General features: G+C 41.1%; 3 protein-coding genes, 1 long non-coding RNA gene and 1 other non-coding gene across 11 annotated transcripts; 1 reads left to right on the top strand and 4 right to left on the bottom strand.

Annotated features, from left to right (window-relative positions):
* Nucleotides 1-14355: 14355 nt before the first annotated feature.
* trnag-ucc (transfer RNA glycine (anticodon UCC)) lies at nt 14356-14427 on the bottom strand. Its single transcript has one exon. It is a non-coding gene; the product is annotated as a tRNA-Gly (tRNA).
* Nucleotides 14428-40332: 25905 nt separating this feature from the next.
* On the bottom strand, nt 40333-83829 carry nucks1a (nuclear casein kinase and cyclin-dependent kinase substrate 1a). 2 transcript variants are annotated; one of them, XM_072563767.1, is made up of 8 exons: nt 83430-83829; nt 81017-81060; nt 73278-73383; nt 72700-72782; nt 71075-71218; nt 58731-58886; nt 46548-46703; nt 40333-42247 (listed from the first exon to the last, which is right to left on the bottom strand). In XM_072563767.1, exons 1-8 carry the CDS (start codon nt 83444-83446, stop codon nt 42012-42014), a joined length of 942 nt encoding a protein of 313 aa, XP_072419868.1. In that variant the 5' UTR covers nt 83447-83829; the 3' UTR covers nt 40333-42011. The 2 variants fall into 2 exon arrangements, with proteins under 2 accessions (XP_072419868.1, XP_072419869.1); XM_072563768.1 differs by lacking the exon at nt 83430-83829 and having other exon boundaries at nt 80994-81018.
* A 193-nt stretch (nt 83830-84022) lies between these two features.
* On the top strand, nt 84023-125026 carry LOC140467424 (uncharacterized). Of its 2 annotated transcripts, none has more exons than XR_011955452.1 (3): nt 84023-84140; nt 118620-118715; nt 123908-125026. It is a non-coding gene; the product is annotated as an uncharacterized lncRNA (long non-coding RNA). The 2 variants fall into 2 exon arrangements; XR_011955453.1 differs by lacking the exon at nt 84023-84140 and adding an exon at nt 111548-111875.
* On the bottom strand, nt 99671-111265 carry LOC140467423 (ras-related protein Rab-7L1-like). 2 transcript variants are annotated; one of them, XM_072563769.1, is made up of 5 exons: nt 110857-111265; nt 106440-106511; nt 104362-104543; nt 102328-102449; nt 99671-101895 (listed from the first exon to the last, which is right to left on the bottom strand). In XM_072563769.1, exons 1-5 carry the CDS (start codon nt 110975-110977, stop codon nt 101772-101774), a joined length of 621 nt encoding a protein of 206 aa, XP_072419870.1. In that variant the 5' UTR covers nt 110978-111265; the 3' UTR covers nt 99671-101771. The 2 variants fall into 2 exon arrangements, with proteins under 2 accessions (XP_072419870.1, XP_072419871.1); XM_072563770.1 differs by lacking the exon at nt 110857-111265 and adding an exon at nt 107772-107965.
* Nucleotides 124986-191868, bottom strand: LOC140467420 (solute carrier family 41 member 1-like). 4 transcript variants are annotated; one of them, XM_072563765.1, is made up of 11 exons: nt 191820-191868; nt 190225-190980; nt 155877-155984; nt 148999-149070; nt 147098-147242; nt 145287-145433; nt 142692-142839; nt 142020-142099; nt 139486-139620; nt 130146-130294; nt 124986-128886 (listed from the first exon to the last, which is right to left on the bottom strand). In XM_072563765.1, the coding sequence occupies exons 2-11, from the start codon at nt 190630-190632 to the stop codon at nt 128701-128703; spliced, it is 1578 nt and encodes a 525-aa protein (XP_072419866.1). In that variant the 5' UTR covers nt 190633-190980; nt 191820-191868; the 3' UTR covers nt 124986-128700. The 4 variants fall into 4 exon arrangements, with proteins under 4 accessions (XP_072419866.1, XP_072419864.1, XP_072419865.1 ...); XM_072563763.1 differs by lacking the exon at nt 191820-191868 and adding an exon at nt 191642-191723; XM_072563764.1 differs by lacking the exon at nt 191820-191868 and adding an exon at nt 191445-191592.
* Between the last annotated feature and the right edge of the window lie 59931 nt (nt 191869-251799).

Genomic DNA, 251799 nt, shown 5'->3' with positions numbered 1-251799 from the left:
TCTGATTGCACAAGGGCTAGGGGACACGAGCAAGATACTCCTGTGGCTGAGAGGGTGCAGTGTGCTGAGGAACCATCTCAAGCCCAGGCCATTTTAAACCTAGCATCTAGATCTTGAGGTCCTTCTTTTCAATTTCCTTCCTAACTCCCAAATGTCTGTTTTCAGGATCACACCCCTCTTCCAATCTATGTCACTGATACTAAGGTTGATCATAACTCAGGCCATTCACTCACCCCAGCCCTCCACCCCCCAAAGAATATCCTGCAGTCACTCCATGATATCCCAGGGAGAAAACACATCATTCTGGAGTTATGTTTATGTCACAGAAAGGCCTGACCATGGAATACCTTAACATTATTACTCTTGTGAGATATTGTATTCTAGATCCCTTCACTAACCCACTCACAAACACTTTATGTTTATTCATTCATAACTCCTTTCCTAACCCACTCACAATAAACACCACATTCCCATTTCATTCATTCATAACTCCCTACTATAACACAGTTTCATTCATTCATTCATTCATTCATAAAACTACAGTTCAGTGGTATATTTTACTATCATAAGATAGACCATATTTAAAATAATCATTTCTTATCAAAACAACCCTTTCAAACTCATTACTGCATTTTCACACCTTATCAGCCCTTGCTACATCTTTAGATTAGTTTAGATTCCCTACAGTGTGGAAACAGGCCCTTCAGCCCAATAAGTCCACACCAATCCTCCGAAGAGTAACCCACCCAGACCCATTTCCCTCTGACTAATGCACCTAACACTACGGGCAATTTAGCATGGCCAATTCACCTGGCCTGCACATCTTTGGACTGTGGGAGGAAACCAGAACACTCGGCGGAAACCCACGCAGACACAGGGAGGATGTGCAAACTCCACACAGACAGACACCTGAGGCTGGGATCAAACCTAGTTCCCTGGCACTATGAGGCAACTGTGTTAACCACTGAGCCACCCCAAGATACAGCAGATTTCTCAGTATCTGAGTAAGTGTGACATACAGAACAACACCATCCCCATCAAGTCTCCATGAAACATTATAATATTAATCAGCCCTTACCAACTGTTTCCCAGATCTAAATAGATTACAGAACACCAAACAGTTTCCCCAATTAGTATGTACTTGTTAAATACCTTTTAACTGGGCTGTTATCTCTTTAAGAAACTTACTGACAAAACAGCGCTTCCATGAAATTGTGTGAATGAATGAAAATCTCACTGGCAAACAGTAAACAAACCTTACAATTCAGCTGTGCGCATCAGTTTAATATCCTTTACTCCTTGATTAAGTACAGGTACAATTTCTAACTTAGTTAGAGCATAGAGGCCTAGCATTTTTACAAAAGGATTAACACCTCTTAATTATGTAAGCAGACTGGACAGACTCTTAATCCCATCAGGAGTAGCAGCCAGCACTTAGCATGTTTTAACCCACTTCCTGTCTCCCAGGACAGAAGCCCCTCAAACATTTGTGTACTATAGATAAAACAATGTAATACCTTATTAAAAATCACACAACACCAGGTTATAGTCCAACAGGTTTAATTGGAAGCACTAGCTTTCGGAGCGCTGCTCCTTCATCAGGTGGTTGTCCACAAGGAGCAGCACTCTGAAAGCTAGTGCTTCCAATTAAACCTGTTGGACTATAACCTGGTGCTGTGCGATTTTTAACTTTGCACATCCCAGTCCAACACCGGCATCTCCAAGTCAAGTAATACCATAGTAATGGAGTTTTAATATATATAAGAACAATGTATCAAAGGGGTAGTGTAAGAACTGTGTTTCACCTCAAACTTGTGCTGTTTGTGGTTGCTGAAGGAACTTCCTATGTGCTAAGGGACACACTAAAGTTTGGGGCTGCCGCTGCCAAGGCGCAGTGGGGAAAGACCACTGTGTAAAGTCCTCAAACAATAATGGGGGGGTCCATTTAGTAATTGGGCCCTGCTGACCCCCCACCCCCTCAGCTAAATGCAAAGAGGCTGATTGGAAATATCAAGAATGGTGCTGAATAAAGGAGGCTATTTTTGCCACTCACTAAGTTTGGTCATTATTTGAACATGATCCCACACTCTTTGACACTTTTTCCTTCCCTCCCAGCCAGCTCAGGTTGCTATATTGCCACAGACTTGCACCCCACTGAGAAACTATTGCCCTAACCAGTATCCAAACGGGAATACATGTACTGAAAAGATAGACTCAGGATATTCCCACACTGCCTTCCTGCTTCTCTTAGACTCCTTGGTGGTCACCTATTCTCTTCCTGCCTGTGCACGCTGAAGCTGTGTTGTGACCATAAATATGCAATATTTATATTTCCCTGTCTCATATGCTCAAGCCTTTGCAGTCAGTCACGTGTCCTTCAGGTGTGTTCGCCCCAAAACAGAGTGCGAAGAGAAAGTGCGGGCTGCAGACGCTGAAGATCAGAGAAGACAATGTGGTGCTGGAAAAAGCACTAGGTAAAAACAATGACTGCAGATGCTGTAAACCAGATTCTGGATTAGTGATGCTGGAAGAGCACAGCAGTTCAGGCAGCATCGGAGGAGCAGCAAAATGGTTGTTTCGGGCAAAAGCCCTTCATCAGGAATAAAGGCAGAGGTCAGGGAGGAGGGTGGAGTGGATAGGTAGAAAAGAAGATAGGCAGGTAGGACAAGTCATGGGGACAGTGCTGAGCTGGAAATTTGGAACTAGGGTGAGGTGGGGGAAGGGGAAATGAGGAAGCTGTTGAAGTCCACATTGATGCCCTGGGGTTGAAGTGTTCCGACGCAGAAGATGAGGCGTTCTTCCTCCAGGCGTCTGGTGGTGAGGGAGCGGCGGTGAAGGAGGCCCAGGAACCTCCATGTCCTCGGCAGAGCGGGAGGGGGAGTTGAAATATTGGGCCAGGGGGCGGTGTGGTTGATTGGTGCGGGTGTCCCGGAGATGTTCCCTAAAGTGCTCTGCTAGGAGGCGCCCAGTCTCCCCAATGTAGAGGAGACCGCATCGGGAGCAATGGATGCAATAAATGATATTAGTGGATGTGCAGGTAAAACTTGGATGGATGTGGAAGGCTCCTTTAGGGCCTTGGATAGAGGTGAGGGAGGAGGTGTGGGCACAGGTTTTACAGTTCCTGCGGTGGCAGGGGAAAGTGCCAGAATGGGAGGGTGGGTCGTAGGGGGGTGTGGACCTGACCAGGTAGTCATGGAGGGAATGGTCTTTGCAGAAGGCGAAAAGAGGTGGGGAGGGAAATATATCCCTGGTTGTGGTGTCTTTTTGGAGGTGGCGGAAATGTTGATGGACGATTTGGTTTATGCGAAGGTTGGTAGGGTGGAAGGTGAGCACCAGGGGCGTTCTGTCCTTGTTATGGTTGGAGGGGTGGGGTCTGAGAGCGGAGGTGCGGGATGTGGACGAGATGTGTTGGAGGGCATCTTTAACCACATGGGAAGGGAAATTGCGGTCTCTAAAGAAGGAGGCCATCTGGTGTGTACTGTGGTGGAACTGGTCCTCCTGGGAGCAGATACGGTGGAGGCGGAGGAATTGGGAATACGGGATGGCATTTTTGCAAGAAGTAGGGTGGGAAGAGGTGTAATCCAGGTAGCTGTGGGAGTCGGTGGGTTTGTAAAAAATGTCAGTGTCAAGTCGGTCGTCATTAATGGAGATGGAGAGGTCCAGGAAGGGAAAGGAAGTGGCAGAGATGGTCCAGGTAAATTTAAGGTCATGGTGGAATGTGTTGGTGAAGTTGATGAATTGCTCAACCTCCTCTCAGGAGCATGAGCTGGGGCCAATACAGTCATCAATGTAGCGGAGGAAGAGGTGGGGAGTGGTGCCGGTGTAATTACGGAAGATCAACTGTTCTACATAGCCAACAAAGAGACAGGCATAGCTGGGACCCATACGTGTGCCCATGGCTACCCCTTTGTTCTGGAGGAAGTGGGAGGATTCAAAGAAGAAATTGTTAAGGGTGAGGATCAGTTCGGCCAAACGAATGAGAGTGTCAGTGGAAGGGTACTGTTGGGGATGTCGGGAGAGGAAAAAACGGAGGGCTTGGAGGCCCTAGTCATGGCGGATGGAGGTGTAGAGGGATTGGATATCCATGGTGAAGATGAGGCGTTGGGGGCCGGGGAAACGGAAGTCTTGGAGGAGGTGGAGGGCGTGGGTGGTGTCTCGAATGTATGTGGGGAGGTCCTGGACTAGGGGGGATAGGACAGTGTTGAGGTAGGTAGAGATGAGTTCAGTGGGGCAGGAGCATGCTGAGACAATGGGTCGGCCAGGGTGGTCAGGCTTGTGGATCTTGGGAACGAGGTAGAACCAGGCAGTGCGGGCTTCCCAGACAATGAGGTTGGAAGCTGTGGGTGGGAGACATCACCTCAGGAGATCTCCTGGAACATCTCCGGGACACCTGCACCAATCAACCACACCGCCCTGTGGCCCAACATTTAAACTCCCCCTCCCACTCTGCCAAGGACATGAAGGTCCTGGGCCTCCTTCACCGCCGCTCCCTCACCACCAGACGTCTGGAGGAAGAATGCCTCATCTTCCACCTCGGAACACTTCAACCCCAGGGCATCAATGTGGACTTCAACAATTTCCTCATTTCCCCTTCCCCCACTTCACCCTAGTTCCAAACTTCCAGCTCAGCACTGTCCCCATGACTTGTCCTACCTGCCTATCTCCTTTTCCACCTATCCACTCCTCCCTCCTCCCTGACCTATCACCTTCATCCCCTCCCCCACTCACCTATTGTACTCTGTGCTACTTTCTCCCCACCCCCACCCTCCTCTAGCTTATCTCTCCACGCTTCTGGCTCTCTGCCTTTATTCCTGATGAAGGGCTTTTGCCCGAAACATCGATTTTGCTGCTCCTCCGATGCTGCCTGAACTGCTGTGCTCTTCCAGCACCAATAGTCCAAAAGCTGGAAAAAGCACAGCAGGTCAGGCAGCATCCGAGGAGCAGGACAATCAGCGTTTCGGGCATAAGCCCTTCATCAGGAACCAAATGATGAAGGGCTTATGCCCAAAACGTTGATTCTCCTGCTCCTTGATGCTGCCTGACCTGCCGTACTTTTCCAGCACCACACTCTTGACCCCAAAACAGAGTGCCTCCATCACTTCCTACAATCCACAATTTTACATTCCACGTGGTTGAGTTGCCCTGCCATCCTGTAACTTTTCATAAAAAGGTAATCTTTAAAATTAGAATAAGTCGAATAACTTCACATTTACTCACCAATTAACTTCATCCCCTATATCATAGTAAGAACCAATTAGTTGAGGCTGGAAAAGGTAGAGAGTAAAGAAAAGGGAATTAGAGCCCGGGTGTCCTTGGAGAAGGAGCACGCGGTGTCCACCAACACCCTGGAGTCGTTCAGGGAGAGGTGGGCTCCGCAGGGAGTGGTGTGTATTATTTCCCCGTCCAACTCTATTTTGATTTAGTCCCTACCCTCCCCTTCACTGTTTTGATCACACAGCATTGCCCTGTGGTTTGAAGGGCAATGCTTGTCACTGGCCACTTGGGTGTTTTTCCTATCTTCCTGGTGGTGGAAATTGAATAAAGATTCGTGCACTTTGTGTCATTCACTGTGTTTCACACCTGCACACACACACCATGGGTGCTGGGGAAAAATGAGCACTACCGCAGTTAGGCGGTAGTGTGGGGGTTAAATTAAAAAAAAGAAAAAAAAACAGGAGAATAAAAAAAAGAAGAAAAAAAAAAGAAAAGGGAACCATCCACCAAACCCCCTCACTCACCAAACTCTCAAACTCTGTGTACTAAGATCTCAGTGGAAACAAGACAGCTCTGAGGAAGGACTCTGTTTAAATGATTTTTCAGTAACTTGCTCAGACATACTTTGACACACCTTTGGGGCAAGTGAGATTTAAACATTAATTTTCTGGCCTCGAGTTAGAAACACTATCCCTGTATGAGAAGACCCTTAAGACCTACTTTTACGCTGTCTCAAAAAAAAACAAAGTTAAAAATCACACAACACCAGGTTATAGTCCAACAGGTTTAATTGGAAGCACACTAGCTTTCGGAGCGACGCTCCTTCATCAGGTGATTGTGGAGGGCTCGATCGTAACACAGAATTTATAGCAAAAATTTGCAGTGTGATGTAACTGAAATTATACATTGAAAAATTGATTGTCTGTTAAGCCTTTCATCTGTTAGAATATAGTGATAGTTTCACTTCTTTTATGTGTAAATCACAAAACCTTTTTTTAAAAAAAGTTGCATTCTCGGGTTAGCTGTTAACAATGGTGAGAGCTAGACAATAACTCCAAATCAAAAAAAAACAATTGAACTCAAACTTCTGAAAACCAGTTTTAACTAGCCATCCTGGTAATGAGCTGGAACTTCTTTCAGAGAGGTTGTATTCCCTGGTTTAAAGGCTGGAATAAAACTTCACTCCTCTGAACTTAGAGCATTTTAAAAATGATTTATTGCAAAACTAAGGAGAAACTAGACTTCAGATAGAAATTAACTGTTAAAACTCTCCCAGTAACCCGCTCATGCACCGGCTCTCAATGTCGAGAATTTGGAGGGTTTCAATGAAATGAAGTAAATAGCTACTCAGGAAAACTTAGGCCATTGATACCTCCTGAGAAACTGCTCAACTCACCAAACCCCCAAAAGGTGGGCGGCACAGTGGCACAGTGGTTAGCACTGCTGCCTCACAGCGCCAGAGACCCGGGTTCAATTCCCGCCTCAGGTAAGTGTGTGGAGTTTGCACATTCTCCCCGTGTCTGCGTGGGTTTCCTCCGGGTGCTCCGGTTTCCTCCCACAGTCACAAAGTTGTGCAGGTTAGGTTTACCATTGGCCATGGTAAATTGCCCGTAGTGTTAGGCGAAGGGGTAAATGTAGGGGAATGGATGTGGGTGGTTTGTGCTTCGACGGGTCAGTGTGGACTTGTTGGGCCGAAGGGCCTGTTTCCACACTGTAAGTAATCTAATCTAAACGCTGTCCCCAGATCCTATACCCCACTAGACCCTGACCCATCACTTGCATTCCCTCTGGGATCTGACAAATCTATCCCCCCCCACTCCAAATCCCTTCTACCATCAAATTTGACAAACATACCTCTCTCTCAACCCCTCTTCCATGGGACCAAACAAGTCCTTGCCCAAAATCTGGGTCAAACACCCCTCTTGTACCACTGGATCCCATCTCCCGCCTCCCTCCAGACCTGAATACCCTTTACCCATTGCCAGACCTAATCAAGCAACCCCGCCCACTTCAGACTCCACCTCCTTTCCCCCTGATTTGGACCTGAACCAATCCTCTTCCCCACCAGTCCAGCAGCTCCCTGTACCTCTGCCGAACCTGACAGCCCCCTTTCCCCACTGGGACCCAACACCCTAACCCCACCCTCTGAACTCCCTTGACCTTGATTCCTTCCTTACCCATTTAACTTAGATGAATCACCACAATCACTCCATCACCACCCCTAGCCACCTGAGCAATCTACTGACCTAGCACACTACCTCCTACCCACCTGGCACCCTTCCAATCTCAGTATACTGACCTCACACTTACATTTTGACTGCAGCTGTCAAAGTGGCTGTCTGTGAAAGTGGACCTTTAAACTTCAGATGAGGCAACTGGCTGTTGTAAAAAGGGGTGTGGGGGGTGTGGGGGGTGGGGGGGGTGGGGTGGGTGGGTGAGGGGTGTTGTTCGCCTTTCCTCGGACTGTTCTGCACCACAAGGTATGTGTCAGAATGGAAGTACAGCTCTTCATTTCTGAAGGAGGTCTGTCTGACTGGAATCTCTTCTCAGCATTGCAAAGTTGTTTGTTATTAAAGAAAGGAGCACAGTAGCAATCTGCACGAGATTCCCACTCCTCAGAACTTGCTTTTATTTCAAAAATGTACTTTATTTATAAAAACATCATGTATACATACATAAGGTAAAAACAATGACTGCAGATGCTGGAAACCAGATTCTGGATTAGTGGTGCTGGAAGAGCACGGCAGTTCAGGCAGCATCCAAGTAGCTTCGAAATCGACGTTTCGGGTAAAGGGCTTTGCCCGAATGTCCCCCATTTACCTTCAGCAAGAAGATCTCAGACAGTGGTCTTTCCCCACTGCACCTTGGCGGCAGCTGCCCCAAACGTTAGTGCATCCCTCAGCATGTGATCCTGGACCTTGGAAGGTGCCAGTCTGCAACATTCAGTTGAGATCAACTCTTTGTTCAGGAAAACCAGCAAGTTTCAACCGAACAGCGCCTTTCACACAGTTAATGGTCCTCCAGACGGAGTTGATGTTTGTCTCGGTGTGTGTCCCAGGGAAGAGACCACACAGTGCAGAAGCCTGCACCACGGGGCTGTTCCCACTGTTCAGAGCATCCAGCTTAGTGTTCCTAGTGTTCCAGCCAGTCTCAGTCATTGGTTGCCACTGTCCCTTTATTCAAGCACAATGTCCACTCAGGGTGGTTAGTTTTCACTTTTGATCATCGTGGTATGCCACATGTCCACAGATATTTGCAACTACTTGCTTGGTTTGTTTCAGCCAAGCATTTGTTATTGAGTGAAGAACTCTGCTCCCACTCCCAAATCTCACTCTAGGAATGCAAATACCGCCCACAGCCTGAAACATTCCACAGGATTCCAAAAACCTGGAAGCAGTGAACTTGAAGACACCGCTCTGTGACTTTCTAAAATGCAGGATGGGGGCAATTTAAGAAGTTCAACAAAGTTATTTTTTAATGTAACCCAAACTGTTCAATTTTTAAAGCAAAGATTTTGAACTGGGTCCCAGAGATGAATACTTTGCACATTTCAGTGAAGTTGCGGTGGTGTTAGGGAGTGTGTGGTGTCAAAGGGAGAAACAGAAGTGATTCCTATATAATATTTCAATCATGCAACAGTCAACTAGTGTTCCTTTGTGATAACTGGGTGATTTTCAAACATTTATGGTCCAGTCAATACAAGTAAGGAACATATTTCTATTACCACATCAACACTCCCTCAGTATTTTGTGGTTATATGTCAGATAAAAGTGTTTCCCCATTATTTCTGTATGAATTCCTTTGTGCAGCGGGCTATGTTACATTACAATGTGTAAATACATATTGCAATTCCATTGTTAATAATTGTTACAATTGTATGTTCATTAACTCCTGTACATAAATGTAATTTCACAGTTGGGAGTGTCTTTTTTTCATTAAAAAATCATTAAAGTTTAAAGTTGAGCCATTTTCTTGTCATGATCTCTAAAGTTCAATTATCTCAAGGCTAATATCCCTCAATTTTCACTGAGTTCACTTCACCAATAATATTTAAAATCTCCGTTAACATTGAAAAGCACACATGTTTAAAGTCTGTATAATGCAGTAACAGTCATGTTCAAAATTTAAAGGTACTGACACTCAGCATGAGCAGAAAGATCTACCAGAAAATACCAGTCTGAGCCAGTAATGATGGTCTATCAGACAGCTATCAGTGACAATAACTTCCAACTACTAGTGGAAACTAGAATGCTAGCAGTATTAACAGCCCCTTGACCTTGGGGAGATCTACCAGTAATTAACCTGGATTTAATCATTTAGCTCTGTGCTCATTTCCTCTCCCTATCCCATAGATCCCTTCACCTGCCTCCAACACTCTCCCTCCACCTGGTCTCTCACCTGCACTTAACCAATCACTGAGGATTGTTGGAGAGACAGGGCCTGCACTGTGTGGATTGCTCCCAGCACAGCCAGCCCATTTTCAACTATTCAAACCTCCCTTTGGCACCAGCTCAGCATTCTCTCCTCCTGCAGTTTATGATCAGCAATCCCTTTGATTCCCTATTTTCTCTTCCCCTCTCTGGGCACTGTCTCCATCCATTCACCTCATTTGTCCTTGGTTCAACATCCCTCCCCCCACCTCTGTCATCAGCATAATTATCACCAATTCTCAGATCCTTTCAGTTCTGATGAAGAATCAAAACTCTGTTAACTCTTTCTCTTTCCACAGCTGCTATCAGACCTGCTGTATTTCTCCAGCATTTTCTGTTTATAGTTATGATGTGGAGGAGCCAGTGTTGAACTGGTGTGGACAAAGTTAAAAATCACACCTTCACAGCTACTGATGAAGGAGCAGCGCTCCGAAAGCCAGTGCTTCCAAGTAAACCTATTGGACTGTAACCTGGTGTGGTGCAATTTTCAACTTTTTAAAATTTAACCAGTCTCTACTAATCCCAGTAACCAATTTTCTACTTCTAGATATTACCATACACAGCATTGTGAAGGTGCCCTATCTTTTATTATTTACGCAATTGAAGAAACTACAACACCCAAAGTGAGTTTTTATAGGGAATTAGGACTAGAATCCCTACAGTGTGGAAACAGGCCCTTCATCCCAACAAGTCCATACTGACCCTCTGAAGAGTAACCCACCCAGACCCATTCCCCTACCCTATAATTTACCACTGACTAATGCACCTAGCCTACACATCCCTGAACACTATGGCTAATTCACCTAACCTGCACATCTTTTTGGACTGTGGGAGGAAACCAGAGCACCCTGAGGAAACCCACGCAGACATGGGGAAAATGTGCAAAAGCCACACAGACAGTCACCCGAGGCTGGAATGAAACCTGGGTGCCTGGTGCTGTGAGGCAGCAGTGCTAACCACTGAGCCACTGTGCCACCCTGACTCCCTATCAAGAGAAAGCTGTCTCTGCAAACAATCAATATGTGAAAACTCACATGTGCTCTCACTGTGTTTTACATGCTTCCTGTCTGTTTATCCAAAGTAATCATTTCCACTGAAGCAACATATAAGATCAAGCAATGTGCATTTGCATACGACCGTTAATATTTTCAATACTGAAACCAATCCAATTGCATTCAAGCCAAATAAATGAAAGATTTGCTTTTATTTGCCTCCTTTCATGAAAACGGTTGCAGTTGCCACGTAATAAATATTGAAAACAAACCAAAGGTTATGCAGTGGAAAGGATCACTTCCTTTCTGTGCATTTTCTTTCTGACATTTCTAGGTCCCTGTAGGGATGGGCTCTCAGGAAACTCCGAGAATAATCTGGACACCTGTACCTCTGTGCATTCGCCAAACTTCAGGTTTGTGAGAGCTGTTAACTCTTGGGCATCTCCAGGAGCATCACGTCCAATATCTTGTGCACCAGTCATGCCAGTTCCATTCCAGTGTGCCAAACTTATCAATTCAGAAGATGTAGGCTTTGCTGGACCAGCATTTATTGTCCATCCTTGATCGGCCATCTCTAATTATGATTGAGATGATGGTAGCGAGGTGTCTTCTTGAACCTCTGTAGTCTATTTGGTGTAGTTCATACAATCCATAGAACCCCTACAGTATTCGAGCAGACCATTCAGCCCAACCCTTCAAAGAGCATCCCAACACCCTCCCCCACCTTATCCCTGTAACCCTGCATTTCCCATGGCTCATCGACCTAACTTACACAGCCCTGAACACTATGGGGAATTTAGCATGGCCAATCCACCGAACTGGCATATCTTTGGACTGTGGGAGGAAACCAGAGCATCTGGAGGAAACCCACGCAGACACGGGGAGAATGTGCAAACTCCATACAGACTGTTGCTGGAAGTTAGGAATCAAACCCGGGTCTGTAGTGCTGTGAGGCAGCAGTGCTAACCACTGAGGCACAGTTTCACCCTGAAACCCACAGGACAGACAACAACTGCAACCATCTTCCTTTGTGCTAGGTATGACTCACAAAGGAAGATGTTGTGGTCAGTCATTTGTGTCAAACATCTGACAACAGGCAACAAATGCTGGCCTTGCCTGTGATACTCACATCCCACATATGAATAAGAAAAAATATACAGTTTATATTGTAGTAACTTTCCCCAGAGACTCATGGTTAAGGAAAGTTGCTGAATAAATATTTAAAATGCATGACTAAGAGACAGCAATATGGTCTCAGAATGGCCGTAATGTTTGATGTGACTCACACGTTCATGGCCGGTCCCCACCAATGAAAGAGAGCTGAATAAAAACTAGGTCTGGATTGATGTTGTGGCTGTCGCATGATCTTATGTAATGAGGGTATGACTGGGTTTGTTTCTTTACTTACATTTGATTGTATGATCCTTTTTCAACCTACTCAGGCTTGTAAAGACTTATTTTCCAAAATTAGAAGCCAAACATAATTTAAATGTTCAGAGAACTCTGCAGTGGTGTAAATTGTGCTGTCAGAACAGAACAAATCCACATGAATATAACTAAGTTGTCCTTCCAGTAGCTAATTTCAGCATGTAAAAGACCTGTGAGTATTGTTGTGGGATAGCAAAACTGAGCAGTAATGGATACACTGTCTGCGAGTTTTGAGAAGATTTGTAACTCAGGTTGAGGTTCTAGATGTAGGTTTGCTTGCTGAGTTGGAAGGTTTGTTTTCAGACGTTTCGTCACTATACTAGGTAACATCTTCAGTGAGTCTCTGAATGAAGCACTGGTGGTGTAGCCCGCTTTCTATTTATATGTTCGAGGTTCCTCGGGTTCGTGATGTCATTTTCTGTGGTGACATCATTTCCTGTTCTTTTTCTCAGGGGGTGGTAAATGAGATCCAAGTCAATGTGTTTGTTGATAGAATTCCGGTTAGAATGTCATGCTTCTAGGAAATCTCATGCATGTTTCCATTTGGCTTGTCCTAGGACAGATGTGTTGTCCCCGTCGGAGTGGTATTCTTCCTCATCCATATGTAAGGATACTAGTGAGAGTGGGTCATGTCATTTTGTGGCTAGTTGATGTTCATGTAGACTGACATACAGCCCTGCCCAAAAAAACTAAAATCTGCATGTCCACATACATACACAAATGTATATATAAGTTACGCATGCACGTGCAAACACACACAGATGCACACACACATGCATAGCTTTATACGCATGCATAGATACATATGCATGCATCCCAAACCACTTCCTAACCAATGAAGTACTTTTCAAATACAGTCACTGTTCTAACTTGGAAAACATGGCAATTAATTCCCATACAGCGAGATCCAACAATGAGACTATGATGGGGTTGTCTGTTTTGATGACCTTGATTGAGGAACAAGTATTAGGCAGGGAGATTTGCTCAGTTTTTTTTACAACAATGGCATAAGGTCATTTGCATCCACTGTAGGGGGAATCGGTATCTCAGTTTAATGACAGCAGCCATTCCCTCAGATCTGCCTACTCAAGGAGATTTGAGCTAACAAATTTGTGATTTTGAGATAGGACATAGAACATCGTACACTCCACCACAGGAACAGGCCCTTCGGCCCACCAGGTCAACGCTAACCATGGCAAGGTGGCTCAGTGGTTAGCACTGCTGCCTCACTGCACCAGGGACCCCAGTCCGATTCTAGCCTCGGGCAACTGTCTGTGTGGAGATTGCACATTCCCGTGGTGTCTGCGTGGGTTTCCTCCCACAATCCAAAGATATGCAGGTTAGATGAATTGTCTTGCTAAGTTGCCCATAGTGTTCAGGGATGTGTAGGTTAGGCGCATTAGCCAGGGGAAATGGGTGTGTTCCTCTTCGGAGGTCAGCTTGGGCTGAAGGGCCTGTTCCCATGCTGTAGGGATTCCATAATTCTGCCATTCTAAGCTAATCCCATCTGCCTTTACACAGTTCATATTCCTCTATTCCCTGCCTGTTCATGTGTCTGTCTAAATGCCTGTTAAACCTGGGTAATGTATGTGCTTCTACCACCTCCCCGGCAGTGCTTTCCAGGCACCCATCACCTTCTGTGTAAAAAACTTTCCTCACACATCTCCCTTAAACTTTCCCCTTCTCACCTTAAACCTATGGGCCACCATTAGTATTTCACATTTCCATCCTAGGGAAGGACAGGATGCTTAGTAAAGGATGTGCTGACAAAATCGAATCATGATTCTTGATGGGGAAGGATTTGTGTGCAGCACAAACACTAGCATGGATCCATTAAATGGGCAGAATGGCCTGTTTCTGTGACATAGATAATCCTTTGAAATGGAAACTGTTGGAAATGGGCAGGAGATCAAATCAGCACCTGAGAGACGACTCCAGATTAGATTTAAATGATGAGATCCCACACAGCTTCCTTTGTAAAATCATTCAGTACTCTCTTCCTGTTCACCTTGATATCTAATGAAAATCGTTACTTATTTGCAGAGCCCTTGTTTCATCCTTACCTGTTCACAGATTCCACCATGATGTACCACTGGGTTGTAAACAAAACAGGAAACATGATCAATTCTTTCGGTTCCCTAAATTTTGTGACTCAGGCCAATGGACCTTCACACTCTCTTCATTAATATTCGATCGAGCTCCATCTGGACAGGAAGTAAACTTGGAGAATTCCTGTTCCACGTAGTTAGTCCATGACAGAGTTTTCCTTCAGTGCATTCAGTGTATAAACGTGTGACGACCAGGAATCAAACCTGGGTCAACTGCTTGGAAGGCAGCTATGCTCACCACTATACCACCATCACAAGGTTCGATATCCTATAATATATTCACTGAGCCAAAACTAATGCCATCCAGTCTGTTCCCTTATAGTACACAAAACTCATCCTTTCAAACAAGCATGTATTTTCTGTGTATGATTGTCCACTATTTCTAATCCTAATGTTTAATCTCCATAATTGCAAATAAATCACAAACTGAACCAACTGTTGCTCAACAGCGCCACTCTGTGGTATTAATCTGTAGTATAGGCTTCAAGGACAGGACTGGAGAAACATGCCGATCAGCCAACTATGTTTGAATCAAAATATACAATGTTATATTAAACTAAGGAACATTACTGAATATTGCTGAAAAGAGAGACTTTTTAAATTCATTAATAGTCACTGACTAGGCCAGCATTTATTGCACATCTGGTTTAGGAATTGAAAGGCAGAGAATGCTGGAGAATCTCAGCAGATCTGGCAGCCCTCATGGACAGAGAAACTGAGGTCATGTTTCAAGTCTAGTATCACCCTTCTTCAGATGATGAAGAATGTTATTTTTGACACTTTTGACAGAAGTGGAAGTCTGTCAGATGCTACCAGACCTGCTGAATTTCTCCAACATTTTCTGTGCTTGTTTCAGATTTTCAGCATGCGCAGTATTTTGCTTTTATGATGCTTTAGGAATTAACTCTACAGTGAACTCTAGCTGATTTGACTGGGTTCAGGCAATGATTTTCCACTATGTACTAAATTTTTGTTTCCACTTTCTCTAGGGCCCAACTGATAACGATGCTGTTTTAGAGTCAGAGAGATCCACGGCACAGAAAAAGGCCCTTCAGCCCACCATGTCCGTGCTGGTCAAAAAAAAAACACTTGAATGTTCTAATCCCATTTTCCAAAACTTGGCCAATAATCTTGCATGCCTTGGCATCATCAGCACAACTAAACGCTTTTTCAATGTTATGAGGATTTCTACTTCTCCCACCGTTAAAGGGTGACTGATTCCTTCCACCCTCTGTATGAAAAATATCTTCCCCATGTCCTCTCAACCTTCTGCCCCTTTCCTTAAAACTCTGCCTCCTAGTCATTGATCCCTTCATCAAGAGCAAAGGTTTCTTCCTGTCTGCCCAATCTATGCCCCTCATCATTTTATACGTCTCAATTATGTCCCCCCTCAGTCTCCTCTGCTCTTAGGAAAACAAGGTAGACAAGCAGGAGGCTGGAAGAACACAGCAAGCCAGGCAGCATCAGGAGGTGGAGAAGTCAACATTTCAAGGTTAACCTTTCTTCAGGAGACGGAGTGGGTGGAAGGGGAGCTGCAGATAAATGGGATGGGAGTGGGGAAGTGTTTTGGGCAGGGAGAGGGGCGGGGTGGTGAGGTGGGGAATAGGTGAACACAGGTAGCGGCTACAGCCTGGTTGGTCGATGGGAGGCATGAATCCAGTTGGTAGCTGAAAGAAAGGGCCGGTACAAGGAATGGAAGGGAGGGGGAGGCATTGGGAAGGGAGTTGGGTGATGGGAAGGGAGGTTATTTGAAATTGGAGAACTCAATGTTAAGTCCTCCAGGCTGTAGGCTTAAGGAAAACAACACCATAACTGAAACTCTCCTGTCCAGACAAGATCCTGGGAAATCTCCTTTGCACCTTCTCCTGAGTAATCATATCCCTCCTATAATATGAATTCCAGAATTGTACGGAATACCCAAGCGGTGGCCTAAGAAACATGTTATACAGCCCCCTGGTAGGTGGCAAGGTGGCTCAGTGGTAGCACTGCTGCCTCACAGTGCCAGAATCCTGGGTTCAATTCCAGCCTCAGGCAACTCTCTGTGTGGAGTTTGCATGCTCTCCCTATGTCTACATGGGATTCCTCACACAATCCAAAATGTGCAGGTTAGGGTGAATTGGCTATGCTAAGTTGCCCATAGTGTTCAGGGATGTATAGGGCTGGGGAGTGGGTCTAGGTGTGGGTCGAATGGCCTGTTTCCACACTGTAGGGATTCTAAACTCTATGCTACTATGACTAATAAAGGCAAGTATTATTGCATAGACCCTCTTAAGCAATTTATCCACCTGCCCTCACACCTTAAGGGACTGATGTCCATGCGCACCAAAGTTCCCCTGTGCTTCTCAGGGTCCTAATGCTCATCACGTATTCCCTTGCCTTGCTTGTCTGGCCAAAGACATCACCTCATATTTATCTCGACTAAATTCTATTTACCTCTGATCAGCCCATCTATATCCTCTTGCAGCCTAAAGTTATTCTCATCACTATTTACCACATCGTCAATTTTTGTATTATCTATGAATTTACTGGTTAACCATTCTACATTGAAGTGTAAATCATTTGTACAAACCACAAACAGCAAGGTCCCCAAAACTGACCCCTATGGACACAGACATCCAGCCAGAAAACACCCCTCAACTACCACCCTGTCTTCCTGCCACTCAGCCAATTGTGGATCCAATTTGCCAAATTTCCTTTGAATTTTAAATTTTTGGAATTTTATTAATACTGATTGTTTTACATCTATACTATCGCTGAAGAAGGATTCCCGAAGAAGGGCTCATGCCCGAAACATCGATTCTTCTGTTCCTTGGATGCTGCCTGACCTGCTTTGCCTTTCCAGCAACACATTTTCAGCTCTGATCTCCAGCATCTGCAGTCCTCACTTTCTCCTTACATCTTATACTATGCCTAGCTAACGAAGTACACCCAGGTATATCTCTTCAGATTATGGTATACTTCCTCAATAATCTACAAGATCATCCCATTGTCATTTCTTGCAATATGAGAACACAGTGACCAGTTGTCCCAGTATTTTTGTGCTGATTGGAAGCTAGCTTTGAGGAGGATGGCACGGTGGCTCAGTGGTTAGCACTGCTGCCTCACATCACCAGGGACCCAGGTTCAATCCCCACCTTGGGTGAATGTCTGTTGGAGTTTGTACATTCTGCCTGTGTCTGCATGGGTTTCCTTCAGGGGGTCGGTGTGAACTTGTTGGGCCAACAGGCCTGTTTTCATACTGTAGGGAATCCAATCTAAACTGTTTATCTCTTTTTCAACCTCATTCTTACTGTCTCTGTCATTTTCCACAACTCTTACCATCTGATCCTCCAACTCCTACTTCGCTCTGTCCGACCAAAGATACTGTTCGACATGTTTATGTGACATAACTGATCCTTTTTCTTGCAATCAGGAGTATCCATCACTTTACTAACCCTCCTAACTGCCTTGTATGGACACTGAAACTTGTTTTTAGAGGCTCATTTGTAAAAGGAAACTACATCAACACTTCATCTCCAGCTCTAAGCATGTTGTCTGCCCATTCCTTCATTTTATCTTATTAAATGATCTTGTGCCAATTTATATGCTTCTGGGTCTTTCTACAAACATGAACACATAATCTAACATTGAGGACTTGTCTTTTTGTCTTAAGAATGTTTCACTAATCAAATTTAATGGACCTCTAAACTCATGGTCATAATGCAATTCAAATAGACTAACACTGTAGGCTCATTTGGGTAATTTCTGGTAGCAAATAGCAGCAAGTCTAATTTTTTGTTTTAATCCTGTGAGTATTTGTGACAACTTGTCTTAGTGATAGTTTTGAGAGCCTAATGGTATGGCCTCCAAAGCTATTTGTGGATGATATGTTGCTGATATCAATTGTTTTATATCCAAACTGCTAAGGAATTCTGAGGAAATTTTAGTTTTGAAATTAGAACCCTGATCAGATTATATCTCACTTGGTAATCCAAACTAATTAAAAACAGAGTGAACTAGCAAGTATGTTAGCAAGTTGACTTCTGCTAAGTCTAGGAGTAAATCAATTTTGTCCACATGTAATTTTTTAATCACACTGACTATCACTATTCCAGGCAAGAAGCCATACTCCAATCGACTTTGTACAATGGAGCTGGGATATACTGTCCACTTATTCTATTTATCAATACTTTGGCTTTCCTTGAACTCCCTGGAGGGGAAACTTCTCCAGCAAGAGAGTTTGAGGAGACACTGTATTCCTTAGCATGGTTAAGGGCTCAGCTGCATCATTTGAAGAAAAAGGGGCTATCTTTCCTTTAAACAAAAAATCTTTATATCTCTCATCTACTCTATGTATGTTTTCCGCACGCACAGTCGTGCTTAATTCCTGATTCTTAGTTATAATTAGAGCTCCAATTTGACCCATGGCATTTTTATTTGGAGTTCTTTTTTCCAAGACATAAAAGAACAGAATAGGCCTTTCAGTCCATTGAGGAAACTCCATCATTCAATGAATTCATGGCTGAACTGATAATCCTCAACTCCACTTTCCTTGCCTTTCCCCATAACTCTTACTGATTAAAAATCTATCTCAGCCTTGAATACACTCAATGACCCAGCCTCAGCAGCCCTTTGTGGTAAAGATCTTCACAGACTCAATATCCTCTGAGGGAAGAATTTTTTCCTCATCTCTGCCTTAAGTGTATGACCTTGTATTATTATAGTATGCCCTCTGGTCCTAGACTCTTGCACAAAGGAAAGCAACCTTTTCACATCTACCCTGTCTGGTCCCTAAAGAACCTTTGTCTTCATAGTCTTTATATTCTTGGATTCATTCATATGAACTCCAGAAAACTCCAACAGTTTTCCAGCATTCCAAATGACTGTGTCTCACTTCGTTATAATAATTTTCCCTTCAGTACTTACCTTTCTGATGCGAGAAGATGATCTTGGGATATTCCCAGCTATCAATTCTTTACCCAGGACACTCTCTAACTTTTTCCCTTTTGAATTTATGAAGGGAATGGACAAAAGGTTTTGTTTTCAGCCATTATTGCTGCCTGTCTAGCAACTGTAACCTTTTGATGCTCAACATGAGTTTGTATTATGGAAGGAAGTGAGCTTTTAGATTCCTCGAAGGACATTATACACGGTTTCAAACATCATGTTTGCGTTCACTTGTCAAAATTACTTTACTTAATTCTTTCAAACTCATCTAGCTTTGCCCTGGCTGTTTCCTTAGATTCCAGAACTGTTTCCAATTTGTCTCTGGCATTAACTCAGGTGCAGCCAAGACAGCTCTTCTTACAGCATCGTGACCCCCCTAGACATCTGCTTTGACAGTGAAGTGCAAATTTCCTTTATTTTTCTTGCCACCTTACTTGGGCAATGTCAAGTTGGTCTTTGGCCAATTCACTTTCCTTGTTATTTTCCTCAAATGTCCTAAAGAGTGCCCCCCACCTTCCCCCCCCCCCCCCCCCAACCCCCAACCCCCCGATACCCCTGCCTCAAGCTGAATTCTGGAGATGAGAGGAATTGACGTCAAGGCTGCATTTGACTGAATGCGGCATCAAGAGGCCCTCTCAAAGTTAGAGCAAATGTGAATCAATGACAACGCTCTTGGAATCATACCTGGCACAAAGGGAAATGGCTGCGGTTGTTGGAGGTCCAGCTCCAGCACATCTCTGCAGGAGTTCCTCAGGGTGTGTATCTGTTCTGCAAGCTTGAGATTTATCTTTGACTTAAGTAATAAATAATATTGAGCATGAATGTGATTCTTTTGATTTTTCCAAACACAGAATAGCTAGTCTTCGTATTGTGGTTTCATTTTAACTTTTAAGTCAACAGGCCGTAGGTTTGTGATTGAACCTGACCAGAGGGAGTGCTACACTGCCACTGGTGCCAACCTTTGAACAAGACATTGAACCAAATCTCCATCTGCCCTCCCTTGTATCCTCCTTATTGTTAAAGAATAACCAACATTCCATTAACTCTTCACAATTAAAGTTTAATTCACATGGTGATATTAACAAGTGGGTCTTAAAGTTTGCTAACTGCAGCTTGAGGGAGGGTGGGCAGTCCAACTAGTTTGTTATCGTGAAGCAGGCATCATTTATCACATGGGTATTGGTAAAATAATTGTATCTTCAAAAATATTTTAACCAGTAATGGAACATAAGTGACGCTTTACAGAAAAAAAAACATTTTTAAAGAGACAAGAAGCTCTAAGGTGATAGCTTTAACTTTGGGCTATAGTGTGACATTGAATTAATAAAGCACTTTGTACCATGGCTGAGTCTGCTATCCAGTAGTGTAAATGGAAAGGGAAAAGGGACATGACTTTAAGACAATAATTCAACATTGCCCATTTAATGCTAGCAGGCAAAGTTCAAATGTCCTTCACATCCCACCTCCTTGAGTTTAGTGTTTCAATTCAATGAACATTGAAAACATTGTTGGATTATAAAACTGAAAAAAAAAGTGCAGGAGATCACAGCAGGACAGGGAGCATCCATGGGGAGAAAGCAAGGTAACGTTTCGAGTCTAAATGACTCTTCAACAGAGTTGACACGAAATGTGGAGGGGACAGCATTAATGCAACACTGAAAAGTGGAGGTGGAGTGCTGGGAGAGAAAGGGCTTTGATAGTGCAGCTGGGGCAGAGGCTGCCCATTATCTCACCAAAGCATTTGACTGTGGAGATTATATTTTGAAAATGAAATTAGGCCAAACTGCTAGTTAACAGAATCATTACAGTGCAGGTGGAAGTCATTCAGACTATCCTGTCTGCACCAGCTCCAGCAACAACTTAATGCATTCTCCCCATAACCCCACAGATCCTTCCTCTTCCAATAATAGCCCTTCCTTTTCAAGTGCTTCAACCATACTTTCACATAGTGCCTTTCAGACTTTAACCACTCGCTGTGTGAAGGACTTTTCCCTCTTGTTTACTTTCCCTCACTTCAACAATTACTTTAAGTGACTGAGAATGACAGGGCACAGATCTAATGAGTGAGAACAGTTTTTTTCCCCCAATCTACTCTGACCAGGCCTCCATTGAATCTCCTCCCTGCCTCCTTTTCCTCCAAGGAAAATAGCCCTAATTTCCCCAATTTATCTTCGTAGTTTAAATTTGTCATTCCTGGTACCTGAATCTTTTCTTCAATATCGATATTGAAAGAATGTTGTCTAATTATAATCCATAAGCTGTTTTCCTGTATTCGGGTCACTAAATACTGCAATTTAAAATTATACTTTGAAAGACTAGTTACACCCTCCCACAAAAAAACAAAATGTAATTAGTTGAAACAGGTTGCTATTAACCAGATGTCACTGAATAAATGGTAAGCAGCATTTGATTGAAAGCGCAGGATGCAGGATCTTGTGTTCTTGCTAAAGGTTATTACCATTGTTCTTTCTACAGAGTTCACGATGACCACTAGTACAAGGTTCACAAAGCTTTTGCAGGTAATGAGTACTTTGAAATATGCTATTGCCACAGTATCACAATGAAGAATATTCTGGAACTCTGGGAATGCATGCAATTCCTAATTTTTCTCAAACCTTTTCATATAGACAGGTTTGCTCATGTTACAGTTTTTAATAAATTGTACACCCCAGTCCAACACTAACATCTCCAAATCATTGAATGAATCATGTCGCATAGCTAGTGCTGCAAATAAAGACTGTCACTGGTGTTAGCTACCAGCAAAACATTTTTTTAAATGTTCATGGATGCAAGATCTATTTTACTAATTTCTCAAACTAAACATTTTTCCTAATAAATTAGCTCATCCCCTGTGGCACAGTTCATACATATTGTAGGATTGAGGTATTTAAAATCTGGGAAAGGTGTGTTGAAATTTTGTTTACAGCCACAGGTTGGACTTCAGTAGTTTCTTTGACTCAGCAAGATGATCGAGGTATTTGACAAAAGTGTTATTGGACACATCCTGAACTAAGTGAGACAAAGGATCTAAAACCCTTGACATAAGCTTTAAACACTTTAAATTAATTAAACAGCAGAGAGGCTCAGGGAGGGAATTCAGAACTTGCGGTCTAGGGGGCAGTGGTGATTAAGACCACTGCTCATATTGAGCTCGAGTTTATTATTGGAAGAAATTTCAGACAGTTGGCAGTAGATTATATAGCTTTGGTTTCAGACTTTGCAGAGAGCCAAGTTATCAACATCAGAAAAACATATAGAAAATAGCTTTGGATGCAGTGGGGCGGAGGGGAGGTGGTGTGATGATGGTGAGATAGAAACCTTTGAGCTGTGCCATCTGAAATGGACTTGCATAAAGTGTAGCTACACCCTATAGGGTCATATGGCTTGTCAAGGAGTGGGTTAGATTGGTGCTGGAAAAGCACAGCAGTTCAGGTAGCATCCGATGGGCAGGAAAAATCGCGTTTCGGGCAAAGGCCCTTCATCAGGAATGGAGGCAGAGTGCCTGGAGGGTGGAGAGATAAATGAGAGGAGGGTGGGAGTGGGGAGAGTGCTTTGGTCTGGTAACAGGTTAGCCCCTAACTCTGGAATTCGGGTTGCATTTGAACAATGGTATTAAATTGTGAAACAAGACAAGAAATTAAAAACAGAACCAAGATGCTACCTGACGTTCTCCTCCCCACAATTCCAAGGGAGGAAAAAATACAATCACACTCTATCTGTGTGGGAAAATTGCTTTCTCAGGCACTGGGGTCAGTTGAACCATACTGATCTTTATTTCCCACACCAGCGTTTCTTTGCAGTTCAATATCTGTTAAACATAATTACCTACATCTGCCTTACAATGCCAATTAGAATCGCAGGCATCAAACTACTCTGGCAGAGCCAAGCTGGAGGTTTAATTAACCAGAACATTCTTTACTAAATTATAGCTACAAGGTTTGTTATTTAGTTGGTCCCCTGGATAAACTCACAGGATTATAATGACTTATTATAATGCATTTGAAAGTTGTCGTAATTGAGATCAACAATTCCTCTGTTGCTCTAACGATATCTACAGTAATCAATTAATTAAGACAAGTGGAAGAGAATGGCTAGAACATTTAAAAACTGTGGTGATCTATTTTGATTTAATCCCTGCCCTCCCCTTCACTGTTTGGTCACACAGCATTGCCCTTTGATGTGAAGGGCACTGCTTGTCACTGGCTGTTCCTATCTTCCTGGTGGTGGAAACTGAATAAAGATTCGTGCACCTTGTGTCTCTCACTGTGTCTCACACCTGCACACACACAACATGGGTGCTGGGGAAGAAAAAAAGCACTACCGCAGTTAGGCGGGAGTGTGGGGGGTTCAAATAGAAAGGAAAGAAAAAAAGAAAGAGAAAAAAGAAAAAGTAAAAATTTTAAAAAACGCAGGAGTACCAGACAACCTGTTCACTCTGAAAAAAAACAAAAAAAAACTGTGGCAATGGCAGCATTGAACCATATTTTATCCCTTCCCCTCCCTCCCTCCCTCCCTCTCCATTTTTAAAAGGCAACTTTCTGAAATCCTTCTATAATAGGAATTCACCAGATTGGGGCTGTGCTAGGTTATTCTTTCAACTACGGCATTGTATCCTGTCTATAAATGTTGAATTTCTTCACACATTAGGTGCATGCAGCAACAGTAATTGTTAGATTAGCCTCATCAAATGCGTTGACAGCAGAAAAATGTCAAGATTTCACACCTATGAGCACAATTGACTACGCCAGTTTAGCTGTCATATGCTTGGTGTAGTTCACCCAAACTAGTCTTCATAATGCCTTGGGCCACTCCTGATGCGAGTTAGTATTATGAAGCAAATGTTAATTAACTCTAATTGCTTAAGATGCAATACTTTTGTACTCAAGGACCCAACAAACATGAATCTGATGAGCAGGAATTGAAATAAAAAGGAAACTGGAGTTTTAATTCAGTGCCAATAGAGGGGAGAAATGATCATCCCCACTTCTAACTTTATGATCAACCCTCAATTGTGAGGTCAGAAGTGAAGGTGTTCAGTGATGATTGCACAATGTTTAGCACTGTTCACAACTCTTAAGGTACTGAATCAGTCTGTGCCCAAATGCAGCAAGACTTGGACAATATCCAGGTTTAAGTCGATAAGTAGCAAGCAACGTTCAGACCATACAAGTACCAGGCAATGACCATGTTCAACAAGAGAGAATTTAATCATTACCCCTCAATATTCAATGGCATGAGCATCACTAAAACCCCCACTGTTCACATCCTGCGGGTACCATTAACCAGAAACTGAACAGGATTAACTGTGAAAATACTGTGGCTGCCAGAGCAGGTCAGTAGGCAGTGAGTAACTCATTTCCTGACTCCCCAAAGCCTGTTCATCATCTACAAGGCACAGGTCAGGAATGTATTGAAACACTTTCCATTTGCCTGGATGAGTGCAACTCCAACAACATTCAAGAAGTTTGAAACCAACTAGGAGAAAGCAGCCCAGTTGATTGGCACTAGATCAGTAATAAAGATTCACTCCCTCCACCACCAATACACACAGTAATGAAAGTATACAGTATCAACATGATGCTCTGCAGAAATTCACCAAGGCTCCTTAGACAGCATCTTCCAAACTCATGACCATTACCATTTAGAAGTTCAAAGGCAGCACTATCTCCTCCATGTTTCCCTCTAAACCACTCATCACCCTGACTTCAAAATATATTGGCATTCCTTCAGTGTCACTGCGTCAAAATCCTAAAAGTCCCTCCCTAACAGCCTTGTCGGGGAACGTGTACCAAATGGAGTGCTGTGGTTCAAGACAGCTCCTCATCACTTTTTTGAGGACAATAAATGCTAATATCCACATTCCATGATTAAATGAAAAACAACTTGAACCAGGTGACATGGAAATCATAAATATAGTGGGGAAATTTGAAAGGGGTCAGAAACAATTTACAAGGATGTTGCCAGGGTTGGAGGATTTGAGCTATAGGGAGATGCTGAACAGGCTGGGGCTGTTTTCCCGGAGCATCAGTGGCTGAGGGGTGACCTTATAGAGGTTTATAAAATCATGAGGGGCATGGATAAGGTAAATAGACAAAATCTTTTCCTTGGGGTGGAGGAGTCCAGAACTAGAGCACATAGGGTCATAGAGTCATAGAGATGTACAGCATGGAAACAGACCCTTCGGTCCAACCCGTCCATGCCGACCAGATATCCCAACCCAATCTAGTCCCACCTGCCAGCACCCGGCCCATATCCCTCCAAACCCTTCCTGTTCATATACCCATCCAAATGCCTCTTAAATGTTGCAATTATACCAGCCTCCACCACTTCCTCTGGCAGCTCATTCCATACATGTACCACCCTCTGCGTGTGCATACAAGGCAATTTTCTGATTCAGTATGTGGATGTACCTACTAGAGAAGGTGCAAAACTTGACCTACTCTTGGGAAATAAGGCAGGGCAGGTGACTGAGGTGTCAGTGGGGGAGCACTTTGGGGCCAGTAACCATAATTCTATTCATTTTAAAATAATGATGGAAAAGGATAGAACAGATCTAAAAGTTGAAGTTCTAAATTGGAGAAAGGCCAATTTTGACGGTATTAGGCAAGAACTTTCGAAAGCTGATTGGAGGCAGATGTTCACAGGTAAAGGGATGGCTGGAAAATGGGAAGTCTTCAGAAATGAGATAACAAGAATCCAGAGAAAGTATATTTCTGTCAGGGTGAAAGGGAAGGCTGGTAAGTATAGGGAATGCTGGATGACTAAGGAAATTAAGGGTTTGGTTAAGAAAAGGAAGGAAGCATATGTCAGGTATAGACAGGATAGATCGAGTGAATCCTTAGAAGAGTATAAAGGAAGTAGGAGTATACTTAAGAGGGAAATCAGGAGGGCAAAAAGAGGACATGAGATAGCTTTGGCAAATAGAATTAAGGAGAATCCAAAGGGTTTTTACAAATATAGGGCAAGAGGGGAAATATATCAAAGATACCTCAGGGGCAACGTTTTCATGCAGAGGGTGGTACGTGTATGGAATGAGCTGCCAGTGGAAATGATGGAGGCTGGTACAATTGCAACATTTACAAGGCATCTGGATGGGTATATGAGTAGGAAGGGTTTGGAGGGATTTGGGCTGGATGCTGGCAGGTGGGACTAGATTAGGTTAGGATATCTGGTCGGCAGGGATGAGTTGGACTGAAGGGTCTGTTTCCGTGTTGTACATCTCAATGCCTCTATAAATGCAGAGGCAGCAATGAAATCAGCACTTAGTTAGAAGAATTCCAGTGCATGCAACCTACCTGAACTTAGAGGTGACATTCAAATATTGGCATCATTGGTTTTTACAAGATAAATACACACAAATTTTGCGTGACTAGTGCCTGGATTGAAAAGATTTTCTCAGTAGAAACAAAAAGTAGTACAAAACAGAGATTAATTCAGTCTTTAGATTAGAACAAGGCAGTTACCTACAGCTCGGCTCCTATCCCTTGACTGTTTAAGTGAGAAGTGTTCTTCTTGCAATTTTCATTTACTTGGCTAATTTAAGGGACAGCAAGAGTCAAATATAATGTTACTAAATGAAGTAAGCAGCAGTCCAGCAGATGGAATATGTAAAAATGCAGACTATTGCTATATCCCATGTCACAATCATAGAAAAGAATATTGCAACAATTAGCCACTCCTTTCATGTTCTGGAATGCATCCAAAGGATAGTGAAGAAGACCACAAAATGAATTACCTTGAAACAACATTGGCCATTTCTGAGCCACTGGTTGTAACTTCTGACCCATTTCCCAAAAGAAAAATTGACACAAGGACACCAACCTACAAAGCCAAGCAATGAGGACAGTTGCAAAACTCAAAATAACAATTTAAATGTTAAAGGTGCCGCATAAATAATGAAAATCCTCAAAATACTTCAACCAGGACTATCATAGAACAAAGTACGATACCGAATCACAATAGGGGTCCACCAAAAACTTGGGCAAAGTAGTAGGTTTTGGAGGAGTACCTTAAAGAAGAAGACTGGTGCGGCAATGTCTCGGCCTGGTGTGGTGGTCTCTCGGCCTGGTGTGGTGGTCTCTCGGTCCGGTGTGGTGGTCTCTCGGTCCGGTGTGGTGGTCTCTCGGCCTGGTATGGTAGTCTCTCGGTCCGGTGTGTTGGTCACTCAGCCTGGTGCGGCGATCTCTCGGCCTGGTGTGGTGATCTCTTGGCCCAGTGTGTTGGTCACTCGGCCTAGTGCGGCAATCTCTCAGCCTGGTGTGGTGATCTCTCGGCTTGGTGTGGTAGCCTCTCGGCCCAGTGTGGTGGCCTCTTGGCCTGGTGTAGCGACCTCTAGGCGCGAAGTGGCAATCTCTCGGCCCGGTATGGCAATCTCTTGGTCTGGTGTGGCGGTCTCTCGATCCGGTGTGCCAGTCTCTAGGCGCGGTGTGGCAATCTCTCGGCCCGGCGTGGTGATCTCTCGGCGCGGCATAGCCATCTCTCGACCCGATGTGGTAGTCTCTCGGCCCGGTATGGCGACCACTTGGTCCGGTGTGGCAGTCTCTCGATCCAGTGTGCCGGTCTCTTGGCCTGGTGTGACAGTCTCTCAGCCCAGAGTAGCAACCTCTCGGCCTGGCATAGCGATCTCTCGGCTGGCTGCAGTGGTCACTCGATTCCACGTGGCAATCTCTCGGCCCAGCATAGCAATCTCTCGGCCTGGTGTGATGGTCTCTCGGCCCGGTGTAGCATTCTCCAGACCCAGCATGGTGGTCTCTTGGCCCGGTGTGATAGTCTCACGGCCCAGATTAGTGACCTCTCGGCCTGGCATGGCAATCTCTCGGCCCACTGCGGTGGTCACTCGGTCCCGCGTGGCGATCTCTCAGCCTGGCATAGTGAACTCTCGGCCTGGTGTGGCGACCTCTCGGCCCTGTGCAATGGTCACTCGATTCCGTGTGGCAACCTCTTGGCTCGGTGTGGCGGTCACTCGGTCCCATGTGGTGGTCTCTCGGCCCCGTGTGGCAATTTCCCGGCCCAGCGTGGTGATCACTCGGCTCAATCTGGTGGTCTCTTGGTCCAGTGTGGCAATCTCTCGGGCCAGTGTGACGGTCACATGTGCAAGCGTGGTGATCTCTCCACCCGGTGCGATGGTCTCTCAGCCCAGTGTGCCAACCTTTCGGCCTGGTGGGTTGATCTCTTGGCCCCGTTTGATGATCTCTCGGCCTGGTGTGATGGTCTCTTGGCCCGATAAGGCAGTCTCCCGGTCCGGTCCGGTGACCTCCAGGCCTGGTATGGCGATCTCTCGGCCAGATGTGGTGATCTCTAGGCCCAGTGTGGTGGTCTCTCAACCCGGTACGGTGTTCTCTTGGTCCAGTGTGGCAATCTCCCGGCCTGGTTGGCAATCTCTCGGCCTGGTGTGGAAATTTCTTGGCCTGGTGTGCCAATTTCTTGGCCCAGTGTGGTGGTCTCTCGGCCCGGTGTGGCGATTCCCTGGCCTGGTCTGGTAATCTTTCGGCCCGGTGTGGCGGTCTCTCAGCCCAGCGTGGCGATTTCTCAGCCCAGTGTGGTGGTCTCTCGGCCCAGGCTAGCTTCAGTGTGGACCTTCGGCCTAGGGAAGAAGCACAACACTGCCTGGATGCTCGATGTTGGCATGGATTGAGCTGGAATGACTGTCATTCGGAAATTTTTTCTCATTTATTCTTATGATCTGTAATGTATAGAAATCAGCTTAACTTAATTTTAAACAATTGTATAAAACTTTACCAAGTTTGAATTCTCCATCCACAATCACTCTGAATTCCAGAAAGGTAGAACAATGTCACATAAAATGAATTATGTCAGTTAACCCCTCAGGTATTAGCTGAATAACTGGACTTGAACATTTTCGAGGTTAAAGCATACACAAGGTGTGCACACACACAATGCCAAATCAAAATGCGATACCTTTCAACCGCTGGGTGTTGCTTCAGCCTCACCTCAAGACTCAAATGGTATCTAGGCCAAGCGGCTATGCAATGTTATTATTCGCAAGTGCGTTATTTACTGTTACTAAGAAGGTCCTAATATTAAATTTGCACATCTCATCTGAAGCTGAAACTTCCTCGCTATTTGCAGAGGCATTTTCACTCTGGTTGCTGGGTAGATTTACCATTAGAGACTGGGAAATAATCTAGAATAGAGAGAAAATGTAGCTAGTTCTTTCTCTAATTGTATTGCTTCTTTTGCGAATACATTTTCCTTGCTAATAACTGTTCCTGATAAGTTTATTGGATATTTAATTTGTTGCACTTCATCCATCCTCAATTATTCAGGTGCTTTTAAACACATTGCTCATTCAATATTTTGTGACTGCAATCTTCATTTCTGCATGGCATTAATATAACAGGTGATTCTGATCCTTAATACTTTAGTAAAACCAGTGTCAAATTGTTATTTAACTTTGGCAGAACACACAAACAAACAGTCAAATTGTTAATATGTCCAATGGTCCTTCACAAAACATTATCAAACAAAATTTGACACCAAGGTACGATATTTGAACAAGCTAGGTCAAAAGGTTGTGACATGAGGAGCGCCTAAATTTGGAGGAAGCAGAGATGCATCAGTTTTCAGAGAGAATTTTAAAGATTAGGATTTTGGCAGCAGAAGCCACCAGCAAAAAGAAAATCGATAAAATTTGACACACAATTGGACTACAATTATCACCCCAGTGTTGGGCTAGAGAAAATAAAGCTGAGGGCATGGAGGGATTTAGAAACAAGACAAATACTTTCTGGGCTATAATCTACCTGTTACATAATACAGATCATAGAACCAGTACAGTATGGAAGCAGGCCATTCAGCCCATCGAGTCCACACCAACTTCCAAAGAGCATCCCACTTGGACTGCTCCCCCCACCATCCCTGTAAACCTGCATTTCCCATGGTCAATCCACCTGACCTGCACATCTTTGGACTGTGGGAGGAAACTGGAGCACCCAAAGGAAAATGACGCAGACAGGGGGAGAATGTACAAACTCCACACAATACCCACCCAAGGGTAGAATCAAACCCGGGTCCTTGGCGCTGTGAGGCAGCAGTGTTAACCACTGAGCCACTATACCACCCAGTGTAGATGTTTCCTTCCCATTACTGTAGCTTATTCCTGAACTAATTTCTTCAATGCAATGGATTCCAACTTTACCTAATCCCAAATTAAAGCAAATTAATTGTTTATTCTTAAAATTCAATTAATTGTATCAGTAATAATCACTGGTGAGGTGGCGGAAGACTGAAGGTTGGCAAACGTAGTGCCACTGTTTAAGAAGGGTGGTAAAGACAAGCCAGGGAACTATAGACCAGTGAGCCTGACGTCGGTGGTGAGCAAGTTGTTAGAGGGAATCCTGAGGGACAAGATGTACATGTATTTGGAAAGGCAAGGACTGATTAGGGATAGTCAACATGGCTTTGTGCGTGGGAAATCATGTCTCACAAACTTGATTGAGTTTTTTGAAGAAGTAACGAAGTGGTTTGATGAGGGCAGAGCGGTAGATGTGATCTATATGGACTTCAGTAAGGCGTTTGATAAGGTTTCCCATGGGAAACTGATTAGCAAGGTTAGATCACATAGAATACAGGGAGAACTAGCCATTTGGATACAGAACTGGCTCAAAGGTAGAAGACAGAGGGTGGTGGTGGAGGGTTGTTTTTCAGACTGGAGGCCTGTGACCAGTGGAGTGTCACAAGGATCGGTGCTGGATCCTCTACTTTTTGTCATTTACATAAACGATTTGGATGCGAGCATTAGAAGTACAGTTAGAAAGTTTGCAGATGACACCAAAATTGGAGGTATAGTGGACAGCGAAGAGGATTACCTCAGATTACAACAGGATCTGGAACAGATGGGCCAATGGGCTGAGAACTGGCAGATGGAGTTTAATTCAGATAAATACGAGGTGCTGCATTTTGGGAAAGCAAATCTTAGCAGGACTTATACATGTAATGGTAAGGTCCTGAACAAAGAGACCTTGGAGTGCAGGCTCATAGCTCCTTGAAAGTGGAGTCACAGGTAGATAGGATAGTGAAGGCGGCGTTTGGTATGCTTTCTTTTATTGGTCAGAGTATTGAGTACAGGAGTTGGGATGTTATGTTGCAGCTGTACAGGACATTGGTTAGACCACTGTTGGAATTTTGCATGCAATTCTGCTCTCCTTCCTATCGGAAAGATGTTGTGAAACTTGAAAAGGTTCAGAAAAGATTTACAAGGATGTTACCAGGGTTGAAGGATATGAGCTATAGGGAGAGGCTGAACAGGCTGAGGTTGTTTTCCCTGGAGCATCGGAGGTTGAGGGGTGACCTTATAGAAGTTTACAAAATTATGAGGGGCATGGATAGAGTAAATAGGCAAAGTCTTTTCCCTGGGGTTGGAGAGTCCAGAACTAGAGGGCACAGGTTTAGGGTGAGGGGGTAAAGATATAAAAGAGATCTAAGGGGCAACCTTTTCACACAGAGGGTGGTACAGGTATGGAATGAGCTGCCAGAGGTTGTGGTGGAGACTGGTACAACTGCAACATTTAAGAGGCATTTGGATGGGTATATGAATAGGAAGAGTTTGAAGGGATATGGGCCAGGTGTTGGCAGGTGGGACTAGATTGGGTTGGGTTATTTGGTCGGCATGGACGGGTTGGACTGAAGGGTCTGTTTCTATGCTGCCCATCTCTATGATCTGTGACTCTAATAGTGTAAGCAAGTGACAAGTACAATAATTAACTTCAGAAACTTTAACTCTTCCTGGAATATTTTGCATTTCCTAGCACCAAGCATAAAAAGTATGCTACTAAATTGGGATAGCAAATTAGAATTTTAAACACATGGGGAAAAAATATTTTTATAAGACAGTTGGTAACAGGTGAATTGGCTGATTACACAAAATGAACCCCATTATTGTAATGTTCTCATCTTCAAAGACATGTTCAACATGTTTCGTATTGGAGATTACAAAGTACCAAAATAAAAACAAAGCTAAACAAAACAAATTCTCTAAAAATGTCCGAACATACAACATCAGTTTTAGTGCAACTAAGCTCCTGGTTCAGAGACTCTCAAGGACCTATTCCTGTTCCTAAGCAATGCCCCCTTTCTTCCAAAACACTTAGTAGGTACTTCACCTAGGGATATAAAAATGAAAATATTTACCTTAGGTAATATTCTCCCCCACCCCACTCTACTCACATTATCAACTTCTATAAATTTCTTTTACAATAGTGTGGGTGTCACTGACACATCCAGAATTTACTTCCCAACTCTAATTGAGAGTCAACCACATTAGTGTGGGTCTGGAATTCACCTGCAGGTTAGATCAGTTGAGGATGGCAGATTTCCTTTCTACAAGGAAACATACGTTTTTTTATGACAATAGACAAATGGTTATATGGTCATCAGAAGGGGTACAGGAGTTGGGACATCATATGTTGCGGCTGTACAAGACATTAATGAGACCACTTTCCAAATTCTGCGTACAATTCTGGTCACCCTTCTATAGGAAGGATGTTGTTAAACTTAATAGGGTGCAGAAAATATTTACAAGGATGTTGCTGAGACTGGAGGATTTGAGTTATAGGGAAAGGCTGAATACGCTGGGGCTTTTTTCTCTGGAGCGGCGAAGGCTGAGATTTATAAAATCACATGGGGCATGGATAGGATGAATAGCTGAGGTCTTTTTTGATAGTATGGGCAACTTCAAAACTAGAGGGAATTGTTTTAAGGGGAGAGAAGGAAGGTTTAAAGAGGACCTGATGGGTAGGTTTTTCACACAGAGGGTGGTGCATTTATGGAGTGAGCTGCCAGAGGGAGTGGTAGAGGTTAGTCCAATTACAACAGTTAAAAAATGTCTAAATGGGTACATAAATAGTAACGGTTTAGAGGGACATGGGACCAAATGCTGGAAAATGGGATTAGGTCAGATCAGGATGTCTGGTTAGCAGGGGCAAGTTGGACTGAAGGATCTGTTTCCGTGCTGTATGACTAAGGCAAGTATACAATACTTTCTGCACTGAAGCAACACTCACTGGCATAAACTGTTAGTAAATGCATGACAACTTCATCGCAATCTATATATGTGAAAACCGTCCCTAGGTACATTGTCCATTCAATTGGTTACTTAAATAAATTATTGGTCTTTTTCAGAATATATAGAACAAATAGCCTTGAATGCAAACACATCGCCACCTTTACAAGAATAAAGGTTATTTAACACATTCTCAGGAAGATAAGCCAAGAATGTATTTAAATTTGACTCAATATTACCATTAACAAAGTTACCTGATGTACCCACATTTCCCAACAAGGGTTTTCATTGACCTTGTACTAACTAACTGGCATTAGCTACATTCCAGTCAGCAATTACAACTAATGTCCAGGAGTGAAGCCTACAATTTAACCAATTTCCAATTTGCTCTGATCCTTTTTTTCAGGCATTCAATATAATGATTCTCCTTTAGCTCTTTAACAGGTCAAGTCCTCTAGATAAACGCATGTTAACAGCTAATCAGCTTTTGTGTTGTACCTGTCATTCATAAAGACTTCATAGCTTCCACAATTAAAAGTCCCGCTCGAGGGAAAGTTGTTTGTTTTTTAGCTGTAGCATCCAAAATGGCAAGACCACAGAATTTTCTTTATATGAACGTTCTCATTCTGAGAAACACCAGTAATGTTGCTGTAGAACTGTGTGAAGCAAGTTTTTGGATTTAATCCAGATTCCTCAAGTCTGAAATCGCTAAGCATATTTTCACACAGTGGTTAAAATCTGTGCTATCAAGTTGCAGCTAAGTTCTATACAAGTCTTTTTAAAAAAGTTACTTTAGATTCATCCATTTATTTAAAACATAATTATCCCTCATGGGAAGGGATTACAGTTGTTACTTAGCTAGATATAATGTTTTGGTCTTGACTATGTATCCAGTCAATAATACATTGACTGTCGTGCTTCTTCCACCACCTCATAAATAAATAAATGCTTTGGCATTCCTCTAAAGCCACAATGTTTCAATTCTAATACACACAGGGTGCAATATGGTCCTACAATACGCAGTGAAATTAGACCTATTAGCACATATTAGTTGAAAGCATGCAGGCATTAACACCATGCATTTTACACAAAGTTCACAGAACATAATGAAAATGCAATTAAACCATCCTATGTTTTACTTATGTAACAGAAAACTTCCGGGAGGTATCCCAACAGCTTAATAACAGGTTTCCAACAGTTTGTAATAATCTGAATCTCTCAGTATGGAATCCCAACAGTGCAGAAGCAGGCCATTCACCCATTGAGTTCACACTGACCCTCCAAGGAGCAGTCCACCTAACCAGTTGGACTGTGGAAGAAAATTGAGCACCCAGAGGAAACCCACGCAGAATGTATAAACTCCACAGGGCCAATCGCTCAGGTGTGGAATTGAACCCGTGTCCCTGGTACTGTGAGGCAGCAGTGCTAACCACTGAGTCACTGCGCCATCCAATGTGTTAATACATTTACACCGATGAGCTATTTTATATAATGTAGGTAACACTAAAAGGTCATTGCAAATGTTTCTGCTAAGCCAAGACTTCCCAAACAGTGGGTCATAAATTGAGATTTTGAGTCACAATCTCAGAGAAAGGTGTGGAGCTCACGCTGAGTGCAATGAGCATTCTTTCTTTTACCATGGGTGGGCATGGTTTGACAGGTCTTTTGAGTTGCGATTGCTACCAAAACGTCTGTGAAAAGGTGTTGTTTTCAGAAGAAAAGGTCTGAAGTTTAAATAATTCCCTTTACGCTGAATTCCAACCTGTTCTGCTGAGAATCTGAAACTTATCCCCTCCCCCCACCCCCCCCACCCCCCCCCAGGCTCACACCAAGTATGGAATAATGAGGTGAGGAAATAACTGAATCATAGAACAGTTATGGGACAGGAAAGGGCAACTTGGTTGAACATGTCTGCATCATGGTGCAAAATAGAATCGCATTGAGAAAAGATTCAAAGGAAATAAGGTAGGTCATTGTCAGATTCAAGGATGTCAAAAAACAAAAGTAAAATTTCTTTTAAAGAAAATGGGAAAGCCAATTATTCCGGTATCTTTCTGCAATTGGCAACAAGGGGAAACAGTCCAGGCTTTGTAAATTAGATGGAATTGGGATTTTTTTGCCTTGTCTGCACAAAAGGGTTAAGTCAGTAATACTAAGATTAAAGCTAGTTGAAATTTCATTTACCATCCATTTATTGCCCCCCAAGATAAGCAGCCAATTCTCATCACATTCTTTAAAAAGGTGAATCATACACAAAATTTCACTTGCTTGCTTTTTTTTGTCCCTGGTGTTCTAGAAATGCAAAGATGAAAGCCACCAAAATACCTGCTGTTTCAATACTTTTAGCTTGGACAGTATTTCAATTTCATTTGATGTTTACTTCCATTGGAAAGTTGCATTATAATTAATGTTGATTAACTATTAATGATGATTTAGAGTGATGTGGTTTGAAAAGAAAGTGAGAAGCTCTTCGGAGATGGGGAAAAGACCACCAGAGACAGACATGATAGTGAACAGGAATCATGTGGAATAACCAAAACAAAAACCTACAGATGCAGATGATCTGAAACAAAAACAGAAATTGTTAGAGAACTCAGCAGGTCTGACAGATTCTGTACAGAGAAAACAGAGGTAATGTTTTGAGCCCAATGACCAATCATTCTGAAGACGGGTCATGTTACTAGAAAATTTAACTCTGCTTTCTCTGCACAGATCTGCCTTACCTGCTGAGTTTCTCTAGTAATTTCTGTTTTTAATGAAATAATTATTTATGGTTTTTGCATTTGCCCACAGCTACGATGAAGTGCAACTGAATTCAATCATAGCCATCAGCTTTTTTTTTGATACTGTCAGGATTGTTATACAATCAAATGCATAGTAGAATTTAAACCTTGACACAATAATGATCACCAGGAAACAAACGAGAATTACACAATGTTGTGGAACTTATCTGAGGTTCACTTAAACAAAGTTCTTTGGTGAGTACTATATAGAAAAACCGAATGGCTTCATCTATAATCGAGGAAATAAAAACATATTTCACAATAGCTTCATCTAGGTCACTATGACAATGTTTTACATGTAATAACAAAAGCCGACAAATGGTTCAAATGTCACTCTAGGTGGTGCAAAAGTCACATACATATCAAGTGGAAACTGACATAATTTAGAAGTGGCAAGATTGATTTAGATATTTTTAATCAACTTGTTCAGAGATGTTATTACACATCTTTGGAGCAGACGGGACTTAAACCCAGGCCTCCTGGTTTAGAGGTAAGGACATAACCACACCAGTCCCTCTCAGAAATTTTTTTGATTTTAATTTAACCTATTTTTCTAATCAACCTGTTCAGAGATGTTATGACACCCTTCTGAAGCAGATGGGAGTTGAATCTGGGTCTCTTGGTCCATGGTTAGGGACACTAACATTGCACCACAAGAGGGCCCTCAATTGTTTTTATTAACCTACTTTTCTAATCAGCCTATTCAGAGAGGTTATTAAACACCTCTGGAGCAGATGGGACTAAAACCCAGATCTTCTGGTTCAGAGGTAAGGATATTACAACAGTCCCTCTCAGAAATGTTTTTGATGGCAGTAATAAGCAAATGTTTAAACTGCTCTCAATTGATTGGAAGTGACTGATTCTCAATTAGAACAGAGGAAAATAAAAGCGTGCAAGTGAAAGGCAAAAAGCTGAGAAAAGCTGCAATTTAAACATTCACAAACAGCTTCACCTGGCAAGTTCATCTTGGATCTGGAAACTATACCAAAACCTCTTTATTGGTTGCTGAAGGAAGTCTGGCTGTGGAAATGCACTGTGGTTGTGAGGGGACTTAGTGAAACAATCCTTAACAAGGTCAGAAGTGTTAACGCATTTCGACCTGGAGTTACCAACTACAGTTAGCGCGTGACAACTTGCCTTGTGGGTTGAGGTCACTGACGAAGTCAGAGGGGAATTGTAACCAAGTCAAAAAAGGATGATTGTGCACGGTTTTCAGCATTAAGAAGTTCACCTACTTCCTTTATGAGTGGCACTTTGTACTGCGGTCAGATCACAAGGTTCTAACCTTCATTTTTGGCCCTTATAAGGGGATACCATCAATGACGCAGCATGCTCGCAGAGAAGAAACTGGCTCTGTCAGACACATGAAGTCAGATACTGGCACATAGCACAGCAATGAATCACCTTATCAAGGCTGACATGACTGGTGGATACAGATGTTACCACCTGAAACCTGGAAATTATGTACTTTTCCCAGGAAGACAGGTACTGGCATCAGCCAGTGAGGTATGGAGTTAAGGGAGAACCTAGAATACCACAAGAATCTTGACTTACTGTAGCCAGAAGAGACAAAAGACATGGTGAAATTCAGAAGACAAAAAGAGTGAAATCAGAAGCAACTGATGGCTAAAACAGCAGGAACTTTAAAGCCTAGAAGTCCAAAAAGGAGAGAGATAGTCTTGTCCAGAAATGATACACTTCCAGCAACGGTTGTGGCTTAAACAAGACTATTGTCGTACATGATACAGACCAGTGATGAAGCCATCTGGAGGAAACATGTGGACAGCTGGTCACCTTTCCTCACCAACAGTGGAAGTCCCTCAAAATTCACAGCCAGACCAGACAGAACCAGTCATAATGATTAGGTCATGTATCTCTAAAACAGGGTCAGTCATACCAACAGGAGATAGCAGCTGTTTCACAGGGCAGTGGCAGCCAGAGACAGACACATCTATTGAACCGCAGGAGCTGCTGCAAGTCCAGGATACTAACCAGAAAACGGTCCCAAGGTGAGGATACAGTCTGCTAGAAATGGCCTTCCAGACTAATTGTATCAATGCAGACAACAGAGGGGATGCTTTGCATGTGGTGGGGAAGAGGGAGTGGTTGCCCCTCAGGTCTCTTTTATATCTTTCTCTCCACTCACTTTAAAAATGTGCCCACTAAGTTTGAACTTGCCCACCCTGGGGAAAAAAAACTTGCTATTCACCTTATCTATGCCTCTCATATTACAAACCTCTACGGTTACTCAACCTCCTATGCTCCAGTGAAAAAAATCCCACCCTTTCTAGTCTATCTGTATAACTCAATCCCTCCAGCCCCAGCAATATCCTGGTAAATCTTTTCTGAACCCTCACCATTATCCTTCTACTATCAGGGTGACCAGAACTGGACATAGTGCTCCAAAATTATGTAAAATTAAAATACATAGGGATAAAGACTGTGTACTGAAATGGATAAAGAGCTGGTTGGCAGACAGGGAGCAAAGAGTTGGAATAAACAGGCGTTTTCCAAATTGGCAGCCAGGGAACAGTAGAGTACTGCAGGGCTCAGTGCTTGGACAATTGAGATGAAGGAACTAAATGTCATACCTCACGTTAGCAAATGTGTGGGAGGGTGGACTGAGGTGTGAGTTTTGAGGAAAGGTCACTGGACTTGAAATGCTCACTCTGCTTTCTCTCCAAGATCTTACCAGACCTGCTAAGTTTCTTCCGAAATTTCGGTTTTGGTTTCAGGATAAAGCTTCGTACAAATTGAGTGGGAAAATGCATGTCAGGTGAAGTATATCGGCAACAAATGCACTTTGGTGGCAAAAAAATAGGAAGCCTGATTAGATAGATTGGGAAAGGTTGTTAGTTGTGCAATGATACCTGAATGTCCTTGTACCACCAGTCACAAAGTAAGCATCCAGGGGCAGCAAGCAGTGAAAAAATTAAATGGTAGGTTGGTCTTCAGATTATGAGGATTACAATGCAACAGCAGGTATATATTGCTGCATTTGTACAGGGCTTGAGGAGACCATATTTGAGGAAGAATGTAATGTACAGAGCACAGTAAAGATTCACCAAATTGATTCCTGGAATAGTAAAACCGACAAGTCAAGACATTGGATCAGTTGACTATATTCATTGGAATTTACGAATGAGGGGGTAAATCTCATAGAAACCTATAAAACTCCAACAGGGCTAGACTGAGAACACATTTCCTGCAATTACCCTATGACCAGGAAGCCCATACCAGCGGTCACAGTCTAAAGAAATGGGGTAGCCAAATTAGGACCAGTTTCTTCAGCAGGAGAGTGGTGAGCCTGTGGAATTCTCTGCCGAAGGCGGCGTTTGAGGTCAAGACATTGACTGATCATACCAAGTGGCAGAGCAAGCTTGAAAGACCAAATTGCCTACTTGTACTCTAATTTTCTATGTTTTAAAAATCTATGCAATCTATAAAGCAATGAATTATTGGGTGATCATTGCATGGCACACTAGGTTAGAAATTGCTTTTATGAAAAAAAAATAGGTTGCATAGTCAAAGCTAACTACAATAACTTCCGTCAGTTATACGTATTTTAATCTTCCACAAAATACAGCACTGAACATATTCTGAGCTGAAAACAATTATGATCCCAAACAGAAATAAGGGTGGGGTACAGGAAAGGAATGTGACTGAAATGTTGATTTCCCTGCTCCTCAGATGATGCCTAACCTGCTGTGCTTTTCCAGCACCACTCTTATCTTGACCCTAATCTCCAGCATTTGCAGTACCCACTTCCACCTAAAGGAAATGAATGTCTTAGAGCATGTAACACCAACAAGCTTCAAGCACCATTACAGGGATAACACATGTTTACAAAATTAGTGATCATCAGAAATTCCTGCCGAGTGGTTCTCACACTGGGGTCTGTTGACTTTGGGGATCTGCAAAATACATAAACATACTGCCATGGAGGCACTATGACCAAGAGCAAGAGAATGAGTAGCAGTCAGAGGTAAGTAGCTTAGAGTGAGCTGGGAACAAAATATGACTGCCATACTTGCAGCGCAAAGAGTGAGCCAGTTTCTTCATCAACCAGGATAACCTCAAAAGGTACCTTCCAAACGTGAGCAACAGACACACCCATCTCACTGATATCTGCACATAACCAGAATCTGAAAACCATTATTAAAATATTCTGTGAGCAGCTATTTCAAATTATTTGGTACAGTTTATACAGGGATCCACGATTATCAAACTATTTAAGAAAAGGTATCCTTCAACGTAAAAGGTTTGAGAACCATTGTTGCAGCTAATAGGTTTGACTATACATAAAGATTTCTAAATCTGCATCCGTATATTTGGAGCATTACACCAATGGAATGTTTCAATAATCTATTCTCTCCCCATAATTTTATTAAACCCTTTCACAATCTCCAAAAGAATTGATTAAAGGAACCATTTTACACCAGCAGACATTTAATGTTCTGTAGCGAAAATAAAAACCAAAGAAATTGAAAGCCCATGTGAAATTGAATGTTAACATCATAAGAATTGGCTGTACAGGATTTTTTTTGTAAGTTACAAAGAAATGGCTGCATTAACAAAATGCTGATACAGATAAACAATTGCGCAGTTTTTTTTAGATTCAATCACATTCATTTTTAAACATTTCAATCTGCAAAAAAAAAAAATACAATTCAGTTCACAAGATCAGACCTGACGACTAGAGTGATTTTTGGTGGTGTGCAGTTTTTTTTTGTTTCTTTTAGTTTTGAAGTAGTGAAGATACAAACAGCAACTACAATTTTGTGATTGCTTTTCAGGATTACAGCATCTCACATCATTACTCACTTACAAGGAACAGCTTGACCATACTGTTTTAGATACATTCACTGTTTGCAAAGCAAAATTGCCCGTGTAAGAGAACCAGTTAGATTTGAACTATAAAAGATTGCTTCCTTCGAGGTCCCAAAACATTTTATTTAAATCTAAGCAGACGCAAAAAAGTTTAAGACATCTTTAAAAATATAATATTCAGGTTTTCTTAAAAAATCTCATAACACTAAAATAATTGAAAAACTAACTGAAAAAATCTCAATAGTTGGACTGAAATGGACTGTGTACCATTCATTTGTGACTACTTTATATTTAGCTAAACTGAAAAGGATGCAACAAGGATTTAAACCTTCAGTCAAATGGATGGAATCAGCTCAAGATCACTTAATGTTTTACATACTTACCCAACTCATGATTTGCTTGTGAAAAACTACAATGTTACTGAGATAATTTTAGAAACTTAGATAATATACTAGGAGTCAGAAGGCAATCAGTTAGCATTGTTGTAAATGGCAGATGCCTTTCTTTAGACCACCGGAAAACACATTTTCTTTAAGTTTACAATTCAAAAAATGGTTGTAATCAAAATCTACACCTATGTTTAAAATGAAGCTACATCTACATTTCTAGGTCATTTGGCTACATGTATGTACAGCACCTACATTTTACAAGGTTGAGCTGTTATATTTACAGGAGCCTTTGATCTTGTTATCTGTTTTAAAAGAAAGTTTGCTGTCAAATGTTTCAGAGAAATAAACCCACTTAAAGGACAGATAGTACGATGGAGACTAAGAAAATGATGTACAGCTAACTTTTAGCTGTGTTTAAAGGATGAATGATCTGCTTGTTATATAAATGTACGTGCACAAGTTTGCATCTAGTTTGTCCTCTTTGCAGCCAATGCAAAGATGCTGTAACTTAGTTTCTGAATAAGATCAGTATGCTGAAGAGCTCGCCTTCATCTGAATATACTTTAGGAATATTTATATGGCAAAAAAATACTTTTGCAGTGTTGCCCAATTTCACAACTTCACTTAATGCTGCCACTGCCAAAAAAAAAAGACAAAATAAGAGACATCGTGCTAGGTTTGCAGTTCCTACTTTTGAAAAGATCAAAGCAACTCCCATAAAATGCCAAGCTAATTTTAAATGATTTGATTCTATTAGTAGAGTCTGCAGGACACAAAAAGGGACAGTCTCTGAAAAAACACACAAGTCTTGTGTCTAAACCTTGTGAACCAAGCTGTCAGTGAAGTCATTTTCTATCCCTACTTATATAAAAAAATATCCCCTTGCATTGTTCAGTCTTCCCCAGAATTAACTTCTTCCTCTTCCTCTTCCTCCTCCTCCTCCTCCTCCTCTTCCTCCTCATCATCATCTGGCTCTTCTTCATTTGTTTCTGGGGGAGGACTCTTCTCCTTCTTTGACTCTTTAGCAGGGCTTTCAGGTGGTTGCCCTTTAGAAGGTGGCGATGCTTTTGTAGTGGCAATCCGCCCCTTTCCTTTGCCTTTTACCGGACTGGGAGTTGCAGGGGTGACTTAGAAGGAAAAGTAGACACAGCAGACAAATTATGTTATAAGTTACTTCAGAACTGTACCACGACAAATTATCTTTTAGGCTGCTAAGAGGACCACTTCAAAACAAGCCATGATTCAAAAAAATTGAAAACATTTCAATTAATCTTACAGGATTTAAAAATGAATGAAGAATGTAATTACAGCTTTAAAAGATCATAACAGAAACACTGCATTAAAACAGCATGATCAGTTATATTTTTATTTTTAAAGTACAGAGGAAACATACCATTAGATATAGAAAGTGCATACTGGGCACAAAAGGATCATAAAATCACCACCCACGCCTAGCAAGTATTAAATATTAGAACAGCGACATGAGTATTCTTTATTCACTCGTGGGATGTGGGAATCACTGGTTTGGCCAACATTTATAGCCCTTCACCAGGTGCCGTTGAGAAAGTGGTGACAAACCTCATTAATAAGCAGTCAATTGATGGTAACATTTAGGTGAAAAGAACGAGTGCTAAATTGACTAGCAAATTAATAGTGCTAAACAAAATATTAATTCCTTTTTGAGGTGGTAGCATGCAGCTGGTATAACTCTCGTAGCAGACCAACCTAAATAATGGGCAAAAACACAACACTTCAATGGCCATCAACAGCCTATCAATCCTCAACCAAATTTCTTTACACAGCTTAAACTCCATCCTGCACTCAAATCTACCACTGAAGTGGAATAATTTCACTTCCTTCGACATATTTATTAAGAAATCAATCAATTCTGTACTCCCTACATTCACCAGTCAATATACAGGTTGGAATTCCTGAAGTTCCACATGATACAAAGATCTTATATAGGCAACTTTGCAAATAGGACCCAAGCCATCTGCAAGCTTAGTGCTGAGATAAGTATGTGAAATCTAACCTGACTTGTTAATGGTCATCCTGATCAATCATCACTAGCTGAATTTAAGAGAACCCATGAAAGCGCAATGTTCACCATCTTTGACCTCAGATTACCCTTGAAAGTGGAGGCAACTCAGAAATGGGGTGAGTTTTGGTGCTGGCATGATGCCAGTTATTGAGGAACATTTGACAGGTTGCCCGAACAATTGGCAGATTGCATCAAATAATGCGTTACATTGATAATTTGCAGTGGACAGCACGCAAATCAACATGTTTGACCAGCCTCAGAACAGTATATTCACGACTAGATGTGATTTTGATATTGGACATAATGTATTAAATAATCCAGACTGTGCAGAGTATTTCACCAGAAACCAATTTAGGAGCATCAGTTGGGCTCAGAGTGTGATGTATGCCCTGTTAAAATCTCTCCTGCATACCATGGCATCACCCTGACCGATCAGTTGGATTGCCCGATTTGAAAAGTAAGGTTGATAAAAATACAGAAAATGCTGGAGAAACTCAGCAAACCTGGGGAGAGAAAGAGTTGATACTTGAGTCCAATAGGACTCTCAGAACTTCAGCCACACTTGCTGAATTCCTCCAGCATTTTGTGTTTGTTTCATATTTACAGCACGTGCAGTATCATAGGACATTACAGCAGAGTACTGGCCCTTTGGCCCCCGATGTTGAGCCAACCTGTCATACCAATCTGAAACCCATCTAACCTACACTATCCCATGTACGTCCATATGCTTGTCCAATGCTTGTTAAATGTACTTAAAGTTGGCAAATCTACTACTGTTCCAGACAAAGCATTCCATACCCTTACCACTCCCTGAGTAAAGAAGCTACCTCTGACATCTGTCCTATATTTATCACCCCTCAATTTAAAGCTATGTCCCCCATCACCATATTTGGAAAAAGGCTCTCCCTGTCCACCCTATCTAACCCTCTGATTATCTTGTATGTCTCTATTAAGTCACTTCTCAACCTTCTTCTCTCTAACGAAAACAGCCTCAAGACCCTCAGCCTTTCCTTGTAAGGCCTTCCCTCCACACCAGGCAACAACCTAGTAAATCTCTTCTGAACTCTTTCCAAAGCTTCCACATTCTCCTTATAATGCGGTGACCAGAACTGTACACAATACTCCAAGTGAGGCCACACCAGAGTTTTGTACAGATGTAGCATAACCTCATGGTTCCAGAATTCGATCCCTCTATTAATAAAAGCTAAAACACTGTCTGCCTTCTTAACAACTCTGTCAACCTGGGTGGCAACTTTCAAGGATCTGTGTACTGGGACACTGATATCTCTCTGGTCATCTACACACTACCAAGAATCTTACCATTAGCCCAGTACTTTGCATTCCGGTTACTCTGACAAAATTGAATCACCTCACACTTACAGTCACAGAGATGTACAGCATGGAACCACGCCCTTCGGTCCAACCCGTCCATATATCCCAACCCAATCTAGCCCCACCTGCCAGCACCCGGCCCATATCCCTCCAAACCCTTCCTATTCATATACCCATCCAAATGCCTCTTCAATGTTGCAATTAACAGCCTCCACCACATCCTCTGGCAGCTCATTCCATACACATACTACCCTCCGTGTGAAAAAGTTGCCCCTTAGGTCTCTTTTATATCTTTCCCCTCTCACCCTAAACCTATGCCCTGTAGTTCTGGACTCCCCCACCCCAGGGAAAAGACTTTGCCTATTTATCCTATCCATGCCCCTCATAATTTTGTAAACCTCAATAAGGTCACCCCTCAGCCTCTGACGCTCCAGGGAAAACAGTCCCAGTCTGTTCAGCCTCTCCCTGTAGCTCAGATCCTCCAACCCTGGCAACATCCATGTAAATCTTTGCTGAACACTTCCAAGTTTCACAACATCTTTCCGATAGGAAGGAGACTAGAATTGCATGCAATATTCCAACAGTGGCCTAACCAATGTCCTGTACAGCCGCAACATGACCTCCCAACTCCTGTACTCCATACTCTGACCAATAAAGGAAAGCATACCAAACGCCTTCTTCACTATCCGATCTACCTGCGATTCTACCTTCAAGGAGCTATGAACCTGCACTCCAAGGTCTCTTTGTTCAGCAACACTCCTTAGGTCCTTACCATTAAGTGTATAAGCCCTGCTAAGATTTGCTTTCCCAAAATGCAGCACCTCCCATTTATCTAAATTACACTCCATCTGCCACTTCTCAGCTCATTGGCCCATCTGGTCCAGATCCTGTTGTAATCAGAGGTAACCCTCTTCGCTGTCCACGACACCTCCAATTTTGATGTCATCTGCAAACTTATGCTCGCATCCAAATCATTTATGTAAATGACAAAAAGAAGAGAGCCCAGCATTGATCCTTGTGGCACTCCACTGGTCACAGGCCTCCAGTCTGAAAAACAACCCACCACCACCGCCCTCTGTCTTCTACCGTTGAGCCATTTGTCCGCATTAAACTCCATTGGCCACCTCTCAGCCCAGCTCTGCAACTTATCTATGTCTCTCTGTAACCTACAACATCCTTCGTCACCATCCACAACTCCACCTATCTTAGTGGTGTCTGCAAATTTACTAACCCACCCTTCTACACCCTCATCCAGGTCGTTTGTAAAAATGATGAACAGCAGTGGACACAACACTGACCCTTGTGGTACACCAGTAGTAACTGGACTCCAGGATGAACATTTCCCATCAAGCATCACCCTTTGTCTTCTTTCAGCAAGCCAATTACTGATCCAAACTGCTATATCTCCCACAATCCCATTCTTCCGCATTTTGTACAATAGCCTACTGTGGGGAACCTTATTGAATGCCTTGCTGAAATCCATATACACCACAACAACCGGTTTACTCTTATCTACCTGTTTGGTCACCGTCTCAAAGAACTCAGTAAGGTTTGTGAGACACGACCTACCCTTCACAAAACCATGCTAACTATCCCTAATCAAATTATTCTTTTCTAGATGATTATAAATCCTATCTCTTATAACCTTTTCCAACACTTTACCAACAACTAAAGTAAGGCTCACCGGTCTATATCTTGCTTTTATTTAAAAACGATTCACAGTTAATGGTTCCTGTTGCAATGCCTTGCCAACAGCAGTTGTATACAGAACAACCTCAGTTATCCAAACATCAAGTATTCTAATTTTGGATTATTCAAGCAAGATCTCAAGGTCCCGTAAAAATATTATCTGAACAATCAGTTATCCGAACAAAATACTCCCCACCTGTCTCGGTTGGATAACTGAAGTTGTTCTGTAAATTGGTTTCTCAAGTCTATTTCTTCCATCCTAATCCTGATGAATGCAAGAGGAGAAAGCGTGAAATTGTTTCCTTTTAGAAATCTTGAAATTCTGCACACAGCAATTTTCCCACTAGCAGAAGCATGTAGCTTACCTGTGGCACTCAGCCTGGGTTTGGGTGTCTTCTTTTCTTTTTTCTCAGGTACTGTTTTAGTCTTCCGTCCCTTTTTGCTTTTCTTCAAAGAGCTCTCATAGTCGCTGTCGTCATCATCTTCCACGTAAAAGTCTGCATCACTTCCAGAATCTCCTTCTAGAATAATATTAAATTGTGAAATTCAGCCATAAAAGTATTAATCAATTTTTCACTTAAGCCAATAAATACTACTCAGAAATGGTAGTAAAAAACTTTTAAGTTTAGGGTTTTAAAAAATATTTTGGCCTTCATGAGATCTGCCCTCTGATTAAGTACACACAGCTGCTAGTATGTTATTGGATGATGGCGTAGTTACAGTGATTTACTGGGAATCCAGACTGTGAATTCAAGGGTTGGCATGACAAATCGAGAATGTGAAATCTGGCTTTCTTCTGACCATTATTAGAGAAACTCTTTGCAAAACACTTGGAAGGAAAGGAACCTGCCACTGCTACCTGGTCTTACCACCTACTTACCACCTTTAACTATATTATATAGGGACTTTCAAAAGTTGAAAGGGGAGGCTGTTTGTAGGTAATGGGATGGTTAGGAAAAGGGAGGCCTTTTAAAATGAGATAACAAGAATTCAGAGACAGTATGTTCCTGTTAGTGTGAACGGCAAGGTTGGTAGCTATAGGGAATGCTGGATAACTTGAGAAATTTAGGCACTGGTCAAGAAAAAGGCAACAAGTGTCAGATACAATAGACAATCGATGCAGGAGTAGGCCATTCTGCCCTTCGAGCCTGCACCGCCATTCAATATGATCATGGCTGATCATTCCTAATCAGTATCCTGTTCCAGCCTTATCTCCATACCCCTTGACTCCACTATCTTTAAGAGCTCTATCCAATTCTTTCTTAAATGAATCCAGAGACTGGGCCTCCATTGCCCTCTGGGGCAGAGCATTCCACACAGCCACCACTCTCTGGGTGAAGTAGTTTCGCCACATCTCTGTCCTAAATGGTCTACCCCGTATTTTTAAGTTGTGTCCTCTGGTTCGGCACTCCCCCATCAACGGAAATATGTTCCCTCCTGCCAGAGTGTCCAGTCCTTTCATAATCCTATACGTTTCAATCAGATCCCCTCTCAGTCTTCTAAACTCAAGGGTATACAAGCCCAGTCGCTTCAGTCTTTCCGTGTAAGGCAATCCTGCCATTCCAGGAATTGACCTCGTGAACCTACGCTGCACTCCCTCAATAGCCAGAATGTCTTTCCTCAAATTTGGAGACCAGAACTGTACACAGTACTCCAGGTGTGGTCTCACCAGGGCCCTGTACAGCTGCAGAAGCACCTCTTTGCTTCTATACTCAATCCCTCGTTATGAAGGCCAGCATGCTATTAGCCTTCTTCACGACCTGCTGTACCTGCATGCTTGCCTTCATTGACTGGTGGACAAGAACACCCAGATCTCTCTGAACAGCCCCTTTACCTAATTTGATACCATTGAGGTAGTAATCTGCCTTCCTGTTCTTGCCACCAAAGTGGATAACCAGACATTTATCCACATTAAACTGCATCTGCCATGCATCTGCCCACTCACCTAACTTGTCCAGGTCACCCTGTAATCCCCTAACATCCTCATCACATTTCACCCTACCACCTAGCTTTGTGTCATCAGCAAATTTGCTAATGTTATTGCTGATACCATCTTCTATATCATTTACATATATTGTAAAAAGCTGCGGTCCCAGCACGGATCCCTGCGGTACCCCACTGGTCACTGCCTGCCATTCCGAAATGGAGCCGTTAATCACTACCCTTTGTTTCCTATTAGCCAACCAATTCTCTATCCAATCTAGTACTTTGCCCCCAATCCCGTGCGCCCTAATTTTACTCACTAACCTCTTGTGTGGGACTTTATCAAAAGCTTTCTGAAAGTCCAGGTACACTACATCCACTGGATCTCCCTCGTCCATCTTCCGAGTTACATCCTCAAAAAATTCAAGAAGATTAGTCAAGCATGATTTCCCCTTCATAAATCCATGCTGACTCTGTCCTATCCTGTTACTATTATCCAGATGTGCCGTAATTTCATCCTTTATAATAGACTCCAGCATCTTTCCCACCACTGAGGTCAGACTAACTGGTCTATAATTTCCTGCTTTCTCCCGCCCACCCTTCTTAAAAAGTGGCACAACATTAGCCGCCCTCCAATCCTCAGGAACCGACCCCAATTCTATTGAATTCCGGAAAATAATCACCAGCGCATCCACGATTTCCCGAGCCACCTCCTTCAGTACCCTGGGATGCCATCAGGCCATCAGGTCCCGGAGACTTATCAACCTTCAGAACTAACAGTCTCTCCAACACCAAATCCTGGCAAATAGAAATTCCCTTAAGTTCAGGTCCTTCAGCCACTGTTACCTCAGGGAGTTTGCTTGTGTCTTCCCCAGTGAACACAGATTTGAAGTACCCATTTAATTCCTCTGCCATTTCTTCGTTCCCAGTAATATATTCCCCTGCTTCTGTCTTCAAGGGCCCAATTTTTGTCCTAACCATTTTTTTGCCTTGGACATACCTAAAAAAGCTTTTACTATCCTCCTTTATATTCTTGGCCAGTTTACCTTCGTACCTCATTTTTTTCTCTGCGTATTTCCTTCTTACTAATCCTCTGTTGTTCTTTAAAAGCTTCCCAGTCCTCCGTTTTCCCGCTTATCTTCGCTAAGTTATACTTTTTCTCTTTTAACCTTATATGTTTCTTTACTTCCCTCGTCAGCCACGGCCGCCCATGTCTCCTCCTGGGATCTTTCTTCCTTTTAGGAATGAACTGATCCTGCATCTTCTGCATTATACACAGAAATATCCGCCATTGTTCCTCCATGGTCTTCCCTGTTAAGGTATTGAACCATTGAACTTTGGCCAGTTGCTCCCTCATAGCTCCATATTTCCCTTTATTCAACTGAAATATTGTCACTTCAGATTGTACCCACTCCCTCTCAAATTGCAGATTGAAGCTTATTGTATTATGGTCACTACTTCCCAATGGCTCCTTCACTTCGAGGTCACTGACCAATTCTGGTTCGTTACACAATACCAGATCCAGAATCGCCTTATCCCTGGTCGGCTCCAGCACCAGCTGCTCTAAAAATCCATCTCTGAGGCACTCCACAAAGTCTCTTTCTTGAGGCCCGATACCATCCTGATTCTCCCAGTCTACCTGCATGTTAAAATCCCCCATAACAACTGTAGTAACATCTTTGCGACAAGCCAATTTCAGCTCCTGATTCAACTTACCTCCAACATCCAGACAGCTGGGATTGAGCAAATCCCTAGAGGAGTATAAGGGCAGTAAGAATATACTTAAGAGGAAAGTCAGGAGGACAAAAAGGGGACATGAGACAGCTTTGGCAAATAAAGTAAATGTGGGTAAGTTGTTGGAGGGGTAAAAGCAAGAACTGATTAAGGACAGTCAACATGGCTTTGTGCTTGGAAAATTGTGTCTCACTAACTTGGCTAAGTTTTTTTTGGAAAAGGTGACAAAGGTGACTATTAAATGCAGAATTCAGCAAAGTGTTTGACAAGGTTCTGCACAGTACACTGGTTAGCAAGGTTAGATCAATTGGTTTTAGGGGGAGCGAGCCAATTGGATACATAGTAGTTTGGAGGTAGGAGACAGAGGGTGTTGGTGAAAGTTGATTTTTGGGCTGGAGGCCTGTGGACAGCAGTATGCCACAAGGATCAGTGCTGGGTCCACCAGTTTTCATCATTTATGGAAATGATTTGGATGTGAATATATGAGGTATGATTAGTAAGTTTGCAGGTGACACCAAAATAGACGGCGCAGTGGACAATGAAGAAAATTATTGCAGAGACCTTGGGCAGGTGAGTGGCACATGGAGTTTAATTTAGATAAATGTGCTGCACTAGGTAAGGGAAACCAGGGCTGGACTTCTACAATTAAAGGCAGGGCCCTAGGGAGCGTTGCCGAACAAAGAGACTTAGGAGTGCAGGTGAATTGTTCCTTGAAAGTGGAGTTACAGGTCGACAGGATAGTGAACGTGGCGCTTGGGAAGCTTGGTCAGATCATTGAGCATCTGAGTCAGGACATCACATGGTGGCTGTACGAACATTGGTAAAGTCACTTTTAGAGTACTGCGCATAACTGTGGTCACCCTTCTATATGGAGAGTGTTGTTAAACTTCAGAGTGTGCAGAAAATGTTTATACGGATTTTGCTGGGATTGGAGGGTTTGAATTATAGGAAGAGGCAGAGGCTGGGGCTTTTTTCCTTGAAGCAGAGAGGTGACCTTACAGAGGTTTATAAAGAGGAATGTATAGGGTTAAAAGCCAGGCTCTTTTTTTCTAGGGTTGAGAAACCACTACGGATATTAAATAAAAACTTTAACAACATCCAGATATAAAATGTCACTGTAGGTTTCCTACATTTGCCAATAAATCCATGAACAAAAGAGCCTTAACATTTGAAAATAATACCATTAGCTTCCAACATGACAGTACACAAACATTTTTCATATCTCTGTATAAATCAAATCTCTTCTTTTAAGAGGAAGTTTTTAAGAAGGATATCAAAGGGCATGGGTACAAAGCAGGAATTTGGCACTGAGTTGGATGATAAGCAATGTTGATATTGAACAGTGGAGCAGGCTTGAAGGACCAAATGGCCTACTTCTGCTTCTATTTTCTACATTTAACCCACAAAGTAATAATTCAGAAGATGGAGATAACTGCAGAAGTGACAAAACATTCATTGTCAGATTGAAAAACAGTTAGGTCTGTAATGCCTCCTCCACATGGAAGGTCCGTGCAGATAATACAAACTTCATTTCTAATGCCAAACCATGGAATGCCCTACTCTTGTTCCTGTGTGCTAAACTGCAAAGAGGAGCAGTACCAAATATACTTGACCACCCATTTAGCAGTTCTCTGCTTGAACATTAATTTCTCACTTGGTTTTCAGAGTGACTAGATTAGGTTGGAATATCTGGTTGGCACAGATGAGTTGGACCGAAGCGTCTGCTTCTGTGCTATGCATCTCTATGAATGAAAGGTATTCACTCATCTGAATCTCTCCTTAATCAGAAGCTCCAATTAAAAATGGTCATCTTTCTTACATGGCACTTCATAATTTCTGCTCACATTCCAGTAAAATCAGAGCTGAAGTCTTCTATACCTTTACAGCTTTCCTAGTTAAATGTGTTTTGAACATCCTTAGTAAAGTTAAATGTTTTGCTCCATATTTTTACACCTTCCATTAAGTCAAGGGGCGATTTAAAAAAAAAGTGTTTTGAACTCTTGTTTCCAACCACATGTACTAATTTCAAGTGGGAATTTTCTGTTGCCAGTGAGCGAACTAAGGATTATAGTGATTCAAGTAAAAGAAAAGCTAAAATGTTAATTTCTCAGAATTGCTTGCAAACATGATGGACATTTTCATGTTCAGGAAATTTCCAAAATTGTTGCCTTTGAAGAGAAAAGCAATAACAGAATCCAGTCAGACATATTTAGCAAATGTACATGATTCTCAAATATTAACCAGTATGATTCTGAAAAGAAGAATAAATTACATTTATTTTCGCTACCTCTAGCTGTGTCATCAGGATTACTTAAACTACTAACAGATGAAGGTATTTCGACTGCAATGCAGTTACGAGATCTCAAATGTGCCTTTCATATTACAGCAATAAATTTGCACTCTTCTTACAATTAAATCATAATAAGCTCTCCTGTCTCTTAACCATAAACCAACGCAAGGACAGAAATGATTGAAATTGCCCTACATTAAATTTCCATTATGTTTATCAAGTTTAAAACAAAAAATTCTCAAGTCGCTCACCATAATAATCAAGGATATAATAAGCTTGATGAACATCTGATGCTGAAAATGATATTAACAATATGGCATGCACACAAGTATGCAACTAAAATTAGTGAAACTTAGACAGCTATTAAATCAAGCCTTAATACCTTTCAATTAAACCAACAACAGCACTTACCTCACCAGAAGCAAGCAGTGCTGTTCAAAGGCTCAGACACCAACTAGAATAGTTTAGTCATGCAGCTTTCCTTTTCTGGCTTGTGATACTATATTCATTGAGAAATATTTTGCAAGCAGAAAAAAAAAGTGTATGGGTATTTCCATTCTTCGGATAGCACAAACCATTCCATGGGCAGAACTGCCACCATGGTATGGGTACTGTGGATGCGTCAGGGAACCTTTTACAGATGTTTATTGCTACACAACTACACCTCATTACTTGCTTCCACAATGATTTAGAAATTAGCAAAACAGTACATAAGGTTACATACAATCAAAGCCCACAAGACTTCATTTCTAGTAAAATGGAACCCCACCACCTACATATCAAGCAAACTAAACAACTTTACTGACTCAAACTTAAGCCTACAACTACATCATTCATTCAGAGTTTTGGTTCCAGCTCAAAAATGTCCAATTATCCACTGTTGTATTTCACTTCATTTGGTTTACATTAGGGCTGTACAATCATATCATCCCACTTTGAAAGAAATATAAACCTTTTCGTATGAAAATAAAATGGCTTCAAATTAAAAACAAACAATGATAGATAAACCTATTCATTTCAATGAGGATGCCAATAGTAAAACAGAGTAAGCCAGAGTATCAGATGGTGTAACAAAATTTATCCTTTTCCCCATTGATCCAAGTTATCCGGGAATAGCAAGGGAAAGAAGTCATGGTGGAAGTCATCTGCAGACTCCCAAGGAGCTGCCTCGCTGCAGGAGGAAGGATAAAACAGAGAATAATGTTGTCATGGGTGATTTTATTCTGCATATTGACTGAACAAATCAGGTGGCCATGGGTGACATGGAAGACTTCAGTGCACTTGAGTGCTTCAAGTAGTTGCTTCTTATAGCAGTACACTACAGAACCTACCCTAGCACAGATTATTTTAGATCAATGAATGAGCAATAAGGTGGATTAACAAGAGCTTGAAGTTAAGGATCCTTTGGGGTTAGCGAACACAGCATAGTAGAATTTCAAGTTTAGTTCGAGGGAGAGCAACTTGGGTTTCAGACCTATGTCCCCAACTTGAATAAGGGCAATGGCAGAGATAAGAAGAAAGAGAACATATGCTGGGAAAACAAACTAAGGGGAAAGTCAGTCAATGAGCAGCAGCAGCAGACATTCAAGCAGATATTTCATAATGCTCAGCAAAAATGTACTCAAGTCAAAAAAGGAGTCAATGAGAAGGGTGAGCCACCCTTGGTTAAGAATGGTTAACAAAAGGCAGTTAAGGTGAGCATTCAATCAAAAATCAAGGCATTCAAAGCTGCAAAAACTAGAGGCCAGAGAATTAGGAATTGTTGCTTAGGAACCAACAGTGGAAAACTAAAACATTCTTCAGAAAAGAAAGTAAATTGGCAAAAAAAAAACCGCAACAGCTTCTTATGTATATATTTTTAAAAAGTTATTAAACTAATTGAGGATGCAAATAGGGAATTGATAATGGGGTAAAGGGAAATGGCAGATAGTTTAAGTCAATATTTTGCACTGGTGTTTATGGTCGAGGACACAATGAACACTGAAAATAAAAAGATAAACACGGTGCCAATAGGAGGAAAGATCTGGTAACAGTCTCTAACAAGAGGGGAAAACAAAAAAGATTTGACAAGCTAAAGGGACTAAAGGCAGACAAGTCCTGCATCCAAGCTTCTTAAATGAAGTGGCTATAGAGATAGAGGTGCCATTGGTCAACATATTGATTAACTCACTTGATTCTAGGGAGGTTTCAATGGACTGGAAAATCGTGAATGTGATACCCCTGTTCACAAATAAAAGGAGACAGAAAGCAGAAAATTATGGGACTTATGGCCTAACATCTGTTATTGGGAAAATGCTAGTTCCATTAAGGAAGAAACAGCAGGTCAATCAGAAATGCTTAGAGTCAGCATGGTTTTACAAAAAGGAAATTTTTGAATGTTCTTTGGGAATATAAGAAACAGAATGATAAAGGGTAAGTGCTAGATGAAGTGCATTTTGATTTTTAGAAGACATTCACGAAGGTGCCACATAACAATGTTACAGCACAAGATGGGAGCTCATGACATCATAAGAGTAATGGCTTGAGAAGTGGTTAATGCACGTGATAGAGTCAGGGCCAGGGTTGGAGGATTTGAGCGAAAGGGAGAGGCTGAACAGGCTGTGGCAGTTTGCCCTGGAGTGTCAGAGGCTGAGGGGTGACCATATAGAGGTTTACAAAATCATGAGGTGCATGTATAGGATAAAGAGGCAAAATCTTTTCACCTGGGGTGGGAGAACTACAGGGCATAGGTTTAGAGTGAGGGGGGAAAAGATATAAAAGAGACACAAGGGGCAACCTTTTCACGTAGAGGGTGGTACGTGTATGGAATAAGCTGCCAGAGGAAGTGGAGGCTGGTACAATTGCAACATTCAAAAGGCATTTGGATGGGTATATGAATAGGAAGGGTTTGGAGGGATATGGGACGGGTGCTGGCTGGTGGGACTAGATTGGGTTGGGATATCTGGTCGGCATGGACGGGTTGGACCGAAGGGTCTGTTTCCATGCTGTACATCTCTATGACGGTCTCAGGCTGGAAAAATGTGACTAGTGAAATGCCACAACTAGTCCTAGAAATTACTTGTATTTACGATCCAAATTAATGACTTGGAGGTGGGAGAAAAAGAGTGAGATGTAAATAAGTTTGTTAACTACAACATACACCGTCTGACTATTTTTGTATAGTGAGGTATTAAAAGAACCTGCAAGGGGATAGGGATAGATTGAGACAGTGGACAAAAGCTTGCAGATCGATTTTACTGTAGGAAAGGTGATCCACTTTGAGAGTGAGAATTAAAAGGCGCACTATTATTTAAATAAAGAGAGAGAGACTCCAATAAAGTTCAGTGCAGAGGCGTCTAGGCATTCTTCCCATGAAGCACAATGTTTGCATCAAGTAATTACGACAGCAAATAGAATTTGGCCTTTATTGCTAGGGGTTGGAGTTTAAAAGCTGGGAATTGTCACAACTTCACAGAGATTGGTACGGCTATACCTAGAGGACTGTGTAGAGTTTTGGTTCCCAAATTTAAAAAAGGATCTATTGCAATTGGAAGCTGTTCAAGAGATTCACCAGTCTGATCCCTGGGCTCAAGGAATTGATTTATCAAGAACAGATAAACAGGTTATGTCTTTATTCATAGCATTGAGAAGAATATTTGAAACAAACAGAATTCTGAGAGGGCTTGACATGGTTTAAGGTATTGTGCTTAAAGTAAAAGGGGACGAAATCCAAGATGGCAGCGACTCAGCAAGTCCGAGTCTATAGTGCTCCTCCCAAGATCTAGGCAAAGTGGGCCACCCTCCTCCACCACACTCACCAAATCAATTAAAAATAGTTTTTACTTAATGTAATTAGTGGTTTAGTACCAAATTTAAACAATTCAGTCTCCTGTAAAAATGATTGGGGGGGGGGGGGGGGGGGGGGGGGGAGGGGAAAAGGAGCCCACAGTTCTCAGCAGGTAGGAGCCTCTCCCCCATCCTCCCCAGCTGCAGCAGAGGCGTCCGTGGCCGCCCTGGGGGACTTACCTACGGTGGCGAGCCTCGCGGAAATAATCTCCAAACTCGATGCGAAGATCGATGCTTTCATTGAAGAATCCCGAAGTCGATGGAATACACTCAGCTGCATTACAAAAGCACGGCCAAGACATCGAAGAAATTGAATGCAGAGTCGGAGGGGCGGAGCTAAAGGCCACACCCTCCAAGGCCAATGCAGAATCGGCCGTGGATCAGGTCCGGACTCTTGAGCAGCAAGCCTGGACCTTAGAGAATCACATTGACGATCTTGAGAATCAAGGACGTCAAAAAAATATTCGTTTGATGGGCTTTCCCGAACGGGAAGACGGCGGCTAGCTTACAAGGTTCCTTGAACAATGACTTCCGCAGGTACTGAATCTGGAGGCTGGATCAGGCCAGGTAAGGGTGCAACGGGCCTACCGGGTTGCAATACGTGGGCCCGGCTCAAATCAGCGCCCCCGCCCAGTCCTGTTCTGGCTGCAGAGCTATAAGGTGAGGCAGATGCTCTTGGAAGCCTCGAGAAATCTTGGGAAAGATCCCTAAGCCATGACTTATAAAGGATCCAAGATTGTTATTTCAGGACTTTTCCCCCAGCTTTGGTCCGAAAGAGGAAGGCATTTGATGAAGCGAAGAAGCGTTTAAGGGATTTAAACATTCAATACTCCTCGCGCTAGCCAGCTACACTACACTTCAGCCATGAGGGGGGGGGGGGGGGCGGCGGTGGGAAGAAGGGTTTATTTATTCATCCTTTAATTAGCGATTTTCTTCCCCCCCTCCCTTTTTTATATATAGGCCCAGGGGGTCTCGTTAGTGTAGATGGGGGGGTGGGGAAGAGAGAGAAGGTGGCTACCTTATCTTATTTCATCTTTGTCCTTGGGAGCAGGGTTGTTTTCCCCTGTTATTTTGTATTAATATATTTAACTATTATTTGCTGAGACTGTAAATTTATAGTCATATATGTTCATATATGGTATTAACATTACCAAATATATCTAGGTGTTGGGGTTGGAGTGGGGGAGGGGGGGGGGGGGGGGGGGGAGGAAGGAGGAAGAGGTGGGGGATAGGGTACTCACTGTTACTTCTAGTTCAGTAGTATACTTGAATTTTCTTTATCCTATCGTGGGGTGCCTGGGTCAAGGGTTGGGCACTGGTTGGGAGAGGTTACGATGGGTTTTTTGGAAAGAAAGTGATGCCCCCTGGGAATAAGGAGGAAGATCTCCGCTTAAATATATTTTATACTTCTTTTTTACTATTTAGAAAATTTTTTTTTAATATTGATCTGAATGTACTAAAGAGCTTTTATTTTTGTGCATTTTATATGCTCTTTACTGGAGATGTTTTGGATAAATACGGGTTTTGTTGTGATCGGATGTTAACACATTCCTAGCATGTATAACACTGCTCAATTTGTGTGTTATCCGTTGGTTTTTTTCCCCTTTCGAATAATGTAAAAATTTTAATGATACACTCTGGCTAGGTGTAAGTTAGATGAGTAGTTAGTTGAGTTTTGTCTTTTTTTTCTCTTGGTAATTCTGTTTTCTTGTTTGATAGATTTTGGTTATCATTTATTTAAGATTTAACCGTATATCAATGTTTATACTTGGGTTTTTTAAAAGTTTTCTTTTGTAAACTTGTAAAAACATGTTAAATTTTCAATAAAAATATCTATTAAAAAAAAATTTTAAAAAGTAAAAATGGGGCAAGTTTAAAAGGAGATGCACAGTGAGTGGTAAGTACCTGGAATGCATTACCAGAGGAGGTGGTAGAAGCAGATACTCTAGCAAAGTGTAAAAAGGATCCTGACAGATATATGAATAGGCAGGTAATACAGGGATACGGAGCATGAGCAGGCAAAAGGTTTTTAGTTTAGAAAGACCTATGTTGGCGCTGTCTTGGTGGGCCGAAGGGTCTGTACCTACGCTTTTCTGTTCTTTGTGCTTTTTGCTCTAGATATCGAGAAGATGTTTTCACGAGTGGGGGAAATCTCAAAGTAAGGGATATGGTCACAGAATAAAAGGACACGAGTTTAAAACTGAAATATGAACGAATTTCTTCACCCAGAGAGTAATGAATGTCCTTTACCCGAAGAGTTATGCATACTAGATTAAAGTATTTTAAAAAAAAGAGAGATATTGAGCTAATATTCCAAAACTCTATGCTGAGCTAGCATGAAGCAGTAGGTGAAACCTGAGGCATATCAGCAATGACCTTGTTGAATGGCAGGCAGGTTTAAGGGGCTGAATGACCTGCTCCTATGTTATGTCTCTTATGTTCTTATCTTCCCTTCTACTGCACATAGGTAAGTACTCCTTTGGAATCACTAACCAAGTGTCTAAGACAAACATTTTTTTTTAAACCCATGGACAAGATATGGCTAAGCTCAATCTTACTCCAAATTACATCTACACACACACTAATTTTTCCTCCAAGCACCCAACTACCACAGTCAACTATCACAATAGAGATCATGGATGTCCTAGTCTGGGTCACATAGCACCAATCCTCATATTATAGTGGTCAGTAATAAAACCTTCTCATTAAACTAGAGGTTACAATTACAGTGCACAAAACTATCACTGAAGGCTTGCTCACAGATCAATTCACTCACTTTCCTGAACAGCCTCTTCATCATCGTCAGGCTCTTCTTCACTCCCTCCATCGTCCAGCAGGATTTCTCTCTGTTTGCTTGCAGCTTTGGATGCAGCTTGTCTTTTCTGACGGCCATCTTTGTGGCCTTTTTCATCTTCGCTCTCATCATCTCCTGCTAAATGATGCAAATAGACAATGGATTTAATTTTTAAATTATTTAAACCCATATAGTGTTTATACCGGCAGAAATTAGACACTTGTGATGTTTACAGTGCTAACACCTTTCTGAAGTGGGAGTTGCGACTGTAATGTTATTCAAACCCTGTAGTAAAGCTTGATGTAGGGCATGGCAAATAAAATATCAATTCAAAGGATAGTCACACAGGTCAAACAGAGTAAAAGGACCTTGTCTCTGCAGGCAGCTATGTTCTACTGCACCTGGTGTACACAAGTTTGACAACCTTCCTTCGAGAGGCACTGTTTTTATTGCACCATGTGGCGATTTACATATAGTATACAGCATAGTAACAGATAATTCAACCTAAAAATTGTTCATGCTGGCGTTTATGCTCTGGGTTATCAGGACCATCACGAGCTTCTGTTTCTTTTTTAGTATCCTTAACAGCCTCATCACTACAATTCATTTGGTGGTAGGTAACTATTTGAACCCATAAATTTTAAGCATCATTAACACAATAAAAATGTCATCAGCAGTGAAATTATAAAGTGCAAACAAATTCATGATTCTGATAGGGTCTCAAGAGGGTGCATTCATCACACTGTACTGACACTCATGCATATGTTAACAATCATGGGCCAACTGCAAATAAGAAATAATTTTATGACTTTGTGGCTAAAACAAATAGAAAACACTTTCAGGATTATTATAATTAATTATATTGTCAGTCCTTAATATCCTTTATCCTATTTTAGTCAAACTAAAAAATTGCACTGGAAACAGAGGATCAGTTGGACATTAAATGAATAATTATGTTATTTTCCAATACCAAAGGTAACAATATTTAAAATAAGTCATACTATCCACTTGAACATTCATTTGTATAGCTTTTCCACACAACTTAACAAAAACCACTAAAATTAAACAATACATTCCGTTTTTAGAGGACACAGAAAGACTCCATTCTTGATCATCTCTTAATATATCCTCAGTACATGTGTTCCACCGTGGTTTTGAAGAATAAAATTAAAATGCATCACACTGCAGATTTTGACAAATGTTATAGAAAGGGAAAATAATCTCCCTCGAGGTAAGTGGACTTTGATTAAAAACTTTTACTTTACAGCGCTCTCAACAGAGTACCCAGATTTCAGCATCATTCACTCATCTATCTACATTTGCCTAAGTTCCTGTTCAAAACTCCACAAAAATATGTTTCTAATGATACATGTTCTGTCATTGTGTTAATCACTAGTGGGAATCTATGAGCCCTGTTGACTTAAAGCAAATGTTGATTTGCTGGAAACCAGGTTAAACAAAAACGCTCTCAGTAAAAGTCACTCTAATCAGCTAAGTAAAAACAAGAATGTAAGATATCAAGTGACTTAATCTCTGCAATGTACTAGGTTTTAAAAATCACTTGCAGAATCATAAAGCTGAAGAGGGTCAATCACCAGTGAAGGTTTAAAAAAAAACTCTTTACTCATTGAAACAACCACAAATTCATCCAAGTGCCACTTCATGTAAGTAGGTTGAAATAAAGAGCAGGAACACCTTTAGTTGAAATAGAGTGGTCTTCAATTTAACTTGTCCCTTTAACGTCAGTGCACAGAAGAGTTCTAAATAAGCAGATAATGTGGTAGATTACAGGTTATAAGCTGAATTTGTTTTAAGTGGGGCTGCTCTCCTCATTGCATCTCACCCTCCCCCCAGAAAGTGGAAACCAGGTCATAAATTTCATTCGGTACGCCCACTGCAACATTAAGTAAAGGATAACAGAAAATGTGAACACTTATGAAAACACAGGCCCTCTGATCAGTAGTGTTCTTCAGCAATAGGACTTCCAGATTATACGTTGAAAGCTAAATATGTATTTTAAAATGTCAAGAATTTAAATGAGAATTATATGGAAAAGGAGACCATTTATGCAAAGAAAACATTTAAATGCCAAACCAGCTGAACATATTCTCCATACTGGTATGTTTATTTTGAATGAAGCAGTTCAGCAGAAATAATAGCATGTGCATAAACAAAATTATTCTACTTCATTCATTATAGTTCACATATATGCTGGTCATTTAAAAGGAAAGAGAGCAAATAAATGAAGGCTACAAAAAGGCACACAGAAGTATGGTGTGGTTTCTGTTGGTTAGCAAGATAGTAAACTTTTATTACACAGGATGATTTGAATGGAAAACTTTCACCTTGAATCAGAACTAAAGCAGAGTACATAAGCTCCCTATAAAAGGAAAAATATTTTTAAATGAGGCAAATTATTAAACATATTGGGATCAAACAACAGTGAGATTGGATGAGGACACTCGCATTCAGGAAAACATCATTGCTGATGCAAGGATGAACTTTGTGCTGTTAAATTGTCAGAAGAATCATGCACAATTCAAAGTAGTAAAAGAAATAATTAAATAAAAAATGGCTTATATATGAAGAAAATTAAATAAAAAGCCAAATGAAAACACTGCTGATACAGGCAAGCTTAGCTATTCAACAGCAACAGAGCAGAGCAGAGCATGTGCAAAAGCAAGTGATTCTATTTCACTCTATAAACGAAACCCATAATTATCTTTCAAGTCTTCGGTATATTTTGTTTGAGCTATCAGTCACCTCACACTTTGCAACAGAGCAGAAATAGTGCACAAACATGAAAATAAATGAGACAACTTACATTTTCAACTTAGTTTGACAAACTTGTTAGGAGTTGTTTAAGCATGTTACTAATAGAATGGATAAAGGACAATCAACGTATTAAAACAGAGGTGCTTCACAGCAGCATAAATGAAATAAAATGCCACATAAGGGCAACTATATGGTAAGTTACAAGCAAAGTTTTAAAAGGAATGAAGTGACGTATAGGCAGAGATCTGTATGAAAGACATTCCAGTATCTGAGGCTGAGGATGTTGAAGGATTGCCACCAATGATGGGGCAATTAAAATCGGAGACATGCAAGGAGTCAGAATTAATTTTGCAGATATCGTGGAAGGGGGTGATTGTTGTTGAACAACTGGAGGAACTTACATAGGTGTGTATGTGTGTGTGCGCGTACGTGCGCACATATGTGTGTGTATATGTGGTGGGGGGTGGGTGGGAAGCTTTTGGTTTTGAAATCAAAAGGTGAGAATTTGAAAATCCAAGATATCACTTGATCAAGAGCCAATGTGGGTCAGAAAACACAGCAGCAGGGTTAGAAATTGGTCAACGTTACATGGATGGAAATGGGCAATCAATATAAACGTGTGGTTGGAAGTTCATTTCAAGAACACTGATTGTGGACTCTCTGGTATAGTAACAGAATGTTGGTGGAGGGACCAACAGAGTCAAAGTTAGGGAATGGGCTTTTGACTGGGAACTGAAAACAATGGGCTTCAATCCTCTCAATATTTAAATTGCAGAAAATGCCAGGTCATTCAGTATTAAAGTTGGATAAGGGGTCTGACAGCAACAGTGAAGGAGTCAAGGAAAGGTGAGAGATATAGCTAGAAATTGAGTACAAGTGCTAAGGTTTCTGGATGACATTGCTGATGGACAGCATGCAAAGAAGAAACAGGAGTGAACCATGGATAGATCCTTATGTAACACCAGTGAGTGGAAGAGAAGTTATTGTATATAATATCCTGAGCCAACTGCAGCCAAAGTAACTAGTCAAAAGCAGTCCAACCAGCAGGATGTCAGCAGTGAGACTCAGGAAGACGGTATAATCAACTGTGTCTAGACTTCCAAAATTCTCTAGATTCTGGATTGGCTCTTGCAGATTATATAGTGTGAATGTCAACCACTATTTAAGGGAGCAAGAGAAAGAAAAGGGAACAACTGGCTTCTTAGCCTTAGATCAGTAGTGGGGAAAATATTAGAATCCATTATAAAATGTGAAAATTGAGAACTGGATAATAATGATCTGATCAGACAGTCAGCCTGAATGAGAAACTGAATGTGACAAACATTTTGGAAAACGTTTGAGCATGTCATGAATAGAATAGATGAAGGGCAATCGACATTCAGTTTCAGAAAGCATTTGATAAGGTGCCGAGGATAACTTAAAGCACATGGGATAGGAGGTAATGTACCATCAAATTGGCTAACAGGCAAAATATCATAGGAATAAACAGGTTCATCTCACATTGGCAATCTGAATGGTGGGCTATTGCTAGGGTCGGCACTTAGGCCGCAGATGCTCACAATATATATCAATGATTTAGGTTGTGGGATTAGTAGGGCTTTTGTGGGACTTCTGAGTCAGAAAGCCCATGTTCAAGTCCCATCTCGTCCAGAAATGTCAACCTTTCTCTCTGAATAGGTTGATTAAAAATGTTGGGATCTGTAGGGCTCTTGTGGTGCAGTGGTAGTGCTCCTGGCACTTCTGGCACAGGAGGCCCAGGTTCAAGTCCTGCCTACGCCATAGGCGGGTAATAACATCATAACTCCACATCTACCATGGCTAATCAATCTCGCCTATACATCTCTGAACATTACGGATAATTTCAGCATGGCCAATCCAGTCAGCCTGCACACTTTTGGACTGTGAAAGGAATCCAATACACGTGGAGGAAACCTATGCAGACGGTGGGTAGGATGTGCAAACTCCACACAGAAAGACACCCAAGGCTGGAATCAAAGCCAGGTCCCTGGCTAATCACTGAGCCACTGTGCTGCACCAAAATAGAGATTTAAAAAAAAACTCAAGGGGTCACGGAAGTTTTAGTATTCTCTACCCCAGAGAGCTGTGAAAGCTCAGTCTTGAGTATAGAGGAACCTCGATTATCCAGCAATCACTTATCTGAATTTCCGATTATCCGGCAAGATGGCAAATCCCGATGCTTGGCTAAACTGTGTTATCCGGCAATCAATTAACCAAGCAAAATATTCACCGTCCACGTCCTTCAGATAATCGAGGTTCCTCTGTTTATTTAAAAGTGGAAATTGAAACTTTTTTGATTACCAATGGTGTAAGGAATTATGGGGATAAGTGTGGATAAAGGACATCGAATTATTTGATCAGCCACGATCATATTAAATAGCAGAGCAGGCTTGAAAGGTTTAATGGCCTATTCCTACATCAAAGGGTGCAGGCATGTTGAGGAAGGGTAGTTTAATGTTTAACGAAGTCACAAAGGATGTCATCTGTAACCCAAATAAAAATTTCAGTATTGCTTTGGCAAATGCAGAAGCCATTTGAGGGATTAAGCAAAATATCTAGGAAATTTGGATATCAATTTCAGAGATGACAACATATTTGAGGACTGTGGGTAGGATAATGAGGGCAGAAATCAGATGCTGGTTTGCAAGGATGAAGATTTTCAATATTTTGTGGCAGGGATGATGGCAGGAGATTTAAAAAGAACTGATACACACAAAGACAGAAAGCCTTTAATACAGGCAAATGCGAGGTGGTGAAGGTGGGTCTCACAGACAGGGCAAGAAAGGAAAGAATCTATAGAATGATGAAAATTTAATTCTAAGCTGGAGAACTCTCACATCACCAACTCCAAATCACATTAGAAACATTTCAGCTACTAAGTTTGCATGCAAGTAGCATCTTAGGGGTCAGAAGACAACTGTCTGTGTACTGCTTGCTCAATTAATGGGATCCCACAAATACTTGATGTTACTATGCTTTACTATTTAGGCTTAATAAATATCACCACCATTACTGGTTCAAATCCGTATAACAGCATGCACATATTTTATTAACAATTTGGCTAAAGGGCAAGGTACATGACACAGGAAGGCAACTGATTTGCAAACTGGAAATAATAAAATTGTCAAAACTCTGAAGTATCTATGGGCAAAGCACTTTTAATAGTAAGGCCATACAGGTACAGTACCTCAAATCCAGCAACCTCAGAGCAGAGGCCATTTCGGATTCTGAATGTTGAGAGATTTTGGGTCAAGTGGATCAGGTCAAACCAATTCAGGTGGGATCAAGGGTCACTACGAGGATGAGACAGAGCAGCACGTGAAACCAATAACTAGTCTGGAGCCACGCCACGCCAATGCAGTGCCTAGCTGTATTGTTCAGGTAAATTATTCTTTAAACTACTTTATTGAATCAAAATTGATGGACAAAATGCCCAGTTTTCGGACAACTCCGGTTTTTTGGACAGCCAACTTTGAGACACTGTACCTGTATTTAAAACATCCACGTGGAGGGCATTTGTACTGTTTCATTTTCTTTCCTCGCCAATAAGCTAATAATTTCCGGTCTCCATCCTCTAAAATCATCCAATCAGAAAGTATGGTACCATCAGTGATTGCTTCTTCCCAAGATAATGTACAGGGAATCTCTCTGGTCCTTGATGCTAAGCAGGAAGAATCTAAACTTAAAAAATAATGGTGCACATCATCAAATGGATAAATATGCCCAACAAATCGAGCATTTAACAACCCCTCCCCAACATTATGTCTGGAAGTGTACTTTATAACTCCTACTTCCTTACTTGCAAGGTGATAAAATATCAACACGCTATGGAACCAGGGAATACATAAAGTCGCTTTGGAGACACCTAAATAATCTTGCCATCATGGGAAGAGAAACCTAATCAGGAAGAGAAACCTAATCTGGGGTAGAAAGAATAGCAGGTTGAATTGTTGTTAGCAACTAAGCAGAAATGTTTGTAAAAGTTGTCTATTCAAAAAGAGGAGAACAGGATTGCGGGACTTTGAGATTTAAAGAAATTAGTTGCTAAGATGGGCTCTGCTGGACGACAGGTTTGGTATACAGTAGAGGAGAACAATTTTCAAAAGATATCAGAAGACGTTTCCTGGAATGGCAGAGAGATTAAAAAAAGTGTGTCTGCTGGAAAGCTGGGACCAACCATTGCTACATCTGGCATTTGTAAAAGATTCCATACAGCATATTCTGAGTTAGTTAGCTAATGCAAAAATATATGAGAAAGGGAGGACTACAGATGCTGGAGCTCCAAATCAAAAAGCGTGGCACTGGAAAAACACAACAGATCAGGCAGCATTCGAGAAGCAGGAGAATTGATGTTTCGGGCATAAGCCCTTCATCGGTAATACGGAAGTATCTTTTCTGTATTTGGCATATTAGTTTTCCGTTAATGTTTGTTGAGTTTTTATTTTAGCTTGATTAAAGTGAAAATCTTAAAAAGTGAAAGCTTGACCTGTGATTTATTTCATCAGTTGGTAGGAAATGCAATTTTCTTAAAAATAAATTTTGCTCTGCTGTGGAATCGCAAGAGGATGTTTCTGTACAGCTCTTGGCTCCTGTTTTATACAGCAGTAGAAATGCAGGAATGGGTCACCAGTTCTTTCTCGGGCAGAGTTGACTACAAAGGTCAGTAGCCAAGCTTTTTTCTCCACGTAAACTATGACTAAAAACAACAGTTCAAGGTTGTTTTCCTTAACACAGAAGAGACAGTGATTTTATTACATATAAAAAATAATAAGCAGCCCACTTATGAAAGACTTGCTTCCTAAAGCAGAAGTGTCAATTACCAGGGGACTGGTAGGAGTCGTCGAGGGGACACAATGAGGAACCTTTTTATGCAGAGCGTGGCGAGTGTCTGGAACTTGCTACCTGATTTGGTGTTGGAGGCAAAAGCCCTAAGCTAGTTTTAAAAAGATAACCTGAAGTGTTATAGTCTGAAGGTGTGATTATCCCCAAGACCAGCAGACATGATTGGCTGAGTGGCCTCTTTCAGGCTACAACTCTATCTACAGATAGTACTCAGCTACTATTCAATTTAACTAATATATGAATAAAATCACCTGTACACAACTGACATCTGTCGAGTGTATCTCGGTGAGGAAATTAATTTAGCAATACAAAATTGGAGGAAAGAAGCACAACAATAAGTTAGGAAGTTCATGTCTAATTCCCAGTGTGTGCTGAATTAGCTTGTCAAGTGGAACCAAGGCCTGGGAAGAGCAAAAATATCAGATTTGCACCCAATCACCAATTAGTAACCTCCACTGAAAATATGCAGCTGAACATTGTTCAAAGGTCAGGATCAAAGGCTTGAATGAGCAGAGTTGTAACCTGGTTAGAATGTCAACACTGTTCAGAAGGTGAGGGATGTAAAGGAAAGGAATGCAAAATGGGAACAGATGGAAGAGAAATAAAAGTATATCAAGTGTAAATAATCTACACTTCATAAAATAAATACTGCCATTTCTAAAGATAACAATGTTCACTTTGTGTCCATAATAAAAAAGATTTTTCTTCATTACTTACTTTGTAAATGAGCAAGTCCTTTCTAGCTCGTCTGTCCAAAGAACAGCAGTAGCAACCCCTCTGCCCCCCACTTATGGTTATCTCCATATAACCCAGAAATCACACTGTAACCGTGGCTACAGTGTATCAGGAATTGAATGATGTTAGTCCTAATTTCTAAATCGCTAAAGTGCACCCGACAATCTTAAAAATTTAATGTGAAGTAACATTTCAGCTTTACCTGTTCCACAAACTAGACCATCACGCAAATCCCCACAAGTCATTTTGTTTCCTCTTTTGAAAGCTGAAAATTCATATTATTTTCTATTCTTTCCTCATAACAGTTTCCTTTTGCCAATAATCTATCAGACGGTTCTTCCTTACACTGACACCAAGGCGGTCTCCTCTACATTGGGGAGACTGGATGCCTCCTAGCAGAGCGCTTTAGGGAACATCTCTGGGACACCCACACCAATTAACTACACCACCCTGTGGCCCAACATTTCAACTCCCTCTCCCACTCAGCCGAGGACATGGAGGTCCTGGGCCTCCTTCACCGCTGCTCCCTTACCATTCGACGCCTGGAGGAAGAACACCTCATCTTCCGTCTCGGAACACTTCAGCCCCAGGGCATCAATGTGGACTTCACCAGTTTCCTCATTTCCCCTTCCCCCCACCTCACCCCAACTCCAAACTTCCAGTTCAGCACTGTCCCCATGACTTGTCCTACCTGCCTATCTTCCTTTCCACCTATCCACTCCACCCTCCTCCCTGACCTATCACCTCCATCCCCACCCCCACCCCCATTCACCTATTGTACTCTATGCTACTTTCTCCCCAACTCCACCCTCCTCTCATTTATCTCTCCACCCTGCAGGCACTCTGCCTCTATTCCTGAGAAGGGCTTTTGCCTGAAATGTTGATTTTCCTGCTCCTCGGATGCTGCCTGAACTGCTGTGCTTTGCCAGCACCACTCTAATCTAGAATCTGGTTTCCAGCATCTACAGCCCTTGTTTTTACCAGGGCCTGAACCATGAAGGAAATTTGACAATTCGCTAATTCACATTTGTAGCACTGTGAATCCTTAAAAAAATACTGCAGACCAAGAAAGTCAGGACCAACAAGTGATGAAACTTCCCAATCAGTGTTCACTCTAGTCTGTCGGATTTGGAATATTATCACAAAAGTCACATTAAATACCTCGGAATCAAGAGAACAGTGATCAAAGTGTCACACTCAGACCAGTCACAATAACTGTTGGCCAATGAGTAATTGGCATAATTAATAATTCAGTCACTAGCCAATTCAAATTAACCTAACAAAGATCATTGAAAAAAATTTAACAACTGGTTCTGTATTCAACACAGCAACGAGAGAACTTTCTGCACCTGATGCCAGATTTCATTTTGCCCGGGTGTCAAAAGAAACTTCCAAATGTTTGATAGAACATTTAATTTCATGCTTGTAAGTCACGCCAAAACTGCACGTGTAGATTCCTACAAATTAATGGCTATTTCTAGCCAATTGAAAATACTCAAAATTGAAGCTTTTAGGAAAAAAAAAGAACTAGCATATGCAAAAAGATGTTTAAAAATGGAATTAACACTAGGAACTAGTTACTGGATGATAAATACTACCCTGATGATGTCCCAGGTATCATTTTAAAAACAAATCATTTTATAGAAATGAAGAAACAATTAAAACTCAAATCACATGAAGCAGGTCCTCTGATATGTGGAGAAAGCAGAAAATAATACTGCTGCTTCCTTGCACTGATAATGCTCACATGGAGTCAATCAAAAAATATGTTTCCACAGTTTTTAAACCAATTTTATTATTACTGCTTAAAAGAGTGAAAATTAACCTTAACAAATGGAACGTATTCTAGAATATGAATGCACTTCTGGAAGATTCCAGATTTGATCTTTTATTTACAGTGACTTAATCAATTTCAACCAATAGCAGCGCCTGTTTTGGGTGCCATGGGCTTGGAAGATGGCAGGGAGGGGGGAAATAAAATGAAATCAAAGTGAAACTCTGTTTGAGTCACTAATCATTAACCATTACTAGAGATTGCACACACGTAATAAGGACTGTTGGCTGATGCTGTCATCAGCCAGTGTGCTCAAAGATCAGCCTGAAATACTTATCTAAGCAAATGATTTCTCAGCTAACATATTGGTACCAGTGGACTGTACCCAGCACAAGACACCAACTGTAGAGCGGGAGGGCAAAGAAAGATAAAACATTGAGGGGCAGTGGGATAACATTGGGAGGAAGAGAGAACACTAAAATTGGAAGATACATACCTGGGACACATCTATAGGTAAGTACTTACCATTCGGGAGTACTTACTATAATTACCTTCTTTAAAATAGAAGTTGTTTGGAGACTGGAGTTATCCTTTAAGCAGCAATTCCAGGAACCCAGAAAGAAGAAAAAAATGCCGCATTGCCAAAAATTATTATACACACAAAGGTTGAGTATAAATGATTTTTGTCACTTGACTAATTTCTTTTGAAAATATTATTACAATTACTCTTGGGCACCCATCCTAAAAGTCACCCACAGGGCCTGCTTCTAATCAACACCTTTAGAGAATTGATTATATTCCCACCCAAAAGTTTTAAAATAGCCTGAATGTAAAACAAGACCAATGATGCAATTTGCAAAGCTTGCGCACAAGTCAATGAACAGCAAGCTGAAATGAGTATCTGGGATATGCACCCAATTACAGCTAACTGTTCCTCTGCATGTCTTAACTGTAATGCAATTACTGTGAACTACTGGTTATAAGATAGGTAGCTAACCATAGTGACAAACTGTGTGCACAATTCCACAACACACACAGGACGCCTGCTCAACAATGGCACTTAAAATTCCATTTGTGAGTCAGCAAAAAAAAAAGTTACAAGTTGTTCTCAAATAACCCTGCCAGTTGAAAGAAGCACTAACAAAGACAGTAGGAGCTCCACTCTAATTGTTGCAGGTTTATAGCCAAAACAAGAGAAAAATTATTGGACAGCATAGCAAATCAGAGGCAGTAAACATTTTTCTTTAGAAAATATTTCTATTTGATAAGCCTTACGGCAGCTTAAATTCAGATCACCTTATGACAACTTATATTGTGGATCTCTTCACCATACTTCCAAACCACCATCCCCCAATCCCAAACAACAACCCAATAAACTCCAGATTTATGTTGTGGTGTCAGAGATCATGAGGTTCCAGATGTGGGAGCACAGAGACAGAAATTAACGTATCCTGTTCCTAATGTTTGTCCAGTGACACCTGGATGAATATGGATCAGGACAAAGGTAATGTTAAAATTTTGCTATGGTGATCAGTGCAGGCTTTTCACTCCCGCATACAGAAGGGGTAACAGGCAAAATGTGAAAAGTTAAGAACACAAAATTAAAATCAGTGAAACTGTTCTGATACAAAAAAGTTTTAAAACTGATCTCGAATTTCAGAATTAAACATGCAGCATCATTGAACCTTTAAGATCATGCAGTTCTCATCCCTTAATTTGCAGACAGGAATAAATAAGAAATCAGGGAGGGCTTCTGCTTGATGTCTATACAGAAAGTACCTACTAGAAAGGTCATACCAGATAAGGACAGGATTTATAACAAACAAATTTGAGTCAAGCTTTCACCAAGAAAACTTGCTCTTAAATACAAAGTTGTATTTTTATATAATAGGCTGTTTGTAAAATATAAATAAATTTGAACTATAAATCCAGACATCTTGAAAAGTGTCCTTTCACCAAACCTCTGTGCACAGTTTCTGAGTTCAATCTGCACTTCACAAGAATCACAACTAATGGCATTCTACAATAACCAACCTGTAGCCTTTGTCCCATATTTTGAGAAGTCCTTTCTGTTTGTAGCATTAGTTGCTCTTTTCAGGGGAGCTCTCAGACACCACTACCAACTTCAATCTCTTTATCATTACCTATTTTCTTCCTAACTTTAACATGAGATGCAACTTACCTTCAGCTGCTTTCCTAGGTTTTTTGGGAATCCTTTTCTCTTTCTTCTCTGCTTTAGTCTTTTTTCCTTTTTTACCCTTTTTCTTTGAAGCTTCATAATCACTGTCACCATGGTCGAAATCTTCCTCACTACCCATGTCCTCATCTGAAATTAAATTATACAACATTCTCATGAAATGTAAACTGGATTGCTAATGACTTCATAATGTGTACCTACAAATGTATTATGCCAGACTGGCAGAAAACACTACATCAAGTAACGCCTGTATAGAAACTGAGGCAATGCCTAAGCGGGTGCAGTACAGGAAGATACAAGGAACAGCAAATATTTAGATAACTCAATCTGAATTGCAGCAACGGATCCAAATACATAAGACTGGAACAATTTACTGATGTCAAATTGCAGTGGCAGAAATTAATTACCTTAAACTAATTCTAAATTAGAACATATCTGGCCAGTTGACCTGCATCTGTGTGATAACCGAAATTATATCTTCTTTTGAAGACTAGAAAGTGAAATACTACTCCCCAATGATGGCAACATTTCAACAGACCGTTTCTCAAACCTATGTCCTGTGCTGCCAACAGGAACAAATCAAGAAGAGAAAGTAGATCCCTGCTTCTATTTACTGAGCATTACGTGATTGAAAGATACACCACTACTACTAGTCAGTTCAAAATCAGGTTATTTTACTCAGGCACTGTACAAATTACAAGACCACCTTGCTCAAGGTTTGAAAATGGTTTGAGAAACGCAAAACAATATACGTATAAGTATCCACAAACATAATCAATCATTCCCAACGACAAAAACTTAGATGTCCATTTACTTGTAAAAAGAAAAGCAATGAAATTGTATGAGAAAAAAAAAGTTAAACCATTAACATGGAAACATGGCCTGAAATGTTCCATTTCTTGACTCTAAAATTTAAATTCACTTCCACGAGTTGTCATGGATCTTAAAGTAAAAAGATTGCAGCGAATTGTTGTTAAGATTTACTGCGCTCGAATTTTATATAAAAAAAAGAGAAGCATGAATGCACACTTCATGTAAATGCAAGAAAGGAGACACTCAGCATAAAAACATACCATTTCATTTTGGTACAAAATATTTTGGAAATGTTATGTTCTCAAGATTTCACCCAAATCTGTGTTTCCCCATTGCTAAACCTCTACATACTGGAAATTACTATCCTCTAATTTGGTTTGTTTGATGTCAGGTGGTTGACAATGGAAGGATTTTTTCAACAACTTCTAATGCCAGACGAAAACATCACACCTTGTTTAAGCTATTGTCAACTTCCCTGTTTTTTTAAAATTAATTTTTCTTCAAAGTTTCTTCAGCATATTATAAGTCAACAGCTAAGGATGACAGAATACCTTCATGGTGGGAAAAAAAAATGTTGTTCTGTTATTTGAACAGGAGTGTTCCACAAGGCAAAGACTTTATTCTACAAAGTCGCATCATTAGCTGATCAAACTTTGAATAATATGTAGGCATGTTCGCTTCCAGGAATAATCAAAACCTGGAATCGCAGAGCTAGGAGACATACAACTACACTTACATTAGGTTGCTTCCTTCGGTCTGACTTTTAACCTGTACCATACAGTTTAATGTAAACCCACCAGGTGAATGGGATGCCTCCTTCTTGGACAGGGCAATGGCAGCCTTCAGGTCCTTCTCATACAGCTTATCGTCTGATTCCTCACTGCCAAATAAATAAAATATTTATTACGAGATTTGTATAGAGATTTCATTGATAATTATGAATAGCTTCAATTTCTGCCTTCAACTGATATTGACTTGTTGTGTCAACAAATCTTTAATACACCCATGAAAGGTTCCATGCTGCACATAAAATTTATACTGGTTAATGACATCCACATATTCAATTTACAGTTTCATTTTTGGCCATTAAAAAGGTCAAGGGTGGAGAGGCTATGTATTCAGCCAAGATCTGGCCTGCTGGAGACAAATATAGACTTGTGCCTCAGAGCAGAATCAACATGTTTACCAACAGCACTGCTGTCCCATAGCAAGAAATCACGAACTATGGTTTAGTACTTCCTACCTCTGAAACAAAATTGAAGCCAATATTCTATATCAAGCCATGCACCCACACAAATCAATCCCTTAGAAATGTAACAAAGTGCAAAAGATTACATGAAAACACAGACACTAAAGGAGTTCTCACAAATATTACCTTTCATCTCGTGCATTTTTTGCAGGCTTTCGTTTATTTTTGCCTTCTCTGGGAGATGCTCGCGCTCTCTTAGCAGGAGGGGGTGAATCTCTTCCATATGCTTCATCTGCAAATAGAGATTTTGATTAATTTTCTACTTTTTCAACTCTCTACATCTATGATGACAAACAGGGTGACTCAATTTGCCAAACTGGAGACAAAATTCCTATTAGTCAAGAATATGAGAGAACATTCCAACAGAGCTTCAAATCAAATTATTTGCTGTCCAAAACATTTATGACCTTGCCACAGACCTCGTAAGGATTGTATATTACACATATATAAAAGTGTAGCCTTTTATGAATTTGCACAAGTTGTGAGAACAAACTATCAAAACACTGCATGTCACATAATTTGTTTCCTTTATCATAGTTATTTGCTGCATTGACAAGATCCTGGTTTTTAAATTTCAAATAGCTAATGGAGCATGGAGGCAAAAATTGTTATACATCAATGTTAGTCTTACAGGAATTGCTGGTTACATGGAATTCAAGAAAACACCTGAATTACCAGATAAATAAAAAAGGTGAATAAGAGCAAGAAGATATGAAGCAAAAATAATTTAAAGAAGGAGAGAAGTCAGTGAGATAGTAAATGGAATAAAGTTGCTAGAAAAATCAAAACTGGGTTCAATCAAAACATAATTAGTTTATAGTAATCCATCATGTGAACAAATCAAATTACCATGAAAAGAACCCAAAATCACTCCAAGGATTGTTTAATTTTTATGAATCTGTTGCTATTTAATAAAATGACTTACAATTACAGCAAGGATTAATAATTAGGTTCGTCTGGATGCCAGTGATATCTTGATCACTTTCGAAAAATTCTTTCCTTGATAGACACCAAATCCCACTAGGGTATAATTTCAGTGTGTAAAACCCCTTGTAAACTCACCAAGTATCTAAATGATGACATCCTGCCCTTACATGACCCACACACATACACAGACACACACCAAAGGTAATAGGCTACCAATGAAAATCAAGAATCTAGGGCAATATTACCCTCCTTATTCATGGACTAGCAGTGAACAACTCTCTCTTTCAGCACAACTTGGTAGAGATCAACTTAACTCAGCAAAATTCAAATTGAGAATCTGACAAATGAGTAATGCACCCACCTGAATTTTTGCAGTGGGCATAATTGCAATCACCTTTATGGAGCAAGTCAAACAACAACTTTAAGTGTAAACAGAAAATGCCAATTATACTCAGTAGGTCAGTCAGCATACATACAGAAAACAGAATTAACATTTCAGGTCGATGAACCTTCAAAGTTAATTCTGATGAGGGGTGCTGACTTTAACTGCTAACTATTTCTCTCCATAGACGTGGTCTGCCCAGAATATTTTTGACATATTTTACTTTGCTTGCCAGTTTCCAGCACTGGTTGTATTTTCTTTCTGATGGTGTTATAGTAATTTCTTGTGTTTGCATGCACACAGTAAAAACTCCAGAAGCTGTCCAATTTTTTTCTGCTCCTTCACAAGCTTTGTAGATGCGGAATTAAAGCACACGTAGGGTGGAAAGATATTGAGCATATCCACTATGCTTGCAACAGGTTAGGGCAGGTACAAATGGCATTTTGTAATTGCATTTCTTAATTACCAACCAACTTCAGAAGATGAAAATGAAGTTTTTACAAGAGGGCAATCTCCTTGTTTCAGAATCTAGTTACTGAGAGATTTTATATAAAGATTTTAAATAAACTTTTCTGTCTCCCCGTTTCTCATTTATTTTTCATATTGGTGACATAAATTTTGGTTAGCCTTAAAACCTTCTGGTTTTGACTCTGCGTATCTCAGGTGCAGATTTTTACCCTGTTCTTGCTCTCTGCCAGGAGAAGTTTGTGTAGAGTTTACTGCTCTGGAAAGAATTTCTAAAAATTTTAAGTTATCACTCAAAAGCCACAAAAAAGACTGTGGGCAGCTGCAAGGGTAACGAACAATGATTCTGTGCCATTGACTGCAATATCTAGACCCCTTATGTACCACTGTACTGAGCCTCTGGTGCAGCTTACAATTAAAAATTGGAATGAAATACAAGATAACAAACTATTTCAGATATGACAACCCATCCAAGACCTAAAAAGGGTACTCTTGGAATCAGTCTTGACGCACACCATTTAGTATCATATGAAAAAAAAACTTACCACAAGAAATTTGGTTGCATTGCACCAATGAAGCTGGATAATAACAAAGTAGATCAAAATAAACAGACATCTTATCTGAACAGAAATTTTCAAACAGAAGTCACAACTCAAAACAACCACGCCGATCAATCCTACATTTCATATAAATAAATAACTTGCAACTCAGCTAGTAAAATAATAAATTGAACAAATGGGTTTGTTTAGACCATTACCAATCCTGTTGTGCCAATGTCATTTTGAAAACAGATTTACCATTAATCTTCATTCTACTTAGCCTGATTGCACTTTATCGAAATCCAGTAAACTTGGATAACTATAATGCAGGGACTGCTCAACAAACACACGCTTGGAACAATCATGATCACAATAGGCTGAAAAGACCTTAAAATCAGTTGAGTGTCATAGGATTATCACTCGCTGTAAAGATTGTAGTCACTGAATACAAATGATCTATAGTACTACTTGCATTACCATTAGATATTTACATATTAAAGCTGTTCAGTCTTGAGAGCATTAGTGTCTGATGTCTAAATGTTTTGTTTTAAAGTCTAATGCTTCAGCACAGTAGTAAAGGAGTTCTACATTGTCACACTATTTTTTGAGAAACCACCTAGCTGTTAAGTAAATAACAAGGCCCAGTTTCTGTTGAACCTCAACCGTAGTTTGTCTGTAGGCCTGTTTTCTTTCGCTCAAGCTCTCCTAATGCTTTTTGTGGATTTTAAAATAAATCACTTGTGGGATGTGAACGTCACTGGCTGGCCAGCATTTATTGTCCATCCCTAGTTACCCTTGAGAAGGCGGTGAGGAGCTGCCTTCTTAAACCACTGCAGTCCATGTGCTGTAGAAACCTCACAATGCCCTTTGAGGATTCCAGGATTTTAAGCCAGGGATACTGAAGGAATGGTAATTATTTTCAAGGCAGGATAGTGAGTGACTTGGAGGGTAACTTGCAGATGGGACGCTGTCCTTCATCTTCTAGGAGAAGCGGTCATGGGTTTGGAAAGTGCTTCTTGGAAGGTGAATTTCTGCAGTGCATCTTGGAGATAGTACATACTTCTGTTGCACAGTTTCAGATAGAGTGGATGCATGTAGATGTGTGCCAATCAAATGGGCTGCTTTGTCCTGGATGGTGTCAAACTTTGAGTGTATTTGGAGCTGCACTCATCCAAGCAATTATTCCATCACACTCCTGACTTGTACCTTTCATGTAATGGACAGGCTTGGGAGTCAGGAAGTGACAGCATTCAAGATCACTTTGCACCTGCAATTCAGCAACTCCTGGATCTGCTGGCCATTCTCATTGCACCAATCTTAAGTTTCCAGATAGAAAAACCTACAATCTCCTTACAGGTATGTTTGCAATGGTTTTAAAGGGCAGATTAGGCACTAGGACATTCTGCAGTTCCTCTTCATTCAGAAACACTAAGTTAATTACCAGGTACTGAATAATTCTGGTCTTTGCAGGGTCAACTCTATTGACACTGTCAAGCTAAAAAAGATAAACAAAGGTTTGTCTAATAGTCATCAGTTTTGGTCTTGACTTGGGTGATGCTGACATTGTTGAGATCCTTTGTTCAAACAATGACAGATAAGTAGGTGCTTCATTTCCAAGAATTAGACTGATTGCAGGAAAAAAAAGGGTAGCAGTTTTACTGGTGGTTAATAGATGGGCTGTTTGGTGATCGGAGAACAGAAAAATGTTCAGTTGTGTATAAGAGCACTTCTGGATATAGAAAGAAAAAAAAACTGATAATACAGATCACAGTAACTACAAAAAGTATGCCCCTATGGTCACTGCATCAAGTCTCCTCCCAATGGCTAAAGAGCTCCTTCTGAAATCATGTGGATTTGTCCATCAAGAGGCATAATGGACATTTTCACATTAAGACAATGCAAACAGCAAATGTAACCTCTACACATGGCCTTCTTCTAGACGCTATTCATAATCACTCCAAGTTGACAATCTCCTTAAATCTATCACCACTCTCCACCTGCTGCACGATGACATGCAAGCTATGATCCTCATAACACAACAACGAACTCATGGTCTATAAGGTTGAAACGCAGAATCACAGACTCTCTACAGTGTGGAAGCAGGCCATTCAGTCCATCAAATCCATACTGAACCTCCAAATAGCATCCCACACAGACTCATTCCCCTACCCTATCCCTGTAACCCTGCATTTCCCATGGCTAATCCAACTAGCCTGCACATCCTTGGGCCCTATAGGGCAATTTAGCATGCCCAATCCACCTAAACTAAACATCTCGAGTGGGAGGAATCTGGAGCACCAGAGGAAATCCACAGAGACATGGGGAGAATGTGCAATCGCCACACAGAGCCATGCTAAATTGCCCCATCGCGTCCAGAGATGTGTAGACAAGATGAAATAGTCCCCCAAAGGTGGAATCAAACCGGGGTTCCTGGCACTGTGAAGCAACAGTGCCAACCACTAAGTCACTATGCTGTCCATATGTGTCAGAGAGGTAGACAATTTACAGCAGACACCGCAAATCCTTTGAGAGATACCATCAGCAGTGCCTTCAATAAAATCCTGCAAATCCAGTGGCATGATAAATGCTCCAATATCAGTGGTCTTTCTCAGGTCAACACCCCTTGCACAGAGGTACTCATTATTGTCAAACAACTGCACTGGGCAGGCCACATGTTCTACGTTTCTGATAGAAGACTTCCAAAACAGTTCGGCACTTTGAGCTTCGTCACAGCAAACGGTTAACAAGAGGGCAGAGAAAAACCTTCAATGAAGCTGCCATCTTTCTTGAGCATATCCAATAGGCATAGGTGGAGGCAAACACAAATAGGAGTGTGCAAAAATCTAAGCACCCCATCCACTCATCTTTTCAAACAACAGTTGCTCCACCTATGACTAGGTGTACATTTCCAGCTTTTAATGTTTGTTACCTCAGGATCCATAACAAGACCGGAAAACAATCTTTAATCTCAAAAGGCTGCCGAGGAAATCAAAGCTCATACTACCCTTCAGGGAACAGCAGAAGAGTTCTTTGCATAGCATGACCAGCATCGAATGCTAAATGAACACTCAGAGCATTTATCTTTTAGAGGTTTGTTGTAAATTGCAACAGTGGTAATGCCCACTTCTTCAGACCTTCCAGAGGATACAACAGGCTTATATAAATGTCCAAATAAACTGATGCTTACATTAGATTACATGGGAATTGCACAATGCAGAATTTTAACCTACTCTTCCAGAAATTGTCAAGTTTGTGGTAAAAATGAACAGAAACTTCTTGCCTCACCACGAAAATTATGTATGCTTTGCTCAATTACTACAAAATCAACCTATCATTGCACAAATTTACATGCTTAAACCTTCAACTTGCAAAATGTAATTTTAAATTCTTCTTTTCAAAAATATCTGCAAAGATCCCAAAGTGGGCCATTTTTGACACTGACTGTCCAGCATAAATGTTATGAAAATACAAACCAGATAGTGTCAGATTTGACAGTGTATTTGTGCTTAATTTAATGGAAGGAGAGCAGCACAGGTGCCTCAGTGGTTAGCACAACTGTCTTACAGCGCCAGAGATCTAGGCTCAATTCCAGCTATGGGCAACTGCCTACATGGAGTGTGCATGTTCTTCCAGTGTCAGCAAGGGTTTTCTCTGGGTGCTCCGGTTTCCTCCCACAGTTCAAAGATGCACTGGTTTAGTGGATTGGTCATGTTAAATTGCCCTGTCATGTCCAGGGATTTGTAGGCTTGATGGATTAGCCATGGGAAATGCAGGGTTTCAAGAATAAGATGGGTCTGGGTAGATGGCTTGCTTTCACGCTGTAGGAGTTCCATGATACTAGGAAGAACACCAAACATTTGCCTGTTATTGGCCAGGGAGGCAAAGTAGAAAAAAAAGTGAAAGAAAAAATCTGCCCTGGAAAATACATAAATAGACATACAGTTCAAAACAGGCTTATCTTGTCCATGAGACCTATTCCTCCTAAACTGCTATCCACTCAACTTTCCCTCCAAGCCCTGTTACAGGATAGTCAGCTATTTTCTCTAAATTGCTGTCCCATTCACGTTCAAATCTACCATTCATCACCATTCTCCTCATAAACCCCACTTTTGGTAATAATTGCAAGCTTCCATTCCATCTTTAAAAACGCACGAAAGTTTTTGAAGGCGTTATTCATTCCCAAATTCATGTTTCCTGAAATGCTACATCAGAATCCCTCAAATCAGATTTCAAACTCTGCTAATTTGATCTTAAAGTTACAAAAGATATTTTATGTATGACTACAGTAGACAATTCCTCCAAACTTCTCAACTTTTCTGCAGCTAACTAATGACCACTTGATGCCCCTTCCTCATCCAGATGAAAAGGGCTGTCCTCACCCAATTCCATTGTTATCCCTTCAATTGTAGTCAGAGAACAATCTACAATGGCTTATCTTCTCACGCCTATACTATGCCTCTGGGATCTTCCAAGAATCTATTCTTGGCCCATGCCACTTTTCACATGCATGCTGACCCTTGACAGCATAATTTAAAACAGAATATCAGGTTCCACACATAAGGTGAAAACACTCATCACCACCTTTCTCTATTGTCTGATCTACCACCCCTTTTATTTTATTTCAAGAACTGGATTAGCAGAAATATACCAACTCAACATCAGAGAAACCAAAGCCACGATCTTTGGTCCCACTTCAAACCACATTTTATTACCACCAATTCCAGGCTTTGGCCATTTGATCCTGAAGACAAATCAGGTCACACGCAACCCTGATGTCATATTTAACCAAGAGGTGAGCATCTAACCACACAGTTGCTTCATACAGACTGCCTACTTCAACAAACTCAGCTTCTGCACATGCTCTTCTACTCACATCCATACCTTTATAACTGCAAGACTTGTCTATACTAACGCTATTTTATCCACCCTTCCTTTTTTCACCATCCTTAAACTCAAGTCCATTTAAAAAGCCTCTGCCCATTTACAGAACATCAAAAACGTACAATATAAGTTAGCCACATCAAGGAATCAGGATTTAAGAAAAAAAATTCACAAGACTGGCACCAAACCCTGTTCATCATCAACAGACTGATGATGTGTTATCTGAAAATGTTACCATTACTTCAAAATCCATCTGTGGCTGCATCCTTTCATTTTTCCCAAAGAATTCTAAGGTCTAATTCAGTCTTATGTATTTCTGTTTTATTTGTGGCATTACAAGTGACCATAGCTTCAGTGAAAGACCCAATTACCTACCCAAACCTCTCAGTCTCTGTCTCGCTCTGTCCTTCACCCAGACTCTCCAGACTTTTGGTCAATATTTCTTAATGTCAAAATTTGTTTGATAACGCTTCTGTGAAGCTCTTTGATATTAGCAAATTTTTAAAAAAGATGATAAATAAATAGAAGTAATTGTTTGAAGAGTCGATGCTATGGTTGCATGAAAACATACAATATAAATTGTGATCTCAAAAAGTTAGGGATGGCTTTTTTTTTATATAAGTCACAAGACAAGCTACTTAAAATTACCTGATGTCATGTATAGTACATACCATCAGAGTCTTCAAACTGGGAGTAGTCAATGACCTTCCTATTCCTGAGAAAAACAGAAAATAGTTAATTTTGCTTTATAAGTGTTCTTGTGAAGCCCCACGAGATGTCTTATTACTTTAAGAGTCTAGAAACAAACATATTTTAATAGTTAATATACGGACCCACACCAAAAGATTCATGCACAATCACACACCAGAATTCTGAAGAAACTGAGTGGGTGGGGCAGCATCAGTGGAGAGGGAAACACTTCTCTGAAAAGACATAATGGGCTCAAAACATTTGCTGTTGCTCTCTCCACAGATGTTGCCAAGCTTGTAGAGATTCTCCAGCACTGTGTTTGCTTCAGAATTCCAGCATCCACAACATTTTGTTTTTAAATCAAAACACTAAAGTTGTGATGAAGTAAAGTTTAAAGTTAAAATTTTGAAAGACTGATTGCTGCCTAAGTGGCACCATTTCAATGAAATCCAACAATAATGATACGATATTTACAAAAATCTAGTGCCCTCTCACTTTCTCCTGCATGAGAACAATGTGTCCCCTCCGAGGATTGGGGAGGAGTGGTGGTGGGAGGAATTAGTATCAGGATGAAGAGCAAGAGTAAACCAAGTCCAGATTAAGTCTCAAATCCTTTTGAAGTTTCTCTAGTCACCCACTGAATTCTAAAAGGTCTTGTTGTTAGCATTGTCCAAAAATAGGATCTATAACAAGTGCAAAAGAAAACCCTGGAAAATACTAGACGGCAATTCTGGTCTCCTTCCTATCGGAAAAATGTTATGAAACTTCAAAGGGTTTAGAAAAGATTTACAAGGATGTTGCCAGGGTTGGAGGATTTGAGCTGTAGGAAGAGGTTGAATAGGCTATGGAGAGGATGAGGGGTGACCTTATAGAGGTTCACAAAATAATGAGGAGCATAATTAAGATAAATAGACAAAGTCTCTTCCCTGGGGTGGGGGAGTCCAGAACTAGAGAGCATAGGCTTAGGGTGAGAGAGGAAAGATATAAAAGAGACCAAAGGAGCAACTTTTTTACCCAGAGGGTGTTACATATATGGAATGAGTTGCCAGAGGAAGTGGTGGAGGCTAGTACAATTGCAACATTTAAAAGGCATCTGGATGGGTATATGAATAGGCGGGGTTTGGAGGGATTATGGGCCAGGTGCTGGCAAGTGGGACTAGATTGAGTTGGGATATCTAGTTGCCAGGAACAAGTTGGACCGAAGAGTCTGTTTCTGTGCTATACATCTCTATGACAAACCTGAAAGACAGCCAGGTGATCACTTTCGAATGTTAACTCACCACAGACGTTGCCCGATCTATGGCCTAGTTCTAGTATTTTCTACAGTTAAATACCCAAAATGATTTTGAGCAAAAAGATTAAAATGATACTATCAGAATTTAATGAATACTCATGTTGAGGGGGAAAACAATATTTTACATTTGCATTCTAAACAGGTTTGAAACTGAATGGATCTAGGACTATGGCTGCACATCCTATCCTTTCTGCTCAAATACATCCTCTGCTCACTTCCAGTCACAGAACTCAAGCTGAAAGGGTCAGATTACTAGAGATACACATTTAATTGTCTTAAAACAAAGGTCTGCCATGATAGCTCCTCAGGTACCTTGTTAAGAGCAATGGATAATGTGATTATTTGAAAGACATAAGTTTCCTATTTACTTCACAAGGAATTCAGAACAACAGTCATTTGGAATGCAGTCACAGCATGAGCCCACTTGTTCCTCCAACTTCCCAGAAACCACATGTCTTTTACAGGACACAATTCAAAATGGAGACCCAGATGCTGACTTTGCTAAACCTTACATGGGATAAAACAAGAGTTTAAAAACAGGAATCGCACACGTGCCTTAAGAAGCACACACCGTAACGCATATGTAAATACATTTTGCATACACCAAGGTCTACACCACATTAGAGCAAAACATGGAGCCCCTCAAATTAAACTGAACGACTCAATTCACACGATAGATAAAAAAGCAATGATTTATATCGGATTTCAAGATTCAGCTGTTGTGCTACACAGAGCACAAACGGTATAGTATATTATAATAAGATAGGGGGGCGGGGTGCCAGAAGAGACGGGAAAGGAGGCCACTTTATGGTTTTAATCCAGGGATTAAAATGAACGCTATAAAAATATATCTAAAAAAGGTCAAGGGAAAGACAAGCGTGCACATTTTTAAACGGAGACTATTACAAAACACGGATAAAAATAAAGGGGGGGGGGGGGTAGAAAGAGGGAAAGGAGTCGAGAGCAAATAAACGAGTAGAGGGTCGCCCTTGAAGCGTGGACCCACTTTAAGAAATGAATTCCTGGGCGATTTCTTTGGAAAAAAAAGAGACAAATTCGCACTGAATTCCCCCATGAATTTAAATGCTGCACATACGAACCTGACAGGTCTCGACATCTCTTCGGCGGGAACCAGAGGGTTTTCGAAGAATAAAACCAGAGAATATATTTCTCTCCCGTTTTCTCTTCAGTCGTAAAAATAATACTTTCTTTTTAAAAAAAGAAAAAAATCAGCAGGCCTCAGGCTTCAGCGCACACGGGCGGGCGACCAATTACAAACCCCCTCCCCCCCTTTTCTTTTAATGTATTTATATATTTATTTTTTTTCAATTTAAAGAAAACGAGAATGAGTGGAAATAAAATTCCGATTTTTGTAAAAAAAAGAGCCCAGCGCCTGAACCGGTTGTTGTTATTAACTGTTGTTTGAAATAGATCTGTATTTAAAGACAGGGAGTAAATGTGACTGAATTCCCTCAGTAAATGGACAACTAGGAGATAAAAGAGCAAAATACTTCCAGGGCAACCTAACTCGCTGTGCGCCCCCTACCAGGCATAGTCCCGCCCCTTTACCTCATGCCCATTTGCCGGTGCGCCACCAACCGCGCCGCCGTTGGCCCGTTTGAAAATCAACCCGCTCCCCGATTGCCCGGGACGCCTGCCCATCAGCGGTCGTTGGTGGTAGGGGCGGGGCGAGCAAACATGTTCGGTTGCAGCTCCTCCGCGCCAGCGAACGGCGACGTTTCGCTTCGGTAGATTCGAAGGGGAAACGTGCCAAAGGAGCCCACGAAAACCGGGAGGAGCGACCTGGCAAGGTTTTTTTAAAAAAAAAACTGCAGGCGGGGGGGATTGTGCCAGTGACGCGGGCCTTGTTTTTCTTGGGGAAGTAATACGGTGATTTATTCAAATTGGGCGAGCCTGCGATTTCGCGGCGACAGATTCGCCATGCCCCCCCCCCCTCCTCCCGAATTATGCCGCTTCGTAATGATAAAAATATATAGTTTTGCAAATTGTCGGATTGAGCTTCACAAAGATACCGTCTCTCCACGCAGAGGCACATTTTATAATAACGTTTGTGATTTTTTCCCCCCACATTTCGCGGCAGCCCCGCCGAAATTTGGCGGCAAAACCTGCCACCGCCATCTTGATGCAGAATCGCAGAAGTCTAACTGCGCAGGATAAGGCCATTCTGCCCATCGTGCCCACAGCAGCCCTTCAAAGCCAACATCATCGAACCCCTACAAGGTGGAAGTCCACACCGACCCTCCAAAGAGTATCCCACCCAAATCCATTCCCCTACATTTACCCCTGACTAATGCGCCTAGACTACACATCGCTGAACACCTTAAGTAATTTAGCATGGTCAGTTCGCGCAACGTGCACATCTTTGAACTGTGGGAAGAAACCAAAGCACCTGGAGAAAACCCACACGGGCATGGGGAGAATGTGCAAACTCCACACAGTCAGCCCAGGTTGGAATCGAACCACTGTCCCTGGCACAATGAGGCCACAGTGCACAATCCAATTGGATTAGATTACCTATAGTGTAGAAATTGACTTGCCCACAGTGCGCCCCCTACCAGGCATAGTCCTGCCCCTTTACCTCCTGCTACAATATGAAAAAGTGACTTTTATATAAAAAATCTCAGAACTTTTAAGTTACTTCTTTTATGAAGTTCTGAACTTACACATTAATGAACTGAAAGCTTTTCTAAAAGATAAAAGACTTAACAGCAAACTGTGTTTGTTCAATATATCATTTCAGTTGCATGCAACTATGAACTTTTCCGATATATTCTATGTCTTAGGAACCTGCTTCAGAGCTACCTTATGAAGGAGCAGTGCTCCAAAAGCTAGTATTTCCAAATAAACCTGTTGGACTATAACCTGGTTTGTGTAATTTTTAACTTGGTCAACCTAACCCACTTGTACCATATGTTCGGACAGTGCATTCCGTACCCTAACTACTTGTTAGGTAAATACTTTATTTTCCCCATCGTCTTTGCTGCTTTTGCATATCACTTCAAATCTGTTCATTTAACAAGAAGGAGCAGTTTCCTCGCTCTGTATGCAGCCAGCTAATTTTTCTTTAAACCTTCATCAGATCTCCTTTTCGTGTTCTTCGCTGCACAGAGAACAGTCTTAACTGTTTCAATCTAACTTCAGTTGAAGTTCTCATCCCTAGAATAATTCTTGTAAACCTTTCCAATAAGTTCATATCCTTCCTATAATGTGGTGTTCAGAACCATACACAACACTGGCCAAGGTCTAACAAGTGCGTCACCTTCTTAAGAGGGGCATAGAACACAAGAATAAAGCCAAGCTTTACTTACTGCTTGAAATACCACTAATTATCCTGCCACTTTTAATGATAAGGTAGTTAGGAAAAGCCACAGAACTATAAACCAGTGAGCCTGATATCGGTGGTGGGCAAGTTATTGGAAAGAATCCTGAGAGACAGGATTTACATGTATTTGGAAAGGCGGGGACTGAGTGGGGATAGTCAATATGGCTTTGTGTGTGGGAAATCATGTCTCAGTAACTTGATTGAGTTTTTTGAAGAACTAGGCACGCACAGAGGCTCAGTAGTTAGCAGATTAGAGGCCTGTGACCAGTGGTGTGCCACAAGGATCAGTGCTGGGCCCATTGCTTTTTGTCATTATAAATTATTTGTTTGTGAACATAGGAGGTATGGTTAATAAGTTTGCAGATGACACTAAATTGGGGGTGCAGTGGACAGAGTACTGCAGGATCTTGGTCAGGTGGGCCAATGGGCCAAGGAGTGCCAAATGAACGGAGTTTGATTTAAATGCTGCAATTTGGAAAAGCAAATCAAGGAGGACTTACACCTTAATAGTAAGGTACTGGGGAGCGTTGCTGAACAAAGACCTTGGAGTGCAGGTAAATAGGATAGTGAAAGCAGCATTTGGTATGCTTGCCATTAGCTGTTAGTGTATTCAGTATAGGAGTTGGGAGGTCAATTTACAGCTGAACTGGACATTGGTAAGGTCACTTTTGGAATACTGCGTGCAATTCTGATCTCCCTGCTATAGGATGAATGTTGTGAAACTTGAAAGGGTTCAGAAAAGATTTACAAGAATGTTTCTCGGGTTGGAGGGTTTGAGCCACAGGGAGAGACTGAATGGGCTGGGGTTATTTTCTCTGGAGCATCAGGGGTTGTTGGCTGACTTTAAAGGAAGTTTATAAAATCATGAAGGGCATGGATAGGGTGAATAACCAAGGTCTTTTCCCTGGGGGGGGGGGGGGGGTACTTAAGGGGCAACTTTTTCATACAGAGGGTGGTGCGTGTATGGAAAGAATTGCCAGATGAAGTGATAGACGCTGGTACAATTACAACATTTAAAAGGCATCTGAGGGTCCGTTCCCATACTGTACAGCTCTATGACTCTGCGCATATAGATCCACGTTCATCTGCCTGTACAGCATCTCACACTTCATCTGTCACCTCCTTACCTACTCCACTAACTCGTCTATCATCTTCTGGAGTTCTGCACTATCCTCAGTTTGAGGATTATTCCAAATTGTGTCATCTGCAAACTTTGAAATTCTTCCAAGAACACCAAACATTTTAGATTATAAACAATCAGGAAAAGTCAGGATCCCAATACCAGTCCCTAAGAAACTCCAATACAACCTCATTCACTTGGGAAAAAAAATACAGTAACCATTACTGTCCTATCACTCAGCTGATTTTGGATCCACTTTGCTCCTGACTCTTCTTTCATGACCTATAACTTTCAAGTCTGTTTGTGTTACTGTATTGAACTGTTACTGTATAGGAAAGTTCAAGCAAGCCAGATCAACAACCTGCATCATATTTCCCAGGTAATAATGTTGTTTGCTTGAGGGGCCAGTGCAGAAAAATGAGCTGAATGGCTTCTTTCTGCACTATATATTTATGGTTGTGATGTTGTGGGAAATAATGTTTTGCTGTGGCTTAAAAGGGCAAGCACTCACCTTTTCCAGTGGAAGGCTGTAGATTGAAATCCCACTTCAGGAAACTAGTACAAAAAAAAAGGGCAGGAAAAGAAATGCAATACTGAGGGAATATCAAAAGATACTGTCCTCTTGCCTGTATTAAGTCAAGACCAGGCCCCCTTGTGGTGCAGTAAGAATCACACCAGTTTCAAAACCGCTAATTCTTTCTCCACAGATGCTTCTACCTGCGCTTCTCCAGCATTTTCTGTTTTTGTTTCAGTTTTCCAGCAACAGTAGTATTGTATTTGTTGTGGAAATAAAAACCCCTTTGAAATAATGGTAAGTACAGCAGGGATATTTCCAACAGACCCCATCCAATATTTATCCTTCAAAATCAACATCACAAGGTAATTCCAGTCACTTTGCCATTGTGTGCATATTAAGTGTCACGTACCCTAAATTATAACAGTGGCTATCAGCTAATGAAGTATTGCATTGACTGACAGTGGAAAGCACTATTATACGCAAGGCTTTTCTTTTAAAAAGACTGGTCATTGGGATAGAGATTTGGTTTAGGATACTGGCAAAATCCTTTTCCTAAGTGCAATGAGAAAGAGAATACAACAGTTCAAAGGCTATCAGGAGGAAACAGAAGTGGTACACGGGATAAAGTTAATTGTCATAGAGATGTACAGCATGGAAATAGACCCTTCGGTCCAACCCATCAATGCCAACCAGATATCTCAACCCAATCTAGTCCCACCTGCCAGCACCCGGCTCATATCCCTCCAAACCCATCCTATTCATATACCCATCCAAATGCCTTTTAAATGTTGCAATTATACCAGCCTTCACCACTTCCTCTGGCAGCTTATTCCATATATGTACCACCCTCTGTGTGAAAAAGTTGCCCCTTTAGGTCCCTTTTATATCTTTTCCCTCTCACCCTAAACCTATGCCCGATAGTTCTGGACTCCCCGATCCCAGGGAAAAGACTTTGTCTATTTATCCTATCCATGCCCCTCATAATTTTGTAAACCTCTATAAGGTCACCCCTCAACCTCCGACGCTCCAGGGAAAACAACCCCAGCCTGTTCAGCCTCTCCCTATAGCTCAAATACACCAACCCTGGCAACATTCTTGTAAATCTTTTCTGAACCTTTTCAAGTTTCACAACATCTTTCCGATAGGAAGGAGACCAGAATTGCACACAATATTCCAACAGTGGCCTAAGCAATGTCCTGTAAAGCCGCAACATGACCTCCCAACTCCTGTACTCAATACTCTGACCAATAAAAGAAAGCATACCAAATGCCTTCTTCACTATCTTATCTACCTACGACTCCACTTTCAAGGAGCTATGAACCTGCACTCCAAGGTCTCTTTGTTCAGCATCACTCCCTAGGACCTTACCATTAAGTACATAGGTCCTGCTAAGATTTGCTTTCCCAAAATGCAGCACCTCGCATTTATCTGAATTAAACTTCATCTGCCACTTCTCAGCCCATTGGCCCATCTGGTCAAGATTCTGTTGTAATCTGAGGTAACCCTCTTCGGTGTCCACTACACCTTCAATTTTGGTGTCATCTGCAAACTTATTAACTGTACCTCTTATGCTCACATCCAAATCATTTATGTAAATTACAAAAAGTAGTGGACCCAGCACAGATCCTTGTGGCACTCCACTGGTCACAGGCCTCCAGTCTGAAAGACAACTCTCCACCACAAACCTGTCTTCTACCTTTGAACCAGTTCTGTATCCAAATGGCTAGTTCTCCCTGTATTCCGTGAGATCTAACCTTGCTCACCAGTCTCCCATGAGGAACCTTGTCGAACGCCTTACTGAAGTCCACATATATCACATCTACCACTCTGCCCTCATCAATCCTCTTCGTGACTTCTTCAAAAAACTCAATCAAGTTTGTGAGACATGATTTTCTACGCACAAAGCCATGCTGACTATCCCTAATCAGTCCTTGCCTTTCCAAATACATGTACATCCTGTCCCTCAGGATTCCCTCCAACAATTTGCCTACCACCGACATCAGGCTCACTGGTCTATAGTTCCCTGGCTTGTCCTTACCACTCTTCTTAAACAGTGGCACCACGTTAGCTAACCTTCAGTCTTCTGGCACCTCACCTGTGACTATCGATGATACAAATATCTCAGCAAGAGGCCCAGCAATCACTTCTCTAGCTTCCCACAGAGCTCTAGAGTACATCTGCTCCGGTCCTGGGGATTTATCCACCTTTACCCATTTCAAGACATCCAGTACTTCCTTAATTCTATTTGCCAAAGCTATCTCATGTCCACTTTTTGCCCTCCTGTTTTCCCTCTTAAGTAAACTCCTACTGCCTTTATACTCTAAGGATTCACTCGATCTATCCTGTCTATACCTGACATATGCTTCCTTTTTCTTAACCAAACCCTCAATTTCTTCACTTTCCTCATTCCAGAAGGGCTTATGCCCGAAACGTTGATTCTCCTGCTCTTTGGATGCTGCCTGACCTGCTGCGCTTTTCTAGCAACACATTTTCACCTCAATTTCTTCAGTCATCAGCATTCCCTATACATACCAGCATTTGCTTTCATCCTAACAGGAATATTCTTTCTCTGGATTCTCATTTCTGAAGGTCTCCCATTTCCCAGCTGTCCCTTTACCTGCCCCCAATTACCTTTTGAATGTTCTTGCCTAATACCGTCAAAATTGGCCCTTCTGCAATTTAGAACTTCAATTTTTAGATCTGGTCTATCCTATTCCATCACTATTTTAAATCTAATAGAATTATGGTCGTTGGCCCCAAAGTGCTTCCCCCACTGACACCTCAGTCACCTGCCCTGCCTTGTTTCCTAAGAGCAGGTCACTTCTACCCCAAAAGAGATTCCAATGATCCAAAAATGTGAATCTTTCTCCCATACACCAGCTCCTCAGCCATACATTCACCTGCTCTATCCTCCAATTCCTACCCTCACTAGCTCGTAGCACCGGGAATAATCCAGATATTACCACTATTGAGGATCTCCTTTTTAAATTCGTGCCCAACTTTCTGTAACCACCCTTCAGAATCTCAACCTTTTCCCTTCATATGTTGTTGGTTCCAATGTGGACAATGACCTCTTGCTGGCTCCTCTCCCATGTGAGAACATTCTGCACCCTCTCTTGATCCTGACACCAGGGAAGCAATACACCATTCTGATTTTTCACTGCTGGCCACAGAAACGTCTGTCTGTACTTCAGACTAGAGAGTCCCTTACACAATTAATCTCTTGGAACCCAACGTACCCCTCGTTGCATTAGAGCCAGTCTCAATACCAGAAACCTGGCTGTTCGTGCTATGTTCCCGTGAATCAATCACCCCCTACATTTCCAAAACAGCATACTTGTTTGAAATGGGGTTAGCCACAGAAGACTGCTGCACTACTTGCCTACCTCTCTTACCTTTCCTGGAGTTAACCCATCTATGTGACTGTATCTGAGACTTTCTCCCCTTCCTATGACTGCCATCCATCACATACAGTTGCTGTTGCAAATTCCTCACTGCCTCTAACTCTCTCTCCAACCGATCCATTCAATCTGATAGGATTTGCAACCAACAGTATTTATTGCAGATTTAATCCACAGTAACCCTTAAACTCTCTTTAAACTCCCACATGTGGCACAAAGCGCATATCACTCCTGTAAAGGCCATTTTTGCTCCTTCACAATCTGCAGAACCAGAAAATAACAATCTTATTCCTCTATAAAACACTGCCCCAGGTTAAATTAATAGTTACAGCTTATATTTTAAGTTTAATCAAGAGATATATATCTCAAAAAAACATATAATCAAGAATGAACCCGCTCTACTCACTACTGCAGACTTTCTGTAGGCCACACTTAAAACAATTCACTTATCTGTTTCTGTGCTGTTACTTTGCCCAAACAGTTCCTCCAAGGTCAGATGTGAATTTCACTGTTAATTTTCCCAGGCGCACTCCTATGTCCAGCGATACATGAATTGAAATAGCAAAGGCAGTAACTGTATTGGTTCATTGTGGTGTCAGTTTCTTTCTCTCTCCTGCACTGACCTTGCCATGTGCTTCCTTTGTCTGTTCTTCTCCCTTTTAAAACTGCTGTTGTTTTGACTTTTTTTTCTCCAAAAGTTCCAAAACAATGCTACAGCATATCAAACAGTAATTGCTGCTCCTGGAATTAGAGGAAATCACCTCCGACACCTAAAATAAGGAGCAGCTGTTACAGCCAGAAAACTTTCCTGTCCTCCATCTTGGACTACCCAGAATCCTTTCTGTAACTTACTCAAAAATGCAGTGAACCTACTGTAAGTAGTCAAAACAGAAGGCAGCTGACCTATAAAGTCTGCTCAACAATTCAATGAGATCATGGCTGATCTGATAATGCTCAAATCCACTTCCCTGCATTATCCCATTAATCCTCGATTCCCTTATTCCATGGGGCATCTGCTCATCTTATTAAAAATTAGTGGGTCACTGAATTTACCATCTAATATGCTTGCATACTGCGCATGGAAGAATATTCTGATGAATTATGTCTCTGAGAACGCGCCAGGCTTGCTGGGGTGGTAGAAATTATGGAGCATATTCCCTTGGATTTATTTTTGACAAACAGTGCACCACACAACAGACCATTTTTATAAGACATAGCAGCCCTACTTGAGTTATTTGGATGTAGAGTTGTCAGCTATCTTAACTAGGGCGTTTGTTTAACCAGGTTGGTTAGGTTTGTCGAGCCCTGGGTCCTGGAGGTGGGACTCCTGAGTTAATACGGGTACATACACAATGCTCCCGTTCTTTTGTTTAGGAGCTTTGTGCTAAGCATAGCTGTTTTGTATTTGTTTTCTCTTTTGCTTTTTTAAAAAAATCTATTAGTTATTTCCTTATTTATTGTTGTTGCTTTGCAGTGGTAGGGTTTGTTGTGTATTATAGGGTAGGTTAGTAGACAGTACTACTGTAATTTGTATTTTTTCCTTTATTATACAGACTTGTTGATTGTATTTTTCAATAATTTTATATGTTTGTAAAGTTAAAAAATTTGCTAATAAATATTTGTTAAAAAATTATTGAATCAGCTAGGGAACTAGGCTTTGGCCACAAAATAGCGCTTTCTGCCTTACTGGACTACATGAAACCAATGATCGGTTGTCACAGGGTATAGTTGAGATTAGGGTAGGGCAGCTGAAAATTTTTACCCCACATATAGGAACTATTCTATTTTCAAATTTTTGCCAATGTTTCCAAAATTACTGCTAGTTTAAATTACAGGGCTGATATTCTAACAAAAAGTAAAATGCTAGGTAATAGATCCAAAGTAAGAATGCTGGAACAGTAGGGTAACTGTGGAGGGTTGTTTTTCGGACTGGAGGCTGGTGACTAGTGGTGTTCCATAGGGATTGGCACTAGGTTGACTTGTCATTTATGTATATTCTCATCCAAATAATTTACAATACATGGTCAATAAGTTTGCATATGACACCAAAATTGGTAGTATAGTGAACAGTGATGGCTATGATTACAAGGAGATCTTGATCAATTGGATCTTTAGGCTGACTGGCAGATGAAATTCATTTTGGATAAACGGTATTCAATTTGGTAATACAAACAAGTTCAGGGTTTGTACAGTTAACGTAGGGCCCTGGGTAGTGTTGTAGAACATATCTAGGGGTTCAGGTATCTAATTCTTTGAAATAACCACCCCATCTACTTGTAGTGCATAAGACTATTTAGCACACTTGCCCTCTTTACACAGACCTTCGATTTAGGAATTTGAACATCATGTTGTCTGGAACTTTGAAGTTCTGTGTGCAGTTCTGGTTGGCCTGTTATAGGAAAGGATATTATTAAACTGGAGAGGATTCAGAAAAGTTTACCAAGATGTTGCCAGGAATAGAGGGTTTGAGTTACAACAACCAAAGAAAAAAAACACTAGAAAGACTAGGACTTATGACTGGAGGAAACAAGTTTCAAAAATTATGAGGGGCATCATAAGATGAACAACAAGGGTCTTTTCCCAGGGTGGAGTTGTTCAAAATTAGGAGTCATATTAAAAGGGGAGAGAAAAAAATTTAACTACAGGAGGGACTTTGTTTTTATTTTAAAAACAAATGGTGTGGAGTAGATGCCAGAGAAAATGGTGGATATAGGTAGAGAGTTACAATGTTGAGACATTTGGATAAGTTCACGAGTAGGAAAAATTTGAGGGTTATGGACCAGGTGTAGGCAGGTGGGACTAGTTCAGTTTAGGAATATGGTCAGTATGGACCATTTGGACCAAAGCATCCCTGATTTCATGCTGTGAAACTCTTTAAAAAAAAAATGGTAGAACAACCAACACTGCTGCTTCATTGGATTGTAATTAGAGTCAGAGTCAAAGTAGGACCAAAAGGCATGGAGAGTTCTAAGATTGGAAAAGTTACATAGATGGCAAAGAGTAAGGCCACTTAGGGGAACTGCATGTGAGGATAACATTAAAATAGAAGCATTCAGAAATTGGAAATGCAAAGCCAGAGTACAATATTATACACAAATGAGATGGTGCAAATTCAAAGTTAGACAGTGAGTTCCTGATGACCTTAAGTTCATGAAGGGTGGTAAAGCAGGAGGCTTGCCAAGGCAGTATTTCAACATTTGAGATTACAAAAAAAAAAGTTGAAACCTTCACCTGTAAAAGGAATGACAAAAAAAAGTTGAAAATTAGAGTAGACATGCCATTGTTATTGATATAAATCCTTTGCACCTAGGAGTGCACTATGGAACTGAGTAGTTTAGAAACATCAACCTTTCAAAGTAATTCTAAACTTTGAAGTCACTTAATTCATTGTCAAGAAAAATTTGAATGTTTAATTTAAGATAGTAGCAAATCTGCTTAAAAAATATATATTACCACCTATTACCACCCTTCTATTGAAGACAAGCAACCATATTATACTTGTCCCATTTTGTGCTTCAAAACAAAGCTTAAAGGACATTACACCATTTGGATTTCAGCAGCTCAAATCTGTTCTTGTTGCTAGAAGCATCACCACATCTTGGTTATCAGAGGTGTAGTGTTTAATAAAACACTAAGGGTCAGTATAGTTGCATGCTAGAAATGGTGTTGCAAGATTGAGGTGGTCTTATACATTTTACTTGTCCCTTCAGTTTATGTCAAAGTCTAGGGCTTGTAGCGCAAGTAAGTTTTTAGTAGAGTTTTGGCCCAAGTGAAATATCAAGAGAACTTCATTATCCCTTTAAGATATGAATTGTTTCCTATAAATTCTTTACCAATGAAACTTTACAAACTGATCACAAACTCCATTTGTGTCCTTCCAACATACTTCTCGTATTTGGCACAAACTGCGAAAGTTAATGTTGAAAGGCATCATTTCCAAACCAACAAAAGTTTAAAAAAAATACTATGAAACTGGACTTAGATCACAAACTGAACAGCTAATTCACGATAAGTGCTTTCTACAATCACATTCTCCATTTTAGGATTACTTGACACTGACACTAAATGAAGTCCATAATAAGTTCACTTTTCCATGACAGGTGTTTAAACCAAATGCATCTGATATGGCATACAAAAATATAGCAAACCTCCTCATCCAGCAGTTTTATACAGATGTGTATATAGTGCAAAGTCTCAGCATAGGACAAGAATTAGTTACTGAAATCTTCCACATATTTGCAAGCATGATTTGTTTTTTTTAAAAAAAAAAAGAGAACAGCTCACAGGATAATTCAAGTAGATCATATGGCCTGTTGAGCTTGCTCCACTGTTTAGTATGATCATTGTTGATCTTGGGGGTACTACACTTCATATCCCTTTATTTCTTGTGTGCACAAACCACATCTCTGAATAGGAGATAAAGGCTCTGCAGCATAAAGAGGAATAAAAATAGAAGAGCAGTTATATTTGAATAATATTTCATGCTATCTATTCAAAATGTAGAACAGATTTTAAAATCCGATTTATTAAGCCAGGTTTTTTTTAATCCCACTTAGTGTACATGGATTGAAAGTACATGAAAACTTCAATTTCCTCCCATATTCCATTTGAAACCTGAACAATTAATAGCCATCCAGAAGGCATGGAAGCCAAAAGCCTGCACAAAGCATTTCCACCCAGTGCATTTATATTGCAACTAATTAAGAATGGAAATAATTAAACAAATGGGGAGGTACAGTGGTTAGCACTGCCACCTCTCAGCTCCAGGTTTGATTCCATGCATCCTTGAGTGACTATGCAAACTCCACACAGACATTCTCCCAGCATCTGCTAGAGTTGTCTCAGGATGCTCCAGTTTCCTCTCAATCCAAAGGATGTGGATTAGCCAGCTGAAATGTAGGGTTTCAGGGATAGAGAGTGGATACGGAGGGGGTGGGATGCCCAGTATGGACTCCATGAGGCTGAATGGCCTGCTTCCATATAGAACACCGCAATGACTGAATTAGAAACCTCCGGTGCAGGATACAGGCCTACAAACTCAAAAGCATCAACTCAGGCATTCAAATTCATACTGAAAAAAAAGTACAGGAACAAAATTTACATTTTCAATAAAGTGAAACCCTACTGCTGCAAAACCACTAGAAACCAAACCAGGAAAGAGAAATTTTTCCATGTTACTAATGCTTATACAAGAATCAATTTTCTTATCGGGGGGGGGAAGAGAAGGGACAACCCCTTCTCCCACCTCCAACACACCCCATCCACCTGGACACCCCGTGCTGGCCTCTTACCCGCCCTTGATCTCTTCATAGCCAACTGCCGCCGCGACATTAACCGCCTCAACTTCACCCACTCCAACCTCTCACCCTCGGAACGTGCAGCCCTCCACTCCCTGTTCCAACCCCAACCTCCCTATCAAACCAGCAGACAAGGGAGACGCAATAGTTTGGCGCACCAACCTTTACACCACTGAGGCTAAACCCCAGCTCACGGACACCACCTCCTGCCCCCTTGACCATGAACCCACCTCCCAGACCATCCATAACCTCATCACTTCAGGGGATCTCCCATCCACTGCCTCCAACCTCAGTCTCACAACCCTGCACCACCTGTTTCTACCTCCTGCCCAAAATCCACAAACCGGACTGCCCCAGCCGATCCATTGGGGCAGGAGCAGGCTGAAACACCGAACTCATCTCTGCATACCCTGACACGGTCCTGTCCCCCTTAGTCCAAGAACTCCCCACCTACATTCGGGACACCACCCACTCCCTCTATGATTTTTGCTTCCCCGATCCCCAAAAACACAAAAGGGAGGGCTTATGCCTGAAATGTCAATTCTCCTGTTCCTTGACTGCTGCCTGACCTGCTGTGCTTTTCCAGCAACACATTTTCAGCTCCCAGTATCCAAACCAATTAGTTTGAACATTAACAAGCTGATGCTTCACATTGCATTCCCCATTGACATTCAGCACTTGGTATGATACCATAGGCGCAGGATGCTGCCTGACCTGCTGTGCTTTTCCAGCACTGATCGAAAAACTAGTTTCCAGCATCTGTGGTCCTCCCTTTTGCCTGCATGATACCATGTCAGACTTAATATAAAAAGTACCACCTTCATTAAGTTGGGATAATTTTTAAAAAATTAACTGCTCCAAGCCCAAAACTCTTCAAAAAATCACAAGAACGACACCTAACCAAAATTCCAAAGTACATGAATGCAGTTGACACGAGACTCACTGCTGTACTGGACTTTCTGATCCAAACATCTGTTGTTCTCAGATCTAAGTTTTAGTTGAATCAACAAAGCAAAGTCAATGTTGTTTTGAATTCATAATGCAATACTACTAGTAGAGGGATACACTAGGTTTGCAAGTATTTATTGGGCTTGCAAGTGCACATCTACCTTCAGTTTCCAGGCTATATTCAATGATCCACAAACTTCAGAAGTTTCCATTAAAGTGGCAGAGAAGCAAACAAAAGTAGTAGAAGGGGGAAAGGCAAAGGCTTAGAGATATCAAATCACTGGACTGTTAGTGCAGAGACCGAGACTGAGGAACTGCAGATGATAGAACTTGGATTCAGTTTAAAAAAAAACTGGAATTAAGAGTCTAAAGATGAATCCATTGTTGATTGTTGGAGACATTTGAGAACCAGATTGATGTCTATCAGGGAAGGAAATCTGCTGTCCTTACCTGACTGGCCTATGAGACACTCCAGACCCACAGCTAAAATGTTTGACACTTAATTACCAGCACTGCCTTCACCTGGTGAAAGAAAAATAGTTAATGTTCTTGTGAATGTAACAAGACTAATTCTGCAAACTAACTTGTAATGTTAAAGTACTGTAAAAAAAGTATTAATTCAATCCTTACAATTGACTACTAATGTAAAACAGATCTATAGCAGATGCCATTTCCCTAACCCTCCACTCATCCCTGGATCATCAGGGCAAGGATACCCATGTCAGACTCCTGCTCATTGACTACAGCTTTACCTGCTGTGCTTTTCCAGCACCACTAATCTAGATGGATTCCAGCATCTGCAGTCCTCACTTCTCCCAGTTGATTTTAACCTAACTGAATCCTCTTGCAAGGAAGCCTACTTTGAAGTACTCCTCCTCTCTCTACAAGAATCTGAGTCTCTCACTGCAACCCCCAGGTCATCTCAGGCCTGAAGCTCTTCAACTATGTCCTGAAACAGACTTGCTGTCCTATCACCTTCATCCCCACCTATTGTGGTCTGGGGCTACCTTCTCCCCAGCCCCACCTCAATCTCTCCACTCCAGAGACTCACAGCCTTCATTCCTGATGGAGGACTTTTGCCCGAAATGTCAATTTTCCTGCTCTTCCGATGCTGCTTTTCCAGCACCACTAAAATTTATGACTTCTTCACGGTCCTGTCCAGACTGATCTCAAAATTGAGATCTAGGTCTTGGCTCTGCCCTGCACAACTGTATTCTCAGCTTCCTGGTGCTGAGGCAGCAGCGAAGATTGACAACTGTACCTCCTCCACAGTAACCCTCATCACTGAAGGCCCCCTTGCATTCTCAGCCACCTACTGTACTTCCTGAATACCTGTAACTAAGTAGCAAAATTCCAACCAAACTATCTACAAGTTTCAGTCCTAGGTGTCATCAGCAATGAGCAGTCAGAATGAGAAAGGAGAAAAAAAAAGTGTGCTTGGTGTTGTGGTGCAATGTTAACAACCTGTCTCAATGTCATCAAAAACTGATATTTGACTTCAGGAAGAGGAGAATGCATCTACCAAAAAAAACCAACAGAATGAAGGTTGTGGGGGGTTGGTAGTACCAAGTTCTAGGAATGGCAATAAGCTGTTCTGGAATTCAAATGTGACAGTCAGGAGGGCACAATAATGCCTCTTCCTCAGATGACTTGGGAAGTTCAACACAAAAACCTCAATTTTTAAATAAAGATGCACCATGAAACATACTAGCCAGGTGCTTAACAGCCTGGTTTGGCAACTGCTTTGCCCAGGACTAAGAAACTACAGAAGATAGAGTGCACAGCCCAGAATATCACAGTAGCCAACCTTCCAGCCATGGACTCCATTTGTCCATTATTGCTGCAGCAAGGCTGCCAAATCAAAGACTCACCCCACCCCTGAAGTGTTCTCCTACAGACAGGAGGAGATACAGAAGCTTGAACACCAGCAGGTTCAAGAGTAGCTTCTTCCCTGCCGTTGGACTGATGAATGAACTCGCCAGCCTCAAACAAAATGTTGATCTTGCTTTGTGCACATCTTGTGTTAAATCCCAGAGAAGGGTCACACCCAAACTGTTGACTTTCCACTCCTGATGCTGCTTAACTTGCTAGGTCCTTCCAGCCTTCTGCTTGCTTATCACTCTTAGAGTTCTTTTTCACTGTGATCTGCATGTTCTTACTGATTATAATCTTCCTGTACTGCTTGTAAACAAAGCCTTTTCACCACACTTTGGTAAACATGACAATAAATCAAAACATGTAAAGATTGACTAACAACCAAAATTCTCCATGCATAGCTGCCACAATTCCCATGCATTTCAGCTAGCAGCATGTAACCTTAAAAAAAGGTGACTTAAAATATGGAATTTCATTTTTGTTTATCCATTTCAAAAGCAGAAAAAGTTGGAAATTCCCCCTCAATTACCATGGAATCAGGAAATGATTTTATAATCTTCAAGGCATCCTAAAAAAATTTCACAACCAAGCTTCATTTCTAGATTCAGAAATGCCCAGGAGCTAGTAAAATAGCTCATTTTCCCAACAAATACTCAGATAAGGGCGGTATACAAAACAGCTGAATTCTCATTTCCCCACCATCCTTAGGGTACTACAGCATAGAAGCATCTTGCATTGTCCCAGTTTGTTGTTTGATTTTCTCAAATCATGAGGCTTTGGAATTAGATTAGATTTTGAACCACAGCAAAGTCTAAAGCATTCAACCTTTACCCCACAAAGTCAGAACACTTAATAAAATTGTTTTTATTGCATATATTACATTTCACATAAAAAAATTCAAGAACCACAAGTGCATGACTACCTGAAATTCACTTGGTAAGTTTTTTTATGGCACCAGAATGAGGTAGTCATAGGATTGCATTCTTAGTCACCAATACAAGCATGCAGTTTGAGGTTAAAGATGACAGCACACATTGCAAGGTTGAAACACTTCACTGAAGTCAGAGTTATAGTCCTATATTAGAATCACAGGTCACAATTCTTTCACAAGACATACATAGGTATAGCATAGAGTTGAGAGAGCAAGCAGCTCAATTTAAATTGTATCTAGTTTGCCAGAACCAGAGAAAGGGGCTTTCTATTTATGGTCAATGCACTCAGGTGACATAAACAAGTGTTGGGAACTTACTATTCAAAAAAAGGAGCTTTGCAATCATTACATGCATGATGTTTCCTTTTAGTGTGCCAACAACAATTAAAATTGCATGCTGTGAGGAAAGTACAGGTATTGTGTAATCCATGCATTAAGTACCATTGTAAGTGAGTTTATAAAATAGTGATATGATCACTTCTTCCTGTTATTCTAGTTTGTCAATTAACATTTGGTACATAGTCTCATTCAAAACCAATTGGATTCATAATTTGGAATATGAATTTCCATTTCCAAAATCAACTTTAAAGCTACCATAAAAATGTTTAATTATTCAGAACACTGTTATTAACTAGCAAATTGCAGAAAGTTTTACAGCTGATCAAACTGTGCATTATGCAATATTTCCCCACTGTCACTATTTCCACACAAATTATAGTCTGGAGATTTCTGGACACAAAGCATAAATATTGTTACTGGAGAATTTGCTTGCAACCAGCCTCAAAATTACAGAATGTCATTTCGTAAAAGACCTGAAAGGCAATCCTATGCTCACTGACAGTGCAAGGATGGAGGAAATTTAAACATTGGAAACAATTCACTAAGATCGTAATTACAACACAAAATTAAAGGATTTCAAAATACAAATAGACATTGCTCAAAAGTTACAAAATAAAAGGCAATAAAAACTTACTTAATTTACCTGAGAATTCAGATTTCTCTTTTCAATAAAGAAAAACCCAATTCAAGTTTTGCCAAATTCCTAAACTGGTATCAAGCCTAGGAACTACAGCATGCAAAATAACTGGTTTATACAGTGGTACAAAAAGAGTGACATTGTCAGCATGTGATTGGTAATTCATTCTCAAGAGTTGCATTTTAGGGGATAAAGGCCAATAACAATTTTTAATACACTATTGGTCTAAAGGAGTATTTCTGGATTGAATATTTATGTTCACAAAAGTGAATTTCAGGAAATCTGCAAACAAATAGTCATAGAAAATGAAAACTCCTGTAAGCCTTATGTCATTGTTGCCTAGACAATTACTAATTTGACACTTTCCAGAAGTAGTGAACAGAAATTATATATTGCCATGTTAATAAAACCATTAACACAAAATCAAATGGTTTCTAGATTCCCTAGGATTTGCCAAATGTCTGTTGAGAAATGTTTGCAATACAATTGATATATTACTTTTAATGCAAAGCGTGTCATTACAGGATACCCCATACAACAGCAAAAGGAATTGTGCAGAATGTAATACTGAACAAACCAAAAAAGGGAACAGAAGCATTGGCAGAAGTAAACATTTGTGACACAAACAGTTCATCACCAAAACACAAATCTTACAGTTTACACTTTTCCCTCTTAGTGACCTTTGATCATAAAGATGAGTTTGCACATTAATATCAAATGTACACTATTTAAGACAAGTTTGTGATAGTCAATACATTTAACAATTTCTATTGGAAGTGAACTAACCAGTTGTATTTTTATTCCTACATAAAGGAAGGAAGAACTAATTTAGCGTAGAATTAGGGCACTAACCAATTTAAAAAGCTTCTGATCAAAATCTGTTCATTTAATATTCAAAAAATGTAGGTATTAAACTTACATGAATGAGAACCACAATAGTGCAATGACTCCTCCAGAATTTGTCTGGTAAAATCTAGTTAACTTAAATGCATTTGAAGACAGATCATACAAAGTCCACTGTAGTGCATTATTTTTCAACAGCATGCTGAATTCCAATGACGTTCACTTTTTGAAGTATCTTTTAGTTGAATGTAATCCCCTTGGTTTTGATTGGGAGGTCCCAAATTAGGCTTTGACATCAAATGCTCCACTAATACTCTGAAAAACAAAGCAAGTGAAATTTCACATTAATTTTTAAATTGTGTCCAGAATTCTAAAAAGTGAATTTTAAATAAATTACATAAACTTGTTTCCCTACATATTCAAAGACAGAATGTGTTTCCCTCAGAAGGTGGTGAACTTTTGGAAATCCCCCACAAGGCTGTGGAAGTTCAATCTTTGAGTATGTTTGAAGGTAGAGATTGATGAATTTGATTGCCAATGGCATTCAGGGTTAGGAGGTTAGAGTAGTTGTACTGAAGGGTTTGATAAACCAAAATAGTGTATAGTAGGGCAGGTTTGTTGTACTGAATTGCCTACTTCTGTCCTTGTAGATGTTCAAAGCAGCAAAATGTAACATTTGCCATTTCCTGCAAGTTTATTAAATTTAAAAACTTAAATGGAATTCTTTGGAATTATTCCACAACATACCTCATGGCTTGAGCAACATTCTTGTTTTCTTTCACTGACGTTTCAATCCAACCAACAAAATGGTTTTCTTTACTGAACAGATCAATCTCACTTCTGCTGATTGCCCATTCTGACAGGTCACACTATGATGGGGGGGGGGGGGCCACAAGGAAGAAAAAAAAAATTGCTGCATGAAAACAAAATCCACTTTCAAAAGTACAAGCATTATCCCAATGAAGCTTCATTTTATAGGTGCTAGCAAAGCAAGTAGTATCATTTTTTAAAAACACTAGGATTTAAATAAAGCTTAGAAATTGGAGGGTGAAATATGAAAGCTTGAATTTCTATTAGTGGCAGAAAATATTTCTTTGCTGGGGGAAGAAAAAAATGGAGTTTAAAAAATGAAGTTCTCAGAACCAGGTCATTAAAATTAATTTCATCCCTTTCCTCCCAAATGGTGTTGGAAAATATTAATTAATGCAAATATCATTTAAATCATGCTGCTAACTTTTCTTGCAGTTCATGGTGTTTAAAATACTGTCTCATGAGGAGTTTCACAAAAGGGTAGCACCACCTGGTGGTTCCTTATTGGTATTGAATTGAGGTGAACTTCATACTAAGTCTTCCTGAAATTCAAGCCTCCTTGGATCGCATACCTGCTCGGCAAAGGGGACGAAGATCTACCACCACATTGCTCAAATCACAGTGCAAAGGAAGAGCAGTTCCCTTTTCTGATTTGATAGCATTTGTTGAGAATGGCATAAAGTTCCCATATACCCATCTTTGGGCAATACAATAAACCTGGACTGAAAGTTCAGGGTTTATTGTATTGCCCAAAAGATGGGCATATGGGAACTTTATGCCATTCTCAACAAATATTGGGCTATTATACAGCAAATGAATGTACACAAAGCCAAAGAAACTAAGTGTGTATACAAAAACACAGCAAGACAAAAATAAAAAACCTGACTGAATAAAACCATCCATTCATGTAAAAACCTGAAGCTGAATTTTGAGCTAAAACAGGCAAAAATGTTGTCCAACTGTTTAGTTTTGATAATGTTTACTTCAAAAAAATAATAGCAGCTAGTCATGTTTACACATTAGTGGAGATTTGTAACAGTTCCTGCTCTCTATTCACATTACTTAACTCTACTTTGAAGCAGCCCACACAAAAAAAAAGTGCTGCAAGCACCTGTATAAGCAGATTGACCACAAAATACTTATGAATAAGTTAAACTGCTGGGTTCAGGAATGGGAGATGTAATTTAACGTGGTGCTTTGTCAGGCACCTCAGAAATAAGACAACTGTTTGTCAGAGATTGAAGAAAAGATTTGAACACTTTTGGGACTTGCCAATGAAAGCTACAAAAGATCTAAAGGGATCCAAACAAATCTTGAATACTGGAGAACTGAATAGTCAGAACTTTGTATTCCAAAAAAATTAAAATACTCAAAACATTAGTTTAAAAAAAGATATTTGAAGACAAATTTTCTTCAGAGTTCAAAAGATCATGCAACAGAAATAATGAGATTGTGCACCCAATGTTGTTCTCCATAATATTAAATGCAAATAAGTTGATAAACCAACAAGTTTCAGTTGTTAAGTACCCAAGGTTCTTTCCACTGTTTAAAAATGCTAATATTAAACCTTAGTGTAGACAAAAGCTTCAAACAGGATTAAAAAATAGTAATGTCAAAAAAATAAACTATGGCAAACAGATTCACTTTACAGATTATGACTATCATGGTTGAATTCTGCAAAGGAGTTGAGAAAATAACATGGAGAAAAGAGTTTCAGAATCATTTTATTTCTTTAAATCTTCTGCTCTTGCTCATTCGTTTTAAATAGTAAAAAAAGTGAATTGGGAGATATTAAGGAGAAAATGATGCCCAAATCACAGGTTCTGGCCATACTTCTAGTATCCAGGCATTATACAAATTAGAACAATCTGTTTGCTTCAAGACAAATCACAATCCAAAGAGTTTAGATGTCTTTCAAAAAGAAAAAATCTTGTAGCATAATTACTGCATAAAAATCTTTTTTCAGCTCACCTTGTTTGCCAAAAGAATACATGGCACAGGGCTTCCATCCACCAAAGCAACTTTGCTATCCAAATCATGCTTCCATTTGAGGCAATTCCGGAAGGTTGCTGTATTTGTCACATCAAACATAACAATGCACGCTCCTGCATCTCTGTAATATAGTCTGGTCATGGAGGTGAAGCGTTCCTGACCTTCAAATAAAAGGAAAATAAACAAACTATTCACAAAGGAGGGTGCTGAATTATAGTCCTTACACCTCCTGTAGAATGTTAGCAATCTCGTTCTTTTGAAAAAAAATATAGTAAAACCTGTCAACCTAAAAAGCTACAAATAGATTTGTTCAGAGGAGTATGTCACTCTTATTTAAAAAAGACATCAATAAATAAACTCACTTAGACATGTCTTTGAACATGCTACTGGGAACACATGCTACATATGTAAGGATATATGGAATGTTCTGTCAAAAGCTACTGCACTCAAGTCTTTTCATTCAGGAAAAGTGTTATTTTTGACTAGGTCAAAGTTCACAATATAAAATTTATCACTGCCATATTTGTCAAAAATCTCTACTCCATAAGTTTATGGAAGCTCTGACTGAATATAGTTTAAGTACAGGTTGATAAATTTTGATCAATGGTGTCAAAGGTTATAGGACTTGTGTGGAAAAAAGGCAATGATGTTTTCTAATCAACTATAATCATATTGAAGGCAGTGGGCTTGATGGCCTATTTCTATTAACTCCAGAAAAAAAAAGTTAATATACGTAGCCTCATTCTATTTGGGGAGAAATTAAATAACTGAAGAGGGGTAATTGTTTTCTATGATTGTCTTACCATGTCAGTTTCATGCTGAGAATAGAATCAGTGCAAGTAAAGAAGTAATCCTGTTCCCAGAATGGTTTTAAGAAATTCTAGAGTAACTCAAGCATTTCACTTGGGGAACTATTACCATGATTTAAAGCAGTACTACAAGTCTGTACTTAGCAGTCCAGGTAGTAGTCAACAATGCTTGGTGTTATAAGACCATAAGAAATAGGAATGGAATAAGGCCATTCGGCCCATTGAGTTCACTCCACCAATCATGGAGGATGAGCATTTCAATGCCACTTACCCATAACCTTCCCATATATCTTAATTCCTTGAGAGATCAATAATTTATCAATCTCTGCCTTAAAGAGATTTAACATCCCAGCCTTCAATGCACTGCATGGCAATGAATTCCACAGGCCCACTCTGGCAGAAGAAATGTCTCCTCATTTCCATTCTAAATTGACCCCCTCTAATTCTAAGGTTGTGCCCATAGGTCCTAGTATCCCTGCCTGAAACAGTTTCCCAGAGTCCACCTTTTCTAAGCCATGAATTCTCTTGTAAGTTTCTATCAGATCTCCTCTCAATCTTCTAAACTAATGAATATAATCCCAGGATCCTCAGCTGTTCATATGTTGGGCCTACCATTCCAGGGATCATCCATGTGAATTTCTGCTGGACATGCTCCAGTGCCAGTATGTCCTTCCTGAGGTGTTGGGCCCAAAACTGGACATTATTCTAAATGGGGCCTAACCAGAACTTTCTAAAAAGTCTCTGAAGCAGGTCACTGCTTTTATAGTCCTGTCCTCTAGATAAATGACAACATTTGCTTTCTTAAGCATAGACTCAACCTGCAAGTCAATCTTTAGAAATTCCTGGACTAATACTCCCAGATCCCTTTGTACTTTGGCTTTATGAGTTTTCCTACTGTTTAGAAATAGTCCATGCCTGTGTTCTTTCCCCCTGCCAAAGTGCAAGGACTCATTCAATTTTAGCCATTGCTCAGACCACTCCCCTAAAATATCTAAATCTTTCTGTAACCTCCCCACCTCAGTACTATATCTAACTTTGCCAAAATGCTCCCAGTCCCTATGTCCAGGTCATTTATATATAAAAAAATGAACTATTTTGAACAATTGTACTATTTTTTCCAAATCAGCTCATTATGTTTGCTTGTACAAATACTTCAACCAAGACAAATATAGATAAGTATTCTTTAAAGCCAGTCTCAACAGTAAGTTTCAACAGTTTCTGCTTGAATGCAAAAAACTAAGCTTTTACCAGCAATATCCCAAAGCTGGAGTCGAACAGTCTCCGAGTCAGACCACTGTATAATCTTCAAAGCAAAGTCCACTGAAAGTAATGAAATAAAGATGCTAAAACAATTGTAAAATGTTTAACAATTTAGCAAAAATCTATTTACTGTCAAAGATACACTGATGTTGATTGTTATGGCAAAAACAGTCTGCATTTTCCATAGCTACTACTTTAAAACTGACAGCAACTTGAACACATGCAGAGTGGTGCAGAAATCCAGGTTTGACTGTTAGAGATTCTATGTTTGAATACACTGTTGAAATCCCCTGACCAGAACATTTCATTAGGGAATTGATAAAAACTTCCACTCTTATCCTGGTATTCTTGATGGAAATAAGATAAACTTTTTTTTTCCCTTCAAGGGTAACTTTTTAAAAATGCTGCACTAAAGTTGCCAGAGCATGGTGGGTAACATACCTCCCTCTGGTCTAGAGGCTCTAGGTTCAAGATCCCCTCATCTTAGACATGCACCCTTGTGTACACACCAAGATCTACTTCACTGAGTATAAAAAGTTTAAAAATTAAAAAGTAATGCAATACAGTGGTTTCTCTTGAGTGGCTGCTGGTCAGAATCCTCTAATGTATGGAGCAAAATTGATTAAATATTGTGGAAGACAGAAATAAAATACCCCACCCTAGGGGAAAAAAAAGAGACCTTGGCCATTCACCCTATCCATGTCCCTCATGATTTTATTACCTCAGTATATTTAAATTGTACAGCATTTAATATAAGAAGAATGAATGAATGCTTCCACAACTGCTTTCTATCCATAGTTCAAAGCAGTTTATAATTAATGAATTACATTTGCATAGGCAAAGACCCATAAACTGTGACAAAAAACATTTTCTGCTGTAAGAAGAGTTTTATCCAAGATGATTGCTTAAACCAAAGTCTGGCCTAATGTGTAAAAACTGCAGTTCCTGCAGCAAATTTTCTTCCATGCTGGTTTGAAGTATCATTCTCGATTTGCTCAATTTAGACCCTCAAAATCTGGCTAAGTCCAGGGAGGCAGTTAACCAAGGTAATTGTTGAAATACTGACAACTGAACATCCTCCTATTGTACTTCTGACATCAGCTGCACTTGATTAAAAAGTCAAGTACATTTCCATGAGAGAAATAATATTTGTGACTCAACTTTAATCTTCAGCACCTGGACAGAAAAGCTACAGCTTTCAGCACAGAAATAAACAGGACAAAGGCAGATTATGCATTTGTTTGCAGTTTGCTTTTTTCCCTTCTTACCATTAAAGGAGTTTCCATCTAAATTTCATTCAGTTCAAACCCTATGCCTTACTTGAGAAGTGAAGAAAGTCTGTCTTTGATGGACATGAAAAAATTGGCAGAAGTATCCATGTGACCTTGTCAAGTGCCTTATTGGCTCAAAACTGTTGAGAGGCAGGTAGATTTTAAAATACAGCCCATCTGAAGTAGGTTTTTCAGAAACAAAACCAGCAGTAGCAGTTGTTGCAGCACTCAAAAGTACAAAAAGATCAAAGTTCATTAAGCTACAACACATTGAGGTTAGAATAGCTGTTTATTCAGTTTTAAATTCTCTTGTGAAAATGACTTGGAGAACTACTGTGCTTTGATACAATCAGAACTACTTCCATTTCTGGGAATGTAAAATGAACTTAATTACAAAGATGCCAAGACAAGTGGAATTCCTTGAAAGTAAAAAAAGTTAAAAATCACCACACCAGGTGAGGAAGGAGCAGCACTCCAAGCTTGTACTTCAAATAAACTTTGACTATAACCTGGTGTAATGATTTTTAAAAACTTTGTCCACCCCAGTCCAACATTGGCACCTCCACATCTTGGAGGATAAAGTGAGAACTACAGGCAACAGAAAAACATGTCAACCATAAACAAATTACAAAACTGTTTGTTAAGACAAAATCTAGAGCTTCCTACAAAATAGGGTGACTCCATTATGAAATGGTCATCTTAGATTTGGTAGTGCAGTACACATGCTTTCAAATTAACCCACATTTTCCCAATCAATTCAACTGCTTCTCCAAACTGCAAATCTCATCATTTTAGTTATCAGATGTGATCTTTGTGAAACTCAACCACATCCTCAAATGCAAGTTAATAATTTGGCCTAACTTCACTCCCCATCCCCAACTACCTCAAGTAGATTTTAAAGAGATACCTGTTGCAGAAACATGGCCCTTATGAACTGAATAATAAAAAACCTTACAGGTTCTTATTTTGCTCAACTGTGTTCAATTAAGCTTCTCTTTCACCCATTTCTCCCTACTCAAAAAGAAATAAAGTGTCAAAACCTAACTGAATCTTCAAAACCATTTCCTCAAATGTCACTGCCCACATTGTGTAAAAGCATAATTCCAGTCATTAGCAACTTAATTCAGCACACAAACAGCTGAAACATCACTCACATTCTTAAAATCCTACAGTTAATCATGACAGACAAGTAATTTCTAACTCCATTCCATACTTGGTACAGTGCACAACTGCTTACTCATTGGTTATCAATCTGGAATGCTTATGGTTAAAATTCTTCAATGGTGGAGTAGGAGTTAATTAGTACAGAATTCACAAGTTATTAAATACACTACAGCAATCAGTATATTAATCACAAAGCCATGCTCCATTTTATTTGTCAAAAATGAGTGCAGGTTAACAAGAACCAACTTGGCATTTTAACTTTTCTACAAGGAAAAACAAAGCCCAAGGAAAATAGCTCAGTTTTCAAAGCAGAGATTAGCATGCAACTTTTCAGAAACCCGATGAAGGGCTTATGCCTGAAACATCGATTCTCCTGCTCCTTGGATACTGCCTGACCTGCTGTGCTTTTTCCAGCACCACACACAACCCCAACTTATCTGACCTGTTCTTTTATTATATTTGCAGACTTTCACTTCCAGAGTCTAAAACATTTGAGTGCAACTCAAGTTGTCACTTCATAAGATTGATTAAACAATGATAAAGTACAAGATTTGCAAGATAATAATTTTGTTCCAAATACCTTACCTCAATTGAGGACAAGAGTAAGAGACAGGTCTGGGCAGAAAGGGAATAAAATCAAATCCCAAGTCATGAGAAAAGACAATTAGCAGGGAATTGTCTAAAACTTAGTTTCATTGATACAAGTGAAATTTTTTTTGGCTAATGTGAATCTTTGCTAATGTGAATTAAAGTGAATCTTTGAAGATGATATGGTTCCATCTGCACTTAAGCTTCTATGCACTTAATTTAAAGACAGTGCAAGTTTACAAAAGTGACGGTAAGTTTTATATTTTAAAAAGTCATTAACTAAAGGTTCAAAACATGAGAATTTTTTAGCATAATTAAAATTATTCTCACTAGCAGAAAGGCCAACTTGAAAATTTAAAAGTTGTTTCTTTTGTTATAATACCTGGAATAACTGCTTAAAATGGATAGTGGGATTAGATTTGAACAGTAACATTTAAAGTGAGAATTGAAAATATGCCAATAAAAAAAAGGGGAAGAACAGTGCTGTCTAACTTGACAGCCCAATAAGCTCACACATTAGGAATAGTGGTTTTGTTCTATATTACCTAATAGAATCAGACTGGTACTGAAAGTTACTAAGCTTCAGAAATAAAGTGTTACCCTCCTTCAAAGTGTTAAAAAAACTAAGACAGTTAGAAAAAAAGAAATTAAACCAGGAATGAAACAAAAAAACTGAAAGTACTTGAGAAACTCAAAGGCTGACAGCATCTCGCATACGATAGAGATTTATTGTCACGTGTACTCAGGTTAACGCTTCGAATCCAGTGACCCCCTTGTCAGAACTAAAAGCAGCTAGGAAAAGGAATTTATTCCGCTTTTGATTTTGGTAGAGGTGTGGTAGTTGGTAGGTAGTGGAAAGAGTGGACCTCGTAAGAGAGAGACGGTGCCCAGAGACAGAGAGAAGTCAAAAGAAAACCCAGGACCGAAGAGCTTTACACGTTACCAATTTACAAAAAAGATAATTAAGTAAGGTATTGTCATGAAACAAAGACCTACTGGGAGAAACTCAGCAGGCCTGGCGACATCTGTAAAATAAAAAAAGGTGTAGGGGACCCTGTCCAGAGGTCACATTGGACTCGAAATGTTAGGCGTTGCTCAGTCAGTCCCGATGACTTTCTCCCAGGTAGTGTTTTGATTTTCAGACTTGAAGCAACCGCAGTACTCGAGTGTAATTGGAGAGAAGACCAAATTGTGAGACAGAGATTTACAATAAAACCTTCCGAGAGAGAGAGAGAGATTTTAAAAAACTTCCCCCTCAAACACCGTCAACTCTGGCTGGCGCAGCTTCCAAGTGCACAAAAAGTTGTTTGGAAATTAAGAACTCACTGCAGGAACAACAACAAAAAAATCCAAACAAGTCTCTCTCTGACACACACACTTACCTCCCACAGTGGATTTGTAGTTCTTACTGAAGCTGTCGTTGGCGTATCGCTGCACCAGGGAGGTTTTGCCCACCGTGCAGTCCCCAATAACCAGCACCTTGAACAGGTAATCGTTCGCCATGGTGCAGAGGGGACACTGACTAAAGGAAGATGGAGCAACAGACGCTCGTCATGAACATCCTCCCTGAGGCCCTGGAGACATCATCTCCTGCTCCTCCCTGCCCCCGCCTTTTTACACCAGCGACTGGAACCAATCCACCACTCAAACTTCACCTCCCTCCACCCGGAGGGGGGGAGAAATAATAACTCAAAACGAACGGTGTCGCGACTCCCTCGGAACCTTTTTCCTTTTTTTTCTCTCTGTTTATGACGGGACGCGTTGTAAATTTTCCGCTCGCACCTTGGAGGGCGGTCACGTGTTGCCGTTGCACCCTGGGAATCGTAGTCCGCCACCCGGACAGGCGAGACGTAGAGCTGCCACAGCCACTGACCGGGGAAACTACAGCTCCCAACAGTCACCGCGCCCGCTGGGTTGGCAGGAGGGAGCGGCGGGGAATGAGCCCCGCCGCTGGCTGTCGCGGGTATTGCACTCTGCCTGAATGAATGGCGTAGGAGAAAGTCAGGCGTGCAGATGGTGCAGATCAGATCGTGCAAAGCGAGCTGTTGGTTGCATTTGTTAGTTCCAGGTTTTTTTTTGCACCAGCTTCTCTTTGTTATCCCCTGTTTGAAGTGATTGCATAAACATATTGTGACTGAATGCCACTGGGGGGAAAAGTTACATCAGGCACATGAGCTAATCAAAAATCAAATTCCTAATCAGTAGTGGGAAGAATAGAAATCCCCTTGTAATCTCATCCTGCAATAGACAGGTGCACCTATGAGGCAAAGAAAACCTGCGGATGCTGGATTCCAAAGTAGACAGGCAGGAGGCCGGAAGAAGACAGCAATCAAGAAGAGTTACACCCTAACACCAACTTCTCCACCTGTCTGGCTTGCTGTGTTCTTCCAGCCTCCTACAGGTACATCCATGAAGCGTTAAGTTGCTTTCTATTTAAATATTATATTTGTCTGTGCATAACCATATGATTTCAGTGAATATGATCAGAGAAACACATAATAGCTGTGTTTCCTGTCTTCGCAATTATGAGTCCGGAAAGTACATCCTTGATACCTCGATTCATTAAGCCAAAGGAATGTCAGCATGCAATCCTTATGCGTCAGTGAACTTGTGGCAATAATTTTGTTTCCTTTTATCCTTTCCGAATTTGCTTCATGCATCTAGTTTCCAAACGTGTTTTCAAATCCCTCCATGCGGTTTAACTCATTACCTCCACAACCTTCTTAAACCTTACAATAATCTGAAAGCTCTGCACTTCAATTCTGGCATCCCTGAATTAAAACACTTTATCGTTGGCACGGTGCCTTCATTTATGAAGCCTCATGTTCTGGCATTATCTTCCTTAACCTCCCCACCTCACTATTCTGCTTTATAAAAACGTCTTTGTTTTTACGATTCATTCTCTTGTGGATCATGGCTACCACTGGCTGGCCAGTATTTATTGCCCATCCCTGATTACCTTTAAAAAGGTGGTGGTAAGCTGTTATCTTGAATCACTATAGTCCACATGCTGTAGATAGAGCCACAATGTTATTCTGGAAGGAATTCCAGGGTTTGACCCAGCAACAATGAAGGAAGGATGATATGTTTTCAAGTCAGGATCGTGAGTGGCTTGGAGGGGCACTTGCAACTGGTGGTCTTCCGATGTATCTCCTGCCCCCGTCCTGCTAGATGAAAGTGGGCATAGATTTGGAAAATGCTGTCCAAAGATTCTTGGTGAACTTCTGCAGTGTAACTTGTTGCTGAACATCAGTGGCAGATGTTTGTAGATATGATGTCCTGGATGGTGTCAAGCTTCTTGAGTATTGTTAGAGCTGCACCCATCCAGGCAAATGGGGAGTATTTCATCACACTCCTGACTAGTAGATGGTGCAGAGTCTTTGGGGAGTCAGGAGGTGAGTTACTTGCTGCAGTATTCCTTGCCTCTGACTTGATCTTATTGTCATTGTATTTATACAATTACAACAATTTAAAAAGCATTTGTATGGGTACGTGAAAAGGAAGTGTTTAGACGGATATGGGCCAAATGCTGGCAAGTGGGACTAGATTAATTTAGGATATCTGGTTGGCATGGATGGGTTGGACTGAAGGGTCTGTTATCGTGCTGTACAACTCTGCAACTCTTATATGGCTAGTCCAGTTGAGTTGCTGGTCAATCGCAACACAGACTGTTGTTAGTGGAAATTCAGTGATGGTAGTGTCATTGAATGTTAAGGGGTACTGTTTAGATGGTCTCTTATTGGAGGTGGTCATTGTCTGGTATTTGTGAGGCAAGAATGTTACTTACCACTTTTCAGCTCAAGTCAGGAGATTGTCTGGATTGCATATGAACATAGACTGCTTCAGTGTCTGAGGTCTCATGAATAGTGCGGAATATTGAGCAATCATCAGTGTACATCCCCACTTCTAACCTTATGAAGGAGTTTCTGGTATTGAGACTGGCTCTAATGCAACGATGGATTCATCAAGTTCCAAGAGATCAATAATGTTAGGGGACTCTCTAGTCCGAAGTGGCCAGCTGTGAAAAATCACAATGATGTGTTGCTTTCCTGGTGCCAGGATCAAGGATGTCTCCGAGAGAGTGCAGAATGTTCTCAAGGGGGTGAGGGGCCAGAAAGAGGTCATTGTCCACATTGGAACCAACGACATAGGAAGGGAAAAGGTTGAGATTCTGAAGGAAGATTACAGAGAGTTAGGTCAGAATTTAAAAAGGAGGTCCTCGAGAGTAGTAATATCTGGATTACTCCTGGTGTTACGAGCTAGTGAGGGCAGGAATAGGGGGATAGAGCAGATGAATGCATGACTGAGGAGCTGACGTATGGGGGAAGGATTCACGTTTTTGGATCATTGGAATCTCTTTTGGGTAGAAGTGACCTGTACAAGAAGGACGGATTGCACCTAAATTGGACAAATATACTGGCAGGGACAGAGATGCTCGGAAGGATTTTAACCAGTAAGCTGGGGGGTCCCAGGGAGATGATGAGGAAAGAGATCAATCTGAGATTGGTACAGTTGAGAACAGAAGTGAGTTAAACAGTCAGGCAGGCAGGGGCAAGGTAGGAACTAATAAATTAAACTGCATTTATTTCAATGCAAGGGGCCTAACAGGGAAAGCAGATGAACTCAGGGCATGGTTAGGAACATGGGACTGGGATATCATAGCAATTACAGAAATATGGGTCAGGGATGGGCAGGACTGGCAGCTTAATGTTCCAGGATACAAATGCTACAGGAAGGATAGAAAGGAGAGGAGGGGGAGTGGCGTTTTTGATAAGGGATAGCATTGCAACTGTGCTAAGGGAGGATATTCCCAGAAATACATCCAGGGAAGTTATTTGGGTGGAACTGAGAAATAAGAAAGGGATGATCACCTTATTGGGATTGAATTATAGACCCCCTAATAATCAGAGGGAAATTGAGAAACAAACTTGTGAGGAGATCTCAGCTATCTGTAAGAATAATATGGTGGTTATGGTGGGGGATTCTAACTTTCCACACATAGACTGGGACTGCCAAAGTGTTAAGGGTTTAGATGGAGAGGAATATGTTTAGTGTGTACAAGAAAATTTTCAGATTCGGTATGTGGATGTACCTATGAGAGAAGATGCAAAACTTGACCTACTCTTGGGAAATAAGGCAGGGCAGGTGACTGAGGTGTCAGTGGGGGAGCACTTTGGGGCCAGCGACCATAGTTCTATTAGATTTAAAATAATGATGGAAAAGGATAGACCAGATCTAAAAGTTGAAGTTCTAAATTGGAGAAAGGCCAATTTTGACAGGATTAGACAAGAACCTTTGAAAGCTGATTGGAGGCAGATGTTTGCAGGTAAAGGGATGGCTGGAAAATGGGAAGCTTCAGAAATGAGATAATGAGAATCCAGAAAAAGTATATTCCTGTCAGGGCGAAAGGAAAAGCTGATAGGTATAGGGAATGCTGGATGACTAAAGAAATTGAGAGTTTGGTTCAGAAAAAGAAGGAAGCATACATCAGGGATAGACAAGATAGATCGAGTGAATCCTGAGAAGAGTATAAAGGCAGTAGGAGTATACTTAAGAGGGAAATCAGGAGGGCAAGACGGGGACATGAGATAGCGTTAGCAAATACAATTAAGAAGAATCCAAAGGGTTTTTACAAATACATTGAGGACAAATGAGTAACTAGGGAGAGAATAGGGCCCCTGAAAGATCAGCAAGGCGGCCTTTGTGTGGAGCCGCAGAAGAATGGGGGAAGATACTACATGAGTATTTTGCATCAGTATTTACTGTGGAAAAGGATATGGAAGATATAGACTGTAGGGAAATAGATGGTGACATTTTGCAAAATGTCCATATTACAGAGGAGGACGTGCTGGATGACTTGAAAGCATAAAAGTGGATAAATCCCCAGGACCTGATCAGGTGTACCCTAGAACTCTGTGGGAAGCTAGAGAAGTGATTGCGGAGCCTCTTGCTGAGATATTTGTATCATCGATAGTCACAGGTGAGGTGCCAGAAGACTGGAGGTTGGCTATCATGGTGCCACTGTTTAAGAAGGGTAGTAAGGATAAGCCAGGGAACTATAGACCAGTGAGCCTGACATCAATAGTGGGCAAGTTGTTGGAGGGACCCATGAAGGACAGGATGTACATGTATTTGGAAAGGCCAGGACTGATTAGAGATAGTCAACATGGCTTTGTGTGTGGGAAATCATGTCTCACAAACTTGATTGAGTTTTTTGAAGAAGTAACAAAGCGGACTGATGAGGGCAGAGTGGCAGATGTGATCTATATGTACTTCAGTAAGGCGTTCGACAAGGCTCCCATGGGAGACTGGTTACCAACATTAGATCTCACAGAATACAGGAAGAACTAGCCATGTAGATACAGTACGGGCTCAAAGGTGGAAGACAGAGGGTGGTGGTGGAGGGTTGTTTTTCAGAATGGAGGCCTGTGCCACAAGGATATGTGCTGTGTCCTCGACTTTTTGACGTTTATGTAAATGATTTGGATGCGAGCATAAGAGATATGGTTAGTAAGTTTGCAGGTGAACCAAAATTGGAGGTGTAGTGGAGAGCGAAGAGGGTTACTTCAGATTACAACAGGATCTTGACCAGATGGGCCAATGGGCTGAGAAGTGGCTGATGGAGTTTAATTCAGATAAATGCGAGGTGCTGAATTTTGGGAAAGCAACCCTTAGCAAGACTTTTACACTTAATGGTAAGGTCCTAGGAAGTGTTGCTGAACAAAGAGACCTTGGAGTGCAGCTTCATAGCTTCTTGAAAGTGGAGTCGCAGGTAGATAGGATAGTGAAGGTGGCGTTTGGTATGCTTTCTTTTATTGGTCAGAGTATTGAATACAGGAGTTGGGATGTCATGTTGCGGCTGTACAGGTCATTGGTTAGGCCACTGTTGGAATATTGCATGCACTTCTGGTCTCCTACCTATCGAAAAGATGTTGTGAAGCTTGAAAGGGTTCAGAAAAGATTTACAAGGATGTTGTCTGGGTTGGAGGATTTGAGCTATAAGGAGAGGCTGAACAGGCTGGGGCTGTTTTCCCTAGAGCGTAGGAGGTTGAGGGGTGACCTTATAGAGGTTTACAAAATTATGAAGAGCATGGATAGGGTAAATAGGCAAAGTCTTTTCCCTGGAGTCGGAGAGTTCAGAACGAGAGGACATAGGTTTAGGGTGAGAGGAGAAAGTTAATAAAGAGACCTAAGGGGCAACTTTTTCACGCAGAGGGTGGTACGTGTATGGAATGAGCTTCCAGAGGATGTGGTGGAGACTGGTACAATTGCAACATTTAAAAGGCAATTGGATGGGTATATGAATAGGAAGGGTTTGGAGGGATATGGGCCAAGTGCTGGCAGGTGGGACAAAATTGGGTTGGAATATCTGATCGGCATGGACGGGTTGGGTCAAAGGGTCTGTTTCCATGCTGTACATCTCTTTGAATCTATGGCCCTGTCACTCTCACCTCTGGAATTCAGCCTTAACAGTAATGCATCTGCTCCTACGTTAAATTTGTAAAATATTTTTTGGCAACTTCAGAGTGGAAAGATGCCTGACCCCAATGGCTTGCCCAGTGAGTTTTATAAAGAATTTATAAACATACTGTTAGGGCCGATGCTAGACATGTACAGCTATGCATATCGTCGGGATTGCCTCCTGCCATCTTTGAGAGAGGCTAATATCTCTCTTAGCCTCAAGAAAGGGAAGACCCTGGAAGACTGTGCTTCTTACAGACACATCTCGCTTTTAAAATCTGATTTTAAAATTTTATCGAAGACTCTGGCTTTGAGGTTGAAAAGGGTGTTGCCCTCTATTGTTAAGGAGGTTCAGACAGGCTTTATAAAGGGTCACAGATCTTCTAAAAATGTTAGGAGACTGCTTAACATGATTGAAGTGTGCTAGCAACAGGTTGGTGGTATCTTTGGATCCAGAGAAGGCATTTGACCGAGTGGCCATATCTTTTTTATATCCTGGAGTGGTTTGGCCTGGGTGAAGTGTTTACTAAATGGGTAAGGGTCCTTTATAGTGATCCTCAAGCGGTAGTTCTCACTAATGGTATAAGGTCTGATAGTTTTAACATCGGTCAGGGCAGACAGCAAGGCTGTCCCCCCTCATCTTTGCTCTTCACATTGGCGATTGAGACACTGGTAGAGGTCATTCGTGGGGACCCTAATATAGCTGCCCCAAAAGTAGCGTCGAAGTTGCATGAGATCACATTAAATGAGAATGATGTTTTAATTTTTCTTTCGAACCCGGCAGTTTCGGTGCCTTATTTGATACAATGTGTTAATTCATTTGGCTTTTTCTCAGGTTACAAGATCAACTTTTCAAAATTTGAGGCTATGCCTATGGGGAGTCTTAGGAGAATACTAGATGGTGAAGGTGGCTTCCCCTTTAAGTGGGCACAGGGAGGCTTTTTTTATTTGGGGCTCTCTGTTACCCTTAGTTTTGATCAGTTATTCAAGGCTATTTTTGTTCATTTGTTTGACAAGATTAAACAAGACCTTCAAAGATGGGGGCGGGGGTGGTCCTGGCAATATCAGGACTAGGTCGAGTTGCTCTTATTAAAATGAATGTTCTTCTTTGCTTATTATACCCTCTGCAGATGCTTCCCTCTCTTTTTCCTAGACAAATGTTTCAGAAATTAAATGGTTGGTTTAGTTCTTTTATTTGGTGCCGTAAGTGGCCTCTTATCAAGCTTACGAAATTGCAAATGCCCCAAGGTTTGGGAGGAGTGAATCTCCTGGATGTCAGAAGATATCAATTGAGCTCCATTTTATCTTTTGTGAGTGATTGGGCCTGTGAGGACTTGGCGCGATATGGTTGGACATTGAGGCTTCCCAAGCGAAGTGTCCTCTTATTAACCTGTTGTTTCTGGACAAAATGAGGATAGTTGCAGAACCTTGCCACAATCCAATAGTTATTAACACTGTCAAAGCGTGGAGGGCAATGAGACAGGTGGAGGGTAATATGTCTAAAACATCTTTCCATATTCCCACAGTTGGTATGCCAGGGACAATGGATCCTGGGATGAAGTCCTGGGCGGATAGGGGAGTGTCTTGTTTGGGTGATCTGTTTGAAGATGAAACATTAATGTCATTTGATCAAATAACTTGTAAGTATGGATTATTGAGCAGGGACCTCTTCTGTTTTTTTCAGATCAGAGATTTTATCCGAAAAGAGACTACGCTTCTGACTGAGTGTTATAGATCTGTTGCAGAAAAGAGGGTGCTGCAGGCTAAGAGCACACTTTCAGTGAGTACTCTATCATTTGTTACGGGGAGGTTCCTCGGGTGACGTCGAGCGGATTATGGGAGGTCTGGGAGAGAGAGTCAGGGGTAGAGATCACTCCAGAAACTTTGGAGGACATCTGTGAGAGTGCGAGGAAGATTTCGATCTGTAATAGGACCCAAGCAATGCAGTTAAAGATTCCTCATAGGGCACATCTGGCCCCAGATCATCTTGCAAAATTTAAGCAGGGTGCATCTTCAATGTGCCCCAAATGTAAAATAAATACAGATACAGTCACTCATTGTTTATGGTCCTGCCATAGGCTCTGTACATACTGGAGCGCTGTGGCAGGAAGAGTGGAGAGGGTTTTGGGGACCAAAGTCAGGGTAGACCTGCTTTCTCTTCTCCAAGGTTTGCCGAATTTACCTCCCTTAGATGTACATGGGATAAAACATTTTAGCATCCTCACTTTTTGTGAGGGAGAACATTCTGATGTGCTGGGTGTCTGAGCACCCCCCCGGGTCTGTCGGGATGGCATAAGTTAGCCTTGGAACACATTCCTTTGGACTTTCTTACAAATACGGTGCACCAGAAAACAGACAATTTTTATAAGACATGGCAACCCTTTTTGAGTTATTTGGAAGCAGATCTGTCCGCCATTTTATTAGCCATGATAGTTTGGTTTAATAAACCTAATGCCCTGAGAGGAAGAATTTGAAGCAAATGTGAGCTTAATAATTGTTGCTTTTGAAGGTGAGACCTGAAGTCTTGTTACGCTGAGCGGTGTTATTTATTTGCTTATTCATTTATTGGTGTGTAATGTGTGTAGTTGTGAGTTCTTTTGTAGAGTAGTAGGTTTATTGTTTTTTATTGTTTTTGTTGTTATAATGTTATATTTTCATATTTTTGTAAATTTATAATTTTTCAATAAAATATTTTTTAAAAACTTGTGATATATTTTTGATAACACTATTATAAAGCACTTTGGATCGTTTTTTAATTTTAAAGGTAATACATAAATTACTTTTTTTTAACCCTATTAAACCCTCTCATTCTAAAAGATGTCCATCTGGTCACCTCTTAGCCTTCTTTCCTGTAGAAAAGAAAATTCCAATCTAATCAGCTTTTCTGATAGGTGTATTCTTTTAGTTTAAGTCATCTAAAATACGAAGGAGCAGCGCTTCGAAAGCTAGTGCTTCCAAATAAACCTGTTGGACGATAACTTGGTGTTGTGTGATTTTTAACTTTGTCCAACCCAGTCCGACACCGGCATTTCCAAATCAATCATTTATAACTTCAAGTTTAATTTATATTTCTATATTGTGTGTTATAAGGAGTCATGGCTTCAGTTTCAATTTTGATTTGGTTGGAATGGCACTAGGGTGTCTGAAATTTGTTGATGTAGGCATTTTTAATGAGAGTATATAGCCCTGGAGTGGAGCTTGAGGTGAAAAGTAGTATATTACGAAAAATGGTCAGAAAAGAAAAACACAGCAGTTGCCAAGCGTCAAGAATCAATTATCACAGAAAGACACAGAATCTGGAAAAGAAAAAGTGAGGACTGCAGGTGCTGGAGATCAAAGTCAAAACGTCTGGTGCTGGAGAAGCACAGCTGGTCAGGCAGCATCTGAGGAGCACAGAATCAATGTTTTGGGGTTGGGGAGTGGTGATGGAAGTGGGCTGAGAAATAAATAGGAGGGGATGGGGCTGGGGGAAGGTAGCTTGGAAGGCGATAGGTAGATCCAGGTGGGAGATGTGTACAAGACAATTTTCTGATTCAGTATGTGGATGTACCTACTAGAGAAGGTGCAAAACTTGACCTACTCTTGGGAAATAAGGCAGGGCAGGCGACTGAGGTGTCAGTGGGGGAGCACTTTGGGGCCAGTGACCATAATTCTATTCATTTTAAAATAGTGATGGAAAAGGATAGACCAGATCTAAAAGTTGAAGTTCTAAATTGGAGAAAGGCCAATTTTGACGGGATTAGGCAAGAACCTTCGAAAACTGATTGGAGGCAGATGTTCGCAGGTAAAGGGACGGCTGGAAAATGGGAAGCCTTCAGAAATGAGATAACAAGAATCCAGAGAAAGTATATTCCTGTCAGGGTGAATGGGAAGGCTGATAGGTATATGGAATGCTGGATGACTAAAGAAATTGAGGGTTTGCTTCAGAAAAAGGAGGAAGCATATGTCAGGCATAGACAGGATAGATAGGGTGAATCCTGAGAATAAAGGCAGTAGGAGTATACTTAAGAGGGAAATCAGGAGGGCAAGACGGGGACATGAGATAGCGTTGGCAACTACAATTAAGGAGAATCCAAAGGGTTTTTATAAATATATTAAGGACAAAAGGGTAACTAGGAAGAGAATAGGGCCCTTCAAAGATCAGCAAGGCAGCCTATGTGTGGAGCCACAGAAAATGGGGGAGATACTAAATTAATATTTTGCATCAGTATTTACTGTGGAAAAGGATATGGAAGATATAGACTGTAGGGAAATAGATGGTGATATCCAGATTACAGAGGAGGAAGTGCTGGATGCCTTGAAACGGTTAAAAGTGGATAAATCCCCAGGACTTGATCAAATGTACCCAAGAGCTCTGTGGGAAGCTAGAGAAGTGATTGCTGGGCCTCTTGCTGAGATATTTGTATCATCGATAGTCACAGGTGAGGCGCCAAAAGACTGGAGGTTGGCAAATGTGGTACCACTGTTTAAGAAGGGCAGTAAAGACAAGCCAGGGAACTATAGACCGGTGAGGCCTTTGACCAGTGGAGTGCCACAAGGATCGGTGCTGGGCCCTCTACATTTTGTCATTTACATAAATGATTTGTTTGCGAGCATAATAGGTACAGTTAGTAAGTTTGCAGATGACACCAAAATTGGAGGTGTAGTGGCAAAGTGGGTTACCTCAGATTACAACAGGATCTGGACCAGCTGGGCCAATGGGCTGAGAAGTGGCAGATGGAGTTTAATTCGGATAAATGCGAGGTGCTGCATTTTGGGAAAGCAATCTTAGCAGGACTTATACACTTAATGGTAAGGTCGTAGGGAATGTTGCTGAACAAAGAGACCTTGGAGTGCAGGTTCATAGCTCCTTGAAAGTGGAGTCACAGGTAGATAGGATAGTAAAGAAGGCGTTTGGTATGCTTTCCTTTATTGGTCAGAGTATTGAGTACAGGAGTTGGGAGGTCATGTTGCGGCTGTACAGGACATTGGTTAGGCCACTGTTGGAATATTGCGTACAATTCTGGTCTCCTTCCTATTGGAAAGATGTTGTGAAATTTGAAAGGGTTCAGAAAAGATTTACAAGGATGTTGCCAGGGTTGGAGGATCTGAGCTACGGGGAGAGGCTGAACAGGATGGGGCTATTTTCCCTGGAGCGTCAGAGGCGGAGGGGTGACCTTATAGAGGTTTACAAAATTATAAGGGGCATGGATAGGATAAGTAGACAAAGTCTTTTCCCTGGGGTGGGGGAGCTCAGAACTAGAGGGCATAGATTTAGGGTGAGAGGGGAAAAGTATAAAAGAGACCTAAGGGGCAACTTTTTCACGCAGAGGGTGGTATGTGTATGGAATGAGCTGCCAGAGGATGTGATGGAGGCTAGTACAATTGCAACATTTAAGATGCATTTGGATAGGTATATGAATAGGAAGGGTTTGGAGGTTTGAAGGGCTGGCAGGTGGGACTAGATTGAGTTGGGATATCTGGTCGGCATGGACGGGTTGGACCGAAGGGTCTGTTTCCATGCTGTACATCTCTATGACTCTATGACGGTGACAAGTCAGAGCAGAGGGTGGAATGGATGGGTGGGAAGGATGATGGACAGGTAGAACTGTTCAATAGGATGGTGCTGAGTTGGAGGGTCAGAGGCTGATAGCGAAGTTTGGTACCCATGGCCTCAACCGGGACTTTGAGTTCATGTCACACTGCAGGTGACTCCACTGCACTACACACACTCTCTCTCTCTGACACACACACACAAACTCCTACAGACCCCTCTCAAAATGCTCTCAGACTTCCATACACACGCAACCTCTCACAGATCTTTACCCCTTTACACTCACACACCTTCACCACTCCTCTTCCCCCCACCCCCCCACACATACACACGCATAAGTTTGTGGGGTGAACTTGTACTTGCAGAATTGCATTTTATTTTGCTCAAAAACTGAATGAATTCATATAAGATTCTGTAAAATCCCTTTTTTAGAAATAGAATCAGTCCGAATGTTGGGGCAGACAGCCTCACACAGAGCACCTCACACCTTCAATGCATTATCTGAGCTGACATGGCACCTATTGTTAAAGTTCACTTAAAACTATAACTTTATAAAAAGCTCTGGAATTTGGATATGAAAGAACTGAATGAAACATGGTCATTCTAAAAGATGAGAGACTTAACAAACGATCCATGTCTTTTTCAAGATATAATTTCAGTTACATCAGTAAACTTTTGCTATAAATTCTCTGTCTTACAATTTTATTCTCCACAACCACTTGATGAAAGAGCAGCGCTCAAAAAGCTAGTGCTTCCACATAAACCTGTTGGACTAAAACCTGATGTTGTGTGATTGTTAACCTCTAAGTTTTTCAACCTTCTCTTGAAATCAGCCAATGGCCTCACCCTTTCTCTTCTCCTGTAATTTCCTGGCCTACGGTTCTATGACGTACAAAGCTCTGTCATTCTCACCTCTTGAACACCCAACTCTCCATTTCTCTAGCTTTATGAAACTCAAGTGTACTTCTGACCAAAGGTTTGATCATCCAACCTGATGTAGCTCAGTGTCGAATGTGTAATGACCCTATGAATTATCATACACCATGTAATGTTAAAGGGTTTGCTGGGGGTTAGCTCTATTTGTTGGCCCAAAATTCTTTATTTTGCATGTTCCCCTATTTTACTACGGAACAATTTTCACCATTCATTTAGCTGAATTATTCTGACAGTATTTTGCATGTTTCCAAAAATCCATTCAGTAGGAAATAAATCACTTTTTTAATTCTTTTGCTATTTACCAGACTTTTCTGAAACTTGCATCCTTGAATGGTGAGGACCCATTGTAAATGTATACTGGCAGTTTTTAATAGAACGATGTTAATGTTTAGAAATTCTGTTTCCTCCTGTCCCATTTCAGATTTTTAAAAAAAGCTCAACCAAGTGTTAACTTTAGATTTCATATGTCATTTATTTTCAAGACATTATTTTTGTTCCCACAGGATCTGAGCATCTTGCTGATCCAGTATTTATTGCTCATCCCTCGTTGCCTTGAGAAGATGGTGACAAGCTTCCTTCTTGAATCACTGCAGTCCATATGCTGTAGGTAGACCCACAATGCTATTAGGGAGAGAATTCCAGGATGTGATATTTACATTAAAAAACCAACAAAGATCATCTGGACAAAATTAGACATTATGATGCATTGTTCCACAGCACATTGGGACTCCTCAAAACCACTATGAAGATCTTCTGATTGGAATGGTTCTTATTGCTACATAGCAATCAGGACTCATTAATGAACTTGTGCTTTTTGTAAATTATTTACCGTGCCCATCTGTTTAGTGAGACAGACTGAAAAGAGTAACTCCAATATGTAGAGCTGATCTCCAAAACAAATCTGTGCAATCAGTTTTATTCACATGTTGTATTTCAACCTCCTTGAAATTGTAGTTTATGATTAGCAAACCTAGCGGCTTTCTCCCACTGTTGAAATCGTATTCCTACCAGTGTCTGCTTTTTGTTTTGTGTTTCCATCCCACCCCACCCCACCAGTAATACTGATGAGTTTTCCAAAACAACATAAGCAATTTCCCCACTGGCATAAGTTGGATACTTGTTGCCTAGTGCAGCATTAACCTTTAAAAACCAGAATGCCTATATTCAATATCTGATCTATGCTAACTCAATCCTGCTAGCAAGAAGGATGCTGCAAAAAGATTTCAGCCAGGTTTCAGTACATGATTACCCTCCATTGAGTCTTGCTGGAAGATGCATATTGTTGGACAGCAATAGAATACTTTCTAATACACATCATTTTAAAAAGAGATGCGGGAAATTGCAAGGTAAAAGAAACGTCATGAATTCCAACATACATCTCCACAAAAATCTTGGAAACCTAAAACAAGTTATGCTTGGACTGCCAAGGGATGACACAAAATACACTGGAGTGATTTACACATTGTGATTTCTGATGCCAGACACTCCAGAAGTTACTGGAGTAATTGTTAAGTGTCTAGGTAGCACACTCAAAAGTAGCAGAGGAAAATAAAAGGCAAAGATTAAAATAAAAGCAGTTCATCATTGTATGACATTTTATTTTATCAAATACAGACTCCCAAAACATTCACAACATCTTGGCAATTTAGAATATAAATATTAATTTTGGATATACTGTGCAGGAAACTGGCTCAGAACACTGAGCACAACAGGGCTGGATCTGGAAGAAATTCCATTCACAGTACAAGAATAAAATTAGGACAAAACAAATGCAGTTTGCTCTCAGTACAAATATTCTGATTCGGTCACACTTTTACAGATTACATCCCACAGAAGAAGAGTGACAAGAGCACAGACAATAAAACAGAACACGTAACAAACTCTGATAACAAAACGTAACTTGTTTCCCTGTGGGGGGTTAGTTTTAAGACTGACTCAATGATTGCACTGAATACACTTTTTTTGTCGGTCTAATTGACCGGAACAGCAGTGGCAAACCAGCAGATTCAGCGCAATTGTCCTGATTTTCTTCATCCTGGATTAATCAGCTGTCACCATCGAACAGAAGAATCACAGAATTAAGTTGGCGATTTTCTCTTGTTTAAACACAGCCGTTTAAAAAAATAGGAAAGCCTAAGAATTTTAAAATGTATCCTGGTCTTGCAAAAATACAACTAAATCCTCCATTTGTCCATTTCATACAGCATGCACAATCATTCATTGTATAGATGCAATTCTTTCAAAAAGATTTAACAATTGTTAATATACTTATATACTGTTAGCATTCCTCAGTATAATTGCTTATTGGGGAAACCGAAGCCCAGGGACATACTTCTTGAGACGTTTTGTACCAAAGAAAAGCATTTGAGTTTACCAGAAAACACGTAATTTCTTTGAGAAAATGGGAAGATAACCATCATGATTTAATGTATTCTTTCTAAAAAGCAATAGGGTCCAGATTACTCAGGAACTGTGGATAATATAAAACAACTTCATCGAATGGACATTCTAGATTCTAAGTTCCATGACTTTGTGTGTAGCAATAATTAAGAGTCATCTGATATTTTCCTCAAAAAGATGGACTGCAACGAGATTGATCTCCAAACAATTCATGCATTGTGGTTTTCAGGTAGGTTGGAATAATTCTCAGTCAACTAGATCTGAGGCACACACAGCTCCACGAGTCTATTTACACCAACATTCAGCACAGGCATCTTTGGCTTATGCATATATATGCATTCACACATCAATAAGGCTATTCACAGTAAGGATTTTAATGACATTATATAAAGTATTTTAACATTAAATTGGATTAACTTGGATCAATTTTAATTGGGGGTGACTTTAACGTAATTACATGGAAACTGTGGTGTGATTTTGGGTAAAGATTTACAAATCTTTAAACATTTTAAAAGCTTAAGCACAATATCTTGGAAGCAGTCTAGGTTTTGGTTTCAGACCCACCAGGAAGGGAAACTCTAGCAGTGGAAGTGGCTAAAGGAGATAGCGGGCAGGGGGGTGGGGGAAATCACACCCTGCGCATTCAAGTGCACATCAACAGAGGACAAAAAAATTGCTGGGGTCACTGACGAGATCAGTACTAAACCATTCTACTATCTTGATCAAAATAATCAAACAAAAGATCTATAAACAGCACTGTCAAAAAGCAAGGACAAGGAAGAGGGGAGAAAAGTTATGGAACTTAAGACTATATTTCAGACTCCAGGGGCTAGTCCACAAAATTATTAATATCCTTTATAAAAACCTAATGATGTGGAAGGAAAAAGTGCAATGTTTAAAAAGAAAGGGATGCATTAGAGATCCTCTCTGACAGTTCCATTAAGCAACAATGGTATAGCAGACACTGAGATGCACAAGCTTTTCAGACTTTTATGTCTTTATCAAAACATTTTTTTTGGCTCAGCTGGACTACCAGCTGAGTTAACAATGGACCCAATACGTACATGGAGTTAAGACTGATATAGCTGAGATTTTGAACTATTAAAAGCAACATTGTGGGAATTGGGTGGGGCGCGTGCATTTTGGCTGTGTGACCAACATACCTACAAAGAGTCTTTGGGTTGTGAACTGTTCCATTTTTGAGGCTGTTTGCAAGTTGATTTGTACTCAAGTCAGAACAGAATGCAGGCCAATATAAAATAGCCATCTGTAAGCATGCAGAAACATATGTGTATCAGATCTTTAAAATTACACCTCTGTATGGTATTTCCTTCACAAGTATAAGTATTCGTAAGTTGAGGACCTCCCTAATTGCAACAAACTCGGTCCTGATCCACTGAATGACTGCTTTGTGTTTTCTTTTTTCAAAAATGTTACAGAAAGAGTGTGTGACAATGGGTCCTTGATTAGGCCCAAGGCAGGTAAGATTAATTATTGAGTCAGTAAAGTGGCCTATCATTTTATTTAAAATGAAAGGCCTCTGAGATCAATTGTGAACTCATGAGCACAATAGAAATTAAATAATTCAATCAATAGAAATGCTGTATGACATGACTGTCATTAAAAGCAGCTACTGTGATAACAGCACAATTCTCTTCAGAATTACCAGTGAAAACTCTGCCTTCAGAGTCAGAGAAATAGGCATGTTAACATTATGCTGGCACTTATTGGTTTAATTTATCAATCGTCAAAATAATTTTACAATAAAAAAAAATGTAACATCGTAAAATTCAATGTTTTATATCAGAACCTACAATTCAACACATTGGGTGATGGGGTGTGTATTGTTATTTTGATGATAAAGGAAGTCAAAACATTTTGCAACTGTACATTACAGCTTAACTCATTTCAGTCAACTGTGTTTTCTCTCCCCAAAATCCTGGGCCTGGGTTAACCAGCCAGCTGCAGCTGGTTATTTTCTGCTTTTGCATCAATGGGTTGGGTGCCTTTAAAAAGACACAAACTTTATGCTGAACCACGTAAAGCCAGAACAAAAGTGATTATAATCATTTGGGGAGTTCCCCATCCACCCTAACACTAGGTCCACACTGGGCAACTGGTCAGATGTGGATTTGAGGGAAATAATTTATCAGGAGCACCAAATTGATTCGAAGTGTTGCCTGCTTCAGACCTGGCAGTTTCTAACAAACAGACAAGGAAAATGTATATATACATGCACATTATATATACATAACATTATATATAGCTTATATATAATATACTATATTGTATATAACACATGTTATATATTTTATATTATATTATATATATTATATATAAATAAATAAGCTAGATACATTAGAGACTTCTTCCACATCCAGCAATGTAGATGAAGTACAGTTGCACAATGCACCTGTGACATTGATCATGCTCAATGAATTCATAATTAGTCCTTTTTAAAAAAGTGTAAAATATACATCCCACCCTGTTATTCCAGAAAACCCCTTCATGGATGACCAACTGAGAAAACAGGATGTCTCAGGAAGATTGTTCTTTGCATTTAAGGATATACTTCTCAGTGTCTAATTAACAGTTTGCATCTCAGAGTACAAAAACAAATTAACCACCTTCATTTCGAATTAGCAGCTTTCAGTTCTGAAGTTAGTATCCAGTTTACCATATGTTGCTCTGCTGCAGAATCCAGTTAACACACAGGTGGGATTCCAACTTGATATCTCCTAATTAAGTAGTATTTATAGTCTATACAGGTATTTCCATTGGTTGCTGCACATGGGCTGTACATGATACAGTCTCCATTGCATAAAATCTCACTAAAGTCTCCTTCATTGAATTGCACTTGATGATTTTACTCCCTGTCTTATAAGGAACCTTCATTCTAGTCACCAACATCTGCATCTCGATCACCGATCAGCCAGAGAATGTGGAAGCTGAGTGCCAGGAACCCTGTTCCCAACAGGTCACCCAAAGCCGTCAAGTAAGGAATTGAGAAGTTGTCTGGATCCATTCCTCGTCCCCACATCCAATGAATCATCCAATCAGCAACATAGAGCAGAATTAGCACCTGTAATACAGTACAAAATCACAAATCCTGTACCATCAGACCATTATTGCTCAGAATTCCTTCAAAAAACACTTAAACATCTCAATTTTATTCATTTATTGGAAGCAGCCATTGCTGGCAAGGCCAGTATTCATCACCTGTTCCTAGATGCCCTCAAAAATGGTTGTGTTGAACTGCCTCCTTGAGTATAATTTGGGTGGGTTGCTCAGCCAAAGGGCAGTGAAGAGTCAGTCAAATGTCTTTAATTATGCTGTCACATGTTCACCAAACTGGACACAGAGGGAAGATTTCTTTTCAGGGCATCAATGAACAAGATGGGTTTTTAATATTATTACTGATGCTAGCTTTTTATTCCAGATTTTAATTAACTAATTTAGTTTAAATTCCCAGGGTACTACAGTTGGGTTTGAACTCATCCCCAGATCATTCATTCAGGTCTCTGGATTACTACTCTTGGAACAGAATGAGTATACTATCATATCCCTATTCCAGATGCATTGTGTTTACACAACATTTGACAACAAATGATATATATTTTTTAGAAGCCAGTCAAAAAAGGTAGTGATTGTTTCATTTTTGAGGGGAGATTGAACGTTTGGATTAATATTTACCTGAGCTACATATCAAGCATGTTGGAGGGAGGGACAAATATTTAGTCAATTTTCCTGGAGTGTCGAGGATAACTCATCAGCAAGAATTTTCTTCAGTGTTCCCATAAACAATGATAGCTGAGGACTGTCTACACAAATTAGATAATGATCAAAACACTAAATTGTAGAACATTGAGCTCATCTACTTTGATGCACATTTTATCGTAACGTCTAATATTCTCTTCTCAAGTACTGAATTTTCTTATTGAAGCCTAGTAACATCCTTGATTTTGTTTTGTCCCCCCTAACCAGTCACATGTGGTGTGCAGTCTGAGTTGTCTCCTTTCCTTAAGCATTTGGAATACCATGCTCTAAAAAATAAACGAGTAGAATTGGAGGCTAAAACATTGCCTCAAGTGAACTTCTCCCCTGGACAATGACCTTTATCTTTACTTGCAACCTGTATATGCACCTGTAAAACTGAGAACTCAAATCTATCAAATGCAAGAATTCACATTCTGATATTTGTTACGTCTCAGCTGGATCATGATTGGGTTCAGTTTTTAATAGTTTCTGGTGCTGATCAGAATAATTAAGCAGTATTTTTCAAAAGTCTGTAATCACTAAAACCCTAAAGCATAGTTTGAAACATTGAAATGAGATACATACTTGCAATAAAGCAGCCATCATGTAGAACGCTATAAATATTGGCGTTAGTGTTGTGTGTCCCCCCTGCATTGAGTTAATAGTGTATAGAAAGACAAGGTGTCCAGGGACAACTAGAAGGAACAAGACCCGAGCGGATCTGGAATTCAAATCTGTAAAAGAATAAACAAATAGAAAGTTGTTTTTACAGCCATCAGAAATGATTAAATACTACAGTTTTAATTCTGGACTCAAAACAAATCATAAATATCACAAAGAAATGCACAGAGATAAGGCTGGCCATACAGCAGGATTTGTAGTATATAGGGAGCTTCACTCTTTTTCTGACTGGCATCATTTCCAGTTAGGGAGCCCTTGATTTCATCTGGTCTTAAACAAGTGATGAAACGTTCTATCATTAACAGCTATCATTAATTCTTGGATATTCTTGTCTTAGAGTAGAGTAAAGGGAAAATTTCAGCATACGGTGTTTTTTGACCAGGCGTAAAATACAAAGTCCAAAATATTCACATTATTTGAAGCAAGAGAACACAATCGTGTCAAAAAGCCCACCTCCACATCACATACAGTCTCTTAAATAACTCAGAATTTTATTCACTTTCTAGAGGTTTTAAGGAACAATTTGCCCCATTATTAGCCATTATCACTTAAGGAATGCTACATGGCATCAATCCTAACTAGTAAACATACAAGTCCCTTGGTCCACCAAGTTCTGAACTTTTCACTTGAAACTGTGCTTGAAAATAAGCTCTTCTTATTTTAATTAGAGTGCTATTCATCCTAAGAAATGCTGTTCATCTAAAGGTTGAAAAATACAAGTTATTGTCAGCTTGCTTTGCAGGTGGTAGTTCATGTAATACGTGAAAACGGCCCTCACTCATTCCTATAGACACATCAAATCTTAAGTCCACTGAAGTAGCAACAATGTGGTATATAACAACTTGATAACCTGGATATGAAATCCTAATTGAGGTTGCCTGAAGAGGCTGGAGAGAGATACTTCCCACTGAACTGGAGTAACATGGGCTGTCCATCTTAATAGATCAATTTGACTCTGCCCCAAATGGACAAAAGCATTTAAAATGCTTTAAGCCTTTTCAACAAAATTTATATAACGCACATAAAGTTGAAAAGGAACCCACCAAAGCCCTATTGAACTAAATTGGATGCTAATTGGATTTCAAAAGGACTATGTGACACAGAAAGAATGTTATCTTTAAGTTTTGAGATCTTCAATGAAATTGAGTGATAAGCTTCTTGTGACCGGAGATGTGTAAGAAGCTTGAATAATTCCAGTTAAGCTTGTGTCCTCAGCACAGAGTGGCCGCTGTTCAGTCCCAATTGCTAGCCTAATACTCAGGGATGGCCGATGAGAAAGGTCACTGGCACAGCAGGAAACACAGTTCAGAGAGAGGTTTCCTCTGATCAGTATTATTTTCATTTTGGGAGGTCTTGATTTAAAATAGACTTAAATGGGTTACAAAATATTTTTTGCAATGCTGCACCAGACTGCCAACTTCATGTCATGACCTGGCTAGGGACCAGTAACTTTTATTTAAAAAAGACGACAAAGTATGTGATTTTAGGTACTTAAGAGATTAAATCTGCAAGATTCCAATTTTGTTCTTTTGAAAATTATTTCCAAAAACATAATTTTTATATACAGTACTAAATTCTTAATTTGTTCCTAGATTATTTTGTATTGGAGTAAAGTATAACTTTCACATTAGAAGATTGTGATGAAATATGTTTTTTTCCCTATCCATTTATATGGTCAGCCAGGAACCTGTGAATACGGTAATATTCAGAGAACTTGGTGTTTCAATATTATTTGCATTTGAGTTCCTATGCTAGTATACAAAATAATGGTGATTGAAAGAATAACTTGTCTACACATAAACTGGAAGAAAAATATATTTCACATGATTTAAATCACAAAGTGAGATTGCACTCTTTGGAAGTTAGAGCGTTGGTTACTTTGAGAGAGGTTTAGTGCATCTCTTATGTCACTGTTCATGACAGCTATTACATTTCCATGCAAGACTGAATTTTACCATAGATCTGCTACGATCCAAGTGTAAAGTACAAGCATATATATTGTGCCGATTTTGGAACATAGAAGATTTAGATATATCCATAACACAAAACACCTATCACAATTTAAAAGTTGCTCAAGATGCAGGTAATTATGTTCTTCCCTCACCTAAATACATTTACATAATATATACATACAGGCCCACCAAGCAGACAATTAGTAATTCTTAAATAGTACTTCAATGGATTTGTTCATTCTTCTCCATTCAAAATATTCCCTACCCCACTAAATTATTCATACAGGTACAAAACATTTGATTGTGATGTTCAACCTGGGTATAAAATCTGACTCAATCACCCAGCCACCCATTCAGCATGTATCCAATTTTAATTTCGACAGATTTAACATCTGCTAAATTTAATCATGTCTGCTTAATGCAGAACACGCTGCATAATGGGTGAATATAAATTCTGTGATTCACAGATAGGTACAAACAGAGAAGCGCACACATTGCATTCTGCAAACACACTGGGAGCTTCCAACAGCAAAAATAAAAAGACAATTTCCAAATCAACTTCGAAACAGTGCTTTCAGAAGGAAACATTTTATATAAATTAACAATTTTATGGGCTAGTTGAGCAATTTTTTTTAGCATTGAGTAACTTTTCTATGTGGTTAATGATGTTTCCAATGGTACATATTCACATCAGAAAAGGAAAATTGGCAGACAAAAGCTCTGAGGAAATTATTTGCACTACTTAGTTGGCTTCCTGGACATTACTGCCAAGTGTAAAGGGGCTTTGTAGAGAAAGCACCTGACCAGTTTATTCAATTTTCTGCCATTTACTCATTTCCCTTCAGGGTCATGGACTGAATTGAACTTCTTATCTGTCCACCTTAAGTGAGATATATATTTTAAAGTTCCAGGCTGGTGGCTTGAGGAGATTATAACTTGCTTTTATTTTTTTTTGAAAAAAAAGCCCTAATTAAGAGAGGGGCTATGATTTTAAGGGAATTGGCTGCCATCTCAGCTTGCTGGGGAGGATAGAGTTTATTGTGAATACCGGATTTGTGGTGCTGGAAGAGCACAGCAGTTCAGGCAGCATCCAACGAACAGTGCCTGAACTGCTGTGCTCTTCCAGCACCACAAATCCAGGATTTGCTTTCCAGCATCTGCAGTCATTGTTTTTACCTTATTGTGAATACCACCAAGTGGAGTAATGTTCACACATGAACACAGACACCAGGTCACAGTCAAATGACAGAACTGGCCCTGTCTGTGTTTGGGTCCACTTAGGCATTATAAATAATCATTCCAACTAGAGAACAAGTTCAAACCAAACAAAATAAAACGCCACAAAATACAGTTCAGTGGAGACAAGCTATGGTGAGATGTGGACGAGGTAGTTTGAAGAAGAAATCCTGAAGGCTGGATCCAAAAACAGGTACAGGAAAAGTAAAATTGTTGTTATTATTTTAAAGTAACTGTTCAACGAGAGCTGGCCACACTGTGTATGCCTACATGACTGTGATATCACACCATCATAATCACAGAGAGCAGAACTGAGGGAACTTCACACAAGTGCATTGTTTCGGTGACAACCCTTCCTGCTCACTCAGGTTGGTCAGGAGGTCAATACTGAAGGAGGATCCATGGCTTAATCCGGTGTGCAAGAGAGGAAACTGAAAACTCTAGCTGAGGCAAACAGGTTTTGAAGGATGCCATGACCGGTGCTATACGGAGGAATCTTGATTATCCAGCATTCGATTATCTGAACATCGGGTTATCTGGCAAGATTGCAAGGTCCCGATGCTCGGATAAACTATGTTATCTGGCATTCGATTAACAAACAAAATACTGCCCGCCTGTGTCCTTCGGATAATCAAGTTTCTTCTTCTATACTGAATAAACTACCTGATAAAGTTAGGAGAAAGTGAGGACTGTAGATGCTGGAGAGTCAGAGTCAAAAAGTGTGGTGCTGGAAAAGTACAGCGAATCAGGCAGCAACCGAGGAGCAGGAGAGTCAACGTTTTGGGCATAACCCCTTCATCAGAAGAGGCTTATACCTGAAACATCAACTCTCCTGCTCCTCAGATGCTGCCTGACCTGCTGTGCTTTTCCAGTACCTGATAAAGCTTCCAGACCCAATTTTGTTATATCTGCTCACAGCTTATAATGCCCATGTTTTGTCATTAATTCCTCATTTAGTTTATGTTATGTTGACTTTTGTTTTGATTTTTAAGGTAAACATTACGAAGAGTGAAAAGAAAATCCAAAGAACTGCATATGCTGGAAATCAGACATAAAAATCAGAAACTGCTGGAAATACTCAGCAGACCTGGCAGCATCTGTGGAGAGAAAGCAAAGTTAACATTTCATATCCAATGACCCTTCTTCAGAACTCAAGATAAGGCTCACTGGACCCGAAATGCTAACTCTCCACAGATGCTGCCAGACTTGCTGAGATTTTCCTGCAATTTCTGAGTTTGTTAGGAAAAATGAAATCTTGTCAATTGGTTTTCTTGTTGGAGCCAGTTAGTCAGTAAATTCAGTTCTGGTTTATTGATTTTCATGGAATTATAATAGTAGCAAATCAAATCTAACCTCTATTAGACTGAATACAAGTTATAAAGGTTAAAACAATCACTGCAGATGCTGGAAACCAGATTCTGGATTAGTGGTGCTGGAAGAGCACAGCAGTTCAGGCAGCATCCAAATAGCTTCGAAATCGACGTTTCGGGCAAAAGCCCTTCATCAGGAATAAAGGCAGTGAGCCTGAAGCGTGGAGAGATAAGCTAGAGGAGGGTGGGGGTGGGGAGAAAGTGGCATAGAGTACAATGGGTGAGTGGGGGAGGGGGTGAAGGTGATAGGTCAAGGAAGAGAGGGTGGAGTGGATAGGTGGAAAAGAAGATAGGCAGGTAGGACAAGTCCGGACAAGTTTTGGGAACAGTTACTGAGCTGGAAGTTTAGAACTAGGGTGAGGTGGGGGAAGGGGAAATGAGGAAACTGTTGAAGTCCACATTGATGTCCTGGGGTTGAAGTGTTCCGAGGCGGAAGATGAGGCGTTCTTCCTCCAGGCGTCTGGTGGTGAGGGACGGCGGTGAAGGAGGCCCAGGACCTCCATGTCCTCGGCAGAGTGGGAGGGAGAGTTGAAATGTTGGGCCATGGGGTGGCATGGTTGATTGGTGCGGGTGTCTCGGAGATGTTCCCTAAAGCGCTCTGTTAGGAGGCGCCCAGTCTCCCCAATGTAGAGGAGACTGCATTGGGAGCAACGGATACAATAAATGATATTAGTGGATATGCAAGTAAAACTTTGATGGATGTGGAAGGCTCCTTTAGGGCCTTGGATAGAGGTGAGGGAGGAGGTGTGGGCGCAGGTTTTACAGTTCCTGCGGTGGCAGGGGAAGGTGCCAGGATTGGAGGGTGGGTCGTAGGGGGGTGTGGACCTGACCAGGTAGTCGCGGAGGGAACGGTCTTTGCGGAAGGCGGAAAGGGGTGGGGAGGGAAATATATCCCTGGTAGTGGGGTCTGTTTGGAGGTGGCGGAAATGTCAGCGGATGATTTGGTTGATGCGAAGGTTGGTAGGGTGGAAGGTGAGCACCAGGGGCATTCTGTCCTTGTTACGGTTAGAGGGGTGGGATCTGAGGGCGGAGGTGCGGGATGTAGACGAGATGCGTTGGAGGGCATCTTTAACCACGTGGGAAGGGAAATTGCGGTCTCTAAAGAAGGAGGCCATCTGGTGTGTTCTGTAGTGGAACTGGTCCTCCTGGGAGCAGATACGGCGGAGGAGGAGGAATTGGGAATACGGGATGGCATTTTTGCAAGAGGTAGGGTGGGAAGAGGTGTAATCCAGGTAGCTGTGGGAGTCGGTGGGTTTGTAAAAAATGTCAGTGTCAAGTCGGTCATCATTAATGGAGATGGAGAGGTCCAGAAAGGGGAGGGAGGTGTCAGAGATGGTCCAGGTAAATTGAAGGTCAGGGTGGAATGTGTTGGTGAAGTTGATGAATTGCTCAACCTCCTCGCGGGAGCACGAGGTGGCGCCAATGCAGTCATCAATGTAGCGGAGGAAGAGGTGGGGAGTGGTGCCGGTGTAATTACGGAGATCAACTGCTCTACGTAGCCAACAAAGAGACAGGCATAGCTGGGGCCCATACGTGTGCCCATGGCTACCCCTTTGGTCTGGAGGAAGTGGGAGGATTCAAAGGAGAAATTGTTAAGGGTGAGGACCAGTTCGGCCAAACGAATGAGAGTGTCGGTGGAAGGGTACTGTTGGGGACGTCTGGAAAGGAAAAAAATGGAGGGCTTGGAGGCCCTGGTCATGGCGGATGGAGGTGTAGAGGGATTGGATAGCCATGGTGAAGATGAGGCGTTGGGGGCCAGGGAAACTGAAGTTTTGGAGGAGGTGGAGGGCGTGGGTGGTGTCTCAAACGTATGTGGGGGGATAGGACAGTGTCGAGGTAGAGAGAGATGAGTTCAGCGGGGCAGGAGCATGCTGAGACAATGGGTCGGCCAGGGTGGTCAGGCTTATGGATCTTGGGAGGGAGGTAGAACCGGGCAGTGTAGGGTTCCCGGACTATGAGGTTGGAAGCTGTGGGTGGGAGATCTCCTGAGGTGATGAGGTTCTGTATGGTCTGGGAGATGATGGTTTGGTGATGGGGGGTGGGGTCATGGTCGAGGGGGCAGTAGGAAGAGGTGTCCTCGAGTTGACGTTTGGCTTCAGCGGTGTAGAGGTCAATGTGCCAGACTACCACTGCGCCCCCTTTATCCGCTGGCTTGATGGTGAGGTTGGGATTGGAGCAGAGGGATTGGAGGGCTGCGCGTTGTGAGTGTGAGAGGTTGGACTGGGGGAGGGGGGACGACAGGTTGAGGCGGTTAATGTCCCGGCGGCAGTTGGAAATGAAGAGGTCAAGGGCAGGTAATAGGCCAGCGCGGGGTGTCCAGGTGGATGCAGTGTGTTGGAGGTGGGCGAAGGGGTCCTCGGAAAGTGGGCGGGAGTCCTGATTGTGAAAGTAAGCTCGGAGGCGGAGGCGATGGAAGAATTGTTCGACATCACGGCGTGTGTTAAATTCATTGATGCGTGGACGGAGGGGGATGAAGGTGAGTCCTTTGCTGAGGACTGATCGTTCGTCATCAGTGAGGGGGAGGTCTGGGGGGATGGTGAAAACTCGGCAGGGCTGGGAGCTGGGATCTGGTGTGGGTGTGGAGCTGGGAATGGGGGCGGAACCTGTAACTGGAGTGGGTGTGATGGTGGGGGGAATGGGGGTGGAGTCATAACTGTAAAACCTGCGCACACACCTCCTCCCTCACCTCTATCCAAGGCCCTAAAGGAGCCTTCCACATCCATCAAAGTTTTACTTGCACATCCACTAATATCATTTATTGTATCCGTTGCTCCCGATGCGGTCTCCTCTACATTGGGGAGACTGGGCGCCTCCTAGCAGAGCGCTTTGGGGAACATCTCCGGGACACCCGCACCAATCAACCACACCGCCCCGTGGCCCAACATTCCCACTCTGCCGAGGACATGGAGATGCTGGGCCTCCTTCACCGCCACTCCCTCACCAGACGCCTGGAGGAAGAACGCCTCATCTTCCGCCTCGGAACAATTCAACCCCAGGGCATCAATGTGGACTTCATCAGTTTCCTCATTTCCTCTTCCCCCACCTCACCCTAGTTCTAAACTTCCAGCTCAGTAACTGTTCCCATAATTTGTCCGGACTTGTCCGACCTGCCTATCTTCTTTTCCACCTATCCACTCCACCCTCTCATCCTTGACCTATCATCTTCATCCCCTCCCCCACTCACCCATTGTACTCTATGCTACTTTCTCCCCACCCCCACCCTCCTCTAGCTTATCTCTCCACGCTTCAGGCTCACTGCCTTTATTCCTGATGAAGGGCTTTTGCCCGAAACGTCGATTTCGAATCTACTTGGATGCTGCCTGAACTGCTGTGCTCTTCCAGCGCCACTAATCCGTGAATACAAGTTATGGCTGGAGTGACTGCCCTGAATTAGTTCTTCCACAATCGCGTCATCATTTGATCTTGCGTTTCTATGTAATGCCACAAACAGTCAGATTATTCATAATTTACTTGTTACATAAAACTTAGACCGATACAAGATTGTTTTGATATTATCATTCATCAAAATATAGCCCGTTTCACATTGCTGCCAAAATTCTACACAAAGATGCCCATCAGAACTTCAAAGAAAGACTTTAGTCTGACGTTGTGCAGAAATCAATAAGGCGACGGTACAAAAGCAGAAATGCTGGAGAAACTCACCAGGTCTGGCGAATCTATGGAGCAAAAGCAGAGTTAATGTTCCAGGTTTAGTGATATTTAAGTTCTGACGCGGGGGTCACTGGACATGGAACTTTAACTCTGCTTTCTCTCCACAGATGCCGTCAGAACTGCTGAGTTTTTCCAGCAATTTCTGTTTTCGTTTCTGATTTCCAGCATCTGCAAATTTTTTGTGTCCAGAACCACCCCAATTATCCGAATGAGACAGGCGGCGAGTATTTTGTTCAGATAATGGATAGAGTTTTTATGGGACTGTAAGATCTTGTTCGGATAACCGAGGTTGTTCTGTACTGCGATGTGGGGAATGGACTGGTGCCCCCTACTGGCATAAATTAAATAATGTATGACACAGTATCAGGTTATCCCCACAATTCAGGAACCAGCTGTTTAAAACATGTTTAAAATAGACAGGTTAGCTTTGAGGGCACCAGCTACCAGAGGATACCACTTTCTAAAAACAATCAAGCTCTCAAATTAGTCACTCCTTAAACATTTAATACTTTATTGGTAAAGCACATTTTATATTTTTGTTTCTGACCAGAACTGAGATTACATACTATAGAAATTATGCTCCATTGATTGACAGGATGTTTGATTTATACTCTTAGTTCACCATATCCTGATTTGCTGACTGTATAGATAAGGAGAGATGAGTAAAAGGAAGCTGATATCCTATACTCAGCTTAAAAAAAAACTCTAAGAAATTATTTGAGCAATTTACTTAGGCTTATGGTATTGTTGCTTAGTAGAAACATAATGAGCATCTTCACATTTTAATGTCCACCTGCTTATTGGTGAAGGGATTTGTTTTCATCATCATTGTGCTGCAATCCTGTTTTTTACATTCCTCCTCAAAACTATGGCAATTTACCCTCTCTGCTTCATCAACGGTCTAACAGAGTCAAGCCGAACATCATCTCGTCAACCTGCAGTATCTCATGTCTTATTCAATTGGATCGTTAAAGATGTAAAGTTGCTCACTGGCTGCTGACTAAGGGCTCTCACCTGAACTACAGAAAGTGCGACAAGGACTTGGGCAGGTTTTGTGCATGTTTTCTGGTGCCACGCCAGGCAGACTGGAGAGGTGGAGGAAGGTAGAAATTCTGCTGGCTTGCACTGCCACCAAGTTGCCACCAACACCTGAGGAAGGAGGGACAAGAACAAATAGGTCAAACAAAGGCCTATACGGCATCGATATTTTCAGATAAATCTTATTCTGGTTGGAAAAATCATATCCAAAATAAAATCAGTCCTTTATCATTTTTCCAAGCAACTGAACGGTCAAATTACCATCCCTATAGAAAACAGGACAAGTAGGCCATTCAGCCCTTTGAGTCTGCTCCACCTTTCAATACCCTGATCCCACCTTCCACTCTACCCCCACAGCCTCCCTTCTCCCTCCCCATCCTTCGATCTCTAACTCCAAGAGTTATATCCAACGCCATCTCGAAATCATAGAAACGTTTTGGCCTTGACGGCTTTGTATGATAGTGAATTCCACGGGCATATTGATCAACAGCACCACTCACAGGGAGTTGGAGAGTTTACACTCTTCTAGCAGTATCTGCTGACACAGCAGTGCAATGAGGTCATTCTATCCTCTTCACTGATATCTATTGTATTGAATTGGTCGCTGCCCTTTCTTTTTTGTAAACGGGCAGGGTGTTTCACAAACGGTGCATATATGTAGGGGTATGGATGGGTTGCACTTCGGTGGGGCGGTGTGGACTTGTTGGGCCGAAGGGCCTGTTTCCATACTGTAAGTAATCTAATCTAATCTAATCTAATCTAAACCGTGGGCATATACAATGAGAACTCTTGGAGGGGTGTCAGGAGATCGTGAGTTTTCACAGTAGAAGTAACAACAAAATATGCTGAGTAAAACATGACCAGTCACATTTTGCGGGCAGCAGCCTTCTCCGCTCCTTAAAACCTTTCACTTTAACCAAGCTTTCGACCATCTGTTCAAATGCCCCCTTAAGCCGTTGCTGTGATACCTTGGTTAACAGTCACTTTTGCAAAGTATTCTTCTACATTTTATTTCGTTAATAAATTCAAACTATTGTTAAGAAACAAACTTCTAGGAAGTGCATGAAGAATTACAATATGACCAGCTAACCTTCAAAACCTTTGTTAACAAGGATCCAAGTGTAGGTTTCCAGTGAGGAGCAGTAGCAAGATTAATTGGGCCACTTGCGCAGGTGTAATTCAGTGCCCATTTCAAAATTGTTATTATTGAATGCTTTGGAGTTTATTGATTAATAGTAATGTCTACGGCAATCTGAGAAGTATAGAAGTAGTGTTCTTGAGAGCTTGGTTGTTGTATTGCAGCCCCATGCAGCTAAGAAGCTGAGAGGGGAGGTGATGGCCAAATGGTTTTATCACTAGACTGTTATACCAGAGACCTCTTGAGACCTGAACTCGAATCCCTCCATGGTGTAATTTGAATTCTGTAAAAATCTGGGATTAAGAGTCTAATGATGACCATGAATCCATTGCCAAGGAAAAGCCCAGCCGGTTCACTAACATCCTTTAGGTGTGGCTCACATGCGACTCCAGACCCACAACAACGTGGGTGACTCTTAACTGCCCTCTGGCATGGACAACAAATGCTGGCCTAGCCAGCGACGCCCACATGGCATGAATAAATTTAAATTTGATATGAAACAACAGGGTGTGAGAAATTACAGCTTACCAGTTTATAGAGGATGGATGATGCTTAAGGACGTCATAAGATTGGGAGAAGAACAACACAAGAAATAGGAGCAGGACTAGACCATCGAGCTTGGTGTGTTATTTAATACAATCATGGCTGATCTTGGGCTTCAACTCCACTTTCCTGCCCATTCCCCGAATCCCCCCCAATTTCCTGAGACACTGAAAGCCTGTCTGTCCCAGCTTGAAGTGTGTTCAACAAGATTGCAACTTTCGCTAAACACCATATTTTGCAACCCATATTCCCCCCTCTCCCCCCCCCCAACTTGACCAGCTAAACAATTCAATGTCCATTTGCCTCAATCCTCAACAGGACAAATAGGGGATTAGCTTGTCAATGTTTAAAAATTTGAAATACTTTCTCCTGCAGTTTCTTCAACTCTTGCAAAGAAAATATCCGTGGATAATTGGGAATGTGTAGAACCAGATAATCGAGGGACCACAATGTTGACAACACATTCTAATGCCAGAGTACACAGTGGAAGAAACTTGGGATTTTCACCATCTAGTACTGCCCACTCATTTCCGAATCATCACCACTGTCTGTTTATTGATGCTGTGTAAGTCCAGCCTGTCCAATCCATAATATTAAGGTGTTTCCAACATAACAACCAAAATACCTTGTTTTTCCTTTTCCCCCATGGTCCATATAAAGAGGATTATGGCACCACTTGCTGTACATTCCTCAGTCAACAACATTCCGTAACTGAATGTTTTTATAGCAATCATTCTTTTTCCACCAAATCTTAAAACTGACATCCATGCAATTTTTTTTCAAACATTGTAATTACAAAAATTCACAGCACATGAATAAATGTACTTACCATTGATAACTGGAGTGAAAACAGCGATCCCTGCAAAATTTGGATCAGATACTGTTTTATCCAAAATCAGTCCACCAACACTGAAATACAATCATATCACATGGTTACAACACAGCACAATAAAAGTTTAACATTGTAAAGTTAACAGAAAAATGCAAAGACAATAAGAGCAATTCCAGTTCAGAACCCAGTGTGAGAAAACAGGCAAACAAGAATTCTGCAATTGCAACCTTTAGACTTTATTTTGAACTAAGTAGTAAATTGGTTCGGTAAGAACATAATAAGAGTGCAGGAAATTACATCAACATTACAGGGGAGAGTGTTTAAAGTGTGCCTTGATGACGATAATGATTATACCCAAGAAACCAAGAAGTGATATTTCTGTCAGTTGGAGGTCCTGATTTACTGTGTGAATACAGAACTGCGAGGAATTGTCTTCATCCTTGTGGTTCTGTAAAGCTCATTGACTATTTAATGTGAAATTGACCGTTTTATTTGCAGTATCATTTGCCTGTTAATTCACTTGCAATTTGCATTGGTTCTGCTTTGCGTTGGAGTAAAAGTTACAAAACGTGGAAATCTTGTTTGTAATTTTTTCACTTGGGAGTGATTTGGTAGCTTTGGTTTATGGTTCCCCCAAAGGTTTCACAACAGAACTTTATTAGTCTATACCTGCTAATTGTCATGGCGATAATAACAGGCTCCCAACCAGAGTATAAGACCTCTCGTGTGGCTGGGTTCTTCTTTGATATGATGATCCACAGAGGTGTCAAAGCCACAAAGAAAGCACACACTAGTGGGTTGATGTAAGGATGTTCTTCTGTAATTATAAAAAACGGTTATAGCATTTCAATGAAAGCAAACATTTTCAACAACATTCACTATCGTCTCATAACCTTTCAATCTGAGTTCAAACAAAAGCTTGACAAAAGATGATGGTCTAGTGATAATATTGATGGATAATTAATACCAGAGGCCCAGACTAATGGTCTGAACACATGGGTCAAAATCCAACTATGGCAGATGGTAGAAGTTAAATTTAATTGTAACAGATAGAAATCTGTTAAAAATCTGGAATTGACTGTACTTCCATGTGATAGTAACCATGGACCCATCATCAATCATGATAAAAATCCATCTGGCTCACCAATATCCTTCAGGGACAGAATCTGCCATCCTTACCTGGTCTGACCTACAAGCGATTTCAGAGTTACAGCAATATGGTTGACTCTGAACTGCTGCCAAAGGCAATTAGGAATGGTCTACAAATGTTGGCCTTACCAGTGATGCCTACATCCTATCAATGAACTTTAAAAAGCTTTTGTTCAAGAAAATGTTGAGTGCCTGATCCATTATCATGTTGTTAGACGAATTGCTTTTATTGCTCACTAATCATACATAGTGAAAAGGCCCTTTCGTCCATCGAGCCTGTATTGTCATAGGGCAGTTATGATAGCCCTGCAGTTAAACAGTCTGCCCAATTTCCTTTCACTGAACAAGCCTGCCCATTTTGGAACCGTAAAGGTAGTAGTGATATTCTGGCTCTGATAAAATCAGTCTCAAAAATGAGCCGACACCTTCAAGGAAGGTGGAGAGGAAAAACAGCTAGTATTGAATGACATAGGGAGAATCTATCATCAGAGGGTGGTATGTGTATGGAATGAGCTTCCAGAGGAAGTGGTGGAGGCTGGTACAATTGCAACATTTAAAAGGCATCTAGATGGGTATATGAGTAGGAAGGATTTGAGGGATATGGGTCAGGTGCTGGCAGGTGGGACTACATTGGGTTGGGATATCTGGTCAGCATGGAAGTTGGACCGAAGGGTCTGTTTCCGTGCTGTACATCTCTATGGCTCAAAGGGATGTTTTGGAACGGCTCCCATAAGATTTAAAATTTTCTACAAAGTATGGCAATGATGTAGAATTTGTTTAGCTTTACAAGTACAGTCAGTTCTCATATAACGAGACAGATCTGTTCTCGTGATATTTCACGTCATATGAAAATCATGCAATAACTGCACCATTTAAACTAATGGAGCCAAAATTGCATAATAACCAATAGAGGTAAGGAAATCGCACATTCTACAAATAATGGCTAAATTCTTCAATCATGTTAAAGCCAATTCTCGTTAAAGAAACAAACGTTATAGCAGAACCAACTATACTTTCAAATAGTCAAACTATTAAATAAAATGCTAAAAGAACAATAAGCTTTGACTCCCAATGTTTTTAAGGAAGCGTTTTAAGACACTGGTTCTGGAGTGGTACAGCACATACTGTTGAGGTCATTTATGCTTATGTATAACTTCTGCTTCTTTTACCTGGGGAGACCAAGTAAACCAGCCACTCCTTGACAGTGTAGATGTTAAGCTAAAATTTGTTTGGTTAGCTGCAATGAAGTTGAATGAAATTAAACAAAGTGAGAAGGAAAACCATATAGAATGTGGTGATGATCTAATGATTGGATAAGTCAGTGGTTGTAAAGTGCTTGCGTTTTGCTGAAGGTGTGTGTGTGTGTGTGTGTATGTATTTATGTTGAGCGTTCTAACTCTGAATGAGCTAACTGTCACAGTAGCTTTTGAAAAGTTCAAGTTTTGTTTCAAAACAGACATAGTGAATCAATATAATATGGACAATTTATCAGCTAAATTTGAGATTGTTACAGAATCATGCTGTGTAAACATGTTTGAGATGTTTGCCAGTGGTCCAATTGATTGTTTGCTGGAGACTGGACAGTATAGAGGTTTAATGCACAGCTTGTCTGCATGGTAAAAGAAATGTGTTTAAAGAAAGCTTGCCCATAGCATTGTTAGCTACTTCAGGAAGGGGTCACCTGATCAGCAGTTGGAGCTTAGGATAGAACAGGCTGATCACCTGTTCTGGTCTGATCCTTGGACAAATCCACTAAACAGGTCCACTTATGATCATGAGCACTGGATGCATAAGATTTCTGAAGTATTTTATGTCTTGTACTTTATTTTAATAAAGAGCATTGAGTATATTTCATTGTTGGAACTGGCTTGGGTTACTGATATCCAAAGAAAAGGGAAAGGGGGAATAAAATACTTCAATGGCCAGCCAATCCCACTAGTTTGTATATCATATAGCTCGTCCAATCGATTCTGTCCATAATTATTTCTTATAGATGATTTCCAAATCTGCATCTGCTCAATGTATTCCAATTGAGAAACAAAGTTACCACTGTGGTAGATGGGGGACAAACAACAAAGCAATAGCAATCACTTGCACTTTATTACTATTACTTACGTAGTTGCATGTAGAGACCCCAGCTGATTCCAGAGAGCAGTGCCAAGGTGATGAGGTCCCCAAGACTAGCAGCAATGGGAGTGGCCACATTATCAGGGTTTATACCAATCTTCCTTGAGCCAATAATTACCCCGACCATGATTACCCCTGGATGAGAAATCACAAATTAAAGGGGTGATATTCCTGCAAAAGCACTTAACAACACTTCACTGCAAAAGTCTGGAATTGAAAGTATTTTGCTAAACATTCATGAACTTCCCTCCCTCCAGCTGCACTTCAATATAGTAAAGCCTCTTTGTTCAGGTGCATAGTCACTAGACACATTTGAAATATCGTTCCTATGGTTTGGTGTTGAAGTGATTATACTGCAGTGCTATTTCTCAAATTTCTGCACCAGCTACGCATTACTGAGCCACAGGCAGAATTATAGACCATTACTTCTTCCTTTTCTCAAACAGACAGACAGATTATGGGCTCAGAACAGATATACAATGATTCATGGAGGTAATAAAACATCAACACAATAATGAGGTGTGACGTATTTTTTGACTGAAATAGATGGCTCATATAACCAGTCACAAGTTCAAGTTTTATCTGTGTAAGTGACTCCTATGATGATGGCAAATGGTTATCTCTACATGCCCAAAATAGACAGCTGCCTTTGACATTGTGAATGGTGTAAAATGTTGTTTAAAAATGGAAAGTGCTGGAGAAACTCAGCAGTGTCTGGCAGCATCCGTGGAGAGACATAAACAAAGATAGGATTTCGGGTCTGACACGTGTCTTATTCAGAAGATTGTATATGGTATCTGCTTTTCACACTTGGTCCAAAAAATATGTTAGTAAATAGAAGCGAAAGGATTGCAGTGAAATGAACCAAATTAATACTTATTGGTCAGTAATTTGTACAATACCCACTCTTCTGCACTATTCTAATTTAAGATAAATATTTATGTGATGTGTACATTGCTAAAAGGGCCAGCATTTATTGCCCAGTCATAAGTGCCGAAAAGACACATTTAAGAGTCAATGACATTGCCATGGGTCTGGAGTCAAGGATTTCTTTCCCTCAATGAATGAACCTGACGGGTTTTTAATAACAATTGGCAGTTGTTATGTACTCACCATAACAGGTTAGCTGTTATAGATTTTTATTGAATTCACATTTCACCATCTGCCATGGTGGGATTTAAATCCACGACTCTAAGATATTAACCTGGGGTGCTGGATTAATAGTCCAGCAACTTTACCATTGCCATCCAAACCAGTTATCCAAAATTGTTCACGAGGTCCATAATTTGTATTGCATTGCATGAAATTTGCAGCGGGAACAGGCCATTTGGTCCACTGCTGTATAATTACACTCCACGCAGGCTTCTCTCACTGTATTTATTTAATCTCTTCATATCAGTATAACAATTTACTACTTTGTCTCATACATTTTCATCTAGTTTCCCTCCAACAGCATTAATGCTGTCCCCTTAACTCCTCCATTGTGTAGTAAGCTCCATCGTAATTTCCCATTGCTCAATAAGAACATTGCTCCTGAGTTATTTATTGGATTTATAATCAGAGTCACACAGCATAGAAACACACCCTTTTATCCAATTCAGGTCAGCAATATTCAAATAAACACAGGTTAGCTCCACCAAAAGCTTAAAAGCTAAAATAGATCCTTTTGTGTTTGGTAGCATTTTGGCAGAACACCCTGTTTTTGGCTGGCCAGAGGTAATAGATTAACTGCCCAGCAGTCAATTGAAACAACATCCAAACAAAAGACACTTCTGATTTCAAGCTAGTGTCTGTCTTACCCAATATGAGGGAAGCTATAAAAGCTGTTGCCATGCTGCTGGCACACAGGAGGACAGCATGATCAAGTCGGAAGTGACCCTCAGGGATCCAACCAAACACCACCGCAGCCACAGATGCCAGAAAACCAACCACAGTGGCCTGGACCTAAGAGGGGAAAAAAAAACAAAGACCTGATTTAACATTGAGGAATCATTTTCACAATTTTTTTTTGGCTGAGACCAGCTGTACAAATATACACCAATTTTCCAGACCTCTGACCTAGCCCAGGCAGGACTATTTGAGCGCTTCATTTGTTCTTGACAAAAGGCTTTTAGAGTGAAATGCTATTGATCCGTTTCAAACAGGATTGTTGAAGCTCTGTAATTAACCAACCAACAAAACATTCATCTCAGAAACTGCACATTTCAAAATTGCACGTTACAAAAACCAGCATTCTTCTGTGTTTTTCTTTGGACAGGACTATTGTGGGCTTTAAGTCGCCTAAAATCAAAGTGTCTATATGAATCAACTGCCTTTGAAATTATTCTTGAGCTCCAAACTACCTTAATTCATTGCACTGTATGCAGCTATAGATGGTTTCTCCTCACATAAACTTAACCCGTCCCCATCTGCACAACATAAGCATCCTCAGAACACCATTCTTTTACACAACACCAATATCTCCATCTGAAAAAATGAATCTTCATTTCTGACATTATTTTGTAATGCTAAAATCTATTCAAACTTTTAAATACAATAGTCCATTAATGTGAATTCCCAATGCATCAACTGCAAACCATTCTGCACTAAATTCCAAGTAATGACTGTGTTCCAATGTGGCAGCAATGGTCATTGTTACGAAGCAAAATGCTCTGGAATCCAGGTAATGATTTTTGAATTAGTGGGTAAATGCACCTCCAGTTGTAACACAACAAGCAAACCCTGGCTGGAATAGTGATGGGCCACAATGGGCTGAGGGGGGGAGAGAATGGGGTAGGCGCAGGAGGTAGAAAGAGAAATGAAGAGTAGGTACTACTCCCATTACAGAATGAAATTAAGGGAGCTTTATTGGAATGAGTACATTTCCAAGTAGGAGCACTGCTATTTTGTTCTCGACACTTGAACAGCCTGCAGGCCATCTAGATTCCTTTATTGTAAATGACCAAAGTCACCACAGTCCCAGAACACCATAGGACCAAAGGGGGAGAGAGAGAGAAAAATGGGGAGAGAGAGAGAAAGAGAAAGAGAAGGGGGGGGGGGGGAAGAGAGAGAGAGAGAAAAAGGGAGAGAGAGAGAGAGAGAGAGAGAGAGAGAGAGAGAGAGAGAGAGAGAGAGAGAGAGAGAGAGAGAGAGAGAGAGAGAGAGAGAGAGAGAGAGAGAGAGAGAGAGAAAGAAAGGAAGAAAGGAAGAAAGGGAGAAAGAGAGAGACTGACTGATTTCGGTGGGGAGTTTAACCTGAGGGTCACCACACTTCAGGTGAAATGAAGGGCAATGTTGAAAAGGCAGGACCTTCATGGTAACCTCAGCTACTTATGTGAATTGAACCTACTCTGTTAGCATCCATCACTCTGCATTGCAAACCAGTCATCCAGCCAACTCAGCTATGCTGCAACACAGTCACTCTGAAACATGTGAGCTGTCTGAAGAGGAATTCAAAATAAAAGTATCCATTGTGTTTATGGGAGAAAAAAACCTATCACACTAGAACTCTACAACGGGTCAGGTTGAAACACATTGTTGAGGCAGAAGACCGATATTTCTTTAGAATGACTGCACATCAGAGTAACTCAGTTAGAAGTTTTGTTCAATCATAAAAGAAAAATTATGTTTGAACAAGGTTAGGGGTTACCACGTCTTTCCGATATTTACCAGTAACGTTGGTCCACCCACGCACCCGCGGTTAACGCTCCAACACACTCACCTGAATTAGTGCCAGATTCCCTGTAATCATCTTCCACTGCTCTGCAGCTGAATCCATCTGACCAATGTTGGCCTGTGAAAGAACAAACAAGAGGAAAGCAACAATTTAAACAGTGAAAGGATGGTGTGATGAACTCTCACTTCAACATTTATCAGTGCTGTTTCTGAACAAAATAAAGAGAGAGATGGATTTGCTCATAAGCTGAAATTTTTACCTCCCATGGTGAAGCAAATACCAAATAAAATCTTTACAGTTCTTCGCACTTTGATATGAAAACTTCATTTTGAAGGAGCAAAGTATTAGGTTCAGCCTGATATTTTTTCTTCTAAAAAGCCAAATACCATTTTCCAGCTATTCTTATGTAATTTTACTGTGCCACACCTCCCCTCTCCAATAAAAAGAGCATTGGAATCCAGTCCAGGCGAGACGATGGAATAACTATGCGGCAAAAATACTTCGAGACAGAAATTTTTTTTTGTTGCTTTCAGAATAAATACAATGTTCGACAAAGGCTTTACACACCCTCTCCCACAAAAAGCTTGCTCCCTTCAATGCAGTAACATGTCTGCTGGGGTATTAAGTGAGGTCACCAAAAGTTTGGCCAAGGACGAAGAGTTTATGGGTCATCTTAAATAGAAGGCAGATTGAGACACAGAGGCATTTAAGGAGGGAATTGCAGAGCTTGGGATTTTGGCAACTACACCTTTGGCTACCAAGGCCTAGGGGTAGCACCAAGAATAAGTCAAAAATCAGAATTTGAAGACTGCAGAGATCTCTAATATTTGCAGGACAGGTGGAGGTTACAGAGGGAAGGAAAGGGGTGGCCAAAGAAATATTAGTAAACAAGGATGAGAATTTTAAGATCAAAGAGTCGCTGGATCAGGATTCAAAAGGGCTATGTGCTCTTCCACTGCTCAAACTAGAGTCTGGAAATTTATTGGAGCTAAGACAAGACCAAGAAAAAGAAAAAAAAACTGTAAAAAAGAAACTCAAACCCTCCATTGTTAATGCAGTTTCAAGCATGAATCCTGTTAAACAAAAAAGTCCACATATGCTTTGGTTACCAAAAAAGTTTATCTTGAGATTTAGGCACATTATGAAAGGAGACAACACACCAAGTTTCATAACAGTTGTTTCTTTGCAAGGTTTATTATTAATTCAAAAAGATTATCCAACTATGGAAGGTTTGGACTAATTTCAGCAGCATTTGTTTTCAAAGAGTTGTTTATGATCTCTGCAAACTGTGGAAGATGTATTATCAGGAGGAGTAAGCAGAACCACAGCCCAGATAAAAGGAGTCAACAGTTCTAGAAATCGAATCATAGATCCCCTACAGTGCGGAAGCAGCCCATTTGGCCCATCAAGTCCTCACCAACCCTCTAAAGAGCATCCCACCCAGACTCACCATCCTACCTTATCCCTGCATTTCTTATGGCCAATCCACCTAATGTACACATCTTTGGACTGTGGGAGGAAAGCTGAGCACCTGACGTAAACCGATGCAGACACAGACAGAACGTGCAAACTCCACATAGTCGCCAGAGGGTGGGATTGAACCTGGGTGCCTGGAGCGGTGAAGCAGCAGTGCTAACCACTGAGCCACTGTACTGCCCTGGAGTGGCATGTAAAGGGCAGTGCCCCAGGTGTAATTGCTATGCTACATGGGTCTTTCCGGCTTAATAAACTAGAGATTATTTATGCAATCATAGCAATACACAGAAGCTACAATATGGTAAGAAGTCACAGGGTTCAATCAATCAGTCCACTTCAATGTTTACCCTCCACACAAGCAAACAATCCTAATTTATGGAAAACACACTGATGTGGCTTTGTGGAAAAGTACCAAATCTGCTAACGATGCCTCAAGAGAAGGTCAAACAGACATTTCAAAGGTCATTTGCTGCTCTCTGCCCAATAATCTTCTGACTCATCAAGAAGCCAACGTGAAAAGCCACAGAACATCAGCCAAGGTTTCAAGATGCAAATGGAGAGGTAAAGGCCAAAAGGGCTGGAGCGACAATGTGAAACAAGTAGCTCTTACACTGCACTCTGTTTTGGTATAAGGCTGACTATAAAATGCAACCAGCTTTCCTAGGAACTGCTAGCACGGGGGGGTCCTTTACCTATGCAGATGTAGACGTGGCATTGGCATTTTGACCAATAGAATGCAGGTCATCCCAAACAATGATGTGGAGGTGCTGGCATTGGATTGGGATGGACAAAGTTAAAAGTCACACAACACTAGGTTACCCGATGAAGGAGCAGTGCTCTGAAAGCTGGTTCTTCCAAATAAACCTGTTGAACTATAACCTGGTGTTGTATGATTTTTAACTTTTCCCAAACAATGATCTTGCAAATCCAGTTTCATTTATTTTCAACAACTGCTGGCTACTAGAGAACATCATTGTTGGGGCCAACAGCCAAAAACCAATTTAAAGGAAGTTTTAAATGTTAATGAGACTAGTATGCACAACTTCCCATTTCTTCAAAGAGGTTTTAGAAACTTCAAAGGAGATTCCCTACTATTTCATATCAAACCAGCACATTTGTAAAGAAAATGCAGAGTGTGAATTCTTTTAGGCAATGTTTCCCTTCCAGTTACCACATTCTACTTCAAAAGATTGTCATTCAGTTGACATTTCATAAATTTTCTGGGTGAGGGGTCCTGAAAATACAGATTATGTATCTGGAAACTCCTTGCTTACAATTCAAATCGATAAGTCAGTTAATAATTGGGAGGAATACTTGTAAAGACTATTTTTCTGTATTTTTGAATATGGACTGTAACAGAAAAAGGCAGCTTTAAAAAAAAACAAGGATTGTGGAAGGGACTGCTGCTCTTTTTAAAAGCAATTGATTGACTGTCATTGTAAGCGATGTTTACACTGCAACTTATTCAAGCAGTAGGGAAAGGTTATTGCCAGGGGAGATTCTGCTAGCAACAAGTAGCTGATTGGTCTACGAAGTGATGATAGATTGATGATGTCAAAGGCCTACAGCTGACCAAGAACTACCTGACTAGCTTCCAGCTACCAAAACAGTTTAAGGGGTGCGAATGAGTTAGACAGAAGATTTGGAGCTCTGGTAAGGGAGTGCTGCCTTTCTCTATGCAGTAAAAAAAAACCTAACAAGCCTGAAGAAAATCAGTGAATTTTCCCTCACCACTTGTTGTAAAACTGTTACTTTTAACCAATAAAAGTCAAAGACTTTGAACCATTCACTCTGTGCCTCCTGCAAGCAGGAAAAGTACCTGGAAAAGAGAGAGATCAGGAATAGCAACTTCTGGCAAGCCAAATGAATCATCTCAGTGAACCGTGTGAACAAGGACCAATGAACTGCCTTTCCAGTTTTTAACCTCAGTCCATGCCTCTGCCCGTATTTTTTGTCTGTCTCTATGCATGTGCAGGGTGATTTTAGAAGGAGAATAAGAATTATATATAAACAGTTCATAATTATTTACTGTAGCTAGATTTATTTTATTTGGAATAAATAGTCAATCTGGTGAAGTACAGAAATCTGATCCATGCTTTCTGTCAACCTCGGTCTAACAGGATAGGTTAATTGGGGAATTCTGCACACTACTATTAAAGATTTAACTTTTGGGACAACTCCAGGAAGAGTGGGGACTGATTTCCAGTACACAACCCCAACAAAGCTTGACATTATTCACTACACCCTCGGGAAATATAAATCGCCCTATCACCCAGCATCACCAATAGAAGTGACAATAAACACGGCCTTGCACAACATGGTTAATGGCAAACTAAGTTCACAAATTTGGGATGCCAATACTGGTGATCTATTTGCTAATTTCAAAGGTCCGGAGACAAAAGTTTTAAAAGGTGTGGAGGAAACATTAGGAATGTAATAACCTCATTTCAAACATAATGCAATGATTCTAAAACACTTTAGAGCACGGTGAGATCGTGAAGGGCATTATATAAATGCACATTTACATCAAGTACCAATGCCCTGAGTGTTACCATCGACTATAAACTGAACTAGACAAACCATATAATTTGATGATAGGCAGTGCAGGTCAAAAGCTTGGGATTCTGGAGCAAATAGCTCACTTCCTGACTCCCCAAAACCTGTCGGCCACCTTTAAGGTACAGTTCAGCGTGTGATGGAATGATGGCGGATGCAAGGACAATCAAGATGCTGAAGATTAACCAGGACAAAGTGGTCCACATTATTAGCATCTCATCCACCTTCGGCATTCAATATGTTCCCCAACACACAGACACACAGACACAGGAGTGTGCACCAACTGACAGGATGCATTGCTACAACTTGCCACAGCTCCTTTAACAGCACCTTCCAAACCAAAGACCTCCATCAGCAGGAATAAAAAGGGCAGCCAACTTGCAATTCCCTCTCAGGTGACACACCATTACTACTCCTTCAGTGTTGCTGAGTTAAATACTTGGAAATCCCTCCCTAAAAGAACCTACACTACATGGACATAGGGAAGTTGGCTCAGCACCACTTTCTCAAGAGGTAAAAGGGCTTTTGCCCAAAACGTCGATTTCGAAGCTCCTTGGATGCTGCCTGAACTGTTGTGCTCTTCCAGCACCACTAATCCAGAACCACTTTCTCAAGGGCAATTAGTGATTCACAATCAATGCATGCCTTGCTAGTGCTCACACCCGGTGGACAATTTAAAAAGTAAAAAGTATTTAATTGGCACTACTTACAAAGTTTTTGTTGAGTTAATATTGATTGAGTGACTGGATTGTAAATTAGTAATGTTACAGGAGAGTGAGTAATTTGAAACGTACTTTGCTGGGTGTAAATGATTCGTGATGTCTAATGCTTAAATGGAAGTCGTCTTCACTTTCTTGGAAAGAACGAATGACAAACCCCTCCAAATCAACACAATTGCGCATTTGTACTGAAGATGACCATTCAATGGCCTTGATGTGCAGGTTCAGGTTGTTTTGACATGAATCAAAGACAGGGACTGAGCCAAGACCATCAATGCTGATAAGATCTTGGGTCAATTCAACATTTTTTTCAGGTTGTGTTTGAGACAAAACATCAATCTTTGCTAGATATCTGAACACTTGGGTCTTTTTTGCAACAATGCTATATTCACTTCTATTTAGGCACTGGCAGGAATTGGTTTTGGAAGGAGTTCCTGCTGGCGATGATCAGGCCTGCTCGTTGGAAAGTAAAACAAATGAAACACAATGCCCACTGGAAGGTGTCCAGACTGTTAAACACAAAACTCTGCTTGATCGTGCAAAGTCTGTCCAAGCAGTACAATAAATGCAACCAGCAGCCAGTGTTACTTTTATGCATAATAAAAAATAATTTAAAAATGTTAAAAAATACAAAAATATACTACAGGCTAAAAGGAACTGGAGTGATTGCCGAGCACATAAATACATTGGTGCTTGTGGCATAAAGATCTCAGACTTCACCCCTACAAAGTGTCCTGAATTAGTGAATTTTAGTTCAGGCAGCTCTAGGGCACTGCACTTAGGTGTGGTATCACTAGCGTGATTCCTGGGAGTGGTGGTGATGGAGGTTTAGTCAGCCAGAGTTGGCAGTCCTGGCTGTTGTCTATTCACTCTGGAATAACTGTGTGCGTGAATGCATATCTTCATATCTGCTGATGAGATGTCTCTTCATGAAGGAGGGTATTTGGTTATTGCAGTGCTGTTTTTACCCAATGGAATGCAAGCACAAGTCAGCATCATCAGCATGAAGTACAAGAAAGAAAGAAACTGTTAAGAAATCGTCAACTAATTGGTTAACTGAAACAGAAAATATACACAGATTTAAATCCCACTTGTAGGCATACATTTATCCCATCCCAGTTGGGAATTATTGGTAAATTACCAGTGCACATAAAACTAAAATGTATCATTCAGCTGGTTGATGCGAAAAAGTCAAGTTTCTTCAAAAGATTAAAGACATGCTCAGAAGCAAGACGACATTGCAAAATGCACAGAAGAACCAATTTCACAGTCTTAGCATTCTGAAAGATCTGATAGGCAACTTAAAGCACCTAATGTAATCGTGAAGAGCTTAAACTGTGTTTTTTTAAAAAAAAAGTGGCTCTGAATTTATCTGAATGAGAAAACCGGATTCCTTTTGAAACATCTAGCTACGCGTGAAGTAGGCACTGATAGCAGTGAAGTCAGAGTGCTCCTTGTGTGTCAGCCTTTGGAACAGGCCAAGATGGTCAGCTATAGTTCCCGGCTGCTCATGTCTCATAGCTGCCTGCCTTTCTGACGCAGCCTTGCTTGTGACGACAGAGCCTCTGCTGGTGGGTTCATGGCCTTCCAGTGAACACCACAGAATGGGACAGCTACCAGTTATTGTATCGTATACATTTAGAAGGCTATTTTGTTTTATTGTGATGCTCCCCATCACTTGTGCCCATTTGAAAAGGGAACACTTGGCTTTGGACTGATGACACTGGGGCAACCAAACTGGTATTTTCCTTAGGAATAATTCAGAGTCTAACTTCACCAGAACTGAATCCAGATTATAAACACAAGTATAGGGCTGGCCTACTTTCAGTATTCTCTTCATGAAGAGAAGATGATCAAGTTTGACCTTCACTTTCATCAGCATGAGAGGCGTTGACAGAAATCAGGACATCGTTAAATTCCAAGTTTGAATTACAAACAAGCTGACACTTTGATTGGGTTTGGACCACCAAACACCCTAAACCCACCAGGTGATATATGAGAAAGCTGACAAATTTCACAAATGTGAACTAGTTAAACTACCAAAGGGGAATAAAGATTGAAACAAAGTAATTAGAAAAAAAAACCACTGACCAACCCCCAGGAAAAGGTTGAAGCCTGACAGCTCACTGATGATAGACTTGAACAAGATGCTTTTAATGTTTAGTTACTCACCGCAGTGGAGAGTCTGGAGGCAAGGGTCATTTCCAAGTTGCCCTTCAGACCAAGCAAAGCAGGGACAAGAATGAAAACTTCTGTCACCTCTTTAAACACACTCCAGTGCTGCAAGAGAAAAAGGAACAAGTGCATAAGTGAAAGAACGTGGGAGAGGTTATGCAAACATGCTCAGATTATAGTAACTCCTTACAAGATCAATATAAACCAACCATTCTGCTACACTATACAGAAAATACAGTTTTGAAACAGATCATTCAGCTCAGCTCAATCCTTGCAGCATTTATGACTCGCCTGAACATTCTCCCATCCTTCCCCATTTATTGATAGGAGCTTCTCCACAAATAGCAGTGGACGTTAGCTCAATTGGACAGCGATTTGTGATGCTAAAGTTGTCAACAGTGCCGATTCAACCCCTGCACTGGCCGAGGTTACTGTGAAGAACTCTCTTTCTCAACCTCTCCTCTTGCCTGAGACGTGGTGATCCTCAGGTTAAACCACCATCAGTCATCTCTCTCTAATAAGAGAGAGAGCAGCCCTACGGTCTGGTAGGGCTATGGCAACTTTACCTTTCCTGCAGTGACTACACTGCAAAAGTGATTCATTTGTTGTACAGCTTTGTGCTGTCTGGTGATTGTGAGAAATGCAATGTGAAAATGGAAGCTTTTCCCTCAAATATTCCATCCACCTTCTGGAGCTTAATGTGGCAAACGAGACACGCCAAACAGTGGCAAACTAGTTTGAATTAATAATCAAGCAGGGTATCGGAACCCACAGGTTTCACGGTCACTGCCTTCACCATTAAAGGGCTTAAAGGTAATTGGGATTAATCTATTATTGTTGATCCATAAGGGAAGCATTTAAATAATCATTGACAACATAAAAGCCCAAAGGAGCTGTTACATATTGTGTTGAATGTGTCAGTAGATTTGAAGCATCCTGGCTGAAGGTCGAATAGCTAAAGTAGCTTCCAGAGTTTTTAGCAACTTCTTCAGTTTGTATCAATTAGATCAACTGCAATATTCTAACTCTCTGACATATCAAAGTGTTGGTTGGACAAGAAAGCAGAATTTACAACAAATACAGAGAATGCTGAAGAAGATCAGCAGGACTGGCAGCATCTATGGAGAGAGATTAAAAGTTTAAAGTCCAATAAAACAGTCTTTAATACTGAAACTCAGAAGAGTTCTGAAAAGTCATACCAGACTTGAAATGTTAACCCTATTTCTCTCTCCACAGGTGCCATGAGAGTTCCTGAATTTCTCCAGCACTGTGTGTTTGTTTCAGATTTCTAAAACGTGCAGTATTTTGCTTTGATTTGAAAGCTGAGCTTGCAGCTTGTTCTACAGAGACACCTTGAATCTCACCCTCATGCCATCAGCTCCCTTTCGCTGCACTGTCTCGTCCTCAGCCTTCAAGATCAATGGCAGCCCTCTGCTAGGACACAATTTAGAATCTGGACTCAAAAACAATGATTGGTGCAGGAGGCTGGGATTTAGCTTCTTGCACCAAGTGATTCACCAACAAGCCAAGAACGAGAAATAGCACGAACAGCACAGGTTCAAGCCCACATTTAATTTTTGCCTAAACATAAATTTGAGGGATTCTGAAGAAGCTATTCATGCCGATAAAATTTACTGTGAGTGGTCACTCACACAATAGAATTCTCATCGAAAAAGAACAGAGAACAGAGAACAAAGAACATTACAGCGCAATACAGGCCCTTCAGCCCTTAATGTTGCGCTGACCTGTGGAACCAATCTGAAGCCCATCTGTCCTACACTATTCAAATTGCATGCATAGTTTATCCAATGACCATTTAAATGCCCTTAAAGTTGGCAAGTTGCAGGCAGGGTGTTTTATGCCCCTACTACTCTGACATCTGTCCTATATCCATCACCCCTCAATTGAAACCCATATTCTCTTGTGCTACCCATCACCATCCGAGGAAAGAGGCTCTCACTGTCCACCCTACCTAACCCACTGATGATCTTATATGTCTCAATTAAGTCACCTCTCAATCTTCTAACGAAAACAGCCTCAAGTCCTTCAGCCTTTCCTCATACGACCTTCTCTCCTTACCAGGCAACATCCTAGTGAACCTCCTCTGAACCCTTTCCAAAGCTTCCACATCCTTCCTATAATGCAGTGACCAGAACTGTGTGCAATACTCCAAGTGCAGCCATACCAGAGTTTTGTAATGCTGCAACATGACCTCGTGGCTCTGAAACTCAATACCACTTCGTAGAAAAGCTAACACATTGTATGCCTTCTTAACAAACCTATCAACCTGAATGGCAACTTTCAGGGATCTATGGACACCGAGATCTCTCTGCTTGTTTACAATACCAAGAATTTTACCATTAGCCCAGTACTCTTCATTCCTGTTGCTCCTTCCAAAATGAATCACGTCACACTTTTCCACATGAAACTCCATTTGCCACCTCTTATACCAGCACTGCAGCTTCTCTATGTCCTTCTGTAACCTGCAACATCCTTCGGCATTATCCAAAAACTCCACTGACCTTAGTGTCATCTGCAAATTTACTAATCCCATCCTTCTACAGCCTCGTCCAGGTCATTTGTTAAAATGGCAAACAGCAGTGGACCCAAAACAGATCCTTGCAGTATACCAGTAGTAACTGAACTCCAGGATTAACATTTCCCATCAACCACCACCCTCTTTCAGGTAGCCAATTTCTGATCCAAACTACTAAATCACCCTCAGTCCTATGCCTCCATATTCTTTAGTAAACTAGGGCACCCCTACTCGACCACTTCCTCCCTGCCTGACAGGTCCATACTTACCAAGGACATGCAGTAGCCATTCTTTGAATAAGCTCCACATTTCAATTGTGCCCATCCCCTGCAGTTTCCTTCTCCATCCTATGCATCCTAAATCTTGTCTCATCGCATCATAATTGCCTTTCCCCCAACTATAACTCTAGCACTGCGGCATATACCCAACCCATCGCTAAACATAACCAAATTGTGATCACTATGAAATCTCCAAATCTAACACTTGGCTGGGTTCCTTACCAAGTACCAAATCCAATGTAGTCTTGCCCCTTGTTGGTCTGTCTACATATTGTGTCAGGAAACCCTCCTGCACACATTGGACAAAAACTGACCCATCTAAAGTACTCAAACTATAGTATTTCCAGTCGATATTTGGAAATGCTGAAGGTGGGGAAAACCAGTGCTTAAATCCAAAGATATTATTTTGGAAGCTACTAAGCCGTCACGGCAAAGAGTAGGATGTCAGACCTGACCTGTCCTAAAGAGAGCTCTTGAGCATCTACAACCCTGTTTAAAGTCAGAACACAACTTGACTGCAATCTAAAGCTGACCAGGTCTATTAATGTCACTTTAGAATGAAGACAAATTAACAGGAAAAGCTATTCAGACTGAATGAATGATCCAAGTAGCTTCTTTGTATAAATCTAAGAGACTAAAAGTTTATACACTGCTGATGCCAGATACACATTGATAAGATGTTCAATTTTCTTTTTTATATGAAATAAAACAAATTGTTCTTACATCAAATCAAATGTTTTAACTATAACTCTGGGAATGGCTCATAGCACTTGGAGTGGATATATTATCCCAAGTTGCCAACTAACAGTCAACTATTCAATTACTGAAACATCCAGGACCAACCAGGACCCAATAATAATTAAGTAACTAGGAGCACACGGAGTTTCCAACCATACAGGGAATGTGGTTTGCATCTCTTTCTGTCTTTGCAACCCAGTTCCTAGAGAGGCTGGGTAAAATTGAATGCTGTGGAATGTCACCCTGCATCTGTGCAACAGAAAACATACCGTACAGAACAGGGCATCCTATTTAAAGTATAAACCAGAATGCAAGTAATTTGACAGCTGCTTGGAAAATCCATACGAGGCATCCACGTGCATCTCATTACACTCCACTTGCTGTAAATCAAAGGCAGCCAACTAAGTTTAGTGTTACAGAGCCTTCAGTTAACAGACCAGTCAGCAGCATTATGAATAAGACTATAGAAGGCATGTTTCAATGCTTCTGCTTCGTACACGCATATACAGACTGTGACTGACAGCTAGTTCCAACTCCATTGAAGGGCATCTGTAATTGACATCATCATAATAGTGGTCATTATGTCAAGCAAGAACTGGAAGCCAAGATTGTTCAAGTGTAGCGCCATTCAAATTAAGGCTCTCAATATAGGCACAAGTGCCGTGTACCTGTAATCTGCAATTCCCAAGAACGCATAAACTGGTAAATGAAAACAAAGGAGCCGAACTTAGCCCTGTGAACCTATTCAACTCACGGCTGATCTGTGCCCAACTTAATTTAACAAAAAGTCCATTATAAATTGAAATGTTAACTTCTTGCCTTTATCCTCACCCCTCCCTACTTCTGTAATTTTCCCCAGCCCCACCACCCTCCAAAATATCGGAACTTATTTAATTCTGTACTTTTCATTATTTTCAATTTAAATTGCACCACCATTGACTGTGCCTTCCATGATCTAAACCTTTATCTCGGAGATTCACTCTTTACACCTTTCCACTCCACTTTCTTCCTTTAGGACAGTCCTTAAAACCTGTCTCTTTGAACAAGTATTTGATTATCATTTCTAATGTCTCATGAGGCTCATTTTCATATTTACTTTCATAATGCCCCGTAAAGTTTTACTACAGTAAAGGTGCACTGCAAGCATCAATAATTGGTGGTCATATTTTCCATTTCATTTCTCACATCTGTAAGACTGTTTAGATTTATATTATTTAAATGTTTCTCAACTCCCTGTCTGCCTTGTTCTTGTAAAATTTCAAAAGAAACAATGCGGGAAATTATAACAAGTCCTCATCACCGCAATTCAGGATTTCTGCCAAGCAGACTTGATTAGTGGGTTGATCCTAGTCCATGAAAAAGAGATCAGGTATGATCTAACTTCCTATTGGGCAGTAAGAGAACAAAGACCAACAACCTAAATGCTGGCAAATGGGACTAGATTAATTTAGGACATCTGGTCAGCATGGACGAATTGGACCGAAGGGTCTGTTTCCATGCTGTACATCTCCAGAATTCTATGTTGGGAGGTCTGTTGAGAGGGTGGTGAGCACTGTTCAAGCTGACACGCATTTAATGAGGAAAATGAGCAAGTTAGCCTCACTTTACACAGCTGCTAGGTGAAAAAGAAAATCATTCAAGTGAAATGAATGATTGTTAGACAACTAAACACTTCAGTATGAACAACAAAAGTAAGAAATATGTGCCATAAGAGGAGACTGAAGTTGATTGGAATAAATAAGATACCCTATATGCCCATTTGTTGTCTGCACAATATAACGCCTGAATACTTCATATCTGGCCAGATTTCAGATATTGTTAGCTGGTGATCGGAAAAGTGTGTGTGAAGGCACATACAAAGGAGACATTGTTCAGATCATAACCTGGACCACACTACCATGTTAACCATTTACTGCATTTCTGAACATTAGATACAGGGATCACCAATGGGAGTAATCAGTGTCACTGAACCCAAATGAACATCTTGTGAATTACAATTATAGAGATCTGGTTTATGCAAATTACAACTGCAACCTATTTTATACCTATTGTACTTATTCCTATTAGATGAAACATATCTTTAACTCACCGACCTGCACAATCAAACTGTGTATCGCCAGAGATACACACAGTGCTTATTTAATGCATAGTTTGGTCAGTTAGATAAATGATAGCAGTAAGTTGTTCTACCATAAGTTATTGTCCAAATTTTTGATGACGTTTATCAAATTCAAAGCTAGATATGAATCTTCAAAATCTTTCTTTGCACAGACAACAAATAACAATGTCGAGTAAAAGCTATAATTCAAGGCAATGGACTTCAGACCTGTGAACAACAAAACTTAGAAAATGCACCACACTGAACTGCTCAATGAGCTAAAGTTCCATTTTGGCTTCGTATTGTGGTCTGGTGCTTTGCAGGAACATTCACTGATGTGTTATAATTCAATCTGATCACAACAAAGATCTGGAAAATCTCGGTGATGCAAAGATATTTCAAACATTAAAGGCCTGGAGGAGGGGGGAAAAGAGAAGGATTTTAATTGCAACAGTTTCGATTTTGATAAAACAGGTCCCCTGATAAGTAGGCTGTCTCACTGCATCGGAATTAGCAAGATTAGTGTCCCAACGGTTTTAAAAGTTTGGAGCTTGCTAATTGTTTTGCAGAGTTATTTCTTTATCATACTGGTCTTCTGTAGATGAAATAGGCCTTTTGGACCTTCAAGCCTGATCCACTATTCAATACGATCATGGCTGATTATCCAACTCAGTGCCCTTTTCTTCCTTTTCCCCATACCCTCTGATCCCCTCAGTCCTAAGAACCTTATCTAACTGCTTGAAAACATTCCATGTTTGGGCCTCAACTGTTTTCTTTGACAGAGACTTCCACATGCTCACTTCTCACCTCAGCCCTAAATAGCCTACCCCATATTTTTGCCTGTGACCCCTGGTTCTGGACCCCCCCCCCCCAAACACTGGAACACCTTTCCTGCATTTACTCTCTCTAGTGCCATTAGAATTTCATTGGCTTTCAGGTTTTGGACAGCAATTTAATATTATAATATTATAACAGAACTGTCAGAATACCATTCCTGGCTGGGGTGACAGGGAAAAAAAAACAAGTTATTTGGTCCCTCAGAACTGCAGTATTCCTGAGAAAAGGCATTTGTCAACACTTTTTGCTTTGCATTCATCAGGACAATTTGCAAGAAATACCATAGTAAAGTGAAAACATTTAAACAATGTTCACAGGATATAAACCATATTCTCTCTTCATTGGCTCTGAGCAATGCAAGGTGGATAACTTTGACAAAATGGGACCTCCAACAGGAACTTTTAAAAACATAAGATGATGAACTAAAGCCCTACCTGGCCTCTCAGGTGGAAATACGATCCCAGAGAACAATTCCACGATGAATAGGGAGCTTCCCAATGACTGAGGCAACATTTCAAAAATCAATCAATATCAGCTAAAGGACAAATGCTAACCATATGATTGTGCAGTGCAGAAATTGCCCATGTAATAGCAAATCACCTCAAACAGTGACCAAAGAACTGAAAACGTGAGAATTAAACTGCAACCTCTTATATCCATTAACACATGCTCTTTTGTGGTCATGCTAATAAGTCTCATTTGTTGGTTATTTATCAACCATCATTAATCATTGCCAGCTACGTAAAAGTACTTAATTGGCTGTAAATCACTTTGGAACAGTCTGACGATTGAGAATCCCATCTGACCCATGGATCAGTTGGAGCGGCAGTTAGAGGCGATGAGGAGTTTCCAAGAGCAGTTTCAGGAAGATGGAGACATCACAGACACAGTCAGGTAAATAGTTAAACATGAGAAATGGCAGTAAAGGTAACCAGGTAATGCAGGAGCATCCTGTGGCTATTCCCATCTCAAAAAGGTATGCCATATTGGGTACTGTGGAGGGAGGTTCTGCAGAGAGGTGCCTGTAAGAAAAGTCGGGTGTAATGGTAGGAGATTTTAACTTTCCAATCAATGACTGGGATTGCCATAGCGTTGAGGGCTTAGATGAGAGGAATTTGTTAAGAATGTACAAGAAAACTTTCTTAATCAGTACGTGGATGTACCAGTTAGAGAAGGTTCGTGATCTTATGTTGGGAAATAAGGCAGGGCAAATGACTGAGGTGTCAGTGGGGGAGCACTTTGGGAAAGCGATCATAACTCTATTTTTAAAAAAAAAATATGGAAAAGGATAGAACTGATCTACAAATTAAAGCTTAAGTTGGAATATGGCTAATTTTGAGGGTATTAGGCAGGAACTTTCTAATATTGATTGGGGAAAGGCCATCTGCAAGTGAAGGGATGGATGGGAAATGGAAGGCCTTTAAGAATGAGATAACAAGGGTTCCGAGGCAGTATGTTCCTGTTAGCAAAAAGGGCAAGGCTGGTAGATGCACAGAATGCTGAATGACTACAGAAATTGAGGCTCTGGTCAAGAAAAAGGAGGAGGCATATATCAGGTATGGACAACTGTGATTGAATGAAGAGTATAAAGGCAGTAGGAGTATACTTAAAAGGGAAATTAGGATGGCAAAAAATGGGACATGATATAGCTTTAGTAAGAGTTAAGAAGAATCCAAAGAGATTCTATAAATACATTAAAGGCAAAAAAAGTAACTAGGGAGAGAATAGGGCCTCAAAGATTAACGTGGCCATCTACGTGTGAAATGACAAGAGATGGCTAAGATAGTAAGTAAGCATTTTGCATCAGTATTTATTGTGGAGAAAGACCTGGAAGCCAGGGGACTTGGGGAAATAAATAGTGATTGTCTTGAGGATATATGGTCCAACTCGTCCACACTGACCAAAGGTTCTGTTTCCATACTGTATATGGATGTGACTTTGAGTAGTAGTGCTGGAGGTCTTAAAACACAAAGGTAGATAAATCCCTGGGATCTGATCAGGTGTTTCTCAGAACTCTTTGGGAGGCTAGAGAAGAGATTGCTGTGCCCTTCGCTGTGATATTTGACTCATCAACAGCCAAAGGTGAGGTGCCGAAGACTTGAGGTTGGCTAATGTCATACCTTAAGAAAGGCTATAGGAAAAGCCAGGGAAGTAGACCAGTGAGCCTTATGTATGTGGTGAGTAAGTTGTTGGTGGGGATTCTCAGGGACAGGACTTGCTTTCATTTGGAAAGGCAAGGACTGGTTAGGGATAGTCAGCATAGCTACGTGCGTCGAAAGTTGATAGTTTAGTTATTTTTGAAGAGGTGACAAAGCAGATTGATGAAGGCAGAGTGGTGGACATGGTCTGCATAAACTTTAGGAAAGCATTCAACAAGTTCCACATGGTGGACTGATTAGTAAGGTTAGATCACATGGGATCTGGAAGAGATGGCAAACTGGATACAAAATTGGCTTGAAGGTAGCTGACAGAGGCTGGTGACGGAGTTTTGTTTTTCAGACTAGAGACCTGTGACCGGTGGCGTGCATCAAGGATCAATGCTGGGTCCATTGCTGTTCATCACATGAATGATTTGGATGTGAATATAGGAGGTATGGTTAGTGAGCTTGTAGATGACACCAAAATTAGTGAAAGTTAACTCAAAGTACAAAGGGATCTTGATCAGATGGGTCACTGGGCTCTGAAGTGGCAGATGGAATTTAATTTAGATAAATGTGAGGTGTTGCACTTTGGTAAGGCAAACAAGGCAGGACTTATACACTTAATGGTAGTGTCCTAGGGAGTGTTGCCGAACAAAGACCTTGGGATGCAGGTGCTCAATACCATGAGATTGGAGTCATAGGTAGACAGGGTAGTGAAGACGACATTTGACAGGCTTGCCTTTACCAGTTAATGCATTCAGTACAGGAGTGAGGATGTCATTGCCGCTGTACAGGGCATTAGTGAGGTCACGTTTAGAGTACTGCCTACAATTCTGGTCACCATTCTATAGGAAAGATGTTGTTAAACTTGAGAGGGTTCACAAGGATGTTGCCAGGACTAGAGGGTTTGGGTCTATGGAGAGGCTGAGGATACTTTCCTTGGAGTGTTGGAGGCTGAGGGGTAGCCTTAGAGAAGTTTATAAAATCTTGAGGGGCATGGATAGGGTGATTAGCCAAGGTCTTTTTCCCACGATGAGGAGTCTAAAACCAGATGACATATGTTTAAGGTGAGAGGGGAAAGATTTACAAAGGACTTGAGGGGTAACTTTTTCACGCAGACAGTGGCGTGTGTGTGGAACGAGCTGCCGGAAGAATGGTGAAGGCTGGTACAATTATGACATTTAAAAGACATTTGGGTGGGTATATAAATAGGAAGGGTTTAAGAGGGATATGGGACAAATGTTGGCAAATAGGACTAGGTCAGATTGGGGTGTCTGATCAGCTCAAATGAGTTGGACTGAAGGGTCTGTTTCCGTGCAGTACGACTCTATGCGTTTCTCATGCATCATGAAGAAATTGTCAGTAGCAAGCTTTCCAAATGCATGTTAAACCAATGCTTCCCTGTGACTTCCCAGGTTCACTGAGGTCTAATACCTTTCCTAGACTTGTAGTTCAAGTTCCAAAATAGCTATTAGCTCTACTGGATATAAACACCATTTTAATTTATTTTTAGTATAGTAAACAGTTTCCCAGCGTACCGTACGTTGCTGCAGATTCTGACAGGGACAGGAACAGCGTGGAAGCGAGAGAGGAAGCCTCATGAAGTGAATTCTGGTCAAAATGTGCACGTAATTGCCAAAAAGTATTTTCTGCATTCTTGGTTGAAGATCAGGCTGGCAAAACATGCTTACATTTAGGAGCAATGCTCTGTTTACACTGAAGTCAGATTTAAAATTGTACACCAAATTCTAGTTGTACTTGCTTCAGAGTTCTAGTTCCAAAGCAGAAAAAATGAATTCAGCCTGAAATTGCCCCAGTGAGACTCAGTGCAGGAATGTACTGTATGGTGGTTCAGTATGAAATGGATGTATACACTTGGGCCCATTCTGTATTAGCAGTCAGTGCACGATTGCAGATACACAGCAGCTCCATGCTGGAGGGATAGCTGTGTTTTTATGCTCATGGTAAAAACTGAAAGGTATTATCAAATGTACACATATTATTATTAAAACATATATTAATACTGACTAAAGTCTTTCACCTCAATTGTAATATTGGATACAAAACCAGAAATTGCTGGAAAAGCCCTGCAGATCTGGCAGCATCTATGGAGAGAAATCAGAGTTAATCAGAACTGAGGAAGGGTCACTCAACCAGAAACATTAGCTCTGATTTCTCTCCACAAATTCTGCCAGACCTGTAGGGCTTTTCCAGCAATTATGATGCAATTAGGCAAGATTTTGGATGCATAGGATGGGGAAGGAAACTGCATGGTATGGGCACAATTGAAATGTGGAGCTTACCCAAGGAACAGCTACCGTGTATCCTTGATAAGTATGTACCTGTCAGGCAGGGAGGAAATAGTCAAGTGAGGGAGCCAAGGTTTACTAAAAAAAGGTGAATCTCTTGTCAAAAAGGAGGCAGCGGCTTATATTGGGATGAGATGTGATGACTAAGTTAGGGCACTTGAGAGTTACAAGCTAGCCAGGAAAGACCTAAAAAAAAAAGAGAATTAAGAAGAGCCAGGAGGGGACATGTGAAACCATTAGCAGATAGGATCAAGGAAGATCCTAAAGCTTTCTATCAGGAATAAAAGAATGACTAGAGTTGTCCCCATTGTTCAAGAGGGGTGTAGAGACAACCCTAGTAATAATAGACCTGAGAGTCTTACTTCGGTTGTGAGTAAAGTGTTGGAAAAGGTTGTAAGAGACAGGATTTATAATCATCTAGAAAGGAATAAGTTGATTAGGTGTAGTAAATACAGTTGTGTGAAGGGTAGGTAGTGCCTCACAAACCTTATTGAGTTTAGATTAGATTAGATTAGATTCCATGAAGTGTGGAAACAGGCCCTTCGGCCCAACTAGTCCACACCAACCCTCTGAAGAGTAACCCACCCAGACCCATTCCCCCTAACTAGTGCAGCTAACTCTACAGGCAATTTAGCACAACCAGTTCACCTAATCTGCACATCTTTGGACTGTGTGAGGAAACCGGAGCATCCGGAGGAAACCCACACAGGCACGGGGAGAATGTGCAAACTCCACACAGACAGTCACCTGATGCTGGCATCGAACCCAGGTCCCTGGTGCTGTTCTTGGAGAAGGTGACCAAACAGGTGGAGAGTAAAGTGGTTGATATGGTGTATATGGATTTAAGTAGGGTGTTTGATAAGGTTCCCCGCGGTGGGTTTTTGCACAAAATTCAGCAGTTTGGATTGGAAATTGGCTCGCTGAATGACGACAGCAGATGGTGTTGATGAGTCCACTGCTGTTTGTCATTTTAGTAAATGACTGGGATGAGGGCATAGAAGGATGGGTTAGTAAATTTGCGGATGACACTAAGGTCAGTGGAGTTGTGAATAGTGCTGAAGGATTTTGCAGGTTACAGAGGCACATAGATAAGCTGCAAAGCTAGGACGAGAGGTGACAAATAGAGTTTAACATGGAAAAATGTGAGGTGATTCACTTTGGAAGGAGCAACAGGAATGCAGAGTATTGGGCTAATGGCAAGATTCTTGGCAGTGTAAACAAGCCGAGAGATCGCTGTGTCCATGTCCATAGATCCCTGAAAGTTGCCACCCAAGTTTGTAGCGTTGTTAAGGCGGCATATGGTGTGTTAGCTTTTACTAATACAGCGATTGAGTTTCCGAGCCACAAGGTCATGTTGCAGCTGTACAAATCTCTGATGCGGCTGCACTCGGAGTATTGTGTACAGTTCTGGTCACTGCATTATAGGAAGGACGTAGAAGCTTTTTGGAAAGGGAGGAGATTTACTAGGATGTTGCCTGAAATGGAGGGAAGGTCTTACGAGGAAAGGCTAAGGGACTTCAGGCTGTTTTCGTTAGAGAGAAGGAGGTTGAGAGATGACTTAATTAAGACACACAATAGATCAGCTTCAGATTGGTTCCACAGGTCGGCACAACATTGAGGGCCGAAGATCCTGTACTGCTCTGTAATGTTCTATGTTCCATGTAAACAGACCTGGCCATTGCCTGGTGGCTGTATTCAGTTTGTGCACACTGGTTACTGTTGTTTCCTTACAATGATAACTACACTTTGCAAATAAAACCTTGACTGCAAAATACAGAAATACATTTTGAGGTCTGGTGAGTGTCTGGCTCTCACAGGGTGTATTTTTTTTAAAACCTGATGCAGTGTTCACTGTATCTCCTGTAACACAAGAAACTGGGAATGCTTACTGTGGTATTGAAGAATCCAATAAACGATCATGTACAAACTTTACATTTTTTAGGCACACAATTAAACTATCGAGTTACAGAGGTGGTTTTCAGTGAGGTGACATGCTACAACTGGATCAAAAGTAAGATGGAGTCTGAGAATTTCATCCCCTCAACATAAAGGCTATGATACAGTGATGATATCATAGGCATGTCACTGAAAGGTATACTGACTATAAGACATAATAGTGAAGCTAACCATAGAAATGCAATTCCCTTCTGTTCATTTAGCTTCACATTTATGGAATAGTAATTTTTGGGGGGAATTCAGGTATGGGGACAGAAGAGTCACATGGGACTGCCAACATTTGCAAAATGAGACCTCACTGGGAGTTTCTGTGTGAAGAACAAAACAGAACAGGAACAGAGAAAACGAGTGAAGTGGGTAACACTTGAAGGAGAAGGAGGCAAAACAAACCAGCCACTGGCCTCCAAATCCTTGATTTGATACAGTTCAAAATGAGTAGCATCTGATAATTCGCTTACAGCTTGCGTAGTAATTTAATAGTGAAACTCAGTCAGGATGGGAAAGGATGTAGTGGATTTGTAAATGTATATGGATTTCACTTCCCTCAGCCTTTTGGAAGTTCTAAGCATTGAAACTGGATACTAAGCACATGCATCTGAGTGTGTTACATCAAATGCCAGATAGTTTTATAAAAGGCAAATGCACCAAACTATTATTCTTCTTCCCCTTCTCTGGTCACATAGCTAAGAATGCAATGTTCTTTCTGCCAAATTAGGAAACAAAAACAGCACAATTATTTGACTTTTCAACTGAAGTAGTGTCTAACGTATAATCAAAATCAAGTTGTGAGGTCTTTAACCTCCACAAACACAGATAATTGTTTAATATTGAAGAAGCTTATAGAAGAACCAAGGTTTTCACTCCAAATAATAAAACTGTCTGCAGTTTGAGTTGATGGAATTTAACAACAAGTTCTAATTTCTTTAGCAACATTACCACAAAAGGTTGTCTCCATTTATCTCAATAAATTTGTCACTAAGATTTCAGCAGTGAAGGACAGGAGTACTATGTACTGTGTCCAGTTTTGGTCCCCACACCTCAGGAAGGACATACTGGCATTGGAGCATGTCCAGCGGAGATTCACACGGATGATCCCTGGAATGGTAGGTCTAACATATGAGGAACGGCTGAGGATCCTGGGATTGTATTCATTGGAGTTCAGAAGATTAAGGGGAGATCTAATAGAAACTTATAAGATAATACATAGCTTGGAGAGGATGGACGCTAGGAAATTGTTTCCATTAGGCGAGAAGACTAGGACCCGTGGGCACAGCCTTAGAATGAGAAGGGGTAAATTCAGAACAGAAATGCGGAGACATTTCTTTAGCCAGAGAGTGGTGGGCCTGTGGAATTCATTGCCGCAGAGTGCAGTGGAGGCCAGGACGCTAAACGTCTTCAAGGCAGAGATCGATAAATTCTTGATGTCACAAGGAATTAAGGGCTATGGGGAGAATGCGGGTAAGTGGAGTTGAAATGCCCATCAGCCATGATTGAATGGCAGAGTGGACTTGATGGGCCGAATGGCCTTACTTCCGCTCCTATGTCTTATGGTCTTAAACAAGAAGATTCTTCCAATCAAGCCGATTAGATATATGGTGAAAGAGACACTTTGGATAATGGGCACCCCCACATGCTTGGCTTTGGGCAATAAATTTCATATAAATCATGGCACATTATCACAAAAATCTCCTTGCTGGAAGAATACAAACAAACAAATATCCTTAGAACATCCATTATAGCTACCAACCTCTGCAAAGGTTAAGGAGAGAAGCTCAAACAGAGACATCCAGGGTGGTGGTTTTGGTCAACAGATAATCACCCAATGAAAGTTCTGATCTTTGCCTTTACATGAAGTCAGTAACGTCAATGAAATAACAAATAATTTGAGAACCACAATGAGGATCAAACAAGAAAATAGTAATAGTAGCTTTCAAGTCAGTTTCAACTCTTGATAATACTGTTGCATAAAGGAACTATTTTCAAGATTTAAAATGCAATAATCTGTCTACAAGATCAAACTTCATGTTGCTACACATCTGTCTCAGAGTCAGAGATGTACAGCATGGAAACAGACCCTTCGGTCCAACTCATCCATGCCGACCAGATATCCTAACCTAATCTGATCCCATTTGCCAGCACTTGGCCCATATCCCTCTAAACCCTTCCTATTCATATACCAATCCAAATGCCTTTTAAATGTTGCAATTGTACCAGCCTCCACAACTTCCTCTGGCAGCTCATTCCATACACACACCACCCTCTGTGTGAAGAAGTTGCCCCTGGGGTCCCTTTTAAATCTTTCCCCTCTCACCCTAAACCTATGCCCTCTAGTTCTGGACTCCCCCACCCCAGGGCTAAGACCTTGCCTATTTACCCTATCCATTGTCAACATTATCCAGTGTAAATCAACACGTCTGCATTTCCAGTATAATCTACAACTGCAATGATACCATCCCACCAGCAATGGCACTGTAATGCTTCAGTTCCAAAACTCAGCTTCATAGAAAACCACAACGGATAACAGGATATCAATTATACATTGTAGGATCCCAAATTCCTGAAGGTTTTGCAATTAAACTACACATCAAACATATGACGTCCTAAATACAAATACAGATGAAATTATAACTGTATGCCTTATCTTGAAGCTTCTGAGCTTACACCATCTTTTTGACTTCATTATTTCATAGGTCATGGATGCTGCCATCAAGATGAGCATATTTGCCAATCATTCACTGCCCTTGAAATAAGGCTTGCTATACCATTTCCGAGGGCAGAGTAGACTCCACCACATTGCGATTGCCTGCAGTCATACGTACCAGTCATACCAATTAAGGATGATAAAGTTTCCTCCCTGAAGGAGATTAGCAGCCCACAAAGGATTTTACACCAATCAATAGTGTTACGGCACCATTACTGAAACTCGATAATTGCTACTATAGTGGATTTAAACCTGTATTTCCAAAGGATTAGTCTGAGCTTCTGGATTACTTGAGAAGTTGACTTGGCCTGTGAGAATACATGGAAGATTGCAAAATAAATGAAAAATGTAGAATCTAATACAGTCATAGAGATGTACAAATTGAATCAAATTATGCAAAAAGAAATTAACATGGAGTTGTCTGAAGTGAGTGTACAGAATAGCTTAGGGTAGGTCTTTGCAGGTCTATAATTGATGTATCTGTTGGAGACAAGGTTAAGATTCAGTAGGAGACTAGGTACCATACAGGAGTTAACAGATAACATGCCATGACGTGAAGTCTTGAAATGAGAGGTGTGATTCAGCCCTCAGCAAGATGCACTTTTCAATAAAGACCTGGGAATGGAAAGACAGATCAAACTGACATGGTGTAGCATTCAGAACTAGCAGATTACCAAAGGTCAAAAAGATGAATGAGCAAATGGGGGAACTAGGAGGAGGAAAACAAAAACTGAAGGTAAAAGGACATAATAATGACATCATAAAGGGAGAAAATTGGAGTGAGAAATCTAATAGCAAAGGAAAAATAGATTAACACATGATACAACTGAAACATCTCCTTCGTGCTAAGCGAAATAAAAAAAAGTGTCAGTTTGACTCAATTTGTAGCACTTGTCTAAATCAGAATGTCATGGTTTGAGTCCTTGGAAATAACAATCTGGGTTGGCACACACAGAGTGCGAGTGAGAGACGGCAGGACTGACAGTAACAGTGACAGAAAGCAATAAAAGAGTTCCATTACTACGTACATTCTATCTTAAGCAATGTTATCAAGAAAAAAATATTTCATTAATTTCAGCGCTCCAAGCAAATTAGTGTCAATCTCCCTGTCGTACAACAGAAGTTACATTTTAAAAGTAGTAATTAGTTGTAACAATCTTTAGAATGCCCAGTTTCTTTTAGGATCGGTAGAAATGCAAAGTTCTTTCTTTGCTGGATGTGCCACCTTTACAAGTCAGATGTTAAACAGAAGCATTGTGTCCATGTTAAAGTGGGTGTCGAGGTTCCCATAACACTAAGTATACTGGAGAATGGAGTTTCTCTGCTCATCCTGGTCACACCCATCGCTCAATAACTACCCCAATAATTGAAGAAGTTTGGATACATCAAATGAACTACAACAAAGTGTGTTCCTCGATGTGGATCTTCTAAAAGAAGCAGACGTCTGTACAGAATAGCAGATGCAGCTATAAACAGGAGGAAGCTTGAATGTGGCAAGATAGATAAATTGGGTTAACCTTTTCAGGGTGTGGTGCATGTATTGAATGAGCTGCCAAAGGAAGTAGTGGAGGCTGGTACAGTTACAATCTTTAAAAGTCATCTGGATGGGTACATTAATAGGAAGGGTTTGGAGGGATATGGGCCAAGTGCTGACAAATGGGATGACATTAATTTTGGATATCTGGTTGGCATGGACGAGCTGGACCAGAGTCTGTTTCCATGCTGTACAGGTCTATGGATGTGAAAGCGTTAGGCAGCACAAAGGGGATGAAAAGTAGAATGAAGAATCAAGTACCAGTCAGACAATCATGCAAGGTAAAGGTAATAAGGGATAGGAGACATGATAATTAAGAAATCAGAAGTAATTATACTTTTTATTGAAGGACATTATTGGGCATGATATTTTTCTTTGGTTGCCAATTATGTGTGAAAATAAGGTAATGACAAATTAATTAATATGTGTTGTACAATGTGTGAATCAACTGAATGGGTAAGGAACTCTTTCATATCCTGGCAACCCAACTGGGACTTCATTGCAAATTGAACTGGGGTCATGCACAGGTTGAATGCATCTGTTTAATGCATTGTCCAGATGGAACAATATGAAGAAATCTCATTGGAATCGAACTGCAGCTAAGGTCTTCACCTACAAATGGCTGCAAGTGTTGCAGAGAATGGTTTGATTTTTGCAGCTTCCATTATACAAGTAACGACAAGGCAGATCTAATTTTTAAAAAATGCTAGTACTTGCATGCAGTGAAACATTGTTGATCCATTACCAGGATTAAAATGAATATTAATTTCAAGGAACTCAATGTCTCAGTTGGTAAGAATGCGAAGTCTTGCCTCCTTCAGAATTAAAATCAGAGTTATTACAGTGCAAAAGGAGATAATTCGGTGTATTGGGGCTGCAACAGTATTATGACTCAGTGCCATCCTCCTGCCATAACCCTGAAGATTGTTTCCATTTCAATTACCGAATGCCCCCTGAATTTCTCAGTTAAGCTTCCTTTCACCACACTTCCAGACAGTGCATTCCAAACCATAATAAGTACTCTGAAAAAAAAAAGTTCTTTCTCACATCATCTTGCTTCTTTTGTTAATTCTCTTATCTCTCAGGCCTCTTGTTCTCAACCCTTTCTCAAGAGGGAACACTTTCTTTTCTTCTTAAAATTCTGAGCCTTTTGCCAAAATAATTGCTATTTCCCCAAGTAATTATCAATCACATTAAATATATTTTTACAAGGCACTGACTAGCAAGGGAGGCAAAGGTTATTGTGGGTGGAAGGGAATGTGAAGTTGAAACCACAAATGGATTAGCTATGATCTAATTGAATGACAGAGCAGACTCAAACAGTTGAATGGCCAATTATTGCTCCAAATTTCAATGTTCATAATTACTTCAATTTATTCTGTGATGGTGGTTCTGTGAGACTGCATTTCATATTTCACACACTCAAAAATGTTTTATTCCAACTTAGCTTCTGTTTTAACTTGAAATATATTTAGTTCGAATTGTATGCTCCCTTGTTTTAGATGATTTGACCAGAGAGGAGTTAAGCCCAACAGGCTCCATTCAGGAACTGCTTTAAATCTGTAAATGACTAAAATGAAAGAGTGATGAATTTATCAAGGCCACTGCCACATGTCGTGACAATAATCAGCATACAGATATTGATGGCCACAAGTTCTTTCCCAAACTTGGACAGGAAATTATATCACACTCAAAACGAACAACATGACAAACTCCATCCCCATCTCAAAATCACACAGGGCAAGAAGAGCAGGGAGCCTGGCTAATTCGTCCCATCTCAACCAAACAGGATTGAGGCCATCTGGACAAAGTTAATGACGGATCACTGGATGCAAAATGTTAATACTGCTTTCTCTCCAGAGATGCTGCCAGAGCTGCTGAGTTTCTCCAGCAATTTCTCTTTTTGTTTCATATCTTCAGCATCCGCAGTATTTGGTTTCATTTTAGTGGACAAAGGTAGAGCTAGCTTGAACTCTAGGCCTCAGTCCCATCGTGATCAGTCATTCCATGATTGTGCATTACCACCAGGTTTCTGGGATCCTTCCATACCACACACAAGTATGGTGATTGGAGTACAAGTGAGCAGGAAACTGCAGAACCCCGTCTGCAGGAATATTTCCAGGCAAGGAAGAAAATCTCAGCCTTATGATGGTAAACAGATGGATTTTAAAAAATGGTAAACTACAATGGGAAGATTAATAAACTAATGCAGCATCTGGATTGGGAAGGCAAAGCTCTTCAGGGTGTCCGTGCCCAGCTCAGATGAACTGAATGACAATACAACAGTTTTGGAAGCGGGAAAGGTTGCCCAAGGTGCAAGCCTGGAATCTGCAACTATACACCCAGTCTCATACTCAGAGCTACGTAAGCTTCTCGCAATTCTTTTCCCCCTTTCTCTGAGTCAGCAACCCACAAGCTAGAGAAGCAAAGCCACGTTGTCAGTTTTGCACGAAGCTCTCTACAGGCACGCTACAGAAGTACTGAGTACTGTCCATATCAGACAATGCAAATTTTCAGCAGCTGTCAAACCAGTACATTTAATGCCATAACAGCCTCTCCAAACTGGGAAAGTTATTGAAGCTTGACAGATGGAAACATAGAATCGGCTTAGATTTTCTTGATAGTGTTCATACACAGCAATGATTTGTCATGATAGAAATAGTGTTTATGGAATTATACACACTGAATGAGATCCCTTAGCACAACATGCCAGTTATCTGAAAGAGTATCCAATTAGTGCTAGTCCCTTGCTCTTTCTCAGTCCTGCAATGTTTGCCGTATCAAATATTTTATCCAATTGCCTTTTGAAATTATTATTGATTCTGTTCCACTGTCTAAAGTGCACACTAATCAGAACTTTCACTAATCCAAACAAAATTCTTTTGGCCCTTCCCTCAGACTCTTTTTACCAATTGCTTTTATTCTGTGCCCTCTGTATTACTAACTCTCCTGCCAGTGCAGACTAGCTTCTCCCTGGCTACTTTCTCCAAACGGGTCAATGTTTTAATGTCTGCGAAACCTTCCCTCATCATTTCCATTCTAAGATGAATAATTACACTTTCTTTCATGTATCTCATGTTCTCAGCAATATTTGTACTACCTCTTAAATCAATGATAAAATATCCTGTATTGACTTTTAATGACACAACCTATATACACTAACAACAATTTACCATTAAAAATATAAAAACTGCTGAAAAGCAGTTTGTATTCTAAGTGTTAAGCAAATTAATGTATCAGTTGTTAGCTCCTCCGATGCCACCTGATCTGCTGTGCTTTTTCCAGCACCACACTTAATCAACTGACTTCTCCAGCAGCTGCAGTCCTCATTATCGCTCCGTTGTTAACAGGACAGTAGAGGGGTAAACGTGTGAACCTGGAGATATTCAGGCAATCTGCAACTTTAAACACCATATTTAACAGATGTCATTGTTTAATTTTATTTGAGGAACAACACATTTGCTCTCTCCACAGTTAGGTGGAATTCTGACATTTTGTTTGTTGAAGAATTTGAGGATCTGCAGCTTTTTACCCCCCCCAGATGTAACACCGAAGTCAATCTCAGACTGAGATGTGCATTAGTGACAACACAGAGTCACTGAGTGAAGAAATAAAAGATTTGTCCCTATTTGTTGATCATGACGATATAGGAATGCCAAGCAAAACTAACTTATAACTAAGTTATTCCTTCAATAGGCCCTTCTGCCTACAACCTTTTAAAGTTCAAATTTCTCCATGACCCAGCACTTACCGCCTGTTCTCCAGTATTGACATGGCCTTGTACTGTGGACCTTGGCTCTGCATCTAGGCTTCTCAATAATCTATGCACTAAACAGAGCTCAGGGCACATGTTCCTGCCTCCAAAATGATGCCAGGATGAAAAACGCAGGGCTGAAAAAAGCTTACTTGCCACATTTAAAACCAATTAGTACAAAATAAAACAGCAGGCCTGGCCAATGAGCAATGCATGAAAACTTATTCACTTCATAACAAATCTTTATCACATCCATTGAGCTGGTGTGAAATTTAATTGAAGTAGAAGTGCACAAAGAGCAGCGAACCGCGCAATTAAGTAAGATTTGAAAACTGTTAGCATTAACCATCTGGGTGCCTTACTTCCACTGCATACACCTGTTCTATGCACAGTTCATCTGCAGAAATCAAAGAGATGACCAGGATACTGAGTGACTGGAGTGAAAACGTAGACATGGACTGCAGCAGGTTAAAAAAAAGCCGAGGAAAAGCATGGTAATGCCAACAATGCTTCAAGGGCTACAGTGACAACCGAAAAACAAACCAAGCGAAAACTGCAAAGCCTCAATTGCTCTTTAACTGCTATTTCAGGCCATAGCACAATCAATCGAATGAAAAAAAAAGGGCCGTGGCTTTTTTTTAACCTATTGTCTTACAACAGAAGATGTACCTGCCTCCAATGTCACTCTAGGATACCAAGGGCCAGGTAAAACCCCCTATTGGCAAAGAATGGCACAACTTATGTAGCTGTGGTGACCAATTCACCTCAAGACACAAAGGACTCAAACATTTTTAGAAATAAACTAATGCAGACAGACACGAGGGGCTGAATGGCTTACTTTTGTGCTTCAATTTCTATAGCTTAGTATAGAAAAACACTGGATGAAAAAGACTGGACTTTATGTTCTGTGGGGAGACAAGGAAGAGAACAATTCCTCAAACCCTTACATTATAGGGAAATATGCTAATCAGGATGAACTTAACAAGGTTTAGCAGACCACAGTGGAACAAAGTGGGTGAAGGCAGAGAGCCAGTTTTTAATGGGACAGTCTCACTGAAAACATTTTATCAAGGATAAGAAATGATAAAGCTGGGAATGTCAAGTACAATGCTTCCACTGGTACTTCACTGAGGACAACTGAGAGGGTGGTAAGGTGAAAACTTCTGTATCAAGGCAATTCAAACTTGTGGAAAGCATCTGATTTCAACAGTACATATAGATTTTGACAATGAGGAAAGCAATTGATACATACAATAATGCCATGCAGTTTTACTGGTTCCAGACTGCTGCTGCAGATAGCAGTGGGACAGCAATTTGTGCTCACAAATCCAGAATGTCACAAGTGCAATAGATTAGGAACAGAGTAGTGAATAAACCCAGTAACAATATTGGAGCAGCAATCAAAAATTGAACCTCATCTCTTTTTGAGCAACAGGCTTGGCCATATTTCTACAGCTCAGAGATATAACTATTTAGTTTAACTGAACAAACCATCAGTGTCCTTCCTAACCATGTGCTGTAATTGAGGGGTGGAAGAGGAAAGGGAGAAAGGGAAAGATGAAGGCACAGGGCAAAAATACCATAATTCTGTGAATGAAACTGTTATATCTATCATAATTTGATGTGACAACTATCCTGAAATCTTAGGCACTCTGGAGGCAGAACTTGATTTGAAAACTAAACCTCCATTCTTTGTAGTGGCAAGATATTCTCAGTGTTGACAGAGCAAAGAGCTGCAAAACGCATGATTAGCTTGGGCATGAAAAGGGATATGGTAACCAGACAGGCAAGTGTGATTAAGATTACTTGCTGCTCATAAACAGACAGGCTGAGCAGAATGGTACATGCCTGAACCGTAACTTTCCTCTCTCGACTGGTTCACAGCTGAACCACAGGAAGTACAGAAACTGTGCACTGCTGCAATGTGGTTTGTGTGATCTCAAAAACACTTCAAAACAATAGCATTGGTGACTATTTTCTCCTTCAATCAATGTCACTAAACTGGAATGCTTGGGAACTGTTGTATTATGGTTTGAGGGGCCTTGTTTTCTCTGTTGCATTTCTTACGCTCTAACAGTCTCTACATTGCAGCAGTGCTTCATTTGTTGCAAAGTATTCCAAGACATCCTGAAATCATGAAAGCTGATCCATGACTGCAATTTTGGTTGCAATTTTCAATTTTCTGACTGAACTGATAATCACTGGAGGCAAACTGATAGAATACAGATTTAAAAATAAACTACAGTACAATCTTGTCACGTGCACAATAAGGACTGACTAAAGCCTATTTGTGACTGTAGACACACAGCAGTTTATTAGCTATGACAGGTGGTCATTAGAGAACTACAAACAAATAAAATGTCCTGTTAGATTTCCATTTTTAGCAAATAGCTTTGGGTACTCAGTGAGATGTCCGAGAGCTACATTTAAGAATCCAAATTGTGTGGGACTTAAAATTTTCATCACTATAGGATCTGCTCATTTCAAGGGGGAATGCATGTAATTTTCTGGATGGAGTGGGAACAGATACATGTCGACGGTTAAAGTGGGGCAAATGGATTACCAAAGATGCAAACATATTTGGAAACATTCAGTGTTTACGGTTGTGGGGTTATTAGTGCTTCCTGAGTATATGAATTTTAAAAAATTTTCCTGAAACCTTAACAGAGCTATAGATTCACTGGGGCAACATTAACTGGGTAGTTCCACTCGAAACAGCTGCTCTCTTTTCCTGAGCTGACCATGAGACACAGGGTGTGGGGTATTCAGTACAGCATTAACTTGTGCTACAATATGTGACAGTCAGAGTTAAACTGCATGGAAACAGACCCGTTGGTCCAACTTGTGGACCCAAACTAGACATCCCAATCTAGTCCCATTTGCCAGTATTTGGCGCATATCCCGCTAAACCCTTCCTATTCATATACCCATCCAGATGCTTTTTAAATGTTGCCGTTTGTACCAGCCTCCACCACTTCTTTGACAATTTGTTCTTTACACGCATCACCATCTGCATGAAAAGGTTACCCCTCAGTTCCTTTCTAAAATCTTTCCCCTCTCACCTTAAACCTACGCCATCTAGTTTTGGACTCCGCCAGGGAAAAGACCTTATCTACTTACCTATGAGTTTATAAATCTCTATAACATCAACCCTCAGCCTCCGATGCTGCAGTGAAAGTAGCCCCAGCCTATTCAGTCTCCCCTTATAGCTTAAACCCTCCGACCCTCGAGCATTTCACAAAGGAATCAGATTCCTCAACTAGATTCAATTGGATGTGGAATTATTTCTGCTCTTACCATGCTCCTTGTGAGGAGTCAGATTTCAAGACTCTGGCACAGTGGCTCAGTGGTTAGCACTGCTGCCTCACAGCGTCAGGGACCTAGGCTCGATTCCAGCCTCGGACGACTGTCTATGTGGAGTTTGCCCATTCTCCCTGTGTCTGCGTGAGTTTCCTCTGGGTGCTCCGGTTTCCTCCCACAGTCCAAAGATGTGCAGGTCAGGTGAACTGACCATGCTAAATTGCCCATAACATTAGGTGCTTTAATCAGATGGAAATGGGTCTGGGTGGGTTACTCTTTGAAGGGTCGGTGTGGACTCGTTGGGCCGAAGGGCCTATTTCCACACTGTGGGGAAACTAATCTAATCTAATCAAAATAAACTGTAGGGAAGGGGATAAATGAGTTGGAGAGGTCGCTGTAGGAGGCAATTTTTTTTTGGCATTCAAGGAGCAACTTTAAATCCTCATTATTTTGGATCACTGTTGCTTTAAAAAGGCTAAGATACTCAACACAAATACACAGTAACAGGTAAAGGTAACACATGCATCTGAAAACAGCTGTTCAGATTTACAGGCTCAAGCTGTTCAGCATTCAAGTCCCAAACCAGATGGTTAAATGGCCGAACTAACACTCAAACTGTACGTTTCAGGTTGGATGGGTAGCATTAGACCAGTTTTTCATCCTTTTGTGTGAGAACTAACATTTCATCGTGCATAAATGGGCAAATCAGAAATGCAGTCAAGGTACAATTCAGACTGTACTCTCTCGAATTGGAAGCACTGATGTAAAAAAATGATACTAAGGAGGCACAATCAGAACCCTTGCATTAAATCTCACTAGTATTTTTGCCATAAGTAATTCCTGGAATGAATTTTGTTGGAAAATCTGGGTAGTGGGTAAGGACAGGACAATGTTTACTGCCATATCCAAATACAATTCACTATCCAAACTCACTACCAACTGCAACTCTGTAATATATCAACAACATTTCAGAGCAAGTGAAAACGAAGCCCAGCTCGACCTCTAGAAACACACGGAAAACTGCAGGAGGATTCATTTAGCAAGTCATTCCTGTAGACACTGAATAAAGCACCTATGTTTTGAGCAAGATCCTCATTTATTGTCAACAACTGTGTATCAGACAGAAGGTCACTGAGGATCCTTTTTACAAGATGCAGGATTATAATTTCACTTATGTAAAGGCGATAGAGAGAGAGAGAGAGAGAGAGAGAGAGAGAGAGAGAGAGAGAGAGAGAGAGAGGTAAAGGCGATAGAGAGAGAGAGAGAGAGAGAGAGAGAGAGAGAGAGAGAGAGAGAGAGAGAGAGAGAGAGAGAGAGAGAGAGAGAGAGAGAGAGAGAGAGAGAGAGAGAGAGAGAGAGGGAGGGAGGGAGAGAGAGAGAGGTTATTATAGAATCCCAACAGAGTATACAGAAGCCATTTTGCCCATCAATCTGCACTGATCCGCCAAAGAGCAGCACAGTACAACAAACTTTTATCCACCCACCTCCCTAACCAGCGCTCCTCAAACATTCCAGAAGATTCCCCTGGCCTCGGAAATGCCATTAGCCATGCGGCTGACGCAGCGACCACCCACACGCTGAGTGATGATGTCACTTCCGCCCACATCATGGCCACTCCCACAGCCACTTCCGGCCCTCACATCATCGCTGATGCCACACGCTCAGTGACTTCCCCTACTGCCATGATTACCACCACTTCGGCCTCCACCAGCGCCACTCACCTGCATTCTGCTGACACGTCCCCCACAGGCCCCACTGTCACTATCCCCACCCCCCAGAACCCCGAGGGGAACATTACCCCAGCTCATGTCTCCACCCCCATTCCCCCCACCATCACACCCACTCCAGGTACTGGCTCCGACCCCACTCCCAGCTCCACACCCACACCAGATCCCAGCTCCAGGCCCTGCCGAGATTTCACCATCCCTCCAGACCTCCCACTCACTGAGGACGAACGATCAGTCCTCAGCAAAGGACTCACCTTCATCCCCCTCCGTCCATGCATCAATGAATTTAATACACGACATGACATCGAACAATTCTTCCGTCGCCTCCGCCTCAGAGCTTACTTTCACAATCAGGATTCCCGCCCACCTTCCGAGGACCCCTTCGCCCACCTCCAACACACTGCATCCACCTGGACACCCCGCGCTGGCCTATTACCTGCCCTCGACCTCTTCATTTCCAACTGCCACTGGGACATTAACCGCCTCAACCTGTCGTCCCCCCTCCCCCACTCCAACCTCTCACCCTCACAACGTGCAGCCCTCCAATCCCTCTGCTCCAATCCCAACCTCACCATCAAGCCAGCGGATAAAGGGGACGCAGTGGTAGTCTGGCGCACTGACCTCTACACCGCTGAAGCCAAACGCCAACTCGAGGACACCTCTTCCTACTGCTCCCTCGACCATGACCCCACCCCCCATCTCCAAACCATCATCTCCCAGACCATACAGAACCTCATCACCTCAGGAGATCTCCCACCCACAGCTTCCAACCCAATAGTCCGGGAACCCCGCACTGCCCGGTTCTACCTCCTTCCCAAGATCCACAAGCCTGACCACCCTGGCCGACCCATTGTCTCAGCATGCTCCTGCCCCACTGAACTCATCTCTACCCACCTCAACATTGTCCTATCCCCCCCTAGTCCAGGAACTCCCCACATACGTTCGAGACACCACCCACGCCCTTCACCTCCTCCAAGACTTCCGTTTCCCTGCCCCCCAATGCCTTATCTTCACCATGGATATCCAATCCCTCTACACCTCCATTCGCCATGACCAGGGCATCCAAGCCCTCCGTTTTTTCCTCTCCAGACGTCCCCAACAGTACCCTTCCACCGACACTCTCATTCGTTTGGCCAAACTGGTCCTCACCCTTAACAATTTCTCCTTTGAATCCTCCCACTTTCTCCAGACCAAAGGCGTAGCCATGGGCACACATATGGGCCCCAGCTATGCCTGTCTCTTTGTTGGCTACGGAGAGCAGTTGATCTTCCGTAATTACACCGGCACCACTCCCCACCTCTTCCTCCACTACACTGATGACTGCATTGGCGCCACCTCATGCTCCCGCGAGGAGGTTGAGCAATTCATCAACTTCACCAACACATTCCACCCTGACCTTAAATTTACCTGGACTATCTCTGACACTTCGCTCCCCTTCCTGGACCTCTCCATCTCCATTAGTGACGACCGACTTGACACTGACATTTTTTACAAACCCACTGGCTCCCATAGCTACCTGGATTACACCTCTTCCCACCCTATCTCTTGCAAAAATGCCATCCCGTATTCCCAATTTCTCCGCCTCCACCGTATCTGCTCCCAGGAGGACCAGTTCCACCATAGTACACACCAGATGGCCTCCTTCTTTAGAGACCGCAATTTCCCTTCCCACATGGTTAAAGATGCCCTCCAACGCATCTCGTCCACATTCCGCACCTCCGCCCTCAGACCCCACCCCTCCAACCGTAACAAGGACAGAACGCCCCTGGTGCTCACCTTCCACCCTACAAACCTTCGCATCAACCAAATCATCCACCGACATTTCCGCCACCTCCAAAAAGACCCCACCACCAGGGATATATTTCCCTCCCCACCCCTTTCCGCCTGCCGCAAAGACCGTTCCCTCCGTGACTACCTGGTCAGGTCCACACCCCTCCTACGACCCACCCTCCCATTCTGGCACTTTCCCCTGCCACCGCAGGAACTGTAAAACCTGCGCCCTCACCTCCTCCCTCACATCTATCCAAGGCCCTAAAGGAGCCTTCCACATCCATCAAAGTTTCACCTGCACATCCACCAATATCATTTATTGTATCCGTTGCTCCCGATGTGGCCTCCTCTACATTGGGGAGACTGGGCGCCTCCTAGCAGAGCGCTTTAGGGAACATCTCCGAGACACCCGCACCAATCAACCAAACCGCCCCGTGGCCCAACATTTCAACTCCCCCTCCCACTCTGCCGAGGACATGGAGGTCCTGGGCCTCCTTCACCGCCACTCCCTCACCACCAGACGCCTGGAGGAAGAACGCCTCATCTTCCGCCTCAGAACACTTCAACCCCAGGGCATCAATGTGGACTTCAACAGCTTCCTCATTTCCTCTTCCCCCACCTCATCCTAGTTTCAAACTTGCAGCTCAGTTACTGTCTCCTTGACTTGTCCGACCTGCCTATCTTCTTTTCCACCTATCCACTCCACCCTCTCCTCCTTGACCTATCACCTTCATCTCCTCCCCCACTCACCCATTGTACTCTATGCTACTCTCTCCCCACCCCCACCCTCCTCTAGCTTATCTCTCCATGCTTCAGGCTCACTGCCTTTATTCCTGATGAAGGGCTTTTGCCCGAAACGTCGATTTCGCTGCTCAATTGGACGCTGCCTGAACTGCTGTGCTCTTCCAGCACCACTAATCCAGTATTTGGTTTTCAGCATCTGCAGTCATTGTTTTCACCTCGACCCAGGTCCACCCACTTTATCACTGTAACCCACATTTACCATTCTTAATCCACCCAGCTTGTAAATCCCTCAAAACTACGGGACAATTTAGCTTGGCTAATCCACTTAACCTGCATATTTTTAACTGTGGAAGAAAACTAGAGTACCCTTTAGAAACCCACGCAGAATCCAGTTAAATGTGCAAACTCCACAGAGCCAGTTGCCTGAGGTTAGAATCGAACCCAGGTTCCTAACGCTGAGAGGCAGCAGGGCTAACCACTGTGCCATGTCACCCAATGGTTGAGGTACAGCACTGGGATCTTTACAAGGAGAACCAGGTTTCAGGTTAGTTCAACAAGAAGCTGTGACAAACAAAAAGAGCATTCATTGTTCCTCAAGCTGTCTGTTCAGGGGAGTTGTTTAGATGCAAAAAAAAAATGTGCAACTCAGAATGTCAGTCAGACAAAGGTAAACTTTTAAAACGTCTTATTTTTCACCTTGATCTGTCCATAGTTCATATCCTACATAATGCTGAAAACCCTGAACAGAATCACTTTCTGATTTGCCTTATCCTAACGAAAGATACACCAGCTTTTTCCCACGTGGTCACACCTCTAAATAACATCTATACTTGCTCCATTGTCTTCAACATTCCTCAAGGCAGGACATTTAACACCAAATGCAAGATTCTAATTGAGACCCAATCATTTATTTTGCACAGCTAACTCTTTCCCATTTTGCTGAAAGACAAAATGCAGCTAATCTCCAGTGGTGTTACCTGGATGTTGAGAACCATCACCACGTGATGTGTTCTCACCACTTGTACTTTTTTTGGAGTGGGGTGGGGCGGGGCAGGGGGTGGCAGAGAAAGAGCAGGTAGGTGCAATCCATAGCCAGAATTTTGAGAAGCTGCGCAAACAACAAGTCATATAAAATAATTGATGTTTCGGGCAAAAGCCTTTCATCAGATTCTGGCATTCCTGATGAAGGGCTCTTGTCCGAAATGTCATTTCTCTGCTGCTCGAATGCTGCCTGACCTGTTGCTCTTTTCCAGCACCACACTCTTGACTCTGATCTCCAGCATCTGCAGTTCTCACTTTCGCCTAGTAGTACAAAATAGGCAACCTCCAAACGTGAGCAGCTTGATTATAATTTGTAATCAATATGGAGGCTTTTTCTTACTCGTTGCACAGCTCCAAGCTTGGGATTGCTGCAATGGCAAGATTAGTGTGAAATTCATTGATTTGAGTATTGAACTCATCGTTAACATTTATTAATAAAATATGATTGAAATATAACTTGAAACAGTCCTCCCTAAGATACTGCCAGACCTGCTGACAGCAATTTCCGCTAATGCTGCATTATTTGCTCGCAACTTTGACAGATTATTTTAAAATTAACAGATGATAGCACATGCATTAGTTTTAAGGTGTAACTTTCTGGCCCCTTATTTCTATACAACCATTCTGCTGAAGCCAAGGTTCTAAGATCAACACAGACCAGAACACTACATCTGGGTGCACATCTATTTATAGGTTGTAAGTATTTGGGAATATCAAATCAGCACTAATCTCAAATCATGCTACATTTCTCCCAAAGGTGAACATAGGCAAAAAAACATTATTTTCAGGCAGTGTACTTGACTCTATAACTGCCCTCTGGAATGACCTAACAGGCCACCCAGTCCAGAGGCAATTAGGAATGAGCAACAAATGCTGACCTTGCCAGCAATGCCCACAGCCCATGCAAGAATAAAGAATATTGTTTTCCTTCAGACACAAAGTGACTAAGGAACCTCTTTAGCTTATTTAGAAATGGCAACAGGCAGAGGACATGCCAAGCAAACACAGAAGTTGTTTGTTCATGTTATCAAGATCATGATGTTTACACTATTTGTAGTATCTCATCTGCCACTCTATTCTTTTGTTACCTCTACACTTGACTATTCCAATGTATTCCTGGCCAGTCTTTGACATTTCACTCTCTGTAAACTTGATATTGGCCAAAACTCTGCTGCTCAGGTCCCAGCCTGTAACAAGTCCTGCACAAACCCTCAGGTTCTTGTGGACCTATGCAGGCCCATCTTTGAAGCATACCAAGTTTAAAATTCACATCCAAGTCTTCAAATCTCTTCACGGTTTTACTCCATCCCTTCTCCATTACCAGTTCGTATCCCTCGACCCTCCTTTTAACTCTGGAGCATCCAATTTTAATTGCTCTATCACTGGTATGACTCTGCTATCAGACATAAAGACTACCAACTCGTAAGTAATACTTCAAACATCTCCATTGTTGTTTTTATTCCTTTAAGGCATTTCTTACATTTTTTTGATCAAGTTTTGGATTCTTCCCTAATATCTGCACGTAAATCCATACAAACTAAGAGCAGAAGTAGTTCATTTGGCCCCTCGAGATTAGTCCACCATACGGTTATGACTTATCTGGTGTTCTGAATAGCATATTTCCAAGCCATTCCTAATGCCCTTTTATAAATCAGTTTATATAATAAAAATCTATCTACCTTCGATGACCCTACTTCTAGCATCTGAGGCAGAAACTTCAAACTCTCACAACTCTCCGAAAAAATATTATCCTCATCTCTGTATTAAAAGCATGTTCTTTAAATTTTAAGTGTCCCCTAGTTTTGGATTCACTCACATCAAGAAACAATTTCTATATCCACATTGTCAAGCCTATTCAGAATCTTATATACTTCAATCAAGTCACCTGTCACTCTTCTAAATCCCAATGTAAGCATAGAGTCAGAGATTCTGGGTTAGTGGTGCTGGAAGAGCACAGCAGTTCAGGCAGCATTCAAGGAGCAGTGCTCCTTGGATGCTGCCTGAACTGCTGTGCTCTTTCAGCACCACTAACCCAGAATCTGGTTTCCAGCATCTACAGTCTTTTTTTTAAACACAGAATCAGAGATGTACAGCACAGGAACAGACCCTTCGGTCCAACTCGTCCACGCCGACCAGATATCCCAAATTAATCTAGTCCCATTTGCCAGCACTTGACCCATATCCCTCTAAACCCTTCTTATTCATATACCCATCCAGATGCCTTTTAAAATGTTGCAATTGTACCAGCCTACACCACTTCCTCTGGCAGCTCATTCCACACATGTCCAACCTTTCCTCGCAATACCTTTACATTTGAAGTACCAATCCTGGCAACCTATTCTGAATCACCCATAATGTACTTACAGTCTTCTTTAGTAAGGAGACCAAAATCTCTCAGTATTCGAGATGTAGTTTCAACAATGTTCTATAAAATTATAGCATAAAATCCTTTATGTTCAATTCCTGTCACGATAAAGGAAAATATTCTACTAACCCGTAACACTGCCACTTCCCCCCCAACAATGCTCCTTTCAAATAGTTTGACATGTTTTATTCCATTAAAACTCAGAATATAAAGTCAAATCATCATGGTTAGAGATGATAATGCACTGCCTTCCTGGCTCTAAACCACAATAACTATTTCCCTCTAATTTCATATGGTAACATAGTAACTTGCCATTTTTAAAGTTGATTCACAATCACCCCTAAGTGGAGCCGTTCTTGACAAGGCATGCTCCATGGTGCTGTAAACTGCAAATTGTGCCAAACCAAAAAGGTGTGAAACCCTTCAGTTGCAGAATTAAGACACCCTGGTGCAAAGTGTCACTTAAAAAACAGCACTCAACTCAAATGACCATTTATCTGTATTATTAATCAAACATCCAATTGACTAAATGCCAGCAAATTAAATGGTGGGTAAAAAGCAACAATGAAAAAAGAATGCCAACTCCCCTCAGTGAATTCACAAATTCTGCTCTGGAACATGCAAATTATCATTCTTGGAGGTGCTGTTTAGCTTTGCTGCAAGTTTTCAGAAGGAGGTTGGGAGGTAATTCTGCAACCTGACGGCACCTTTGATTCTACCTGCCGAAGATATTTGGTTTGATAATTTTGTGGGTTCAAGATCTAGAGTGGTATTTTCATCCGCTACGTAGAAAAGAGACCAAGGGGCAACTTTTTCACGCAGAGGGTGGTACAGGTATGGAATGAGCTGCCAGAGGAAGTAGTGGAGGCTGGTACAATTGCAACATTTAAAAGGCATTTGGAGGGGTATATGAATAGGAAGGGTTTGGAGGGATGTGGGCCGGATGCTGGCAGGTGGGACTGGCTTGGGTTGGGATGTCTGGTCGGCATGGATGGGTTGGACCGAGGGGTCTGTTTCCATGCTGTAGATCTCTATGACTCTATGACCTGGTAACACAGTACGGATGCCATTGTTAAATGATGCCTGCATTGCACTTTCTCCACCAGGGAATCTATTCAGCACAAAATGCTAATACTCAATTTTCAATGTTTCAACATAACCTCTTCCCACACCACAAAAAAAAAGAACAATCTGTACTCGAATTAAAGGAATTAAACTTAAACTGCACACCCACACTATTATTCTAAAGACAGCACTAGTTGTAAATTAACTGAGAATAATTACACCAACACTGATTAATACAAAATTGGATTTTAAAAGACAAACAATGTATCCCATAAAATCCACTACAAGAATGGACTTAATGTTATTCCTCACATTGTTTTGGAACTGAACGAAGCAGTATAATGAAATGGCAACACTTCCAAAGCAAATATCAAAATATTGAATGGACAATTTTAACAAATAATTTTTTCCCATCACAAAGAGGTAAAAACTTGCCAGTCAACTTCACCTTCCTCACAAAGAGTTTCTCACCTTTTTGGATTGGCACAATTTGCAGCGCACAGCGCCATGGTGCAAGCCTGGTCAAGAATTGCTTCACTTTGGGGTGATTCTGATTCAGCTTTAAAATCAGCAAATTAATACGTTACCATATGAAATTAGAGGGAAATAGTTATTGTGGTTCAGAGCCTGGAAGGCAGTGGGAAAGACCATGCATTATCGTTTCTAACTATGATGACTTCACTTTACATTCCACCTTTAATATCTCACAAAGTTATAAATCACAGAACACCAGGTTATAGTCTAACAGGTTTAATTGCAAGCGTGAGCTTTCGGAGCGCTGCTCCACCTGATGGAGTGGAGTTCCGAAAGCCAGGACTACAACCTGGTGTTTTGTGATTTTTAACTTTGTACACCCCAGTCCAACACCAGCACCTCCACATCATTAATACTTCACAGTTAATACTGAATATAACAAAAAGTTTACATTCTATTTGAATATAGCAGCAAGTACCAAAGCATACGAAGCAATTTTTTTCCTCCCGCCAAGGGGCTTCCACATTCCGCTAGTAAATTTGGAGCAATTTTTACACATGCCAATGTACATTCTATTGAATGCAATTTTAGCAAGAAACAGTTTCAAAACTATACAATAATTCCATGGGAAATGAAAGGCAGAATTTAAAGAAAGAATGAATATTCTATTCACTGATAAATGTAATTGGCACTGCAGTGCTTCCAAATTCACAAAATGATAGGGTCTGAGTCCACTGCCACGATTTCAAATTAAACAGTCAGTTCCTGTGGAGGTTTTTTGTAAAAGATTTTACTTTCACTTTTGGGGAAAGGGAGCAGAGAGATGAATGAAAAGGTATCCTGCTCCTTTCATCCATTTCCCCAGGGGCTGCTTCAGAATTTGATTGGTGACCCAGCTTCTCGACCTGCAATTGTCAGTCTGGGGAGATTGGTGCCACAATGGCAGAACCATACAAATACAATGCACACACACTTACCTGTACAATATCCAAGACCATTCCAGCTGCCACTGTCCCAAAGCCTGCCAGCAGGAAAGGGAACACAACCTGCAGTCCTATAGAGAAAGAAGTCTCTTTAAGGTTATCATGACCCCGAGTTGGGTCAGTGCTGATATCATCGCTGTCAATACTCTGGCTGCCATTCTCCAGAAGGGCATCTTCTTCCCTTAAACCTTTGGCATTGGCACGAGAGTCTCTCACTACAGTCTCTACCCTTTCACCCTGTTCTCTCTCTTCTGTTAAATAGTCTGAGGTTTCCACCAGTTCCTTGGAGGAATTAGGAGTTACAGAAATGGAAAATTCATCAGGGCTGCCAACGACCGGATAGGCATTTCCATTGGCATGGTAAAGGGGGCCCAGCTCTTTCTGTTCCACAGAGTTAGACATAGCGAATTCACAGTCTTCCAGATATCATAACGTTTCACCTTGTTTTCTGGTTTCAAATATTAACAAGTTTATAAAATGTTTGTTCTCCTCCCCCACTTAAAATAATAACGGCAGGCTCTGTAGGTTTTGTTTGCAAAACGGAAGATTTAGGTTATAAAAGATCCTTTTCAGCTTGTAGTTCCACAATGAAATTGGCAAATCTGCATTTCCTCCAGAAGCAGCTTCATGATGAAAATGTACCTTTTCAACACGTGGCAAAAAAAATCTCCCAGTGCAACAACGTGACACTGACGGACTTTTTTTTATTCCCCAGGGGTCAGCCCGACGTGAGAAATCGGTACAATCTCTCTGTGAACAGAAGGAAAAAGATACATTAAAATCTAACCCTGAATAACATCTTTGGGGAAAGGAGGGAGCGAACTTGACAAGCTGCATTCTGTTAGGAACCAGCCGAACACACTCAACGGGAGTCAGCCAGGAAATAAAAACCGGCAGCCAACATTTGGAAATTTATCTTTCGCCCACTCCAATAATAAATAAGCTAAACTGGGACAAACAAAAAGAAATTCCTCTGACAAAACCCTGGGGTAGAAATAAAACAGAAAGCAAAATCGACTTGCAGTTCCAGTCATTACTGAGCGTTACCTGAACTGTCAGTCAAAAACAAAATTTCCTCTGACTCAGATTTCGAGTCAAACGTTCTCTACCTCCCAGTTATCAAACAGTCTGTAAAGTACCCTCCTTTGGTCTCCAAAAGTATCTCCTTTTTATTAGGGGAAAAAAAGGAGGTACAAACTGTGGCCTCACTTTACCCTGTCAGTTGCCTGGCTGGAATGAAGCCTCCCGCAGTCTCCTGTCCCTGTGTCTCTCACCGTCTCTTGCTCCTTCCTTTTGGGTTTTTCTCCGCTGGCACTCCCCTTCTCCCCACCCACACACACATATATAGTGGGGGGAGTCGAGAGTGACACATTGAGACACCTCGTTCCCTTTCTGCGGGTTAAAGTGTTACCTGCTGGAGGATGTGAGGCGTTGACGACCATCACTCATTAACCGGCAGTTGAACGAGCCGCTGTGTAACAGGGCCTTTGCCCTCCACTCCCCCTATATCTACCCCTCCCCCCTATCCTTCTTCTTTTTCCTCCTCCTCCTCCTCGCTTCCCCTCCCCGTTCGGCGCCAGGCTACGAACCTCCAGCGACTTCCATCAGCACGACCCCGCACAGGCGCACGGCGGGGAGGCGGTGCCGGTCACCTGTCACCAACGACATCACTGCTCACCAATCGAAACGTCCGCCACCTTGATGGGCAGGCCATAAACCAATCAGAGCTGCGGGCTATGTGGAAGGAACCGCCCCCACCCGAACGTCACAGAGAGATTGGAACTCCATGTACTGTATCTAAGAATGTAGCAAATTGAGAAAAGTTTGTGTTCCTGACTCAGACCCGGTAGGAATTGGACAGTAGAAGATTAGGATTCAGTAACTATTTAGGATTTACCATTAATATGCAGGCAGATTGCCAACTCAAGTTGAATTGTATATTTTTTCGTTATTTTTCTTTACAGGACCACATGCGCAGTGAATAATAGGCTTCTGGATGGGTATATGAATAGGAAGGGATATGGGCCAAGTGCTGGCAAATGGGACTAGATTAATTTAGGGTATTTAGTTGGCATGGACAAGTTAAACCAAAGGGTCTGTTTCCGTGCTCTCTGACATGGGTGGCAAACTGAGCTGTGTGACAGAGTCTGGATGAGTCTGGTTTGTATCTGGAGCACAGAAAATGTAATAATATCATTGGAGTTGAGGGCTCTTCCAAAAGTAGAGACACAGAGTGCACAAAACACACTACTTGGGCCTCTTGTAGCATTGTGGTAGTATGCTTACCTCTGGGGAAGGAGGCCTAGGTTCAAGTCCCACCTGCTCCAGAGGTATGTAATAATATTTCTGACTGATTGATTTGGAAAATCTCTATATACAGGGTAAATCTCTGCATGCAAGTCATTACTGAGTACAGGAGTTGGGAAGTCATGTTGCAGCTGTACAGCACATTGGTTAGACCACTGTTGGAATATTGCGTGCATTTCTGGTCTCCTTCCTATTGGAAAGATGTTGTGAAACTTGAAAGGGTTCAGAAAAGATTTAAATCAGATTACCTACAGTATGGAAACAGGCCCTTCGGCCCAAATGTCCACACCGACCCTCCGAAGAGCAACCCACCCCCCTACATTTACTGCTGACTAATCCACCTAACACTACAGGCAATTTAACATAGCCAATTCATCTAACCTGCACATCTTTGGACTGTGGGAGGAAACCGGAACTCCTGTAGGAAACCCATGCAGACACGGGGAAAATGTGCAAACTCCACACAGACAGTTGCCTGAGGCAGGAATTGAACCCGGGTCTCTGGCGCTGTGTGGCAGCAGTGCTAACCACTGAGCCTACAAGAATGTTGCTAGGATTGGAGGATTAGAGCTATAGGGAGAGGCTGACTAGGCTGGGGCTGTTTTCCCTGGAGTGTCGGAGGCTGAGGGGTGACCTTATAGAGGTTTACAAAATTATGAGGGGCATGGATAGGTTAAATAGACAAAGCCCTTCCTGAAGAAGGGCTCATGCCTGAAATGTCGATTCTCCTGCTCCTTGGATGCTGCCTGACCTGCTGTGCTTTTCCAGCAACACATTTTCAGCTCTAAATAGACAAAGTGTCTTCTCTGGGGTCGGGGAGTCCAGAACTACAGGGCATAGGTTTAAGGTGAGAGGGGAAAGATATAAAAGAGACCTAAGGGGCAGCTTTTTCACACAGAGGGTGGTACATGTATGGAATGAGTTGCCAGAGGAAGTGGTGGAGGCTGGTACAATTGCAACATTTAAAAGGTATTTGGATGGGTATATGAATAGGAAGGGTTTGGAGGGATTGGGCCGGGTGCTGGCAGCTTGGACTAGATGGAGTTGGGATATTTGGTCAGCATGGATGGGTTGGACCGAAGGGTCTGTTTCCATGCTGTACATTTCTATGACTCTAAAAGTTCAAGAGTATCAGGAAGCAAAAGACAATTTATATCTAACCAATTATTAGAAGTTCGAGGAAGTAATGTGCTGTGAATAAAGGAGGACCAGTGGATGTACTGTACTAATTTCAGAAGACATTGACAAGGTCTGTATTGCAGATTTTTGCAGAAAATAAAAGCTCATAATGGGGGTAACATCCTGGCATTGATGGCAGCTTAGCTAGTTAACAGGAAATGAAGTAGGCATAAATGGGTCATTTTCTGGTTTGCAATGTGTAAGGAGGAGTGTGCCATAGAGATCGGTGCTGGAGCCTCAACTATTTAAAGTTGTAATTCTTTTGGAAGCTATTTAAATAAGGTGTACTGGACAAATACCTGGAATGGAGGGGAATATGTGTGTGTGTGTGTGTGTGTGTGTGTGTGTGTGTGTGTGTGTGTGTGTGTGTGTGTGTGAGGGGGGGGGGGGCGGGGGCGGGAACTCCTGTTTTATCAGGAAAGTTGGAAATGCTAGGCTTGTGTCCACTTGACTTTAGAAGAATAAGGTCACTTGTTTGTAACGTTTGTAACGTATAAAATGCTGACAGCATGAGCATTTCTTCTTGTAAGAGAATCTAGGATATGTGGTCACTGTTTAAAATTAAAAAGCTGCCCATTTAAGATTGAAATGGGGAGAATTCTTTTCTCACAGAAGGTTGTGGGTCTTTGGACTGCTCTTCCTCAAAGGACAGTGGAACCAGAGTCTTTCAATATTTTTAAAGGCAGAGATATACAGATAGATAGATAGATTCATGATATGTGAAGAGGGTGAAAGGTTCTTAGAGTAGGCGAGAATGTGGAGTAATCAGATCAGCCATGAACCTAATAAATAGTGGAGCATGCTCAAAGGGCCTATTCTGGCTGTATATTTATATGTTCCCATTTGTGAATCAGTCTAATTAATGGTAATAAAGAAACTGTGGAATGTGGGACCTACAAGAATGGAGGAAGTGTAGATGATTGATGATTTCAAAAGAAAATTATATGGGCACATAAGAGAAAGAAATCTTTGGGGCTCTTTAGAATAAAGTGTGGAAATAGGCAGATTGTATAGAGAATTAACATAGACTTGATGGATCAAATTACCTCCTACCGCATTACAATTACTTTGTGGCATAGAAGACAGCCATTCAGTCCATTTATGTCAAGGCCAACTCAACAGAGCTATGTAGTCAAACCTGCCTTTCAGATCTTGGTCTGTGATCCTGTGGTTTACAGCACCCCAAATGTAAATTCCAATTTTAAAAAATATGTGATAAGGATTTCTGACTGTACTAGATATCACCCTTTGGATGAAACACAAATTAACCATGACAATAGCAGGATGTGCCAGCTTTAGTCTTCAACATGTGCTGTGTTATCCAATCTCAACAGGAGCACAAAAACTGATGTTAAATTCCCTTCCCATAACAAAGAATGTCAAACAAGTGTTCCATCCTTCATTAATTTGATGTGGTCCCCTCTTTTAAAAACATGTTGGATGAATTAGCTTTAACTGCAGTGGTCTTTACAGTTGAGTTACTTTACTGCTAGGTGCTCAATGGCAAACAAATTACTACTTGACTAATAAAAAGAAAATTTAACTTGCTGTAACACTGAAGAAAAAGGTCTTGTTACATTGCAGGTTCTTTGTCATTGCTGAGTTCAATCCCACTCCATCAAGGTTAACGCTGTATGAATTATTGCATTGTTGGAGATGGACCAGCCAAGGTGCTTACTACCCTTTTTAGAGGATGTAAACAATTCCACAATGCTATTTTGAAGAAGAACAGGGGAATTATCCCTGCGGTATAAACAGCAAATTCTGGAGATAGCCAGCAGACCCATTAGCATCTGTTGAGAGATGTTGGCATCAATGACCTTCTTAGTGTGTTCAGTAGTCAACCACCTGAAACATGAACTCTGCTTCTCCTTCCATAGTCTGTCAGACCTGCTGATTGCCCTTAGTATTTGCTGTCTTTATTTAAGACATCTAGCACCTGCAGTATTTAACTGCAGAGTTCTCCCCAGTGTTCTGGCCTATACTTATCCCTCAATCAGCATCAATAAACAGCTTGTCTGGTTATTACCATTGTTGTTTTTGTGAATTTGCTGTACAGATTTAACTTCTGCATTTCCTGTATTACAACAATGACTACTTTTCAAAACTACTGTACTTCATTCACTGTAAAGTGCTTTGAAAATCCCAATGATCGTGAAAAGTGCTGTATCAATGCAAACGCTTTGGTCTTCTTTCTCACGTATCCTTTAAGAAAGCTGTAACAAAACAAGATTAGACAAAAGTATTACTTAACAAGAGAAAGCTAATGTTGCCAAAATTAATATGTTGAAGAGTTGGGATTAGGCTGATACATTGCAAACATATAATACTCTACATGTGCTAAACAAACTTGTGTGCAGGGCAAGAATGAAAGATGCATTCTCATCTCAGCAGCTGGTTAAAAAGGACACTGCTGCACTGGACCATCAGGATTGAATGGTCTGCTTAGTTTCTTAAAATAAAATGACTTTCACAAACACATTCTTTTTGCTTTGGCGCCAGCCATAAATATAATTATTTTCTATGCCACAAAGAATGGAACTGTTGCCAAGGGCATGCAGCATGGCCCAATGCGTGCAACAATGTGAAACAGCGATCATGTTTGCCAAAATGAGCAAATAATAGGACATGGAAAATTCTGGTATGGACATGTACAGGATGCATGCCTGAATGAGCACAAAGCACCATTTTTGTTCCCATCTACATCTGACTCACTACAGATTGTTCTGGTTAATTGGGTCACTTGGGTTCAGCACTTCTTTTAGCAGAATAAATAATCAGAACAGGAAACCTGAGCTGGACTTTGTTTCCATATTGTTGTCCATCACCCAACCAAAACACATATTAATGTTCCTTCCTTGGTAACAGGTTAACTATACTGTAAACTCTTTGTAAAATATTGTACATGTAACAGCAAAGCATCACAGTATGATGTGCCCCACTGCTATGGTTGGTTGCAGGCTACTTTAGATGCACTACAAAGATGCCCCAAGTTTATCTAATAATACGGAAAAAAATTTGAAGCAACAAGTGTAATTCCCATATTTCCCATTGAATTGGTCCATTTTGTAAAATTCACTTCCTTGCCTCAGCCGTCATTTTAGTAGAAAACAACAAGGAAAACTTTGAGGCGAAATGGGTAAATTGACTCTATTGATTAGGAACTGCTGGCTAAAGAAATGCCAATCTGGATTTAATTTTGATTTGGCGATGCCAATGTTGGACTGGGGTGTACAAAGTTAAAAATCACACAACACCAGGTTATAGATAAACAGGTTCAATTGGAAGCATTAGCTTTTGGAGCACTGCTCCTTCAGCTAGTGGTTGTGGAGTACAACCTGAGTACTCCACAACCACCTGATGAAGGAGCAGCTCTCCGAAAGCCAATGCTTCCAGTTAAACCTGTTTATCTATAACCTGGTGTTGTGTGATTTTTAGCTTTGATTTAGTTTGCAGTTGCATAATATATAATGACAATGGAGTTGCTGACTGCTCATAACAATAAATCTCTACCATTTAAACTGCAACAGACAAGTGACATTCGGAGAAACTGCAGGAAAGCTTTGTGAACTATTTTTACAGAAGTCCCTCTTTCCCTATTAAACGTGTTACATTCATGATATATAACGTCTCAAATATAACATAGTGTATCTCAAATTGTCATTTTTAAAAAAAAGAAATTAACAGTAACTGCTTCTACTATTTATTATGCATTTGACTTCAAGGACTGACCACTGCCCAAGTCCCCTACTCATGGAACCCTTTTGGGTATGACTAAGCACCTGATTGACCATGATCAACCCCTTTGGACTGGAATCGGACTAATCCCCGACCAAGTGTAGCAGTACCCCTCTCCCTGATAAGAGTACACCCTCACTTCATTAAACACTTGTCCCCTTTGACATTCTCAAATCACCACTTTTAAATGCCTATTAAAAACTGCATCTTTTTTGTTATTCTGTACTTTTGATTGTTGGCTCAAGTTGGAAAAGGACTTGTTTTAAAACAAAGAACTGTGGAAGGAATTGCTGCACTTTTAAAAATAAAAATACTGAAACTCATCATAAGCTGTGTTTACTTGCTGCTTTTTTCAAGGGGATGGTACCGGGGGTATATACAAAGTGTGATTTGGATTGTGATAGGTTGCTGATTAGTTTACGGAATCATGACCAGTTATGTTTCACAAAGACCATTAGCCTGACAACAATGAGCTGATTTGCTCCCAGGTAGCTCAACAGCTTGTGGATGTGAGTGATCTTGGCAGAAGCTTTTCAGGCGATTGAAAAGGCAGATGTGTGTTTCTTTTTCTCTCTCTCTCTCTCTCAACTAAGATGCTTAAAGCCTGAAGAAAGCCAATTTATTTTCTCAGACCTGTTCCAACTGAAGGACTTGGGAAACAAAATTAACACCCCATCGCATTCATGGCAGCATTGAAAGGTTTCTTTTCAATTTGTTTTATCCTCCACTCATAACACTTCTTTTTGTTTATCTTTTTCTGTTTGTGTGTGTGTGTGTAGGCTTTAGTTGCGGGGTGAGGAAGCTGAGAGGTCTTAGTTGAGTTACATGTTGATGCGAAGTTGGGTAGAGTATTTGCGGATTGGAAGACCCTGATGGAGTTTGATGTTTGAAAAATGATAGTGGGAAGAGTTTTTTTCTCTCTGTGCTTAGTGATTTGAAAGTAAGTGTCTGTGGGCAGCAGCTTGCCTGTTATAGGTGCTCAAATTGAAACATTTGTATCAAAAGGGCTGTACTGTTAGCAGGCAAAGCAGCACTTTTACCAGCACAAATTAATTTAAACCGGGCACTTGGAGAATAAGGACCAATTAAATGTAAATCTGGTGGTTTTGACAACTTAGAACCAATCTTTTAATTGAAAAGAAATTAATAGATCAAGTGTATAAAAGAAGAGAGCATTTGAAAATTGGTAGAGAGCAAACTACCATCTGAAGAGATTAGCTCCCTCAGCTCTCAGAGCAACCATCATCTGACTAAAGTTACAGCAGCACTCTTAGCTAATATTCCTGACACCACAGCATTGGGACAGCACAGTGGCTCAGTGATTAGCACTGCTGCCTCACAGCGCCGAGGACCTGGGTTTGAATCCAGCTTCGGGTCACTGTCTGTGTGGAGTTTGCATGTTCTCCCTGTGTCTGTGTGGGTTTCCTCCCACAATCCAAAGATGTGCAGGTTGGCAGACTGTGCTAAATTACCCGTGGTGCTCAGGCATGTGTAGATTAGGGGTAAATGTAGAGGAATGGGTCTGGGTGGGTTACTCTTTGGAGGGTTGGTGTGGACTTGTTGGGCCAAAGGGCCTGTTTCCACACTGTAGGGATTCTATAGAATTCAGTGGAGAGAGGCATTCCTATCCAAAAATTTGAAGGAGGAGGCCTGAAAGAAGATAAGTGGAGAGGACATGGAGCATTCCTGAAGACATATCCTAGTGGTAATTTTGAGAGACTAAATATTATTATTTTGTTATATATGTGAGGCTTGTATTTATTGAAACAGCATACCATTAGAATTTTATATTAATCAGAAATAGTTAGTAGTTAGAGGGGAATTATTCAGGTTGTCAGTGAATCTGTTAATTTGTTCACAGCTGGAGTTAGATAAACAAATTGTTACCTGTTGATTATAGAGTGAGTGAATGGATTTCATTTCATTTAACCACTCCTTTATAACAGATTGGGAGGGGTGAGAGGTAGGTAATATCCCTTGTCAGATTTCTTTTAACAGATTATGAGGCAAAGCAAGCCTCTCTGGGCATTTCGGTTTTAGCTATCGGGTTGGGTGGGGGGAATCAACCTCCACGTCATAACACTGTTTATCTGTAGTTAGAATGCATTGATAGATCATAAGACATAGGCGTAGAAATTAGGCCATTCGGCCCCTCAAGTCTGCTCTGCCTCTCAATCAAGCCGAGTAAGTTTTTCAACCCCATATTCCCACTTTCTCCTTATAACCTTTAAGGCACGATTGTGGTCTCTTTGGGAAGCTTCCAACATGCACTGTGTGAGAGTAGAACATTCAGCTTGATTGTTAAGGATGTGGCGGTTCAGAAATCCCTACAACTACACTCTGTGATCTCTCAGACTTTTCCCGCAGATTATTGTTTATTGGAGCTGAAATGTCAGCTGCAATGTCTGCCGCTCTTATGGCTTCCTCATAAGGTAAATGAACAGGAGAATGAGACAGTAGAGTCAAAAGCTTTAGCAAGTCCAATAAAAACCATAACATCCAGTGGCTGCTGCACACAGTCTCCAGACAGAGTAACTGCAGGACGAGGTTTTATTGCAGTTATCTGAGAATGCCACAACATCAATGATGCAGAAGATTAATGATGTCCAGATCCATCATCTCACAGCGATGCCAACTGCTGGATTATGACCAGATGGCCTGTTCCTAGGTCTTACGTTCCAACGTCTGAAACTGCAAGGCAACTGAGCAATCTGTTGATGGTAATAAGCATGATTCCTTTCCCTCATTTGTTTTGGTTTTGTCTTTCTGATCCCAATGGCATTGACTCCTCCAGGAGTATCATTCTACAGACATTAGTTGCTACCCAATTCAAGAATACTAATATAAAATAATTTTTAAAAGTTTCCATTTTTGCTTTCCTACAACATAGATGAAGAAAAAAAATCTCCATGCTATAATTCTGACAGGTACCAGTGCATAATCTTTACTGCAGAGATGCAACAAAATAAGATTTGATGAGCAGCTGACAAATAAACTATAGATGTGATTTCCTTCAGTTACAGCAATAACTAAACTTTAAAAATTGTTGGCTGTGCTTCGCTTTGAGACACTGTACGGTCCCTGAAGGATTTTTTAAATGCAAGTTATTCTTTTTTCATTTTTGCTGAGTTATTTTGGAGAACTGTCAATCCCCCAATTCCTGAATAACGCAAAAATATTAAATAATGATTCTGTCATATACAAAGATAGGGGATGCCTGCATTGCAAAACGGCAGAACAATTAATGAAGACTTCAATTTCCACCTAATTGACAGGGGTTAAGTTAGTCATAGAAACAATATTTTTCTTGCATTCACTGACTTGCTATTAGTAATAAATTATATGCAATGCTCAGACATCACACCTTGCATTAAACTGCAACAAATTACAATCTTTAAAGTGATATTCCACCACATTTCATATGTGCTCTGGTCAAAGGTAGGTCCTCATCCCATTCCGGAGACATTTTTCTTGGCAGTATTTATTTACCAGTCGTCGTTTGCTTTTGCCTTCCACTGACAGGGGCAGGGTCAGGAGGTAGGTCCCTCATCTGGAATGGGAATCAAAGCCGTGCTGTTGGCATTACTCTGAGCCACTCCTGCCCGGGCCTTTAAGAGTTTTGTAAGTTTCACTTAGATCATCTCACCTTCTTCTAAACTAAGACTACAGGCTCAGTCAATTCAATTTCTCCTCATAAGAAAACCCTGCCATTCCAGAAAATTGTCTGGTAAACCTCTGCTGCATTCCATCGATGAAAAATTCTTCCTTAAAAAAGGGGACTAAAACTGTTCACAATACCTCAGGAATTGTCTCACCAAGGTTCTATACATTTGAGGCAATACCTCTTTACTCCTCAAAAGGAATCCATCTTGCTTTCTGCTAATTTTGCTCAGTTACCTTGATAGCTTCAAACAGTTATTCACTTTGATTCTCCAAATGATAACATTCATGCCGAAGGATAATTAAAACAACTTTAAGTAGCATCATAGGCAAGGTGATCTTTTGAAACTGTGGTTCATGTGTGGAATGAACATCCTGAAGAAGTGGTGGGTGTGGGTACAATTGCAACATTTAAAAGACATTTGGTTGGATACATGAATAGGAAAGAATTGGAGGGATATGGACCAGGTCAAGGCAGGCAGGACTACTTTAGTTTGGGATTATGGTCGGCATAGACTGGTTGGACTAAAGGGTCTGTTTCTGTGCTGAATGACTGTTTATAATTTGAATGATGGGAATGAAATAATAGTTGATGAATTTGACGCAGGAACACAGTAATACAGTGATAATGTCATGAGGCAAATAATCCAAATGTTCAGGGGACATGGGTTCAAACCCCATGATAGCAGTTGGTGGAATTTAATGTTAATTAACTAAAAAAATGACTGACACTGAAAATATTGAATGTGAAACTAAAATCAATTACAGTGAAAAAGTGGTTTAGTGGTTCACTAATATTCCTTGAGGGAATAAACTATGCCATCCTTACAAAGTCTGGCCTTGATGTGATTCTTAATTACTTCCAAGAGCAGCTAAGAATGCAGAACAAACGCTGGTCTTGCCAGTGATGCCCGTATCCCATTAATGAGATAACAAAAGATTACTTTTTCCGAAAATTACCACCAGTGATAGCAAACGCAAAAGACCATTTATTGTCATTAATGAAATATCATTATCTGAATTAGCAAATTTATTCAGTAGTCTGTTTAACTCAAGTAAAGGAACTCAGTAATGGAAGAAAGAATGATAAGAGATGTAACCTAAATGTAAAGAATTGAGAGAGGATAAGTAAATCAAGAGAATTGTTTCCACTTGTTTGTAATTTACTAACTAGAGGGCATGGGGAAGTTTTCGATGAGCTGCAATCTTTGGACAGCCTGGTAAACAGTGGACAACATACATGAGTATTCAGGTATTGGAATGTGCAAGTTTCTCAATTTGCAGATCTCATATTGTATATCTCAGACTAATATTTTAAAGGTCACATTGCTGGAATGGGCACATACTCTGCCCCACTTCAGTCTTTAAAGAATATACTGCTAGCCACTGAAGAAAAGGACCCTTGACATAGTTTTCTTTCAGTAGAGCCTTGAGGATTGGGAATGCTCTAAGAAGCATGTGACTGTATCTCTCAATATTGTTTATTTCCTGTCAGAAATTTGAGACATTTATTCTATTTTCTGCCCCTTCTACAGAAAGCTGGGTAAAAGAGAGATACCTTCAAGGTATGATCTCTGTAGGCTTTTCTTCGGTTACACCATGATGGAGAAAAGTGCAGCCTCGGGATCGACACGTGCAATCCCTATTGGAAAATTGCACACTTTGTAGCCTCAACTTTTGTTCTCTCTCAATCCACTTTCAGTCTAGCCTGGGATATTCAATTTTATCCAATGATGAAAATCTCCCAAAGCAATCACAGGAGATGATGCGTTTGATGCTGAGGAACTCCAAGGATGAGGATGAGGACTTTGGGAAGGAGGAAACTGTCCTTGTCCATGACAGAGCTCAGTGGCATCAGGTACTACAGACAGGAGTTGACTGACACCTGGTTCCAGTCTCTGCACCCTGGGTGCAGCAATTGTGAACTGTTAAGCAGCCGTTAATCATCACACCTGAATTTGTTTTTGATTGTGGGTATATTACAACCTCCACTTGTTTTGTTGTGTTTGCTTTTGTTGGCTGTAAATAAAAGCTCATCTTTGGAATTGTTTGATTAATTGATTGTGATGTTCCGATACAGGATGTGGCTCTCCACTGGGTCACTGAGGTCAGAGCAGCATTGACTCAGGGAGGCTGTTTGGATGGGATGTAGCTAAGAGCAAGTCAACTGTGTGTGACCTAATGTTTAAGCAGTGACTAGGAGGAGAGAAAGGGATTGCCAGGAAGTGTTAGGCATGCCGGACATGTACCATAAGCAGCTTGACTTTGCGGGTGGGGGGGAAAAATTTGCAGTTGCCAGTGAAGGGCAGCCCCAATTGGCAATGATTGCCTGGGTACATTGTGGTCTTTTATAAATGACATGGGCACCAGAGAAGCTCATCTTTTGGGGATATCTGGTGAGTGGCATGTTGTTTTGGGAATGGCAGGTTGTAGGATGGGACTAGATTTGAGGAAAAGGGGTGGCATAGTGATGGGGTAGGTCATTAATATGTTGAGTTTGGTAAAATACAGCGAAAGATCACACTAGGCCTCATAGAAAACCTGATCTGTCATCATACAGGATTGGCAAGGCTGTACACTCTCTCTATTCCTTTTCCTTTTCATTGATTTCACCATGAGGAAGGTGATAGTGCAGGGTTAACAACACTGATTAACAAACCCGGAGTGAAGTAACCAGCAATCAATTATTTCTCTATTCTGTCTTTATACTGGAGTTTCTTTTTGCAAGCGGGCAGGGGACAATGGTGTATGTGGGATCTGAAGGCCTCAATTCCTGAATTTCTGGTTGTCTCTCTTACATCAAAATACAGTATTCAAACTCTGCCTTCAAAGCATCTGCAATGTCGTAGACATTCTCCACCTAATGTTTCAATCAGTAATACTAAGCAAAATGTTACGAGTCTTTGTAGCGTCAGTGGGTGCGGTAGCTGAATTTTTCTGAATTCTTCACCAGGAGAACTTTAACAATCTGTGATGGATAATATGTCATCAAATTCTTCTTGCAATAATTATTAAATAAATAAAATTTATCCAAAGCTGCTTACCTTTCAATATTTGGGTGAAATTCTCTAATCCAACCTTAAAGCAAAGTAATTGATTTTAGGACAGACTCATTCTGGATATTGGGGGGGAAAAAATTATCATGCTCATCTAGGCTCTTTGGCTCTTTAAAGTAGTATTTGTTTCTGCAGTCTTTCAGTCAGATAACCTCCTCCTTCCTATCACTTCCCGTTAAGCAAGTTTTCAGAATTACCATGACTGAGTTTTGGAAATTTTCCTATTTTTACAGAGGACAACATTGGGAACAAAGGGTCAGTTAGACTCGAAACGTCAGCTCTTTTCTGACCTTACAGATACTGCCAGACCTGCTGAGATTTTCCAGCATTTTCTCTTTTGGATTGGGAACCTAATAGACTTAGGTCTGGAACAATGGCGTAAAGTGAGGAAAACACCAGCATTCCTTTCAATAATGATTCATTTGTGAACTTTAAAATAGTACTTCTGTTAAATATTGTCAAGGAATTTGTATGAAGAGAAATGGGAATAATTAACAAGATACAATTGCATACATTTTGCTGCAATCTCTCTGACACATTGCTGCAGTTAGAGTAAAATGTTTTCTCACTCTATTTTGCAACGTTGTTTGTAACAACATAACACTTTCTTTTAAAATTTTATTCATAACTTTTATGGCTTGGTAACACACTGTTCAGATGTCGGTGCAGACAGGTTCAGGTTTAACCTTCATAATCCAAACGCTAAAAGCCTAACCCCACATTTCCATGTTTGTTTATTTTTCTATCTCTTTTCACTTATGGTCTGAGGTGGGTTTTGAAATTGAGCTATTGCTTTGATCTATTCTATCAAACAAACAGTCAGAGAGAGAAAAGAACAAACAGCAGGATAGATTAGAATTGCAATGGTGTCAGTATATACTTCCCTCTATGTCAGAAGATTGAGTCTTTGAGACACTTGCACATAAATTTAGACTGACTCTCCAATATAATACTGAAGGAATGCTGCACAGTCAGAGGTGCCATCTTTTGGATTTGACATTATAACAGGGCTCTTGTCTACCCTCTCCAAGGACATAAATTATTTTGGAAAGCTGGGGAATTCTCATCTATCACTTGGCCAATATACCTCCCTCAACATGACTCATCATAACCATTCTGAAGATGGGTCATTGGATTTGAAACATTAACTCAGTTTCTCTCTCCACAGGTGCTGCCAGACCTGCTGAGTTTCTCCAGCATGTTTTTGTTTTTATTTCAGATGTCCAGCATCCATAATGTATTTCTTTTATCTAGTAAAATGGATTATCAGCTTGATATCTCATTGCTAAGCTTATTGTGTGTCATATAACTGTTATATTTCCCACGTCACACAATGACTACACTTCAAACATGGATCACTAACTGTAAAGAACTTTGGCACATTTTGAAGTCATGAAAGATGTTGCATAAATACAAACTTTTTTTTACAAATATGAAATAAAAACTAGGTATATCACTGCAATGAGACAGATAACACAGATGCCATACTTTTCTGAAAACTGATAACCATTACTGCAAATGAAGAGCATTGACAGGACATTAAGAAGACAGCACTAGCTTAATCGAAAGACAGCATTATGAAATGAATATAAATTAAACACTTCCTATTAGCACCCTAATCATTATGCATAATTATCAATAGTCTACAATGCAGCAGTTAAACAGCAGCACCTATAAAGATGCAAATAAAACTGGCTTTGGGCTTCGCTCTCATGGTTCTTAATGCTATTTGCTGCTCTTTATTGGATTATGGCCTTATAGCCAGCTGCCACCCATCTAATAAAACTATATTTTTATGCTTTTACTTGCAATAAACAGGTATAAATTGTATTGGGTTCAGAGGTGATAACTTACTTAGATACATGACTGCGTTGATATAAAATATGAGCAAGTTTACAAAACCCTTATTTTTCATGGAGCTTTTGTACCTCCATCAGTGGCAAGCCAGATGGCTTGCAGTTTACAGACCTGTGCCAACTGGGAATCTTAAAATCCAAGCTCTCACGGGCACCTATTCGGTAAACATGTACATGATAATGTATGTTAACATAGATTTAATATTTAGAGCGAATTACATACTTGCTAGTAAATCTGCACACATAAATTTATATAACTTAAATATCAAACAGCTTGATCAAGGGGCAAAACGTGGGATCTGATGTTCAAGAGAAACAGATACAATAACCTGGAATAAACGTTGACCTTGAGATTGTCAGTTAATAACTCTCAGCTTTTATTTCATCATCAGATAACATAAATTTATATATATTTATGTTACATTTTGAATGTGAGCCTACGTATGAGGAGGCAGTGATGTAGAGGTAATCCTGAGGTCTAGGCTCTGGGGACATGAATTTGAATCTTAATAAACTGATAAATTTTAAATTCAAATAGCAAATTTGAATATAAAACCTGTCTCACTAGTGTGCTGCTAACATTTCAGTTGTTGTTGTAAAAGCTCTCCTGGTTTACTCAAGTCATTTTAGGAAGGAAATCTGCGACCTACATGTGACTCCAGGTGCAGCAGTGTGTTTGATTCTTAACTGCCCTCTGGATTATGCCTATAGCAAAGCACTCAATTCAAGTGCAGTTAGGGATGGTCAATAAATTCTGTCCTAGTCAATAATGCCCAAATCCCATGAAAGAATCAAAACAAAAAAATTGCGCTTCCAATGCTAATTATTATGTAAATGATAGTCAAACAACCACCTGATGAAGAAGCGTCGCTCCGAAAGCTAGTGCTTCCAATTAAACCTGTTGGACTATAACCTGGTGTTGTGTGATTTCTAAAAGTGATCTTAATCTTTTACTAATTGAGTGTATAACTTATTCCAGAAGCGATCTAAACAACTAAGAAACAGAGTAGTCACACGAGATGTACAGGTATTCCTCATGAGTATAGAATAAGTACGAGCACCACGCCTCAAAGTTGAGAATTCTGCTTGTGTTATAGACTGACGTGCAGTACAATTTCAGAAATAAATTTAAGTTTAATTTGTGGTCATATAAAGTTATTTGTTGTAATTTTAGATCATGCTGAAATATTCTGTTACTGAGCACTGTGATTCTTTATTACCTTGGTAGAGTGATTGACAGCCACATTAGAAAGGACAACCAATTGCATTGATATAGCCCATTTTAAATAGTAAAACATGACGATGCATGGGAAATGTTGTGAGACGTTGAATAAATGTAGTTTCAAAATTGTGGCACAAGTGCTGAGTGATTCATTGGATACAACTGTACGCAATCTCTACTTTATGGTGACGTGCTTCCTGTTCGAGGACAGCACATATTTAGCAGTCTTCCAAGAAATGGTAAATGAATAATTGGAACTCAATTGTTGCCAATTAAAAAGACAAAATGTTATGTATTTATTTTTCTAAACAGTAATGATTATGAAGTAGAAGTCAAAAACATTTCAATTAAAATGAAAATTATTTCTGAAAGTTGGAAGTTTGTGAGACTCTGGGCTTACTATAAAATGATACAATTCTTTGCACCTGAATATTTTATGCAACTAACACAAATGTAATATTCAGTCCTTAAACTTCCTATCTATTGACAAGCATTCACTCAAAAAAATAATGTTATAAAGGTTTGGAATATGTATCCTTCGGATCCTAAACTACTACAATATTAGGTCTCTGGCAATTTTACATTCAGGTTACTAAGAATACAGAATATAGTGGTTATGTTACTAGAACAGTAATTCATAGAGTCTGCACAAATCATTCAGAGCACGTGAGATCACATCTCGCCATGGAAATTTGTGAATTTGAACTCTGTTTGAAAAATCTTGAGATAATTATCTGGCATCAGTAAAGGGGGCCACAAAGTTGTTGCATTACATGTGTCGGTTCACTCAGTTGGCTGGTTGACCAGTTTGTGATGTAGAGTGAAGCTAACAGCATGGGTAAAATTCCCGCACTTGAAGGACTCTCTTTCTCAAACCGTCCTCTCGTCTGAGGCATGAGAACCATCATGTTATGCCACCACCTATCCTCTCCCTCGAATGAGAGAAGAATTGTCAAGGTTTCCTGAAACTGTCTCTTTTCTGTGACATTTAATTAAATGAGAGGTCATAGAGTCATACAGAATGGAAACAGAGCCTTCGGTCTAACCAGTCCATGTTGAACATAATCCCAAATTAGACTTGTCTCACCTGAATACTGCTGGGCCTATGTCCCTCCAAACCCGTCCTATTCATGTACTTAGAGTCGGAGAGATGCACAGCATGGAAACAGACCCTTCGGTCCAACCTGTCCATGCCGACCAGATATCCCAACCCAATCTAGTCCAACCTGCCAGCACCCGGCCCATATCCCTCCAAACCCTTCCTATTCATATACCCAGCCAGATGCCTTTTAAATGTTGCAATTGTACCAGCCTCCACCACTTCCTCTGGCAGCTCATTCCATACATGAACCACCCTCTGTGTGAAAATGTTGCCCCTTCGGTCTCTTTTATATCTTTTCCCTCTCACCCTAAACCTATGCCCTCTAGTTCTGGACTCCCCGACCCCAGGGAAAAGACTTTGTCTATTTATCCTATCCATGCGCCTCATGATTTTATAAACCTCTTTCAGGTCACCCCTCAGCCTGTGATGCTCCAGCCTGTACAGCCTCTCTCTATAGCTCAAAGCCTCCAATCCTGGCAACATTCTTCTAAATCTTTTCTGAACCCTTTCAAGTTTCACAACATCCTTCCGATAGGAAGGAGACCAGAACTGCACATGATATTCCAATAGTGGCCTAACCAATGTCCTGTACAGCTGCAACATGACCTGCCAACTCCTGTATTCAATACTCTGACCAATAAAAGAAAGCATACCAAACGCCTTCTTCACTATCCTATCTACCTGCAAATCCACTTTCAAGGAGCTATGAACCTGCACTCCAAGGTCTCTTTTTCAGCCTAGGACCTTATCATTAAGTGTATAAGTCCTGCTAAGATTTGCTTTCCCAAAATGTAGCACCTCGCATTTATCTGAATTAAACTCCATCTGCCTTGTCTCAGCCCATTGGCCCATCTGGTCCAGATCCTGTTGTAATCTGAGGTAACCCTCTTCACTGTCCACTACACCTCCAATTTTGGTGTCATCTGCAAACATACTAACTGTACCTCTTATGCTCGCATCCAAATCATTTACGTAAATGACAAAAAGTAGTGGACTCAGCACTGATCCTTGTGGCACTCCACTTCTCACAGGCCTCCAGTCTGAAAAACAACCCTCCACTACCAACTTCTGTCTTCTACCTTTGAGCCAGTTCTGCATCGAAATGGCTAGTTCTCCCTGTATTCTGAGATCTAACCTTGCTAACCAATCTCCCATGGAGAACCTTACTGAACGCCTTACTGAAGTCCATATAGATCACATCTACTGCTCTGCCCTAATTAATCCTCTTTGTTACTTCTTCAAAAGGCTCAATTAAGTTTGTGAGACATGATTTCCCAGGCACAAAGCCATGTTGATTATCCATAATCAGTCCTTGCCTTTCCAAATACATGTACATCCTGTCCCTCAGGATTCCCTCCAACAACTTGCACACCACCAACGTCAGGCTCACTGGTCTATAGTTCCCTGGCTTGTCCTTATTACCCTTCTTAAACAGTGGCACCATGTTAGCCAACTTACAGTCTTCCAGCACCTCACCTATGACTATCGATGATACAAATATCTCAGCAAGTGGCCCAGCAATCATTCTCTAGCTTCCCATAGAGTTCTAGGGTACACCTGATCAGGTCCTGGGGATTTATCCACCTTTTTGCATTTCAAGACATCCAGCACTTCCTCCTCAGTAATATGGACATTTTACAAGGTGTCACCATCTATTTCCCTATATTCTATATCTTCCATATCCTTTTCCCCAGTAAATACTGATGCAAAATACTTGTTTAGGATCTCCCCCATTTTCTGTGGCTCCACACAAAGGCTGCCTTGCTGATCTTTGAGGGGTGAAAATGTGTTGCTGGAAAAGCGCAGCAGGTCAGGCAGCATCCAAGGAACAGGAGAATCGACGTTTCGGGCATAAGCCCTTCTTCAGGAATGGCTTATGCCCGAAACGTCGATTCTCCTGTTCCTTGGATGCTGCCTGACCTGCTGTGCTTTTCCAGCAACACATTTTCAGCTCTGATCTCCAGCATCTGCCGTCCTCACTTTCTCCTCTGATCTTTGAGGGGCCCTATTCTCTCCCTAGTTACCCTTTTGGCCTTAATATATTTGTAAAAACCCTTTGGATTCTCCTTAATTCTATTTGCCAAAGCTATCTCATGTCCCCTTTTTGCCCTCCTGATTTCCCTCTTAAGTATACTCCTACTTCCTTTATACTCTTCTGAGGATTCACTCGATCTATCCTGTCTATATCTGTCATATGCTTCCTTCTTTTTCATAACCAAACCTTCTTTAGACATCCAGCATTCCCTATACATACCAGCCTTTCCTTTCACCCTGACAGGAATATACTTCTCTGGATTCTCATTATCTCATTTCTGAAGGCTTCCCATTTTCCAGCCGTCCCTTTACCTGCGATTATCTGCCCCCAATCAGCTTTTGAAAGTTCTTGTCTAATACCATCAAAATTAGTCTTTCTTCAATTTAGAACTTCAACTTTTACATCTGGTCTATCCTTTTCCATCATTATTTTAAATCTATTGGAATTATGGTCGCTGGCCCCAAAGTGCTCCCCCACTGACACCTCAGTCACCTGCCCTGCCTTATTTCCCAAGAGTAGGTCAAGTTTTGCACCTTCTCTGGTAGGTACATCCACATACTGAATCAGAAAATTGTCTTGTACAGACTTAACAAATTCCTCTCCATCTAAACCCTTAACACTATGGCAGTCCCAGTCTATGTTTGGAAAGTTCAAATCCCCTACCATAACCACCTTATTATTCTTACAGATAACGGAGATCTCCTTACAAGAATATCATCCCTCAGCACAGCTGTAATGCTATCCCTTATCACAAATGCCACTCCCCCTCCTCTCTTGCCGCCCTTTCTGTCCTTCCTGTAGCATTTGTATCCTGGAACATTAAGCTGCCAGTCCTGCCCATTCCTGAACTATATTTCCTGTAATTGCTATGATATCCCAGTCCCATGTTCCGAACCATGCCCTGAGTTCATCTGCCTTCCCCGTTAGGCCCCTTGCATTTAAATAAACACAGTTTAACTTATTATTCTACCTTGTCCCTGCCTGCCCTGACTGTTTGACTCACTTCCGTTATCAACTGTACCCGTCTCAGATTGGTCTCTTTCCTCACTATCTCCCTGGGTCCCACCCCAACTTTCTAGTTTAAATCCTCCTGAGCAGCTCTAGCAAATTTCCCTGCCAGTAAATTCGTCCCCTTCCAATTTAGGTGCAATCCGTCCTTCTTGTATAGGTCTCCTTCTTGTACAGGTCTTTTATGCAAATTTCTTTTAAATGTTGTAATTTCCACTTCTTCTGGAAGTTCATTCCACACACGAACCACCCTCTCTGTGAAACATTTATCCCTCATGTCTTTTTAAAATCTCTCTCCTCTCACTTTGAAAATGAGCCCCCAGTCTTGAAATTCCCCCATCACATGGAAAAGAAAACTATCATTAACTCTATCTGTACCCCTAATTATCTTATAAACTTTTATAAGGTCATCTCTCAATGTCTATGCTCTGGCAGATGGAGTTCAGTCTGGATAAATGCGAGGTATTGCATTTTGGTTGAGAAAACTAGGGTAAGGGCTTATACAATTAATGGTAGGACCTTGGGTAGTGTTGTAGAACAGAGGGACCTAGTGGTTCAGGCATAAAATTCTTTGAAGTTTGCTTCACATATAGACAGGGTGGTTAAAAAAGCATTTAGAATGCTTGCCTTCATTGCTCAGTCCTTTGAGTATAGGAGTTGGGAAATCATTTTGAGGTTGTGCAGGACATTGGTGAGGCCTCTTCTGGAATATTGTGTCTGGTTCCGTTCGCTCAGTTATAAGAAGGACATTGTTAAGCTGGAGAGGGTTTAGAAGAGATTTGCCAGGATGTTGCCGCGAGGTAGGATTTATTGCACTAATTTCTGATCAAAAAATGCCCAGCAGAAACTATTACTGTCCACCTTGAGTGTAAAACCTATATCATGCACATGTAACTGAGGGCAGGCAGACCCAGGCAAGCTTTCTGTACAACTGTCCCAGTGTAATGCGTACATTACTGTAATCACAAAAAAGACACACAATGAGAAATCAGAATTTAACTCTTTCCACAATTCATGGAAAAGTTTAAAAAAAGTTTACCTTTATTTGAGAACATTCCTTTCAGATCCTTCAACAGGATAATGATGCAATATTTGCAATGCATCAGTAATTACATCCTGAAGTACATAGTGACTAACACAGATGCTACATCGTTCACCTGAACACACACAAAGGAAATCTTCAAGATATTTCTAATCAATCTGTTCAGTGATATAATTACACATTGCTGCAGCAGCTGGTACTTGAAACCAGGCTGCCTGCCTCAGAGGTAGGGACAATGCTACTGTGCCACAAGAGAACTTATTCAGCCCCTGCTGCATTTACTCAACTCAATTGAGGCAGATTCTCTCAAATTTGCCAAGTGAGAGTTTAGGTATTTGTGGTGCAGTGGTAGTGTCCCTATCTGTGAGTCAGGAGACCCTGGGTCATGCTTCACAACATCATAACATTTCTGCACAAGTTGATCAGAAAACATCTCCTGATTGATGCGGATCAGTAACAAATGAAAAAAAAATGCCAAAAGAGAGCTAAACACCACAAACCTGTAAGGAGTTTGGAGTCCATGCAGAAGGTATTTGAGCCATGAGAGTTATTTCTTTCAGCAGGTTCTAAGAAAAGGTCACTCAACCCAAAATGTTAACTCTGATTTCCCCCCACAGAAACTGCCAGACCTGCTGAGCTTTTCCAGCAATTTCTGTTTTTGATTCCAAAGACTTATGACTGTCTGAGAGAAAAAGAAATTCACGTTATCTCTATTTTAAATGTCAAACCCCTGATGTTTAATTAGTGATGCCTAGTTTTACACTCTCCAAGTAGTGGAAACATCCCTTCTACACCTACCTATCAAGATCCCACAGAATCTTCTATGTTTCAGTCAAGTTGTCTCTTACTTTTCTAAACTCCAGCACATACAAGCTTATCCTGTGCAACCTTTCCTAATGAGACAACTCTCTCATTTCAAGAACGAGTCTCTTAAGCCCTGTCTGAACTGCTTTGAATGTATTTTCATCATTTCTTTAATAAGGTGACAAAACTATGCATTGTCTCATCTGTGCCATGTGTAACTGAAGCATAATTTCCCTTCTTTTGTATTTAATTCCCCATGTAATAAACTATAACATTCCATTAGCTTTCATCACAATAGGAGGTTCTTGAAGATTACGTTGACTTGAAAATCATTCATTTAATTATAAAGGTAAAAATGTTGGGAAACTTGGACAAGTTTAAACATGCAATCAACAGGATAAGTGAGGTGGTTATTTACAGAATGTGGTTTATCTACATCCAAATTGGTCAAACATCTTAGATGAAAGTGAGGACTGCAGATGCTGGAGATCAGCGTTGAGAGTGTGGTGCTGGAAAAGCACAGCAGGATAAGCAGCATCCAAGGAGCAGGAGAATCGACATTTCGGGTATACACCCTTCATCAGGAATCAGGCTTATGCCTGAAACGTCAATTCTCCTGCTACTCAGATGCTGCCTTTCTAGCACCGTGCTCTTAATTCTGACAAATTCTTAGGTGCCTTTTATAAAACAAGAAGTACTGTTGTGGTATTGCTAGTGGTGCTCAAGGAGAGACTTTATGGCAGTGAATTACTGATCAAATAGGTCTGCTACTCTTCTCTGAACTTATCATACCTCCCAACCCTTATTCCTGCAACTTGAACTAAAACTTTTAACCTTTGAGATGCTTGAGGGGCAAACTGCTTATGTAATTTTAACACAATTGCCTTCTAAATTTCTAACCTCTCATGCTCATAACACATCTTTCTTCTCTTTTAGTTGGAGGTTAGGTTCAATTAAAGGAATCACAATATTCTGACTGTATAAATTTCAAATACACAAATTTTAGCTTTGTTGTTTTGCACAGCTAGTTCAATTTGCGCTTTCTTCATCATTTAATAACAAAGTTATTTTATTCGCCATTTCATCCATGTTAATAAAACAAATAATTCCAGATATTTTACAAGAAATGGTGACTCCTTTCAAAGATTGTAATGTGTCATCATCCCCAAATCTAAAACAGTGGAATTGCCAAATTCCCTACTCTTAAGACCATAAGACCATAAGACATAGGAGTGGAAGTAAGGCCATTCGGCCCATCGAGTCCACTCCACCATTCAATCATGGCTGATGCGCATTTCAGCTCCACTTACCAGCGTTCTCCCCGTAGCCCTTAATTCCTCTAGACAACAAGAATCTATCAATCTCGGCCTTGAAGACATTTAGCGTCCCGGCTTCCACTGCACTCCGTGGCAATGAATTCCACAGGCCCACCACTCTCTGGCTGAAGAAATGTCTCCGCATTTCTGTTCTGAAATGACCCCCTCTAATTCTAAGGCTGTGTCCACGGGTCCTAGTCTCCTCACCTAACGGAAACAATTTCCTAGCATCCACCTTTTCCAAGCCATGTATTATTTTGTACATCTCTATTAAGTCTCCCCTTAATCTTCTAAACTCCAACGAATACAATCCCAGTATCCTCAGCCGTTCCTCATATGCTAGACCTGTCATTCCAGGGATCATCCGTGTGAATCTCCGCTGGACACGTTCCAGTGCCAGTATGTCCTTCCTGAGGTGTGGGGACCAAAACTGGACACAGTACTCCAAATGGGGCCTAACCAGAGCTTTATAAAGTCTTAGTAGTACATCTCTGCTTTTATATTCCAACCCTCTTGAGATAAGAGACAACATTGCATTCACTTTCTTAATCACAGACTCAACCTGCATGTTTACCTTTAGAGAATCCTCGACTAGCACTCCCAGATCCCTTTGTGCTTTGGCTTTATTAATTTTCTCACCATTTAGAAAGTAGTCCATGCTTTTATTCTTTTTGCCAAAGTGCAAGACCTCGCACTTGCTCACGTTAAATTCCATCAGCCATTTCCTGGACCACTCTCCCAACCTGTCTAGATCCTTCTGTAGCCTCCCCACTTCCTCAGTACTACCTGCCTGTCCACCTAACTTCGTATCATTGGCAAACTTCACTAGAATGCCCCCGGTTCCCTCATCCAAATCATTAATATATAATGCGAACAGCTGTGGCCCCAGCACCGAACCCTGCGGGACACCGCTCGTCACCGGCTGCCATTCTGAAAAAGAACCTTTTATCCCAACTCTCTGCCTTCTGTTGGACAGCCAATCCTCAATCCATCCCAGCAGCTCACCTTGAACACCATGGGCCCTCACCTTGCTCAGCAGCCTCCCGTGTGGCACCTTATCAAAGGCCTTTTGAAAGTCTAGATAGACCACATCCACTGGGTTTCCCTGGTCTAACCTACTTGTTACCTCTTCAAAAAATTCCAACAGGTTTGTCAGGCATGAACTCTCTTTACTAAATCCATGTTGACTTGTCCCAAACTTATTGCTCAGACAATCTATGTAGCATTTTAGCCATTCTATTCACACATTGTAGATGTACATCCACTGTTGAGTACTGCATAATTGAAAAACTCTGCCACCAACACATTCATTGCTGGGGTGAAAGATTTTGTAACTAATGCGATATCCTCTCTTTGATCTGTATTTCCATTCTCTTCCCTTAAATTTTCCATATCATCTTTCCTTTGAACATGCTATTATACCATTTGTGACAGTTCATGGTATGATGTACTTTGAATTACATTGCTTGACTACACCCCCTGAGCATTTCTGAGATTAATGCCATTATTGCAAATCCCAAATTCTCTTGACTTTTCAAAATTATCAATAGCTTACCATTCTCATTTCTCTTAGTTACAAAAGTTCCCCTTTTGTACCATTGCCTGTACCAAGACAGTCTTGCCATTTTAATTAATATAGTGTCCTCCATTTTCTGTTGCATCACTGACTCTTTATATGCTATAAGTGTTGCTGGAAAGAAATAATTTCTTAAAATATTTTTAATGCTTTCAATATTTTTTCTAGCTGTGTATGATAATATAAAAATTTAACTTCTGTCAAAACCAGATTTCTGTTTTTATTTGACACTTTGGCACAGTCTAATGACTTAAATGCTCTTGCATATAATCCACTGAATTCCGTATTGCATGGTACTATTCTTAACCTTTCTAAATTTATCAAAAGCTGACCATGCGTCATGAGCAGTCAACAAAATCAGCTTTTAGATAAATTTTACCCACAAAATGTAACAATTTGTGAAAACTTTCTGCTATGTTCAAAACATCAGACTCAATTCAATAAAAACTTTGCTTCTTATCCTGTTTCTCTATACATAAGTATTAAGGGTATACCTTGTTTCTGCTTCAGTAAAGAAGTATCTTGGTCCACAACTTAATTTAATTATTCCATTGGTCATAAGGCTCATTTGCTGAAAAGAGGGGTGGGTTATCATACCCAGAAACTTTACATTTTGACTCAACCATCTTCTGCTGCCAATGTTACATAGTAGAAGATAAATATGTTTTGAACAGAGTTCAAGTCCACACTTTTATGTGAGAGCTTTACTACAATTAACCACACTCCATAAAATACCCGTCCCATGAGTTACTAGCTCTCCATATTTATACAACCAGTTCAGACTAAAATAATCCTTTGTCAATACATTCATCACTTGTTCACTCATTCCATAAGTTCTTACACTTCTCTTTGGACCTTATTAGATGATAAAATCTTTCCCTCACTGTTAAATATCTGGCTTGTTTATTGAGTTATGCACCTGAACTCAATGCTTTGTCAGAATGTGCTCCAGTTGTTGTCAAGTGGAACTAATACAACGACAATTGGCAATACAACAAGCTGCAATATGGTGAGTCAAATTCACTCCTGTGATGCTTTCGACTGCTGCAGCATTCCTGGAGTTTTTTTTTCTGTTCGGACCTCATTAATTATTGTTGCTGAGAATCCTCAATTAGTTTTTGATGAAGCTGCACAAAGAATATTGGGCCGGTTTTGTAGGTATAACAGCAACAGACAGAAATTGTGAAGCTGGAATCCAGCCAAGAAGATAACCTTCCTTTTTGTGAGGTACTTTGAATTTAAATATAAACAAAATATATATTTATAACCCTTTTGCAACCCTAAGGTTGGAGTTTAGCTTCCAGACTTTCACTCCAAATAGATAAGCACAAAATCCAGGTAGACACTTCAGTGTAGTATTGAACAGATATCACTGAGAACCTACAATCTGATATGCATTTTTCCTCAGAGCAGAATCCCTTTCTTGTGGAAGTAGGCCATTCCGCCCATTAAGTCTTTAAATCCTCTAAAGAGCATCCCACCTAGACCCAGCCCTCCAAACTTATCCCCATAAACCTGCATTTACCATGGCAAATCCACCTAGCCTGCACATTTTTGGTCTAGCTGAGTATCTTTACAAGAATGCTTATGTCACGTAAGAAACAAGGGCATGGGTAACATAGGGCAGCATGGTGGCTCAGGGGTTAGCACTGCTGCCTCACAGCGCCAGAGAGCTGGGTTAAATTCCTGTCTTGGGCAACTGTCTGTGTTGAGTTTGTACATTCTCGCTGTGCCTGCATGGGATTCCTCTGGGTGCGCTGGTTTCCTCCCACACGCATAGGTTCGGTGAATTGGCCATGCTAAATTGCCTGCAGTGTTAGGTGAAGGGGTAAATGTAGGGGAATGGGTCTGGGTGGGTTGCTCTTCGGAGGGTCGGTGTTGTTGGGCCAAAGGGCCTGTTTCCACACTGTAAGTAATCTCATAGGTATGAACGATCCAACAGATATTTGTCACAGCTAATTAGTATTACATTCACAGACTAACATTAAGCTATTAGGGTATACACACAATGGTAGGTTTCCTCAGCTTGGCACACTTCAAGTGGTTCCAGTTAAGGTGAAGTCTGAGACCTTTATACCCCCAGGTCACATGTCACAAAGAGAGATAATATCATGATTATGGATCTTAAAGCTGTACTGACACACTGAATGTGGGACATAAGACAACACCATCTATCAGATGAAAAATTAAATTGGGACCCTGATTCTCCTGAAGGTTGCCTCGCTAATAAAACTGAGCATATTTAACTAACGGTCATGGGAGCTCACTACGAGCAAATAAACTGCTGCATTTCAATAATATTATAGCAGTGACACAGGGAGGGTGCTCTATTCATTACAAATCATTTAGAATGTCCTGAGTTTGTGAAATGTGCTACATAAATCCAACTTCTTCCTTTATGATATTGAGAATCAATTTGATTTTAAAAACAAATTTTAAAAACCAACAGAAGTAAACATAAACTATAACATCACACGTACAGCCGGGAAGTTCATTGGAATCACTCCTAGCCATACGCGGCAATTGAAGGTTTGGGGCCATACTTGAGAACAGTTCAAGAAATTCCTGGCCCTGATTTCTGGATGAGGAAATGACTTAGAGCTCGGAAGTAAATACTATGTTTATTACCAGAGGAAGAGGAAGTGTTTTAAACCACTGAGTGGAATGGAAATATTGAGTGGAATGGAAACACTGGGCGATCAGAACAGTGTTTGACTTCACAAATATATCAACGGCGGAAACACAACATGACTCAGTGAAAACAGCAGGTGGATTTATTAAGGTGCTGAACAAAATACCAGGGAATCAATATTTGCAAAGCTATGTTAGTTCTGGGCCAAAATTAAGTTGCGTGGCATTAATACGCTACTGACCTTGCGTGGGATTTCAATTCTTAAAGCACAAGGTATTATGCCTCTGAATCCTGAGACAAAACTGAGTCTTTGTACAATGTGGCAAATGTTACAGAACACTATTACATTCATGTAAGAGATTGCCCTCTATTTAGGATACAACACTAGAAAAAAATCAAATTTCTTTATTTAGCATAAATAGTTGTCAAGCCTCCGCCCTCCCCCCCCCCCCCCCCCCCGTTCCAGATTGTTGGTAATCTAGTTCTGTTTTTGCTGAATTCTAAACTCTTGAGAAGTTTTCACGTGGTGTGATTCTTATTCCCGTCAGTAACTCTGCATTAGTTTATCAACTAGCTCATTTCTTTTTGATGGCTCGTGAATGTGGCATTAAATTTGGTACACAGCAGACAGTTGTAACATAAAGTTAATCACTGGAAGGGTTAACCGAGCTCAATCTATCAGAATATAAAAGACTATTTCTGGGAAGAGAGTTGTGGAGAGCTGCAGATTGGTCTCCAAGAGTTGTACAGTATATTTTTAATGTAGTCAATGCTTCGGTGATTGCCTTTAAGCTGAGCCTGATGTCTCACCAAAGACCTTAGCTAATTCAGTGGTTGGCGTGGCTACCTTATTGCGCCAGAGACCTGGGTTCGATCCTAGCCTTGGGCAGCTGTCTGTGTGGAGTTTGCATGTTCTCTCCGTGTCTGTATGGGATGCCGTCCGGTGCTTCAACTTCCTCCCACAGTCCAAAGACGTGCAGGTTAGATGGATTGGTCATGTTAAATTATCCTGTGATTTGGAGGTTAGGTGATTTAGCCATGGTAAAGGTGGGGGAGATTGGGATTGGGTGGGATGCTCTTCAGTGAGTCACTGTAGACTCGATGAGCCGAACAGCATCTTTCTACACTGCAGGGAATCTATGAACTAGTTAATCATCATGACGGTTGGTGCTTTCCCAGCCCCTGAATGACATGAGCCATGGCAAAAGTGTTGGAAAAATCAGGTGAGAAGTCCAGCAAATATTCACACTTTCTAACCAAATGTTGATCTGCAATATGAGATTCTTGTTCAGGATTGGAGAGAAAGGCCTTTTTGCATGGATTATTGCTCATTATAACCCTGATTAGTATGTGGTGACCCACTCTCTTACCCTTTAATAGAAGTTTAGAGTTCCTGTCATGACAGTCAGAGAATGTAGGTATCTGGTGACTCTAGCTCATCACTTGCTTCTCTAGACATCCACACTGGAACAGTATTTCACTTTTTTTTTGGATTAGTGGGGCTGGAAGAGCACAGCAGTTCAGGCAGCATCCGAGGAGCAGCGAAATCGACGTTTCGGGCAAAAGCCCTTCATCAGGAATAAAGGCAGTGAGCCTGAAGCTTGAAGAGATAAGCTAGAGGAGGGTGGAGGTGGGGAGAGAGTAGCATAGAGTACAGTGGGTGAGTGGGTGAGGGGATGAAGGTGATAGGTCAGGGAGGAGGATGGAGTGGATAGGTGGAAAAGAAGATAGGCAGGTAGGACAAGTCATGGGGACAGTGCTGAGCTGGAAGTTTAGAACTAGGGTGAGGTGAGGGAAGGGGAAATGAGGAAACTGTTGAAGTCCACATTGATGTCCTGGGTTTGAAGTGTTCCAAGGCGGAAGATGAGGCGTTCTTCCTCCAGGCATCTGGTGGTGAGGGAGCAGCGGTGAAGGAGGCCCAGGACTTCCATGTCCTCAGCAGAGTGGGAGGGGGAGTTGAAATGTTGGGCCACGGGGCAGTGTGGTTGATTGGTGTGGGTGTCCCGGAGATGTTCCCTAAAGCGCTCTGCTAGGAGGCGTCCAGTCTCCCCAATGTAGAGGGGACCGCATCAGGAGCAACGGATGCAATAAATGAAATTAGTGGATGTGCAGGTAAAACTTTGGATGTGGAAGGCTCTTTTAGGGCCTTGGATGGAGGTGACGGAGGAGGTGTGGGCGCAGGTTTTGCAGTTCCTGCGGTGGCAGGGGAAAGTGCCAGGATGGGAGGGTGGGTTGTAGGGGGGCGTGGACCTGAACAGGTAGTCACGGAGGGAACGGTCTTTGCGGAAGGCGGAAAGGGATGGGGAGGGAAATATATCCCTGGTGGTGGGGTTTTTGGAGGTGGCGGAAATGTTGACAGATGATTTGGTTTATGCGAAGGTTGGTAGGGTGGAAGGTGAGCACCAGGGGCGTTCTGTCCTTGTTACGGTTGGAGGGGTGGGGTCTGAGGGCGGAGGTGCTGGATGTGGATGAGATGTGTTGGAGGGCATCTTTAACCATGTGGGAAGGGAAATTGCAGTCTCTATATAAAGAGGCCATCTGGTGTGTTCTGTGGTGGAACTGGTCCTCCTGGGAGCAGATACGGTGGAGGCGGAGGAATTGGGAATATGGGATGGCATTTTTGAAAGAGGTAGGGTGGGAAGAGGTGTAATCCAGGGAGTTGTGGGAGTCGGTGGGTTTGTAAAAAAATGTTAGTGTCAAGTTGGTCGTCATTAATGAAGATGGAGAGGTCCAGGAACGGGAGGGAGGTGTCAGAGATGGTCCAGGTAAATTGAAGGTCAGGGTGGAATGTGTTGGTGAAGTTGATGAATTGCTCAACCTCCTCGCGGGAGCATGAGGTGGCGCCAATGCAGTCATCAATGTAGCGGAGGAAGAGGTGGGGAGTGGTGCCGGTGTAATTACGGAAGATCGACTGCTCTCCGTAGCCAACAAAGAGACAGGCATAGCTGGGGCCCATACGTGTGCCCATGGCTACCCCTTTGGTCTGGAGGAAGTGGGAGGATTCAAGGGAGAAATTGTTAAGGGTGAGGACCAGTTCGGCCAAACGAATGAGAGTGTCGGTGGAAGGGTACTGTTGGGGACGTCTGGAGAGGATAAAAATGGAGGGCTTGGATATCCATGGTGAAGATGAGGCGTTGAGGGCCGGGGAAACGGAAGTCTTGGAGGAGGTGCAGAGGTCTGGGTGGTGTCTCGAACGTATGTGGGGAGTTCCTGGACTAGGGGGGATAGGACAGTGTCGAGGAAGGTAGAGATGAGTTCAGTGGGGCAGGAGCATGCTGAGACAATGGGTCAGCCAGGGTGGTCAGGCTTGTGGATCATGGGAAGGAGGTAGAACTGGGCAGTGCAGGGTTCCCGGACTATGAGGTTAGAAGTTGTGGGTGGGAGATCTCCTGAGGTGATGAGGTTCTGTATGGTCTGGGAGATGATGGGTTGGTGATGGGGGGTGGGGTCATGATCGAGGGTGCGGTAGGAAGAGGTGTCCGCGATTGGCGTTTGGCTTCAGCGGTGTAGAGGTCAGTGCGCCAGACTACCACTGCACCCCCTTTATCTGCTGGCTTGATGGTGAGGTTGGGATTGGAGCAGAGGGATTGGAGGGCTGCGCGTTGTGAGGGTGAGAGGTTGGAGTGGGGTAACAGGTTGAGGCAGTTAATGTCCCGGAGGCAGTTGGAAATGAAGAGGGGCTGAAACAGAGGGGCTGAAACAGACGGCGAGAAACTGTGGGGCTGAAACAGAGTGCGAGAAATGGAGGGTCTGAAATGGAGGGTCTGAAACAGAGGGTGAGAAACAGAGGGGAGGGTGGGTAATAGACCAGTGCGGGATGTCCAGGTGGATGCAGTGTGTTGGAGGTGGGCAGGAGTCCTGATTGTGAAAGTAAGCTCGGAGGTGGAGGCAGCGGAAGAAGTGTTCGATGTCACGTCGTGTATTAAATTCATTGATGCGTGGACGGAGGGGGATGAAGGTGAGTCCTTTGCTGAGGACTGATCGTTCGTTCGTCCTCAGGGAGGGAAAGGTCTGGAGAGATGGTGAAAACTCGGCAGGGCTGGGAGCTGGGATCTGGTGTGGGTGTGGAGCTGGGAGTGGGGGCAGAGCCAGTAACTGGAGTGGGTGTGGTGGTGGGGGAATGGGGGTGGAGTCATGAGCAGGGGTGGTGCTTTCCTTAGGGTTCTGAGGGCCAGGAATGGTGACAGTGGGATATGTGGGGGGCATATCAGCAGAATGCAGGTGAGTGACGTTGGTGGGGGCAGAAGTGGTGGCAGACACGGCAGTAGGGGTGCCGGAAGTCACTGAACGTGTGACATCAGCGATGATGTGAGGGGCGGAAGTGATGTCACGTGTGATGTATGAGGAATTGTGAGGGGCGGAAGTGGTGCTGGGGCGGAAGTGATGTCATCAGTCAGCGTGGGGGTGGCAGCTGCACCAGCCGCATGGCTAATGGAGTCCAAGTAGTTCCAGAGGCCGGGGGAATCTTCTGGAGTGTTTGAGGAGCGCTGGTTATGGAGGTGGGTAGATAAAAGTTTGTTGTATTTACAGTTTTTGATGTTTTGAGATGGAGTTGAAATACTGGTTATTAAGAGTATGAATTCTCCTGAGGATGTAGTGCAGAGTGGGTCCTTTGCAATTCTGAGAGAGTGTGGCCCTCAGCTGGGGCAGGGCTGACTGGAGAGAGGTTAGGTGCTGGCGCATTGCTGCAAGTGTGGAGTGGAGGATCTTGAAGGAGAACTGTTGCTGGTGTTTTTGAATCTGTAGTCTGTACTGTTTGTCCTGTTCGGGTCTGAACTCTGCTGGTTTAAAGGTGGTCCGGATTCCGTGTGGGATGAGTTGGTTACGGAGGCAGGCACTGAGGAAGCAAATGTGGCTGTGGTAGCGAGTTTGTTTCAGGGCATGGTTGAAGAGCTTCAGGGCAGAGGAAATGACCTGGGAGTTGTAGTGGGAGAGGGACTCCCTGAGATTCTTGTAGAGAGAGGAGGAAAACTTCTTCAAGGCAGGCATCCTTGCAAGAGGATTCGCAGTAGGGTTAAACTCAACTAGGTAAAAACAATGACTGCAGATACTGGAAACCAGATTTTGGATTGGTGGTGCTGGAAGAGCCAGTGACTACTTGCACTCCACATCCATGGACATTGACTTCTGACACGCACCAGCCTCTCTGCACTATCATGTCACACCTCTGATCCACTTATGGTATGGTTTTACACTTCAATGCGGTACGTTGGAATGTACTAACACTATCATGGAATGTTACTGCCAGGACACTTTGCCCACAAGGACGGACACCCTCTCATTGATTTAATGAAGATACACTGCAGAGCTCCTTACTCACTAGCTTAGCACGCACTCACTTTGTACCTACTTTCCTTGCCTTAGCTTGACTTCCCATGCCTGGTCTTTATTTTTCTTTACATCCTCATTCAACAGGCTCACAGTGCTTCTGCCTTGGTTTACATTTTAGTACAGGCACTTAGTCATGGTTGGTCAGTCAAGGGGTGGGCATGATGCAGTTCGGTACTATTTTACATCAATTTCACACCTGTACCAAGTACCAGTGTGTACATCCAAGCACATTACATGTATAACAACGAAATCATACAAGGCATAGTATCACCAATCTTGTCTAGTGCAGCTTTTTCTATTTGTAATCACAATGGCAGAGTCAGAAGTCTGGAAGATCCATTGAACTATATTACACAAGTGCCCATGAGAATTCACATGACATTTAAACACAAGAGTAAATGAAGTTCCAATCAGAATCGAGCCTGCAAACGAATACAATGCATTTGAACGCAATGATTGAGAGGAAGCAGAAAAATAAATCCAATCGGTCCAAGCAAGTGTTTGACTACACAGTCAGTATTTCTCTGACACGGTTTTATTCCTACAATGGAATCCAAAAGTAATTTACACGGGGTGCAGTGACATTTGTCGGTTAACAGGAAGTCACATTCCAAACAGTGTCACAAATGTTTCCTGCATATGTCTGAGGGACGGGAAGTCAAAGCTATTATTTTTTGCACCTAAAATAAAAATAGCTGTGAAAATGTTTTGATGTGGGTAAACTGCAGGTGCAGGCCTTGACACCAAAGAGGCTGTATCCAAATATTGTACCAACTAGACCCGAACAGTGCTTTGAGGTTTCTGCTTCATGCCGGCCTGTGTCGGTACTACCGTTGTATTTTGTTTATATATCTAAAACATGAAAGATGCATTCAATCTTCAAGTCACTTCAGACAAAAGGAGTGGTCTGGTGGCTCAGTGGTTAGCACTGCTGCAACACAATGCTAGAGACCAGGGTTTCATTCCAGCTTCAGGCAACTGTCTGTGTGGAGTTTGCACATTCTCCCTTTGTCTGGTTGGGCTCCCTCTGGGTGCTATGGTTTCCTCCCACAGTCCAAAGATGTGCATATTAGGTGGGTTGGCCATGTTAAATCTCCCATCATGTCCAGGGAAGTGCAGGCTACAGAGATAGGCTAGGCTGGGTGGGATGCTCTTCGGAGGGGCAGTGTGGATGCAATGGGCTGAATGACCTGCTTCTACACTGTAGGGATTCCATGAAAATGGACATTTTCCTTTGTTAGAGGCATTGTCTAAAGGCTGTTGTAGTACATGCGTACAATAATGTTAGAAATTCCAAAAACACTTTGATAAATTAAGCATACTCCTTGGCTGTAAAGTACTTTTGAATATTCTAACCTCCTGAAAGATACTATATAAAGTGCAAATCTTTGCACTTTATATAGTATCTTTCAGTCTTTCGCAAAGCTGAAAGAATTTATCAATTGCTGTCTTTTGAATGAATGTGTTAAAATTGGAGCCTTTGATATGAGGTTAGCAGGCTGGAATATGTGAAGAGGATTGCATAAGTCAAGTACATTCCTGATGAAAGGCTTTTGCCTGAAACGTCGATTTTCCTGCTCCTCGGATGCTGCCTGACCTGCTGTGCTTTTCCAGCACCACTCTAATCTAAACTTTAATCTAGCTTCTGTAAGTGGTATAAGAAAGACTGAAGAATCACATCATAAGCAATATGTGAGTCTACTTTTAATATTGTGCTGTGAAACCATTTATAATGTTCTATCTTATGGGAAAGTAGTAAAGTGTACTACTATGGTAAAATAGTATAATTTTGCTGCTACTATCTAATATCTTTATAAACAACCAGAAGTTGTTTCTAACATTATTTCAGGACAGTGCAATATCTTTTCAGATATCAGAGGCAAAGGGAACACAAACACTGACATACAGAGCTAAGTGTATCTTTGAGATATTCTGAACTATAAAAGACAAAAGCATTACATTATAAATTGTAAAAGAAGCCAGAATATAATACCCTTTATCCAATCATTTAATTTTCACTTCCAATTTCTTCATTTTGTAAATTTGTATCCCCTGATTTTTCAAATCCTTGTGATGTAGAACACTTCAGTCTGATCAGCTTTATCTGAACATAAAAACCATAACTCTGTCACTCAAGGTCTTTTCCCTATCCATTGTTGTCAAGCTAGGAATCCTAAATATCTCCTTGAAACTCAGTTGAAGAATGAAATGGGAAGGTTCAAATGTCTGTATAGTCTGGGAAAGTTTGAGATGCCTTGGAAAGGCGCTTTTGTATGTTAAAGCAAGTGCTTTCACAAAAAAGGAAGAGCCCGAGTTAGGAATTAGTCATATTGTACTCGAAGGGTTAATTTTATTTTTCATTCCACAGATACTGCCTGATCTGCTGAGTTTCTCCAGCACTTTCAATTTTTATTTCAAATTTGCAGCATCTGCAGGATTTTGCCTTTATTGAGGGAGCTAGGAGTTCTTGCTCACCACTTTTATTCAAAGGTGGATTATTTGGTTAGGGAAAAATGACTGGAAAAGTTCCAGAGGTGGGTCATAACATTCTTGAAGAGGGTGTTTTTAAAAAAAGTTTATTTTTTGTAATGTATACAATGATATGTCATGATTGTGAAGTAAAAGGACCTATTAGTGCAAAATGTACTCAAAGGATTATTTTGTTTGACTTTTGGAATCCATATTAACACATGGATAGAACCTTGATCGTCAGCAACCAAAAACATTAACCAGAACTTAACTGTCTCCTTGGTGACGCACTAATTATGTTGAAGTGTTGTGCAATTCTCAAGAGGTCAGAACATGCTGGGGACAATCAAGAGGTGAAGTAACCTTTGTCAAAGGAGAATCTGAGTCATTTAACACTATGAGTATTGCACACTTTGTTAGAACTGAAATATGAAAAATGAAGGTAAGGGAATGGAGAGAAATACACAACAACTAAACATACAACAGAAGAAATAGAATGGCTTTTAAATTGTCTAAATGGCATACTGGCGATGGTTAACTGATAAAAATGATATAATGCATGAAGTAGAACATAAATGTGATAGAAAAAAAATCAAGTATATTTATAAAACATAGGAGATAATGGATGTAAAACCAAAAGAGAAAATGCTGGAAAATCTCAGCAGGTCTGGCAGCATCTGTAAAGAGAGAAAAGAGCTGACGTTTCGAGTCTAACTGACCCTTTGTCAAAGCTTTGACAAAGGGTCAGTTAGACTCGAAACGTCAGCTCTTTTCTCTCCTTACAGATGTTGCCAGACCTGCTGAGATATTCCAGCATTTTCTCTTCTGGTTTCAGATTCCAGCATCCGCAGTAATTTGCTTTTTATTTAGATAATGGATGTAGATTTGTTTGCTGAGCTGGAAGGTTTCATTTTTAGACGTTTCATCACCATACTAGGTAACGGCATCAGTAAGCCTCCAGATGAAGCACTGATGGTATGGCCCGTTTTCTATTTATGTGTTTAGGTTTCTTTGGGTTGGTGATGTAATTTCCTGTGGTGGTGCCATTTCCTGTTCTTTTTCTCAGAAGGTGGTAAATATGATCCAAGTCAATGTATTTGTTGATAGAGTTCCGGTTGGAATGCCATACTTCTAGGAATTTTTGTGCATGTCTCTGTTTGGCTTGTCCTAGGATACATGTGTTGTCACAGTCGAAGTGGTGTCCTTCCTCATCTGTATGTAAGGATATGAGTGAGAGTGGGTCATGTCTTTTTGTGGCTAGTTGATGTTCGTGTATCCTGGTGGCTAGTTTTCTGCCTGTTTGTCCAACATAGTGTTTGTCCAACATAGTATTTGTTACAGTTCTTGCAAGGTTTTTTGTAAATGACATTAGTTTTGCTTGTTGTCTGTATAGGATCTTTCAATTTCATTAGCTGCTGTTTTAGTGTGTTGGTGAGTTTGTGGGCTACCATGATGCCAAGAGGTCTATACAGTGTATTCAAAAAGAACAGGTACCCAATGAACATAGTCCGCTGATTTCTCAGCAACAAACCCAAACAAGCAGACAAAACATGTCCATAAACCCAAGCCACTCTCCACATCGCCACAGGAAACTACATCACCAACTGAAAAGAAACCTAAACACATAAATAGAAAGCGGGCCGTACCACCAGTGTTTCATCCGGAGGCTCACTGATGATATTACCTAGTATGGTGATGAAACATCTGAAAACAAACCTTCCAGCTCAGCGAGCTAACCTACATCCAGAACCTCAACCTGAGCTACAAATCTTCTCAAAACCCGCTAACACAGGAGATTAGATATTAGCTCTGGGACTTGGTCCTGCGCTAATAGGGTGCGACAGAATGAAGATTAATGAGCATTGTTATAAATTGACCCTTCGGGCACAATAACACATTCATAAGCCACAGAATCTGGTTGCTCCTCCATAGGAATCCCCTTGAATGCAGCCATAAAAGCTGGGTTGCTGGCACTTCAAGCACAGGCTGATGAGTAGGCTCAGGCGGGGGCATTGCAGTGAGTTTTGGGGAGGGATTTAGGGTGAGGGAATTTGGATGAACTATCTTGTTTCTCCTGGCTGCAGAGTTTGAGTCTTCTAACAGATAAAATTATTGTTCTCTCACCTGAATTTGACATTTGTGGGTACCACTGATGAATCTTGAGTGGGGAAAGGCTCCAATAAGTGGTCCCAACCTCACTGCCAACTTGCTTCCCTCCCCCATGCTTCAAGACATTGGCCTACTTTTTTTTAAGAGAATAAATTAATAAATAATACCAGCTTTTTGTATTGCACTCTTATTGGAGATGGAGAAGAATTAAATTACTTAGTTATGGTTTGTTCTGCAGATCAGACCAGTTGACTTTGCACCTTTTCTGTAGAGATCGTGGAGGTTGTCTCCATGTTATTTAAAGGATAGCAAATGGCAGTAGAAATGTTTTAAATGGTGATTTGGTTCCATCAGTAACCATCTTAATTTGCAGGTCACTGTCATAGATAGTGCCGCCTCATGCAAAACCTTCTTCAATTGTTTGTGTGCTCGGTCCTGAGGGGGACAAAAATAAGTGGAAAAGAAATACAGGTTTCACACATGGTGTGGCAAAATCAGTGCATGCAGATACATATTTCTTGCACAACAAGTTAGTTTGGTAAAAAGCGGTCAATATCATTTTGAACGTAAAGGAACTTGCAGAAAGTTACACATCAAGTTACGAGAGGTTGGCAGGTCCATTTACAAAATTAATTCCTAATTTAACAAAAGGAAATCACTTTAAAGTTTAGAGAAACTCTTGATGCAGCATTAATTCATTAACAGGTTTGGTGACATGTGCCTGCTTTTTACTGAGTTTGATTACAGAAGGTAACTTATTAAGTCCGGTGGAAGTTGAAGATTATTCCTTACCAGCTGAACAGTGAAGATCTGAGACAAAGTCCTGTATTGTATTTTGTGAAATATTCCTAAATTATTTACCCAGAGTTTGGTTAGAATGAGAACCAGCTACCGCATGGATTGGTTGATTCACATAGTAACAACACAATTGGGAAAAGTAATTAAGTACATGAGGGAGCAAGCATAGAAAGGTATACTGATAGGGTTAGATGAAGAGGGGTGAGAGGAAGTGCACATGGAACATAAATACCAACATAGAGCAGTTTGCCCGAATGGCCTGCTTCCCTGAGGTTAACATGATAAAATATAAGATTATCACTTACTTCAGTGTTATCACATTAATCTTCCCAACTACATCTTTGCAAAGCTGTGACCTGACATACTCTGAGAGCTCCGGTGTAGACAATTCGTAAAATAAATTTAATGTTGTGGAGAGGAAATCACTTGTCAAGTCCAGTATTCCCAGATCATGACCAGACTTTTTCCTGTGGATTACAATGGTTTTCTTCTCTATTTCCTTGTAAGTTTTCTAATATATTTTGTTGTGACCACATTCTAGTGAGAATGCACCTGGGCAAGAAAGGAGCCCAACATATTGTTAAGAGTTGTAAATATAAAGTGGTTGAACATTTGGAAATTGTTAATGGAGTTCAGGCAATATTTGGAAATCAGAAAGGTGGAGTCATGCAATTGTTTCAAACTTAATTTATGTCTTGTTGTATATTGTTTGATTTCTTTTCCTCTATTTCCATTTCCTTCATGAATTTGTGTTTTTTACTCTCTTTGCTGATGCACCTTTATCCTTCTGCTTTTACAAAAATATTGTTGCGTTTCACTTTGTTGCTCAATTTACTTTTCGCAGAACCTCTTTTCTGGGAATTCATTCACACAACATATTCCATCAAAACTTTCCTATCCAAGGATTGCCAGTGATATAGGTTGTGTCATCCCCTCCCCCACTCACCCATTGTACTCTATGCTACTTTCTCCCTACCCCCACCCTCCTCTAACTTATCTCTCCACGCTTCAGGCTCACTGCCTTTATTCCTGATGAAGGGCTTTTACCCGAAACATCGATTTCGAAGCTACTTGGATGCTGCCTGAACTGCTGTGCTCTTCCAGCACCACTAATCCAGAATCCATTTTCATTGGGCCTGTTCTGCTCAGGATTCATTTGCACTTAACCAACAGTTCAACAAGACTCTCCCTACAGCACCCATGGCCACGAGTGATAGATATGTTTATTTTTATCTGCTCTACGTGAAACCGGAGGAGCAGAAGTTCACTTCCAACTTCACATTTGTCGCAATTGGCCTCACATCTAAAACCTGTGTTCCAACCTCCATTCCCCTGGGACTTTGCAACTTCAGGAAGTGCATTAGTTGCTGGTAACACATACTTAAAATACTAAGACAAAATTCCAACCAGCCTTGGCCCTAGGTATCTGTGTGGGTCCATGTTGTAGTTTGCTTGAGAAAGTTTTATCGTCTGAGGCTTTTTCTTCTCTCACTTTCTTCTCAGTTGCTTGCATTTCAATTCCAGTCACTTCCTCTCATTATTTATCTCTCTGGTCTTGAGTAGTCCTACATTTAATTGCTTCACATTGATCAATTGTATTTGTGGCTTCAGTTGCTGAGGTTCTAAGCTCTGGATTTCTTCTGATACCTCTCTGCCTCGCTACTGCTCTTTCTCCCTTTAACACCCTCCATAAAAACCAAACCTCTGACTCTGTGCTGGCAATCTACCCTAATACCTTCATACTTAGTTGGCGTCAAAATTTGCTTTTAAACAATCTTATATGTTTTTATTATACTAAAGGCACAAATATAAATTGTTTATTTCAATTTTCTCAACTTCAATCTTCCAGGCTGCTGCCTATGCTCCTTCTTCTAAACTTTTTTGCTTTTTCCTCTTTGTGCCTGGAATATTTTTATTTTAGTTCTTCTTGGGTGAAGAAGTTGTACCGAATATATATCAACATGTGTTCAAGATGGAAGTTAGGAAATATCTGCTGAAAATAATAACAAAGATTTCATAACCAGGTTAACATTATGACCACATTTTGACTTTCATTTCCAACTCAATGATGTCCTGGTTAATTAATGCTTTAATTTTGTGATCTGTCTCTCTTGATTATCATTCTGGTGTCTGCTTCCTGCTGAATATGAAATTTTCTTCCCATGTCCATGCAATTTCATGTGACCTAACAAGCATGGTCACCAATTTTTTGAAGTAATTATTACACTATCTGTGGCCCTTTTGATACTAAATCGTATAAATGTCAAAGCAATTCTTCAAAAAAAAAAGAACGTCCTGAGTTTAATGATCGGTTACCTTCTTTTGCTGATTACCTCTGGAGTTCCGTGAAGTATAATGATCCCTTGACCTGGAACTTCAAGTTTGGTCATAATCAGATGATCGGAAAATTAATCAGAGGCTCTAGATTAATACTGAGGTTGTTATCATGACATTTCAAACTATATTCAGACTCTGGTGACAGGAAGTCACTTTCACAATTCCAAGTCTATTAAAACATCTCAAAGTTGACTTTACGCTGGTTGAGTATTAAGGATATTGGGGCAATTAAGAGTAGAAATGCCAAGCATTAACGTAAACTCATTTGATTTTGCAAATGCAGTAAAACAACTGGCAGTAAGTTAAGTCAAGCAATTAATTGCAAGATGCAATTAAAGCAAATTATCAACTCAACAATTAGAAGTGAGGCACTTGACCTTTCAAACAAGATCAAGTTTGACACTGGAGACAAATGATGTATTAAAAGGAGAGAGGCAGTCAAGGATTTTAGACCCATGTGTTCCTGACAGCTGGAGTTGTGAAGCCTCTGTAAATTCTGCCTGCACAGTAAACAAAGCCTTATTGACAAAAGGGGGAAGCCAAGGAACTTAGGAAGCAACTCAACAGTTTAAAATAAGCGACATGTGAAGATGGTCCACACAATTAACTGAGAAGGAAAGGCATAGGAAGACCAGCTGATTCAAATGATGACTTCAGAAAGGAAGGTGAATTTGAGTTTCCAGATGTTTGAGGAGGAGACTATATCGACAAGGCCCTCCTCTTCTGATGAGTATTCATGTTTGCTGAAGGTTGTGTGTGTTTTATGAAGGTTTTATTATTTTTCATTAATTTACCTGATGACAGTAAAATGCTGAGAGGTGCAAAATAGCTCTCCTAATGTCTCTGCTGTACAAATCAATAAGGATGAAGCAGGCTCTGTTTTAATGCCAGGTTCAATTACGTCATTTCTACCAAGTTGACAGTTGGATAGAGTTAGGGTTCTGTGTACTGGGAGCATGAAGCTGGGTTATTACTGATTACTTGTGCTCACACATATGTGGACATCAGGGGAGATGGTTTGTAATTGATGCCTTGAAATAAAATTGGTAAACATAAACTCATTGGTGAAGCTAACACATGAATAATGTCCACCTGGTGACTCCTTGGGGGATTATGGTCACCTGTAAAACTGTATCTCTTTCATTAGGGAAGCAGGTAGAAAACCTGAAATAAAGTTATTGAATATATAAATAAATGACCAAATAAAATGATATGTCATTGCCATTTAATGCACTAATACAAGTCTTCCCAAGTTGGGGTGGGCACCCCAGGTGTGGTTGCTGACTGAGTGTTTGGGTAGCAATGGTTGCTACTGAGACTGACCACATTATAATTGCTGTGTTCCATCTCGAACAGGTCCCCACTCTCTCAGTTCTCAGCAAGGGACCGTGAAAAATGCATGCTTTAAAATGAGGTCACAGAGGGGGAAGAGAATTGGGAAACACTGCACTAATGGCACCAACCAAAGACAAGGCTGAACTCTTCATGTCTAATTTTGTCTCATCTTCGTTTGGAAGCAGTTAACCAATGTGAAGAAGCGGATGACATAATAGTTTGTAAAAGAGAGATGGGGAGTAGCAATGCAATCATACTTAAGCAGTCTGTCTACCAAAACCATCACCAAGCCCACAGCCTGAGTGAAAGGTTGTGTTGGATGGGTAACTGGTTTAGACCCTTCAAGGGGTGAAAGGTTATTGGTAGTAAGTGGGAATATGGAGTAACAAGATCAGCTATGACCTTGTTGAATGGCCAAGCAAGCTCGAGGAGACAAGCAGCTTACTCTTGCTCCTAAATCATTTGTTCATATGTATGTTCCTATGGGCACCACAAGAAAGGGACATGGTCCTGGCAAAATTCTGAACTCGATCATGTGAGCTGTACATCCCTTTCAGTCTGCTTAGAGAAGAGGTTTGGTCTGCACTCTCAGATCATGTCATGTGTGCCACAATCTTCTTCTTATTGACTTTGAATTTTCCAATAGGTGGTCGAGGGAACGGGGTCAAGGGGATGTGTAGAAAGGACACTCACATTTGCCTGTTGATCTAACTGGTCTCCTGTCATCCAACCCTTTCCACTCGGTGTGTGACATTTCCCAGCTGAACCTTGCCCAATACTCTTGGATGGCAGTGTCAGTGAAAGCGTTCAATCAATATCAAGTGTCCGACTCACCACCTTGTTCAGAACCTGACCCTTTGGAAGGTCAGAATAGTGATGGCTCTAACTGAAGCTCCACTCCAGACAGACTGGGTTTCTAACATTACACAGGCAGTAGTGGGCAGAATTATTGACCTGTGCATTATAATTAAGAAAAACCTGTCATTTTATAATTTGGCTTGTCATCTCTGTTCCTTCTACAGCCTGTATACAATAAAACATTGCATTGACATAACCTTATTTAATTAATCACCCTCAGCAGAGGTCTGTGGTTACGATCGAGATTCATAATTCTCAAGGTGCATCCAAGCAGAAGGTGTGGGAGAGAGTTTAGAGGCAAAAGAGCTAAAGGGGTTGTTCTTGTAAACTTTAATGTCACCTTAATACTTGAACTTAGTTCTCAGATTCCATTTGGGAACCACCAGTACTGATGAAGCTGATTCTGCAAATAGTCCCCTGATATCTAAGGAAAAATCCAGAATCTCAGATTCCCAAAGTTGCACTGACACTGTTCCCATCATGGAGGAAATAGTGAGTCTGCCGATGTTGGAGGTCAGACTTGAGAGTGTGTTGCTGGAAAAGCACAGCAGGTCAGGCAGCATCCAAGGAGCAGGAATATTGACGTTTCAGGCCGGAGCCTTTCATCAGGAATGTTTGTTCCTGATGAAGGACTCCGGCCCGAAATGTCGATTATCCTGCTCCTTGGATGCTGCCTGACCTGCTGTGCTTTTCCAGCAACACACTCCCAACATTGTTCCCATCACGTTCTATCCAATGAAAAACAAAAAGAAAATATGTTGCTGGAAACACTCAGCAACTCAGGCAGCATCTGGAGAGACAGAGTTAACATTTATGGTCTTTGATCTTTCATGTTTTTGTAAGTGTGTAGTATAGCAGGCAGTACACCTGACCAGATTCCTAGAAAACTGGATCAGTCTAGTAGAGCTGTTTTCCCACAGCTCAGGTTAATATTATCTTTAACCCACTTTAACACTTGGATCAAAAAGACAACTTGATGTGAATAATCCTGATATTGAATTCTGCTGGTGACTTGGGTTAGAGATTTTTTTATCACTTTCTTTAATGAGTACTGAATCACTGTGCTTGTGCAAGCACATTGTTAACAAAGAGTTTAAGGTAAAACCAGTTTGTTACTGTTGATGCCAAATTAATATAAAATGTCCTCAAGAAAACAATCAAAGTGCCTTGGGCTGTGTGCTGCTTTAAGGCCATATATCATCCGCATTTGGTCTTAAAAAGTGCCAGATTTCCTCCACTTTATCTATTTAATGAAAACTCATAGCAAAGTATTACTTCAGACATTATCTTTTTTTAACTTTTTAAAGAATGGATATAATATTTTTAATCCTGTTCCAGATTAAGCATATTCTTATTTGTCAGTATCATATTTGTCAACCCAATAATTGTTGTACCTCTGTCCCACAGGTACTCAACTTATTAAATCGAACTTTCGAAGGGAAACAATTAAATGGCTTCCTGCCCAATACCAGGTAGGAAGAAAAAAGCAAGATATATCATTTCAGAAGGTTAAGGGATGATCTCTTTGAAGTCTTCAAGATATTAACAGTAAAAGATGGGGTGGATAAAGATAAACTATTCCCACTCATTGGGGAATAGTCTGAGAATTAGGACCAGACCATTCAGAAGCGATGTTAGGAAGCAATTCTACACATAAAGACTGGTAGATATTTGGAACTCTTCTCTAGAAATAGAAGTTGATGCTAGATCAGTTGCTAATTTTAAATTCAAGATAAATAAACTTTTATTAGATGTATTAAGGGATATGGGTCAATGGGAGGTATATTGAGTTAGGCAACAAATCAGCTAATATCTCATTGAATGGTGAAACAATTCAAAGTGCTGAATGGCCTACTCCTGTTCCTAATCATGTAGCTTGGAAGTAAACGGGGAACACAATTATGACTTTGTGCTAGGAAAGTTTCAAGACTTGACTTTAGTTTAACTGGTTCAGCAGTGTTGGCGTCAGATGCCCAGTTTACAATTCTATACATTGTACTCCAAGCTGTGTACTGGGGATGTAAGTTTGGAAAAGGGTCCATGCAAATTAATTTGCCTGATCAGAGATATGAGAAATGATGGACAAGGAAGAGTCCTTGATCCATTCGGCATATCCCACAAACCTGCAACATTGTGTGAGGCAAAATACTGATATCTTCACCCACCTTTCCGACATGAAAAACACATCAAAACCCTGCACTCATCTTGGAGCTAAGGTTGTTTGGGAAATTTCTTCTACCATTCCCTCCGGCAGCTGGAAGGAGTACAGGAAATCAGTTCCTGTCACACCTTCCTTTTGTACTCCATCCCAGCAGTACTTTTGTACTAAATTATCCAGTTCTCATGGTAAGACTACTCAAAGAATTGACATTCACTTCTCAGGTTGGTAGCTTCTTTCATGGGTCTGTTGAATTCCAGGAAAATCCCCAGCTAATTTGGTTCTGGCCTTGGACAGATGAAGGGCTTATTCCTGATGAAGAGCTTATGCCTGAAACATCGACTCTCCTGCTCCTCGGATGCTGCCTGACCGGCTGTGCTTTTCTAGCACCACACTCTTTGACTCTGATCTCCAGCATCTGCAGTCCTCACTTTCTCCTGGCCTTGGACAGGGCAAGTAGAATGGACAACGAACACAAGCCCTGTCTAACTACGACCAACACAGTCTAAATTCATGACCCATGCCACTAGAAGAACAAAGACAGCAGATGCATGGGAATCCTATCCATCTGCAACTTCCCTCCAAGTCACACTCACCAACCTGAGTTCCTTCACTGTCACTCGGTCAAAATCCTCACACTCCCGTTCAAACACTCTCAGTGTCCCTACACCATGTGGGCTGTATCAGTTCAAGAGGATGGCTCGTGACCATCATCTCAAGGTCTGTGGTCACATGAACAAGTAAGAAGAAATGATGTGAAAAAATCCAGGGAGTCAGAATGGAAGTGCTGGGTGACATTCTTATCCCATCTACCTGAGTTGGATTTGAATCCAAGCAGCACTGAGTTGCTATATTTCATTAAATAGTTTCATTGTGAAAATATTCGTGACCTTTTCAGGTCTGTCAAGATGAGAATGATCATGTTGAAGAAAAAAATAAAATGGATTCACCAAAATACTCAATATTAGGCCACGTTTAAGAAGCAAATACAGAGTAAATCCTTGCTTTCCTCCAATGGCTGAATTTGGAGTCTCCAATGGTGCCGTCTAGTTTTTCATTGGTACCTGGGAGACGAGCAAAGGTTAAGTAACAGTGAAATCTTAATGCGTGTAATTAGAGCTCTTGCCATTTATCAGTGAGATTCTCAAATAGCTATTAAAACATCAAACAGAGGATCAGACCTTTTATTTTTGACAATAACAATCTCACTTTTTCAATCTTGCTGTATTTTCCCAATTTTCTTACCAATGCCTATGTCATTCAGAGGCAGGGAAAATTCAGTCCCAAGCCCCAATTCTGTCCCATATTCAGAAATACAACCACTTCAGCCTCTTAATTGTCATTTTTCAACAGAACAATTCTTGCCAATTTGATGTCAAAATTCCAGGAGGTTTTGTGCTGAGCACTCCTGTGAACCAGGTTAAACCTCCCCAAAATTTGTCTTATTTCAGTCCTTTCAACAGACAGAAAGCGGCATTCCTTTTGGTAATAGAGAGTTGATTCAAGGATTGAAATGGCCTGGTTCAAACAAATCATGCTGCCTTTTGTTTTTACCAACTCTGCTTTAAAAAGGTCTCAAAATTATAACCTGAGCTAACCTTCATGCTAAAATATGTGATTAACAGGCATAGATCAAGTCATACACTCAAACATCTTTTGCCAGTCTTTTGGGAGGTAAAAGTTCCTCATGTCAATCAGCCCTGCCACCAAATATATTTGTCCAAAGAATCTAGAGCTAAATAGATGCATAAATTGTAATGTATAGAATCACTACAGTGTGGAAGCAGGCCATTCAGCCCATCAAGTCCACACTGACCCTCTGAAGAGGATCCCACCCCATCACCCTACATGTTTCATGGCTAATCCACTGTGTGTCTTTGGGCTTTGGTAGGAAACCCACACAGAAATGGGGAGAATGTGCAAACTCCACACAAATAGTCACCCATAGGATGGGATTCAACCCAGGTCCCTGGTGCTATGCGGCAACAGTGCTAACTACTGAGCCACCAATGGTAAGAATTACATGTTGTTAAAATATGATGTATTGGTCATATTCATAAAATATTTACACTTTGGTAGGCAATTAACTATTCTGTTTGTGCATCAGCTTTAATTTATAGCCTTTCTTAACCTGATTTATAGTCTCAAAACTAAGAAACAAACCAACAACACTTAATTATCTGTGTGTATGGTTGCAATTTATCCCAAGATCAACACCTAAAAGCAGATTATCTGTTTTTCACCTCTTGCTGTTTGTCAGAACTTGCTCTGTGTGAATTCATTGCAGTCTTTCCCATATTATAACAGTGACTACGTTTCTAGAGCACTTCATTTATTATAAAAGATTTTGTGTTCACCTGATATTGTGAAAGGTGCTCCATTTGTACAAACTATTATTTCTTTCTTGATACAACATTTGGAAACATAGCTCTAATTGTCATTCTTTAATATTGGATTGACGTGCATACTTGAAAATATCTCAACATTGTCAAATGAATTGGCTTCAACTCTTTCTTTTAACATAATTTGTGACTGGAAAAGGCTTTTAAGACTTTACTGGAAAACACTGCAGAATGTTTAAAAGACATTAATTTTTGTACATTCAGAAATGAAACATCAATTTTTTTTCATCATGTCTCAATGACAAACCCTGTTTCAACACCAAAATAACACATTTTGAGTCATAGAGTTGTACAGCATGGAAATAGACCCTTCAGACCAACTCATCCATGTCAACCAGATATTCTAAATTAAACTAGTCCCATTTGCCAACATTTGGCTCATATCTCTCTACACTCTTTCTGCTCAAATGCCCATCCAGATGCCTTTTAATGTTGTAATTGTACCAGCCTCCACCATTTCTTCTGGCAGCTCATTCCATACACACAGTATCCTCTGCGTGAAAACGCTGCCCCTCAGGTCCCTTTTAAGTCTTTCTCCTCTCACTTTACGCCTATGCACTCCAGTTTTGGACTCCCAACCCTGTCCAAACTGATCTCAATTTTTTATGAATAATGTTACCATCTTTATTGATCATTTGTTAGTCAAGCTAAATTAAATAACCTTATTTACTTTGATTTTATTATCTGTAGTTCTCTCATTCTCCAGACGGCAGTTACAACATTTAAAAGGCATTTGGATGGGTGTATGAATAGGAAGGTTTAGAGGGATATGGGCCAAGTGCTGACAAATGGGACTAGATTAGGTTAGGATATCTGGTCAGCATAGACAAGTTGGACCGAAGGGTCTGTTTCCATGCTGCACATCTCTATGACTCCAGGTAGTCGGAGCAGATGTCAGCTTGCTCCATCATCAATAAAATTATATCTATGATATCATATACCACATTACAATTCTATCATTCTTCCTGGTATGAGTGAATTTATGTCTCAGGGCAGTTCCGCAGATGGTATGAACCCTTTGGCACCTCACCCAGTCCCTCACCTTATTACCGGAGAGGAAAAGCCAATCATGATAGCTGCACAACTGGCCTCACTAATTCATTACAGGCAATGAATTGAAGCTGAGTTTGTGATCCATTCACCTGATGAGGCATATGAAATGTTCTATCACTTTTTATATTCGCTACTTTACTTGATCCTGAGTTAACCTTCTAACCACTTTTCCTCAAAGGCTTCCAACTCGTCTCCAATGCACTCCTACCTCACCTTACCCACTGCTGAATCTCCCAAAAATGAATTTTACTCTCTCAGGCTCAACTAAGTCAATAGTTTCCTGGCAACCTCCAACCTCTGTAATGTTAGACTCATCAAAAATTCAATTTCTTCTGCCCTACCTGCACCAAGCCACTTACCAATCATTGTTGGTCTCCACTAAATCTCTGTCTCCTCTATTTCATGTTTGAATACACATTTCAATACGTTGTTATTTTCTTTGTAACTTTTCCAGTACAACAATGATTTCTCTGATCCTCAGAGTCCAGCCTCTGTCCCATTCCAAGTCAAGGTAAAGTAACCATAGTCTCATGAGGACAGTAGAGCTGCTCTTTCATTTGAGAGAGATGACTGGTGGTGAGTTTAATCTGACGGTGGGGTATGTTTATCTCAGCGAGACAGCTGATTTGTGATGCAGAGTGATGCCAACAGTGTGGGTTCCATTCCTGCTCTGGCTGAGGTTACCATAAAGGACTCTCCTCAATTTCTCACCTCACCTAATGTATGGTGATCCTCTGGTTAAGCCACCATCAGTTGTCTCTCTCTCTCTATCTCTCTCTATCTCTCTCTCTCTCTCCCTCTATCTCTATCTCTCTCTCTCTCTCTCTCTATCTCTATCTCTCTCTATCATAGAGAGCAGCCTTAAGGTCCCCTGGGACTATGGCAACTTGAGGGTCACCATGCTTCAGGCGAGGGGTGAGGTCGGGAAGGCAGGACCTTTGTGGTGATCTCACCCACAGATTTGTTGGCTCCCATAACCAGGAATTCTTTTCCTAAGTCCATTCCTTTCACTCCATCTTCTCTCTCAAGATTGTCCTTAAAAGTAACCACTTTGGAAGCATTTGTCACCATATTTCCTAATGTCTACTCTCTCTGTCTGGAATTCTAATAATTGTCTTTGGCCTCTATGAAGCACCTTTAAAGAATTTGAGATTGACGTTGGTGTATGATGACAAATTAGTAGAAGGAATAAGACAATTAGTTATTAATCCAGTTTCTGCTGATTTACCCAGAAGCGCTGGTGATATTGAACTAGCCATTTTCTTCTGTCCATAGATGTTGACTGGCCTGTGGAGGTTCTATCTTTTTGCCTTTTATCTTAGATTTTAGCGTTGGCAGAGTATGGCTCTGTGATGCTCAGCTCAAATAGTCAACCTTTTTTTTAATGCAAGCATTGAGAATTAACGCAATGATTCACTTCAATATCAGCCAGCAACTGATAAGATCGAAGTTAAAATACATTCGAGCCATTGCCTTTTGAAATAGAGTATTCCAATATCTAAACATACAAAACATTTTATATGTTAATTATATCTTCCAAAGTTGAGTAGACAAAGCATCAATAATGTAACAAAGAACATTAAAATCAAACACAACACAGGCCTTAAAGAACAGACTATTCTCTGTCTCTAAGTTAATACTCTGTAGCAGACCAAAGTGTACTTTTATTAATGGCAATCTTATGTAAGGTAAGTACTGAACCTTTTTAATTTAATTAGCATTATTAACGATATAATCTCTTTAAATCTGGTTATAATAGTCACCTGCTACCACTGGACCCTTTCAGAAGTAAAATTAGCTCCAGATTTATGCTCGACATTTTAAGTTGAATTAACTTCTATCCCTTTCCTCTTAAACACCAGCAGGATCTGTGCTTCCAATGGGAATCATAGACTGCAGTTACACTGTCATTTTACGTTGCTAGAAGTAAACTTTGGTATCAGTTTGGTGATTGTCAACGTGTCGGGACATCATTTTGCACACGACTTTATGATAGGAGACAGAGTGATGGGGGGAGGGTTGATTTTTGGAGGCCTGTGACCAGCGGTGTTCCATGGGGATTGGTGCTAAGTCCACTTTTGTTTGTCATTTATATAAATGATTTAGATGAGAATATAGGAAGCATTGTTGGTAGTTTTGCAGATGACACCAAAATCATTGGCATAGTGGACAGTGAAGAAGGCTACCAAAGATGTCAAAGAGATTTTGATCAACTGGGTCAATGGGCTGAGGAGGGCAATTGGAGTTTAATTTGGATAAATGCAAGGTATTGCATTTTGATAAAACAAGGTCAGGACTTATACAATTCAAAGTAGGGCCTTGGTTATTGTTTTAGAACAGAGAGATCTAGGGTTCAGGCACATAATTCTTTGACGCTTACATCATATATAGATAGGGTGGCTAAAAAGGCATTTAACATGCTTGCCTCCATTGCTCAGACTTTTGAGAATAGGTGTTGGCACATTATGTTGAAGTTGTACAGAACGTTGGTGACACCTCTTCTGGAGTACTGTGTCCATTTCTGTTATGGGAATTGTTAAGGACCAGGCCAGATCCCTCAAAACATTTCAAGAAGGTAGCCCAGACTCTAACTTTGCTAGTTGTTTTAAGCAGGTATTCCAGTAGAGAATCAGCTGGTCAAATCATTTCATTTTAAACAAAACAGAATTCATTTGCAAAGTAACTGAATGAAACACAAAGAACAGAAAACAGAATACCAACTATCCTACCCTATCCAAAAACCCAACAGACTAACCCAATGTACTGATGCTGTTCCAAATACTTGCGGCAATCCCCATAAACATCCCTTGGCACAAAAGGTAAAATCACACACAGGGTCTTACAGGAAAGACGTTAGAGAGAGAGAGAGAGAGAGAGAGAGAGAGAGAGTACTGGCCTGGAGCTGCTTCGTTGGGTCCAGCAGCGTTTCTTCACACTACTGCTAAAAGAACAAACCAGAGAAAACCAGAGCTTGGAGAACTGGCCACACGCCTTTCATTGTACAACTTTTTTTTAAACTTGAAAGCCTCTTACTGAGGCAGTATCTGTTAGCTATTATCAAATTGACCCTGAAACCCTGTACCCCAGACTTTTTAGAGTCTGTGTCATTTCAACTACTCAACAAAGACCATGTACTACATAACCTTGTGAAAGGAACAGCTTTATCACTGATATTATTAAGCTGGAGAGGGGTCAAAAGAGACTTACAGTATGTTGCGGGGAATGGAATGTTTGAGTTATAAGGAGAGGCTGGATAGGCTGGGACTTTTTTCACTGGAGTGCAGAAGGTTGCGGGGTGACCTTATGGAGGTTTATAAAATCATGAGGGGTATAGATAAAGTAAATGACAGGTGTATTTTCATTCAGGCAAGGATTTGAAGACTAGGGGTCATATTTTTAAGCTAAGAGGAGAAAGATTTGAAAAAGAAACGAGGGGCAGCATTTTTTACACAGAAAGAGGTTTGGGTGTGGAATAAACTTCTTGAGGAAGTGGTGGATATAGACAGCGAAGAGGGTTACCTCAGATTACAACAGGACCTTGACCAGATGGGCCAATGGGCTGAGATGTGGCAGAAGGAGTTTAATTCAGATAATTGCGAGGTGCTGCAGTTTGGGAAAGCAAATCTTAGCAGGACTTATACACTTAATGGTAAGGTCCTAGGGAGTGTTGCTGAACAAAGAGACCTTGGAGTGTAGCTTCATAGCTCCTTAAAAGTGGAGTCACAGGTAGATAGGATAGTGAAGAAGGCGTTTGATATGCTTTCCTTTATTGGTCAGAGTATTGTGTACAGGAGTTGGGAGGTCATGTTGCGGCTGTACAGGACATTGGTTAGGCCAGTGTTGGGATATTGCATGCAATTCTGGTCTCCTTCTTATCGGAAAGATGTTGTGAAACTTGAAAGGGTTCAGAAAAGATTTACAAGGATGTTGCCAGGGTTGGAGGATTTGAGCTATAGACAGAGGCTGAACAGGCTGGGGCTGTTTTCCCTGTAGTATCGGAGGCTGAGTGGTGACCTTATAGAGGTTTACAAAATTATGAAGGGCATGGATAGGATAAATAGGCAGAACTAGAGGGCATAGGTTTAGGGTGAGAGGGGAAAGATATAAAAGAGACCTACGGGGCAACTTTTTCACGCAGAGGGTGGTACGTGTATGGAATGAGCTGCCAGAGGAAGTGGTGGAGGCTGGTTACAATTGCAACATTTTAAAGGGACTTGGATGGGTATATGAATAGGAAGGGTTTGGAGGTATATGGGCCGGGTGCTGGCAGGTGGGACTAGATTGGGTTGGGATATCTGGTCAGCATGGATGGGATGGACCGAAGGGTCTGTTTCCATGTTGTACATCTCTATGACTCTATGACACTTGGATAGATACATGAATAAGAAATGCTTGGAAGGATATGGGGCAAGGGCAGGCAGGTGGGACTAGTTTAGTTTTCGATTATTGTTGGCATGGACTGGGTGGGCTGAAGGGTCTGTTTCCATGCTGTGTGACTCTGCGTCTGTATTTGGTTAGAAACGCAGATCGAGTTTTTCAGATTTGAATCTCAGAATGTGGTGCAAGTCTGATTTCTTCAAGTTTGATCACACATAGAAGGATGTTCATTGGCATGTGATTTGCTAGAAGCATCAGCCAATAAGGAATGGCTGGTTATCAACACATGAACAAGGAACTAGCATAGGCCATTCAGCCCTTCAAATCTGCTCCACCAATCAATACATTCGTGGCTGAGCTGATTTTAATCTCAAGACTATCTTCCTGCATAATCCCTGATAATCTTTCGTCCCATTGGTAACCAAGAATCTGTCTTAAAACTATTTAAAGATTCTGCATCCACTGCGTTTTGAAAAAGGAAATTCCAAAGACTCTCAACCCTGTGGGAGAAGTAAGGTTGTTGAATATATATCTTGGGGCTCAAAATCAACTCAGGATCCTGATGAAAGGAATGCAAAATAATTTAAGTCAGCAAATTGACAGTCTATCTCCATTCCACTGGAAGACAATCCACTATAATCACACTAATATAAAATTGTCCCAGGTTAGAGCATGCACAGAACATAAAGAACTGCAACACAGCATCTGTAGGCAGTTTGTAATCAATGTGTTCAGAGATGTTTCAAAAACACTGGTGCATTTAAGGATTGAACTCAAGCCTCCTGACTCAGAAATTGGGACACTGCCATTATACTACAGACCTTCTGCTGAGAGCAGTGGCAAATGAACATCAGCTTTGGCTCAGTTAGTTTTAGAATACTATACCTTTGACACAGGAGGTTGTGGATTTAGTCCCTCTCCATGGCATAAACAATGAAAACTTATCTGACTCACCAATGTAGCACTGTGCAGTCATTTGGATAGGATGCTAAACTAGGACCCTCTCTGCTCTCTCAGGTGGATATAAGATACCCCATGTTGCCATCTTTGAAGAGGAGTGATCCCCAGTGTCCTGGCCAATACTTGTCCCTTAATTCAAGTCACAGAAAATATAGATTATTTGGTCATTATCACATTATTGTTTATGGGAGCTTGCTGTGTGCAAATTGGAAGCTATTTTCTTCACATTAAATCAGTGACTACATTTCAAAAATACATAATGAGTGGTCAAGTGTCATGGAATATCCTGTGGTCATGAAAGGTGCTATATAAATGCAAGTCTATATTTTTTAACTGCAAGGCCAAACAAATCAACTTGGACAGTGCTCTGTTTGTGAAAAATCAGTGACAATGGATCCCTGTTGAAGTGGTCCTCTTTTTTTCACACATAAAAAACAGCAACAAAGTGCACTTATGTAGCATCTTGAACATAATAAAACAACCTAAGGCTGTAAATCAACTTAATTTGGGACAGAGGCACATAAAAGACATGGACAGGTGACCAAAAGTTTGCCAAAGAGGTAAGAGCTTTCAAATGCATTTTAAAGGAGGAGAAAGAGGTGGAATTCTGGAATATAATGCCTTGGTAATCAAACACACAGCCTTCTTTGATGGAGAAACACACGATTTCACAGAATCATATCTTAGAACCTGTACAGTGTGGAAGCAGGCCATTTGGCCCATTGAGTGTATGCCGAACCTCTGAACAGCATCCCATCCAGACCCATCCCCCTACCCTATCCCTGTAACCCTGAATTTCCCATGGCTAACCCACCTAGCCTACCCTGAACACGACAGGCAATTTCAGCACGGCCAATCCACCCAACCCGCATATCTTTGGACTGTGGGAGGAAACAGAGCACACAAACGAAACACACACAGACAGTCATTCATGGGGAGAACATGCAAACTCCACACTGACAGTTGTTTGAGGGTCAAAACGAACCTGGGTCCCTTACACTGTGAGGCAGCAGTGCTAACCACTGAGCCCCGTACTACCCCATGATGAAGATTCTGTTTGTTAAAATCTAAGCAATTATTTAGAATATAACTGAACATTTAATTTGGTTTCAATATGAAATTCTGCCATAGTATTCACTAGAAAATAGAAACGTGAATCAAACTCACTATTATTTTATTGTACGAGTTACAATCATATTTGAAAATCAATTTTAACACGCATGTAATATTTCATTTGGCCACTAGAGGATGGTATAAGGTAGCAATATTATAGAAAGGTGAACCAAGGGAAGAGGATTTCAAACATGGGGAACATCATGTAAATCATGAAACACTTCCATAGATTTCAGTTTGAAAATGAATATCTGAGGCTTTCAGCATAAGGAAAAAAGATTGGCTCAATAAATGCTAATCATTTCAATATTGAGAAGAATTAGATAAAGTTCATGCATCCTACCTGCTTCTACTGGATGTAATTCCTGGGGGATTTGCTGCAGGAACTCCTGTTGGGGTGTTATTGCTCAGGTCTTAGAAAAGCACCTTGAAGGCACTAAATAATCAACAACATGTGATGCTCCAGTGTAACAGTCTCCATTTTATCCTCTGTGCAGACACACAGTTGATCAGAATAATAGCCAGCCTGTTAGTTAGCCATTTAATGTATGTGTAATACAGGGCAGAGCTTGGATTATGTAAGTCTGAGATGTCATATTAGTGTATGTGTTTAGTTGTTAATAAATTTGCAAATATCTGTCTCATGAGCTAATATATAGCTCACCTGCCTTCAATCTTTTTATCCATTGAGATAGTTTTCTTTTCTCCCCGATTTCCAATATTTTGTAACAAGTGAGCAAATGTATTCAAAGAAATTGTGTTAATATTGTCAAGTTTCATAGAGGGTTTCTCTCTACGAGGCTTAGCAATTTCTCACTATATCATCCCAAACTTGTCTTAACCATAGAAACTTGTGTCTTCTTGTACGTGAAAGACAAAACGTTAGCATGCTAGTGCAGCAAGTAATTGAGAAGGCAAATGGAATTTTGGCCTTTATTGCTGAGGGAGGGGGCAGTGTTTTTTTGGATTTTAAAAATAGGGAAGTCTTGTTGTACTGGACAGGGGGTTGGTGAGACCACACCTGAAATACTGCATACAGTTTTAGTCCCCATATTTAAGAAAGGATACGCTGGCGTTGTTGACAGTTCAATAGACCAGTTTCTAGGATGAAGGTGATGACTTCACAAAAAATAGCAAAACAGCTTTTTAAAATTATTTATTTATGGGATATAGGTACTGGTGGCTAGGCCAGCATTTATTACCCAGAGGGCAATTAATAGTCAACCACATAGCTGTTGGTCTGGAGTCACATGAAGGCAAGACCAGGCAATTTCCTTTCCTAAAGGATATCAGTGAACCAGGTGTGGTTTTCCGACAATCAGCAATTGTTTCAACTCTTAATTCCAGATTTTTTTATTGAATTCACGTTCTAATATCTGCCGTTGCAGGATTTGAACCCAGGTTCTCACAAACATTACCTGAGTCTCTGGATGAACAGCCCAGATATAGGACCAAGAGGTCACCACCTCTGCTTTAGGCTAAGCCTTTTATATTTTCGAGTTTAGAAGAATGAGGGTTGATCTTATTGAAACATACAAGATTCTCAGAGTTAAGAGTAGCCTTGAGATGCAGTCTGGATGTTTCCTTGAAACATTAAGACCACAAACGTAACAGCAAAAGTCAACCATTCAGCCCATTGAGTCTGCTCCACTGTTCAGAGGCTCAATGGTAGGGACACTGCATTTTGTTTTATCCTAGGCTGATGCAATCCTCCTGAATGGTTAACTCTCAATTCCTGAAGACTCCAGGACAACCCCTGCCATCATTCCTTGTTTTAGTTCCAGGAAAATATATTGCTGCATGTGGTAATGGTTCTGAATAATATTCATATTACGTTGTATGGGAGGAGATATGAATTCTACTCTAGCTTTCAGAGGGAAACCGGAACAGCTTCTTAAGGTCCTAGTAATTATGCATGACTCAGTGTAGTGGTACTTGTTGCTATCACGCAATAAACCTTCTTGTTATTGAAAAGGAGTGCCTCTCGTCTATAGATACTCCATGGTGATGTATCCTCTACCACTCACTACCAAATATGCTCAAGTCAAAGCAATGACAAAGGAGGATTGCTGTCAGCAAACCATCTCAAACAACTCTTACCCATTTGAGGTGGCACATGCCACTCAGGACTAAGAGTGGTCATTTGGGAAAGTACAGACCCATAAGTATTGGACGGCTGGATTGCTGCAAGAGGTAGGTAATCAGAGAATTGGTACAGACTGATTCCCCAGTGCCTGGCAGGACCGATAGCCACATCCTGCAATCTCACTGCTTTTGATTCTAATCTGTCAGCGTGATCTTTAGGGCTGTCGCTCTGGCTTCATTTCGCAGCATCTACTGCCTTGTTCATAAAGCTGAGCAGCAGGAAAGGGCAGAGTGCCATCGAAAACGTAAACCTTACACTCTTCCAACTTTATGTAATGGCTGAATTATAGGAAAATAGGACTTGGGCGCAAGAGTCCCCATTTTATCAGATGGTGCTTGATCTGCTTTATAGCTTCAACTCCATTTTCCTTTTCGGCCCAACAACCCTTGGCTCTCTTGTCTAGTCAAAATCTATCCAATCAAAATAGAATACAGGAACATTCCGTGAACGATTCTAATTTATTCCTTTTCATAGTATTGGCACCAAAGCACTTAAAGGTGCAGTCTGTTGCTGTTCCAGCTTTTCAGATATTGCTCAAGGAATAAATGCATGCAATAAAACACAAGATTTATTATCAGAAACAGCACTATTTTGTTTTTTTTTTCTGTGGGATTTAATAATCATTACCTGTGTCAATTATTATGAGCCATTGCAGACAGCAAATTTTAGTCTCATCCATATCTCTCGGTAGATTGGAATAACTTTGTTTGTCTGATTATTGATATACTGGTCTGGAAATGTTTTGTGACCAATCACAGCTGACAGATCAGTTAATCCCATATGCCACTGGTGGATGTAAATTACATGCCTCATTGCTCACAAGTTAGTCTGCATTACTTTATACTGAAGGGCGTGTTGTATAATGAAAAGATATTATAACATTAAACTAACAGTCATGATTCATTGTTATAACATTTGTTTAGTCTGAAGGCTGTGGGTTTAATTCCTAAATCCCAGAGACCTGAGGCACATAATCAAGGCAGGCAAATGTGAAGACCTGGTTGGCAGCTTCCAGGTGAGATGCCATGTCTTGATGTCATGGTCAATATTTATCCCTCAACCAAAATCACTAATGCACATAACCTGGACATCATTACTATGTTGTTTTTAGGAGTTTGTTGTGATTGCCATGTGTCCACATTAGGTATGAGGCATGTCAGAGGCTGAGAACTTCTTTGGCACATCCTGAAAAGTAATATAAAACAATAAATATTCGTATAAATTATTTATCAAAAGCATTCGATTCACAGACATATTTTCCCTCCTGTAATTTGTTTCTTCCAATGTCACCCTTACTCTATCTGTTGCTTTTGTGTCAGAGTCATACAGCATAGAAACAGACCCATCAGTCCAACTAGTCCAGTCTAACCATGTTCCCAAACTGAGCTGGTCTCACTTGCCTCCGTTTGGTCCATATCCCTCTAAACCTTTTCCTATTCAGGCACCTATTGTCATGGAGTATGAGTTGTGTTCACATTTCACCAAGTTCAGAGAGTAGATATGACATAGTCTCAAGTAGGTTCATAAGATTTTGAGGTAGATTTTAAGGAGCAGGTTAGAGGAAGGTGAATGAAATGACATAAGCCAATACTAGAAGGATAATTGTCATGCGTGACACTTAAAAAAGTGACAAGTGATAATCATAGAATCCCTACAGTATGGAAACAGGCCCTTCAGCCCAACAGGTCCACACTGACCTTCCAGAGAGTAACCCACCCAAACCCATTCCCCTACCCTAATATCCTAAATTTACCCCTGACTAATGCAGCTAACCTACATATCCCTGAACACTTTGGACAATTTAGCATGGTCAATCCACCTAACCTGCACGTCTTTGGATTGTGGGAGGAAACCAGAAGGAAACTAATGCAGACAAGGGGAGAATGTGCAAACTCCACTCAGAGTTGCCCGAGGTGGGAATTGAACCTGGGTCCCCGGCATTGTGAGGCAGCAGTGCTAACCGCTGAGACACCCCCAGGAAAAGCATTCATTGGATGAAGATGAGACAGGTAGCTAGATAAATGAATGAGCATCATAGAATCCCTACATTGCGGAAACAGGACATTTGGTCAATTGAGTCCGCACTGACTCTCTGAAGAGCATTCCACCCAGAACCAAATCCTACAACCCTTGCAATTCCAACAAACCCAATTAGCTTGCATATCCCTGTCTGACACTATGGGCAATTTAGCATGTCCTGTCCACCTAAGCTGCGCATCTTTGGACTGTGGGAGAAAACTGGTGCACCGGGTGGAAACCCACTCAGACACAGGGAGAATGTGTAAACTTCACACAGACAGTTGCCTAAGGGTGGATTGAACCCCAGTCCCTGGTGCTGAGGCAGCCGTGCTAACCACCGTGCCACATTAAAATAAACACTGCCTCACATTGCACTGGAACCAATCTTTCAATGAACAGATTGCAGCGTTAAACTATTTGCCCATCAACTTCATACTTTCCTTGTGTCGTGTGGTACAAAATCAACACATTCTTTTTACAATATTGCTGTTGTATAATGCTAACTAACTTGTGAATGAGTTTTCATAATCTGGCCGATCAGAAGATAAGATGAATTATGGAGAAACCTGATTTTGTTTTCACGTTTAAATTTAGTAGCCTAAATTGACCAATATGCTGCAATATTGGACATGATTTTGCATTTCTTTAACCTATGTAGGAACTAATCACTCCTCAATAGTTAGTCATTGATGACTGGTTTCCATTAGGGAAGTGCATGAGTTAATGGCTAACCAAGTTAGTGTGAAGTATTGTCAGGCAGCCCAACTTTTTTGTTAAACTGATCATTGCTGGACAAGTATCTACTCAGTTTGTTGCCTATAGATCTCAATCCCCAACAGGTTACAAAAATAAACTTTCCAAGTTATCACTGTTTTTTTTAGAAGCTCTTGTGGTGCAATGGTAGTGTCCCTATCTCTGAACCAGGAAGCCATCATTCAAGTCTCACCTGCTCCAGCTGTGTAATAACATTTGAATCTCTCTCTCTCTCTCTCTCTCTCTCTATATATATATATATCTGTCTCTCCTCGTGCTTAGTCAGAAGGGCAAATGTACCGAGGGCCACTATCAAGGAGGTGATGAGCTCAGAGACCACCAAAGAGCATGTAAGTTCCCCAGTCTAAATGTACACATGTGTATTTCACAAAACTCACTCTACCTTTGCAAGTTTAATGCCTCTGAGAAATGTAGTTGTTGTGAAGTGAACATGGTCTTATAAAAGACCATACAGACCTAATCTCTCTGCCTGATATCTATTCTACGTGCAGCGGTCCAAGGTAATGGCTCAATGTCACTCTCTCAGTGGACGCAATGTTGTGGTTTTGCCAGTAATTATTAGGACCAAAGCACTTTCTTAAGACAAAGAGTCCGCGACAAGAGCCTGCCTGGGACACCACAAGTTTAAATTTGCCTTCACGAAATCTGCCAACGACCACTTTTAGTGACAGTATTGGGAAGAATAGACTGAAGCAGAGATAATAAATTGCTTTAAGGAATATTAGGCTGAGACCTTGAATTTGGATTTTCATGTGCAAGGAAGTCAAGCAGGACAATCCGGTTCGACATGACCTTGT

This window comes from Chiloscyllium punctatum, chromosome 45 (genome assembly GCF_047496795.1).
Source record: "Chiloscyllium punctatum isolate Juve2018m chromosome 45, sChiPun1.3, whole genome shotgun sequence".
Taxonomy (NCBI): domain Eukaryota; kingdom Metazoa; phylum Chordata; class Chondrichthyes; order Orectolobiformes; family Hemiscylliidae; genus Chiloscyllium; species Chiloscyllium punctatum.
Note: the sequence above shows the minus strand (reverse complement) of the source record. Positions and strands in the feature narration are given on the sequence as shown.

Coding starts and splice junctions, on each gene's coding strand:
- LOC140467420 (XM_072563765.1), bottom strand. CDS start 190,632: ATGTCTAACTCTGTGGAACAGAAAGAGCTGGGCCCCCTTTACCATGCC. Junction 149,071..155,876: donor CCTCCAGACTCTCCACTGCG/GTGAGTAACTAA, acceptor GTTCTTTCACAG/GCCAACATTGGTCAGATGGA. Junction 142,840..145,286: donor GGGTCTCTACATGCAACTAC/GTAAGTAATAGT, acceptor TTATAATTACAG/AAGAACATCCTTACATCAAC.
- nucks1a (XM_072563767.1), bottom strand. Junction 71,219..72,699: donor GGAGGCATCCCATTCACCTG/GTGGGTTTACAT, acceptor ATTTAATTTCAG/ATGAGGACATGGGTAGTGAG. Junction 58,887..71,074: donor ACCTAGGAAAGCAGCTGAAG/GTAAGTTGCATC, acceptor TGCATCATTTAG/CAGGAGATGATGAGAGCGAA.
- LOC140467423 (XM_072563769.1), bottom strand. CDS start 110,977: ATGGCGAACGATTACCTGTTCAAGGTGCTGGTTATTGGGGACTGCACG. Junction 106,512..110,856: donor CTACAAATCCACTGTGGGAG/GTAAGTGTGTGT, acceptor CATTACTTTCAG/TGGACTTTGCTTTGAAGATT. Junction 104,544..106,439: donor CCAGCTTTGGGATATTGCTG/GTAAAAGCTTAG, acceptor TTTTATTTGAAG/GTCAGGAACGCTTCACCTCC.